Source organism: Tachyglossus aculeatus, chromosome 10 (genome assembly GCF_015852505.1).
Source record: "Tachyglossus aculeatus isolate mTacAcu1 chromosome 10, mTacAcu1.pri, whole genome shotgun sequence".
Taxonomy (NCBI): Eukaryota; Metazoa; Chordata; class Mammalia; order Monotremata; family Tachyglossidae; genus Tachyglossus; species Tachyglossus aculeatus.
Genome location: NC_052075.1, coordinates 52,853,106 through 53,105,932, shown reverse-complemented (window position 1 = coordinate 53,105,932; position 252,827 = coordinate 52,853,106). Strand labels below are relative to the sequence as shown.

The following is a 252,827-nucleotide window of genomic DNA, read 5'->3' as shown; positions in this document are numbered from 1 at the left end:
TGACACAGATACACACACATATTCTTACACTGGCACATGGATACATACTTACACATTCTTGTACTGACACGTGGATACACGTACTAATGTAGACTGTTACATAGTGGCCACACACTCACACAGTTATACCCTGACACATGGATGCACACAGTCAATCAATCAATTAATCGTATTTATTGAGCACTTACTTTGTGCAGAGCACTGTACTAAGTGCTTGGGAGGTACAAGTTGGCAACATATAGAGACAGTCCCTACCCAACAGTGGGCTTCATGCAGACCTTCACAAAATGGATACACACACACACACACACACACACACACGCACACACACACAGAGACTTACAATGAACACATTCTTACACTGACACATGGGTACCCACTCATGCAGACCTGTGCGCCATGGCCACACGCTCACACAAACACACTCCATCCTACAGTGACACGTGGATAACAACAATGTATGACAACTGTATGACCCCTCCCCACAGCACCTGTATATATGTATATATGTTTCTACATATTTATTACTCTATTTATTTATTTTATTTGTACATATTTATTCTATTTATTTTATTTTGTTAATACGTTTCGTTTTGTTCTCCGTCTCCCCCTTCTAGACTGTGAGCCCATTGTTGGGTAGGGACCGTCTCTATATGTTGCCAACTTGTACTTCCCAAGCGCTTAGTACAGTGCTCTGCACACAGTAAGGGCTCAATAAATACGATTGAATGAATGAACAATAACAATGATGGTATTTGTTAAGCGCTTACTACGTGCCAAGCACTGTTCTTAGCGCTGGGGTAGAGACAAGGTGATCAGGTTGTCGCATGTGGGGCTCACAGTCTTAATCCCCATTTTACAGATGAGGTAACGGAGGCCCAGGGATGTGAAGGGACAAGCCCATAGTCACCCAGCTGACAAGTAGCGGAGCGGGATTCGAACCCATGATCTCTGACTCCCAAGCCCATGCTCCTGGGCCACGCTGCTTCTCTTGAGCAGATATTCTTACACACATATCCTGACACTGGCACATAGATAAGCACACTCATGCACACCATCGTGAAATGGACACACACACACACACACACACACACACACACACTCACGCAGTCCTAGCCCGACACGTGGACACACACACACAGACACACTCATGCAGGCCAACGCTGACTCACCACCACACACTCACACAGAGACACCGTCATCCGCATTCACAGGGCCCCACACGAAGAAACCCGCGGATCCTCCCTTCCCCACAGCGCCTGTATATATGTATATATGTTTGTACATATTTATTACTCTATTTATTTATTTTACTTGTACATATCTATTCTATTTATTTTATTTGGTTAATATGTTCGGTTTTGTTCTCTGTCTCCCCCTTCTAGACTGTGAGCCCACTGTTGGGTAGGGACCGTCTCTATATGGTGCCAACTTGTACTTCCCAAGCGCTTAGTCCAGTGCTCTGCACACAGTAAGCGCTCAATAAATACGACTGATTGATTGATGACCCCGGACACAAACGCAGCCCGAGAACCAGTGACGGTGCCACCCTCCCTGATAGGACTCGCCGACCCTGGCGCTGCCCGCTCACACTGAGCCCCTTCCTTCCTCTCCCCCTCGTCCCCCTTTCCATCCCCCCCATCTTACCTCCTTCTCTTCCCCACAGCACCTGTATATATGTATATATGTCTGTACATATTTGTTACTCTATTTATTTATTTTACTTGTACATATCTATTCTATTTATTTTATTTTGTTTGTATGTTTGGTTTTGTTCTCTGTCTCCCCCTTTTAGACTGTGAGCCCACTGATGGGTAGGGACTGTCTCTATATGTTGCCAACTTGTACTTCCCAAGCGCTTAGTACAGTGCTCTGCACACAGTAAGCGCTCAATAAATACGATTGATTGATTGATTGACCCTGGCACTGCCTCCCCCCCTCCCCTAGCTGCTCCCCTCCCTTGCCCCTTCGGCTCAGGATGCTGCTTTTGGTTGCCTAGCAACCAGCCCCTCATCCCCTGCCTCAGCTCAGCCCCGAGTGTCGCTCGGTGGGCGCTTCCCTCTCATAGTGCAGGGCACAGCTGGGAGGCCCCCCTCCCGAATCCCCCTGCCTCATGGATGGAGGGGGAGGGGGCACAGACTAGACGCCCCCCCCCCACACTATCTCCTCGCCACCCTGATGGAGAGGGGCACATCTTGGCAGCCCAGACTAGGCCTCCCCCTATCTTGCCTCACTGATAAAGAGGGGAGGGGGCACGGCTGGGCAATCAATCAATCAATCGTATTTATTGAGCGCTCACCGGGTGCAGAGCACTGTACTAAGCGCTTGGGAAGTACAAGATGGCAACATATATAGATAGATATAGATATAGATGGCAACATAGATGGCAACAACAGCCTGGGCAGCCAGGCTGCGGCCCTTCCATCTCCCTGCCACTTCCTTCCCGCTCCCTACCCCCGCCCCCCCGCCTTACCTCCTTCCCCTCCCCACAGCGCCTGTCTATATGTATATATGTTTGGACGTATTTATTACTCTATTTTATTTGGACATATTTATTCTATTTATTTTATTTTGTTAATACGTTTTGTTTTGTTCTCTGTCTCCCCTTCTAGACTGTGAGCCCGCTGTCGGGTAGGGACCGTCTCTATAGGTTGCCAACTTGGACTTCCCAAGCGCTTAGTCCAGTGCTCTGCACACAGGAAGTGCTCAATAAATACGATTGTATGAATGAATGAATGAATGAATGGGCAGTCAGGCTGCACCCCCCCCCCCCCCTGCATCCTTCCATCCCCCCCGCCTTACCTCCTTCCCCTCCCCAGCACCTGTATATATGTATATATGTTTGGACGTATTTATTACTCTATTTTATTTGGACATATTTATTCTATTTATTTTATCAATCAATCAATCAGTCGTATTTATTGAGCGCTTACTGTGTGCAGAGCACTGTGCTAAGCGCTAGGGAAGTCCAAGTTGGCAACATATAGAGACGGTCCCTACCCAACAGTGGGCTCACAGTCTAAAAGGGGGAGACAGAGAACAAAACCAAACATATTAACAAAATAAAATAAATAGAATAGATACGTACAAGTAGAGTAATAAATACTAACAAATCTATTCTATTTATTTTATTTTGTTAATATGTTTAATAGAATAGATATGTACAAGTAAAAGAAATAAATAGAGTAATAAATATGAACAAATCTATTCTATTTATTTTATTTTGCTAATATGTTTTGTTCTCTGTCTCCCCCTTCTAGACTGTGAGCCCACTGTTGGGTAGGGACCGTCTCTATATGTTGCCAACTTGGACTTCCCAAGCGCTTAGTACAGTGCTCTGCACACAGTAAGCGCTCAATAACTACGATTGATTGATTGATATATACGTACATACATATACGTATTTTGTTAATATGTTTTGTTTTGTTGCCTGTCTCCCCCTTCTAGACTGTGAACCCGCTGTTGGGTAGGGACCGTCTCTAGAGGTTGCCAACTTGTACTTCCCAAGCGCTTAGTCCAGTGCTCTGCACACAGGAAGCGCTCAATAAATACGATTGAATGAATGAGTGGAGGAAATTGGGGCCATAAAGAGGCCCTGGGTACAGAGTCCGGGGGGTTGAAGGCGGGTGGAGCTGCACCCGGGGGTGGGGAAAGAAGGGCCTGTGGCCTCGGGGAGAACCCCACCCGCTGCCCGCCTCCCCCTCAATCAATCAATCAATCAATCAATCGTATTTATTGAGCGTTTATTGTGTGCAGAGCACTGTACTAAGTGATTGGGAAGTACAAGTGGGCAACATCTAGAGACGGTCCCTACCCAACAGTGGGCTCACACTATAGAATGGGGAGACAGAGAACAAAACCAAACATATTAACAAAATAAAATAAATAGAATATCAATCAATCAATCAATCGTATTTATTGAGTGCTTACTGTGTGCAGAACACTATACTAAGCGCTTGGGAAGTACAAGTTGGCAACATATAGAGACGGTCCCTACCCAACAATGGGCTCACAGTCTAGACGGGGGAGACAGACAACAAAACAAGTAGACAGGTGTCAATACTGTCAGCACAGCTATATACCCATCCTTAATAGAGCAGTAAATATGTACAAATAAAATAATAATAATAATGGCATTTATTAAGCGCTTACTATGTGCAAAGCACTGTTCTAAGTTTTGGGGAGGTTACAAGGTGATCAGGTTGTCCCACTTGGGGCTCACTGTCTTCATCCCCATTTTACAGATGAGGGAACTCCCTACCCACCAGCCGGCTCCCAGTCTAGAAGGGGGAGGCAGAGGACCAAACCAAACATATTAACAAAATCAAACAAATAGAATAGACATGTGCAAGTCAAATCAATCCGTAAATAGAGTAATAAATCTGTACAAACAGATAGACATATAGTTTCTCCAGCCCATTTTACAGATGAGGGAACTCCCTACCCACCAGCGGGCTCACAGTCTAGAAGGGAGGGGCAGAGGACCAAACCAAACATATTAACAAAATCAAACAAATAGAAGAGACATGTGCAAGTCAAAATAAATCCATAAATAGAGTAATAAATCTGTACAAACAGATAGACATATAGTTTCTCCGACCCATTTTACAGATGAGGGAACTCCCTACCCACCAGCCGGCTCCCAGTCTAGAAGGGGGAGGCAGAGGACCAAACCAAACATATTAACAAAATCAAATAAATAGAATAGACATGTGCAAGTTGAATCGATCCGTAAATAGAGTAATAAATCTGTACAAACAGATAGACATATCATCATCATCATCATCATCATCAATCGTATTTATTGAGCGCTTACTGTGTGCAGAGCACTGTACTAAGCGCTTGGGAAGTACAAATTGGCAACATACAGAGACAGTCCCTATCCAACAGTGGGCTCACAGTCTAAAAGGGGGAGGCAGAGGACCAAACCAAACATATTAACAAAATCAAATAAATCATCAATCATCATCATCAATCGTATTTATTGAGCGCTTACTATGTGCAGAGCACTGTACTAAGCACTTGGGAAGTACAAATTGGCAACATATAGAGACAGTCCCTACCCAACAGTGGGCTCACAGTCTAAAAGGGGGAGACAGAGAACAAAACCAAACATACTAACAAAATAAAATAAATAGAATAGATATGTGCAAGTAAAATAAATAAATAGAGTAATAAATCTGTACAAACATATATCCATCTATACAGGTGCTGTGGGGAAGGGAAGGAGGTAAGATGGGGGGGATGGAGAGGGGGACGAGGGGGAGAGGAAGGAAGGGGCTCAGTCTGGGAAGGCCTCCTGGAGGAGGTGAGCTCTCAGCAGGGCCTTGAAGGGAGGCCCTTCAATAAATAGAATAGACATGTGCAAGTCTAATCAATCCATAAATAGGGTAATAAATCTGTACAAGCAGATAATACATATAGTTTCTCCGACCCCGTGCTGCCCCCTACTGGGGCCTGGCCTGCTTTGCACCTGGGGCACATAGGCCTGGGGCCCGGGGGACCCACCGACCTACCTACCTACCTACCTACCGAACGACTTACCGGCCGACTTACCTACCGGTGGGGCCAGAGTGGGGCCGGGACTGGCTGGACTCGGCGCCAGGTGTCTGCGTCATCATCATCATCATCATCAATCGTATTTATTGAGCGCTTACTATGTGCAGAGCACTGGACTAAGCGCTTGGGAAGTACAAATTGGCAACATCTAGAGACAGTCCCTCGTGGGCGGGTGAGAGTGTCCTGCGTGGCTCTGTGCTGGCGTGGCTTCGAATGAAGCTTTCTGCCAATGCCTCTGCCCCGTCTAGGCGTTGTGACCTTTGTGTGTGTGCCTGAGTGGTGCGTGTCCGTGGGCGTGTGCCTCCGCCTAGGCTGCTGGGCTCCTGTGGGTGAGTGTCTCCTCCTAGCCTTCTGGGTTCTTGTCGAGGCGGGGGTCCGTGGGGGTGTGTGTCACTGTGTTTCCATCTAGGTGTGTGTCCGTGGGTGTGTGTCTCTCTGTAGGCGTCTGTGTTTCTGTCTAGGTGTGTGCCCGTGGGTGTGTGTCTCTGTGTAGGCCTGTGTGTTTCTGGCTAGGTCTGTGTCCCTGGGTGTGTGTTTCTGTCTAGTTGTGTGTCCGTGGGTGTGTGTCTCTGTGTAGGCCTGTGTGTTTCTCTCTAGGTCTGTGTCCGTGGGTGTGTGTTTCTGGCTGGGTATGTGCCCGTGGGTGTGTGTCTCTGTGTAGGTGTCAGTGTTTCTGTCCAGGTGTGTGCCCGTGGGTGTGTGTCTCTGTGTAGGCGTGTGTGTTTCTGTCTAGGTCTGTGTCCGTGGGTGTGTGTTTCTGTCTGGGTAAGTTCCCGTGGGTGTGTGTCTCTGTGTAGGCGTGGGTTTCTCTCTAGGTGTATGCCCGTGGGTGTGTGTTTCTGTCTAGGTCTGTGTCCGTGGGTGTGTGTTTCTGTCTGGGTAAGTTCCCGTGGGTGTGTGTCTCTGTGTAGGCATGTGTTTCTCTCTAGGTGTATGCCCGTGGGTGTGTGTTTCTGTCTAGGTCTGTGTCCGTGGGTGTGTGTTTCTGTCTGGGTACGTGCCCGTGGGTGTGTGTCTCTGTGTAGGCGTGTGTTTCTCTCTAGGTGTATGCCCGTGGCTGTGTGTTCCTGTCTAGGTGTGTGCCCGTGGGTGTGTGTCTCTGTGTAGGCGTGTGTTTCTCTCTAGGTGTATGCCCGTGGGTGTGTGTTTCTGTCTAGGTGTGTGCCCATGGGTGTGTGTCTCTGTGTAGGCGTGTGTGTTTCTGTCTAGGTCAGTGTCTGTGGGTGTGTGTTTCTGTCTAGGTGTGTGCCCGTGGGTGTGTGTCTCTGTGTAGGCGTATGTGTTTCTGTCTAGGTCTGTGTCTGTGGGTGTGTGTTTCTGTCTAGGTATGTGCCCGTGGGTGTGTGTCTCTGTGTAGGCATGTGTGTTTCTGTCTAGGTCAGTGTCCGTGGGTGTGTGTTTCTGTCTGGGTATGTGCCCGTGGGTGTGTGCCTCTGTGTAGGCATGTGTGTTTCTGTCTAGGTGTGTGCCCATGGGTGCATGTCTCTGTGTAGGCGTGTGTGTTTCTCTCTAGATGTATGCCCGTGGGTGTGTGTTTCTGTCTAGGTGTGTGCCCGTGGGTGTGTGTCTCTGTGTAGGCATGTGTGTTTCTGTCTAGGTCTGTGTCCGTGGGTGGGTGTTTCTGTCTAGGTGTGTGTCCGTGGGTGTGTGTCCCTGTGTAGGCATGTATGTTTCTCTCTAGATGTATGCCTGTGGGTGTGTGTCTCTGTCTAGGTGTGTGCCCGTGGGTGTGTGTCTCCGTGTAGGCGTGTGTGTTTCTGTCTAGGTGTGTGCCTATGGGTGTGTGTCTCTGTGTAGGCGTGTGTGTTTCTGTCTAGGTGTGTGTCCGTGGGTGTGTGTCTCTGTAGGCGTGTGTGTTTCTCTCTAGATGTATGCCCGTGGGTGTGTGTTTCTGTATAGGTGTGTGCCCTTGGGTGTGTGTCTCCGTGTAGGCGTGTGTGTTTCTGTCTAGGTGTGTGCCCGTGGGTGGGTGTCTCTGTGTAGGTGTGTGTGTTTCTGTCTAGGTCTGTATCCGTGGGTGTGTGTTTCTGTCTGGGTGTGTGCCCGTGGGTGTGTGTCTCTGTGTAGTCATATGTGTTTCTGTCTGGGTGTATGCCCGTGGGTGTGTGTTTCTGTCTAGGTGTGTGGACGTGGGTGTGTGTCTCTGTGTAGGCGTGTGTGTTACTGTCTAGGTGTGTGGCCGTGGGTGTGTGTCTCTGTGTAGGTGTGTGTCCGTGGGTGTGTGTCCCTGGGTAGTCATGTATGTTTCCATCTAGGCGTGTGTCCTTGGGGGGGGTGGTGTCTCTGTGCGTGCGTGTGTGCTTCCACCTAGGCATATGTCCGTGGGTGTGTGTATCTGTGTATGCATGTGTGTTTCTGTCTAGGTGGCTATCCGTGGGTAGGCGTGTATGTTTCCGTCTAGGCGTGTGTCCGTGGGTGTGTGTGTGTCTCTGTGCATGCGTGTGTGCTTCCTCCTAGGTGTGTGCCCGTGGGTGTGTGTCTCTGTATAGGCGTGTGTGCTTCCTCCTAGGTGTGTGCCCGTGGGTGTGTGTCTCTGTATAGGCGTGTGTGCTTCCTCCTAGGTTTGTGCCCATGGGTGTGTGTCTCTGTGTAGGCCTGTGTGTTTCTGTCGAGGTGTGTCTGAGTGGGTGTGTGTCTGTGAGGATGATCGACAGGCACACAGCCACCCAGTCGAGCATTTCAAAGTGTTTTTCAGTTCCTCGTTGAGAAGAAATCTGAGGTGCGTGGGCAGGGGTGCCGGGAGGAGAGGGCCCGTGGGGTGGGGTGGGGTGGGGTATGCTGCTCAGGGTCTCTCCTAGGGCACCCTGCGCCATTCATTCATTCAATCGTATTTATTGAGCGCTTCCTATGTGCAGAGCACTGGACTAAGCGCTTGGGAAGTCCAAGTTGGCAACATATAGAGACAGTCCCTACCCAACAGTGGGCTCACAGTCTTCCTGGTCTCTACTGTTTCCTCCTCCCGTGGTGGGGTGGGAGAGGGGACCCCTCCCATGGGGGTCCCCCTTACGTCTGAGGGAAGGCCTGGGGTGGTTTGGGGGGTGGGAGAGTCCCCTCTAATAATATCAATCAATCAATCGTATTTATTGAGCGCTTACTATGTGCAGAGCACTGTACTAAGCGCTTGGGAAGTACAAATTGGCAACACATAGAGACAGTCCCTACCCAACGGTGGGCTCACGGTCTAAAAGGGGGAGACAGAGAACAGAACCAAACATACCAACAAAATAAAATAAATAGGATAGAAATGTACAAGTAAAATAAATAAATAAATAAATAGAGTAATAAATATGTACAACCATATATACATATATACAGGTGCTGTGGGGAAGGGAAGGAGGTAAGATGGGGGGATGGAGAGGGGGACGAGGGGGAGAGGAAGGAAGGGGCTCAGTCTGGGAAGGCCTCCTGGAGGAGGTTAGTATTGTTAATACTAGCAATAATACTAATAATAATGGCATTTATTAAACGCTTACTATGTGCACTGTTCTAAGCGCTGTTCCAGACTGTGAGCCCACTGTTGGGTAGGGACCGTCTCTCTATGTTGCCAACTTGTACTTCCCCAGCGCTTAGTACAGTGCTCCGCACACAGTAAGCACTCAATAAATATGACTGAATGAATGAATGAATGAATGGGGAGGATACAAGGTGATCAGGTTGCACCATGTGGGGCTCACAGCCTTATTCCCCACTTTACAGATGATGATGATGATGATGATGATGATGATGATGATGATGATGGCATTTATTAAGCGCTTACTATGTGCACTATTCTAAGTGCTGTTCTAGACTGTGAGCCCACTGTTGGGTAGGGACCGTCTCTCTATGTTGCCAACTTGTACTTCCCCAGCGCTTAGTACAGTGCTCTGCACACAGTAAGCGCTCAATAAATACAACTGAATGAATGAATGAATGAATGGGGAGGATACAAGGTGATCAGGTTGTCCCATGTGGGGCTTACAGCCTTATTCCCCACTTTACAGGTGATGATGATGATGGCATTTATTAAGCACTTACTATGTGCAAAGCACTGTTCTAAGCACTGGGGAGGTTACAAGGTCATCAGGTTGTCCCATGGGGGGCTCACAGTCTTAATCCCCTTTTTACAGGTGAGGTAACTGAGGCCCAGAGAAGTGAAGTGACTTGCCCAAAGTCACACAGCTAAGTGGCGGAGCCGGGATTTGAACCCATGACCTCTGACTCCAAACCCCGGCCTCTTTCCGCTGAGCCACGCTGCTTCTAGACTGTGATCCCGTTGTTGGGTAGGGACCGTCTCTATATGTTGCCAACTTGTACTTCCCAAGTACAGTGCTCTGCACACAGGAAGTGCTCAATAAATACGATTGAATGAATGAGTGAGAGGGAGCAGGAGGGGAAGAAGCCTGGAGGGGAAGCCACTGTTGGGTAGGGACCGTCTCTATATGTTGCCAACTTGGACTTCCCAAGCGCTTAGTAGAGTGCTCTGCACACAGGAAGCGCTCAATAAATACGATTGATTGATTGCTCTGCACACAGGAAGCGCTCAATAAATACGATTGAATGAATGAGTGAATGAGAGGGAGCAGGAGGGGAAGAAGCCTGGAGGGGAAGGGGAGTAGAATTGGAGGAAAAATAGGACTGGGGGTAGGCGGGCCTGTGTCTGAACTGATGGTCTTGTATCTACTCCAGCGCTTAGAACAGGGCTTGGCACAGAGCAAAGGCTTAACCCAGATAGGAATTATCATTATTATTATCATTATTATTGGGAAGGGGAGGAAGTATGGAAGCGTCATTCATTCATTCAATCGTATTTATTGAGCGCTTACTGTGTGCAGAGCACTGTACTAAGCGCTTGGGAAGTACAAGTTGGCAACATATAGATACGGTCCCTACCCAACAGTGGGCTCACAGTCTAGAAGGGGGAGACAGAGAACAAAACAAAACATATTAACAAAATAAAATAAATAGAATAAATATGTACAAATAAAACAGAGTAATAAATATTCAGGGGCCCGCCCCTATCCTCTCCCTTCCTGGTTGCTGGCCGAGGGTGGTCCCCAGTCCCCATCTCAAGCCCCCCGCCCAGGCCCGGGCCTTCGCCCCTTCCCCCGGGGGGTGGGTCTTCGAAAGGGTTAAGGGCCCGGACCACGTGACATCCAGCCCCAGGTAACCCGGGGGGGGTGGAGAAATTGGGGGAACCCAAATGGCTGCCCCCGACTTCAATCAATCAATCAATCAATCGTATTTATTGAGCGCTTACTGTGTGCAGAGCACTGGACTGAGCACTTGGGAAGTCCAAGTTGGCAACATCTAGAGACGGTCCCTACCCAACAGCGGGCTCACAGTCTAGAAGGGGGAGACAAAGAATCAATCAATCAATGGTATTTATTGAGCGCTTACTGTGTGCAGAGCACTGGACTAAGCGCTTGGGAAGTCCAAGTTGGCAACATCTAGAGACGGTCCCTACCCAACAGTGGGCTCACGGTCTAGAAGGGGGAGACAGAGAATCAATCAATCAATCGTATTTATTGAGCTCTTACTGTGTGCAGAGCACTGGACTTGGGAAGTCCAAGTTGGCAACGGTCCCTACCCAACAGTGGGCTCAGAGTCTAGAAGGGGGAGACAGAGAACAAAACCAAATATATTAACAGAATAAAATAAATAGAATAGGTACGTACAAGTAAAATAAATAAATAGAGTAGGAAATATGTACAAACATATATACATATATACAGGTGCTGTGGGGAAGGGAAGGAGGGAAGGAGTTCGGACCCCTTTAATCGGGTCGGGGGTCAGGCTGGGGCTGCCCCCTCCAATGGGGGGGGGGGGGGCGTGCGGGGAAGTCCCCCCGGTCTTGGGGGTCGCCCCGCCTTGGCTTTGCACATATTTATTATTCTATTTATTTATTTATTTTATTTGTACATATCTATTCTATTTATTTTATTTTGTTAGTACGTTTGGTTTTGTTCTCCGTCTCCCCCTTTTAGACTGTGAGCCCACTGTTGGGTCGGGACTGTCTCTATGTGTTGCCAACTTGTACTTCCCCAGCGCTTAGTCCAGTGCTCTGCACACAGTAAGCGCTCAATAAATACGATTGATTGATTGATTGATTGATTGATTGATTGAACCCCCCGGGCCCGGCCGGCTCGGCCCCCGGAGGCCTCCTTTTCACACCTGGCGCCTCGTGCAGTGCAATGTTAATTAATCATTAAACTCGGGTCTCCGGAGGGGCCGGGCCCGCCACGGGCGGGAGGAACTCGAGGGGGGCCCGGGGGACCCCGAGGGAGTGGGGGGGGGGGGCGCACAGGGGAGGGTCCCCGGGGAGGCCGATCCCGGTGGGGACCAGTCCTGGTGATGGGGACGGGACGGTCCCCAGGGGAGGGAGGGGGCTTTGGGGGGGGGGGTCCTCTCCCCCTCCCCGACTCCCGAGGGTCCCGACCCCCCGACAAGAAGCCCCTTGTTCTCCCGGGACGGGGAAGGAGGCCTTGGGAGGGAGGGAGGGAAGGGGGGCGGCTGGCACCCCCGACTTGGGGTCAGGGGAGGGGGCGGGGGGCCCGGACAAAAGGGAGCTTGTGCCTTTAAGGCGGGGGGGCGGGGGGCCGGGCCGCCGGGGAGCCGGGCAGATCCGGGGTAGAGGGCGGCTGCGCTCGCTGGACAAGGGCCGGGGCCCACCGCTCACCGACACACACCCAGACTGACCGACAGACACACCGACGGACGGACAGACGACAGACACACCGACAGACCGAGCCCGGGGGGGGCCCGGGGGTCGCGCCCATCCACCCTGGCAGGTGAGCGTCCGGGGCCCGGTGGCGGGGGGGGGGCCGGGGTCCCGGGCTGAACCGAGCAGAAACCCCCTTACTCCCCCCGGGGGACCCCCGAGTCCTCAGCCCCTCGCCCTCCCTTCCCCATCTTGGCCTAGGGAGGGGCTTCAGCTGGGCGCTTTTGGGGTGGGGGGCCGCAGAAGGGGGGGAGGGGGTCTGCCCGGCCCCTGCTCTGGATAGGGTGTGTTTGGGGGTCCCCCCGCCCCACTAAGGTGGGTAGGGGGGCTCCCAGCAGAGAGGCCTGGCCTGGCGCTGAGCAGATGGGGGGAAGGGGACCCAGTTTCTTTACACCCCCCCACCCCACCTGTTTGGAACGGCTTTCTCAGGGGAGGGGGGCGACCCCCAGATAATCTGCAGATCCCCGGGGAGCGGGGGGGGGGAGGATTGTGGGGGCAGCGTCCCAACTCCCTTGCCCCCTCCCGATTTCCGGTGGGGGGCTAAAATCCCTTCGGTCTGCTGCTCCTCTAGGCCCCGGAGGGATGGGGGGGTGGGGTGCGTTGGTCAGAGAGAGGGAAAGGGCAGGACAGGGTGACCCGCCATGAGTTGCTGCAGGGAATTGGGCGAGGGGGGGAGTGTAAGCTGCCCGGGGTTTGATTCTGGGGTCATAGGAGGGACTCCCTCCCTCTCCGGGCACGAGGGGGCTTGGGCTTGAAAGGTGGGAGAAATGGAGAAGCCCAGACCCTGACGAGGGACCCGAGTGGATCTGCTGCAGGGGAGAAGGCTCTCCCTCCATGTTCCCCCAACCCCTGCTCTCTAGGCCCCACCACCCCCAGGAGGAACCCAAGGGTGCGGAGGCCTCCGCCAAGACCGCTTGCCGTAGCCCACCTCCTCCACCCACCCTTCTCTTCCCCGTTCCCCAGAGCCGGGGCTGGGTTTAGCCCTGAGAGCCGTGGATGCGGGCCTGTTGGGAGATGTGACTCTCCGCCTGGGTGCCAGGGTCAGTGCCCACACCTGGGCCTGTATGTGGTTCCATGCCCAGGTCTGTGGTTCTGTACTCGGATCTCCCCCCATGTCTTTTCCCCGGTCTGTCCCCCCATTTTGGTCTGTATCGGCCCCTGGGTCTGTGCCAAGGCAGTGTTCTACACCCAGTGCGGACTTGTGCCCACTTGGTGAATGGGTTATGGTTCGGGATTGTCCTGCCTCTGTCTCCCGTTCGTTGGCAGAGGCAGAGCTTGGCGAGAAGGGTGCCTCATCCCCGTGCCCTTGGCCGGGCCTCTCGTGCCCCGACCCCTCCTTTTGGGTTGGGGGTGACAGGGGTTTGAGGGAGTGAGGTCTGGATTAGGGGCAGGGGGTGGGGGTGGGGGACTGGGGTCAGAAGGATGGATGGGGTGGCCGGAGCCGGGGTGAGCCGACCTCGGGGCAGGCTACCCACCGCCGGCCAGGCCTTTCTGACCCTGGCCGCCCCGTCCGTCTCCAGGGGCCGCGTCTGTGCCGAGTCTCCGACGCAACCCAAAGTGGCCGTTCCCGCCTGGCACCCCGGCACCCGCAGGCAGATAAATGCAGTGTCCCCTGGCCCAGGGCGCGGGCAAGAGTGACCCCTCAGGTAAGGCCCGGGCGGGGAGACGAGGTTGGGAGGTGACGCTTCGCAGGGCGGCGCGGAGGGGGAGGAGGAGGTGACACCCCACCCACCCACCCCCCGATCCCAGGATCTCCTGGGTGTCTGGGGCCCTCCAGTCTGGCTGATCCTGCCCTCCCCCCGCCCCCCGCCCCCACCAGCATGTCCTGGTTCCGCGGCCTCCTGGTGCCCAAGGTGGACGAGCGGAAGACGGCTTGGGGCGAGCGCAACGGGCAGAAGAGCAAGCGGCGGGGCACGGGCGGGCTGTGCGGCCCCCGCTACATGAGCTGCCTCCAGGAGCCCGCGCCGGAGGCCCCCCGGCCCGGCGACACCTCGGCCCGGAAGGGGGCTGGGGCGGGCACCGTGGGACCACCGGGCGGGACGGGGCCCTCCGGCGGGCCGGGGCACGAACTGGGCCTCAAGGCGGTGGCCCTGGGCTTCGAGGAGGGCGAAGGGACCGGTGAGGGGGCCGGCGGCGGGGCGGCGGCGGCGGGGCCGGGGGGCGGCGGGGGCGCGGGCGGCTGGCGATGGCTGGCCCGGGTCTTCCAGTCGAAGCAGTTCGAGTCGGCCAAGCTGGAACGGCTCTACCAGCGCTACTTCTTCCAGATGAACCAGAGCTCCCTGACCCTGCTCATGGGCGTCCTGGTGTTGGCCATGGGCGTCCTGCTGGCCTTCCACGCCGCCCCCGCCGCCCCCGACCCGCCCTACGTGGCCGCCCTGGCCGTAGCGGCGGCCCTGTTCCTGGCGCTCATGGCCGTGTGCACGCGGCGCGGCTTCCGGCCCGGTTGCATGGGCCTGGTGAGCTACGCGGTGCTGGCGCTGCTGGGCACCGTCCAGGGGCTGGGGCTGATGGCGCTGGCCCCGCGTGGGGCCTCCGAGGGGCTCTGGGCCACCGTCTTCTTCGTCTACGTGGCCTACACGCTGCTCCCGGTCCGCATGCGGGCCGCCGTCCTCAGCGGCCTGGGCCTCTCCGCCTTGCACCTCCTCCTCGCCTGGGGCCTCAACCGCGAGGACGCCTTCCTCTGGAAGCAGGTGGGCGGCTGCCCCGGGGGCCGCGGGGCTGGGTGCGTCGTGCCCCCCACCCAGGGGCCGGTCGGAGCCCGGGCGGGAGGAAGATACCCGGACCCGCTCCACCCATCCTCCCCGCTGACACCCCTCGCATCCCCCGCGGATGAAAGTCAGCTACCCCCGGCCATATTCCCCGCCCTCCTGCCCACTTTGATGCCCCCTCCCAGGGCAGTGGCGGGGGGCAAGGGCAGCAGCCCGGGGAGGAGCGTTCAGCGTGGTGCGTGGGGGGCACATGCTTCCGACCCCTCCCGGGAATCCCCGGCTTCCCGCTCCCTTCCCGTCCCGTCGTCTGACCCTTGCCCTCCCCTGGCAGCGCCCACTGTGGGCCAGAGGGGCTTGCCGCCTGGAGTTTGGGCCCTGGGGAACGGAACCGGGCAGCGCTGGCCCGAGGCCGACCCTGCCCGCGCCATGCTGCCCGCCCGGGACACAATGTTCCTTTTGAAGTAACTTTATCGGCGGGTTTGTCTGTGGAACGTGTGCCCGCTGGGCTCTTAAAGGGCCAGGCACCCCCATGCCGGCCCCCTCTTCCCCTTCCACCTCCTCGGGTACCTTGGCAGGTGTGCGGTGGGCCCCCTGGACGAGGGCACCTCAGCGCCTGGCTCCTTTACTGCCCACCAGGCCGACTCCGGGAGGGGAGAGGGGGGCGGTGAGAGGGTGTGTCCTTCCCCCTGGCCAGGTGCCTGGCTGCTGGGCTCAGTGCCCGCCCGGGCACAGGGCCGCCACCTCAGCCCTGGAGCCCGGACACATTCTTGGGTGGGGAGGGGAATCCTCCGCCCCGAGCCCCGGACTTACCCTGCCCTCTCACTCCCCTCCCTCCACTTGAGGTACCGTAAACTCCAGAGCGAGCGGGGGTCGGGGGCCGAGGTGGGGCACTGGGCGGGCGGGGGGCAGCTGCGTCTACCCCCTGTTCTCCTCAGAGTCGGGAGGGAGGAAGAGGAGGCCCAGAATCTGACCCCAGCCATCCCGGGCCTTCCTACCCCTGACACACACTCAGCGTGCCCAGTCACACCCTCACCCACAGATACGCACACGTGCCCGGTGATGCCTACACGTGCACGGAATTTAAGAGCCCACCTAGGCCTGCATGCACACGTGCACGTGCACACACAGGGACGCCGGCATCCTCTCCCCGGGGGCACGTGCCCGTGGGCTTCCGCACACGCAGGCTCTCCCAGGCGAGAGCGGGCACCTACCCAGCTGATTTGCGGGTGCACGCGTGACTGCAGGCACCCCTCTGGTGCGCAGAGGCATCCACATGTGTGCACACGCACGCACACATACATGCATGCATACAGGGCCCACCCCCCCAACTCCCCTCCTGGTGACTCACATTTTCCTCCCGGGCTCCAGGGAGAGGGGACGGGAAGTCGCCTGGTTTACCCCCTCCTCCTTTCCTCCCTCCCTCCCTCTCTCCTCCCTGTTATTCTTAGAAACCCAGAGATAGGGCCCCTTGCCCTCCCGCCCTCTTCCCCCCCTTCCCCTGCCGGTGGCTGGAAGGGGGCCCAGGAGTAGCGGCAGTCCCGCCTTTCCATCCCCCCCCCCCCCCCCCCCGACCCCGGGGTAGCCCCCCGGCAGCCTCGGTCCCGTCAGCCGACCGCCCCCCACCCCAAGCCCCGTGGCCCCCTTTCCCTCACCGAGCACCCCGAAGGAACGGGCAGCTTTGCTTGGCTTAGTGGATAGAGCACAGTCCTGGGAGTCGGAGGGACCTGGGTTCTAATCCCGGCTCAACCACTTGCCTGCCGTGTGACCGTGGGCGAGTCGCTAAGCTTCTCTGGGCCTCAGTTACCTCATCGGAAAAATGGGGATGAAGACTGTGAGTCCCATGTTGGAGTCCCATGTGTCCAACCTGATTTGTCTGATCCACCCCAGCGCTTAGCAGAGTGCCTGGCACACAGTGAGCGCTTAACAAATACCACAAATATTATTATTAGCTTGTCTCTACCCCGGTGTGCCTGGCACATAGTAAGAGCTTAACAGATATCACAATTCTTACTATTAGGTTGGGCTCGGAATTCATTCATTCAATCGTATTTATTGAGCGCCTACTGTGTGCAGAGCACTGGACTAAGCGCTTGGGAAGTACAAGTTGGCAACATATAGAGACGGTCCCTACCCAACAGTGGGCTCACAGCCTAGAAGATGTCAGCAGGGGCACTCACAGGACTTTTGGCGGGTGACTGGGACAGAGAGCAGCAGAAGCCAATGCTCCTCACCCGTCCTGACTCTGCCCTCCCTGTCCCATTTCCACCCCCCCCACCCCACCCCACCAATGCTCTGAGAGGGTAGTTTTTCCTCTATTGGGGTTGCGGGGGACACACAGTCGTCCCTTCATCTCTCTGGATTCCTGGCTGATCCTTTAGGGTCCTACCTGGGCATGAGGGGCCAAGGAGGCCGGAGAGAGGGGGCTGGGGAGGAGAAGACCCTCTCTCCCCACCCCCTATCCCCAGGAGGTACCTCTCCACATATCTATTCTATTTATTTTATTTTGTTAGTATGTTTGGTTTTGTTCTCTGTCTCCCCCTTTTAGACTGTGAGCCCACTGTTGGGTAGGGACTGCATATGTTGCCAATTTGTACTTCCCAAGCGCTTAGTACAGTGCTGTGCACATAGTAAGAGCTCAATAAATACGATTGATGATGATGATGATGGTCAGGGGAGAGGGGCAGAGGGTCTGATGCCCCTTCTCTCCCTCCCCCGACCTCAGCTCAGCGCCAACCTCCTCCTCTTCCTCTGCACCAACGTCATCGGCATCTGCACCCATTACCCGGCCGAGGTCTCGCAGCGCCAGGCCTTCCAGGAGACCCGGGGGTACATCCAGGCCCGACTCCACCTCCAGCATGAGAACCGGCAGCAGGTGAGCGCCCACCCCCACCCTGGGACCCCTCCTGACATGGCCGGCCGCGACAAGGGCGGCAGAGGTGGCCACGTTGCTGGGGTGGGTGGGGCCGAGGCAGAGGGATGTGGTCGGATTTGGCGGGAAGCTAGAACCCGGGCCTGGGATTCAGAAGGACCCGGATTCTATTTCCGGCACTACCTCTTGTCTGCTGTGTGACCTTGGGCAAGTTACTTCGCTTCTCTGTGCCTCAGGTCCTTCATCTGTAAAATGGAAATTAATAATAATAAGAAGAAGAATGACGATGGGATTTATTAAGCGCTTGCTACGTGCAAAGCACTGTTCTAAGCGCTGGGGAGGTTACGAGGTGATCAGGTTGCCCCACGGGGGGCTCACAGTCTTAATCCCTATTTTCCAGATGAGGTAACTGAGGCACAGAGAAGTGACTTGCCCAAAGTCACACAGCTGACAATTGGCAGAGGCGGGATTTGAACCCATGACCTCTGACTCCAAAGCCCGGGCTCTTTCCACTGAGCCACGCTGCTTCTCTGCTTCACTGTAAATTAAGACTGTGAGCCCCACGTGGGACAGGGACTGTGTCCAACCTGATTCACTTGTATCCACCCTGGTGCTTAGAACAGTGCCTGGCACGTAGAAAGCGCTTAACACATACTGTTGTTATTATTATTATTGCTATCATCATCTGGTGGGATCTTACCCGAAGGCCGGGCTATGTCCCCCAGGGGATGTGGGATGTAGATGCCTGGGAAAGTGAGAGAGAGGGGGATTAGGAGTGTCGAGAAGACCTGGAGGGTGGGGGCTGGCCTCCGGTTGTGGGTGGAGGATGGGGAGAGGAGTCCCTGACCCCGGTGCCCGGGCAGGAGCGCCTGCTGCTCTCTGTGCTGCCCCAGCATGTGGCTCTGGAGATGAAGGAGGACATCAGCGCCAAGCAGGAGGACATGATGTTTCACAAAATCTACATCCAGAAGCACGACAACGTCAGGTAGGGACGTGGGGCTGGCCGGGCCCCTCCTTAGTCCGTGGGTGGCAGGTGGGGGAGACCTCCCGGGCCCCCCTCACCGGGGCTCCCTCCGCTCCCCCCCCCAGCATCCTGTTTGCGGACATCGAGGGGTTCACCAGCCTGGCCTCCCAGTGCACTGCCCAGGAGCTCGTCATGACCCTCAACGAGCTGTTCGCCCGGTTCGACAAGCTGGCCGCCGTGAGGACGGGCCCCCTGAGGGGGGACGGGACCCCTGGGGGTGGGCGCGAGGGCGGGGCCTGCAGGCGGGTGGACCCTGGGGCCGGGTGGGCCGAGCATCTGGGGTCACAAGGGTCACCGTCCCGCCCCCAGGAGAACCACTGTCTGCGGATCAAGATCCTGGGAGACTGCTACTACTGCGTGTCCGGCCTGCCCGAGCCGCGGGCTGACCATGCCCACTGCTGTGTGGAGATGGGCGTTGACATGATCGAGGCCATCTCGTGAGGGAGACCCTGACCCTCGGCCCTCCCCCCAGTTCCCTCCCGGGGTCCCCAAATACACCCCCAACCCCTAGTTGCCCCATTCGTTTTGGGAGGGGGAGTCCCTCAGCCCCCCGAGATTCCTCACCATGGTCGTTCCTTCAGTTGTGTTTACTGTGTGCAGAGCACTCTATAAAGTGCTTGAGAGAGTACAGTGTAACAGACAGACCCATTCATTAATTCATTCAATCGTATCTATTTATTTATTTATTTATTTTCAGCTCTATTTATTTATTTATTTATTTATTTAATTTATTTGTACATATCTATTCTATTTATTTTATTTTGTTAGTATGTTTGGTCTCTGTCTCCCCCTTTTAGACTGTGAGCCCACTGTTGGGTAGGGACTGTCTCTATATGTTGCCAATTTGTACTTCCCAAGCGCTTAGTACAGTGCTCTGCACATAGTAAGCGCTCAATAAATACGATTGACGATGATGATGATGATTTATTGAGCGCTTACTGTGTGCAGAGCACTGTACTGAGCGCTCGGAAAGTACAGTTCATTCCCTGCCCACAATGAGTTTACAGTCTAGAGGACTTCATCGCAGCTTGCCCCGCCCCCAGCCTTCTAGAGACCTCCCTCCACCTCCCGCATTGCTCCCGGGATCGCCGGGGACCACTGGGGTCCGGGCCCAGAGGGGCCGGCGGAGCTGACAGTGGTGCCCGGTGCCCGCAGGCTGGTGCGGGAAGTGACCGGCGTGAACGTGAACATGCGTGTGGGCATCCACAGCGGCCGCGTGCACTGCGGCGTGCTCGGCCTGCGCAAGTGGCAGTTTGACGTCTGGTCCAACGATGTCACGCTGGCCAACCACATGGAGGCGGGAGGCCGCGCCGGGTAGGGGACCGGGACGGGGGACAGTCCGGGGGGCCGAGGGGGCGTTCCGCATCCCGGTGGGATCTGGGAGAAGGGCCGGAAGCTGAGGGACCACTTGCCCGGCAGCCGGATCCACATCACGCAGGCCACGCTGCAGTACCTGAACGGCGACTACGAGGTGGAGCCGGGCCGGGGCGGCGAACGCAACGCCTACTTGAAGGAGCACAGCATCGAGACCTTCCTCATCCTCGGCGCCAGCCAGAAACGGGTGCGGCCTGAGGGGGGAAAGGGCGGGGGGGACCCGGTGGCGGGGTGGGCCGTTGAGGAGACAAGCAGTGTGGCCTAGTGGGAAGAGCCCAGGCCAGGGGTCAGAGGCTTGGGGTTCAAATCCTGCCTCCTCCACTAGTCTTCTCATCATCATCATCATCAATTGTATTTATTGAGCGCTTACTGTGTGCAGAGCACTGTACTAAGCGCTTGGGAAGTACAAGTTGGCAACACATAGAGACAGTCCCTACCCAACAGTGGGTTCACAGTTTAAAAGGGGGAGACAGAGAACAAAACCAAGCATACTAACACAATAAAATAAATAGATATGTACAAGTAAAATAAATAAATAGAGTAATAAATATGTACAAACATATATACAGATGCTGTGGGGAAGGGAAGGAGGCAAGATGGGGGGATGGAGAGGGGGACGAGGGGGAGAGGAAGGAATCTTCTCCGCAAGCAGCGTGGCCTAGAGGTTAGAGCACAGGTTTTGGAGTCAGAAAGACCTCGTTTCTAATCCCGGCTCTGCCACTTGTCCGCTGCGTGGCCTTGGGCAAGTCTGCTTCACTTCTCTGAGCCTCAGTTTCCTCATCTGTAAAATAGAGGTTAAGACTGTGAGCCCCATGTGGGACAGGGACTGTGGCCAAGCTGGTTTGCTTGTATCTAGAGCTTAGAACAATGCCTGGCCACAGAGTAAGCACTTATCAGATACCACAATTACTATTATTATTATTATTTTACTGGTATTATTGTTGCTGTTATTATTCTTTTGGCCTCAGTTTCCTCATCTGTAGAATGGCGGTTCGATATCTGTTCTCCCTCTCAGGCAGTGAGCCCCTGGTGGGATAGGGATGGTCCCTGACCTGTTAATCCAGTACCCACTCAGTGCTTAGCACAGTGTGTGGCACATAGTAAGCTCTTAACCAATACCACAGTTATGTTTACTGGGAAGCAGCATGGCCTAGTGGATAGAGCAAGGGCCTGGGACTCAGAAGGACCTGGGTTCTAATCCCGGCTCTGCCACTTGTCTGCTGTGGGACCTTGGGTAAGTCACTTCACTTCTCTGTACCTCAGTCACCTCATCTGTAAAATGGGGATTAAGATTGTGAGCCCCATGTGGGACAGGGACTCTGTCCAACTTGATTATCTTGACTTTACCCCAGTGCTCAGAACAGTGCTTGACAATCAATCAATCGTATTTATTGAGCGCTTACTGTGTGCAGAGCACTGTACTAATCGCTTGGGAAGTACAAGTTGGCAACATAAAGTTGACACATAGTAAGTGCTTAACAATACCATCATTATCATCGCATCATCCACTGTTACGGGGGTTGGGTGGGAAGGAAGGAAAGTCCAGTTTGGGTGATGCATCCAGGGCAGCCCCTCTCGTAGACACTGCCGCCCATCCGAGGGCCATCTGAGCCGGGGGCCGGCTGGGCTCTGCTTGGTGCCAACTTGGGCCCTGGGACCTCCTAGAAAGGCAGGGAGGGGTGTGGGCGTCTTGGGGGAGGCACAGTGGCATCCCTAATGACCCCCCATTTCCTCTCCTGGCACAGAAGGAGGAAAAGGCCATGCTAGCCAAGCTGCAGCGGGCACGTGCCAACTCGACGGATGGGCTGGTGCCGCGTTGGGTGCCCGAGCGCTCCTTTCCTCGCACTAAGGACTCCAAAGCCTTCCGCCAGATGGTGAGGGGGGCATCTGGGGTCCAGAGACAATCCCACTCAGGGATCCTGCTCGACGTGGCTGCCCCTGCCGGGCCCTTCCCCGCCCCAAGCCGGCAGGTGGTCTGTCTCCCTTAACCCTTGGGGGGCCTTGCTGCTCAGGTTAACCCCCCCACCATCAAAGAGACAGTCCCACCCCTCTCCCCTGCCTACCCCAGGCTCTGCCTATCAGCCCTCCCCAGCCCCTCCTGCCCCACCGGCCTTATCTCCCTCCCTCCCAGTCATCCCCACTGCCCACTGCTTCCTCCCCTTCCCCCTGCTGGGCCCCGATAGCCGTTTCCAACCCCCCACCCCGCCCCCACTCCAATCCCCAGGGCCGGTTCCACTCAGGACCCCCACCACCCGAAGGTTGGGAGGGAGTGGGCCGCAAAACTCACGGGCGAGGTAGGAGGGGGCGAGATAATATCCCAAACCACCCCACTGGCCCCCTCAGTGTTAGGGACCGGGCTGCCTGCCAACTATTTTGTGCCCGAGCGGGCACTTTAGTCCAGTGCTCAGCCCACAGTGGGAGTTCTGTCACCACTACCGATCGACGAATCGACTCGCCCTGCTCCCCCCGACCTTCCCCTGTCACCCCCGCAACTCTCCCTTTCTCTCTCTCTTTCTCTCTTTCCAGGGCATCGATGACTCCAGCAAAGACAAGTGAGTGTCTTGGCGGGCGCTGGTGGGGGGTTGGTTTGCTGGCAAGGGGTGGGCAAAAACCATTCCCCCACACCCCGACACCCCTGCGTGTCCGGCAGCCGCAGCGCCCAGGAGGCCCTGAACCCCGAGGACGAAGTGGACGAGTTCCTGGGCCGCGCCATCGACGCCCGCAGCATTGACCAGCTGCGCAAGGACCACGTGCGGCGCTTCCTGCTCACCTTCCAGACCGACGATCTCGAGAAGAAGGTGGGCGCGGGCTAGGGGTGGCTGGCCTTGGGGGGAGGCGCTGGGACCCCGGGGATGTGTCCTGGGGGTGAACTGGGGGGGGACTGGGACCTGGGGGGATGTGCTCTGGGGGGCACTGGGACCTGGGGAACGTATCCTGGGGGTGCACAGGAGGGCACCGGCACCCAGGAGAAGTGTCCTGGGTGCACTGGAGGACTCTGGGACCCCGGGGATGTGCCTTGGGGGCCACTGGGGAAGCCAGGATTCTTGGGACTCCCTGAGTTTACCAGCACCCCCGGTTCCCTGCTCCCTCGCTTCCCTCTCGCTCCCCCAGTACTCGCGAAAGGTGGACTCACGCTTTGGGGGCTCCGTGGCCTGTACCCTACTCGTCTTCTGCTTCATCTGCCTCATCCAGCTCCTCGTTGTTCCACAGTAAGGAGCCCCCACCCTGGGAAGCACCCCCTTCTCCCAGGGCTACCAGTCACCCTATTGTCCCTCTCCACTGCCGCCTCCATGTCCTCAGTCCCACCCCCAGGCACTTAGGTACCCTCCCCCATCCCTGTCCCCCAGGCGTTCATGTCTTGTAGCCTTATGCTAGGTTGCTTCCCATACCTGTTATTTTATTGATTGATTGATTGATTGAAATGCGTACCTCTCCTGTTAGACTGAAAGCCCCTCGAGGGCAGGGATTGTGACTTTCAATCAATCAATTGTATTTATTGAGCACTTACTATGGGTGGGTCACTGTACTAAGCACTCGGGAGAGTAGACGTGTTCCCTGCCCATAGCGGAAACCCCCGTACACTCCCGAGGCTGGCTTGGTTCCGTCCTCCACCTTCCCGCCCCAGGGACCCTTCTGAGCTGGACTGCCCGAACGTAGACCCCAGGGCTCCCCGAGGAGAGGGGGACGGTGGGCGGGGGGAGCTGACCTTCACTGGTCAATACCCGCTCTCTCCCAGCTCTGCCCTGATGCTCGGTCTCTTTGGAGGCATCTTCCTCCTGCTGACTGGCATCCTGTTGGTCTGTGCCGCCTACTCCTGCCTCTCTGTGAGTGTGTCCCTCGGGTAGGCCCCACCCCATTCACCCTCAGCGCTGGCCTTCCGCCCTGCCCTTCGGCCAGAATACTGCCCCGAGCCCCGCCCTCCACTCGGCCCTTCTCTCACCCCTTTCACCATTCGGCCCAGCCCCTTTCTCCCCTCTCCCTCCAATCCTGGTCCCTATCTCGGGCCCCCCCCCCCCCCCCCCGCCCCCGGCCCCCACCGACTTCCCCGACTCCTGCTCCCCGCGCTCGGCCGGCCCCCGCCCTCACCCGGCTCTCCTCCCCGCTCTCGCCTCGGCCAGCTGTTCCCGCTCGCCCTGCAGCGCCTTTCCCGCAACATCGTCCGCTCCCGGGCCCGCAGCACAGCCGTTGGCGTATTCTCCATCCTGCTCGTCTTCGTCTCCGCCTTCGCCACCATGGTACCCGGGACCCCCGGGCCCGCCTCCCCTCCCCCCCGCCCCATACCTGTGCCTCCCCCTCTGGTCCCTCGGGCCCTGCCAGTCCCCTTCCCCGCCCACGGGTAGCCCTCCCCACGCTGCCCATCCTGCAACCCCCAGGGCGCCCGGGTCCCACCTGCCTTTGGGTGGCACCCCGTGACGCACCCACCCCCCCACTGGCTTCCCCCAGTTCTCCTGCGACCACACTCCCGTGCGGAGCTGCGCAGCCAAGACGTTGAACCTGACGCCCGCCGCCATCACCGCCTGCCACCTGCGGAGGCTCAACTTCTCCCTCGGCGCTGAGGTCCCGCCCTGCCCGAGCACGGCTCCCGCCTGCAGCTTCCCTGAGGTACCCGTGCCGGCTGGCGGGCGGGCGGGCGAGGAGACGGTCGCCCTCTCCCCCTCGCCCCGGTTCCTTACCAGTCCCTGCCTCCGTTTCCCTCCTCCCTGTGGCAACCCCGCCTCCTCCTCCATCGGTGTCGGCCTGGTCTGCCCATGTCCCACAGTACTTCACAGAGAGCCTCCTGCTGAGCCTGCTGGCCTGCTCACTTTTCCTGCACATCAGCAGCCTGGGCAAGCTGGCCCTCGTGCTGGCCATGGGGCTGCTCTACCTCGCCCTGCTGCTGCTCGGACCCCCGGCCGTGATCTTCGACAACTACGACCTGTTGCTGCTCGCCCATGCTCTGTGAGCACCTCTCCCCACCACCCCCTGCCCCTCGCCCCTGATCCCATCCTCCGCCCCTCCTCCTGGCTCCACCCCCTGGGCCCTGGCCCATCCCTGATCCTGCCCCCAGCCCTAATATTCCTGCCCTTGTCCCTGCCAAACCCTAACTCTTCGGGAACGCCACCCTCCCACCTCCCCCAGCTGGGAAGCCCCACTCCCTGGGAAGCCCCTCCTCTGCCCCTCAGCCTCCCACCCTCCCTAATTCCACCTATTTCTCCCCTCCCTGCGCCCCCCAGGCCGGCCTACAACGAGACTCAGGATGGGTCAGAGTGGTGAGTGGGCAAGGCAGGAGGGTGGGAGGATGCAGGGGCGACTGGGGAGGTGGGGGAAGGTTACAGTTTCCCACGTGGGGCTGAGCCCGTGCCTTCCGCAGTTTGGTGGGTGACAAGCTGGCGCTGAAGTACATGACGCCTGTGATCCTGCTGGTGTTCGCCCTGGCGCTCTACCTGCACGCCCAGCAGGTAGAGTCCACGGCCCGCTTGGACTTCCTCTGGAAACTGCAGGTGAGACGGCCGGGGGTGCTTGGGGACCCACCCGGGGCGCTGCGTGTGTGGGGGTGGGTGGGGGGGGGTGAGGGTCCCTCCCCCTTGAGCCCCCCGGGGTGACGGGCCCGGTGCCCGCAGGCCACGAACGAGAAGGAGGAGATGGAGGAGCTGCAGGCGTACAACCGGCGACTGCTGCACAACATCCTGCCCAAGGACGTGGCTGCTCACTTCCTGGCCCGCGAGCGACGCAACGACGAGCTGTACTACCAGTCCTGCGAGTGCGTGGCCGTCATGTTCGCCTCCATCGCCAACTTCTCCGAGTTCTACGTCGAGCTGGAGGCCAACAACGAGGGCGTCGAGTGCCTGCGCCTGCTCAACGAGATCATCGCCGACTTTGACGAGGTGTGTGTCTGTGTTGGGGTGTGTGTGTTTGTGTGTTTATGTGTGCGCGGGTGCTCACACTCGTGGCCCTCTGCTGACCCGGTAGGATGGGAATGGGGACGCTCTGAAGAAGCAGCGTGGCCTAGCCAGTCAGTTAGTCATATTTATTGAGCACTTACTGTATGCACTGCACTGTACTGAACGCTTGGGAAAGTACAGTATAATAATAATAATAGTATTATTATGTGCCAAGCACTGGGGTAGATACAAGGTAAACAGGTTGTCCCCACGTGGGGCTTACAGTCTTAATCCCCATTTTACAGATGAGGGAACTGAGGCCCAGAGAAGTGAAGTGACTTGCCCAAAGTCACACAGCTGATAAGTGGCAGAGCTGGGATTAGAACCCTCAATCAATCAATCAATCAATCAATCGTATTGAGCGCTTACTGTGTGCAGAGCACTGTACTAAGCGCTTGGGAAGTACAAGTTGGCAACATATAGAGACAGTCCCTACCCAACAGTGGGCTCACAGTCTAGAAGGGGGAAGACAGAGAACAAAACCAAACATATTAACAAAATAAAATAAATAGAATAGATATGTACAAATAAAATAAATAGAGTAATAAATATTTACAAACATATATACATATATACAGGTGCTGTGGGGAAGGGAAGGAGGTAAGACGGGGGATGGAGAGGGGGACGAGGGGGTCGACCTCTGACTCCCAAGTCCGGGCTCCTTCCACTAAACCACGCTGCTTCTCTTAACATATTCCCTGCCCACAGTGAGCTTACAGACTGGAGAGCCACGGAGAAGCTGCGTGGCTCAGTGGAAAGAGCCCGGGCTTTGGAGTCAGAGGCCATGGGTTCAAATCCCGGCTCCGCCACTTGGCAGCTGTGTGACTTTGGGCAAGTCACTTGGCTTCTCTGGGCCTCAGTTCCCTCATCTGTAAAATGGGGATGAAGACTGTGAGCCCCTCGTGGGACAACCTGATTACCTCGTATCTGCCCCAGGGCTTAGAACAGTGCTTTGCACACAGTAAGTGCTTAACAAATACCAACATTATTATTAAGGAGACACGTTAACGTAAACAAATAAAATTACAGATATGTACATAAGTGCTGTGTGAGACCCATATGGGACAGGGACTGTGTCCAACCTAACTTGTATCTACTCTAGCGCTTAGAACAGTGCTTGGCACATAGTAAACACTTCACAAGAACCATTCTTATCTGAAGCAGGAGGGAGTTTCAGGCCAGAGGGAGGATGTCCACACGTACCTCTCTCTCTCTCTGTATACCCCTCTCCTCCCGCCCCGTGCTCCATCTTCCCCCTCCCTGCTCTCCCTCACTTCCCTCTCTGCTCCGCCGTTGCTGACCCTTTTTCATTCAGTCGTATTTATTGAGCTCTTACTGTGTGGACAGCCCTGTCCTAAGCGCTTGGGAAAGTACACTACAACAATAAACAATGACATTCCCTGCCCACGACGAGCTTACAGTCTAAGCAGCATGGCCTAGTGGAAAGAGCAGGAGCTTGGGAGTCAGAGGACAAGCGTATTAATCCTGGCTCCACCACTCGCCTGTTGTGTGACCTTGGGCAAGTCACTTAATCAGTCGTATTTATTGAGCACTTACTGTGTGCAGAGCACTGTACTAAGCGCTTGAGAAGTACAAGTTGGCAACATATACAGTCCCTCCCAAACAGTGGGCTCACAGTCTAAAAGGGGGAGACAGAGAACTTAACTTCTCTTTGCCTCAGTTGCCCCATCTGCAGAATGGGGATTGAGACTGTGAGCCTCACGGGGGACAACCTGATTACCCTTGTATCTACCCCAATGCTTAGACCAGTGCTCGGCATGTAGTAAGCACTTAACAAATATCATTATTATTACTAGAGGAACCTGATTTCTTTTAATGCCTGTCTCCCCCTCTAGACCGCAAGCTCGTTGTGGGCAGGGAGTGTGTCTGTTTGTTGTTGTATCATATTCTTCCAGTCCCAGTCCTCTCCTCTGCACGCAGTAAGTGCTCAGTCGAATCAAAGGAGTGGACCCTCACACCCTTCCCCCCGCCCAGATCATCAGCGAGGAGCCCTTCCGGCAGCTGGAGAAGATCAAGACGATCGGCAGCACGTACCTGGCGGCCTCGGGGCTGAACGCGGCCACGTATGACCGGGCCGGCCGCTCCCACGTCACCGCGCTGGCCGACTACGCCATGCGCCTCATGGAGCAGATGAAACACATCAACGAGCACTCGTTCAACAACTTCCAGATGAAGATCGGTCAGTGGGCCGGGCTCGGCGGGCGGGGGGCCGGGGACGGCACCACGCTGGACGCGAGATAGCAGGTCGGACGTGGTTCCCCCTCCCGCTTCTGGTGGGGAGTCTGAAGTTCAGTGGGATGGGGACAGAGGCCTGGGGGAGCCGCCTCACAGCTGGTCCGAAAGATGAGTGTGTCACCTCGCAGTTGAGTGGACTGATCCACAGGCAAGGTTGGGGCCGTCCCGCCCTTCGGTTGGATCGGTCCATGAGCAGGGCCGGGGCCATCCCGCCATCCATCGTGGCTCAGTGGAAAGAGCCCGGGCTTTGGAGTCAGAGGTCATGGGTTCAAATCCCGGCTCTGCCAAGGGTCAGCTGTGTGTCTTTGGGCAAGTCACTTCACTTCTCTGGGCCTCAGTTACCTCATCTGTAAAATGGGGATTGAAACTGTGAGCCCCCCATGGGACAACCTGATCACCTTGTAACCTCCCCAGCGCTTAGAACAGTGCTTTGCACAGAGTAAGCGCTTAAGAAATACCATCATTATTATTAGTATTATTATTATCATCCATCCCACTGATCCGCGAGTAGGGTGGGGGCCGTCTCGGGGCGGTTCGGATCGCCCGGGGAGCCCTTACTCTGGTCATCCCCCGTCCTCCGCCGCCACCACCATCCAGGATGGGGGCCCCGCCTCATCAGGGCTCCAGGACCGCGGGACTCTGCTCTCCGACCCCCTGTGACCCCCGGACCTTCCCCCATCCCAGGACTGAACATGGGCCCTGTGGTGGCCGGGGTGATCGGAGCCCGCAAGCCTCAGTACGACATCTGGGGGAACACAGTCAACGTGTCCAGCCGCATGGACAGCACCGGCGTCCCTGACCGCATCCAGGTCAGTCGTGGGGGGCACTCCTGGGTGGGGGTGAGTGGGGCTGGGACGGGGGGCAGAGGAACAGGGGCGGGGAGGGTGTACAAGGGTGGCACTGAAGGGGACGGTTGGGGAGGGTCTGCCGACGAGCGAGGCTGAGGGTCCCCTCTCCTGCCCAGGTGACGACGGATCTGTACCAGGTGCTGGCGGCTAAGGGCTACCAGCTGGAGTGCCGCGGGGTGGTCAAGGTGAAGGGCAAGGGCGAGATGACCACGTACTTCCTCAACGGGGGCCCCGCGAGCCCCACGGGATCCGCCAGCTAGCGGGGCCCAGGCCGCCCTGCCTCTGTGAGGGCACCAGGCTGCCGGGGTGTCAGGCTTGGCGGACTTTGAGCGGGACCGGGCCCTCCCCACCGCCGGCCCCCTGATCCTCCGTGGCGGGGGCTCAGGCCGTGCCCGAGGGCTGGCTCGGCCCGCAGGAGGTAGAGAGGGGCAGAAAGAGGACTGCAAGACCAACTTTATTTTTGTACCCGGGTCAGCTGCCCACCGTGCCGTCCCCCTCCCCGCTCCGGCCCCCTCCCCTGCTCCGCTGTGGGACTCTGGAGGGGCGGTGGCGGGGAGGTGCCCCTAAAGTGTCCCCCGCCCCCTCTCTGGTCTCTCCAAGAGCCTTTTGCTCTAGGCCCAAGGTGGTCAGCCGGGCCTTCCGCCTCTCTCTTTGGTCTGTGCCTCCCGTGGGTGGGAAAGAGGGCGTGGTGGGATCTTCCCTGGTGCCCCCCACGACCTCCCAGGACTCTCCCCGACCCACCCGGGAACCCCATTGCACCCACTGGGCCCAGACCAGGGCAGTGGTGAGCGCTGGAGTGCCTCTACCCCTGGGGTGGAGAGCGGCCCGGTGCCCACGCGCAGGGGCGAGGAGGAGCGGCTCGCCCCACGATGCCAAAGAGAGAGAGGCTGGGGATGGACGCCCCTCCGCCACCCCCTCACTCCCAGCCCAGTTTTCCCCTTGGCCCGTCGGACTGGCTGGGGTCGCCTGTCTCCCCGGCCCGACGGGATCCGGCTCGGGAGGGTGGGCTGGTTCCGGAGGGGGCCGGCTCGGTGGAGGGCGAGGAGGGCAGGTGTGTGTGTGTGCGCACGCGCGTGTGTGTGTGTGTGTGTGTGTGTCCATGCCTTTTTGTTACCTTGCACACCCTCTGCCCGCCATTCCCGCTCTCCCAGCACTAGCACGAAGGGGGCCGGGGGGTTGGTGGGGGGGTAAGGTGAGGGCCAATGTTGGGGGGAGGGCCGCCTTGTACTTTGTGCCAAATCCCTAAGTGCCATTGCATGCAGTAACGCGTGCCCTGTCCCCGCCCCATCTCCTGCCTGTGGGGAGAGGAGCTGAGCCTGGGGCAGTCGGGGGGGGGCAGGGCTGTTCTGGGGGGGGGGCTGTCCCCTTCCCCCCCCTCCCCGGGACCTCCGCTGCTGCCACCGCCGGGGTGTGTGCGTAGGTGTGTGTGTGTGTGTGTGCGCGCGCACACGTGTATGTATGTACACGTGTGGTGGGGCAGACAGGCCCACAGTGGCCCCTACTCTGAGCACTCATGAGCCTCTGTTCTCCCAACCCACCCACCCACCCACCCAGAGCCCCAAAGGCTCTCAGATCCCCCCAACCCAGCAGACAAAACCCCCACCATGCTCAGATAGTGCTCTAACAGTGCTCAGAGACTTCTGGGCAGGGCTCCCCCTGGGGAGGGGCCCATGGCCCAACTTGGGGTGGGCAACTGGGGAGAAGGGGCAGAGGAAGCTGGCAGGAAACCCAGGGAGAAAGGGCGGGGGGCGTTGGAGTCCCCCCACCCAAAGCCCGCTCCCTGGATCTGTCCGGCCTGGTCCCCCCTCTTCCCCCAGACTGAGCTGGAGGTGGGGGTTGGTAGGTCACCACTGCGGGGGGGAGGTTTGGAGGGGGGGATAGGGAAGGGGGGTGGGGGGCTGTGTATTTCAGTGAATATTTAATATATTTAAATATCAATAAAGCAACTCTTTGTAACGCCGCTGACCTACCCTTTCTGACCAGCTGTGGGAGGGGCGGAGCGTCTGTCAACTCCCAAGCGCTTACTACAGTGCTCTGCACACAGTAAGCGCTCAGTAAATACTGTTGATTAATAGCCACAGCCTCAGGGGAGAAACTGATAGTCTTCATGAGGGCTCTGCCTCACCCCCATACATATCCAGCCTTTTTCAAATTTTTATTTTATGATATTTAAGTGCTTACTGTGAGCCAGGTACTGTGCTAAGTGCTGGGGCGGATACAAGCTAATCAGGTTGGACACAGTCCTTGTCCCACTCGAGGCCCACAGTCTTCATCCCCATTTTACAGATGAGGGAACCGAAGCGCAGAGAAGTGAAATGATTTACCCGAAGTCACCCAGCAGACAGCACGAAGCAGAGCTGGGATTAGAACCCAAGTTCTTCTGCCTACCAAGTTCATGCTCTTCTCACTAGACCATGCTGTTTCTGTTAAATAAAGCTGTTTATTCCAGGGGCCTCCCCAGGGCCCCCTCCTCAAGGGGCTGCAATCCGCTGCCCCCTCTGGCCCTGCTTCAAAAGAGGTAGGAGGTTCTGTCCGTCAATTGCATGTGATCCACAAACCTATGGGAGGGGTGGGAGTCAGACAAGAAGAGGAACGTGCCCTCCTCTCCCTTTCTCTCTCCTCCTCTGCCCTCCTTCCCCCTCCTCTGCTCTGCTTCCCCCTCCTCTGCCCTCCTTCACACTCCTTTCCCCTCCTTCGCCCTCCTCTCCCCTTTTCTCTCCTTCTCTCCCCTCCTCTGCCCTCCTTCACCCTCCTCTGCCCTCCTTCACCCTCCTCTGCCCTCCTTCACCCTCCTCTCCCCTCCTTCACCCTCCTTTCCCCTCCTTCACCCTCCTTTCCCCTCCTCTGCACTCCTTCACCCTCCTTCACCCTCCTTTCCCCTTTTCTCCCCTTCTCTCCCCTCCTTCACCCTCCTCTGCCCTCCTTCACCCTCCTCTGCCCTCCTTCACCCTCCTCTGCCCTCCTCTAAACTCCTTCACCCTCCTTTCCCCTCCTTCACCCTCCTCTCCCCTTCGCTCTCCTTCTCTGCCCTCCTTCCCCCTCCTCTCCCCTCCTTCCCCCTCCTCTCCCCTTTGCTCTCCTTCTCTGCTCTCCTTCCCCCTCCTCTCCCCTCCTCTGCCCTCTTTCACCCTCCTCTGCCCTCTTTCACCCTCCTCTGCCCTCCTTCACCCTCCTTTGCCCTTCTTCGCCCTCCTCTCCCCTCCTTCCCTCCCCTCTTCCTTCCCCCTCCTTTCCTCTCCCCACCTCTGCCCTCCTGCTCCCTCCTTCCCCCTCCCCCAGCCCAATGCTGCCCACCTGGTAATGGGACTCCCGATGAGTGGGTGGGCAGGGGTATAAGCCCACCCCACCCCTGCCCTCTCCCATCGCCCCCCTGTATCCTGCTTCCACCAAAAGCTGCAGTTCTGGCCTTCAGTCACTGGGATCCGGAAGACCTGATTGGGAACTGGATAATAATAATAATAATAATAATAATAATGATGGCAGCATTTATTAAGCGCTTACTATGTGCCAAGCACTGTTCTAAGCTCTGGGGAGGTTACAAGGTGATCAGGTTCTCCCACGGGGGCTCCCAGTCTTAATCCCCATTTTACAGATGAGGTAACTGAGGCCCAGAGAAATGAAGTGACTTGCCCAAAGTCACCCAGCTGGCAATTGGCGGAGCTGGGATTTGAACCTCTGACTCCAAAGCCTGGGCTCTTGCCACTGAGCCATGCGGCTTCTTTCATACAAACACACACCCCAGCCCAGCGGTGAGGGGTATGGCCCTTCTGAGGTCATCCCGGCCATCCTCCTGCCTCTGCCCCAACCTCCCTCCGTGACTGGGTGCAGGTGGGCCTGAAGCTGGGGGACAGAGTCGATTTCTCCCAGGCTGAGCGATCAACCAGCCCAATGTCTCCTGTCCCATCCGCCAGAAAGTCCCTCCTCGTGTCTACCCTCTTTTCCTCTTGCTGTAGCAAGAAGCCACTTCCCTTTGGGCTGCGTCTGCTAAAGGAAGGGAAGGATGGGATTCTTTTTTTACAAAAAAAAAATATGGTATTTGTTAAGAGTTTACCAAGTGCCAGGTACTGGTCTAATAGCTGGGGTTGATAGAAGGTAATCAGTTCCTGTTGCACATTTTACAGATGAAGTAACTGAGACCCAGAGAAGTGACTTGCCCAAGGTCACACAGCAGACAAGTGGCCCCGAGGTCCTTCCCAACTTGACCCCCAGCTGGCTCCTTGCCCTTCCCATCCGTCTTGACAAGCATCTACCCTACATGCCCCCAAGCCCTGGTGCCCAACTTGGCAGCCCCCTTGCCCACCGCCCGCCCTCTGGCCCCTACAGTTTTTGAGCTGCCTCTTCCGGACAAGCCTCTTGTACACGTCGAGGCTGCCTTGGTGCTGGGAGCGGTCCTCATCTCTGGGGGTGATTGGAGGCAACTTGGGGGTGCCCGCTGACCTGCAGCCCTGGTCCCCTGAAACCACAAGGCAGGTGGGGTAGATACAAGATAATCAGGTTGGATACCGCCCCTGTCCCATATGGCTCTCGCGGTCTTCATCCCCATTTTACAGATGAGGGAACCGAGGTACAGAAAAGTGAAGTGATTCACCCGAGGTTGCGCAGCAGGCAAGAGGCGGAGGTGGGATTAGAACCCAGGTCCTTATGACTGCCGGGCCCGGGCTGTGCAGAGCACTGTACTGAGCACTTGGGAGAGTACAATATAATGATGTAACATACATTCCCTGCCTACGAAGAGCTTACAGTCTAGACGGGGCGGACAGACATTAATAGAAAGAAATAAATGACAGATATGGACATAAGTGCCGTGGGAACCGGGGGGATGAATAAAGGGAGGAAGTCAGGGTGACCCAGAAGGGAGTGGGAGAAGAGTAAAGGAGGGCTCAGTCAGGGGAGGCCTCTGGGAGATGAAGTTCCTAAACGTAGGAAGGGTCTGGAGGGGGGCCCCTGAGGTTCAGACCTGAGGCCCTGCCCTCCCACCGAAACCACCGCCGCCACAAAGGGGAACCAGGACCTGACCCGGTGGTGTTTCCAGATGCCATCCAAGTGGCTTCCTCTCTTTCACCTTTCCCGCTTCCTCCTCAGGTGCCATTTCACCAAGGCCCCGGGGGTGAGGAACCCTCTCTGGCCTCCCCCACCCCCAGCCGCTCACCCATTTGGGCTCCCAGGTCCCTGATAATCCGCTTGGCTCCCAGTGGCTTTTGGTAACCCAGGCGGTGCAGCCCAAAGAAAGACATCCCTCTGCCTCCGGGCCGCGCTCCTGCCCTGACCGAAGGTGGCCGGCCGGGGTTCTCCGCCGGTGCTGTTGATCCAGTTGCTATGGAGACACCCTGGCAACGGCTCCGCAGTCTGACTGGGCATCTGGGGCTCTCGGAGTTCAGTTCCTGCATCTGAAGGAAAGACTGGGCCAGCTTGGAGCTGTTCTGGGAGGCTCAGCCTAGCCCTGGGAGACACCAGAGGTGAATAACAGTCATCATTCATTCATTCAGTCATACATATTGAGCACTTACTGTGTGCAGAGCACTGTACTAATCACTTGGGAGAGTACAATACAACAATAAACAGACGCATTCCCTGCCTACAATGAGCTTACAGTCTAGAGGGGGAGGCAGACATTAATATTAATAAATTATGGATATAAACATAAGTGTTGTAGGGCTGGGGGTGAGTGAATCAAGGCAGCAAGTCAAGGCGATGTAATCAATCAATCAATCAATCGTATTTATTGAGCGCTTACTATGTGCAGAGCACTGTACTAAGCGCTTGGGAAGTACAAATTGGCATCACATAGAGACAGTCCCTACCCGATAGTGGGCTCACAGTCTAAAAGGGGGAGACAGAGAACAGAACCAAACATACCAACAAAATAAAATAAGTAGGATAGAAATGTACAAGTAGAAGGGAGCAGAAGAAGGGGAAAGGAAGGCTTAGTCAGGGAAGGCCTCTTTGAGGAAATGTGCCTTCAATAAGGCTTTGAAGTTGGGGAGAGGAATTGTCCCTGAGGTTTGTGTGTCTTTGTGTCAAGCAATGTACTAAACGCTGGGGTAGATACGGGATAATCAGGTTGAACACAGTCCTTGCCCCATGTGGGGTTCAGAGTCTAAGGGGGAGGGAGAACAGGTATTCAATCTCCATTTTACAGATGAGGAAACCGAGGCACTGAGAAGTGAAGAGAAGGTCTCCCAGCGGGCAAGTGATGGAGTCAAGATTAGAACTCAGGTCTCCTGTCTCCCAGCCCTGTGTTCTAGCCACTAGACCATGCGGCTCCTCTAGGCTCTGGGAAAAAGAAATTGCCTGGGTTGAGGGCGGATAGGAAAACGGAAGAACATTGGCTGCGTGATAAGTAAATCCATCGCACCGTCTAGAGTCCAGAAAAGGGGGTGGAGAATCTAGAAAGAATGAGTCCATTCTGAGATTAGCCAACTAACCGGAAAACAGGGAAGCTGCAGGGCCTCGTGGGAAGAACATAGTACTGATAGACAAAAGACCTGGATTCTAATGCAGACTCTGCCGTATGCCTACTGCGAAACCTTGGGAAAGTCATTTAACTTCTCTGCCTCAGTTTCTTCAACTGTAAAATGGGGATAAAATAGCTGTTCTTCCTCCCCGTGAGTCTGTGAGCCCCAAGTGGGACAGGGACTGTGTTCCACCTGATGATCCTGGTTCTACCCCAGCGCTTTAGGACGGTGTTTGCCCCTTAGAAAGCGCTTTATGAATATCACAGTTATTACCATTAAACAATTCCACCTCACGTTCAGCTGGAGAGGTTGCTTAGAAACAAGCTCCAGAAGCCCCAGAGGGGATACAGAAAATGTGTGTACAAAAGCTAAGGCTTAGGAAGCAGGGAAGTAGTGTGGCCTAGTGAAAAGAGCAGGGGCTTGGGAGTCAGAGGACCTGGGTTCTAGTCCCGGCTCTGCCCTGTGTCTGCCTTGTGACCTTGGGCAAGTCACTGTGCATTTAGCTTTAATTCTATTTGTTCTGTGATTTGACACCTGTCCACATGTTTCGTTTTGTTGTCTGTCTCCCCCTTCTAGACTATAAGCCCGTTGTTGGGTAGGGACCGTCTCTATATGTTGCCAACTTGTACTTTCCAAGCGCTTAGTACAGTGCTCTGCACACAGTAAGCGCTCGATAAGTACGATTGAATGAATGAATGAAAGACTGTGAGCCCCACGTGGGATGGGAATGAGCCCCATTTGGGACAGGGACTGTGTCCAACTTGATTACTCTGTAGCTACATCAGGGCTTAGAACAGTGCTTGGCATATAGTAAGGGCTTAACAAATACCACAGTTATAATAATAATAATAATTATTATTATTATTATTATTATTATTATTATTATTATCCTAGCATCCTCATTCCATTTGAGAAGCAGCATGGCTCAGAGGAAAGAGCCCGGGCTTGGGAGTCAGAGGTCGTGGTTTCTAATCCCGGCTCCTCCACTTGCCAGCTGGGTGACTTTGGGCAAGTCACTTCACTTCTCTGTGCCTCAGTTACCCCATCTGTAAAATGGGGATTACGACTGTGAGCCCCACATGGGACAAACCTGATAACCTTGTATCTACTAGCGCTTAGAACAGTGCTTGGCACTTAGTAAGCGCTTAACAAATACCATAATTATTAATTATTATTATTTGTTCCTGTGAAAGAACACAAACATTGGTCATGGTTCTTGGGTGAACCTAAGGGAAGAGCGCACAGGCATCTAAGGTTTTCCTTTCTTCCCTGTCAATATGGTTTTGTGGAGCACCGATAAAGTGAAGCTTCTGGGTTAGGAACATTCAGTCATGCACCCAAACACACACAGACACACTTGGAAGCAAAAAAAAATTTGTCTAAATTGCAGCAACAATTACACGTGATTGAATCGGTTTCAGCCCCAGATAGGCTGTTTCCAGAATATCAATCAGTCCATCATTGGCATTTATTGAGCACTTACTATGTGCAGAGCACTGTTCTGTGAGTTTGAGAGAGTACAATACAACAGGATTAGCAGACACATTCCCGGCCCATAGCGAGTTTACAGTCTAGGGGGGAGACAGACATTAATATGAATAAATAATTGATAATATGTAATTTAAAGATGTGTTCCTAAGTGCTGAGGGTTTGGAGGCGGGGCGAATATCTAGTGGCCAAAGGTCACAGAGCTAAGTGCAGAGAAGGGAAAGCGAGAAAAATTATGGAGGAGGGAAGTTGAGAAATGGAGCTTCCCACACTGTTTACTGATGGGAGGGTCCCCCACCTCCCTCCCCCTATTATCTATTTTTGTGTCTGTCACAGACACACACACACCCCACTGGATTGTAAGGTCCTTCAGGGCAGGGCTCTCCTTTACCACCTCTATTCAATCAATCAATCAATCAATCAATCATATTAATTGATTAATTGTCAGCTGGGTGACTTTGGGCAAATCACTTCACTTCTCTGGGCCTCAGTTCCCTCACCTGTAAAATGGGAATTAAGACTGTGAGCCCCCCGTGGGACAACCTGATCACCTTGTAACCTCCCCAGCGCTTAGAACAGTGCTTTGCACATAGTAAGCGCTTAATAAATGCTATTATTATTATTATTATTATTATTACCCGGGACCAGGGTCGCTATGGCGATGGGTGGACGTCAGTGTGTTATTTTGTTAGTATGTTTGGTTTTGTTCTCTGTCTCCCCCTTTTAGACTGTGAGCCCAATGTTGGGTAGGGACTGTCTCTATATGTTGTCAATTTGTACTTCCCAAGCGCTTAGTACAGTGGTCTGCACATAGTAAGCACTCAATAAATACGATTGATGATGATGATGATTAATTGATGCTTACTGCGTGCAGAGCTTTGAAGTAAACACTTGGGAGGGTGTTTTAAGCGCCTTAAAAATTAATAATAATAATTATTATTATGCTACCTGTAAAACATTCACTTTGCATCAAGCACTGTACTAAGCACTGGGATAAGCTGCAAGATAATTAGGTTGGACAGAGTCCCTGTCCCACGTGAGGCTCTCACTGTAAATTGGAGGGAAAGCAGTGTGGCCTAGAGGCTGGATCCCAAGCCTGAGAGTCAGAAGGACCTGGGTTCTAATGCTGACTCCACCGCATGTCTGCTGAGTGACCTTGGGCAACTCACTTCGCTTCTCTGTGCCTCAGTTGCCTCATCTGTAAAATGGGGATAAGAGTGGGAGCCCCATGAGGGACAAGGGACTGTGTCCAGCCTGATTAACTCGTATCTACCCTAGTGCTTAGAACAGTGCTCGGCACATAGAAAGGGCTTAACAAGTACCATAATTATTATTTTACACCCATTTTACAGATGAGGGAACTGAGGCCCAGAGAAGAGAGGTGACTTGCCCAAGGTCACACAGCAATCAATCAATCAATCAATCGTATTTATTGAGCGCTTACTGTGTGCAGAGCACTGTACTAAGCGCTTGGGAAGTACAAGTCAGCCACACACAGAGACAGGCCCTACCCAACAGCGGGCTCACAGTCTAGAAGGGGGAGACAGAGAACAAAACCAAACATACTAACAAAATAAAATAAATAGAATAGATATGTACAAGTAAGATAAATAAATAAATGAATAAATAAATAAATAAATAGAGTAATAACAGCAGACAAGTGGAGGGAGGGGGGATTCGAACCTAGGTTCTCTGACTCTTAGGCCTGTGCTCTTTCCACTAAGCCACACTGCTTCAACGTGGGCAGGGGAGGCGATCTGTTAGAGAAGCAGCATGGCTCAGTGGAAAAGAGCCCGGGCTTTGGAGTCAGAGGTCATGGGTTCAAATCCCGGCTCCGCCACATGTCTGCTGTGTGACCTTGGGCAAGTCACTTAACTTCTCTGAGCCTCAGTTACCTCATCTGGAAAATGGGGATGAAGACTGTGAGCCCCACGTGGGACAACTTGATCACCTTGTATCCACCCCCAGCGCTTAGAACAGTGCTCTGCACATAGTAAGCGCTTAACAAATGCCATTAAAAAAAAAAAGCGTCTCATTCAGTGCTCTGCTCACCGTAGGCATTCAATAAATTCCATCGACTGACGGAGTGGTGTAGGGGTTGACGTGATGTGGGATGTTGGGAGTTAATCGGAGAAGGGCAGGGTCACCCGACGGGCCGGGGGCAGAGCTGGGATCAGAGCCCAGGTCTTCTGACTCCCAGCCTCGGGAGTCTCCACGCTGCCAATATCCAATTCCCATTCCTCAGCCTTCACCTTTAACCGAGAAGAAGCAGCATGGCCTAGGGGATAGAGCCTGGGCCTGGAAATCCGGAGGACCCGGGTTCTCATCCCATTTCCACAACTTGTCTGCTCTGTGCCTCAGTTTCCTCATCTGTTAAATCGGGGTTAAGACTGTGAGCCCCATGTGGGACAGGGACCGAATCCAACCTGATTGGTCTATATCTACCATGGCTTAGTGGAAAGAGCGGAGGATTGGGAGTCAGAGGACATGGGTTCTAATCCCGGCTCTGCCACTTGTCTGCTATGTGACCTTGGGCAATCAATCAATCAATCAATCGTATTTATTGAGCTCTTACTGTGTGCAGAGCACTGTACTAAGCGCTTGGGAAGTACAAGTTGGCAACATATAGAGACAGTCCCTACCCAACAGTGGGCTCACAGTCTAGAAGGGGGAGACAGAGAAGAAAACCAAACATATTAATAAAATAAAATAAATAGAATAGATATGTAGAGAAGCAGCATGGCTCACTGGAAAGAGCACGGGCTTTGGAGGTCAGAGGTCATGGGTTCAAATCCTGGCTCTGCCGCACGTCTGCTGTGTGACCTTGGGCAAGTCACTTAACTTCTCTGAGCCTCAGTTACCTCAACTGTAAAATGGGGATTAAGACTGTGAGCCCCACGTGGGACAACCTGATCACCTTGTATTCCCCCCCAGCGCTTAGAACAGTGCTTTGCACATAGTAAGTGCTTAATAAATGCCATCATTATTATTATTATTATATGTACAAGTAAAATAAATAAATAAATAGAATAATAAATATGTACAAACATATATACATATAGGCAAGTCACTTAGTTTCTCTGTGCCTCAGTTACCTCCCAACTTGTACTTCCCAAGCGCTTAGTACAGTGCTCTGCACACAGTAAGCACTCAACAAATACAATTGAATGAATGAAATGAAGGGACAACCTGATGACCTTGTATCTACCCCAGCGCTTTAGAACAGTGCTTGGCATGTAGTAAGCGCTTAACAAATACAATAATAATAATAATGTTACAGCAGGGGCCTGGAAAGAGCTGGCTTCTAATCCTGCTCTGCCTCTCGTCGACTGTGTGACCTTGGTGGTATTTGTTAAGCGCTTACTACGTGCCAAGCCCTGTTCTAAGCACTGGGGTAGATACAAGGTAATCCGGTTGCCCCACGTGGGGCTCACAGTCTTCATTCCCATTTTACAGATGAGATAACTGAGGCCCAGAAAAGTGAAATGACTTGCCCCAAGTCACACAGCTGATAAGTGGCAGAGCCGGGATTAGAACCCACAACCTCTGATTCCCAAGCCCGGGCTCTTTCCACTAAGACAAAACACCATTCATTCATTCAATCGTATTTATTGAGCACTTGTGTGCACAGCATTCATTCATTCATTCAGTCGTATTTATTGAGCGCTCACTGTGTGCAGAGGACTGTACTAAGCGCTTGGAAAGTACAACTAGGCAACAGATAGAGACAATCCCTACCCAAGAATGGGCTCACAGTCTAGAAGGGGGAAGACAGACAACAAATCAAAACAAGGAGACAGGCGTCAGTAGCATAGATTTGACAATCTGTGTTTTTGTGGCAAATTGTTACATCAGCACATTTCATGACTCTTTTCCAGGCTCTTCGTAGCAAGTCTTCCTAACGTTAATCTTCGGCGTATTTCTTGGCTACTATTCATTCATTCTACCGTATTTATTGAGCGCTTACAGTGTGCAGAGCACTGCACTAAGTGCTTGGAAAGTACAATTTGGCAACAGATAGAAACAACCCGAGGGGATAGAGCCTGGGCCTGGAAATCAGAAGGACCTGGGTTCTATCCCACTTCCGCAACTTCATCAATCGTATTTATTGAGCGCTTACTATGTGCAGAGCACTGTACTAAGCGCTTATAATAATAATGGCATTTATTAAGTGCTTACTATGTGCAAAGCACTGTTCTAAGCGCTGGGGAAGTTACAAGGCGATCAGGTTATCCCACGGAGGGGCTCACCGTTTTAATCCCCATTTTACAGATGAGGTAACCAAGGCACAGAGAAGTGAAGTGACTTGCCCAAAGTCACACAGCTGACAAGTGGCAGAGCCGGGATTTGAACCCATGACTTCTGACTCCCAAGCCGAGGCTCTTTCCCCTGAGCCACACAGCTTGTCTGCTGTGTGACTGGCTCTGTGCCTCAGTTTCCTCATCTGTTAAATAGGGGTTAAGACTGTGAGCCCCACGTGGGACAGGGCCCGAATCCAACCTGATTAGTTTATATCTACCATGGCTTAGTGGAAAGAGAAGGGGATTGGGAGTCAGAGGGCATGGGTTCTAATCCTGGCTCTGCCACTTGTCTGCTATGTGACCTTGGGCAAGTCACTTGATTGTAAATCCTTATCTGTAAAATGGGGTTTAAGACTGTGAGCCCCCTGTGAGGCAACCTGATCACCTTGTAGCCTCCCCAACGCTTAGAACAGTGCTTTGCACATAGTAAGCGCTTAATAAATGCCAAGCTCACAGTCTTGAAGGGGGGAAACAGACAACGAAACAAAACAAGTGCCTTTATTATTGATTATCGATCCCAGGAGGGAAAAATTGTCAGCTATTTCAATCTTCTCTCCGTCCACTACAAATAATAATGATAATAATAATAATAATGACATTTGTTAAGCGCTTACTATGTGCAAAGCACCGTTCTAAGCGCTGGGGGGGATACAAGGCGATCAGGTTGTCCCACGTGGGACTCACAGGCAATCCCCATTTGACAGATGAGGGAACTGAGGCTCAGAGAAGTGAAGTGACTTGCCCAAGGTCACACAGCAGACACGTGGTGGAGCTGGGATTTTTACTTTTGTACTTCTACAAATGTGTTAAAGCTTCCAGTTGTCAGGGTCCGGGTTGTCTTTGAGAAGCAGCGTAATTTAGTGGAAAGAGCCTGGGCTCGGGAGTCAGAGGCCATGGATTCGAATCCCGCCTCTGCCACTTGCCGCCTGGGTGACCTTGGGCAAGTCATTTGACCTCTCTCTGCCTCATGAATGAAGACTGTGAGCCCCACATGGGACAACCTGATGACCTTGTATCCATCCCGGCCCTTAGAACAGTGCTTGGCACATAGTAAGTGCTGAACAAATACCAATATTATTATTAACGAATACCGCGATAATTTTAGAGAAGCGGCGTGGCTCCGTGGAAAGAGCCCGGGCTTAGGAGTCAGAGGTCATGGGTTCAAATCCTGGCTCCGCCACTTGTCAGCTGGGTGACTTTGGGCAAGTCACAACTTCTCTGAGCCTCAGTGACCTCATTTGTAAAATGGGGATTAAGAGTGTGAGCCCCACGTGAGACAACCTGATCACTTTGTATCCCCCAAAACGCTTAGAACAGTGCTTCGCACATAGTAAGCTCTTAACAAATGCCATTATTATTATCATTATTTTTATTATTCTCTGAGCCTCAGTGACCTCATCTGTCAAATGGGGATTAAGACTGGGAGCCACACTTTATATATTCCCAGTGTTTAGAACAGTGCTTCGCACATAGTAAGTGCACAAGTGCCATCATTATTATTATTCTCTGAGCCTCAGTGACCTCATCTGTCAAATGGGGATTAAGACTGGGAGCCCCACCTTGAATCCCCCCAGTGTTTAGAACAGTGCTTTGCACATAGTAAGCACTCAAGTGTCATTATTATTATTATTATTATTATTATTATTATTATTATTATTATTATTTAATTATTCTCTGAGCCTCAGTGACCTCATTTGTCAAATGGGGATTAAGACTGGGAGCCCCCCATGGGACAACCTGATCACCTTGTTTCCTCAGCGCTTAGAACAGTGCTTTGCACATAGTTGGCGCTCAACAAATACCCAAATTATTATTATTATTATTCCCTGAGCCTCAGTTCCCTCATCTGTAGAATGGGGATGAAGACTGGGAGCCGCACCTTGTATCCCCCCCAGTGCTTAGAACAGTGCTCCGCACCCACTAAGCGCTCAACAAATACCCAAATTATTATTATTATTCTCTGAGCCTCAGTGACCTCATCTGTCAAATGGGGATGAAGACTGGAAGCCCCACCTTGTATCCCCCCCAGCGCTTAGAACAGTGCTTCGCACCCACTAAGCACTCAACAAATACCCAAATTATTATTATTATTCTCTGAGCCTCAGTGACCTCATCTGTCAAATGGGGCTGAAGACTGGAAGCCCCACCTTGTATCCCCCCAGCGCTTAGAACAGTGAGTCGCACCTAATAAGCGCTCAACAAATACCCAAATTATTATTATTATTCTCTGAGCCTCAGTGACCTCATCTGTCAAATGGGGATGAAGACTGGAAGCCCCACCTTGTATCCCCCCAGCGCTTAGAACAGTGAGTCGCACCTAATAAGCGCTCAACAAATACCCAAATTATTATTATTTTCTGAGCCTCAGTTCCTTCATCTGTTAAATGGGGATGAAGACTGGGAGCCGCACCTTGTAGTCCCCCCAGCGCTTAGAATAGTGCTTCGCACCTAATAAGCGCTCAACAAATACCCAAATTATTATTATTATTATTTTCTGAGCCTCAGTTCCCTCATCTGTCAAATGGGGATGAAGACTGGGAGCCGCACCTTGTATCCCCCTCAGCGCTTAGAACAGTGCTTCGCACCTAGTAAGCGCTCAACAAATACCCAAATTATTATTATTATTCTCTGAGCCTCAGTTCCCTCATCTGTCAAATGGGGATGAAGACTGGGAGTCCCACCTTGTATCCCCCTCAGCGCTTAGAACAGTGCGTCGCACCTAATAAGCGCTCAACAAATACCCAAATTATTATTATTCTCTGAGCCTCAGTTCCCTCATCTGTCAAATGGGGATTAAGACTGTTAGCCGCATATTTTGCTAATATGTTTGGTTTTGTTCTCTGTCTCCCCCTTCTAGACTGGGAGCACACTGTTGGGTAGGGACTGTCTCTATGTGTTGCCAACTTGTACTTCCCAAGCGCTTAGTACAGTGCTCTGCACACAGTAAGCGCTGAATAAATGTGATTGATTGATTGATTCCCCCCACCCCAGTGCTTAGAACAGTGCTTTGCACCTAGTAAACGCTCAACAAATACCCAAATTATTACAGTTTTATTACAATTATACAGTCTTCTAGACTGTGAGCCCACTGTAAGGGCCTTCTCTCTATGTTGCCAACTTGTCCTTCCCAAACGCTTAGTGCTGTGCTCTGCACACAGTAAGCGCTCAATAAATACATGAGAATAAATTGGGCAAGTCACTTAACTTCTCTGGGCCTCAGTTACCACATCTGTAAAATGGGGATTAAAACTGTGAACCCCCCGTGGGACAACCCGATTACCTTGTAACCTCCCCAGCGCTTAGAACAGTGCTTTGCACATAGTAAGCGCTTAACAAATACCATCATTATTAAATACGAATGAATGAATGAATGATTCTTTCCATCCTCTCCATCCCCCATCTTACCTCCTTCCCTTCCCCACAGCACCTGTATATATGTATATATGTTTGTACATATTTATTACTCTATTTATTTATTTATTTTACTTGTACATATTAATTTGTTAGTATGTTTGGTTTTGTTCTCTGTCTCCCCCTTTTAGACTGTGAGCCCACTGTTGGGTAGGGACTGTCTCTATATGTTGTCAACTTGTACTTCCCAAGCGCTTAGTCCAGTGCTCTGCACACAGTAAGCGCTCAATAAATACGATTGATTGATTGATTGTCAAGTGCTCTGCACACAGTAAGCGCTCAATAAATACGATTGATTGATTGATGGATTGATTGCTTCGCACCTAGTAAGCGCTCAACAAATACCCAAATTATTACAGTCTTATTACAATTATACAGTCTTCTAGACTGTGAGCCCACTGTAGGGGCCGTCTCTCTACGTTTCCAACTTGTCCTTCCCAAGCACTTAGTGCAGGGCTCTGCACACAGTAAGTGCTCAATAAATACGATTGATTGATTGATTGATTCCTCTATTTATTTATTTATCTTACTTGTACATATCTATTCTATTTATTTTATTTTGTTAGTATGTTTGGTTTTATTCTCTGTCTCCCCCTTCTAGACTGTGAGCCCGCTGTTGGGTAGGGACCGTCTCTATATGTTGCCAGCTTGGACTTCCCAAGCGCTTAGTCCAGTGCTCTGCACACAGTAAGCGCTCAATAAATACGATTGATTGATTGATTGATTTTATTTTGTTAGGATGTTTGGTTCTGTTCTCTGTCCCCCCCCTTTTAGACTGTGAGCCCACTGTTGGGTAGGGACTGTCTCTATGTGTTGCCAACTTGTACTTCCCAAGCGCTTAGTTCAGTGCTCTGCACACAGTAAGCACTCAATAAATACGATTGATTGATTGATTGATTGATTAACTTCTCTGGGCCTCAGTTACCACATCTGTAAAACGGGGATGAAGACTATGAGCCCCCCGTGGGACAACCTGATCACCTTGTAACCTCCCCAGCGCTTAGAGCAGTGCTTCGCACAGAGTAAGCGCTTACCAAATACCATCATTATTAAATACAAATGAATGAATGAATGATTCTTCAACGTTGAAGTGCGCGACTGCGCAGGCGCGGCGCCCCCCCCCCCCCCCCCCCCGTTCCCACAGCAGGGCTTGCGCATGCGCCGGGTTTTCACCTCAACCGCGCCAACTCGCACAGGCCCTGCCCTCCGCGGGACAGCCTGATTACCTTCTAATAATAATAATGATGGCATTTATTAAGCGCTTACCATGTGCAAAGCACTGTTCTAAGCACTGGGGGGATACAGGGTGATCAGGTTGTCCCACGTGGGGCTCACAGTCTTCATCCCCATTTTACAGATGAGGGAACTGAGGCCCAGAGAAGTGAAGCGACTTGCCCAAAGTCACACAGCTGGCAATTGGTAGACCGCCCCAGCGCTTAGAACAGTGCTTCGCACAGAGTAAGCGCTTAACAAATACCATCATTATTAAATACGAATGAATGAATGAATGATTGAGGCCTGGAATGGCCTCCCTCTGCCCATCCGCCAAGCTCGCTCTCTTCCTCCCTTCAAGGCCCTACTGGGAGCTCACCTCCTCCAGGAGGCCTTCCCAGACTGAGCCCCTTCCTTCCTCTCCCCCTCGTCCCCCTCTCCATCCCCCCCATCTTACCTCCTTCCCTTCCCCACAGCACCTGTATATATGTAGATATGTTTGTACAAATTTATTACTCTATTTATTTATTTTACCTGTACATATCTATTCTATTTATTTTATTTTGTTAGTATGTTTGGTTTTGTTCTCTGTCTCCCGCTTCTAGACTGTGAGCCTGCTGTTGGATAGGGACTGTCTCTGTGTTGCCGACTTGTACTTCCCAAGTGCGTGCTCTGCACACAGTAAGCGCTCAGTAAATACGATTGATTGATTACTCTATTTATCTTACTTGTACATATCTATTCTATTTATTTTGTTAGTATGTTTGGTTCTGTTCTCTGTCTCCCCCTTCTAGACTGTGAGCCCGATGTTGGGTAGGGACTGTCTCTATGTGTTGCCGACTTGCACTTCCCAAGCGTTTAGTACGGTGCTCTGCAGACAGTAAGCACTCAATAAATACGATTGATTGATTGATTGATTACTCTATTTATTTTTTTATTTATCTTGCTTGTACATATCTATTCTATTTATTTTATTTTGTTTGTTAGGTTTTGTTCTCTGTCTCCCCCTTCTAGACTGTGAGCCCGATGTTGGGTAGGGACCATCTCTAGATGTTGCCGACTTGTACTTCCCAAGCGCTTAGTACAGTGCTCTGCATACAGTAAGCGCTCAATAAATACGATTGATTGATTACTCTTTATTTATCTTGTACATATCTATTCTATTTATTTTATTTTGTTAGTACGTTTGGTTTTGTTCTCTGTCTCCCCCTTCTAGACTGTGAGCCCACTGTTGGGTAGGGACTGTCTCTAGATGTTGCCAACTTAGACTTCCCAAGCGCTTAGTACAGTGCTCTGCACACAGTAAGCGCTCAATAAATGTGATTGATTGATTGATTGATTGAGCATATAGAGACGGTCCCTACCCAACTGTGCAAAGCACTGTTCTAAACGCTGGGGAGCCGACTAGATGTTGCTGACTTGTCCTTCCCAAGCGCTTAGTACGGTGCCCTGCACACAGTAAGTGCTCAATAAATACGATTGATTGATTGATTCGCCCAGAGTAAGCGCTTACCAAATACCATCATTATTAAATGAATCTAATGAATGAGCCTAATTAATAATAATAATAATAATAATAATAATCTAATCTAATGAGCCCGCTGTTGGGTAGGGACTGTCTCTATGTGTTGCCGACTTGTACTTCCCAAGCGCTTAGTACAGTGCTCTGCACACAGTAAGCGCTCAATAAATGCGATTGATTGATTGGGAAGGCCTCCTGGAGGAGGTGAGCTCTCAGTAGGGTCTTGAAGGGAGGAAGAGAGGTAGCTTGGCGGATGGGCAGAGGGAGGGCATTCCAGGCCCGGGGAACTCGCACAGGCCCCGCCTCCCGTGGGCAACCTGATTACCTTGTACCCTCCCCAGCGCTCAGAACAGTGCTTTGCACAGAGTAAGCGCTTACCAAATACCATCATTATTAAATACGAATACAGGTGCTGTGGGGAAGGGAAAGAGGTAAGGCGGGAGGGATGAAGAGGGAAAGAGGAAGGAGGGGGCTCAGTCTGGGAAGACCTGGAGGAGGTGTAAACTCGGCGTGAAGATTGTGAGCCCCACATGGCTACCTAATATCTACCCCAGTGCTTGGCACGTAGTAAGCGCTTAACAAAAACCATCATTATTATTATTATTATGTATATATGTTCCTGTATATATGCTTGTACATATTTATTACTCTATTTATTTTACTTGTACATATCTATTCTATTTCTTTTATTTTGTTAGTATGTTTGGTTTTGTTCTCCGTCTCCCCCTTTTAGACTGTGAGCCCACTGTTGGGTAGGGACTGTCTCTCTATGTTGCCAACTTGTACTTCCCAAGCGCTTAGTCCAGTGCTCTGCACACAGTAAGCACTCAATAAATACGATTGATTGATTGATTCGCACAGAGTAAGCGCTTACCAAATACCATCATTATTAAATGAATCTAATGAATGAGCCTAATAATCATCATCATCATCATTATCATCATCATCTAATCTAATGAGCCTGCTGTTGGGTAGGGACTGTCTCTATGTGTTGCCGACTTGTACTTCCCAAGCGCTTAGTCCAGTGCTCTGCACACAGTAAGCGCTCAATAAATACGATTGATTGATTGATCGAATGAATGAATGATTCTTTTTTTTTTTAAATTTAATTTAATGTAATTTAATTTAATTTATTTATTTATTTTATTTTGTTAGTATGTTTGGTTTTGTCTCCCCCTTTTAGACTGTGAGCCCACTGTTGGGTAGGGACTGTCTCTCTATGTTGCCAACTTGTACTTCCCAAGCGCTTAGTCCGGTGCTCTGCACACAGTAAGTGCTCAATAAATACGATTGATTGATTGAATGAATGATTCTTCCTTTTTAATTAATTAATCAATTAATCAATCAATCAATTAATCAATTAATTGATTAATTAATTTTGTTAGTATGTTTGGTTTTGTCTCCCCCTTTTAGACTGTGAGCCCACTGTTGGGTAGGGACTGTCTCTCTATGTTGCCAACTTGTACTTCCCAAGCGCTTAGTCCGGTGCCCTGCACACAGTAAGCGCTCAAAAAATACGATTGATGATGATTCTTCGACGTTGAAGTTTTGTACATATTTATTACTCTATTTATTTATTTATTTTACTTGTACATATCTATTCTATTTATTTTATTTTGTTAGTATGTTTGGTTTTGTTCTCTGTACCCCCTTTTAGACTGTGAGCCCACTGTTGGGTAGGGACCGTCTCTATATGTTGCCAATTTGTACTTCCCAAGCGCTTAGTCCAGTGCTCTGCACACAGTAAGCGCTCAATACGATTGATTGATTGATTGATTGGCACAGAGTAAGCGCTTACCAAATACCATGATTATTAAATGAATCTAATCAATCATCAATCAATCGTATTTATTGAGCGCTTACTGTGTGCAGAGCACTGTACTAAGTGCTTGGGAAGTACAAGTTGGCGACATAGAGACAGTCCCTACCCAACAGTGGGCTCACATTGTAGAAGGGAGAGACAGAGAACAAAACCAAACATACTAACAAAATAAATAGAACAAAATAAAATAAATAGGCCTAACAATCTAATAATAATAATACTCATCATGTAATCTAATGAGCCTGCTGTTGGGTAGAGACTGTCTCTATGTGTTGCCGACTTGTACTTCCCAAGCGCTTAGTACAGTGCTCTGCACACAGTAAGCGGTCAATAAATATGATTGAATGAATGAATGATTCTTCTTTTTTAAATTTAATTAATTAATTAATTAATTAATTTAATTTTGTTAGTATGTTTGGTTTTGTCTCCCCCTTTTACACTGTGAGCCCACTGTTGGGTAGGGCCCGTCTCTAGATGTTGCCAACTTGTACTTCCCAAGCGCTTAGCCCGGTGCTGTGCACACAGTGAGCGCTCAATAAATCCGATTGACTGACTGAATGAGTGATTCTTCCTTTTTAATTTAATTTTATTTATTTATTTAATTTTGTTAGTATGTTTGGTTTTGTCTCCCCCTTCTAGACTGTGAGCCCGCTGTCGGGTAGGGACCGTCCCTCTATGTTGCCAAGTTGTCCTTCCCAAGCGCTTAGTCCAGTGCTCTGCACACAGTAAGCGCTCAATAAATACGATTGATGATGATGATGATAAGCGCTTAGTCCAGTGCTCTGCACATAGTAAGCGCTCAATAAATACGATTGATGATGATGGTAAGCGCTTAGTCCAGTGCTCTGCACATAGTAAGCGCTCAATAAATACGATTGATGATGATGGTAAGCGCTTAGTCCAGTGCTCTGCACACAGTAAGCGCTCAATAAATACGATTGATGATGATGATGGTAAGCGCTTAGTCCAGTGCTCTGCACACAGTAAGCGCTCAATAAATACGATTGATGATGATGATGATAAGCGCTTAGTCCAGTGCTCTGCACATAGTAAGCGCTCAATAAATACGATTGATGATGATGGTAAGCGCTTAGTCCAGTGCTCTGCACATAGTAAGCGCTCAATAAATACGATTGATGATGATGATAAGCGCTTAATCCAGTGCTCTGCACACAGTAAGCGCTCAATAAATACGATTGATGATGATGATGATAAGCGCTTAATCCAGTGCTCTGCACACAGTAAGCGCTCAATAAATACGATTGATGATGATGATGATAAGCGCTTAGTCCAGTGCTCTGCACACAGTAAGCGCTCAATAAATACGATTGATGATGATGGTAAGCGCTTAGTCCAGTGCTCTGCACATAGTAAGCGCTCAATAAATACGATTGATGATGATGATGATAAGCGCTTAGTCCAGTGCTCTGCACATAGTAAGCGCTCAATAAATACGATTGATGATGATGATGATAAGCGCTTAGTCCAGTGCTCTGCACATAGTAAGCGCTCAATAAATACGATTGATGATGATGATAAGCGCTTAGTCCAGTGCTCTGCACACAGTAAGCGCTCAATAAATACGATGGACGACGATGACTCTTCGACGTCGAAGTGCGCGACTGCGCAGGCGCGGCGCCCCCCCCCCATACCACAGCGAGGCTCGCGCACGCGCCGCGTCAACTCGCGCAGGCGCGGCGCCCCGCCCCACCCCGGCTCCCACCGCGGGTCTCGCGCACGCGCCGCGCCGACTGGCTTAGGCCCCGCCCCCCGCATGCGCGCTGGGGCGGGCTCCCTTCTGCGGCGCGCGTGCGCGGCCCCCCCTCCCCTTCCCACGCCGCGTGCCGTTGGAGCCTCCGCTACGGCGGGCGGCGGGGCTCAAACCGGAAGCGTCGCCTCAGGCTCCCTCCCTCCGTCCCTCACCGGCTGAGGTACTCGTCGTCGTCGTCGTCGTCGCCGCCGCCGGCGCCGCCGCCCGGGTGAAGCGCGATGGAGGGGGCCTCGGCCGGGCGGTGGTACTTCAGCCGGGAGCAGCTGGAGAAGAGCCCGTCCCGCCGCGCCGGGCTCGACCCGGACAAGGAGCTGTCCTACCGGCAGCAGGCGGCCAATCTGCTGCAGGACATGGGCCAGCGCCTCAACGTGTATCCCTCACAACGCCGACAACGCCGCCGCGGCTTAGGCCTCGTCCTCGCCCCTCCGCCCCCCCCACCCCCACCCCGGAAGGTGGGTGCCTATCATCATCATCAGTCGTACTTATTGAGCGCTTACTATGTGCAGAGCACTATACTAAGCGCTTATCATCATCAATCGTATTTATTGAGCGCTTACTATGTGCAGAGCACTATACTAAGCGCTTATCATCATCATCAATCGTATTTATTGAGCGCTTACTATGTGCAGAGCACTGGACTAAGCGCTTATCATCATCATCAATCGTATTTATTGAGCGCTTACTATGTGCAGAGCACTATACTAAGCGCTTATCATCATCATCATCAATCGTATTTATTGAGCGCTTACTATGTGCAGAGCACTATACTAAGCGCTTATCATCATCATCAATCGGATTTATAGAGCGCTTACTATGTGCAGAGCACTGGACTAAGCGCTTATCATCATCAATCGTATTTATTGAGCGCTTACTATGTGCAGAGCACTGTACTAAGCGCTTACCATCATCATCAATCGTATTTATTGAGCGCTTACTATGTGCAGAGCACTGGACTAAGCACTTATCATCATCATCATCAGTCGTATTTATTGAGCGCTTACTATGTGCAGAGCACTGGACTAAGTGCTTATCATCATCAATCGTATTTATTGAGCGCTTACTATGTGCAGAGCACTGTACTAAGCGCTTATCATCATCATCAATCGTATTTATTGAGCGCTTACTATGCAGAGCACTGAACTAAGCGCTTATCATCATCAGTCGTATTGAGCACTTACTATGTGCAGAGCACTGGACTAAGCGCTTATCATCATCATCATCAATCGTATTTATTGAGCGCTTACTATGTGCAGAGCACTATACTAAGCGCTATTGAGCGCTTACTATGTGCAGAGCACTGGACTAAGCGCCTATCATCATCATCATCAATCGTATTTATTGAGCGCTTACTATGTGCAGAGCACTGGACTAAGCGCTTATCATCATCATCATCAATCGTATTTATTGAGCGCTTACTATGTGCAGAGCACTGGACTAAGCGCTTATCATCATCATCATCAATCGTATTGAGCGCTTACTATGTGCAGAGCACTGGACTAAGCACTTATTATCATCATCAATCATACTTATTGAGCGCTTACTATGTGCAGAGCACTGGACTAAGCGCTTGTCATCATCATCATCATCAATCGTACTTATTGAGCGCTTACTATGTGCAGAGCACTGTACTAAGAGCTTATCATCATCATCAATCGTATTTATTGAGCGCTTACTATGTGCAGAGCACTGGACTAAGCGCTTATCATCATCATCATCAATCGTATTTATTGAGCGCTTACTATGTGCAGAGCACTATACTAAGCGCTTATCATCATCAATCGTATTTATTGAGCGCCTACTATGTGCAGAGCACTATACTAAGCGCTTATCATCATCATCAATTGTATTTATTGAGCGCTTACTATGTGCAGAGCACTGGACTAAGCGCTTATCATCATCATCAATCGTACTTATTGAGCGCTTACTATGTGCAGAGCACTGGACTAAGCGCTTATCATCATCATCAATCGTACTTATTGAGCACTTACTATGTGCAGAGCACTGGACTAAGCGCTTATCATCATCATCATCATCATCAATCGTATTTATTGAGCGCTTACTATGTGCAGAGCACTGGACTAAGCGCTTGGGAAGTCCAAGTTGGCAACATCTAGAGACAATCTCTACCCAACAGTGGGCTCACAGTCTGAAAGGGGGAGACGGAGAACAAAACCAAACATACTAACAAAATAAAATAAACAGAATAGGTAGGTACAAATAAAATAAATAAGTAAATAAATAGAAGTAATAAATATGTACAAACATATATACATATATACAGGTGCTGTGGGGAAGGGAAGGAGGTAAGATGGGGGGATGGAGAGGGAGACGGGGGGGGAGAGGAAGGAAGGGGCTCAGTGTGGGAAGGCCTCCTGGAGGAAGTGAGCTCTCAGCAGGGCCTTGAAGGGAGGAAGAGAGCTTATAATAATGCTGGTATTTGTTAAGCGCTTACTATGTGCAAAGCACTGTTCTAAGCGCCGGGGAGGTTACAAGGTGATCAGGTTGTCCCACGAGGGGCTCACAGTTTTAATCCCCATTTTACGGATGAGGTAACTGAGGCACAGAGAAGTTAAGGGACTTGCCCAAAGTCACACAGCTGACAGTTGGCGGAGCTGGGATTTGAACCCATAACCTCTGACTCCAAAGCCCGGGCCCTTTCCACTGAGCCACAGCAGCTAGTACTAGTAGCTAGTAGCTACTAGCAGCTAGTAAGCCCACATCTTAATAAATGGCATTTGAGAAGCGCTTACTATCAATCAAATAATAATAATAATGATGGCATTTATTAAGCGCTTACTATGTACTGTTCCCTTCAAGGTCCTACTGAGAGCTCACCTCCTCCAGGAGGCCTTCCCACACTGAGCCCCTTCCTTCCTCTCCCCCTCCTCCCCCTCTCCATCCCCCCATCTTACCTCTTTCCCTTCCCCACAGCACCTGTATATGTTTGTACATATTTATTGCTCTATTTATTTTACTTGTACATATCTATTCTATTTATTTTATTTTGTTAGTATGTTTGGTTTTGTTCTCAGTCTCCCCCTTCTAGACTGCGAGCCCACTGTTGGGTAGGGCTGTCTCTATATGTTGCCAACTTGTACTTCCCAAGCGCTTAGTACAGTGCTCTGCACACAGTAAGCGCTCAAGAAATAAGATTGATTGATTGATATAGACGAGACTTCTAGACTGTGAGCCCACTGTTGGGTAGGCACTGTCTCTATGTGTGGCCAACTTGGACTTCCCAAGCGCTTAGTACAGTGAAATACAAGTTGGCAACATATAGACGAGACTTCTAGACTGTGAGCCCACTGTTGGGTAGGGACTGTCTCTAGATGTTGCCAACTTGGACTTCCCAAGCACTTAGTACGGTGCTCTGCACACGGTAAGCGCTCAATAAATACGATTGATTGATTGATTGAGCATATAGAGACGGTCCCTACCCAACTGTGCAAAGCACTGTTCTAAACGCTGGGGAGCTTACAAGGCGTTCAGGTTGTCCCACGGGGGCTGCCCAGTCTTCACCCCTGTTTATATATGTTTGCACATATTTATTACTTTATTTTACTTGTACATATCTATTCTATTTATTTTATTTTGTTAGTATGTTTGGTTTTGTTGTCTGTCTCCCCCTTCTAGACTGTGAGCCCACTGTTGGGTAGGGACTGTCTCTAGATGTTGCCAACTTAGACTTCCCAAGCGCTTAGTACAGTGCTCTGCACACAGTAAGCGCTCAATAAATACGATTGATTGATTGAGCATATAGAGATGGTCCCTACCCAACTGTGCAAAGCACTGTTCTAAACGCTGGGGAGCGTACAAGGCGATCAGGTTGTCCCACGGGGGGCGCCCAGTCTTCACCCCCGTTTTCCAGATGAGGTCACTGAGGCCCAGCGAAGTGACTTGCCCAAAGTCACCCAGCTGACGGAGCCGGGATTTGAACCCATGACCTCCGACTCCAAAGCCCGTGCTCTTTCCACTGAACCACGCTGCTTCAAAGCTCTGGGGAGGTTACAAGGTGATCAGGTTGTCCCACGGGGGGGCCTCACAGTCTTCATCCCCATTTTGCAGATGAGGTCACTGAGGCCCAGAGAAGTGACTTGCCCAGAGTCATCCAGCTGACAGTTGGCGCAGCCGGGTTTCGAACCCATGACCTCTGACTCCAAAGCCCGGGCTCTTTCCACTGAACTTTAGGGACCGAATCTATATGTTGCCAACTTGTACTTCCCAAGTGCTTAATACAGTGCTCCGCACACAGTAAGCGCTCAATAAATACGATTGAATGAATGAATGAATGAACCACGCTGCTTCTAAGCGTTGGGGAGGTCGCAAGGCAATCAGGTTGTCCCACGGGGGGCCTCACAGTCTTATCCCTGTCCCTCCTGGGGCTCACAGTCTCAATCCCTATTTTACAGATGAGGAAAATGAGGCACAGGGAATTAATTTTCCTAGGGTCACACGGCAGACAAGTGGCAGAGCCGAGATCAGAACCTTCTGGCTCGCAGGCCTGTGCTCTGTGCACTACGCCATGCTGCTTCTAATGATGATAATGATATTTGCTAAGTGCTTACTGTGTGCCAGGCACTGTACTAAGCGCCGGACCTTCTGCGACCGTGACCTAGTAGAACCCAGCAAGTTTCCTGATACGTGTGAAAACAGGTGGGAGAGAAGCGGAGGCCAAGAGCTGCTTGCCACCGGGACAACGGTAGCCACCTCCTGAGGACTGCAGTTACTTGATGCGCCCCAATCTGTGTTTCTTCCTTTCTCTGCGACTGCGGTTAGCCCCGTCACCCCCAGGAAATATTTTGAATGGCTCTGCCAAATCATTCCAGCCCCCCATGGGACAACCTGATAGCCTTGTATCCTCCCCAGCGCTTAGAACAGTTCTTTGCACGTAGTAAGCGCTTAATAAATGCTATCATTATTATTATTATTATTCCACCCCGGTTTGGGGGCCTGCTAGAGAGTTTGGATTACTCTCCCCGTCCCTCCCTTCTGGAGAGTGAGACCTGGGGGTTCTCGCCGGTCACTGCTCCGAAAGCACCTCCCGACCACTAGCCAGGCACCCCGGGATCGCTTCTCCGTGCTTCCGTGGAGCCGAGGGTTTGGGGGAGTCCCAGAGGAAGGCTGTGGATGCGGTCTGGAAGGGAGAGAGGATGGAGCGGGGTACCTGGTCCGGTGGATTTTGAAGGCCTGGTTTCCAAGGGTTCATCATCATCAATCGTATTGAGCGCTTACTATGTGCAGAGCACTGTACTAAGCGCTTGGGAAGTACAAATTGGCAACATATAGAGACAGTCCCTACCCAACAGTGGGCTCACAGTCTAGAAGGGGGAGACAGAGAACAAAACCAAACATACTAACAAAATAAAATAAATAGAATAGAATAGATATGTACAAATAAATTAGATAAATAAATAAATAGAGTAAAAAGGGTTGGATAGCAGACGCCGTAACTGCCCCCAGGAGAATGCGGAGCAAAGACCCGAGTTAAACCAGAAATCTGGATGGGATAGACTGCTTTGGGACCGCCGTTTCATAGGGCTCTTTCCTTTCCGGAGGACTGGGAGGGGGAGAGACAATCCAGGGGTAAGACGTAAGGGTCTAAGGTCCGGTTTTGCGTTGATCTTTTTCCTTGACGGAAGCTTTCAGTTCCCAGCTGACCATCAACACCGCTATCGTGTACATGCACCGCTTTTATATGGTCCAGTCCTTCACCCAGTTCCATCGCAACGTAAGTACGGCCCGTGGCGTGTGGAAGGCGTGGGGAGGGGGCCCTCGTCCGTCGGACGTTGGTGGGGTGGGTCCGCGGGGCGGCAGGGTGACCCGAAACTGTTGGCTTCCCTGGAATTTTTGTCTCAAAACTGTTGGCTTCCCTGGAATTTTTGTCTCCGGGTCCGTCTCCCCCAGTTTTGAGGGTAGGGATCGTGTCCGCTAACAAGAGCGCTCTCCCAAGCGCCCAGCAAAGTGCTCTGCACCGAGTAAGCGCTCGACAGCGACTAATGGCTGATAGAAAAAAAAAAACCATAGGGAGAGGGGCGTTTGACCTGCTCCCTCACCTGTCCAACTGAAATTCAGGTCCTCCACTCCTCAAATGGGCCTTGTCCAGATTTAATTGTCGGTGATGAGCCATCAATCGAGGGTATTTATTGAGCGCTTACTGTGTGCAGAGCACTGTAGTAAGCACTTGGGAGAGGACACTACAACAGAATTAGCAGACACGTTCCCTGCCCACAGCGAGCTTACTAGTAAATAGTAATGGTATTTAAGCTCTTACTATGCGCCAAGCACTGTTCTAAGCGCTTGGGTGGATACAGGGTCATCAGGTTGTCCCACGTGGGGCTCACAGTCTTAATCCCCATTTTACAGATGAGGTAACTGAGGCACAGAGCAGTTAAGTGGCTTGCCTAAGGTCACACAGCAGACAGGTGGCGGAGCCAGGATTGGAACCCACGTCCTCTGACTCCCAAAGTACCTAATAGGAATAGTGTGAGCTCATCGTGGGCAGAGAATCAATCAGTCAGTCAATCAATCAATCATATTTATTGAGCGCTTACTGTGTGCAGAGCACTGGACTAAGCGCTTGGGAAGTACAAGTTGGCAACATATGGAGACAGTCCCTACCCACCAGTGGGCTCACAGTCTAAAAGGGGGAGACAGAGAACAAAACCAAACATACTAACAAGTCTTGGACATGTTGAGAATGTCACTGTTTATTGTTGTGTTGTACTTTCCCAAGGGCTTAGTACAGTGCTCTGCACACAGTAAGCGCTTAATAAATACGATTGAATGAATGAACGTTTTCGGAGTTTACTTGGTGCTGTGCTAGGTGCTCGGGCAATGTAGAAAAATCAAGTGACGTGTTCCTTATTTATTTCGAATGGCGTTTGTTAAACGTTTACTATGTGCCAGGCACTCTACTAGGCGGTGGGGTAGGTACAGGCTAATCAGGATTTGGGGAGAATGGTCCCCATTTTACAGATGAAGTAACTGACGTACAGAGAAGTGAAGCGGCTTGCTCAGGGTCACACAGCAGACAAGTGGCAGAGCTGGGATTAGAACCCAGGCCTGGGCTCTGTCCTCGAGGCCACGCTGTTCCCCTGCTGACAAACAACAAATATTTGCAGCCAGAGCGGTGAAAATAATGGAGCAGACATTACTTCATTCAGTGATGTTTATTGAGCACTTACTGTGTGCAGAGCACTGTATTGAGCTCTTGGGAGAGGACAATAAACCAATAAACACACATTCCCTGCCCTTCTCGAGTTTACAATCTAGAGGAGGGGGACAGACATTAATTGACAGATAAAATAAATAAGTAAAGGACAGATATGGTTAACTTGTGTTGGTCTGTTCCCTCATCCGGAAAGAACAGGGATTAAGAGTGTGAGCCCAATGTGGGACAGGGATTGTACCCAACCTGATTAGCTTCATCATCATCATCAATCGTATTTATTGAGCGCTTACTATGTGCAGAGCACTGTACTAAGCGCTTGGGAAGTACATATTGGCAACATCTAGAGACAGTCCCTACCCAACAGTGGGCTCACAGCCTAAAAGGGGGAGACAGAGAACAAAACCAAACATACTAACAAAATAAAATAAATAGAATAGATATGTACAAGTAAAATAAATAGAGTAATAAATATGTACAAACATATATACATATATACAGGTGCTGTGGGGAAGGGAAGGAGGTAAGATGGGGGGATGGAGAGCCGGGGGGGAGAGGAAGGAAGGGGCTCAGTCAGGGAAGGCCTCCTGGAGGAGGTGAGCTCTCATCAGGGCCTTGAAGGGAGCTTGTATGGAGAAGCAGAAGTGGCATAGTGGAAAGAGTGGCTTGGGAGTCAGAGGTCGTGAGTTCTAATCCTGGCTCCGCCACTTGTCAGCTGTGTGACTTTGGGCAAGTCACTTCACTTTTCTGTGCCTCAGTGTCCTCATCTGTAAAATGGAGATTAAGACAATGAGCCCTACGTGGGACAACCTGATTACCTTATGTCTACCCGAGTGCTTAGAACAGTGCTTGGCACATAGTAAGCGCTTAACAAATCAATCAATCAATCGTATTTATTGAGCACTTACTGTGTGCAGAGCACTGTACTAAGCGCTTGGGAAGTACAAGTTGGAAACATATAGAGACGGTCCCTTCCCAACAGTGGGCTCACAGTCTAGAAGGGGGAGACAGAGAACAAAATGAAACGTATTAACAAAATAAAATAAATAGAATAGATATGTACAAGTAAAATAAATAAATAAATAGAGTAATAAATACGTACAAACATATATACATATATACAGGACATATATACATATAGACAAATACCATCATTATTATTACCCCAGCTCTTAGAACAGCGTTTGCCACATAGTAAGTGCTTAACAAGTTCCATAATAATGAACTAATTGGTTTCCCAGTACTTAGCACGATGTTTGGCTCGGGGGAAGTGCTTCACAAATGCCACAACCGTCATTAACAATAATAATAATTGTGACTTTTGTAAAGCGCTTACTTTGTGCCAGGCACTGTGTCCCACCTAACTGCTCTTGCCCCCGTGCTTAGAACCATGTTTGACACATAGTAAGCGCTTAACAAGTTACTAGACTGTGATGGGCGGGAATGTGTCTGTTTTATAACACAGTACTTTGCACTCAGTAAGCGCTCAATAAATACGATTGAATGAAACAAAAACAAGTTCCTGATTGGGGCAGGTCCCTTTAGCACTCCTTTAGCCCCAGTTAGATGCCAGTTGGGCTTTGCTGTCTTTCACACTTCCTTAAGACTTGTAAAAGGCTTTTCTCACCCCCTTCCAAGGGCTGACCACTCCAGCATGGGGAAGGAGGTGGGAATTTAGCCCGTTTAAATTCACTCAATGTGCGGAACACAGTGGGTAGCTTAAGCGAACAGACACAGTGTGGCCCAGTGGAAAGTGGCTCCGCCACTGGCCTGCCGTGAGACTCTGAGCCGGTCACTTCCCTTTTCTCTCACCTAATAATAAAAATAATAATAATAATAATAATGGCATTTATTAAGCGCTTACTACGTGCAAAGCCCTTTTCTAAGCACTGGGGAGGTTCCAAGGTGATCAGGTTGTCCCTCGTGGGGCTCACGGTCTTAATCCCCATTTTACAGATGAGGTAACTGAGGCCCAGAGAAGTGAAGTGACTTGCCCAAAGTCACACAGCTGACAATTGGCGGAGCTGGGATTTGAACCCGTGACCTCTGACTCCAAAGCCCGGGCTCCTTCCTACTGAGCCATGCTAGACTGTGAGCCCACTGTTGGGTAGGGACCGTCTCTATATGTTGCCAACTTGTACTTCCCAAGCGCTTAGTACAGTGCTGTGCACACAGTAAGTGCTCAATAAATACGATTGAATGAATGAATGAATGAATGCTGCTTCTCTTATTCTCTGTGCCTGTTACCTCAACCATGAAACGGAGATTGAGACCGTGAGCCCCGCGAGGGACAGGAACTCTGTCCAATCCGATTTGCTTGTATCCATTCCAGCGCTTAGTACAGTGCCGGGCACGTAGTAAGTGCTTAACAGATACCATTATTATTATTATCCTCTGGGCCTCAGTTCCCCCGTCTGGAAAATAGGGAATTAAGCCGGTGAGGCCCTGTGTGGGACATGGACTGTGTCCAACCCAATTAGCTTGGATCTACCCCAGTGCCAGGGTGCGCTGGCAGTATGCTACACGCCGAGGTGCCCTTTTCACATTCTTCTTGAAATTCTTTGTCCCCAATGCCTCTGGTGCCATCGGGCGACTTGTGTGTGGCACAGTCGGGGCCACGTTCCTTTTATTGCACAAGTGCGTTGTGAAGGGACCGATCCCGGCTCTGCCATTTATCTGCTGTGGGACCTTGGGAAATTCACTTAGCTTCTCTGTGCCTCAGTTACCGCATCCGTAAAATGGGGATTAAATCCTCCTGTCTCCAATTTAGGCTGTGCGCCCCACGTAGGAACAGGGATCTTCCAAGTTTAGCACAGTGCTTGACACATAAGCAATACTGGATCGTGACACAGTCCGTGTCCCACATGGGGCCTCACCGGGGTAATCCCCATTTTCCAAATGAGGGAGCTGAGGCCTAAAGGATAATAATAGAGAAGCAGCGTGGCTCAGTGGGAAAGAGCCCGGGCTTTGGAGTCCGAGGTCATGGGTTCAAATCCCAGCTCTGCCAATTGTCAACTGTGTGACTTTGGCCAAGTCACTTCACTTCTCTGGGCCTCAGTTCCCTCATCTGTAAAATGGGGATGAAGACTGTGAGCCCCCCGTGGGACAACCTGATCACCTTGTAACCTCCCCAGTGCTTAGAACAGTGCTTTGCACATAGTAATCGCTTAATAAATGCCATTATTATTATTATTATTATGGTATCTGTTAAGCGCTTATTATGTGCCAGGCACTGTACTAAGCGCTGAGATGGATACAAGCAAATCAGATTGGACATAGTTCCTGTCCCTCGTGGGGCTCACAATTTCAATCCCCATTTTACGGATTCATTCATTCATTCAATTGTATTTATTGAGCGCTTACTGTGTGCAGAGCATTGTACTAAGCGCTTGGGAAGTACAAGTTGGCAATATATAGAGACGGTCCCTACCCAACAGTGGGCTCACAGTCTAGAAGGGGGAGACAGACAACAGAACAAAACATATTAACAAAATAAAATAAGTAGAATAAATATGTACAAGTAAAATAAATACATAAATAGAGTAATAAATCCGTACAAACATATGTACATATATACAGGTGCTGTGGGGAGGGGAAGGAGGTAAGGCGGGGGGGGGATGGGGAGGAGGGGGAGAGGAAGGAGGGGGCTCAGTCTGGGAAGGCCTCCTGGAGGAGGTGAGCTCTCAGTAGGGCCTTGAAGGGAGGAAGAGAGCTAGCTTGGTGGATGGGCAGAGGGAGGGCATTCCAGGCCCGGGGGATGACGTGGGCCGGGGGTCTACGGCGGGACAGGCGAGAACGAGGCACGGTGAGGAGATTAGAGGCAGAGGAGCGGAGGGTGCGGGCTGGGCTGGAGAAGGAGAGAAGGGAGGTGAGGTAGGAGGGGGCGAGGGGATGGACAGCCTTGAAGCCCAGGGTGAGGAGTTTTTGCCTTACGTTGTCCTCTCCCAAGCGCTTAGTATGGTGCTCAGCGCGTAGTGAGCCCTCGATAAATACGATTGAGTGAGTGAACGAATGAAAAGTCGTTGACCTCATTCTCTCCGTCCAGACGGTGGCCCCGGCAGCCCTGTTCCTAGCGGCTAAAGTAGAGGAGCAGCCCCACAAGCTGGAGCACGTGATCAAGGTGGCCCACGCCTGTCTTCACTCCCAGGAAACACTGCCCGACACGCGGAGCGAGGTAAGAGGGGTGGGGAGGTGGCCCGGGACAGATGGGGAGAGGCCACCGCCTCGGTCTGGCTCGTTCGGCCGTCCGAGCCGTCCCTCGCCTGCGGCAGGCGGGGTTCGGGCCCGGTCTCCCCCAGGCCTCACTGGCGTCGCTTTTCCTCCTCTTCCCGGTGGAGGAAGAGGCGGAGGAACTGGAAGAGATGGTGTTGGCGGGCCGGGGCCTCAGAGTACTGACTCCTGCGGGCTGGGCTCGAGGCCCGCATCTCCCACCCTTCGTCGGCCCCCCGCAGCGCTGCACCAGGGCAGATAGAAAGATGGCTCGCTCTCCCGCCCCGTCCCCCAACTTCTTTCGGTCTCCCCGAGAGAGAGAGAGAGAGAGTGTTAGAATTGCGCAGGCTTTATTTATCCCGAGTGCCTCCTCGTGAGTAACCTGCCTGTCCTCTCAACCCCAGGCTTACCTGCAACAAGCCCAAGACCTGGTCATTCTAGAGAGCATAATACTGCAAACCCTGGGTAAGTTCTCCAAGCGGACGGGCCGCCATCTGATTCCCAGGAGAGCCTCCCCGCGGCCCAGGCCCGCGGGCTTTGGACGAGGCTTTTTCCGGGGCTGGTGCCCGAGGTTCTAAGCTCTGACCAGCGACGGCGAACCTGCCTGCCGGGGGTCCCCGGCCACCCCCCCGCCGACCTCCTGCTAACCGAGCGTGTTTGTGTTTCAGAGCCCTCTGGCAGTTGACAAGCTTGGGCCCCCTGAGGGCGGTTAAAGGGGCTCGCCCGCTGGTGCCCCTCGGCCCCTGGCCCGGCACTGCCCCATTGCTCTCAGAAGACCACCGTCCCCTGCCTCAGAGCCGCAGTGGGGCTGGGGGGTCCGGGAAACGGGGTCTGGGAGACTCCAGCCAGTCTACGTGGATGGGAGCGATCCCTCCCGGCCTGTAGAAATCTGTCCTAGGGATGGCCGGGCACGCCGGCTGCCCCCAACCCCGGCTGCAAGCGGGCGCCGAGGGCGGATGGCAGGACGGGCCGGCCAGGGGAAGGGGCAGGCTGAAGCGTGGAAGCAAACAGGCCGCCATCTGGGTGACCCCACCGGCCCTCTCAGCCTGTCGATCGGTCCCTCAGTCTGGGGCGTCTCCTGAGGGCCCGGAGGTGGAGCGGGCACCCGGGGTCAGACGCCCCGGCGCCCCCAATCCCATCCACTCTGGCCCGTGACCGGGCCCGGTTGTCCGCCGCTAAAAAGATTTTTGTTTTCAGCGTGGAGGAGCCGCTCTCAGCCCGGGGCCGGGAAGCTGATCCGCCCCGGAGCCGGGGGCCGTCTCCCCCTCCAGGGTGCCGGGGCGCCCCCGCCCCCGTTGCCTCGGAAGGGGAGACTGGCATACCGTGCTCCCAGGCCGGCAGCGCCAGCCATCCGGAAAACTGCCCGTCTGTTAACGTTCCTCTCCTGTTCTTGCAGGCTTCGAGATCACCATCGACCACCCGCACACCCACGTGGTGAAGTGCACACAGCTTGTGCGAGGTAAGGGACCCCTGCCTCCTCGTAGATCCCACCATATATTTATCATAATAATCGTAATTGTGAGATTTGAGCGCTTACTCTGTGCCAGGCACTGTACTAAGCACTGGGGTAGATGCAAGACAGTCGGGAGAGACACTGCCTCACAGTCTCAATTCCCAATTTACGGTTGAGGTAACTGAGATGGGGAGAAATGAAGCGACTTGCCCAAGGTCACACAGCACAGTGGCTTGCGCATGGGGCCGGGAGTCAGAAGGTCATGGGTTCTCATCCTGGCTCCGCCGTTTGTCTGCTCTGTGGCCTTGGGCAAGTCCACTTCTGGGCCTCAGTTACCTCATTTGTAAAATGGGCATTAAGACTGAGTCCCATGTGGTACAGGGATTGTGTCCAAACCAATTCACTTTACCCTTCCCGGCGCTTATTGCAGTGCCTGGCACATAGAAGGTGCTTAACAAATACCACAGTTATTATTACAGTCAAATGGCGGAGCTGGGTTTAAAATCTAGGTCCTTTGACTCCCAGGCGTGGGTTCTTTCCTGAGAGGACAAGATCCCTGCCCTAAAGGAACCCCAGCCTTGTTCCTGAGGGCCAAAATGTCCAAGGGGGCTTGTCCAGGTTAGTGATGTAGGGAGAATTCTTGGTCCAGGGGAAACCGGGAGGGCCTGTACCCCTCCCCGCGCCCAGCCCGGGGGAAGGAGAAGAACCCATCAGATTTTTAAGGCATCGCGGCCGATGCATGCCTGTCTTAGTTGAGTGGGTCATCCTGAGGCCCAGTGTCCCTCCCTCTTGTTCTGCCCCTGCCGGACACCCCCACGGCCACCGTCCATAAGTCGCCCGGGAAATGTATTGAAATTTCCAGCCCTCGTGGCTAAACCAAATTTTCTCCAGTCTTCCATGGGAGGTTGGACCTCCCCCATCCTTTTACCACCCTCTCCACCAAGCAGTGAACAGTAATGGCCTCCCGCTCCATGCGAGATAAACACAAGAGTTGTTGGGTGGTTTCTCTCCACCCCTGTCCCCGCCCCTTCCATTCATTCATTCAATCATATTTATTGAGCGCTTACTGTGTGCAGAGCACTGTACTAAGTGCTTGGGAAGTACAAGTTGGCAACATATAGAAACGGTCCCTACCCAACAGTGGGCTCACAGGCTAGAAGGGGGAGACAGAGAATCAATCAATCAATCGTATTTATTGAGCGCTTACTGTGTTCAGAGCACTGTACTAAGCGCTTGGGAAGTACAAGTTGGCAACACATAGAGACAGTCCCTACCCAACAGTGGGATAACAGTCTAAAAGGGGGAGACAGAGAACAAAACCAAACATACTGACAAAATAAAATAAATAGAATAGATATGTACAAGTAAAATAAATAAATAGAGTAATAAATATGTACAAACGTATATACATATATACAGGTGATGTGGGGAGGCTTTTAGTTTTGGGGGCATGAAAGACCCAGCAGGCGTTCGACTCTGATGGGGTTGAACACCCTCAGAGAAAGAGGTGTTTCTTGAATAATAATAATAATAATGGTGGTATTTGCTAAGCCCCTTACTATGTGCCAGATGCCGTACTAAGCGCTGGGTTAGATCAAGCAAATCGAGTTAGCCACTGTCCCGATCCCACGTGGGACTCATAGTCCCTTTTAGTGAGGCCCATTGAAGTGACTTAACCAACATCACACAGCAGACACGTGGTAGAGTCAGGACTAGAACCCATGACCATCTGACTCTCAAACCTGAGCTCCATCCTCTAGGCCACGCTGCTTCTCCTGACTGGAAATGTTCTATCACAGAGCCAGGACTCCAAACTTTTCAGAACTGCCCACCACTGTGATGGACTTGCTATTCTACCTCCCACTGGCCTATTTATCAGAAAAACTGACCAGCTTTTTTTCTCTCTCTCTCTCTCTCTCTCTCTCTCTCTCTCTCCCCCTCTCTCAGCGAGCAAGGATTTAGCCCAGACATCGTACTTCATGGCAACTAACAGGTTTTTAACTTTATCTCATTCCGTGTTTCGGGGTCAGAGGGTTGCGTGTGAGTTTGTGGCTGGCTTCCCTTTCCGGGGGGCTTCCAGAAGGCCGGGCGTGGGGCACGGGGCTTGAAGCACGGGGGCGGAGCGGACCCCGGGGCCCAGCACGCAGGGCCCAAGCATGGGACAGCTGAAAAGCCGGTGGTCGGAGCCGCGGCCTGGCTGTCCTGGGGCCAAGAATGGGAGGGTGGAGTCAGTCCGGCTCGGCCCGGACACCTCCCTCCCCTCCAACCGACGGCTCGCGATGACCGTGGGGCGGCTGAGGGACCCGGCGGGGGCCTGTCAAGAGTCCGGGCCGCCTCTCAACCCCGGGGACCAAGGGGCGGAGCAGAAGGGGTATCGGTTTCCAAATGGGGGATTGGAGGACTTTTGGAAAGGAATAACCTTTGCCTTCCTCCCGACAGGCCGAGTTTTGTAACCGGTCCCTCGGGGTTTGGGAAACTCTGCGTTGCCTGGCCTGAGAGGCCAGAGATCTCGTGTCGAGTATGGGGCCCTGAGGGGCGTCTGTGGGCAGCGAGGACAGAGTAGGGCAGGAGGCCTTGGGGGTGTGGGGAATAGTGTATTTGGGGGAGAGAGGGCCACACCTTTCTCCCCTCCCTTTTCCTCCTCTTGGGAGCGGACCGAGCCGCCAGGCGAAACACTACCAGCCCCTGGGTCCCTTTGCTGATTAAATATCGCCATAAAACTCGGCTCATTAGGCCTCGGCCCTCACCACAGTTCTGTTCTTCCCAGAGTCAATGGTATCTGTTGAGCACTTGCTGTGCGCAGAGCACTGCACTAAGTGCTTGGGAGATGAGAGTCCAATTATCAGTAATAATAACAATGATGGTAATATGCTGGTGATATTTGTTAAGCACATACTATGCGTCAAGCATGGTTTTAAATGCCGGGGTAGATCATCATCAATCGTATTTATTGAGCGCTTACTATGTGCAGAGCACTGTACTAAGCACTTGGGAAGTACAAATTGGCAACATATAGAGTCCCTACCCAACAGTGGGCTCACAGTCTAAAAGGGGGAGACAGAGAACAAGACCAAACATACTAACAAAATAAAATAAATAGAATAGACATGTACAAATAAAATAGAGTAATAAATATGTACAAACATATATACATATATACGGGTGCTGTGGGGAAGGGAAGGAGGTAAGATGGGGGGGATAGAGAGGGGGACAAGGGGGGAGAGGAAGGAAGGGGCTCAGTCTGGGAAGGCCTCCTGGAGGAGGTGAGCTCTCAGTAGGGCCTTGAAGGGAGCGTGCTTATCATGTTGGACACAGTCCCTGTCCCACATGAGTCTCAGTCCCCATTATATAGATGAGGGAACTGAGGTCCAGAGAAGTAGAGAAGTGAAGTGACTTCCCCAAGGTCACCCAGCAGCCAAGTGGGAGAGCTGGGATTAGAACCCAGGTCTTTGTGACTCTCGGGTCTGTGCTGTAGCCACTAGGCCACGTTGCTTCCCTACTTACAATCTACTGAGGGAGCTAAGCAATAAAAGAAATTACAGAGAGGGAAAGCAAAGTATAAGGGAATGTGTAGAAGGGGTCGGGGGGTGGGGTGAATAGCAAAGCGCTAGGAGGTCTGCACACAGTAAGCGCTCAATAAATACGATTGAATGAATGAATGTTTTGTTTTGTTGCCTGTCTCCCCCTTCTAGACTGTGAGCCCGCTGTTGGGTAGGGACCATCTCTGTATGTTGCCATCTTGTACTTCCCAAGCGCTTAGTACAGTGCTCTGCACACAGTAAGCGCTCAATAAATACGATTGAATGAAAGCAAGGCAGAAGGGAGAATGGGATGGCGAGTCAGGGTAATTTATAATATATAATTTAAAGATATGTGCTTACGTGCTTTGGGGTTGGGGATGGGGCGAATATCTAGTGTCCAAAAGACACAGATCCAAGCACGCAGAAGGGAGAGGGAGCCAGGGAAACGAGGGCATCATTGGGGAAGGCTTCTTGGAGGAGATAAAAATAATAATAATAATAATGGTGGCATTTATTAAGCGCTTACTATGTGCAAAGCACTGTTCTAAGCACTGGGGAGGTTACAAGGTGATCAGGTTGTCCCACGGGGGGCTCACAGTCTTCATCCCCATTTTTCAGATGAGGGAACTGAGGCCCAGAGAAGTGAAGTGACTTGCCTAAAGTCACACAGCTGACAGTTGGCGGAGCCGGGGTTTGAACCCACGACCTCTAACTCCAAAGCCTGGGCTCTTCCCATTGAGCCATGCTGCTTCTCTTCTTGGAGGAGATAATAATAATAATAATGATGGCATTTATTAAGCGCTTACTATGTACAAAGCACTGTTCTAAGCATAGGGGCGGTTACAAGGTGATGAGGTTGTCCCACTGGGGGCTCACAGTCTTCATCCCCATTTTTCAGATGAGGTAACTGAGGCCCAGAGAAGTGAAGTGACTTGCCCAAAGTTATACAGCTGGCAATTGGCGGAGCCGGGATTTGAACCCATGACCTCTGACTCTAAAGCCCGGGCTCTTTCCACTGAGCCACGCTGCTTCTCAGTGTGACCTCAATGAAACGAAGAGCAAGGGACAGCGAATAGCTTGGTATGAGAGGAATGAAGCGTGCAGTCAGGTTGTAGTCGAGAAGCAGCGTGGGTCAGTGGAAAGAGCCCGGGCTTTGGAGTCAAAGGTCATGGGTTCAAATCCCGGCTCTGCCAGTTGTCAGCTGTGTGACTTTGGGCAAGTCACTTCACTTCTTGGGGCCTCAGTTTCCTCAATGGGGATTAAAGACTGTGAGCTCCCCGTGGGACAACCTGATCACCTTGTAACTTCTCCAGCGCTTAGAACAGTGCTTTGCACAGAGTAAGCGCTTAATAAATGCCATCATCATTATTATTATTATTAGTGAGAGCAGAGGGAGGTCAGGTGGGAGGGGAAGAGCTGACTGAGGGCTTGAAAGTCGACGGTGAGGCATTTCTGCTTAATTCTCCCCGATGAAACCCTCTTTTCCCCAGTTCTCGCCCATCTGCGTCTTCTGTGCGCTTAAATCTGTGACCTTTGGGCATTGGATATTCACCCCAACCCCCCAGCTTTTATGTACATATCTTTAAATTACATACAATGTGAGAAGCAGCGTGGTGTAGTGAATAGAGCACGGGCCTGGGAATCAAAAGTCATGGGTTCTAATTCTGGCTTCGCCACTTGTCTGCTGTGTGTCCTTGGGGAAGTCACTTCTCTGGGCCTCAGCTACCTCATCTGTAAAATGGGGATTGAGACCGGGAGCCCCACGTGGGACAAGGCCTGAGTCCAGCCCGATTTGCTTGTATCAGCTTAGCGCTTAGTACAATGCCTGGGCTCAGTGGAAACAGCCCGGGCTTTGGAGTCAGAGGTCATGGGTTCAAATCCTGGCTCCGCCAACTGTCAGCTGCGTGCCTTTGGGCAAGTCACTTAACTTCTCTGGGCCTCAGTTACCTCATCTGTAAAATAGCGACAAAGACTGAGCCCCAAGTGTGGGACAACCTGATCACCTTGTAACCTCCCCAGCGCTTAGAACAGTGCTTTGCACATAGTAAGCGCTTAATAAATGCCATTATTATTAGTAGTAGTAGTAAGCGCTTAACAAATGCTGCAGTTAATATTATTGATAATATGAGTCCTGCATGGGGCTCACAGTCTCAGTCCCCATTTGACAGATGAGGTAACTGAGGCCCAGAGAAGTTGTGACTTGCCAAGGTCACACAGCAGACAAGTGGTGGAGGGGCAGTGTCACCAACTGTATTGTCCTCTCCCAAGCGCTCAGTACAGTGCTCTGCACACCGTCGGCACTCAATAGATACCATTGATTGACCGACTTGGGGAGCAGAACAGATCCGTGGCCTAAAGAGCCGGGTGATATTCTAGACTGTGAGCCCGCTGTTGGGTAGGGACCGTCTCTCTATGTTGCCAGCTTGTACTTCCCAAGCGCTTAGTCCAGTGCTCTGCACACAGTAAGCGCTCAATAAATCCGATTGAATGAATGAAATGGGGCTGTTTAAAGAGCTCCAAAATGTAATTTTTTTCTGTTACCGTCTGCCTCCCACTCTAGACCGTAAGCTCGTTGTGGGCAGGAAATGCGTCTGTTTATCGTTGCATTGTCCTCTCCCAAACGCTGGGCAATCAATCAATCAATCAATTGTATTTATTGAGCGCTTACTATGTGCAGAGCACTGCACTAAGCGCTTGGGAAGTACAAATTGGCAACATATAGAGACAGTCCCTACCCAACAGTGGGCTCACAGTCTGAAAGGGGGAGACAGAGACTAAAACCAAACATACTAACAAAATAATTTGGTTAGTAAGCTTGCATCCAGTAAGCGCTCAATAAAGACGACTGACTGAGTGAGTGGGGTTGGGAGACGCGGTTGGGGCGGCAGGCCTCCCACAGCCTTGCTTTTCGCTCTCCCCCCGGCCCCCCGCGGCCCCCGTAGCCTGCACTTGACCACGTTCAGCCTGCAATACACCCCGCCCGTCGTGGCCTGCGTCTGCATCCACCTGGCCTGCAAGTGGTCCAACTGGGAGATCCCCGTGTCCACGGACGGCAAGCACTGGTGGGAGTACGTGGACGTCACCGTCACCCTGGAGCTCCTGGACGGTGAGCGGCGCCGGGCGCGGCCGATCCCCCGCGGCGGCCTTGGGCTCTCGGGCCTGGGCCGAGAAGCAGTGACGCCCAGCAGTTGGGAGCCGGGAGGACCTGGGTTTTTTTTTTTTTTTATGGCATTTATTAAGCGCTTACTATGTGCAAAGCACTGTTCTAAGCGCTGGGGAGGTTACAAGGTGATCAGATTGTCCCACGGGGGGCTCACGGTCTTCATCCCCATTTTACAGATGAGGGAACTGAGGCCCAGAGAAGTGAAGCGACTGGCCCAAAGTCACACGGCTGACAATTGGCAGAGCCGGGATTGGAACCCGTGACCTCTGACTCCAAAGCCCCTGCTCTTGCCACTGAGCCACGCTGGTTCTTGTTCCTGCCGGGTGACTTCAGTTCTCTGGGCCTCAGATCCCTCCTCTGTAAAGTGGGAATTCAGACTTGAGGGACGGGGGCCGTGTCCAAACCGATTAGCTTGCATCAATCAATCGTATTTATTGAGCGCTTACTGTGTGCAGAGCACTGGACTAAGCGGTTGGGAAGTACAAGTCAGCAACACATAGAGACAGTCCCTACCCAACAGCGGGCTCACAGTCTAAAAGGGGGAGACAGAGAACAAAACCAAACATACTAACAAAATAAAATAAATAGAATAGATATGTACAAGTAAAATAAATAAATAGAGTAATAAATATGTACAAACATATATACATATATACAATCAGTCGTATTTATTGAGCGCTTACTGCGTGCAGAGCACTGTGCTAAGCGCTTGGGAAGTACAAGTTGGCAACATATAGAGACAGTCCCTACCCAACAGTGGGCTCACAGTCTAGAACGGGGAGACAGAGAACAAGACCAAACATATTAACAAATAAAATAAATACAATAGATAAGTACAAGTAAAATAAATTAATAGAGTAATAAATATATACAAACATATCCTCTGCCCCCAGTGCTTCCCTGACCCACCTCTCATCTCCGCACCCCATTTCCCCTTCTGCACTTAATAATAATAATAATAATGGCATTTGTTAAGCGCTTACTGTGTGCAAAGCACTGTTCTAAGCGCTGGGGGGGATACAAGGTGATCAGGTTGTCCCACATGGGGCTCACAGTCTTAATCCCCATTTTACAGATGAGGGAACTGAGGCTCAGAGAAGTTGTGACATAATAATAATAATAATAATAATGGCATTTGTTAAGCGCTTACTATATGCAAAGCACTGTTCTAAGCGCTGGGGGGGATACAAGGTGATCAGGTTGTCCCACATGGGGCTCCCAGTCTTAATCCCCATTTTACAGATGAGGGAACTGAGGCTCAGAGAAGTGAAGTGACTTGCCCAAGATCACACAGCAGACATGCGGGGGAGGCGGAATTAGAACCCATGACCTCTGATTCACAAGCCTGTGCTCTTTCCACCGAGCCACGCTGTTTCTCTTTCAGCCTCTCTGTTCATTCATTCACTCACTCAATTGTATTAATCGCTTACCGTGTGCAGAGCACTATACTGAGTGCCTGGGGAAAGAACAATACAATAGTAGACTGTGATAATCCCTACCTACACTGAGCATCACTTTAAATAGTCACCCCACCGCCACTTTTAGACCTTCCCTTCTACTCTGCTTCCTCTCACTCTGTAATTTCTTTAATTGCTCATGGCCCTCCATAAGCAGAGATCACGTCACCAACTGTTTTGTCCTCTCCCAAGTGCTTAGTACAGTGCTTGGCGCTCAGTAAATGCTTAACAAATGCCAGTGGGAAGCAGCATGGCCTAGGGGACGGAGCTTGGTCCTGGGAGTCAGAAGGACCTGGGTTCTTATCCCGGCTCCGCCACTTTTCTGCCGTGTCGCCTTGGGCCAGTCACTTCTAGACTGTGAGCCCGCTGTTGGGTGGGGACCGTCCCTATATGTTGCCAACTTGTAATAATAATAATGATGATGATGGCATTTGTTAGGTGCTTGCTATGTGCAAAGCGCTGTTCTGAGCGCTGGGGAGATTACAGGGTGATCAGGTTGTCCCACTTGGGGGCTCACGGTCTTAGTCCCCATTTTACAGATGAGGGAACTGAGGCACAGAGAAGTGAAGTGACTTGCCCAAGGTCACACAGCTGACAATTGGCAGAGCCAGGATTTGAACCCATGACCTCTGACTCCCAGACTGAGCCCCCTCCTTCCTCTCCCCCTTCCTCCCCTGCCCATTCTCCCCACCCTGCCTCCTTCCCCTCCCCACAGTACCTGTATATATGTTTGTACATATTTATTACTCTATTTATTTTACTTGTACATGTTTATTCTGTTTATTTTATTTGGTTTATATGTTTTGTTTTGTTGTCTGTCTCCCCCTTCTAGACTGTGAGCTTGCTGTTGGGTAGGGACCATCTCTATATGTTGCTAACTTGTACTTCCCAAGCGCTTAGTACAGTGCTGTGCACACAGTAAGCGCTCAAATACAATTGAATGAATGAATGACCTCAAAGCCCGTGCTCTTTCAGCTGAGCCATGCTGCTTGTACTTCCCAAGCGCTTAGTACAGTGCTCTGCACACAGTAAGCGCTCAATAAGTACAACTGAATGACTCCAAAGCCCATGCTCTTTCAACCGAGCCACGCTGCTTGTACTTCCCAAGCGCTTAGTGCAGTGCTCTGCACACAGTAAGCACTCAATAAATACAATTGAATGAATGAATGACTCCAAAGCCCGTGCTGTTTCAACCGAGCCACGCTGCTTGTACTTCCCAAGCGCTTAGTACAGTGCTCTGCACACAGTAAGCGCTCAATAAATACAATTGAATGAATGAATGACTCCAAAGCCCGTGTTCTTTTAACTGAGCCACGCTGCTTGTACTTCCCAAGCGCTTAGTACAGTACTCTTTACACAGTAAGCGCTCAATAAATACAATTGAATGAATGAATGACTCCAAAGCCCGTGCTCTTTCAACTGAGCCACGCTGTTTGTACTTCCCAAGCGCTTAGTACAGTGCTCTTCACACAGTAAGCGCTCAATAAATACAATTGAATGAATGAATGACTCCAAAGCCCGTGCTCTTTCAACTGAGCCACGCTGCTTGTGCTTCCCAAGCGCTTAGTACAGTTCTCTGCACACAGTAAGCGCTCAATAAATACAATTGAATGAATGAATGACTCCAAAGCCCGTGCTCTTTCAACTGAGCCACGCTGCTTGTACTTCCCAAGCGCTTAGTACAGTGCTCTGCACACAGTAAGCGCTCAATAAATCAATTGAATGAATGAATGACTCCAAAGCCCGTGCTCTTTCAACTGAGCCACGCTGCTTGTGCTTTCCAAGCGCTTAGTACAGTGCTCTGCACACAGTAAGCGCTCAGTAAATACAATTGAATGAACTTCACTTCTGTGTGCCTCAGTTGCCTCACCTGTAAAGTGGGGAGTAAGACGGTGAGTCAGGAACTGTGTCCAGCCTGATCAGCTTGTATCTACCCCAGTGCTTAGAGCAGTGCTCGACACTTGGCGAGCGCTTAACAAATACCATCGTTATTATCACAATTATGATCATTCTTGGTATTTTTAGAGCTGACACACGAGTTCCTGCAGATCTTGGAGAAGACCCCCAATCGCCTCAAGCGTATCCGCAACTGGAGGGTGAGTGCGAGCGGGCCCTTGGGCCTCTGTCGGGTGTCCCGGGCCCGGAGTGTCCGGAAGAGGAGTCGTCGGCATCTTGGGGGTGGCGGGGGCGAGAGGGTGGCGGTCCTCCTAGACTGTCAGCTCGTTATGGGCAGGGAACGTGTCCATTAACTCCGTTGGATCGCACTCTTCCGAGCGCTTAGTACAGTGCTCTGCATACAGTAAGCGCTCCCAGCGGTTGATTGACACAGCGAGGACATGCCAAGGCCTGAGGTGTGGCCGGTTGGCAGCCAGATGGCACGGGGATGGGCCCCACGGTGCCCGGCTGTGAATGAAAGGGGAGGATCTCCTCGCTGTGACCCGGGCCGGGGGCTCGGCAAGTGTTGAGTGGCTTTAGGCAGCGTGGCTCAGTGGAAAGAGCCCGGGCTTTGGAGTCCGAGGTCATGGGTTCGAATCCCGGCTCTGCCACGTGTCTGCTGTGTGACCTTGGGCAAGTCGCTTCTCTGAGCCTCAGTTACCTCATCTGGAAAATGAGGATTAAGACTGTGAGCCCCACGTGGGACAACTTGATTCCCATTGTATCCCCCCAGCGCTTAGAACAGTGCTTTGCACATAGTAAGCGCTTAACAAATGCCACCATTATTATTATTATTATTATTTAGGCACGGGAGCCTCTTGGGATTACTAGCAATTGAACTAATAAACAAAATCAGTATTTTGTGTTTTGTCCTTCAATTTCCCCAAAGGCCACTGGGCCCGTTTGAAACCCGGGTAAAGTGAACCGAGAGGGGAGCAAAAATCAACTCTCTTACAAGTCCGCCCATTTCCCCTCCCCCCCGGCTGCACCCCATCTGCAGGCATGGATTTTGGGCAAGAGTGGCCTTTATCAGTGCCCCACCGGGCAAAGAGTCCGGGATTATTGATTATTGATTTCCTACTCCCCCGCTTGTCAGACCGTATGCTCTCCGTGGGTGCGGAACGTGTCTGCCAGTTCTGTTGTTTTGTACTCTCCCAAGCGCGTAGTACAGTGCTCTACAGCTCATAAGGGCTCAATAAATACCATTGAGGAGGAGGATTGAGGTGCTTGCCTTGAGCAATGTACAGTAAGTACATTGATGATTCATTCATTCATTCAGTCGTATTTATTGAGCGCTTTCTGTGTGCAGAGCGCTGTACTAAGCGCTTGGGAAGTACAAGTTGGCAACACATAGAGATGGTCCCTACCCAACAACGGGCTCACAGTCTAGAAGGGGGAGACAGACAACACAACGAAACATATTAACAAAATAAAATGAATAGTAAATATGTACAAGTGAAATAGAGTAATAAATCTGTACAAACATCTATACAGGTGCTGTGGGGAGGGGATGGAGGTAGGGTGGGGGGGATGGGGGTGGAGGAGGTGAGCTCTCAGTAGGGCTTTGAAGGGAGGAAGAGAGCTAGCTGGGCAGATGTGCGGAGGGAGGGCATTCCAGGCCAGGGGGAAGACGTGGGCCGGGGGTCGACGGCGGGACAGGCGAGAACGAGGCACGGTGAGGAGGCTAGCGGCAGAGGAGCCAAGGGTGCGGGCTGGGCTGGAGAAGGAAAGAAGGGAGGTGAGGTAGGAGGGGGCGAGGTGATGGACAGCCTTGAAGCCGAGGGTGAATATGATGGCAGTGGCATTTATCAAGGGGCTACCAGCCACAAACCGATACGCTAGGGGAGGTGCAGGATCATCAGGTCAGACCCAGTCCGGAAGGGCGGGTATGTTTTACCGAAGAGGAAACCGAGGCCCCGGAGAGGCGAATTTGGCCCGCCCGAGGTCCCAGAGCCGGTGGGGGTTCCTCGGCCGGGAGCGGTGGCGAGCTTTCGGTCTCTCCCTCCGTTCCAGGCCTGCCAGGCGGCCAAGAAATCCAAGGCGGACGAGCCCGGGAAGGACAATGGCCTCTCGGAGCAGACGATCCTGAGCATGATCTCCCGGAGCTCGTCGGACGTGGCGGTGGCGGGCCTGATGAGCATGTCGGCCGCCTCGGCCGCGCCCGCCCCGCCCGCCGGGCCGGAGGACTGCGCCCCGGACCCGCTGCCGGGCGACCGCTGGGCCCCGGGGCACGCGTCCGCCAAGCTGGAGGCCGCCCAGGGGCACCGGCCGGCCGAGGGCCTGGCCCTCCTCGGGCCGGAGCCCGGCCTGGCGCCGGACGGCGTGGCGGCCTTCCTCGCGCAGAAGCCGGGCGGCAAGGGGACCCCGGCGGCCAAGGTGTCCCTGAAGGAGTACCGGGCCAAGCACGCGGAGGAGCTGGCGGCCCAGAAGCGGCAGCTGGAGAACATGGAGGCCAACGTTAAGTCGCAGTACGCCTACGCGGCCCAGAACCTCCTGGTCCAGCAGCAGAGGGAGCGCGAGGCCCAGCAGGACGACCGCCCGCCGCCCGCGGACAGGGCCGTCCTCAAGGCCAGGCCCCCTCCGGCGGCCGCGGGCGACAGAGCTCTCCCCTCGAGACCCGACGAGATCAAGATGCGCATCAAGGTCCACGCGGCCGCGGCGGCGGCGGCCGACAAGCACGGGCCCGCGGACGAGGGCGGCGGCGGCAAGAGCCGGGAGCACAAGGAGAAGCACAAGAGTCACGCGTCCAACCACCATCACCATCACCACCACCACCACCACCATCACCACAACCACCAGGCCCACAAACACTTGCACGGCCAGCCCGGGGCCGGGAGCAAGCGGCCCCCGGACCCCAAGCACGGCGGCCAGCCGGCCGCCCCGGCCCACAAAGGCTACGGCCCGTCCGGCGCCGCCGCCGCCGCCGCCCCCGCCTGCTCCTCCTCCTCCTCCTCCTCCTCCTCGTCGGCCTCCGGCTCCGGTCGCAAGCGGCCCCTCCCCGAGGACCTGGCCGTGGCCTACGAGGTCCCAGCCAAGACCAGCAAGTCGGCCCCTCTGACCTTCCCCTTCCCCCAGCTCCCGTCCGTGCCCCAGCTGGCCGCCCACAGCGTGGACGCCGGCGGCCTTCCCTTCGCCCCGGCCGGCTGCAAGGCCCGGGCCGCCCACGTCAAGGCGGACAAGGGCCCCGCGGGGGCCAACGGGCACAGCGCCCCTCAGCCCATCGATTACCAGGACACCGTGAACATGCTCCACTCGCTGCTCAGCGCCCAGGGAATGCAGCCCAGCCAGCCCCCCGCCTTCGACTTCCTCCACTCGTACGGCGAGTACCTGGCTCCCCGGGCCGGCGGGGTCCCCGCCCGGGCCTCCGACAAGCCCCGGCCGCCCCCCCTCCCCTCGGAACCGCCCCCGCCCCTGCCGCCGCTCCCCAAGTGAGACCACCCCTTCCTCACGCACACCTGCCGTCACCCATCCCACCCACCCACACGCTTTATTTTTTTTTTTTTAAACAAAAAACTACTGAGTTCGGATGGTCGGATCGATTTTCCCCTCCCGCCCTCCTGTGCCGTGGGGCATCTTGCCGGGACAGGAGCTGGGAGGGGTGGGGCGGGGGGCCATGGGGCGCTCTCTCCTGCCCCGGAGGTCACTATTTTATTATCGTTCAGACTGGGATTGGGGAAGCGAGGGCGCTTTCGAAACTGTGAAGGTTTGGGAAGTCCGGCTCGGCCACCCCTCTCCCCGGCCACTACCGCCCGTTGGGCCGGAGAGGTTGAGTTTGGGGTGGCTTTAACTTTCTCTTCAGAGGGGGCGGGAAAAGCAACAACAGAAACCAAATCACCGTGGCGAAATTTCTGGGGTTTTTCTATTATCAGAGAGGACTGTGGGAGTATTTAAACCTGTCATAGAATCTTTTTAAGAGACTTTTACAAAGTAATTTAACAAAAGTAAGTTATCTGTTTAGTTTTTTTTTTTATATATATAACCAGTAAGGGGGTGGGGAGCAGTGGGGAATCCCTGTGGCGGGGTGGGGGCCGTGAAGGGGTAGGCCTTTGGCCCCAGGGCACTGAGCTCAGCCCAGGCCGACTTGAAGGGTGGGTGCCTGCCTGTCTCCTCTGTTGTTGTTCATGTTACGGAAATCATGCTTCAATATTGCCCACTCTGGGTGCCCCCCCTCCCTCCGCCGTCTTGCTTTAGAGAGAACGGGGGCGGCCTGGGCTTGTCCGGCGGCCGGCAGCAATCTCTGGATCGGCCCGAAGGCTCCTTCCCTTGGACTGGCTTCTGGGGGTGGCAGGGGCAGCTCCTGCGCTCTTGGGGCCCCCCCCACCTCGGCCTGGTGAGGCCGGGTGGGAGGCTCTCAAAAGGGGCCAGGCCGGAGAGGCCTGGCGGCCCAGTGCGGTTAGCTGCGGAGGGGCCTGGCAGACGCAGTCGCGTTGTGATTTATAATCGTGTGATAAATTGCATTGTGGAACGGGAGATTTGCTTTTTTTTTTTTAAATGGTCATTTTTAGGTCAGCTCGGGCACTGGGCCGCAGGTGCAGTTGGGAAACCCAGAGAGACTGGCCGCTTCCCTCTCCTTTCTCTCCCGTCGGGCCCAGCGGCCCCGCCTGGCCCTGTCCTGGGCATTTTCCTCATCCATCCTCCTCCTCCCTCACTTCTCTCCTGCCTTATTGAGCCCCAACCTCAGACTCCTCCCCCATTTGCTGCTGAAACAGGCTCGGCTGGTGCTGGGGAGGGAGGCCCACCGGCCAGCCACACCCCTGCTTTCCCACCACATACCGTCAGGTCTCAGCTGTTGAGCCCCTGCTTCTCCGTCATGGCTCCGGTACCTGGACCTGAAGGCCCCCAGCTACCCTGGGTTTTACCAGCCTCTGGCAGGCAGGAGAGTGAATTGGGGAGGTGGAGGCCGGGAGGAGCAGGAGCCCCGATGATCCCCCCTGGTTCTTAGCTTGATCTCTCTCTATTAGCTCAAGGAAGAACCTGTGAACCGCTCAGGGGAGTTTTGAGCCAGATCCTAAAGCTACTCTTAGCCGCTTTCATCTCAAAACCCCTCCTTTGGCAAAATGACTTTTAAAAGCCGCATTAAAAGGGACCATTCCTGTCGTTTGGGCCTCCGGAGTTTAGTCTAGTCCTCCCGGGAGCGGGCAGTCGGGTACGTGGTGTTCCAGCCCCACCGGGCATATGAAGCCTGTTACCTGGACACTGTATGAGCCCCTACACAGGTGCCCGGGACCGTGATGTCTCTCCTAGGGACAGAGGGGCTCTGTGCGGAGACCCCACACTCTCAAGCCTCTGGGGGAGGAAAGGTGGGCTCCCGCCGGTCCCCGAAAGCAAGTCCTTTCCCCCAAATTCCACTCCCTGGTGCCCCTCGGGCGGAAGCTGAAGGATTCCTGGCTCTGAGAGATGGGAGTAGATCCCGGGATTAAGTCTGGGCCAGTCTTCCTAAGGAGTTCACCCATCCAGCCCCTCCTACCCTTTTGGCCGATGGGGTCTTAGGGTCATCCTTCTCAGTAAGAGAAAAGTGAGGTTTCTCATCCTGGCCAGTTTTCTGCAAAGGAAGGGGGCTCCCCGCGATCCCTCCGGCCCCCGAGACCCTGGGGGGAGGAGAGTTCCCCACTAGCTTGTTACTGTAACCTTCAGGAGAGTGACCTGGGAGAAGAGATGATTTCTTTTTTAATTGTGGGGGGGGGAAGGGGGAAAGAGGGGGAGGGATTATTTGCTTTTAAAAAAAAAATAATATGCTTCGTAAGCATTTTAATACGACCTTAGCTGAGGAAAGAATAAGAGAATAATGTTTACTAAAAACGAGCGCTTGCCCCGAATGCAAATACGTACCGAAGGTTGAAGAATCAGGAAAGATGGGCTCAAGTTGGGGGCCCGGCTCACGAGCACAGAGAGAGAGGGTTGCCTGACAACACATTTCAAGTCACGGGCCAGAGCGAGCCACTGTCCTCGGGATCGGGCGGAGAGCTGCCCGGCAGGCAGGGGAGAAGGGCCGCTTGGTCGCAGGCTCCGCGGCGAAGGACTCGCTAAGCCCAACACTAAGTTTCTGGATTGGAAACAGCCTTCCTCCCCGCCATCCCCCCCCGCCCAGCCGCGAGGGCACCCCCAAACTCTGGCCCAAATCCGTATCAGACCAAAGAACAAGAGAAATAAAAAAAGAAAACCACTGTCCCCGATCATTGTCGCTCAGGTACTACCGTGTGGTAAGAATTTGGCATGCGTCCCTCTGCGGAAAACTACGTCGGGCCGTCGGGGTTCTCAGGGCTCCACGTGGACCCCCACGGACCTCTCCTGCCGGTGGGCACGGGGATGGGGGAGTCCGTTTCAGCAAGGGCTCTTTTTACAAAAATGAAAAAAAAAAATCAAAGCAACAAAAAAAACCAACCCAGGAAGATGTATGCCTTTTATATTCTGGCTAGCAGTTATTTGATATCTCGCTGTCGAGTATGTTTCTCTATCTGTATTTATCCATCACACCAATAAATGTTAAAGGTAAAAGAGCTCTCCGGCCTGTGTTTGTGGGCACGTGGGGAATTGGGGCTTTTCCAGCGCTTTGAACAGTGCTTGGCATGCAGTAAGCGCTTAACAAATACCATCGTTATTTATTACGTGCCAAGGAGTAGGATAGATTATATGGGTAATCAATGGATTCCAAGGCCTTCCCAATTCATCTCTAATTCCCTCCAGTTTGTCTGTCCTGGCTCACTTCAGCACTTCCGTCCCCACGAAGCACTTAATAATAATAATGGCATTTGTTAAGCGCTTACTATGTGCAAAGCACTGTTCTAAGCACTGGGGAGGATACAAGGTGATTAAGTTGTCCCACGTGGGGCTCACAGTCAATCCCCATTTTACAGATGAGGTAACTGAGGCTCAGAGAAGTTAAGTGACTTGCCCAAGGTCACACAGCAGACATTTGGCGGAGCCGGGATTCGAACCCCTGACCTCTGACTCCGAAGCCCGTGCTCTTTCCACTGAGCCACGCTGCTTCTCTGTACTTAAGCACTCTCAATTTTCCATATCCCTTACAGACACTTCTTTTATGGTATTTGTTAAGCACCTACTATGTGGCAGACACTGTGCTAAGCGCTGGGGTAGATATAAGGTCAACAGGTTGGACGCACTCTGTCTCTCACATGGGGCTAAGTACTTATGTACTTGAGAAGCAGCGTGGCTCAGTGGAAAGAGCCCCGGCTTTGGAGTCAGAGGTCATGGGTTCAAATCCCGGCTCCGCCAACTATCAGCTGTGTGACTTTGGGCAAGTCACTTCACTTCTCTGGGCCTCAGTTACCTCATCTGTAAAATGGGGATGAAGACTGTGAGCCCCCCCATGGGACAACCTGATCACCTTGTAACCTCCCCAGCGGTTAGAACAGCGCTTTGCACATAGTAAGCGCTTAATAAATGCCATCATTATTATTATTAATAAATACGATTGAATGAATGATTGAAAAAATGAATGAATACTAGGGTCCTCACCCAAGCGCTCAGCACAGTGCTTCGCCCACGTTAAGGGGTGAAGCAGTGTGGCTCAGTGGAAAGAGCGAGGGCTTCGGAGTCAGAGGTCATGGGTTCAAATCCCGACTCCACCACATGTCTGCTGTGTGACCTTGGGCAAGTCACTTGACTTCTCTGGGCCTCAGTTCCCTCATCTGGAAAACGGGGATGAAGACTGTGAGCCCCACGTGGGACAGCCTGATCGCCTTGTATCCCCCCCTCAGCGCTCAGAACAGTGCTTTGCACATAGTAAGCGCTTAACAAATGCCATTTTTTAAAAAAAGGGGGCTCAATCAATGGCAGGGGATCCGCACGTGTGGAGCCTCCCCCTCAGCGGCGGCGTCGGGCGCGTGAGGCGGCCGAGGGGGCGGGGAGGGCGCGTTTGATTGGCAGGGAGCCCGGCCTCTCAGCGCCCGCCGCGCGCCGACGGCCGAGCCGCCTCGGCCAATGGGGCCGCCGAGCGTCCGTGCGTCCGTGCGTCCGGCCAATCAGGGGAGAGGGGCGGGGGGAGGCGAGGGCCGCGTTGGAGGCGCGCGGCCTGCGGAGCGACAGCCGGGAGGGAGTGGAGGGAGAGAGGGAGGGAGGTAAGATGGCGCCGGCGCCGGCGGTGGTGGGGCTGAGGCGGGGCGGGGCGGGGCGGGGCGGGGAGAGGAGGGGAGGGGGTGCCCGGCTCCCGGCTCCCGGCTCCCGGCTCCGCCGTCCGGACCCCCCACCCCCACCCCCCCCGGGGGGCTCGGCCGGGGTCCCGGCGGGAGCGGGGGGCGGCGCGGGACCACGGACAAAATGGCGCCCGCACGGGCGGGCGGACGGACGGGCGGACGGGGGAGGGAAGGAGGGAAGGCGGAGCGGAGCGGAGGACGGCTGAGGAGAGGGGACGGCGGGCACCCACGGACCTCTCCGCCTGGGGCCGGGGGGCAAGAAGCCGCTCCTCCTCTTCCCCCTTAACCTGCTTCTCCTCTTCCCCCTTAACCTCCTTCTCCTCTTCCCCCTTAACCCCCTTTTCCTCCTTTCCCCTCCCCGCCTCTTCTTTTCCCCTTTCCTTCTTCCCCCCTTTCTCTCCTTTTCTCCCCTTTCCTTCTTCCCCTCCTTCTCTCCTTTTCTCCCCTTTCCCTAACCCGCTTTTTCTCCCTTTCCCCCCTTTCCCCTCTCTTTCCCTTCCTTTCCCCCCTTTCCCTCCCTTTTCCCCTTTTCTCCCCCTTTCTCTCCCTTTCCCCCCTTCTCTCCCTTTCCCCCTTCTCTCCCTTTCCCCCCTTGTGGCCCCCTTTCCGTCCCCCTTTACCCCCTTGTGTCCCCCCCCGTGTCCCTCCCTTCCGTTCCTCCCTTCCCGCCTTGTGTCCCTCCTTTTCCCCCCTTGTGTCCCTCCTTTTCCCCCCTTGTGTCCCTCCCTTTCCCCCCTTGTGTCCCTCCCTTCCCCCCCTTGTGTCCTTTCCTTCCCCCCCCGTTTCCCTCCCTTCCCCCCCTTGTGTCCCTCCCTTGCCCCCCGTGTCCCTCCCTTTCCCCATCTCTCCCTTTTCCCCGTCTCTTCCATCCCCCCGTCTCTCCCTTCCCCCCCGTGTCTCTCCCTTCCCCCCGTGTCTCTCCCTTTCCTCACCTTGTTTCTCCCTTTCACCCCTTGTCTCCCTCCCTTCCCCCACTTGTCTCTCCGTTTTCTCCCCATCCCTCTCCCCCCCCCCCCGCTCCCTCTTCCCTACCCCTCTTTCCTTTAACCACCCCCTCTTGCCCTACCCCAACTTTCATCCCCCCTTCCCACTGGCGTACCCCTTTCCTTCTCCCCTGCGTAACCGCCCCCCGGGCCCCAAGATGGGGTTTGTCTCGCCGAGGGCCCGGTGTTGGCTCCCGAGCCCAGCCGTTCCTCCCCCCGGGGCCCCCCCGCAGGTGTTGGTATGAATAGAATCCGGATCCACGTGCTGCCGTCGAGTCGGGGCCGCCTGACCCCCGTGCCCAGGACCCAGGAGCCCCTGTCCTGCTCATTCACCCACCGCCCGTGCTCCCAGCCCCGGCTGGAGGGCCAGGAGTTCTGCATCAAGCACATCCTCGAGGACAGAAATGCCCCCTTCAAGCAGTGCAGCTACGTCTCCACAAAGAACGGGAAGAGGTGCCCGAACGCCGCCCCCAAGCCCGAGAAGAAGGATGGGTATGGCTTCTCCCGTGGGGTTCCCGCCAGGGACGGGGGAAAGCGGTCCCTTGCCAGGGTGAAGCCGAGAGCCGGCAAGTAACTCGAGGTGGCCCGTTGCCACGTCCAAGTCGTGAGGTCATTTGGCAAATGATTTAGCCACCGTATTTGAGGGGAAAGGGTATTAGATCATCAATAGTCACACAAGCCCCCATGGATGAATTTCAGCGTCCCTCCCTGGGTACAGAGCACTGGATCCCCCAGGCCTGGAATGCCCTCCCTCCCAACATCCGCCAAGCTAGCTCTCTTCCTCCCTTCAAGGCCCTACTGAGAGCTCACCTCCTCCAGGAGGCCTTCCCACACTGAGCCCCTTCCTTCCTCTCCCCCTCATCCCCCTCTCCACCCCCCCATCTTACCTCCTTCCCTTCCCCACAGCACCTGTATATATGTTTGTACATATTTATTACTCTATTTTACTTGTACATGTCTATTCTATTTTGTTAGTATGTTTGGTTTTGTTCTGTCTCCCCCTTTTAGACTGTGAGCCCACTGTTGGGTAGGGACTGTCTCTATATGTTGCCAACTTGTACTTCCCAAAGCGCTTAGTACAGTGCTCTGCACACAGTAAGCGCTCAATAAATACGATTGATAATGATGATGATGGATAAGGGCGAGACAGAGGCCAGACACAAACTCCAGTAAGGGCAGATCTTGAGGCAGAGCAAACTTTTCCGAATTCACAGTGTATGCCCCAATGTCAGGGAGGTTGAATGGTCTCCTAGATGTGAACTCTAAGACACTGGTGGCAGTGGTCCTGCTTTGTTGGCATGATGGGAGAAGCAGCGTGGCTCAGTGGAAAGAGCCCGGCCTTTGGAGTCAGAGGTCATGGGTTCAAACCCCGGCTCTGCCACTTGTCAGCTGGGTGACTTTGGGCAAGTCACTTCACTACTCTAGGCTTCAGTTACCTCATCTGTAAAATGGGGATTAAGACTGAGCCCCCTGAGGGACAACCTGATCACCTTGTAACCTCCCCGGTGCTTAGAACTGTGCATTGCACATAGTAACTGCTATTAAATGCCATCATTATTATTATTAAATAGGACAGGCTGAATGAATGACATATATTTGTGCATATTAATCTATTCATTTTACTTGTACATATTTTATTTCTTTTATTATGTTTTGTTGTCCGACTCCTCCTTGTAGACTGTGAGCCCGCTGTTGGGTAGGGACCGTCTCTAGATGTTGCCAACTTGGACTTCCCAAGTGCTTAGTACAGTGCTCTGCACACAGGAAGCGCTCAATAAATACAATTGAAAGAAAAAAGAAAAGATAGGTCTATGGGAGCATAGCAGGGCCTGGGGAATAGAGCATTGGCCAGGGAATCAGAAGGACCTGGGCTATTATCCTGGCTTCACCACCTGTCTGTTGTATGACCTTGGGCAAATCGCTTCACTTTTCTGTGCCTCAGTTACCTCATCTCTAAAATAGAGATAAGGACTTGGCCCCATGTGGGTTATGGATTGTGTCCTTACCTAATCAGCTTGTAACTACCCCAGTGCTTAGTACAGTGCCTGGCACATAGTAAATGCTTAACGGATACCGTGAAAAAACCACAACGGTTTGGGAGTAAGGACAGCTCATCTGTGAAAAGGGAGGATAAAGTTTGTTCCACATTCCTGTTTCCTTCCTCCTTTCCCCTTCCCCTCCACCCCCAGCCCAAAGTGAAAATGCTTTGAGCATTTCAGTGGCTAGAGCACAGGCTTGGGAGTTAGAAGGTCGTGGGTTCTAATCTCATCTCTGCCTCTGTCTGCTGTGTGACCTTGGGCAAATTACTTCACTTCTGGGCCTCAGTTCCCTCATCTGTAAAATGGGGATTGAGACTGAGCCCCATGTGGGACAAGGGACTGTGTCCAACCCGATTTGCTTACATTCACCCCAGTGCTTAGAACAGTGCCTGGCACTGAGTAAGCGCTTAACAGATAGTAGTATTATTATTAAGACACCCAAGGGTATCAGCCCTCCCTGCAGTCTGAGTGCGCTTGAGATTAATTACAATTTAGGGAGTCCCCGTCCCCCCCATTCCCTGGTGTGGTTCAGGCTTTGTAAGCAGCTGGGCAGTCCACTCCACAGTCCAGTCATCAAAGGGGCTAATAACACCGCACTAGGTGAAGACAAGGCAGATGATTTTGTGGCCGAATGTATTTTCTGAACTTGTTCCAGAAACCCAAGCCAAGCATTTCCCCTTCTAGGTGGGGAAACTGAGGTGTAGGGAAGTTTGGAATAACTGAGCAGTAGGGAGATGAAATTGTTCTGCCCAAAGGGGCTGAGGGAAGCGAGGAGCTTTGGGGGTCAGGGCCTAGCCCTTCTGGTTTCCGGACCAGCGCTCTCTCCGCTGTAGTACTCATGTATGTTTCTGAATCTCTTTCTCTCAATCAGATGCATTTGATCGTTTGCCGTGTACAGAGCACTGTCGGTCAGTTGTATTTATTGAGGGCTTATCTAACAGACACATTCCCTGCCCGCCCCGAGTTTATAATCTAGAGGGGGAGACAGGCATCGATATAAATAAACGTAAGAAGTATAAATAAATGAGAAGCAGCATGGTGGAGAGGATAGGGCATGGGTTCTAATGCCGCCACTTGTCTGTGAGCCCATTTTAGACTGTGAGCCCACTGTTGGGTAGGGACTGTCTCTATATGTTGCCAACTTGTACTTCCCAAGCGCTTAGTACAGTGCTCTGCACACAGTAAGCGCTCAATAAATACGATTGATGATGATGATGCTGGGTGACCTTGGACAAGTCACTTCACTTCTCTTGGCCTCAGTTACCTCATCTGTAAAATGGGGATTGAGACTGTGCGCTCCAGGTGGGACAGGGACCGGCTCTAACCCAGTTTGCCTGTGTCTACTCCAGTGCTTAGTACGGTGCCTTGCACATAGTAAGTGCTTAACAAATACCATCACTTTTGTTATTATTATTAATATATGACAGATGTGCACATAAGTGCCATGGAGCCGGAAGCACTGTGCTAAGCGCTGGGGAGAGTATAACAGACACATTCCCTACCCACACCGAGCTGACAAGTCATTCATTGATTGTCATATTTATTGAGCGCTTACTGTGTGCAGAGCACTGTACTAAGCGCTTGGGAAGTACAAGTTGGCAACATACAGAGATGGTCCCTACCCAATAGCGGCCTCACAGTCTAGAAGGGAGAGACAGGCAACAAAACCAAGCATATTAACAAAATAAAAGAAATAGAATAAATGTGTACAAGTAAAATAGAGTAATAAATATGTACAAACATATATTCAGGTGCTGTGGGGAAGGGAAGGAGGTAAGGCAGGGGGATGGAGAGGAGAGAGTCAGGGGGTATGGCCAGTCAGGAAAATGGGCTGCAGTGACCCAGGAGCAAGACTGAGAAGGATGTTAAAAGTCGGGGAACTGATGATGTTCAGGGTGAAACACCGAACACCACCAGGATAGGGCTGAACCAGATATTTTTCCCCCCTCCCCTATCCTACTGAATTATTCACTCACTCAATCGTATTTATTGAGCACGTACTGTGTGCAGAGCACTGTACTAAGCGCTTGGGAAGTCCAAGTTGGCAACATACGGGGACGGTCCCTACCCAACAACAGGCTCACAGTCTAGAAGGGGGAGACAGACAACAAAACATGTGATTATGATACTTGCTTATTTCTCCAGTCAACGAGAGCCAGTCAGCTGATGCTTATTCCACTTCAGGGAACCATGAGCCCCAGAAGAATAATAATAATTATAATAATAGTACTTGTTAAGCACTTATTATGTGCCAAGCACTGTTCTAAGCAGTGGGGTAGATAAAAGCTAATCGGGTTGGACACAGTCCTTGTCCCCCATGGGGCTCACATGTAATCCCCATTTTCCCGGTGAGGTGACCGTGGCCCAGAGAATTGAAGTGATTTGCCCAAGGTCACACAGCAGACGTGATGGAACTGGGATTAGAACCCAGGTCCTTCCAACTCCCAGGCCTGGACTCTACCCACTATAATAACATAATAACAATAATGGCATTTATTAAGCACTTTCTATGTGCAAAGCACTATTCTAAGTGCTGGGGGAGGTTACAGGGTGATCAGGTTGCCCCACCGGGGGCTCACAGTCTTCACCCCCATTTTACAGACGAGGGAACTGAGGCCCAGAGAAGTGACTTGCCCAAAGTCACACAGCTAAGTGGCAGAAGTGGGATTTGAACCCATGACTTCTGACTCCAAAGCCCGTATTCTTTCCACTGAGCCACGCTGCTTCTCAGAGGAGCCTCCGTCCCCACCTTGGGTTTTCCCCTTGGACTCATTTCCCTCACTGTCTCTTGGGGCCGGAAGAGGAAGGAGGTAAAAAAAATTGTTAATGACCCTGAAGTTTTGTGTGTGCCTGTCGGTGTCTCAGCTGGGCGCTCCTTGAGACCAAAACATCAAAATCAGTTGAGTCATGGCAGTCCAGTTTGCATTCGCCCTTGACCAGAGTCTGGAATGAATTAGGCAGGAGGCTTTAAAGGAAATCGGAATGCTTCATCTCTTCTTGTCCCCGAGAAAGCCTAACGAAAGGGGCTTTTTTCCTCAAAAATCTCCAGTGGCTACCAATCAATCTGCGCATCAGGCAGAAACTCCTCACCCTGGGCTTCCAGGCTGTCCATCACCTGGCCCCCTCCTACCTCACCTCCCTTCTCTCCTTCTCCAGCCCAGCCCGCACCCTCCGCTCCTCCGCCGCTAATCTCCTCCCCGTACCTCGTTCTCGCCTGTCCCGCCATCGACCCCCGGCCCACGTCATCCCCCGGGCCTGGAATGCCCCCAATCCCTCTGCCCATCCGCCAAACTAGCTCTCTTCCTCCCTTCAAGGCCCTGCTGAGAGCTCACCTCCTCCAGGAGGCCTTCCCAGACTGAGCTCCTTCCCTCCTCTCCCCTTCATCCCCCTCTCCATCCCCCCCATCCTACCTCCTTCCCTTCCCCACAGCACCTGTATATATGTATATATGTTTGTACATATTTATTACTCTATTTTACTTGTACATATCTATTCTATTTATTTTATTTTGTTAGTATGTTTGGTTTTGTTCTCTGTCTCCCCCTTTTAGACTGTGAGCCCACTGTTGGGTAGGGACTGTCTCTATATGTTGCCAATTTGTACTTCCCAAGCGCTTAGTACAGTGCTCTGCACATAGTAAGCGCTCAATAAATACGATTGGTGATGAAAGGGGAATTTGTGGATGAGCATGGGCATTCCCTGGCTCCCTGGGGAGAGAGGTCTGGCATCAGTAAAGGTGAATTCTCGCGCTTTGGTGTTTGAATATGCTCAGTGCCATGGAGTAAGAGATCTAGCCCAGCACTCGTTAATGTATATGAATGTGTGCCGAGCACAGGCCCCGGAGCCAGAGGACCCGGGTTCCCATCCCAGCTCTGCTATCTGCTTGCAGTGTGACCTAGGGCAAGTCACTTCTGGCGGGGGCTCGGTTTCCTCATCTGTAAAATGGGGGTTCGATGCCTATGTAGAGAAGCAGCATGGGGGATTGGCTAGAGCACGGGCCTCAGAGTCAGAAGTTTCTAATTCCCCTGTGTGTCTGCTGTGTGACCTTGCACAAGTCACTTCACTTTTTGGTGCCTCAGCTACCTCATCTGTAAAATGGGGCTTGAGACCGTGAGCCCCATTTGGGACAGGAACTCTATCCAACCCGATTTGCTTGTATCTACCCCAGCGCTTAGTACAGTGCTTGGCACACAGGAAGGGCCTAACAAATACCGTAGTAGTCATTATTATTTTTTATTGTCCTCCCTCCCCCTTTAGACTATGAGCCCTATGTAAGAAAGAGACCATGTATGTCCTCATGGTTTTGTATCTACCTCAGAATTTGACATGGAGTAAGTGCCTAACAAATGCCACAATGATTGCTCATTGCTGTATTGTGTCCACTCTACTTGTAAATATCCTTTGACTTCCATGTTAAAAATATACAAACTCCTGGGCAGGGATTGTATCACGTCTTTATTCTGCACTGCCCAAGCGCCTCGTCTAGTGCACCCCACCAAGTAGGTGCTCAGTAAATCCTATTGCTACCCAAATTAATTGTATTTATGAACGCTTACTGTATGCAGAACACTCTAAGAGCTTGGGAGAGGACAATAAAACAGAGTTGATAGACGTGTTCCTTGCCCGCAGCAAGCTTCCAGTCAACCAACATTATGGTCACGAGGGTGTTTTTGGAAGCAGTTGGATTTTACAGTCGTTGCTGGCAAAGCAACGATCGGATGCTTGGGTCCCAGACTTCCCGTGAATTCATCCTGGGAATTTTGGAAGGCTAGAAAGTGAACGTATTGTTTTCTCCCTCTGTCCCCAGGGCATCTCTGTGTGCCGAGCACGCCCGCAGAAACGCCCTGGCTCTGCACGCCCAGATGAAGAAATCCCACCCGAGTCCAGTGGGCGAAACCCTCTTATGCCAGCTGAGCTCGTACGCCAAGTCCGAGTTGGGTTCCCAGACGCCAGAGAGCGGCCGCAGCGAGGCCAGCCGGATCCTGGGTGAGGGTCTCCTCGGGGAGCGGGGCGTTGGAGGGGCCCGGACGGTCCGCCGGCGGCTGCCGGGGCTTCCTGGGTCCTTGTCGCGGCCCAACTCGAGGGCTGGCTCCTCTCTCCGATCTTCCCTTGGTTGGGGTCCTGCCCGCGAGCAGGGGGAGCCTGACGGCCCTTTCCTCCTCCGTGCCGCAGACGAAGACAGCTGGAGCGATGGGGAACAGGAACCCGTGACCGTGGACCAGACGTGGAGAGGCGATCCTGACAGTGATGCCGACAGCATAGACAGTGACCAGGAAGACCCTCTAAAGTACGTCCCGCCTCCGTCAGTCACGGGGCGGGGGTGGGTGGGGGGCTCCTGTCGAGGGTCGCTGAGGCCGGCGGCCCACAAGTTTCCGCAGAGAACTTGGGTCCAACATCTACAGCCTCTAGTGAAAACTGTAGAGCAGCATGGCATAGTGGGTGGAGCCACTAGAAAGCCATGGGTTCTAATCCTGGCTCCGTCCCTTGTCCGCTGTGTGACCTGGGGCAAGTCACTTCACCTCTCTGGGCCTTGGTTACCTCATCTAAAATGGGGGTGAGACGCTGAGCCCCACGTGGGACTGTCCCCCAGCCCAATTTGGTTGTATCCACCCCAGCGCTTAGTACAGTTCCTGGCACATAGGAAGGGCTTAACAAATACCATTATTGTTGTTATTACTACTAAAGGGCCAGAGGGTAACTTTTTAAGCAGGTCGGGCTCTGGTGCCCTGCTCTGCTTCTGAGCCGCTTCCTCGCATCCCAAGCCAGTGGGGAACAGCCCCGCCCCAGAATCCGGGTAAATGCCCTCTCCCTCCTCCCTCCAAAGTCTGCACAACAATTAAACCCGGCCCAAACCCGGCCAACAACCTCACAGACGACAACAGTCTTTATTCCTTGGCAGGATCCTAAGTCTTGAAAGCTTTGCCGACTCAGAGAAGCTCTGCAGAGAGCAAATGAGGTAGAAGAGAGTTTTGAGCGGCAGAGCCGGGAGCCCTTTCCATACCCGTCCACTCCCCTGGTCCTGTCTGACTTCCTCCGCTCTTAACGTTTTGTCATCCGCCTCCCTATGGATTTCTCCCAGCCCCACCCTGGGGATTTACAGCAGAGACTAAAGGAAAGAGCCCAGACCTGGGAGTTGTGACCCAGCTTCTAATCCCAGCTCTTTCGCTTGCTGCGATGACATGAGGTGAGTAGAGGAGCAGCGTGGCTCCGTGGAAAGAGCCTGAGGTCATGAGTTCAAATCCTGCCTCTGCCAATTGTCAGCTGTGTGACTTTGGGCAAGTCACTTAATTTCTCTGTGCCTGTCAACTCATCTGAAAAATGGGGATTAAGACTGTGAGCCCCCCATGGGACAACCTGATCACCTTGTGACCCCCCCAGCGCTTAGAACAGTGCTTTGCACATAGTAAGTGCTTAATAAATGCCATTATTAGTATTATTCTCTTCTGGGTCTGTTTTCCTCACCCATAAAATGGGGATGAAAGAACATCTTGCCCTCACTCTTTGACAGGGAGTTCTCATGGTATGGGGATCGTGTCCGACTTGATTATGTTGTGTTTGCCCTGGTACTTAGCACAGTGCATACAACATAGTAAATTCTCAATAAATACCATTATTATTATTCTTCCAGAATTACTATGGGAACCTTAAGACTTGGCCAAATAAAATGCCAGTATTTAGGCTTATCTTATTATTTTGATGCCTCACTCTAATAATAATAACAATACTGATATTTGTTAAGCGCTCACTATGTGCCAACCACTATTCTAAGCACTGGAGAGGTTACAAGGTGATCAGGTTGTCCTGCGTGGGGCTCACACAGTCTTAATCCCCATTTTACAGATGAGGTAACAGACGCAGAGAAGTGACTTGCCTAAGGTCACACAGCTGGTAAGTGGCGGAGCCGGGATTAGAACCCATGACCTCCGCCTCTACCTTCAAGAGGCCACAGGCCCAGCTTGCTCTGCGTCACCGTCCTCCCAAGAACTGACTCGAGTCCGTCTTGCAGACATGCCGGCGTCTACACGGCGGAGGAGGTGGCCCTGATCATGCGTGAGAAGCTGATCCGCCTCCAGTCTCTGTACATCGACCAGTTCAAACGGCTGCAGCACCTGCTGAAGGAGAAGAAGCGCCGCTACCTGCACAGCCGCAAGGCAGAGCACGAAGCCCTAGGCAAGTAGGGGCCCGGCCCCGCCTCGTCCGTCCATCCGTCCGTCCGGGGGAGAGAGAGCGTCTGGCGGCCACCGGCCCCCCCCGGGCCGGCGCCAAGCCGACCGGGCCTCTTCTCTCCGGGCTGTCGTGACTCTCCAGGTAGCAGCCTCCTGACGGGCCCCGAGGGCCTTCTGTCCAAGGAGCGGGAGAACCTGAAGCAGCTCAAGTGCCTGCGGCGGTACCGTCAGCGCTACGGCGTGGAGGCCCTCCTCCACCGGCAGCTGAAGGAGCGCAGGATGCTGGCCACGGACGGGGCGGCCCAGCAGGTACGGCGCCGGGCCCGGCCGGTTCGCGATCGGCTGCCTGGCCCTGGGACTCAATCAATCAATCAATCGTATTTATTGAGCGCTTACTATGTGCAGAGCACTGTACTAAGCGCTTGGGAAGTACAAATTGGCATCACATAGAAACAGTCCCCAACAGTGGGCTCACAGTCTAAAAGGGGGAGACAGAGAACAGAACCAAACATACCAACAAAATAAAATAAGTAGGATAGAAATGTACAAGTAAAATAAATAAATGAATAAATAAATAGAGTAATAAATATGTACAACCATATATACATATATGCAGGTGCTGTGGGGAAGGGAAGGAGGTAAGACGGGGGGATGGAGAGGGGGGGACTCGTTCCCCGTTACCCGCTTCCCGAGCTTCGGCGGGAAACGCCCTGAGGGACCGGCATTAATTTTCACTTAAGGGTGACCCAGTTGAGAATCGCACCCCCGAGGGCGGCTCCACGGGCAATTAAAACAGGATGGCTGGCGTGGCCCCCGGAGAGAACCCCAGTGGCTGAGGGGGCACCGTGTCGGGTGCGGAGGATGATGCCGGTTTTGTTTTTGTGGTATCTGTTAAGCGCTTACTGCGTGCTAAGCGCTGGAATAGACTCGAGATATTCGGGCCGGCCACGGTCCCTACCCCACCCAGGGTGCCCAGGCTAAAGGGAGAGGGGAACGGGTCGTTTTTAGGCCCCACTCTTGGTTAATTTTGCCTCAGTGACTAGTGTCTTTCCTCAATCAATCAGTTGCTCAATGGTATTTATTGAGTGCTTACTGTGGGCAGAGCACTCTTCTAAGCCCTTGGGAAGTAGTCACATTCCCAGCCCACGACGAAGTTCAAAATTGAGCAATCTCTCGGTTTGGAGGATGGGTTGCTGACTCACTTTTGACTCCTCCTCGGCCTCTTCGTTGCAGCCGCTTGGGGTAGTTAGTCTACCTGGGAACCGGGGCCCCCAAGGACGAACGTTCAGCCATCCATTCCCCAGAGGCAGGGCTGGGGCCGGCTAACGACTGTGCCCTCTCAAGGGCTTTGCCCAGAGTCCCACAGTCAGGAAGACCGACTGATCGACAGATTCCGGATTGACCTCATCGGAGGGTTCGGAGGCCCTTCGACTCTTAGCGGTCGTGATCCCTCCCTGGCCGGGGAGCCGAGGTCACTGACCTGTTGGCGATCTTCATCTTGTCTTAGTGGATAGAGCGCTGGGGGTCAGAAAGTCATGGGTTCTAGTCCTGGCTCTGCCACGTCTACCGTGAAACCTTGGGCAAATAACTTTGCTTTTCTGGGCCTCAGTTACCTCACCTGGAAAGTGGGGATTAAGAATGTGAGCCCCATGTGGGGCAGGGACTGTGTCCAACCTAAATTGTATCCACCCCAGGGGTTAGAACAGTGCTTGGCATATAGTAAGCGCGTAACAAGTACCATGATTATTATTATCATCTCAGGCTCACACCACCCGATCCAGCCAGAGGTGCTTGGCCTTCGTGGATGACATTCGCTGCTCCAATCCATCTCTCCCGATGACCAGACACTGCTTGAACCGTATCCTTCCTCATATCGGGTCTCTCCGGTCCAACTCCCCCGGGGCGGCTGCAGTAGCGCTCCACCCCTGCCCCCCACCGGCCCTGAATCAAGGCCGGCGGTTTGATGGAGCCGCCGGTTTCAAACAGGAGCCTAAAGAAACATCTTCCTCTGGTCTGTTGGCTGTCCTAGTCCCCGAGCGGGGGGCGGCCAATTCGTTTGGAAGACACAGCCCGGTTTCAGGAGGCGGCTTTGGATAGTCGAGCGTATTGGCAGAGGGAGGGCGAGAGTCATTCATTTGGTTGTACTTATTGAGCACTTACTGGGTGCAGAGCACTGTACTAAGCCCTACTGAGAGCTCACCTCCTCCAGGAGGCCTTCCCAGACTGAGACCCTTCCTTCCCCTCCCCATCCGCCCCCGCCTTACCTCCTTCCTCTCCCCGCAGCTCCTGTATATATGTTTGTACGTATTTATAATTCTGTTTTATTTGTATATATTCTATTTTATTTTGTTAATATGTTTTGTTCTCTGTCTCCCCCTTCTAGACTGTGAGCCCACTGTTGGGTAGGGACCGTCTCTAGATGTTGCCGACTTGGACTTCCCAAGCGCTTAGTACAGTGCTCTGCACACAGTAAGCGCTCAATAAATATGATTGAATGAATGCTTGGGAATAGAAGAAACATATAAGCGAGAGGCCCCTGATAGGTCACCTGCCTCCCTACGGGCCTTGCTAATGCTGCTTCCACCCACTTCGGGGGAAGGATTGGCAGACACGGAAGGGGCGTATTGTGAGGGTCTCGGTCCGGAGAAGCGGCCGTGGTCCAGCGACGCGGCCCAGACTAGCGGGAGCCTCGTTAGTCGCCCCCATCTTGGCTTCCCCTCCCCAACTGGTTCCCGTTCCGGGCCCGGTGAGGCGTAGGGCTGCCGGCGGGGAGCCTCTCGAACTCCTGTCCTTCCGGCGGGGTTCCTGTAGTTCCCTTGACCGGCTCTCCGCAGATATCTGTCAGGACACCAACCAGGTTCTCTTCAAGTGGTGCCAGGGCTCGGAGGCGGCGCCCTGCAACAAGCCGGTTCCGGTCAGCCTGTCGGAGGACCCCTGCTGCCCCCTGCATTTCCAGCTGCCCCCGCCGATGTACAAGCCTGAGGAGAGCCTGTCCGTGTCGGAGGAGCTGGGGGGCGTCCCCGTGGATCTGTACCTGAGCGCCGCGGAGCTGCAGCCCTCCGAGAGCTTACCCCTGGAGTTCAGCGACGTAAGTCCCAGAAGCCGCCGGGGCCCCCCCCGGCAGCCTCAGGCACGCAGATCTTTGATTCTCCCCTCGGCTGCACTCTTCCTTGAGGATCTCCCTGGGGGCTGAGTCGAGCTCAAGTCGTTTCAGTCTTCTTGTAGGACCGAGAGAAGAGCAGGGCGATGGCTGTCAGCCGCTCCCGGCAGGGGCAACGAGACTCAACGCAAGGCCAAAGGCCTAGGCACTTTTCTGGGACTTGTAGGGAAATAGTTAAAGGCTGTGCGCCCACCAGGGCTTCACACCCAGAGAGGATGGCCCAGTAGATAGAGCACAGGACTGGGAGTCTGAAGGTCAAAAGTTCTAGTCCCGGCTCCGCTACTCGTCTGCTGTGTGACCTCGGGCAAGTCACCTCACTTCTCTGGGCCTCAGTTCCCTCACTTGTGAAATGGAGGTTGAGACGGTGAGCCCCATGTGGGACCAGGGACTGTGTCCAACCTGATGACCTTGTGTCTGCCCCGGCGCTTAGAACAGTGCCTGGCACATAGTAAGCGCTTAACAAATACCGTCATTATGAATATTATTTCTGGGGCAGGACGGTGTGACTTTGTGGGCCGGGGACTTGCGCAGATACCCTGACTGCGGCCTTTGGTATCGGGAGCCGGAAGCTCCCTGGGGCCCGAGTGGAAAAGCGGTGAGGTGGGCAGGGCGCTGGGCTCAGCTTAGCGATCGAGCCAGAACAGGGCAGGGTGAAAAGGGTAATAATGGTATTTGTTAAGCGCTTACTATGTGTCAGGCACTGTACTAAGTGCTGGGGTGGATACAGGCAAATCAAGTTGGACGCTCCCTGTCCCATGTGGGGCTCACGGTCTCGGTCCCCGTTTTACAGGAGAGGTAACTGACGCACAGAGAACTGAAGTAACTTGCCCAAGGTCCCTCAGCAGAGAAGTGGTGGACCCAGGATCAGAACCCATGACCTGCGGACTTCCAGGCCCGTGGTGGGTGGGCTGAAGGCCGGCCATGATGGGGCGGGGGGGGGGGTCCCACAGCTCAAGCCAGTATGGGTTGAGCTCCCGAGGCCAGCTTTCCGTTCGGGGCCGGGCATTGGATTGGCCACGGAGGGGAGGGAGTGACTATTTGGGGAGGGCGGGAGGGTGTCTCACTGGAGGGCTGGGTGGAGACCTGGGACTGTAGGCATGGGAGGGGGGAAGAAGGCCGAAGAGAGTTCATGAAGACAAGAGTCTAGAATTAAGGCAGTTTGAATGTGAAGGAAGGGAGGCCCCCCCCAAGCACCCCTACGTTTCCTCTGTCGTAGCTGAGGGCCCAGCTAGAAAGACCGGGTTGAAACTTCAGAGGGCACTTCAGCAGCAGAAAATGTTTGCTGAGCTAGGTGCATTTTCCAAATTAGATGTGACCTCTATGGGGAGGGGTGGGCAGCAGGCTCCAGGTCATTTAGGGTGCCGAGAGTGACCGTCTGTCCCTGGTGTAGTGGATAGAATACAGGTCTACGAGTCAGGAGGTCCTGGGTTCTAATTCCGGCTCCTCCTCTTGTCCGCTCTGTGACCTTGGGTATGTCACTTCACTTCTCCCTGCCTCGGGTACCTCATCTGTTAAATGGGGATTGAGATTGGGAGCTCCACGTGGGACAGGGACTGTGTCCAACCTGATCTGCTTGTATTCCCCCCGTTGTTGGGTAGGGACCGTCTCTGTATGTTGCCAACTTGTACTTCCCAAGCACTTAGTACAGTGCTCTGCACACAGTAAGCGCTCAATAAATACGATTGAATGAATCCCCCCCCACCCCCCCCACCCAGTTTAGTACAGTGCCTGGCACGTAGTAAGCACTACGTGCTTATTATGTGGGTGGGGTGAGCTGTGATCTTGGGATCGCCAGGACACCTCCCTCCAGAGGACGCTGGGAGGGAGCGACTCCCAGAGTCACTGGCTCCATTCCGGGGATTTGATCACGGCTGTCTCTGGTACCAGAAAGCCTGGAGGTGAATTGGGAACCTTCCCCGTCCAGTGTCCCTTCTTCCACTTTCCCTGGGAAGAGGGGAGCCCTGCCCCGCCGCTTGCTTTGGGCTGAGAAAGTCAAACCAAACCACCTTGAAGATGGGCTGTTGTTCCTTTGTTTCCTGTTTTGAACCGAGTTACCGGGCTCTGCTCCTTTGTCGCTGTTGAGTCAGTTTGAGATTCAAGCTCTGGGGGTCTTTTTTGAAGGGGTTTTGGTCTCCTGGAGGGGCCCCACCCTGCGGCTCTTATCCTGCTCCTTGAATGGCATCTCGGAGCATCTCTGTTGAAACCAAGAGGGTCTTTGGAGATGGGATCCTCTGGAAATTAGTCTTCCTCCCCCAGAGGAGCTTGGAGCAGTGCATGGCACATAGTAAGTGCTAAGCAAATCCCATCATTTTTAACAAATACCCGGGGGATGGGAGGACGGGGCCGCTCAGCCAGGCACTGGGGCTTTTCTTGGCCACTCGCCCTCAGCCTGGGGCCCGACGGGCCTGGCTTAGTCCGCGGAGCCGCTATCCTCCCGGCCCCACCCCGGGACTGACGTCCCGTCTGCTCCTCTGGCTTCTGTTTACCCCTCTGCTCTGCCGGCCAGATGGCCGGTCGGCTGGCTGGTTAGCGAGACCAGCAGCCGCCCAGCAGGCCTGCGTCCAGGCAGCCTATTGTTATCGGTCAGGCGATGAGGTGATGAGCCCGGCCTGGGCTCCGTTGGCAGGCGTGACCTGGGCCGGCCCTTTGGGCACAGGAAAAGCTGAAGCTGCCTCTTCACCCCGGTGTCGGCTCCTTACCGGGCCTCGCCTCACTGTTCTGTTAGCCGCCCGAGGGGCTGTTGGGGTAGGATCTGCGGGGTCACGCGGAACGCCGGCAGTGGTGGGGCCCGGCTCCGAGACGGGGACTTGAGAGATGACTTCTGACCTTGGCAGAAGTGGGTTGCCTAGGGGGATACGGACCAAGATACAGGACTGTCCCGGTGGAGTCGGCTAGCTGCCGACACGGCACCCCTGGTGTGGCAGTGGCGGGGAGTGGGGGGTCTTGACCAAATCATCTGAAGCAAAAGACCCTCCTCCCTTGTTCCCCACGGGGGCATTAACTCCCATACCTGCCCCAGCTTTCCGACGACACTGAGGGCTTCCAACCGGGGCCGAAAAGACCCAAAGTGACGGCATCCGGCGGCTTGGCTCCAGGCCCTGGTTCCCCGTAAAAGGTTGGCCGCCCCCAGACTCCCAACAGCAGCTGCGTGGGGAGTCCCGCTGACGGGCTGCTGCCTGGTGTCTCCTTCCCCCAAGGACCTGGACGTGGTGGGGGACGGGCTGCAGTGCCCTCCATCTCCCCTGCTCTTCGACCCTTCTCTGTCCCTCGAGGAGCGCTCCATCCGCGACGTCAGCGAGGCCCCAGGAGACATCCTGGCTAGCGAGGATCCCCCGCGGCCGGGCGGCGGAGGGTTTGCCTCCGCTCACTGCGGACCTCTGGGAGGACTGGCGGCTCCCCAGGTAATGCGGGCGTCAGGGGAACCGGAGCTGGGGCGGGGCGTGGGGGGTGGCGGTATTCCCTGGACTTTAGGACGGAGGCAGAAAGACTCATTAACGGGACTGGGGTACCAGGAGAGCAGAGGAGGCCGCGTGGCCTAGTGGCTTTTAGACTGTGAGCCCACTGTTGGGTAGGGACTGTCTCTATATGTTGCCAATTTGTGCTTAGCACAGTGCTCTGCACATAGTAAGCGCTCAATAAATATGATTGATTGGTTGATTGATTGAAAACAGCCCGAGCTGTGGAGTCGGAGGACCTGGGTTCCAGTGCCGGCTCTGCCACTTGTCCACTGTGTGACCTTAATAATAATGATGGCGTTTGTTAAGCGCTTACTATGTGCAAAGCACTGTTCTAAGCACTGGGGGGGGATACAAGGTGATCAGGTTGTCCCACGTGGGGCTTACAGTCATCATCCCCGTTTTACAGGTGAGGTAACTGAGGCTCCGAGAAGTTAAGTGACTTGCCCCAGGTCACACAGCAGACATATGGCAGAGCCGGGACTCGAACCCATGACCTCTGACTCCAAAGCCCGGGCTCTTTCCGCCGAGCCACGCTGCTTCTCCTGGGCAAGGGAACTCGCTTCTCTGGCCTCAGTTCCCGCATCTGTAAAATGGGGACTATATCCTCTTTCCTACTTAGACTGGCAGCCCATGTGGAACAGGGGCCGTGTCCCACCTTTCTATTACGTTCCTTCATGAGGGCTTAGTGCGGTGCTTGGCGCAAAGTAAGCACTAACCAAGTACCGTTTTTTTGGTGGCATGAGATAGTGTCCTACTTTGATTCTCCCCGCTCCCAGTCTGGGGTCATCATCAATCGTATTTATTGAGCGCTTACTGTGTGCAGAGCACTGTACTAAGCGCTTGGGAAGTACAAATTGGCAACATATAGAGACAGTACACACAAATGCACCACTCCAACCTCACAACTGAGCTTCGGGAAGGGAAGGGGCGGGACCCGGGCCCTGAATCAAGACCAGTGGCCTGCTGTGGCCATTGGTTTCAAGCAGGAGCCTAAAGAAAGCAACGGCTCCCTGTGGTCTGTGGCTACTTGAGACCCCCCCCAGCAGGGAGTGGCCTGTTCAACTGGGAGAAACGGTGGGTGGTGGTGGGGAAACGGAGGCAGCATCAGCTTGGGGGAATGGGAGCCTTCAGCTGCTGCAAGGGTGACCACAGAGAGCAGCGGGCAAGGGTGACCAGGGCCTGCCTCTCCTCCACAGCAGACCCGAAAGCCGGGAGAAGCCGTGGGTCCCGCGTCGCTTCCCGGAAGCCGAGCGGCTGCTGCCCAAGGAAAGTCGGAGCCCTCTTCTCTACGCTGCTCGTAGCCTTTGGGGGAGCTGACCTGACTCTGGTGGACCCCTGTCCCGTCCCCCTGGGGCAACAGTGGTGCCAACTTCCCAATACAGAATCAGCCTGGGGCCCTGTCCTTGGGCTGCGGGCCTGTCTGCGTTGTTGGTCAGGGCCACTGAGGCACGAGGGGCGGCCGCCTGGAAGAGCTGGAGAAACGTGAGAGGGATGCCCTCGCCGCCCCTCCCCCCGGTCCCTAACAAAGAGGGAACCGTCTGCCTTGCACCACGTGCTGCCCATGCTTGGAAAAGTGGCCGGGCACAGGATCCCAGCTGCCCAAGTCGGGAGGAGGCCTTTCATTCCGGATGCAAAGTAAAACAGGCAATAAACCTTCGCTGAAAGGAGAGGAGTGTGTTTGGGAGTCCTGCCTGCCCCGTCCCCCCCGAACCTTCTCCCCCGAGGTACTCCGAGTTGGTGCAAGGGGTTTGGAGCTGTCACAGGCCCACATCAGGGTGAGGGGTCCCCCAATCCTTAGCGGGCGCTCCAGTCTCTAGCACAGGGCAGGTCACTTCACTTCTCTGTGCCTCAGTTCCCTCATCTGTAAAATGAGGATTGACTGTGAGCCCCCGGTGGGACAACCTGATCACCTTGTATCCTTTCCAGCGCTTAGAACAGTGCTTTGCACATAGTAAGCGCTTAAATGCCATTATTATTATGCAGCGTGGCCCAGTGGAAAGAGCACAGACTTTGGAGTCAGAGGTCATGGGTTCAAATCCCGGCTCTGCCAATTGTCAGCTGTGTGACTTTGGGCAAGTCACTTCACTTCTCTGGGCCTCAGTTCCCTCATCTGTAAAATGATTAAGACTGTGAGCCCCCTGTGGGATGACCTGATCACCTTGTGACCTCCCCAGCGCTTAGAACAGTGCTTTGCACATAGTAAGCGCTTAACAAATGCCATCATTATTATTACTATTGTTATTATTGGCATGGGGGCGGGTGGGGTGTGGGCAATGTAGCTGTTGAGTTGCGGGCGTCGGAGCCACCGCCGTCTTGCTCGTGTCGGCCAGGATCGGAAAGGACTCCCTGGACCAAAGGGGAAGCGTGGAGGTCTCCCAGGCTGCCCTACCAGGGTGACCTCACCAAGCCTGTACCCCGGGGGAGAAAATGGAAGCAGCAAGGAGTGGCTTTTTATCTGGGACTGTTGTTTCCCACCCAGGTTGCTGGGGAGTGGTTGTAGTGTAGCTGGGGAGGAGAAGTCCTATAGTGGGGTGGGTCAGATGGAGGGGGCAGGAGGCCCGGCGGCATATGTTGCCATCTTGTACTTGCCAAGCGCTTAGTACAGTGCTCTGCACACAGTAAGCGCTCAATAAATATGATTGATAGACTGTCTGGGTGGCAGCCGACAGTCTCCTCTTGTGACCTCGATCCTCCTGGGGCTGGCTTGTAAGGCAAGTTGGCTGCCACCCTGGGGCCACCGGGGTCTTCCCTCCCCAAATGCGGCCCAACCTCAACTCCAGGTGATCCGGAGGGAGCCCAGCCTGGAATCTCAGAGCCACCCACCCCCTCGCTGGCCCCTTAACAGCCAGTCCAGCCTCGAACTGAATTACCGTGCCCTTTTCTGCCTCCCCCATAGGTCACCCCCGACCCCAGCCCCTCCCCTGCGGGGGAACATCTGTCTGACGCCTGCTACTGACCTCTGAGGCCCAGCCCTGTGCTTGGACAATGGAGGAGGCAAGGCAGATGGAGTCAACGGGCCTCCTGGAGCCCCGGATCTAATGTCAGGGTGGGCATGAGTGAAAGTAGAGTAGAATTTATTGAACCTTCAAAAAAAAAAGCGCAAGAATGAAACATGTGTAGGAGAGGAGATGGGTAAGGAGCCCAGAGTTGGGACATCAATACCAGAGGTGACAGCTTCTGGACAGGAAAAAGTGACTCAGTGGAAAGAGCCCGGGATTTGGAGTCAGCGGTCTCAGGTTCAAACCCCGGCTCTGCCACTTGTCAGCTGTGTGACTCTAGGCAAGTCACTTCACTTCTCTGGGCCTCAGTAACCTCATCTGTAAAGTGGGATTAAAACTGTGAGCCCCCCCCGTGGGACAACCTGATCACCTTGTCACCTCCCCAGTGCTTAGAACAGTGCTTTGCACATAGTAAGCACTTAATAAATGCCATCATTATTATTATTATTAGAGAGGTGTTCTGGGGGAGGCAGAAGGACCTGATTGAATGCACACTGAGCAGGGAGCACTGTACTAGAGAAGCAGCGTGGCTCAGTGGAAAGAGCCCAGGCTTTGGAGGCGGAGGTCATGGGTTCAAATCCCTGCTCTGCTGATTGTCAGCTGTGTGAGCAAGTCACCTAACTTCTCTGGGCCCCAGTTCCCTCATCTGTAAAATGGGGGTGAAGACTGAGCCCCCATGTGGGACAATCTGATCACCTTGTATCCCCCCAGCGCTATGTACTTAGCACATAGTAAGCGCTTAACAAAGACCATCATTGGGAGGGGGAGTGCCGTGGAGCGGAGACATTCCCTGTCCTTGAGTATCTTGCTGAGGCAGACACCACTAAAATTAGTTCTGGCGAGAGGGACACCCCCCGAGGGTTGTTAATTCACTGGGCCTGGTGGATGATGCAGAGGATGGGTTGGGCGTACGCCAGGGCCAGAAATCATGCGCAGAGGGGTCAGGGAGACTGCTGCCACCCCAAACTGGCCCTCGTAAGGGGATGATGGAAAGCAGCCAACTTTACCCCTGGTTCCTGGCACTCCAGAGTGCCATCTTGGGTGCGAATGCTGCCAGCCACACGTCAAACTCCTCAGCTGGACCCCCGCCTCCCCCAGAGAGAAGTGGGGCAGCTGTGCTCACGGGGAGACGGCTGAGGCAGCTGTGTCCCATGACAAAACTGGGGTAACTGGGCCTACTTGGACAGACTGGGAGGGAGCTGGCACAGCTGGACGCCCCAGGAGAGAACTAGGGAAGTTGCACCTGTTGGGACAGCACTCAATAAATCGTCATCATCTATCGTATTTATTGAGTGCTTACTATGTGCAGAGCACTGTACTAAGCGCTTGGGAAGTACAAATTGGCAACATATAGAGACAGTCCCTACCCCACAGTGGGCTCACAGTCTAAAAGGGGTTAGAGCTAATACCATCCATTAGCTCTAACCCTCCCCCGCACCAGGCCAGGCTAAAGCTCGGTCATGATTTTGATGCTTCTATCTCATATAATAATAACGCTAATGGCATTTATTAAGCGCTTACTAGGTGCAAAGCACTGTTCTAAGCGCTGGGGAGGTTACAAGGTGATCAGGTTGTCCCACGGTCTTTAATCCCCATTTTACAGATGAGGGAACTGAGGCCCAGAGAAGTGAATTGACTTGCCCAAAGTCACACAGCTGACAATTGGCAGAGCTGGGATTTGAACCCACGACCTCTGACTCCAAAGCCTGGGCTCTTTCCGCTAAGCCACGCTGCTTCTCCCATCTTGGCCAGCCCCTCCCAACCTTTTTTTAAAATGATATATTTTAAGCACTTTCTACGTGCCAGGCACTGTACTAAGCGCTGGGGTAGATACTAATCAGGTGGGACACAGTCCATGTCCCACAAGGGGTTCACAGCTATAATCCCCGTTTTCCAGATGAGGTAACTGCGGCACAGAGAAGTGAAGTGACTTGCCCAAGATCGCACAGCAGACAAGAGGCAGAGCTGGGATGAGAACCCAGGTCCTTCTGACAACCAGGCCTGGGTTCTAGCCATTAGGCGTTTAGGATAGTACTTTGCATATAGTAAGCGCTTAATAAACGCCATCATTATCATTATATATTGCTGTGCCTGAGTCATAACCCTTCTCTTCCCCACCTTCCTTATCTGCTTCTCCCGTATGTTAGTATGTTTGGTTTTGTTCTCTGTCTCCCCCTTTTAATAATAATAATAATGATTATTAATAATAATAATAATGATGGCATTTGTTAAGCGCTTACTATGTGCAAAGCACTGTTCTTTTAGACTGTGAGCCCACTGTTGGGTAGGGACTGTCTCTAGATGTTGCCAACTTGTACTTCCCAAGCGCTTAGTACAGTGCTGTGCACACAGTAAGCGCTCAATAAATATGATTGATTGATTGATTGCCCACCCGCCTTCTCCTTGAGGCCTTCCTGGATCAACTCTGTGCCCCCGGTTAACCACCCGGCCCCTCCCCTTTACTGATTGTCTACACATGCAGGCTTGAGCCTCAGTTTCTCAGTTTCTGAGATCTTTAAGCCCAGCTCGGATTCTCCCATTTGAGTGACTTCCCAAGGGGCTAGGGGTTCAATCAATCAATCAATCAATGGTATTTATGGAGCACTCCCTGTGCAGCGAGCACTGTACCTAGCGCTTGGAAGGGTACAGCGTTACAGTGGGTAGGTATGTTCCTGGCCCACAATGTGGAAGCGCTCAATAAATACCACCGACCGGGTTCATTCAATCAATCAATCGTATTTATTGAGTGCTGCAGAGCACTGTACTGAGTGCTTGGGAAGTACAGTTCAGCAATCCGCCGTGAATGCACCGTGCTTCCCTGGGCCCAGCTGGGCTGCCCACCCCGACACCCGCCGTCCCCTTCTGCTTATGTCTGTCCATCCCGGCGGCCCACCCCCGGCCCTCCCCTGCTCTCCACCTCCCCGACCCGAGACTCCAAATAAAACATTTTCCTTGAAAATTCCTTTCCCTCCTCATGTTTCCTTCCTTTTTTTATCCCGAAGCGGGGAGTGGCGAGGGGTGACGTCTCATCTCTGTCCGGCTGCCAGGACGCCAGGGTCATGGTCAGTCTTTTGTAGACTCCTCTCTGCCCCCCCCCAAAAAAACTGCATCTCCCACCCCAATCAATCAATCAATCAATAGTATTTATTGAGCGCTTACTGTGTGCAGAGCACTGTACTAAGCGCTTGGGAAGTACAAGCTGGCAACATATAGAGACAGTCCCTACCCAACAGTGGGCTCACAGTCTAGAAGGGGGGTCCCCAGAGGTTGGGCGTGGGAGGCGGGGGGCGTGGAAAGATGTAACCAAGACCGGACCGGAGGGGCAGTAATGCCGCTTTGGCTTAGCACTTTGGCAGAGAAGCAGCGTGGCTCAGTGGAAAGAGCCCGGGCTTTGGAGTCAGAGGTCATGGGTTCGAATCCCGACTCCGCCACGTCTGCTGTGTGACCTTGGGCAAGTCACTTCTCTGAGCCTCAGTGACCTCATCTGTAAAATGGGGATGAAGACTGTGAGCCCCATGTGGGACAACTTGATCCCCCACGTCCCCCTCTCCATCCCCCCATCTTACCTCCTTCCTTTCCCCACAGCACCTGTATATATGTTTGTACATATTTATTACTCTATTTATTTTACTTGTACATATCTATTCTATTTATTTTATTTTGTTAGGATGTTTGGTTTTGTTCTCCATCTCCCCCTTTTAGACTGTGAGCCCACTGTTGGGTAGGGACTGTCTCTATATGTTGCCAACTTGTACTTCCCAAGCGCTTAGTACAGTGCTCTGCACACAGTAAGCGCTCAATAAATACGATTGATTGATCCCCCCAGCGCTTAGAATAGTGCTCTGCACATAGTAAGCGCTTAATAAATGCCATCATTATTATTATTATTATTATTATTACTATTATCCACCTCCTCCCACCCCTGCCTGGAGCCTCCCTGCTGCCCCTCACCCATCTTTAGTTAACCCCATCAACTCAGCAGAGTTTAGAGGAAAGAGCCCGGGCTTGGGAGTCAGGTGTCCTGGGTTCGAATCCCGGCTCTGCCACTTGCCAGCTGTGTGACCTTGGGTGAGTCACTTCACTTCTCTGGGCCTCAGTGACCTCATCTGTAAAATGGGGACGAAGACTGTGAGCCCCACGTGGGGCAACCTGATTCCCTTGTGTCTACCCCAGCGGTTAGAACAGTGCCCGGCACATAGTAAGCGCTGAACAAATACCAACGTTATTATTATTATTAACTCACCACACCCAGCGGGGATGGGGGCGGAGGGGGGAGAGCCTGTAAGGCCCAAAAACTTGGGGAGACTTGGGAAGGGTCCTGAGAATGGGCCTATCTTGCTGCCAACCCCTTGCCCACGTCCTGCCTCTGGCCTGGAACGCCCTCCCTCTTCAAATCCGATAGACAGTTACTCTCCACCCCCTTCAAAACCTTACTGAGGGCACACCTCCTCCAGGAGGCCTTCCCTAGGTCCCCCCGTTTCCTCTTCTCCCCCTCCCACCCTCCTGCATCATCCTGACTTGTTCCCTCTGGTCCTGCCCTCTCCCAGCCCCACAGTACTCATGTACCTCTCTGTCATTTATTTTTATATTGATGTCTGTCCGCCCCCCTTCTAGACTGTAAGCTCGCTGTGGGCAGGGAATGTGTTTATTATTGTATTATACTGTCCCGAGCGCTTAGTACAGTGCTCTGCACACAGTAAGCGCTCAATAAATACGACTGAACTGAAAAAAATGGAATTAGGCATCCAGTGGAGGCAGGGGTCTAAGCCTGGGGAGAGGGGACAGAGTTTGGGCCTATCTTGCTGCCAACCCCTCGCCCACGTCCTGCCTCTGGCCTGGAATGCCCTCCCTCTTCAAATCCGACGGACAGTTACTCTCCACCCCCTTCAAAGCCTTACTGAAGGCACACCTCCTCCAGGAGGCCTTCCCTAGGTCCCCCCCGTTTCCTCTTCATCATCAATCGTATTTATTGAGCGCTTACTGTGTGCAGAGCACTGTACTAAGCGCTTGGGAAGTACAAGTTGGCAACATATGGAGACGGTCCCTACCCAACAGTGGGCTCACAGTCTAAAAGGGGGAGACGGAGAACAAAACCAAACATACCAACAAAATAAAATAAAGAGAATAGATATGTACAAGTAAAATAAATAAATAAATACATAGAGTAATAAATCTGTACAAACATATATACATATATACAGGTGCTGTGGGGAAGGGAAGGAGGTAAGATGGGGGGGATGGAGAGGGGGACGTGGGGGAGAGGAAGGAAGGGGCTCAGTCTGGGAAGGCCTCCTATTCTTCCCCTCCCACCCTCCTGCATCATCCTGACTCGTTCCCTCTGGTCTTTCCCTCTCCCAGCCCCGCAGTACTTATGTACCTATCTGTCATTTATTTTTATATTAATGTCTGTCCCCCCCCCCCCACTTCTAGACTGTAAGCTCGCTGTGGGCAGGGAATGTGCTTATTATTGTATTATTCTGTCCCGAGCGCTTAGTACAGTGCTCTGCACACAGTAAGCGCTCAATAAATAATAATAATAATAATAATGATGGCATTTGTTAAGTGCTTACTATGTGCAAAGCACTGTTCTAAGCGCTGGGGGGATACAAGATGATCAAGTTGTCCCATGTAGGGCTCACAGTCCTAATCCCCATTTTACAGATGAGGTAACTGAGGCTCAGAGAAGTGAAGTGACTTGCCCAAGGTCACACAGCAGACATGTGGCAGAGGCGGGATTTGAACCCGTGACCTCTGACTCCAAAGCCCGGGCTTTAAATGGAATTAGGCATCCAGTGGAGGCAGGGGTCCAGGCCTGGGGAGAGGGGACAGAGTTTGGGTTAGAGATGGCTGGGGGAGAGGGGGGTAAGGAGAGAGAGGGGACTGAGACATATCAATCAATCAATCGTATTTATTGAGTGCTTACTGTGTACAGAGCACTGTACTAAGCGCTTGGGAAGTCCAAGTTGGCAACAGATAGAGATAGTCCCTACCCAACAGCGGGCTCACAGTCTAAAAGGGGGAGAGAGAGAACAAAACCAAACATACTAACAAAATAAAATAAATACAATAGATATGTCCAAGTAAAATTAATAAATAAATAAATGGAGTAATAAATATGGACAAACATATATACAGATGAGGTAACTGAGGCACAGAGTCACCCAGCTGACAATTGGCAGAGCTGGGATTTGAATGCATGACCTCTGACCCCAAAGCCCGGGCTCTTTCCACCGAGCCACGCTGCTTCTCAATCCATTGAGACGAGTTATCACTCCATCAACGCACCCAGGCTCAAATACCCCAATTATTATTATGACATCAATGCGCCCAGACCGCACAGATCTCCAAGCACAGATAGGGGCTCTTGGGTTCACAAGCACACGGAGGAGACAGACAAGGCGGCCGTCCCCGGACTCGTGGGAACACCGGTGCATGCACATCCCTGCAGATTTTCAGATACGGCCCAGGCGTCAACGCACCCTCGGTCACCCTAAGCACCCTAAAATCAGTGAGATGCAGCGTGGCTCAGTGGATAGAGCATAGACTTCATTCATTCATTCAATCGGATTTATTGAGCGCTTACTGTGTGCAGAGCACTGTACTGAGCGCTTGGAAAGTACAAATCGGCAACAAAGATGAGAGGTAGAGGCACTGGGAAGAGACAGGCATGGGGGGTGAGGGAGATATAGGAGGAAATGGGGATTTCCTCTGTAAAATGGGGATTAAGACTGTGAGCCCCACGTGGGACAACCTGATCACCTTGTAAATTCCCCAGCGCTTAGAACAGTGCTTTGCACATAGTAAGTGCCTAATAAATGCCATTATTATTAAATAAAGCTAGATCATCATCATCATCAATCGTATTTATTGAGCGCTTACTATGTGCAGAGCACTGTACTAAGCGCTTGGGAAGTACAAATTGGCAACATATAGAGACAGTCCCTACCCAACAGTGGGCTCACAGTCTAAAAGTCTAGATGCACATCGTTAACAAATGATGTGCTTGGCGATCCTCCCACCCGCCCACCCTCGGCCTCATAGCATATGTACATATGTATATATGTCTGTACATATTTATTACTCTATTTATTTTATTTGTGCATATTTATTCTATTTATTTTATTTTGTTAATATGCTTTGCTTTGCTGTCCATCTCCCCCTTCTAGACTGTGAGCCCACTGTTGGGTAGGGACCGTCTCTCTATGTTGCCAACCTGGACTTCCGAAGCGCTTAGTCCAGTGCTCTGCACACAGTAAGCGCTCAATAAATACGATTGACGATGGGGCGGGGGGCGGGGCGCGCGGGCCGGGCCGGCCGCCGATTGGCTGAGCGGACGAAAGGGGGCGTGTCCGTGGGCGTGGCCAAGGGGGCGGGACCAAAAGGGGCGTGGCCAGTGGTGGGGAAACGTCAGGGGGCGAGGCCAAGGGAGGTTCAGGGGGCGGGACCAAAGGGGGCGTGGCCAGTGGTGGGGAAGCGTCAGGGGGCGTGGCCAAGGGAGGTCCAGGGGGCGTGGCCAAATGGGCGTGTTTGGGGGCGGGATAGAGGGGCGTGGCCAATGGTGGTGACCAATGGGAGTGTCCGGGGGCGGGATAGGGGGGCGTGGCTAATGGCGTCGACCAATGGGCGTGTCCGGGGGCGGGGTCGACGGGGCGTGGCCATTCCCGGGCAGGCCTGGCCTCTTTAAAGCGCCTGCCATCGTGCGGCGGCGGACCCCCGCCCGTCCCTCCGCCCGTCGGTCGGTCGGTCAGTCGGTCCGTCCGTCGGTCCTGCCGCTCGCCCCCCACGCCCGGCCCGGCCCGGCCGCCATGGCCCCCGACCCCGGTGAGTCCCCGCCCTTCTAACCGGATAGTAAGCGCTTATTATTAACCCGCTCGAGGCTGCAGAGGTAGGGGGGAGGGGGGAAAGGAACGGCCCTTATAGGCCCCCCCCCACCTCCCCCGGGGGTCCTGCCGCGGCCCCCCCCCCCACGCCCTCGCGCATGCTCCGGGGGGACCCGGAAGGGAACGTTGAAGGGGAGGGGGATGTTCCGGCCTCGAATCCCCCCCCCCCCCCCGCCTTGTTTCTGCCCCTCGCCTAGGCCTCAAGAGGCCCGGGAGCCGGGGGAGCCCCCCGACCCTTCCTTCTGCTTTAGCCCCGTTCCCCCTCCCCCCGCTCGTTTCGGGGCGCGGGAGAGGACCCGTCCCCGTCCCCCCAAATAAAAAGATCCTGCTTGGGCGGAGGTGGGGGGATCCGGGAGCCGCTGCTAAGGCCCGCGGGGAGAGCAGAGGGAGGCCGAAATGGGGGGGTGGGGGGCTGCCCCGAGGTGACCCCGGGGGGCCTGGAGGGGCGGGAGGACGATCCGAGCTGGGGACCCGGGCCCGGACTTAGGCCAAAACTCCAGCCCCCGGCCCTGGCCTTGAGGGTGCCGGCAAATCCGTTTAGTACAGTGCTCAGCACACAGTAAGCGCTCAATAAATACGATTGATTGATTGATCCGTTTATCCCCAGAACAACGAACTTGGCGGCCTTGTCCGGCCCTGTTGGTCCCTGTCCGGCCCTGTCGATCCCTGTCCATCCCTCTCGGTCCCTGTCCGGCCCTGTCCATCCCTGTCGGTCCTTGTCCATCCCTCTCGGTCCCTGTCCATCCCTGTCGGTCCCTGTCCATCCCTGTCGGTCCCTGTCCATCCCTGTCGGTCCTCGTCCATCCCTGTCGGTCCTCGTCCATCCCTCTCGGTCCCTGTCCATCCCTGTCGGTCCTTGTCCATCCCTCTCGGTCCCTGTCCATCCCTCTCGGTCCCTGTCCGGCCCTGTCGGTCCTTGTCCATCCCTGTCGGTCCCTGTCCGGCCCTGTCGGTCCTTGTCCATCCCTGTCGGTCCTTGTCCATCCCTGTCGGTCCCTGTCCGGCCCTGTCGGTCCCTGTCCATCCCTGCCGGTCCCTCTCGGTCCCTGTCCGGCCCTTGTCCATCCCTGTCGGTCCCTGTCATCATCATCATCATCATCAATCGTATTTATTGAGCGCTTATTATGTGCAGAGCACTGGACTAAGCGCTTGGGAAGTACAAATTGGCAACATCTAGAGACAGTCCCTACCCAACAGTGGGCTCACGGTCTAAAAGGGGGAGACAGAGAACAAAACCAAACATACTAACAAAATAAAATAAATAGAATAGATAGGTACAGCCCTTGTCCATCCCAGTCGGTCCCTGTCCGGCCCTTGTCCATCCCTCTCGGTCCCTGTCCGGCCCCGTGGGTCCCTGTCGGGCCCTGTCGGTTCCCGTCCATCCCTGCCGGTCCTTCTCGGTCCCTGTCCACCCCCGTGGGTCCCCGCCCGGCCCTCGGGAGCGGCTGCGGCCCTTCTGACGCCCCGCCGGGACCGGGGGGCCCCGGGGGAGAGACGAGGGGAGAGGCCGAGGCGTTAGGCCTCGTGCGGGCCGGCGGGGACCCGAGGCCGGACCGATGGACCGGCGGATTAAGGCGGCGGAGGCCGCCCCCTCCCTCTCCCTCTCCCTCTCCCTCTCCCTCTCCCTCTCCCTCTCCCGCTCCCCCTCCCGCTCCCCCTCCCGCTCCCCGCGGCGGCGGGGCCCGCCCACGCAAGACACCCCGGGGCCCCGGCTGCCGTCGGGACTTGTTTTAGGGTCGGGGGCCCAAGGCCCGTGCATGCCGGCCCGGGTAGGGCACCTTTACCCCTCCCTCTAGCCCCATCGAAGAGCCAGTAATAATAATAATAATGATGACATTTGTTAAGCGCTCACTGTGTGCCAAGGGCCGTTCTGAGCGCCGGAGGGGGGGGCGGGAATCCAAGGTGATCAGGTTGTCCCACGTGGGGCTCACGGTCTTAATCCCCATTTTACAGGTGAGGGAACCGAGGCTCAGAGAAGTGAAGCGACTTGCCCAAGGTCACACAGCGGACATGGGGGGGGGAGCCGGGAGCTCAAAGATGGTGGGGGGGAACAGCTCCCCTCCCACCCACCCCAGCCAAACGGCAGCGACTGCATCCCAGACCCCCACTTTTCACCAGCGTGGAGGGAGGGCTGGGGGCTTACTTGTCCCTCGGCAGAGGTGTATGAAGGCCGGGTGCCCTCCAAACCCCTCGTTTCTGGGGTCGGGGCCGGGGTCACCCGGTCTAGAGGAGCATCCTTTCTGCCCCCCTCTCCTGCTCTCCCTTAATGGGTTTTAGCCTAGCCTCATCCGAGGTAGCACGATTAGCAGCGGGAAGGAATGAAGTGAGACTTCAGGAATAACTTCCATATTGTGGGAATAACGGGCAGAACTTCCCTCCCAGAGTCCCCCCAAGAGCAGGGTGGAGCTGGCTTGCTGATAAACCTCCCTCCCCTCCCCACAAAAGAAAAACCTTCCTGATTTTCTCCAATGCCCTCTGCAACTTTCACTGGGCCTAAAGACCCCCAGAGCTTGAAATACTGGATTAGGGTGCTTGGCACATAGGAAGCGCTTAACAAATACCATTACTGTTATTATTATTATTTGGGGGGGGGGTGTTTTGCATAAATTTGCGTGCAAATGTCACAGCTACATTGAAGCAAATGAACACCCCAGCTATCCTAGCTGCCACACCCATGCAGGGCCTGGATTTCCAGACCAGAGGTTGGTTTCTGGGTGGTCCGTGGGCCCGGTGGCTGTGCTGTTCTACCCCTTACCTATCCCCCTTCTCCCCAAAACCCTTCCCCTTTCACTATATTTCACTTTGTACCCCCCCCAGCACTTAGAACAGTGCTTCGTACATAGTAAGCGCTTAACAAATGCCAACATTATCATTATTATATTTAGGAGAAGCAGCGTGGCTCAATGGAAAGAGCCTGGGCTTTGGAGTCACAGGTCATGGGTTCAAATCCCGGCTCCGCCAATTGTCAGCTGGGTGACTTTGGGCACTTCTCTGGGACTCAGTTCCTTCATCTGTAAAATGGGGATTCAGACTGTGAGCCCCCCGTGGGACAACCCGATCACCTTGTAACCTCCCCAGCGCTTTGAACAGTGCTTTGCACATAGTAAGCACTTAATAAATGCCATCATTATTATATTTAGGTGACGATTTGCATAATCGGCATACGCTCTGTAGTTGTCTGTGCTGTCACGGCTTATGTCTTGTAGGGTTTGACTGGGCTGGGTTTTGATTTCCTTCCCCGCCGCCTGCCTTTCCTTCCCCTCCCCGCAGCCCCTCACTGCCCCAGTCCTGCACCTTGTGCGTAGGGCAGCATTCCCTTCAAGGCCCTGCTGAGAGCTCACCTCCTCCAGGAGGCCTTCCCAGACTGAGCCCCTTCCTTCCTCTCCCCCTCGTCCCCCTCTCCATCCCCCCATCTTACCTCCTTCCCTTCCCCACAGCACCTGTATATATGTATATATGGTTGTACATATTTATTATTCTATTTATTTATTTTACTTGTACATTTCTTTCCTGTTTATTTTATTTTGTTGGTATGTTTGGTTCTGTTCTCTGTCTCCCCCTTTTAGACCGTGAGCCCACTGTTGGGTAGGGACTGTCTCTATGTGTTGCCAATTTGTACTTCCCAAGCGCTTAGTACAGTGCTCTGCACATAGTAAGCGCTCAATAAATACGATTGATTGATTGATTGATTGAAGGCAAACCGAGCAGCTGGAGGGAGCGACAGCCCCCACACCCTCCACAGCTAAAGCCCTGGCCTGGGAGCCAGAATAATAATAATAATAATAATAATAATGGCATTTGTTAAGTGCTTACTATGTGCAGAGCACTGTTCTAAGCGCTGGGGGGATACAAGGTGATCAAGTTGTCCCACGTGGGGCTCACTGTCTTAATCCCCATTTTACAGATGAGGTCACTGAGGCTCAGAGACGTTAAGTGACTTGCCCAAGGTCATTCATTCATTCAGTCGTATTTATTGAGCACTTACTGTGTGCAGAGCACTGGACTAAGCGCTTGGGAAGGACAAGCTGGCAACATATAGAGACGGTCCCTACCCAACAGCGGGCTCACAGTCTATAATAATAATAATAATAATAATAATAATGGCATTTAAGTGCTTACTATGTGCAGAACACTGTTCTAAGCTCTGGGGGAGATACAAAGTGATCAAGCTGTCCCACGTGGGGCTCACAGTCTTAATCCTCATTTTACAGATGAGGGAACTGAGGCTCAGAGACGTTAAGTGACTTGCCCAAGGTCATTCATTCATTCATTCATTCAATCGAATTTATTGAGCGCTTACTGTGTGCAGAGCACTGGACTAAGCGCTTGGGAAGGACAAGTTGGCAACACATAGAGATGGTCCCTACCAAACAGCGGGCTCACAGTCTATAATAATAATAATAATAATAATAATAATAATAATGGCATTTGTTAAGTGCTTACTATGTGCAGAGCACTGTTCTAAGCGCTGGGGGGGATACAAGGTGATCAAGCTGTCCTACGTGGGGCTCACTGTCTTAATCCCCGTTTTACAGATGAGGTCACTGAGGCTCAGAGACGTTAAGTGACTTGCCCAAGGTCATTCATTCATTCAATCGTATTTATTGAGCGCTTACTGTGTGCAGAGCACTGGACTAAGTGCTTGGGAAGGACAAGTTGGCAACATATAGAGACAGTCCCTACCCAACAGCAGGCTCACAGCCTAGAATAATAATAGTAATAATAATAGTAATAATAATAATAATGGCATTTGTTGAGTGCTTACTATGTGCAGAGCACTGTTCTAAGCGCTGGGGGAGATACAAGGTGATCAAGCTGTCCCACGTGGGGCTCACAGTCTTAATCCCCATTTTACAGAGGCTCACAGTCTTAATCTCCATTTTACAGATGAGGTAACTTAGGCTCAGAGACATTGTGGCTTGCCCAAGGTCATTCATTCAATCGTATTTATTGAGCGCTTACTGTGTGCAGAGCACTGGACTAAGCGCTTGGGAGGGACAAATTGGCAACATATAGAGACGGTCCCTACCCAACAGCGGGCTCACAGTCCAGAATAATAATAATAATAATAATGGCATTTGTTAAATGCTTACTATGTACGGAGCGCTGTTCTAAGCACTGGGGGAGATACAAGGTGATCAAGCTGTCCCACATGGGGTTCACAGTCTTAATCCCCATTTTACAGGTGAGGTAACTGAGGCTCAGACGTTAAGTGACTTGCTCAAGGTCATTCATTCATTCATTCATTCAATCGTATTTATTGAGAGCTTACTGTGTGCAGAGCACTGGACTAAGCGCTTGGGAAGGACAAGCTGGCAACATATAGAGATGGTCCCTACCCAACAGCGGGCTCACAGTCTAGAATAATAATAATAATGGCATTTGTTAAATGCTTACTGTGTGCAGAGCACTGTTCTAAGCGCTGGGGGAGATACAAAGTGATCAAGCTGTCCCACGTGGGGCTCACAGTCTTAATCCCCATTTTACAGATGAGGTAACTGAGGCTCAGAGACGTTAAGTGACTTGCCCAAGGTCATTCATTCATTCATTCGTATTTATTGAGCACTTACTGTGTACAGAGCATTGTACTAAGCGCTTGGGAAGTACAAATTGGCAACATATAGGGATGGTCCCTACCCAACAGCGGGCTCACAGTCTAGAAGGGGGAGACAGACAACAAAACAAAACATCACACAGCAGACTTGTGGTGGAGGCGGGATTCGAACCCATGACCTCTGACTCCAAAGCCCGTGCTCTCTCCACTGAGCCATGCTGCTTCTCTGAATGTCACGCGTTCTAATCCCGGCTCCGCCACTTGTCTGCTGTGTGAGCTTGGGCGAGTCACTTCACTTCTCTGGGCCTCGGTTACCTCATCTGTAAAATAATAATTTTGGTATTTGTTAAGCGCTTACTATGTGCAGAGCACTGTTCTAAGCGCTGAAGCACTGTTGTAAGCGCTGGGGATCGAGACTGAGCTTCACACAGGACAGGGACTGTGTCCAACTCAGTTTGTTGGTTTCATTCATTTATTCATTCAGTCGTATTTATTGAGCGCTTACTGTGTGCAGAGCACTGGACTAAGTGCTTGGGAAGTACAAGTTGGCAACATATAGAGACGGTCCCTACCCAACAACGGGCTCGCTTAGTACGGAGCCTAGCACATAGTGCTTAACAAATACTGTCATTTATTAAGGACCTGGGTTCTACTTCTGCTTGTCTGCTGCGTGATCCCGGGTGAGTCGGTTCACTTCTCTGTGCCTGTTACCTCGTTTGTAAAATGGGGGTTAAGACAAGGAAAACGGCCAGTGTCCAACCTGATTAACTTGGCATCTACGCCGGCGAGCAGTACAGTGTCTGGCACACCGTAAGCGCCTAATAAGTACTATTTAAAAAAAAAAAAAAAGACCAGTGGCCCCAGCCCTGGTTACACTCTCACAGGGGAAGCAGCGTGGCTCAGTGGAAAGAGCCCGGGCTTTGGAGTCAGAAGTCCTGGGTTCAAATCCCGGCTCCTCCAGTTGTCAGCTGGGTGACTTTGGGCAAGTCACTTCTCTGGGCCTCAGTTACCTCATCCGTGAAATGGGGATGAAGACTGTGAGCTCCCCGTGGGACAACCTGATCACCTTGTAACCTCCCCAGCGCTGAGAACAGTGCAAGCTTGGCACATAGTAAGTGCTTAATAAGTATTATTATTATTATTATTATTATTATTATTATTATTATTATTATTATTATTATTATTATTATTATTATTATTATTATTATTATTATTATTTGGGCCCCAGTGGGGCTGGAGGTGAACCTGGAGTAAACTCAAAATGGGTTTTAGTCCCACTAGATGGGGAGTACCTGCCGGGTTGCCTTTGTGGGTTGTTGGGAGATGCAGTCCCAAAAGCCCAGGGAACTCACCGCACCCTGGGGAGAGCTGGCAAATTCCCGAATAACGGGCGAGGGGGTCCGAGCCTGACCCAGCCCCGCGAGGGTTTGGCACTCAGCTTCTGCCCTTGACGAACCCCCTTGGTGATGGGCGAGGTGAGACCCATCCCCAAGAGACCTAGTGCTGAGACCCCCCCACGTCTCCCCCACTGGAAAAAAAAACCCAAACAAACCTCACAGTGTCTCCCCAAGCCAGGCAAGGAACAGATTTGAAAAATAGTATAATAATAATTGGGGTGTTTAACTGCTTACCATGTGCCAGGCACTGTGCTAAGCACGGCTTTGGAGTCAGAGGTCAATCAATCAATCAATCGTATTTATTGAGTGCTTACTGTGTGCAGAGCACTGGACTAAGCGCTTGGGAAATACAGGTTGGCAACATATAGAGACAGTCCCTACCCAACAGTGGGGTCACAGTCTAAAAGGGGGAGACAAAACCAAACGTACTAACAAAATAAAATAAATAGAATAGGTATGTACAAGTAAAATAAATAAATAGAGTAATAAATATGTACAAACACATATACATATATACAGGTGGTGTGGGGAAGGTCAGGGGTTCAAATCCCAGCTCCGCCAACTGTCAGCTGTGTGACTTTGGGCAAGTCACTTAACTTCTCTGTGCCCGTTACCTCATCTATAAAATGGGAATTAAAACTGTGAGCCCCCCCCCGTGGGACAACCTGATCACCTTGTGACCTCCCCAGCACTTAGTGCTTTGCACGTAGTAAGTGCTTAACAAATACCATTATTATCATTATTATTATTATTATTATTATTATACAAGTGATCAGGTTTAGCACAGTCCCTGTCCCACACGCAGCTCACCGTCTTAGTCCCCGTTTCACAGAGGAGGGAACTGCCTCCCCTCCCACCCTCCCAGGATCTCCAAGCCCTTACTCTTTCCCATCCCCAGATCGTGAGCTTGTTGCGGGCAGGAAATGTGTCTGTTACATGGTTAGAGTGTACTCACCCGAGCGTTTAGTGCAGTGCTCTGCACCAGCGCTCGGCAAATACCATTGACGGGCTGACCGAGTTTTCCCAGGCCTGAAGCGCATGGCTCAGAGGAAAGAGCCCAGGCTTTGGAGTCAGGGGTCATGGGTTCAAATTCCGGCTCCGCCAGTTGTCAGTTGTTCATTCATTCATTCAATCGTATTTATTGAGCGTTTACTGTGTGCAGAGCACTGTACTAAGCGCTTGGGAAGTACAAGTTGGCAACATATAGAGACAGTCCCTACCCAGCAGTGGGCTCACAGTCTAGAAGGGGGAAACAGAACAAAACATATTAGCAAAATAAGATAAATAGAATAAATATGTACAAATAAAATAGAGTAATAAATACGTACAAACATATATACATATATACAAGGGCTGTGGGGAGGGGAAGGAGGTGAGGAGGGGGTGAGGGAGGAGTGGGCTCAGTCTGGGAAGGCCTCCTGGAGGGGAGGCCTTGGGCAAGTCACTTAACTTATCTGTGCCTCAGGTACCTCATCTGGAAAATGGGGATTAAGTCTGTGAGCCCCACATGGGACAACTTGATTACCTTGTCTCTTCCCCAGCGCTTAGAACAGTGCTTTGCACATAGTAAGCACTTAATAAATGCCATCATCATCATCATCATCATCATTACTGGGAATTGGGGAGGGGGGTAGCTTACGATGGAGCCGGGATGGAGGCTCAGCCGAGCGACACCCCCCCCCACCAGCCTCAGTCAATCAATCAATCGTATTTATTGAGCGCTTACTGTGCAGAGCACTGTACTAAGCGCTTGGAAAGTACAAGTTGGCAACATAGAGACGGTCCCTACCCAACAGTGGGCTCACAGTCTAGAGCATGGAGGCTGGGGGAGGGGGCCGGGGGACAGAGGGAGGAAGGATGGGAGGATGGGACGGGGCATTGGGCCGTGGGAAGGGTTGGGCTGCCTGTTGGCCAACGTCCTGGGAGTTCCTGGGAGCTGTGCCCTCGTCCAAGCCCTGGGAAAAAAAAAGAACAACCCAAAAAACCAGACCCCCTCCCCCCCCCGCCTCAGTTTCCCCATCTGTTACTACGGGGCTATATCTTGCCGACTTGTACTTCCCAAGCGCTTAGTCCAGTGCTCTGCACACAGTAAGCGCTCAATAAATACGATTGAATGAATATGTATATAAGTTTGTACATATTACTCTATTTTACTTGTACATATTTATTCTATTTTTTATTTTGTTATTACATTTTGTTTTGATGTCTGTCTCCCCTTTCTAGACTGTGAGCCCGCTGTTGGGTAGGGACCGTCTCTATATGTTGCCAACTTGGACTTCCCAAGCTCTTAATTGAATGAATATGTATATATGTTTGTACATATTACTCTATTTTACTTGCACATATTTATTCTATTTATTTTATTTTGCTATTACATTTTGTTTTGTTGTCTGTCTCCCCCTTCTAGACTGTGAACCCGCTGTTGGGTAGGGACCGTCTCTACATGTTGCCAACTTGGACTTCCCAAGCTCTTAGTCCAGTGCTCTGCACACAGTAAGCGCTCAATAAATATGATTGAATGAATGAATATGTATATATGTTTGCACATATTACTCTATTTTACTTGTACATATTTATTCTATTTATTTTATTTTGTTATTACATTTTGTTTTGTTGTCTGTCTCCCCCTTCTAGACTGTGAGCCCACTGTTGGGTAGGGACCATCTCTATACGTTGCCAACTTGGACTTCCCAAGCGCTTAGTCCAGTGCTCTGCACACAGTAAGCGCTCAATAAATATGATTGAATGAATTTGTATATATGTTTGTACATATTTATTACTCTATTTTACTTGTACATATTTATTCTATTTATTCTATTTTGTTATTATGTTTTGTTTTGTTGTCTGTCTCCCCCTTCTAGACTGTGAGCCCGCTGTTGGGTAGGGACCGTCTCTCTATGTTGCCAACTTGGACTTAAGAGAAGCAGCATGGCTCAGTGGCAAGAGCCCGGGCTGGGGAGTCGGAGGTCGTAGGTTCTAATCCCCCCTCCGCCGCTTGTCAGCTGTGTGACTTTGGGCGAGTCATTTAACTTCTCTGGGCCTCAGTTACCTCGTCTGGAAAATGGGGATGAAGCCTGTGAGCCCCACGTGGGACAATTCTATACCGTGAGCCCGCTGTTGGGTAGGGACCGTCTCTATATGTTGCCAACTGGAACTTCCCAAGCGCTTAGTACAGTGCTCTGCACACAGTAAGCGCTTGCCCCCTCCTTCCTCTCCCCCTCCCCATCCCCCCCACCTTACCTCCTTCCCCTCCCCACAGCACCTGTATATATGGATATATGGCTGGATGTATTTATTACTCTATTTTATTTGTACATATTTAATATATTTATTTTATTTTGTTAATATGTTTTGTTTTGTTGTCTGTCTCCCCCTTCTAGACTGTGAGCCCACTGTTGGGTAGGAACCGTCTCTCTATGTTGCCAACTTGGACTTTCCAAGCGCTTAGTACAGTGCTCTGCTCACAGTAAGCGCTTGCCCCCTCCTTCCTCTCCCCCTCCTCCCCATCACCCCCCCCCCCCCGCCCCCTGCCTTACCTCCTTCCCCTCCCCACAGCCACTGTATATATGGATATATGTTTGGACGTATTTATTACTCTAATTTGTACATATTTATTCTATTTAGTTTATTTTGATAATTTCGTTGTCTGTCTCCACCTTCTAGACTGTGAGCCCGCTGTTGGTTAGGGACCGTCTCTAGATGTTGCCAACTTGGACTTCCCAAGCGCTTACCTCCTTCCCCTCTCCACAGCACCTGCATATATGGATATATGTTTGGACGTATTTATTACTCTTTTATTTGTACATATTTATTCTATTTATTTTATTTTGTTAAAATGTTTAGTTTCATTGTCTGTCTCCCCCTTCTAGACTGTGAGCCCACTGTTCGGTAGGGACTGTCTCTGTATGTTGCCAACTTGGACTTCCCAAGCGCATATCTCCTTCCCCTCCCCACAGCACCTGTATATATGGATATATGTTTGGACGTGTTTATTACTCTATTTGTACATATTTATTCTATTTATTTTATTGATATGTTTAGTTTTGTTGTCCGTCTCCCCCTTCTAGACTGTGAGTCCACTGTTAATAATAATAATAATAATGAAGGCATTTATTAAGTGCTTACTATGTGCAAAGCACTGTTCTAAGCACTGGTGACCTCCTCACCCTGGGCTTCAAGGCTGTCCATCCATCCCCTCGCCCCCTCCTACCTCACCTCCCTTCTCTCCTTCTCCAGCCCAGCCCGCACCCTCCGCTCCTCTGCCGCTAATCTCCTCACCGTGCCTCATTCTCATCATCATCATTATCAATCGTATTTATTGAGCACTTACTGTGTGCAGAGCACAGTACTAAGCGCTTGGGAAGTACAAGTTGGCAACGTATACAGTCCCTACCCAACAGTGGGCTCATAGTCTAAAAGGGCCTGTCCCGCCGGCCCATGTCATCCCCCTGGGCCTGGAATGCCCTCCCTCTGCCCATCCGCCAAGCTAGCTCTCTTCCTCCCTTCAAGGCCCTACTGAGAGCTCACCTCCTCCAGGAGGCCTTCCCAGACTGAGCCCCCTCCTTCCTCTCCCCCTCGTCCCCCTCGCCATCCCCCATCTTACCTCCTTCCCTTCCCCACAACACCTGTATATATGTATATATGTTTGTACATATTTATTACTCTATTTGTTTGTTTATTTATTTATTTTACCTGTACATAGCTATTCTATTTATTTTATTTTGTTAGTATGTTTGGTTTTGTTCTCTGTCTCCCCCTTCTAGACTGTGAGCCCACTGTTGGGTAGGGACTGTCTCTCTATGTTGCCAACTTGTACTTTCCCAAGCGCTTAGTACAGTGCTCTGCACACAGTAAGCGCTCAATAAATATGATTGATTGATTGCAAGGTGATCAGGTTGGCCCAACGCTGTTGGGTAGGGACCGTCTCTAGATGTTGCCAACTTAGACTTCCCAAGCGCTTAGTCCAGTGCTCTGCACACAGTGAGCGCTCAGTAAATACGGTTGAATGAATGAATACGATTGAATGAATGAATGAATAGCTACGATTGAATGAATGACAGCTGCGAGAAGGCCGAGGGAGCGGCCAGATAAAAGGGCCGGGCCTGTTATTAAGCGGGCTGACTGCTGGCGTTATGGCCGATGGCCGAAACCCGGCGGCGCGGTCCGGTCGGAATCCCGGACCGGATCAGGAGCCGGAGCCGGAGCCTTCCAAGGGCGAGGCTGGGCCTCCGCCGCCTCCGCCGCGGAGTCCGCTCCGGGTTTTGATTGTGACTGCTCTGCGGTCCGCTCGGAGGCCCCGCCCCCCTCCTCCCGCCGCCACTCCAGCCCAGCCGCAGGAATGCCCGGAAAACCCGGGGCGGAGCGCCCGATGGGCCCGGACGGGACGGGGCCCGGTGGACATTCATTCATTCAATCAATCAATCAATCAATCGTATTTATTGAGCGCTTACTGTGTGCAGAGCACGGGACTAAGCGCTTGGGAAGTCCAAGTTGGCAACATAGACAGTCCCTACCCAACAGTGGGCTCACAGTCTAAAAGGAGGAGACAGAGAACAAAACCAAACATACTAACAAAATAAAATAAATAGAATAGATATGTACAAGTAGAATAAATAAATAGAGTAATAAATATGTACAAACATATATACATATATACAGGTGCTGTGGGGAAGGGAAGGAGGTAAGATGGGATGGAGAGGGGGACGAGGGAGAGATCATTCAATCGTATTTATCGAGCGCTTACTGTTGTGTGCAGAGCACTGGACTAAGTGCTTGGGAATCAGTCAATCAGTCGTATTGAGCGCTTACTGTGTGCAGAGCACTGTACTAAGCGCTTGGGAAGTACAAGTTGGCAACATATACAGTCCCTACCCAACAGTGGGCTCACAGTCTAAAAGGGGGAGACAGAGAACAAAACCAAACATACTAACAAAATAAAATAGAATAGATATGTACAAGTAAAATAAATAAATAAATAAACAGAGCAATAAATATGTACAAACATATATACATATATACAGGTGCTGTGGGGAAGGGAAGGAGGTAAGATGGGGGGGATCATTCAATCGTATTTATCAAGCGCTTACTGTGTGCAGAGCACTGGACGAAGCGCTTGGGAATCAATCAATCATATTTATTAAGCGCTTACTGTGTGCAGAGCACTGTGCTAAGCGCTTGGGAAGTACAAGTTGGCAACATATACAGTCCCTACCCAACAGTGGGCTCACAGTCTAAAAGGGGGAGACGGAGAACAAAACCAAACATACTAACAAAATAAAATAGAATAGATATGTACAAGTAAAATAAATAAATAAATAGAGTAATAAATATGTACAAACATATATACATATATACAGGTGCTGTGGGGAAGGGAAGGAGGTAAGACGGGGGATGGAGAGCGGGACGAGGGGGAGATCATTCAATCGTATTTATCAAGCGCTTACTGTGTGCAGAGCACTGGACTAAGCGCTTGGGAATCAGTCAATCAGTCGTATTGAGTGCTTACTGTGTGCAGAGCACTGTACTAAGCGCTTGGGAAGTACAACTTGGCAACATATAGAGACAGTCCCTACCCAACAGTGGGCTCACAGTCTAAAAGGGGGAGACAGAGAACAAAACCAAACATACTAACAAAATAAAATAGAATAGATATGTACAAGTAAAATAAATAAATAAATAAACAGAGTAATAAATATGTACAAACATATATACATATATATATAGGTGCTGTGGGGAAGGGAAGGAGGTAAGATGGGGGATCATTCAATCGTATTTATCGAGCGCTTACTGTGTGCAGAGCACTGGATGAAGCGCTTGGGAATCAATCAATCAATCGTATTTATTAGGTGCTTACTGTGTGCAGAGCACTGTGCTAAGTGCTTGGAAAGTACAAGTTGGCAACATAGAGAGACAGTCCCTACCCAACAGTGGGCTCACAGTCTAAAAGGGGGAGACGGAGAACAAAACCAAACATACTAACAAAATAAAATAGCATAGATATGTACAAGTAAAATAAATAAATAAATAGAGTAATAAATATGTACAAACATATATACATATATACAGGTGCTGTGGGGAAGGGAAGGAGGTAAGACGGGGGATGGAGAGGGGGACGAGGGGGAGATCATTCAATCGTATTTATCGAGCGCTTACTGTGTGCAGAGCACTGGACTAAGCGCTTGGGAATCAATCAATCAATCAGTCGTATTTATTGAGCGCTTACTGTGTGCAGAGCACTGTGCTAAGCGCTTGGGAAGTACAAGTTGGTAACATAGAGAGACAGTCCGTACCCAACAGTGGGTGCATAGTCTAGAAAGGGGGGACAGAGAACCAAACAAAACATACTAACAGAATAAAATAATTTATTTTATTTATCGATAAATAACCGATAATTTTATTTATCGAGCGCTTACTGTGTGCAGAGCACTGGACTAAGCGCTTGGGAAGTCCAAGTTGGCAACATAGAGAGACGGTCCCTACCCAACAGCGGGCCCCCAGTCTAGAGATGAGCCTGGGGCGGTGGTGGAGGGGGGTCCGTCCGCCCTGCTGCCCCTGGGCCTGCGGAGCGGTGAGTCACGGCTGAGTCACGGCCCGCGGGGGCGGGACTGTAATTAGGGCCTGTAATTAGGGCCCGATCTCAGCACGCAGACACCCCATGACTTGCCCCTCAGCAACCCCGGTAGCCAGCGTACCCCGCCCCCGGGGAGTTCTCACCCTCCCCCGGGCCCGAGGCCAAAGGCAGGGGTCATCCCTTCCATTCCTCTGCCCCCGTGCAGGGAGGCCAGGGGTGAGGGGTGAGGGTCTCCCCGCTCTGAGGGAGCTCCAGGGAAGGGGGACTCCCCCAGGTGTCGTCCCCCAGCCTCCGTGCCGCAGCAGAAGGCCGCCATCCCTTCCCTCGATGACCCTCCCCATCCCGGCCCCAGATTCCCGGGCCTGCCGCCGGGCTGCTGGACCTGGGACTGAAGGGGACGGATGGATGGATGGACGGATGGATCTCCCCCTTCTAGACTGTGAGCCCGTTGTCGGGTAGGGACCATCTCTCTATGCTGCCCATTTGTACTTCCCAAGTGCTTAGTAGGGGGACTCCCTCAGGTGTCGTCCCCCAGCCTTGGTGCCGCAGCAGAAGGCCGCCATCCCTTCCCTCGATGACCCTCCCCATCCCGGTCCCGGACCCCCGGGCCTGCCGTTGGGCTGCTGGACCTGGGGCTGAAGGGGACGGATGGATGTACGGACGGACGGATCTCCCTCTTCTAGACTGTGAGCCCGTTGTCGGGTAGGGACCGTCTCTCTATGTTGCCGACTTGTACTTCCCAAGCGCTTAGTAGGGGGACTCCCCCAGGCGTCGTACCCCAGCCTCCGTGCCGCAGCATAAGGCCACCATCCCTTCTCTCGATGACCCTCCCCATCCCGGCCCCGGACCGCTGGGCCTGCTGTCGGGCTGCTGGACCTAGGGCTGAAGGGGACAGATGGATGTATGGACGGACGGATCTCCCCCTTCTAGACTGTGAGCCCGTTGTCGGGTAGGGACCGTCTCTCTATGTTGCCGACTTGTACTTCCCAAGCGCTTAGTACAGTGCTCTGCACACAGTAAGTGCTCAATAAATACGATTGAATGAATGAATGATGGACGGACAGATGGATGGAGGGGAGAGGGTGAGGGCCATCATTGTCCCTCAGGCCACCCGGGGCTCCCACTCCTGCTCAGTTCGGACCCTGGAGCCTGGGCCTGGAGCGGTTAGTTTGCTGGGCCCGGCGGGTGGGTCGGGGGATCCTTGCTTCCTGCGCAGACATCCCCTCATTTCCTGCCCCGTGGGGAGAAGGAGGCTCCTCGCCTTGCCTTGCCTCGCCTCGCCGGGGGTCCCTTCCCTCTCCCATTTCCTGTTGTTTCCAGGGAAGCCGGGGCCGCGGGCCAGGACACCCCTCTGGGTGACCGGGACCCCGACCTGGAGAGGGGAGTTTGTGTGGGGCCGAGCCTGGCCAGCCGGGACTTCTGGGAGCCTCTCTGACAGATGGCAGCGCTGCTACCCTGGGGCAGTACCCACCCACGCCTGCCCGCTGGGTCACCCAGGGCCACTGGCCGGGGGCATCGGTCAGGGACATGGCTGAGCGGTGCAGTGTGCCAGGGCCTGCAGCATCCTTGGGGGCCTCCCAGCTGGCAGGCAGCGCCAACCTCCGTGGACAGGCCTCCTCCCGCAGCGCTGGGGCTTGGGACCCAGCTTACGGGGCCTGGGAGCTCGGGGGTGGCAGGCCAGCTGTTGGGTGGCTCGATGGGCTGGGCAGCCTATCTGGCCGGTGATTTTCCATCCCCACCACTGCCAACTCGCGCCCCAGGCCCTTCGGGGCTCGCTCTGGCCCCTGTGTGCCCTCAGCTAGGGAGCCCGCACTCACGGGGCTGGGGAAGTTGCCCCCAGACTAGAGAGCGCGCAAGGTGCCCGCAAGTGCCTCCAGCCTGGGAAGCCCCCTGGGGTTTGGGGGTGAGGGGGCACCCAGACTGTGCCCACGGCCTCCACTCTAAATAAATGCATTGTTCTGTCTACAGCTCCAGCCGGCCGGCAGCTGTTAAATCACCTGCCCGGGTTCGGTGGAGCCAGGGGGCCTGACCCTGGGGTGGAGTGGAGTGGGGGGCTTGGCACTGCCGTGGAGAAGCCCGGCTTGGCGCTAGAGGCTGCTGGGTCTCTGGGGAAGGGGCCTCCGGGTGCCTCTTCAGGTTGTCCTGGGGCTCGGACTTGGGGAAGAAGGGGTGGGTGTCGGGGGGCGTGCGTCTGGGCATCCAAGGGGAGGGAGGCAGGACACAGGAAGAGGAGGAGTAATAGAGAAGCAGTGTGATCAGATGGACTGTCTCTATATGTTGCCAATTTGTACTTCCCAAGCGCTTAGTACAGCTCTGCACATAGTAAGCGCTCAATAAATACGATTGATGAAGATGATGATGATGATAGAGCCCGTGCCTGAGAGTCTGCCACTGGTCTGCTGTATGACCTTGGGCAAGTCAGTTCGCTTCTCTATGCCTCAGTGACCTCATCTGTAGCATGGGGATTATGACTGTGAGCCCTATGTGGGACAGGGACTGTGTCTAACCAGATTAATCTGTATCTATGCCAAATCTAATACAACTGCCACAAAAAGAAGGAAGAGTATTTATTAAGCGCTTGCTGTGCGGAGCACTGTACCAAGCACTGGGAAGGAGTACACAGGTGTGAATTAGACACGGCTCCTGCCCCTTGGGGGGCTCGCAGTCTAAAAATAAGAAGGGAGAGGGGGGCTGGCGGCAGTCACATAAGGAGAGATGAAGAATGGGCCTTGAGGAACAGTTGGAGTCGGGTGGGAGGTGGGATTTTGCTTTCTCATCTGAGCGAGTTTCCGGCCCCTCCCGCCGTCTCCATCTGTGTCCCCACCGCCCCCCCCTCTGGGGCTCCTCCCCTAGCAGGGGGCAGCGGGGGGGGTGGTAGGGGGGGGCCTGGGCAGCCCTGGAGGCCCCTAGGACTCCTAGGGGTCGGATGGGTGGGTGGGTGTGTGTATGTTGTCCCAGTAGTTGGACCCCCCCCCCCCACCCGCCGGGGCGGCCCCCCCACGGTCCCTACTCACCCCTCCTCCAGCTGCTGACTTGGGACGGCGCCGGCTGCTGGGTCGGGGGGACGGAGGAGGTGGGGGCTGCCGGCCGGGCGCCCAGTCCAGCTGTCCTCCTGCCTGCGCTGGGCCGGAGCAGACCCTCCGCCCCTCCGCCCAGCCCTGGGTCCTGCCGGAGCCGCATGACCGCTCCAGACCCGTCCCCGGGGACCTCCCCCAGCTTCAGGTCAGCCCGGTCCCAGGAGGGGCTCGCCAGGGTGGGGGCGGGGGAGCCCTGGCGGGACCCAGGGAGGCCGGTCAAGTCTGGGAGTTGCGGGGGATCTGACTGGCGGTTCCGTGGGATTTGCCCCAGATTGGCCTGTGGGCCCGGCCCCCTGGCTCACCGAGCCCAGAGACTGTGGTGTGGGGGGACCCAGGTGCTCTGGTTTAGGGTCCCGGGACCAAACATCCTCTGAACTGCTGAATTGGGCCCCTGCCACCGCCGCCTCCTGCTCCTCTCAACACCCCCAACCTTCCTCTCGCCCAAACACACACTGCAGGAGGGGAAGGGGTGGGATGGGAGCCGACCCGCCCCACACATAGGGGGACTCAATCTGGGGAAGGGGCAGAAAGGAGCCAACCTTTCAACCCCCACCCCCCTCTCCGCAGTTCCTAATGTCCATCAGTAGCCCCCGGTGGAGGAGGGGACAGGTCTGGAAGGAGTCTCTTTCCTTTCCATCTGCTGCATGCTCTCTCCCCACCCTTGCAGAAATCTCAGGGTCAAATCCCACCCCTCGTCCTCAGCAGGGGAAGTGGGGGGGGTTGGAGGGGAGGGGAGGGTCCGGGACCCCCGGAAACAAGGCCCGGAAGCGGCCTTTGTGGGGAGGTCCGGCCAGAGGGTCCAGCCGGGGCCAGAGGGTTGGGCCTTGCTGCCCAAGGCAGCTTCTGCTGAGGTCTGCTTGGAGGTGGGAGACGTGGAGGTCGGAGGTTGGGGATGGGGGTGGGGGGTGCGATTTGAAGTCATCCGACAGACAGGTGGAAACGTGCATTTGGGGAGATGGGCCGGAAGGAGGGAGCACCGAGGAGCGAATTGCCCAGTGGGATGATCCTCCCCGGAGCCTAGACCAGGGAAGTTGGGGACCAGACTCCTGGTTCTGTCCTGGCTGTGCTGCTCTACCACAGGGGGGATGGGCCAAGAGGTCTACATCTCTAGACTGTGAACTCACTGCGGGCTGGAAACATGTCTGTTTGTTCTGTTATATTCTCCCAAGCATTTAGTACAGTTCTCTCTCTGCACAAAGTAAGCACTCAGTAAATACAGTTGAATGAACGGGAGAGGGAGGGCAGCAGGGCCGCGGTTCTCCATCCTAATGGGCAGGATCCTGGGCCCGACCTCATTTCGAAAAGGGCGAAGGGCAGGGGGTACTGCCCAGTTCAGTCTCTCTCTTTTCACCACGAAGCCTCCGTGGCAAGTCCTTGTGCCAAGGGATGCTGCGTTTGTGAGTCTGCCAAACCACAATTTCCTTCTCCCTCACCCTCTGGCTTGGGGACAGGGGGAGTGACACATTGACCCCAAGGGGCAGGAGGAGAGGGGAACTGCCTGCCTGAGGCCACTCAGCATCTGTTGTCCCAGCATCGTTGTCCCTGAGGGGGATGGGGCTGGGGGCAGGGGCTACCCCAGACCCCTAAACTAGCCTGGCTTATCTGCTGACCGATCAGTTGTATTTATTGAGTGCTTACCGGGTGCAGAGCTCTTTACTAAGCACCTGACTACTGGGACAACCTGGTGGGAACCATCCATCTGAGGTTGTGCCCTTGGACTGAGCTTGACAACCGACCCCCTCCCCCCCCCAACCTCTGCCTTGGGGTGGGATAGTCTTCCCAAGGAGGGCGGAACTGCCCCTCTCTCAGTCCACTCCAGAAGCCCCCCACCATGCTGAGCTGCCCCATCCTGTTTATCTCTCTGCTGGGGGCTCAGCTCCGGCCAAGGGTGGTGGTAGGGGGTAGAAGACTCACCCTCCCAGTCCAAAGGCCCAGAGAAGAGGCTGACCCGGACCCCTCCTCACCCCCAACCCCCTTCCCCACAGCAGTCGAGGTGAGTTGGGAGAGCTGAACACTGGAGCCATGGCAACGTGGTGACCGGGGCCAGCCCGTCCGGACAGCGGTAAGGGGCTCCCCGGGCTCTGCCCCCGCCCAGCTTCCCCCACCCTCACGACATCCCAGGGGCAACTCGGGGTGTCAGGCGGCTGGACAAAAGGCTGCAGGAGGTGGCGGGAGTGAAGGGGTGGGGGCAGGGGCAGGGCAGCATGGGGGGGTCCCCTGTGGACCAGCCTGACCTCTCGACTTCCCCTGAGGTCCCTGGGGGGGTGGAGAGCGAGCTGAACTGCTCCCCCCATCCCACTGTGGTTCTGGGGAACGAGAGGGGGTCATTGTGGCTCAGCTTTGGGCAAGGGGACACTGGAGGGGAGGCTGGGGGGACGAGGACCCACTCGTGGAGAGATGGCCACCCCCAGCCCAGAGGGTCTGGGGTTCAACTGCGCAATTGACTCCCCTCTTATCTCTGTCTCTGTTTCTCTGTGTCTCCTTCCTCCTGTGGCCGCCCTCCCCTTAGGGCACAATGTCCGAGGCAGCAGCCGAGTCGTCACAGCCGCCTCCGCCGCAGGGGGATGCGCGGCCAGGAGACAGTGACCCCGAGCCGGCGGGGGGCGGACCAGACCTGCTGCAGCGGCTGCGACAGTTGGAGGTATGTGTGGGCCGGACCCTGGAGTTCGGGACCCTTGGACTCCTGGCCCAAAGCCTCGAGCCTCCCAGAGCTTCAAGCTTCCGGACCCTTCAGCTTCCAGACCCCAGGACCCCTCGACCGTTGAGTATCCAGCCCCCTGGACCTCTGGACCCCGAGTCCACATCCCCCTTGAGGGGGGACCTTGTCAGCTAAGCATGCTGGACTGTGGATCCCAACATAGGGAGCGAGGGGCTAAGGTGGTGGAGGGTCTCCTTCCCTGCCCCTTCCCATCTTCTCCTGTATCCAGTGCCCCGAGGGGAGTGAGGTGGCCATCAAGGGGCAGGGGAGCCCGGGAACTGGGCTGCTCCACCCCGCTCCCTCGGGGCCGGGGACCCCAAAGCCCCGACCCGGACCCGGAGCAACCCCCGACCTGCGCTCCCCTGGTCGGGCCAGACCCACCGGTTCTCTTGGGGAATGGGTCCGGGTGGGGGAGAGTCTGTGCCCTGTTCCTGCATCCTTGGCTCTAGGTGCCCACGGGGGAGGGAGCTGGATTGGGGAGACACCCCCCCGCCACCCGCCCCGGTCCTGGGGGCTGAGCCCGCCTCAATGACACGGTTCTCTGTGCAGGCGGAGAACTCTGCCCTGGCCCAGGCCAACGAGAACCAGCGTGAGACTTACGAACGCTGTCTGGACGAGGTAGGGGCAGGGCGCCGGGGATGGGTGGGGGGCTGGGGGCCTTGGGGAGGGGGCTCTGCTCTGAGCCTGCTTTCCTGTCTTCTCCTTGCCAGGTTGCCAACCATGTGGTGCAGGCCCTTCTGAACCAGAAGGTAAAACGACTCAGTCACCCCCTCCCTCCTTCCCTTTCCTTCCCCTCCCCATCATCCCCATCATCAACAGTGGTATTTATTGAGCACTTACGGTGTACAGGGCGCTGTACTAAATGCTTGGGAGAGTACAACAGAGTTGGTAGACAAGGTCTCTGCTCACAGTGAGCTTACATTCTCCACATCCCTCCTCCCCTACAGCTGAGAGGATCCTTAAAGCTGCTTCAAACCTGCCTGGCAGCCCTGAGTCCTGGCACCGGGCATCTGAGTCAGTGGTGCAGGATGCCAGTCTCAGAGCCACTGTTGATGGCATTTTGGCTTGTGGGCCGCTCTGAGTCCCTTCTCCCCCTCCCCACAACGACCACCGGACCACCTCTCCCGTCCCTGGAGGAGGGAGGAGCAAGTGGAGGGAGGGCCAATCCCTTGCCTCTGGCACTTGTCCCCGGCCCCCCCACCCAGCTCCCCTTCCCCTCACACCCCTCCCCTCCCTGCCAGGACCTGCGGGAAGAGTGCGTCAAGCTGAAGAAACGGGTGTTTGATTTGGAGCGGCAGAACCAGGCTCTGAGCGACCTCTTTCACCACAAACTGCAGCTTGGCCCCGGCCCCCCTCCGCAGGTGGGGCCACCCCCTCCCCTATCTGCCCCCTCCCCGCCCCAGGGTGGATGGCATGGCGGGAGGGGGATGCCCAGTCCTGGGGATGCTGGCACGGGGACCACAGGGCCAGGTGCTGTTCCTCAAGGCCTGGGGGTACTGAGTGAGTCGGACCCTCCTTCTACACCCCGGAGGAGGAGCTGACTGATGGGTGTCCTTGCTGCCCCGGGGAGCTGGAGGGTCTCTCCTGGCCGGGCAGGAGGAGCCGGGGGGAGGCCAAGAGCTCTGCCTGACGGTCTCTGGTCCACAGCTCCCGCTCCAGCTGCCGGCGGATCCGGTCTCCACCCCACCCCTGAAGGCCGTGGACGGCCTGGGCCCCTCGTCGCCCCTGACTCTTCCCGCTGGGCAGAAAGAGGTGAGCGGAGGAGGCTGACGGGGTGGCCCTGGGGGCCATGCCCAGAAAAGAGGGATGGGGGCAATCCCCTCCTACTCCGCCGATCGCCTTTCCACCCTCCAGACGCCCCCGGAGCAGCCGGCACCCCCGGCAGGCCCGCTGGACGCGCTGTCGCCCTTCCTGAAGAAGAAGGCCCAGATCCTGGAGGAGCTGCGCAAGCTGGAGGAGGCAGACCCCTTGCTGGCAGACCCTCTGCTGGGCCGCCCCCCACCCAGCCCGTGGGGCGATGCCCAGCGCTGGCCCGGGGACCTCCACCCCAGCCCCCCCGACCGTCCGCCCAAGGGCCCGGCCCTGGGAGGGGGCCAGAGGTGGAGGGCAGGCGAGAGCGCCCGCTCTCCGGAGCCGGGCCCCGCCCCGCTGCCCGCGCCCGAGCCCTGGGCCGCCTGCCTCCTCCTGGCCCAGAGCGGCCTGGGGGACCTGCTGCGGTGGACGGGCAGCGCCGCGGGCCGGGCTCGGCCGGTCCTGTCGCCGGACGGGGACGAAGGGGAGGGGGAGGAGGACGAGGAAGAGGAGGAGGAGGAGGAGGAGGAAGGAGGAAAGCCCCCGCCCCGGCCCAGCCCTCCGCAGCAGCCGGCCAGCAGCAGCTCCTCCTCTTCTTCCTCCTCTTCCTCTTCCACCTCGTCCTCGTCCCCGGCCTCCTCCTCTCCGTCCACGTCGGCGGACGAGGCGGCCGAGCCCGGCGAGGCCCCGACGCCGGCCGGCCTGCTGGGGGCTCTGGCTGAGCGGAAGCTGCGCCTGGGGCAGCTGCTGGAGGACACCGAGTCCTACCTCCACACTTTCCTGGGCGACGGCGGCGGGCCGGCGGCCCGGCCCCTCCCCGCGGACCCCGCCCTCACCTACCTCCTGGCCCGGTCCCCCACACCCGGCCCCGAGGAAAGGGCCCCGGCACCCAGGGTCAAGGCGGACCGGGGCCCCGGCCCCCTCGAGCCCCCGTACCATCCCGCCGGGAACCCCGGCCGGGCAGGCGGGGACGCGGAGCCCCCCGGGACCCCCGGGGGCCCCCGCCCCACCCAGCCCGGCCCTCCTTCATCTCAGGTGAAAAGCAAACTCAAAACGAGCCCCCCGTCCCCGGGCGACGGCCGGCCGCCCCTGCTCCCCTCTCCCTCCAAGGCCCTCAAGTTCCTGAAGCTGCCGACCCCGGGCCTGGAGCACGTGCTCCCGGGCCCCCTGCCCGGCCCGCCTCCGGCCCCCTGCCCGACGCCCGCTCCGGCCCCGCGCCTCAGCCCCCAGCTGCCCCGCAGCTCCAAGATCCCCTGCCGGAACGGCAGCTCCGAGCTCTTCCACTCGCCGCTCCTCGGCCGCAGGGGCCTGGACGTCGACCTTTCCCCCGAGGGGACCGGCCCCGCCCCGCCCCCAGCCCCCAGGCTGGCCCGGACCCCCGCCCTCTCCCCGGACCCCCGCAGCCGGCCCGGCCCGGCCCCCTACGAGAACGTCCCGGCCCTGTCCCCGGGCCCCTTCCCCGGTCCCCCGGCCCGGGCCACGCCCGTCTCCCCGTGCAGCGCACCCCCGACCCACGAGGGGCCCGAGCCGGTCCCGCCGCCCGGCCCCCGCCCGCCGGGCCCCTGCCCTTCCCCCTGCGGCGGCCCCGAGGGCCCGGGCGACGAGCAGGCCGGGCCGGGCTCCCCCCAGCGCGGCGGCCGTGACCCCGCGCCCCACTCCCTACCCAAGAAGCCGGGGAACGGCACCGGGAGACGCGGCCAGGAACCGGCCCACCTGCCCTTCCGCGAGCGGCTGACGGCGCTGGGCAGGCAGAAAGCCGGGCCGGAGCCCGCGCCGGCCTGCGCCCCCGCCCCGGACAAGCCCGGCGGGGACAGGGCCCGGGCCCCCGGGAGGCCGAGCCCCGGGGACGCCCCCTCCACGTCCCCCCGGGCGGCGTCCCTGGGCAACGGCGGCCTCAAGGTCCAGGAGCCCGGACCCCCGCCCGGCGGCTACTCCTCCCTCACCGCGGACGGCCCCCGGCCGGAGCCGGACCCGACCCCGGCCCGGGGCTGCCCGACCAGAGCGGAGCCGGCCAAGACCCGGCCCACGGGGGCGCCCTGCCCCCCGCCCCCCCGGACCCCCAGCAAGCTCCCGCCGCCGGTCCCCGGGCCCGGCCGAGCCAGCAGGAGCCCCCACGGGAGCCCCACCAAGCTGCCTTCCAAGTCCCCCACCAAGGCGGGGCCCGGCCCGGCGCCCCCGCCCAGGCCGGACGAGACGAAGACCAAGGGGCCCCCGGGGGGGGGACGCAGGGGTGCCCCCTGCCCGGACTGGCCACCCCAGCCCCCGGGCCCGGCCTTGCACTCGGCCATCGAGGAGAAGGTGATGAAGGCCATCGAGGAGAACGTGCTGAGGGGCCGGGGCCGCCCGCCGGCGCCCGAGCCCAAGCCCAAGAACTCCAGCAGCCTGGCCAGCTGGTTCGGCCTCAAAAAGAGCAAGCTCCCGGCGCTGAGCCGGCGGGCGGAGCCCGGTAAGGGCAAGGACGAGCGGCGGGAGGCCGGCGCGGGCCCCGGCGCGGGCGCCGGCTCCCCGCTCAGCAAGGAGGTCAAGCTGGCCGCCCGCAACCTGGAGGCCGAGAGCCTCAACATCTCCAAGCTCATGGAGAAGGCGGAGGACCTGCGCCGGGCGCTGGAGGAGGAGAAAGCCTACCTGAGCGGGCACGCGCTGGACAAGCCCCGTCCGGCCCGCTCCCGCGCCCACGCCCACGACGTCCTGCTGGAGCAGACCCAGCACCAGCTGACCGTCATGTACCAGGAGGTGGCCGCCGACGCCTTCATGCAGCAGCTGCTCAACAGGTGAGCGGGGGGGGGGCCGGGCGGCGTGGCCTCGCGGGAACGGCATAGGACTGGGAGGTGGGAGGCCAGGCAGTCAGTTGTATTTATTCAATTCAAGAGAAGCAGCGTGGCTCAGTGGAAAGAGCCCGGGCTTTGGAGTCAGAGGTCATGGGTTCAAATCCCGGCTCCGCCACTTGTCATCTCCATCCCTCTCCACCCTCTCCATCCCCCCATCTTACCTCCTTCCCTTCCCCACAGCACCTGTATGTATGTATATCAGCCTCATCAATCGTATTTATTGAGCGCTTATTGTGTGCAGAGCACTGGACTAAGCGCTTGGGAAGTACAGATTGGCAACATATAGAGACAGTCCCTAGCCAACAGTGGGCTCACAGTCTAAAAGACTGTATATATCTGTATATATGTTTGTACTTATTTATTACTCTATATATTTTACCTGTACATATCTATTCTATTTATTTTATTTTGTTAGTATGTTTGGTTTTGTTCTCTGTCTCCCCCTTTTAGACTGTGAGCCCACTGTTGGGTAGGGACTATCTCTATATGTTGCCAACTTGGACTTCCCAAGCGCTTAGTACAGTGCTCTGCACACAGTAAGCGCTCAATAAATACGATTGATTGATTGGCAGCTGTGTGACTTTGGGCAAGTCACTTCACTTCTCCGGGCCTCAGTTCCCTCATCTGTAAAATGGGGATGAAGCCTGTGAGCCCCCAGTGGGACAACCTGATCACCTTGTAAGCGCTTGGTAAATGCCATTATTATTATTGACCTCTGTACTGAGCACCTGTGAAAGTACAGTAGAAAAATAGAACAGACACATTCCCTGCCCACAACAAGCTTGCAGTCTAGGGGCCTGGGTTCTGATCCCACCTCTGCCGCTTGGCTGCTGTGGGATCCCGGGCAAGTCACTTAACTCTGGGCCTCAGGAGCCTTATCTGTAAAATGGGGATTCAACGCCTGTTCTCCCTCCCGCTTTGAGGGTGAGCCCAACGCGGGGCCGGGGTTGTTTTGGGTCTGATGTCCTTGTATCTGTCCTAGTGAGCGCTGAACAGATGCCTGCATGATGGAGTGTTCAGAGACGTCTAGAACAGTAGCCCATCTTTCCTCTTCTCCCACTCCGTCCTGCATCGCCCTGACTTGCTCCCGTTATTCATCCCCCACCCCGCCCTCACTGCACTCATTTATTTCTTTCTATTAATGTTTTATCTCCCCCTCTAGACAGTCAGCTCCCTGCAGGCAGGGAATGGGTCCTGTTATACTCACCCAAGGACCCAGTTCAGTGCTTGGCACACAGTAAGCGCTCAATAAAGAGGGTTGACTAATAGGAAGCCGGCCCCCACATCCCTGCAGAATGAGGCCACCTCCCCCCCTTTTCCCAGTCAGTCATATTTATTGAGCGCTGACTGTGCGCAGGGCACTGTACTAAGCGTTTGGGAGAGGACAATAAAACAGACGCATTCCCTGCCCACAACGAGCTGACAGCCTAGAAGGGGAGACCAAAGCTAATAGTTGTTGCCAACTTGTACTTCCCAAGCGCTTAGTACAGTGTTCTGCACACTGTAAGCGCTCAATAAATACGATTGATGAAGAAAGAATTAGTGACAGATGTGGACGTGATTGCTGTAGGGCCGGGAAGGGGGGATGAATAAAGAGGGAGCGAGTCAATCATTCGGTAGCATTCGCTGAGCCTGGAGAGGGCCGAGCACTGTGGGAGAGCATTACATAGGTGAAGGTCCTGCCCATCGGTCACTCGTATTCAAAGAGGCTTTACAGTGTGAGGAGCACTGTACTAAGCGCTTGGGGTAATGCAGGATAACAGAGTTGGTAGACACGTTCCCTGCCCGCAAGGAGCTTACAGTCTAATAATAACAATTATTATTATTATTATGGTATTTGTTAAGCGCTTACTCTGCGCCAAGCACTGTACTTAGGGCTGGGGTGGATGCAAGCGAATCAGATTGGAAACAGTCCCTATCCCCACCGTACGGATGAGGTAACAGGCACAGAGAAGTGAAGCGACTTGCCCGAGGTTACCCAGCAGACAAGTGGAGGAGAGGAGATTAGAACCCATGACCTCTGGACTCCCAGGCTTGGGCTGCTAGAAGGGGAGACAGATATTAATATAAAAAAATTACAGATACGGACTTAATGGTAATAATGATGGCATTTATTAAGCACTTACTATGTCCAAAGCACTGTTCTAAGCGCTGGGGAGGTTACAAGGTGATGGGGTTGTCCCATGTGGGGCTCACAGTCTAAATCCCCATTTTACAGATGAGGGAACTGAGGCCCAGAGAAGTGAAGTGACTTGCCCAAAGCCACACAGCTGACAAGTGGCGGAGTCAGGATTTGAACCCATGACCTGTGACTCCAAAGCCTGTGCTCATTCCACCGAGCCACGCTGCTTCTCTAAGCACCCCCATTTAAGCGATGTGGGGGTGAGGGAGCAGTGAACAAAGGGTGCAAATAATAATAATAATGATGGCATTTATTAAGTGCTTACTATGTGCAAAAGCACTGTTCTAAGCGCTGGGGAGGTTACAGGGTGATCGGGTTGTCCCACATGGGGCTCACAGTCTTAATCCCCATTTTCCAGATGAGGTAACTGAGGCCCAGAGAAGTTAAGTGAGTTGCCCAACTCAGCTGACAAGTGGCAGAGCCGGGATTTGAACCCATGACCTCTGACTCCAAAGCCCGGGCTCTTTCCACTGAGCCACGCTGCTTCTTGGATTTGCACTTCTTGGATTTGCAGAGAAGCAGCGTGGCTCAATGGAAAGAGCCCGGGCTTTGGAGTCAGAGGTCGTGGGTTCAAATCCCGGCTCTGCCAATTGTCAGCTGTGTGACTCTGGGCAAGTCACCTAACTTCTGTGCCCCAGTGATCTCATCTGTAAAATGGGGATTAAGACTGTGAACCCGCCGTGGGACAACCTGATCACCTTGTAACCTCCCCAGCACTTAGAACAGTGCTTTGCACATAATAAGCACTTAATAAATGCCACAATTATTATTATTATTACTTGCAAATCCAAGCGCAAGGGCGATGAAGAAGGGAGTGGGAGAAGAAGAAATGAGGGCTTAGTCGGGGAAGGCTTCTTGGAGATGTACTTTCAATTAGGGAGAGTGGTCGGCTGTCGGCCACGACGAGGGAGGGTTTTCCAGGCCAGAGGAAAGACGTGGGCGAGAGGTCGGTGGGTGAGGTAGATGAGGCTGAGTAGGTTGGCGTTTGAGGAGAGGAGGGGACAAGGCGCTTTCAGTGGGACGTGGGCACCGAGGCAGGAGGCGGTGGAGTGGGAGTGGGAGGAGGAGGAAGCTCTAGGGCACAAACGTGCCAGGAGGGAAGGACCAGAGCACCCTTCCAGCAGCCGCGATGCCCGCCTGGGCCACGGCAGGGGGAAGCAAAAGCGTTGCGGGCCATCACAGGCCGGAAAGGGGGTCTGGAGGAGTGGTCGGGGCCGGGCTAGGAGTCGTGAGCCTGGCGGGGTTGGCATCGGGAGGTGGGGAGCGGCCCAAGGCCGGGAATCTGGCCCGGTCCCGGCATCAGCCTTCTCTCTGATCTCCCATCCTCATGTCTCTCCCCACTTCAATCCATACTTCATGCTGCTGCCCGGATTGTCTTTGTCCAGAAACGCTCTGGGCATATTACTCCCCTCCTCAAAAATCTCCAGTGGCTACCAATCAATCTGATCATCAGGCAGAAACTCCTCACCCTGGGCTTCAAGGCTGTCCATCCCCTCGCCCCCTCCTACCTCACCTCCCTTCTCTCCTTCTCCAGCCCAGCCCGCACCCTCCGCTTCTCTGCCACGGCTAATCTCCTCCCCGTACCTCCTTCTCGCCTGTCCCACCGTCAGCCCCCGGCCCACGTCCTCCCCCTGGCCTGGAATGCCCTCCCTCTGCCCATCCGCCAAGCTAGCTCTCTTCCTCCCTTCAAGGCCCTACTGAGAGCTCACCTCCTCCAGGAGGCCTTCCCACACTGAGCCCCTTCCTTCCTCACCCCCTCGTCCCCCTCTCCATCCCCCCCATTTTACCTCCTTCCCTTCCCCACAGCACCTGTATGTATGTATATATGTTTGTACATATTTATTACTCTATTTTACTTGTACATATCTATTCTATTTATTTTATTTTGTTAGTATGTTTGGTTTTGTCTCCCCCTTTTAGACTGTGAGCCCACTGTTGGGTAAGGACTATATATGTTGCCAATTTGTACTTCCCAAGCGCTTAGTACAGTGCTCTGCACACAGTAAGCGCTCAATAAATACGATTGATGATGATGATGATGATGATGATCACTTGCCCCGGCCCCCGCAGGGTGGACGGGAAGGAACCGCCTTCCGAGAACTGGCGGGAGCCCAAAGTGGACATCCCCGACGCCAAGACCCCCTGGTCCCCCCGCGGCCCCCGCAACGGCCTGATCGGCCCCCCGCGAGCCTGCGAGGAGCCACCCGGCGAGGTGAGGGGGTCCGGCCCGGGCGGGCGGGATGGCGAGGGGATGGGTGGGTGGGATCGGAGGGTCCGGGGCAGGAGGCTTTAAGGTGCCTGCCGACGAGTGCTTTGAGATCCTCCCTCTCCCCCGGGGCTCGCCTCCGGCCCCCGAGCAGCCGGGCCTGGAGGTGGGGAGCCGAGAGGACGTCCCGTCCGACGAGAGCCTGGCCGACTCGGTGCCCTGCCAGCATTTCACAGGTGGGTGGACGCGGGGCTCCCGGGGGCCGTGGGGCTCCCGGAGCTGGCACGGAGGGGACGGGAGGGAGCGTCAGGGTGGTTCCCCGGCCCCCGCAGCTGCCTTGGCGTCACCCCCAGCCTGCGACTCCCTGACGCGCACGCTGGACAGCGGCATCGGGACCTTCCCGCCCCCGGACTACTGCGCCGGGAACCCCGGCAAGAACGCGCCCCGCCTGAAGCCGCGGCCGGAGCCGCCCCCGGGCCCCGGCCCGGTCCCGGTCCCGGCCCCCACCGGCGCCCGCCCCGCACCCCTGACCAAGGTCCCGCGCCGCGCCCGCACGCTGGAGCGTGAGGGCGGCCCCGCCGTGGAGGAGCTGCTGGCGGCCGGCCGGGGCCGCAGCGTGCCCGCCTTCCACGCCCTCCTCGCCCAGCCCGAGCCCACCCTCCGGACCCGCGCCCACAAGGCGGGCGCCGACGGTGAGTACAGGGCCCAGTCGGTGCGGTATCGTGTGGGCCTGGTGGGGGCAAGAGGAGGGGAGGAGGGGTGCCCGCCGCCCCCGCTGACGGGGCTGTGCTGTGTGGGCAGAACCGTGTGGGGGTCCGGGGCGTCAGCGGCAGGCCCAGCCCTCCAAGAACTGGACCTTCCCCAATGCGCGCGCGGCCGTGAGTGCCGCGGACCCCTTCCTGTGCCCGCAGCACCCGCTGGAAGCCCTGCACGACGCCCCCCCGGTGAGGATCCCCACCCTGAGGACCCCCCCCAACCCCCGGGGGAGGAGGAACCCCTGCATGGTGTCCCTGTGGGGAGACCCCCGGGATGGGGAGGCCCTGCCATGCGGCCTGGGGAAGGGGGCAGAGCCTGCACTGGCTGACCCCGGCAGGAGGGTGAGGGGGAGACCCCTGCCCGGGACCCGACACCCCTTTGGACTCCCAACCAGGTCTGGGGGCGGCGGGGAAGGGGGAGACACACTGGAAACGGGAGCGGGGCCGCCCGGACCCCGGGCCTGAGCGGACTGTCCCCCTTCCCGTCCCCCTCTCCCAGGCCTCGGCGGCGGAGAGGAGCCGGCTGTCGGAGTCGGGCCGCCTGCTGCCGCCGTCCCCGAGCTCGGGGGGCTCGGGGTTGGGACGGGGCGGGACCCCCGGGGTCTCGGCCGCGGGCTCGGACGGGCCTGGCCGGGAGGAGGAGGGGGTGGCGGGGGCGGCGGGGGCGCGGAGCCAGGCCGGGCTGGACCACTCGGAGTCCCTCAGCGACTCCCTCTACGACAGCCTGTCCTCCTGCGGGAGCCAGGGGTGACCCCCGCCCCCGGGACCCCCGCCGGCCGGGCCAGCTCAGGGACCCAGCCCAGCCCAGACCCCCACACCGCCGCCCCCGCTACCCCCGCCGGGGCTTTGGGGCGAGGACACAAGTTGGTTGTGGTGCTGGACCCCCCCCACCCCCCCACTCCCTCCACCCCCCAGCCCCCTCCCCGTTCCGTCCCGGCTGTGCCCCTGGCCACCCTGCCCCAACCTCCACCTCCACCGTCCCCTTCTCCTCCGGCCCCGCCGCCACCGCCGCCGCCCTCTCGATGGTGCTAGCCGCAGCTCCCTGCGCGACCCCCGACCCCGCCTGTCTGTCTATCTGTCTGTCTGGGTTCGCTTTGCCCTTTTTTTTACATTAAATTCGTCCCTTTGCCCTGCATCCAGTCCTGTGTCAGTCCACTTGGGGACCGGGACCCTGATGGAGGAGTCCCTGCGGGTCTGCCCCCACCAAGCCCTTCAACGGGACCCCTCTGGGGACGGTGAGGTGGGAGGGCAGTAGGGAGGAGCCCCCCAAGGCTCCAAGGGGGAGCGGGGCGGGGTGGGCCAAGGCAGAAAGGGGCAGGGGGCTCAGGTAATAATCGTAATGGCATTTATTAAGCGCTATGTGCAAAGCACTGTTTTAAAGAGCGCTGGGGAAGTTACAAGGTGATCAGTTTGTCCCACTGGGGGCTCACAGTCCTAATCTCCATTTTACAGATGAGGTAACTGAGGCCCAGAGAAGTGAAGTGACTTGCCCAAAGTCACACAGCTGACAAGTGGCGGAGCTGGGATTAGACCCCATGACCTCTGACTCCAAATCCCATGCTCTTTCCACTGAGCCACATTCATTCATTCATTCAATCAATCAGTCGTGGCTGAGAAGCAGCATGGCACCACCACTTATCAGCTGTGTGACTTTGGGCAAATCACTTCACTTCTCTGCCTGTTGCCTCATCTGTAAAATGGGGATGAAGACTGAGCCCCACGTGGGACAACCTGATAACCTTATATCTACCCTAGTGCTTGAACAGTGCTTGGCACATAGTAAGCGCTTAACAAATACCATTACTATTACTATTATTATTATTGAGCGCTTACTGTGTGCAGAGCACTGGACTAAGTGCTTGGGAAGTACAAGTCGGCAACATCTAGAGATGGTCCCTACCCAACAACGGGCTCACAGTCTAGAAGGGAGAGACAGATAGCAAAACCAGTAGACGGGCCTGCGTTGGTCCCAGAGTGGGGGGTTTGCGTGTTGGGGTGAAGCGGCCAGATCTGCATGGAAAGGGGTGGATTGGGGGGGTGTTTCATTCATTCAATCGTATTTACCGAGTGCTCGCTGGGTGCAGAGCACTGTAGTAAGCGCTGGGAAAGTACAATTCAGCAACAAAGAGTGACAGTCCCTGCCCACAAAGGGCTCACATTCCCGGGGTCGGGGGGGGGGGGGGGAAGAGACAGACGTCAAAACAAGAATAGAATGAGGGGCATCTACACATGGCTTAATGGAAAGAGCCCGGGCTTGGGAGTCAGAGGACCTGGGTTCTAATCCTGGCTCCGCCACTTGTCAGCTGGGTGACTTTGGACAAGGCACTTCACTTCTCTGGGCCTCAGTTCCCTCATCTGTAAAATAGGGATTAAGATTGTGAGCCCCACCTGGGACAACCTGATGACCTTGTAATAATAATAATAGTGGCATTTGTTAAGCGCTTATTATGTGCAAAACACTGTTCTAAGCACGGGGCGGGGGGGGATGCAAGGTGATCAGGTTGTCCTACATGGAGCTCACAGTCTCAATCCCTATTTTACAGATGAGATAACTGAGGCCCAGAGAAGTGAAGTGACTTGCCCAAAGTCACACAGCTGACACGAGGCGGAGCCGGGGTTAGCACCCATAATAATAATAATGATGGTATTTATTAAGAGCTTACTATGTGCAAGCACTGTTCTAAGTGCTGGGGGGATACAAGGTAATCAGGTTGTCCCATATGGAGCTCACAGTTTTAATCCCCATTTTGCAGATAACTAAGGCCCTGAGAAGTGAAGTGACTTGCCCAAAGTCACACACCTGGCAAGAGGCGGAGCAGGGATTAGAACCCATAATATTAATGATGGCATTTATTAAGAGCTTACTATGTGCAAAGCACTGTTCTAAGCGCTGGGGGGATACAAGGTAATCAGGTTGTCCCACATGGAGCTCACAGTTTTAATCCCCATTTTACAGGTGAGATAACGGAGGCCCAGAGAAGTGAAGTGACTTGCCCAAAGTCACGCAGCTGGCAAGAGGCGGAGCCGGGATTAGAACCCATAATAATAATAATGATGGCATTTATTAAGAGCTTACTATTTGCAAAGCACTGTTCTAAGCGCTGGAAGGATACAGGGTGATCAGGTTGCCACACGTGGGGCTCGCAATCTTCATCCCCATTTTCCAGATGAGGTCACTGAGGCCCAGAGAAGAGAAGTGACTTGGCCAATGCCACACAGCTGACAAGTGGTGGAGGCGGGATTAGAACCCACGACCTCGGACTCCCAAGCCCGGGCTCTTTCCACTGAGCCACGCTGCTTCTCTGTATCTCCCCCAGCGCTTAGAACAGTGCTCGGCACAAAGTAAGCGCTTAACAAATACCATTATTATTATTATTGTCGGGGTCCGCGCCTGCGCAAAGAGCGGGCGGGCGGGCGGGGGAGCGAGGTGCGCGCGCAGCCCCGGAAGGGCCGCCCGCCTCTCCTCACTGCCCCCTGGAGGAAGGAGGGAGAACGGCCCGACCGCCCCCTCCTCTTAACGATCATATTGATGGTATTTGTTCAGCGCTTATTACATGCAAAGCACTGTTCTAAGAGCTGAACTGTTCTTCTTCCTCACCCCCTTGGAGGAGAGCTCACCTCCTCCAGGAGGCCTTCCCAGACTGAGCCCCTTCCTTCCTCTCCCCCTTGTCCCCCTCTCCATCCCCCCATCTTACCTCCTTCCCTTCCCCACAGCACCTGTATGTATGGTTGTACATATTTACTACTCTATTTATTTATTTTACTTGTACATACCTATTCTATTTATTTTATTTTGTTAGTATGTTTGGTTTTGTTCTCTGTCTCCCCCTTTTAGACTGTGAGCCCACTGTTGGGTAGGGACTGTCTCTGTATGTTGCCAATTTGTACTTCCCAAGCGCTTAGTACAGTGCTCTGCACATAGTAAGCGCTCAATAAATACGATTGATTGATTCTTCCCTCCTCCTCCTCCGGCCAGCCTGAGGCAAGAAGGGAGGGTGGGGGCTGGGGAAGGGGGACCCTCTCCCTCCCGGCTTCTGAGCCCCCACAGTCAATCGTATTTATTGAGCGCTTACTGTGTGCAGAGCACTGTACTAAGCGCTTGGGAAGTACAAGCTGGCAACATAGAGAGACAGTCCCTACCCAACAGTGGGCTCACAGTCTAGAAGGGGGAGACAGAGAGCAAAATCAATCGTATTGAGCGCTTACTGTGTGCAGAGCACTGTACTAAGCGCTTGGGAGGTACAAGTTGGCAACATATAGGGACAGTCCCTACCCAACAGTGGGCTCACAGTCTAAAAGGGGGAGACAGAGAACAAAACCAAACATACTAACAAAATAAAATAGAATAGATATGCACAAATAGAGTAATAAATATGTACAAACATATATACATATATACAGGTGCTGTGGGGAAGGGAAGGAGGTAAGATGGGGAAGATGGAGAGGGGGACGAGGAGGAGAGGAAGGAAGGGGCTCAGTCTGGGAAGGCCTCCTGGAGGAGGTGAGCTCTCAGTAGGGCCTTGAAGGGAGGAAGAGAGCTAGCTTGGCGGATGGGCAGAGGGAGGGCATTCCACGCCCGGGGGAGGACGTGGGCCGGGGGTCGATGGCGGGACAGGTGAGAACGAGGCACAGTGAGGAGATTAACGGCAGAATAGAATAGATAGGTACAAGTAAAATAGAGTAATAAATATGTACAAACATATATACAGGTATATATGTATATATGTCCTGCCTCCCGCTTGGGAATCCCAGGCCCAAACTGACCAGGACCCCAGGGGAGAAAGGGTAAAGGTACCTTTACGGGGCTTGGGCCAGCTCCCTACCCCGCCCTCCTAAGAAGGCAGCCTACTTGCCCCGGTGGCCCATCCGAGCCCCCCCACCCCCCTGCCCACAGCCCCTCAGGACGCAGGTGCCCGGCCGCAGCCTGGCCTGCTGGATAGAGGACGGGCCTGGGATTCAGAAGGTTCTAATTCCGACTCCACCTCTTGTCTGCTGGGTGACCTTGACCAAGTCACTTCACTTCTCTGGGCCTCTCTTACCCCATCTGTAAAATGGAGATTGAGACTGTGAGCCCCATGTGGGATGGGGACTGGGTCCACCCCAATTTGCTTGTATCCACCCACGCGCCCAGTTCGGTGCCCGGCACACGGTAAGCGCTTAACACCGCAATTATTATTATTACTATAGGCTGGACCACCAGCCTCCAAGAAGGGATTCAAGTCCACAGGCTGATTCAGCTGCCGAAAAGGGCCGACGGAGCCGCTCTGTTGGAATGGAGGCGTGGGAGGGTAGGGGAGAGGAAGACAGGCAGGCTGCCCCCACCCCCCCAATTGCACACAGATGGCACTAAGAACGGTTAAGGATTTTTCTTTTTATTTTTTACAAATTAAGACTATGTTGATTCCATATACTTCTGAATCAAAAACACCTTTGTCTTCACAGTATGAGTTATAGAAAGCAGCCTGGGCTGAGAAACCAAGGAACTAGAAGAGAAAGTGATAAATCACGGCGATGGCTATTAAAAACCTGTTAGGCATTTCTTTTTCAAAGGAGATCGGGGTATCTGGTCATTCTTGGCACTGTTGCTACAGAAAAATCTTTCTGTCAAAAGCAAAAAAGCACACGCGAGGGGTGGAGTTTGGCTGGGCTGTCGTGACCTCTGATCCCGGGGTCGGAGGGGGCCGAGAAGAGACCGTGCGTTGGGCAGTGCCAAGGCCCCCGCTCCGGCTGGCTGGTGAGGCCGGCCACCGACCGAGCCGGGGTTCGGGTGCTTAGGATTTGGCCTCGGCCAGAGCCCCTGGCATCCTGCTCTGGTGAGGGGCAGTGGGAGGCTCTGGGGGCTCAAGGGGCTGTGCTCACAAAGCCCCGGGGCCCAGGTGGAAGGGGCTAAAGCCTTTCGGCTCCTCCGGTCCGGGAGTCTGCCCTCAACGACGGCCGTGGTCACGGGTAGGGGGCTGGTCGGGGGAGGAGAGAGGCACAGCCAGGAATCAGGTGGCTCCTCTCCCGGGGCCCTTAGGCCACCGACAAGGCCAGAGCCTGGGCTCGGGCTGGCCCGCAAGGGAAGAGGCCGAGGGAACTGGAAGCCAAACGCCAGCCGGGATTCTGCTAATCAGTTTTCTGATTAAAAAAAAAAAAAAAACCCCAAAAAAACCCCCAGAACGAAGAAAATCCTTGAAAACAGAGAAAACCACGAGTACAAAAGCTTTTCTGATGCTTTTTCATTACGACAGAACAAGCCACCTGTAATGTGTGCAAAGAGGAAATGGAAGGGGCGCGGGTGGGTGGTCGGGGCGGGGCCAGCAGGCCGGCTTCTCACTTCTTCTCCTTCTTCTTGTCCTGCAGGGAGAGGTGGGGTCACAGGCGGCCGCCCAGCAGCCGGCCCTCCCCGCCAGGGCTCTGTTTTTGAGGGCCCCGTCCCCTATTCCCCCGCACCCCGGAACCCCCAGCCCCCCTCCCCAGGGCCTTCCTTACTGACGGTGGGGCGCAGCCAGCCAGGGCTCGGACCCCATCCGTCTCTGCACGCCGTAAGCGCTCAATAAATATGATTGACTGACTGGCTGCCGGCCTGCCTCTGCTCCTGGGGCAGACTCTCTCCCTCTCCGAGGGGCCGGGCAGACCCAGCCCAGCCTCTCCCAGCAGCCTTCCCCCGGCCTCCAAACCCAGGATGTTCGGTGGCAGCATCGCTCAGGGCCCGGAGGGGCCTCAGAACATAACACCAGCCGACATAGTGGGGTTGCGGGGTGGTGGCGAGCCCCGTTTTACAAACGCCCAAGGCCTCTTTCAGGTCCTAGGGCTCACCCAGCCAGTCACCCGGAGACCCTGGGGAAGGGTCCGGCGTTGAGTGCCGCAGCCTCCTGGGAGGAGTCCACAGATCCAGGGGGAAGGGCACTTCCCCCTAAGCCCCCGAGGTCTCTCAGTCTAACCTAGAGCTCTCTTGCCGCGAGGCCCTGCAGATAAGTTTTAGATCGAGTTCACCGTTCCGCAGTTCCCTCCCTGCCGCCCCTCCACCCCGGGGGGCGATGGGTTGGCTTCCCATCATCATCATCAATCGTATTTATTGAGCGCTTACTATGTGCAGAGCACTGGACTAAGCGCTTGGGAAGTCCAAATTGGCAACATATACAGTCCCTACCCAACAGTGGGCTCACAGTCTAAAAGGGGGAGACAGAACAAAACCAAACATACTAACAAAATAAAATAGAATAGATATGTACAAGTAAAATAAATAAACAAATAGAGTAATAAATATGTACAAACATATATACAGGGGATCCATGACTTGCCTTCAAAGCCCTCAAAATCCTCGTCAAACTCACACCTCCTCCAAGAGGCCTTCCCTGACTGAGCCCCCACCGTCTTCGCGTTCCCTCCTGCACGGCTGACGCACGCGGCTCTCTACCCCTTAAGCAACTGATTCTCACCCTACCGTGGGTCCAACACAGCTCTTCTGTGCAGAACCTTATACTCTGCCATTTCCCCTTCCTACAATTTATTCAGATGTCTGTCTCCCCCTGTGATCTGTGGGTAGGGAACGTGTCCACCGACTCGACTGTACTGTCCTCTCCCAAGCGTTTAGTACAGTGCTGTTGCACGTAGTAAGTGCTCAATAAATTCCACTGGTGGATTGATCACGTGGTGGGGGGGTGGGGGAGAGGGAGGGGACACGGACCAGGACGCGACCCTCACCTTCTCGTTCATGGCTAGGATCATCATGAGTTTCCTGAAGAGAGTGATGAAATCCAGGAAGAGGTCGACGCAGTGCCTGGAGGTGAGGGCGGAGGGAGATGAGCCCACTGCCCACATCTCCACCCTGGCTCTGCCCCCGAGACCACCCGGGACCCTGGGTGGCTGTCAGGGGGGACTGCTGGGACCAGTCTGGAAGCTGCTGGGACTCTGGGGTCCGGGGCAAGGTAGAGGAGATGGGGGGGCGCCCCGGATCCCCGACTCACCAGATGTAATCCTTGTCGCCGTTCTCGGCTTTCTCAATGATGAGTTGAGTATCAAACAGGACAAATCCACACATGACCACGAGCCCCACGTACAGGTTAGCCTGACCAGAACAAGAGAAAAGGTCAACGCTGGCCGGACGGAGGCAGAACATGGGACCCATAGCCCGGTCATTCCTGTCCCCTAAGGTCCCCGGGCATCAGGGGGCCTGGGCCCCGCGACTAGACAGGCGCCTGCCCTCCCGACTCCCCCCGCCCGGACCGCCGGGCAGTCCTGCCGCGGGACCTCACCTGGAAGAGCCACACGGAGCCGAGGAACAGGTTGCCCAGCGAGGAGAGGACCATCAGGCTCATGGCTGACATCAAGATTCCTACGGGAGAAAGCGGGAGCCTGCTGGGCTGGGAGGGGCCGGGCCAGCAGCCTACTTGGCCAGCGGACCGCGCTCAGGGGCTGGGGAGGGAGTGGAGGGGGCTTGGAGGGAGGAAGCAGCCTCACCTCCCAGGAAGAGGTAACTGCGTCGCTGGGCGTACAGCGCGCTCAGGGAGAAGCAGCTGAAGACCACTGCGGTGCCCACGAAGGCTGTGGGGATGATGCTGGAAGGCAAGGGCAGAGTGAGGTGGGGGGGGGGCTCGGTTTTTGGGGGGGGGCTGTGGGGGAGAGGCGAGGGAGAGGGGCACCTACCTGGGATTGATGGCGATGCACAGGTCCAGCGCTGGGCCCAGGCCGACTCCTGCCAAGGAACAGACCGATCCCCGGGGCCGCCGTGAGCGCCGAACGGCTCGGCTGGAGAAACCGGGCCGCGGACCCCGGGCGGGAGAACCCGGCCCTCCCTCGCTCGCCCCGGCGTTCAGCGCCGCCGACCCAGAGCAGCCGGGAGGTCCCTCCCACCGGGTCCGCTCCGCCCCGAGCCGGGGGTCTGGGCCCCCACGCACCTGTGAGGAAGGCGAACGCGGCCAGGATGCTCAGTCTCTTGTGCTCCGTCTCCCGGTTGTGGGGCGTTCCCAGAAGCCACAGCATCAGCCCCAGGGAGCCCAGCCCCGACAGCAGGCCGGCCTGCGGGAGCCGGATGGCCCGGTGAGCGCCGGAGAGGCCTTCCGGGCCCCCCGCCGCCCCCCTCGCAACCCAGAACTCGGGCTCCCTGCTCGGGTGGGTGCGGAGGGCCCGGTTGGCTCTCGGGCCCCGGTCTCTGGTGCACGTGTGGCCTCTGCACACATGCAAAGGGGGGCCCCTTTGGCCCTTGGGGGGATGGAGGCGGGCCCAGGGGCACTCCTCAAAACCTTCAACGTGGGGGCCGGGAGGGCATCGAAAGAAAACCCCAGTTCCACACCCCAGTTCCCCAGGCCGGCAGGGTTTCGGTGACGACTTGGTGGGGCAGGGCCCGGGGAGAAGGGGAGGGTCCGAAGCCGCCGGGAGCCGAGCGCTCACCTGGACAAAGCGGGTGACCACATGGACGTAGGCCCCGGCGGCCGCCACAAACATGCACAGGGCGAAGCTGGCATAGACCTTCTTCAGGTGCTGCTGGGTGGACGGGGAGCTGGGGAGAACGGAGGAAAGCCGTCAACGCTCCCGACAGGCTAGGGGTGGCAGAGGCCCTCCCCGCTTCTTTTCCAACAGCCCCGTGGAGGGAAGTCCGAGAACGAGCGAATGTCCACGGTAACCCCCATGTGACCCCACGGTCACAGCTGAAACTCACATGTGGGAAAACTTCAAGAGCGCATCGAAGTTGATCTTCCGATCGAACACGTTCATGGTGCCGGAATGGATGGGTCCCACGGCCTTCCCCTGCACACTACTGAAGGCTGCAGAGACAGAGACAGAGAGAAGGTGAGACGGACAGAAGAGAGGGGCCTCCCCGGGGAGGGGGAGGGGGCTGGACAGGAGGCCGTTAGGTTCCCTTAAGTGCCGTAACACTTCCTTTTTGGGGACGTGAGGGGGGAGGCTCCGTTCCGCTCCCACCCCCCCGCAACCTCCGGCTGGGTCTGGGGACCCCGGAACCACTGGGAACGAGCAAAAATCAATCAATCGTATTTGCTGAGTGCTTACTGTGTGCAGAGCACTGTACTAAGCGCTTAGGAAGTACAAATCGGCAACTTATAGAGACAGTCCCTACCCAACAGCGGGCTCACAGTATAGAAGAACGGGCAAGAAGGGGTGGCCTGGGAAGACGAGCAAACTGGCCCCCGCCAGAAAGTCCCAATACCCCTGCTCTGCCAGCCCCCACCCAACCCACTGCACCTTAGGCCCCTTCTGGGCTGCCCAGAGCCCAAGGCGGGGGGTCTCCCAGCTCCACGCCGCTCCCCTAGACCGCACTGCAGGCCTCGGGAAGTCCAGGCCGCCCCGCGATTGGAGCCGAAGCCCCTTCAGCCAAGCCCAGAGGGCAGCCGGAGCTTGCCGCGTACCAGTCCGGGCTCCGCCCGCCCCAGCTCCATGGTGGGCCCGGGGCCGGGATGCAGACTCTCCGAATGGCTCCAGCCAACCGTCCCCTCTGTGTGTAGCCGGTCCCCGTCCCCCCACCCGCCCCTGGGCTGCCCGGATCCCCCGAGGCACACCTGCTTCCTCCTGGTCCAGGCGGCAGAGGAGGGCCCCGCTGCCTCCGGCTCCGGCCCGCTCCGCTTCCCACCTGCCGCGCTCTGGCCCTGCTGGCGGGACCGCCGGCCCTCCTAGCCCAGATGGTGCAACGATTGCAGGCTCTTACGCGCCAGCCCCGGCCCCGCCTTCCGGGGCCTCAGGGTGCCAGGCCCCGGGGGGGCAAGAGGCCCGGGGTGGCAGGAGCCGGCGGGTGGAAAGCTGCCATTAGAGTCCCTAATGACGTCCCTAGGCGGCTCCGAGCAAGATGCTGCCCCGGCTTGGCACCCCTCCCCACGGCTCCTCCCGACTCCCCCGGCTCCTATTGCTTCCAGTTTCACATGGTGCTTCGGGGAGATAAACAACCCGCTGGATGTGTGGGCAATGGTCGTGCAATCCGCCTCCAACGGCAGCAACTCTTCTGCAGGCAAGGAGGGAGGGAAGGGCAGGGCAGGGCTGGACATCTTACCTCCTTCCCTTCCCCACAGCACCTGTATATATGTATATGTTTGTACATATTTTTTACTCTATTTTATTTGTACATATCTATTCTATTTATTTTATTTTGTTAGTATGTTTGGTTTTGTTCTCTGTCTCCCCCTTTTAGACTGTGAGCCCACTGCTGGGTAGGGACTGTCTCTATCTGTTGCCAATTTGTACTTCCCAAGCGCTTAGTACAGTGCTCTGCACATAGTAAGCGCTCAATAAATACGATTGATGATGATGGTTGTACATATCTATTCTATTTATTTTATTTTGTTAGTATGTTTGGTTTTGCTCTCTGTCTCCCCCTTTTAGACTGTGAGCCCATTGTTGGGTAGGGACTGTCTCTATCTGTTGCCAACTTGGACTTCCCAAGCGCTTAGTACAGTGCTCTGCACACAGTAAGCGCTCAATAAATACGATTGATGATGATGATGGACGGAGGGAAGGGGAGAGAGGGAGAAAGAGAGTTGGGCAGGGCAGGGCGGGGACGGGAGGGAGAGAGGAGTGAGGGGCAGGGCAGGAGCGGGCAGAGGGCAGGGAACTGGCACTACCACTTCAGCTGGCCCACAGCCACTGCAAGAACAACAGCAGCAGCAGCAGCAGCGGCGGCTCCTATTGTGCAGCTTTTTGGGCCTCTAACCGCAGGAGCGACCACAGGCATCCGAAGCAGGCGGTCACATGACCCTCAGGCAGTTGGGAGAGGCCCGGGGATGACCAGGTCCCCGGTGACCCACGGACAACGCCGGGACGGGGGCGGTGGGGTTTACCATCCAGGGACCTCCTCTGTCCCAGGTCAGTTAGTCAATCATATATATTGATTAACACCGGGGCTCCAAATCCATCTCACTGGCCTAGTGAGTACAGCACAGGCCTGGGAAGCATTAGGACCTGGGTTCGAATCCCTGCTCTGTCACTTGCTGTGTCACTTCACTTTTCTGGGCCATGCTTCCCTCATCTGTAAAATGAAGATTAAGTATGCGAGCCCCACTTTGGAAGTGGACTTTTTCCGGCCTGATTAGCCTGTATAATAATAATAATAATGATCAATCAATCAATCGTATTTATTGAGCGCTTACTGTGTGCAGAGCACTGGACTAAGCGCTTGGGAAGTACAAGTTGGCAACATATAGAGACAGTCCCTACCCAACAGTGGGCTCACAGTCTAAAAGATGGTGGTATTTGTTAAGGGCTTACTATGTGCAAAGCACTATTCTAAGCGCTTGGGGGATATAAGGTGATCAGGTTGTCCCACATGGGGCTCACAGTCTTAATCCCCATTTTACAGATGAGGGAGCTGAGGCCCAGAGAAGTGAAGTGACTTACCCAAAGTCACACAGCTGACAAGTGGCGGAGCCGGGATTAGAACCCATGACCTCTGACTCCCAAGCCCGGGCTCTTTCCACTGAGCCACGCTGCTTCTCTACCCCAGTGCCTGGTGCATAGTAAGCGCTTAAATTCTATTTAAAAAAATTCAATCCATGGTATTTATTGGCCACTAAGTGTGGGCAATCAATCAATCAATCGCATTTATTGAGCGCTTACTGTGTGCAGAGCACTGTACTAAGCGCTTGGGAAGTACAAGCTGGCAACATATAGAGACAGTCCCTAACCAACAGTGGGCTCACAGTCTAAAAGTGGGCAGAGCATTGTACTCTGCATTTGGGAAAGTAATAATAATGGTATCTGTTAAGCGCTTACTACGGGTCAGGCACTGTGCTAAACACTGGGATAGATAGACGATAATCCTGGTGGACACAGTCCCTGTTGCTTATGGGGCTCTCACAGCCTAAACAGGAGGGGGAACAGGTGCCGTCCAATACAACAAAATCAGTAGACACGTCCCCTACTTGTAAGACGCTTACAGTCTACGAGAGCCAGGCCTTAAAATAGATCACACAGAGAGGAGAAACGGTACAAGGACAGGTACATACGCACCGCCGTGGGGCTGGGGTGAGTTAAAAAAAATCAATCAATCAATCAATCGTATTTATTGAGCGCTTACTGTGTGCAGAACACTGTACTAAGCGCTTGGGAAGTACAAGTTGGCAACACATAGGGACAGTCCCTACCCAACAGTGGGCTCACAGTCTAGAAGGGGGAGACAGAGAACAAAACCAAACGTATTAACAAAATAAAATAAATAGAATAGATATGTACAAGTAAAATAAATAGAGTAATAAATATGTACAAACATATATACATATATACAGGTGCTGTGGGGAAGGGAAGGAGGTAAGACGGGGGGGATGGAGGGGGGGTGTGCTTAAGGGGTACGCAGCCAAGGGAAAAACTCCCCCTCTGTCCCAGGAGACAGAGACGGCCTGGGGAGGAGGGGAGGGAAAGGGCATCTTTCTGGGTACCTTGTTCGGTGCTGCTTGACTTCAAACACGTCATTAACCTTCGTGATCCATTCCCGTGCCCAGTGCAGGACATGCCTGCACTGTAATAAATACATATTTATTCCTCTATTTATTTATTTATTTTACTTGTACATATCTATCCTATTTATTTTATTTTGTTAGTATGTTTGGTTTTGTTCTCTGTCTCCCCCTTTTCGACTGTGAGCCCACTGTTGGGTAGGGACTGTCTCTAGATGTTGCCAATTTGGACTTCCCAAGCGCTTAGTCCAGTGCTCTGCACATAGTAAGCGCTCAATAAATACGATTGATGATGATGATGCCCCACCCTGCCCGCGGTGGTGTTGCCTACACATTCAGGGTCGGTGAGGAGGCGGGTGACTTTCAGCCCGTCGGCCCGGATACAAAGCCTACGGGAGGCTGAAGTGTCCTTTGCTGCGTGGTGTCACCCCACCCTGGACACGGACTCCCGCCGTCTCGGACCGAAGGGCCCGAGGTTCCAGCTGCCCATCTCAGAAGGGCCTCCGCCGCATCAGGCGGCTGCTTGAGAAGCGGCGTGGCTCAGTGGAAAGAGCCCGGCATTTGGGGTCAGAGGTCATGGGTTCGAATCCCGGCTCCGCCACATGTCTGCTGTGTGACCTTGGGCAAGTCACTTAGCTTCTCTGAGCCTCAGTTCCCTCATCTGTAAAATGGGGATGAAGCCTGTGAGCCTCACGTGGGACAACCTGATCACCTTGTATCCCCCCCAGCGCTTAGAACAGTGCTTTGCACATAGTAAGCGCTTAACAAATGCCATCATCATTACTATCACAGAAACGAATGATGAGAGAAACAGAGTGGCCTAGTGGCTGGCGCCCGGGCTTGGGAGTCGGAAGGACCTGAGTTTTCATCCCAGCTCCGCCACTTGTCTGCGGCGTGGCCATGGGCAAGTCACTTCACTTAGAGCGTGGGCCCGGGAGTCAGAGGGACCTGGGTTCCGATCCCGACTCTGCCACTTGTCTGCTGTGTGACCTTGGGCAAGTCACTTCACTTCTCTGGGCCTCAGTTACCTCATCTGTAAAATGGGAATTAAGACCGTGAGCCCCATGTGGGACAGGGCCTGTGTCCAACCTGATTACCCTGTATCATCAATCGTATTTATTGAGCGCTTACTGTGTGCAGAGCACTGTACTAAGCGCTTAATCTACTCCAGCACTTAGAACTGTGCTTGGCACAGTAGGCACCTGAACAAATACCATAATTATTATTCTCTGTGCCTCAATTACCTCAACTGTAAAATGGGGATGAAGGCTAGACTGTAAGCCCGTTGTGGGCAGGGAATGTCTCTCTTTATTGCTGACTTGTACTTTCCAAGGGCTTAGTACAGGGCTCTGCACACAGTAAGCACTCAATAAATACAATGAATGAATGACTAGACTGTAAACTCCCTGTGGGCAGGGGGTGTGTCTATTATATTGTTACATTGTATTCTCCCAAGCGCTTAGTACAGGGCTCTGCACACAGTAAATGCTCAATACCTACAACTGCCAGATGGCCTGTGAACCTCTTGTGGGACATAATAATAATAATAAATTTGGTATTTGTTAAGCGCTTACTATGTGCAAAGCACTGTTCTAAGCACTGAGTGGGGGGATACAAGGGAATCAGGTTGTCCCACGTGGGGCTCACAGTCTCAATCCCCATTTTACAGATGAGGTAACTGAGGCCCAGAGAAGTGAAGTGACTTGCCCAAAGTCACACAGCTGATAAGTGGCCGAGGTTGGATTAGAACCCATGACCTCTGACTCCCAAGCCCGGGCTCTTTCCACTGAGACACGCTGCTCCTCTATGTCCTGTGTCCAACCCGATTTGCTTGTATCAACCTCAGGGCTCAACACAGTGCCTGGCACAAGGTAAGGGCTTAACAAATACCACTTAAAAGAAAAAAAAAGGCCTGGGCAGTTGGGGCGGGGGCTGAGTTCCAGTCCCCAGCTCCAGCCCCAATCCAGAGAGGCAGCATAGTACAGCAGATAAGTCACGGGTTCTAATCTTGCCTCTGCCACTTGTCTAGGTGACCTCGGCCAAGTCACTTCTCTGCGTCTCAGTTACCTCATCTGTAAAATGGGGGGTGAGACTGGGAGCCCCACTTAGGACGGGGACTGTTTCCAACTCAATTTGCCTGTAACCACCCCAGCGCTTACTACAGTGCCCGGCACACGGTAAGTGCTTGACGAATGCCACAATTATCACTATTAACCCAGGAACCGGCGGGCACTACGGGAGGAACCTCCTCGAGAGGAGGCCAAGAGGAGGGTGGAGCGGGGGTCACGCGGATCCTAGATTTCCCATGGACTTTGGCAAGCTCCGATAGGATCGTCTCCAATCCAACCTGGCGCCTGACGTGTCCAAAATGAATGCTAAGCAGACCCCTGCCCATCTCAACCCAGAAGAGGGGATTTTAGGAGCCGCCCCCTTCTCCCCCCACCGCCTCCCCAAGGCCTCCGAGGGCTGACTTGGCTCCAGCCCCAGAAACCCGAAAATTCCCAGGGAGACCGACCGCGGGGGCGGGGTTGGCCCTCATCCAGACCCCGAGGACTGCCCAGAAACGAGCCAGTTTTCCCAGATCCCGGATTGGAAGAGGGGTGTACGATTGGGAGGGCTGGATCAGGCCCCCGCCCCCCCCACGATTCCCCCTCAACTCGATCCTCCTCCCCGTTGGCTCCCGACGCTCGCCCCACTCCCGTCGCCCCGGAACCACCACTTACAATGCCAATCGTTGCATCAGGCGGATGCTTCCCCAAGCGTGAACTGCCTGAATTTGGGCGGGTATGGAATGAGGTCACTAGCCGCACCCCAACCCCCCGCCCCACTTCTCCTCCCACCCGCCCTTGGAGTTTGGCAGCCCGGGCAGGAGTCTACGACGGCGCTAGGGTGGGTTTAGGGTGGCAAGGGGAGGGTCCCTCAGGATCACCCTGGGTCTGCCCCAGCAGCCTAACTGGGGATTCCTTCCTATTTAGGGGTGAGCCCCAGCCCCACCCTTATCCCCACGCCAGCCTGCAGACTGGGGTGGGCAACCTGAAGGGGCCACCAGGAATTTTAGCCAGCCACGGGCACCCAGGCGGGGGGCTCCCCAAAGAATAAGGGGAAAAGGGCGGTTTTGGGGGTGGGAATGTCCCGACCCGGATTGGAACGGCGGCTTGGAAAGCCTCGTGGGGAATGGAGGCTGGAATGCCAACCGACCCGTCCTGCCCCCTGATGCCAAGCTTCCCTGCTCCAACACGGGCGGCCTTCTCCTCCGCCTCCCCGAACCCACTGATTTCCCCACAGGCCCAGCCGGTCCCTTGGGGGAGTTTATGAAATAGAGTGAAACACTTCGGGCCAGGAGGAAGATGGGGTCTCGGGGCCCGGCCCCGGGGACGGCCGAGCCTCAGAGTTTTCCATGACAGCCTGCCTGGGTCACGTCCACCACACGGAGTGTGAAACAGAAAGCTGCGTTTTAAGGCAGCCATTTCCGAAAATCCCCGCGAGCCTAAGCCGAGTTCCGACGCTCCTCCGCTCTCCGACCTGGGAATTCTGCTCCGCTCTCTGGCCTGGGGATTTGGAAGTTTTCCTAATTGGGGAGGGAAAGGGGGAGGGGGATCACGTCCTCTGCAAACATCCTTTGTTTTGTTGTCCGTCTCCCCCTTCTAGACTGTGAGCCCATTGTTGGGTAGGGACCGTCTCTCTAGGTTGCCGACTTGTGCTTCCCAGGCGCTTAGTACAGTGCTCTGCACACAGTTGCCGACTTGTACTTCCCAAGCGCTTAGTACGGTGCTCTGCACACAGTAAGCAGTCGATAAATACGACTGAATGACTGGAAACAGGAAGGAAAGGTCCAGAACCCAAATACGACTGAATGACTGGAAACAGGAACGGCAACGGCATCATGTCTATCACTCCGACGGAAAGCTTGTGGGGTGGGAAACTGAGTCCACTTTCTTCCCCGAGGGTGGCGGGCCGCCCTGCCCCCTGTGCCCTCGCCGGGGTGGGTGGGTGGGCCCGGATGACGGTGGGTAAATACCAGGGCATCAATAAGTAACCAGAGGAACCTCTTCTCCACTAACCTTTCATCATCCCTGGGCAGCTGGTCTTTGAGGCTGGTCGGTTTCTGCCCCACATTCATTCATTCATTCATTCATTCAATCGTATTTATTGAGCGCTTACTGTGTGTACAGCGCTGGACTAAGCGCCCTCGGATTGCCCCTTGACCCCCGGGCCTCCTGCCAGGCCAGGCCCCCCGACGCCCTTCTAGACTGTGAGCCCGCTGTTGGCTAAGGACCGTCTCTATATGCTGCCGACGTGGACTTCCCAAGCGCTTAGTACAGTGCTCTGCACACCGTATTTACAGCTCCATCTTGGTTCTAAATCATTTCAATGTGAAAAACAGAGATGTCATAATTACTTTTCCTTCTCTAATTCAAGGACATAAAGCAACAAGTTGCATTTGTAAATAGGTTCCCACTTTAGTTCTGAAATCCCTTTGGAGGACACTTCAGTTTTGGAAAAAGACAATCAGATACCCCTCTGGGAAGAAACAGCCACACGGACATTTTAAAATGTCATTTTAGAGCCTATGTGCACATTTATATTACCACTGGTGCTCAGGTTAATAATGCCATCTTTGTCTCCCCCTTTTAGACTGTGAGCCCACTGTTGGGTAGGGACTGTCTCTATATGTTGCAGACTTGTACTTCCCAAGCGCTTAGTCCAGTGCTCTGCACACAGTAAGCGCTCAATCAATACGATTGAATGAGTGAATGAAAGTAAGCGCTCAATCAATATGAATGAATGAATGAATGAGAGCGTGGCTCAGTGCAAAGAGCCCGGACTTTGGAGTCGGAGGTCACGGGTTCAAATCCCGGCTCTGCCAATTGCCTGCTGTGTGACCGTGGGCAAGTCACTTCACTTCTAGACTGTGAGCCCACTGTTGGGTCGGGGCCGTCTCCGTATGTTGCCAACTTGTACTTCCCAAGCGCTTAGTACAGTGCTCTGCACACAGTAAGCGCTCAATAAATACGATTGATTGATTGATTGATGTTGCCAACTTGTACTTCCCAAGCGCTTACTACAGTGCTCTGCACACAGTAAGTGCTCAATAAATACGACTGATTGCTTGATTCTCTGTGCCTCAGTTCCCTCATCTGTAAAACGGGGGTTAAGACTGTGAGCCCCCCGTGGGATAACCTGATCACCCTGTAACCTCCCCAGCGCTTAGAACAGCGCTTTGCACATAGTAAGCGCTTAATAAATGCCATCATTATTATTAATAATAATAGCCCGGGCTTTGGAGTCAGAGGTCACGGGTTCAAATCCCGGCTCCACCAATTGTCAGCTGTGTGACTTTGAGCAAGTCATTTAACTTCTCTGGGCCTCAGTCACCTCATCTGTAAAATGGGGATGAAGACTGGGAGCCCCGCGCGGGGCAACCTGATCACCCTGTAACCTCCCCAGCGCTTAGAACAGCGCTTTGCACATAGTAAGCGCTTAATAAATGCCATCATTATTATTATTAATAGCCCGGGCTTTGGAGTCAGAGGTCACGGGTTCAAATCCCGGCTCCACCAATTGTCAGCTGGGTGACTTTGGGCAAGTCATTTAACTTCTCTGGGCCTCAGTCCCCTCATCTGTAAAATGGGGATGAAGACTGGGAGCCCCGCGCGGGGCAACCTGATCACCCTGTAACCTCTCCAGCGCTTAGAACAGTGCTTGGCACATAGTAAACGCTTAATAAATGCCACTATTATTATTATTAAGGCCCCTCCCCCACCGGAAACCGGAGGCCCCCTCACCTGTACCCGAGCTGCCCCCGATCCGCCTGGGGCCCCCGAAGCGTCAGTGACGTCACAGGCGAGGGTGACGTCACCCTCTGGGCCCCGCGAGCGCGGGCACGAGGCGGGGGCGCGTCGACGCCACAAGGGCCCTGCCGCGCGCGCGCGAGTGCGCATGCGCAACCGGGCCTTTCTTTTTCTTTCTTTCTTTCTTTCTTTTTCTTTCTTTCTTTCTTTCTCTCTCTTTCTTTCTCCCCCACAGCCCACTTCCTTTTGTCCCCCCGGGCCCGACTGGGGAAACCGAGGGAGAAAAGGCCCAAGGCGGAAGGATCCCGTCCGCGTCCGCTCACCAGTCCCCGCCGCCTCACGATCTCCTCAGCGTCGGCCGACCCACTGAGACTCTTCCGCCCCGCCCGGCCCCTTCACCCGACCCCCCCTCCCCCCGCCTTCTCCGATGAAGCCCCGCCCTCGCCCGATCCCCACTCTCATTGGTCCCCGGCCGCGCCCCGGCCTCTCTATTGGCTACCGCTCCGTAAACAAGGGAGACTCGCCCCGACGCCATTGGCCTAGGGCGTCATCAATCATCTCTGCCCGCAGCCAACCAGCCTCGTCGCAAACCGTCGCTGCCCTGTGGTCCCCGCCCCTTCGGTGACGCTCGCCGGAGCGGCTAGCCGCTACTGCGGCCTCTAGCGGTGAAAGCGGAGCGTCGCAGGGCCCGCCGGCGGGCTCGGGGGACAGCATTCATTCATTCATTCATTCATTCATTCATTCATTCATTCATTCATTCATTCATTCATTCATTCGTCCGTTCATCCATTCGTTCATCCGTTCATCCACTCATTCATTCATTCATCCATCCATCCATTCATCCATCCATAATAATAATAATAATAATGGCATTTGTTAAGCACTTACTTTGTGCAAAGCACTGTTCTAAGCGCTGGGGAGGTTACAAGCCGATCAAGTTGTCACATGTGGGGCTCACAGTCTTCATCCCCATCCAACAATTCATCCATTCATTCATTCACCCATCCATCCATCCATTCATTCATCCATTCTTCCATCCACCCATTCATTCACTCACACACTCACTCACTCATTCATTCATTCACTCATTCATTCATTCATTTGCTCATTCATTCACACATTCATTCATTCATTCGCTCACTCATTCATTCATGCCTTCATTCATTCATTCATTCACTCACTCATTCATTCATTCAATCGTATTTGTTGAGCGTTTCCTATGAGCAGAGCACTGGACTAAGAACTCGGGAAGTACAAATCGACAACAGATAGAGACGGTCCCTACCCAACAACGGGCTCAGTCGAGAAGGGGGAGCATCGTATCTGACAGTATGAAAACCATTCCATAGGAGGGGAAACTGAGGCTCAGAGTGACCAGGAAGGGATTTGGCCTAGGATTTCTCAGCAACAGGCCCGGGGGCGCGGGGTGGGGAAGCCAGGTGCCTGCTGTCTGTCCTTCCTCCCAGCTGGCCCCCTTATAATAATAATTATAATGATAATAATAATTGTGGTATTTGTTAAGCACTTACTATGTGCCAAGGATTGTTCTAAGCGCTGGGGTGGATACAAACAAATTGGGTTGGACGCAGCCCCAGTCCCGCATGGGGCTCACATTCTTAATTTGTCCTCTTCTGGTCATCCCCCAGCCTCTGGGCAGAAGCCCAGCTTGCCCCACTGTCCTCGGGGGTCTCCGGTCACTGCAGGTGGGAGAGGAGGGGGCAACAAGGAGGAAAATTGGGTGGGAATGGAGGGGTGGGTGATGAGAGGGAAGGAGGAGGGTGGGGCCTGTTGCGGCAGGCCTCTGGTGGCCACAGAGGCTGATAGGGGTTTCAAAGTGCAATGTAGGGCCACTCTGGGGGTTGGGAGAGGTGTAGGAGGGGATGGATCCGAATGGGGGGCCGTTTTAGGTGACTTCTGCTACAGAGTGTGGAGCTGGAAGAGGCAGGGAATCCAGCAAGTAGGAGACAACGGGCGTCATTCATTCATTCCCAGACTGAGCCCCTTCCTTCCTCTCCCCCTCGTCCCCCTCTCCATCCCCCCCATCTTACCTCCTTCCCTTCCCCACAGCACCTGTATATATGTATATATGTTTGTACATATTTATTACTCTATTTATTTATTTATTTATTTATTTTACTTGTACATATCTATCCTATTTATTTTATTTTGTTAGTATGTTTGGTTTTGTTCTCTGTCTCCCCCTTTTAGACTGTGAGCCCACTGTTGGGTAGGGACTGTATATGTTGCCAATTTGTACTTCCCAAGCGCTTAGTACAGTGCTCTGCACATAGTAAGCACTCAATAAATACGATTGATGATGATGATGATGATTCATTCAGTCGTACTCATCCAGCGCTTGGGATAATACAATATAACAATAAGCAGACACATTCCCTGCCCACAACGGGTTGGGGGGAATGAATAAAGGGAGCAAGTCAGGGAGACGCTGGAGTGGAAGAAAAGGAAAAGCCCTTGGTGGGCAGGGATTTTCTCACTTTGTTGCTGAATTGTACTTTCCAAGTGCTTAGTCCAGTGCTCTGCACTCAGTAAGCACTCAGTAAATGCGATTGAGTGAATGAATGAATGAAAAGAGGACTTAGCAATAATAATGATGGTACTTTTTAAGCGCTTACTATGTGCCAAGCACTGTTCTAAGCACTGGGATAGATACAAGGGTATCAGCTTAGAACAGTGCTAGCGCTTAGAACAGTGCTTAGCGCTTAGAACAGTGCTTCGCACAAAGTAAGCGCTTAATAAATGCCATCATCATTATTATTATTATCAGCTTGTCCCACTTGGGGCTCACTGTCTTAATCCCTATTTTACAGAAGAGGAAACTGAGGCACAGAGAAGTTAAATGACTTGCCCAAAGTCTAGTGGGGGAGACATCAATACAAATAGGCATATTATATATTATATATAATATATATATGTCTCTCCCTCTAGAGTGTAAACTCGATGTGGGCAGGGAATGAGTTTATCAACTCTGTTGTGTTTTATTCTCCCAAGCGCTTAGTACAGGGCTCTCTGCACATAGTAAGCGCTCAGTAATTACCACTGATTGATTAATTGATTGCTCCACACACAATAAGCACCCAATAAATACCATTGATGATGATGATGGTGATCAATTGTACTTTCAGAGGGCCTGCTGTGTGAAGATAGAGCTTGATAGGTCCTTCTCCCCAACTTTCAAACACGCCCATGTCTCTCCAATCCTAAAAATCCCTCCCTTGACCCCACGGCTCCCTCCAGTCATCGCCCCATCTCCCTCCTACCATTCCTCTCCAAACTCCTCGAGCGAGTTGGCCTACACCTGCTGTCTCAAGTTCCTCTCCTCCAATTCTCTCCTTGACCCCCTCCAATCTGGCTCCTATCCCCTTCGCTCCACAGAAACTGCCCTCTCGAAGGACACCAACGATCTTGCCAGATCCAACGACCCCGGCTTCACCCTAATCCTCCTCCGCCTCCCAGCTGCCTTCGGAAGACCTTCTTCTCCTGATAACGCTATCTCGCTTCGGCTTCACTGACAGGGTCCTTTCCTGGTTCTTCTCCTATCTCTCTGGCGGTCCTTCTGAGTCTCTTTCGCGGGCTCCTCCTCCGCCTCCCTCCTCCTAACTGTGGGAGTCCCTCAAGGCTCAGTTCCGGATCGCCTCCTAATTCTCCATGTACACACGCTCCCCTGGAGAACTCATTCACTCCCAAGGCTTCAGCAACCGCCTCTATGCAGACGATTCCTAAATCTACCTCTCCGGCCCTGATCTTTCTCCTTCTCTGCAGCCTCACATTTCCTCCTGCCTTCGGGACGTCGCTACTTGGATGTCCCACCAACAACTCAAATTTAACATGTCCAAAACCAAGCTCCTCGTCTTCCCTCTCATCTTCAGTGGAAAGATCACGGGCTTTGGAGTCTGAGGTCAGGGGTTCAAACCCCGGCTCCACCAATTGTCAGCTGTATGACTTTGGGCAAGTCACTCAACTTCTCTGTGCCTCAGTTCCCTCATCCGTAAAATGGGGATGAAGACTGTGAGCCCCCCGTGGGACAACCTGATCACCTTGTAACCTCCCCAGCGCTTAGAACAGTGCTTTGCACATAGTAAGTGCTTAATAAATGCCATTGTTATTATTATTATTCCCACCCCAATTCTGTCCTTCCCAAGACTTTCCCATAAATTTAGACAACACCACTAGCCTCCCCGTCTTACAGCCGATAACTTTGGTATTGTCTCTCTCATTCAACCCACACATTCAGTGGGATGTGAAATCCTGTCGGTTCTTCCTTCACGATACCTCAAGAATCTGCCTTTTCCTCTCCATCCAAACAGCTACCATGCTGATCCAAGTACTTATCCTCTCCTGTCTTGACTTCCACATCTGCTTCCCCGCTGACCTCCTGACTCCCTGTCTCTCCCCACTCCAGTCCACACCTCAATCTGCTGCCCAGATCGTTTTTCAACAAAGAACATTCAGTCCTAACCTTCCCTCTCCTCAAATACCGCCAGTATTTGCCCGTCCACCTCTGTATCAAACAGAAACTTCTTACTATCACTTTAAAGCACTCATTCGGCTTTCCCCCACCCACTGACCTTGCTGATCTCCTGCTACACCCAGCCTGGATATTTTGCTCCTCTAACCCCAACCTACTCTCTATATATCTCAGACTCATCTCTCTCCCAGCCAACCCCTTTCCCCCCCATCCTCCCGCTGACGGACCACCACTCTCTCCATCACCAAAGCCCTCCTAAATAATAATAATAATGGTCTTTGTTAAGTGCTTACTATGTGCCAAGCACTTTCTAAACTCTAGGATAGATACAGGGTTATCAGGTTGTCCCACATGGGGCTCACAGTCTTAATCCCCATTTTACAGATGAGGTAACTGAGGCCCAGAGAAGTGAAATGCCTTGCCCAAAGTCACACAGCTGACAAGTGGCGGAGCTGGGATTAGAACCCGTGTCCTCTGATTCCCAAGCCCGGGCTCTTTCCGCTGAGCCACGCTGTTCTCTACCCCTTAAAGGCTTTGCTATTCACCGCTCCCTCAGCCCCACAGAACTTTTGCTCAGATGAATCTGCAAATGATTTTAGTGTCTGTCTTCCCGTTTAGTCTGTAAACTCCTTGTGGTCAGGGAAACGTCTAACCTACTCTATCATATTGCACATTCCCAAGTGCTTAGTACAGTGCTCTGCACACAAGAAGCCCTTAATAAATACCCGTGATTAGGGGCCTGAACTAGGGTGGTGGCAGGAAGGATGGAGGAGCGGGGGAAGGTTTAAACACTGTGAAGGAAAAATTGGGGGGATTTAGAGACAGACTGCATGTGTTAGAGAAGAGTCACCGAGGTTGTGTGGTTCTGGGCTAAAGATCAATCATCAATCAATCAATCGTATTTATTGAGCGCTTACTGTGTGCAGAGCACACAGTGATGACAGTGATAAAGATGACAGTGGTGGTGCTTTTGACTACCTGAAGAGAAGTTTAGGGGAGAAAGTGTCAAAGTATTTAATTCTACTTCTATTCAGATTTCTCCTATCCCTAATCCACTGTGTGATGTCCATCTTCCCCTGTAGAGTATAAGCCCCTTTTAAGCAGGGATCATGTCTACCAACTCTGTTGCATTGTACTTTCCCAAAGCGCTTAAATACAGTGCTCTGTGTCGACTAAGTGCTGTTGATTGAGCAACTAATTGAGTGATTTGGATATACAGCACACCCAGTCCTAAAATACTTGTGGCTGTATCCCTGCCCAACCCCCGCGTTAAGGAAACAGTTTGTACCAACAGAATCCAATGCCTTGACTGGTTACCAACACTTGAAAGTCTCACCTCCACAACATCGCCAAGATCCGCTCTTTCCTCTCCGTCCAAACTGCTACCTTGCTGGTTCAATCTCTCATCCTATCCCGACTGGATTACTGCATCCTCTCTGATCTCCCATCCTCCTGTCTCTCCCTGCTTCAGTCTATACTTCATTCATTCATTCATCAATCAATCAATCGTATTTATTGAGCGCTTACTGTGTGCAGAGCACTGTACTAAGCGCTTGGGAAGTACAAGTTGGCAACATATAGAGACAGTCCCTACCCAACAGTGGGCTCACAGTCTAAAAGGGGGAGACAGAACAAAACCAAACATACTAACAAAATAAAATAGAATGGATATGTACAAGTAAAATAAATAGAGTAATAAATATGTACAAACATATATACATATATACAGGTGCTGTGGGGAAAGGAAGGAGGTAAGATGAGGGGGATGGAGAGGGGGGCGAGGGGGAGAGGAAGGAGGGGGCTCAGTGTGGGAAGGCCTCCTGGAGGAGGTGAGCTCTCAGCAGGGCCTTGAAGGGAGGAAGAGAGCTAGCTTGGCGGATGGGCAGAGGGAGGGCATTCCAGGCCCGGGGGATGACGTGGGCCGGGGGTCGATGGCGGGACAGGCGAGAACGAGGCCTAACGGTGAGGAGATTAGCGGCAGAGGAGCGGAGGGTGCAGGCTGGGCTGGAGAAGGAGTGTAGAGTGTATACTTCACTCTGCTGCCCGGATTATCTTTGTACAGAAACGCTCTGGCCATGTCACTCCCCTCCTCAAAAATCTCCAGTGGTTGCCTGTCAACCTACGAATCAAGCAAGAACTCCTCACCCTCGGCATCAAGGCTGTCCATCCATCTCCTCGCCCCCTCCTACCTCACCTCCCTTCTCTCCTTCTCCAGCCCAGCCCGCACCCTCTGCTCCTCTGCCACCGCTAACCTCCTCACTGGGCCTGTCCCGCCGTCGACCCCCGGCCCACGTCCTCCCCCTGGCCCGGAATGCCCTCCCTCCACACATCCGCCAAACTAGCTCTCTTCCTCCCTTCGAAGCCCTACTGAGAGCTCACCTCCTCCAGGAGGCCTTCCCATGCTGAGCCCCTTTTTTCCTCTCCTCCTTCCCATCCCCCCTCTGCCCTACCTCCTTCCCCTCCCCACAGCACTTGTATATATTTGTACAGATTTATTACTCTATTTATTTTACTTGTACATATTTTCTATTCTATTTATTTTGTTAATGATGTACATATAGCTATAATTCTATTTATTCTGACGATTTTGACACCTGTCTACATGTTTTGTTTTGTTGTCTGTCTCCCCCTTCTAGACTGTGAGCCCGCTGTTGGGTAGGGACCATCTCTATATGTTGCCGACTTGTACTTCCCAAGCGCTTAGTACAGTGCTCTGCACACAGTAAGCGCTGAATAAATATGATTGAATGAATTCATTCAATCGTATTTATTGAGCACTTACTGTGTGCAGAGCACTGTATGAATGAATGAATGAATGATATGAATGAATATATTCATATATTATGAATGATGCCATTCATCATTAAAATTCATCATTATATGAATGATGAATTGAATATTATTCAATATGTATGGATGAATGAATGATCGATACCCATCTTCACCAATCAATCAGTGGTATTTATTGAGCGCTTTCTGTGTGAAAAGAACTGCACTAAGCACTTGGGAGAGGACAATTCAACAGACTCGGTAGACACGTCACCTTTGCAACTATGTTTATTTAGCTGTACATTCAGTGATTTATTTTGATTATTTGTTAATATTTTTATGTCGCCCTACCGTCTTCAGTCATTCATTCATTCATTCAATCGTATTGATTGAGCGCTTACTGGCTGAAGAGCACTGGACTAAGCGCTTGGGAAGTACAAGTTGGCAACATATAGAGACGGTCACAGTCTAGAAGGGGGAGACAGACAACAAAACCAAACATATTAACAAAATGAAATAAATAGAATAAATATGTACAAGTAAAATCAATAGAGTAATAAATACGTACAAACATAGATACATAAATATAGGTGCAGTGGGGAGGGGAAGGAGGTAAAGCAGGGGGATGAGGAAGGGGAGAGGATTTTCAATCGTCAGCTCCTTGTGGGCGTGGAACTTTTCAATCGATCGGTCAATACTATTTTGCTTTGTTCAGTACAGTGTACTTTTCCAGAGGGTAAGAGCTCTGACCCCTCTCAGGGTCACACCTGGAGAGTTCCCAGCACCTTACCAGTCTTGGCTGGGGGACGGAGAGCCCGGCAGAGGCCTACCGATCAATCAGTCGTATTTATTGAGCGCTTACTGTGTGCAGAGCGCTGTACTAAGCGCTTGGGAAGCACAAGCTGGCGACATATAGAGACGGTCCCTACCCCTTCCATTCCTAGCTTGGGCAGCGGCTAGCGAGTGGAAGGCCATCTGCTAAGAGTCAAAACTCCCCCGCGCTGAGCAGCCGTGGCACGGGAGAGGATTGAGGGCGGCGACTCAAGTTTACTGCGGGGAAGGAGGCCATGGTAAACCGCTCCCATGTGTTTTCCAAGAAAACTCCCTGGATCCACTACCAGAACGATCACAGATGGAGGTGGGGCGTTCTGGGAGAGATCATCATCATCATCAATCGTATTTATTGAGCGCTTACTATGTGCAGAGCACTGTACTAAGCGCTGGGGAAGTACAAATTGGCAACATATAGAGACAGTCCCTACCCAACAGTGGGCTCACAGTCTAAAAGGGGGAGACAGAGACCAAACATACTAACAAAATAAAATAAATAGAATAGATATGTACAAATAAATTAATTAAATAAATAAATAAATAAATGAGTCAAAAAATATGTACAAACATATATACATATATACAGGTGCTGTGGCGAAGGGAGGGAGGTAAGATGGGGGGATGGAGAGGGGGACGAGGGGGAGAGGAAGGAAGGGGCTCAGTCTGGGAAGGCCTCCTGGAGGAGGTGAGCTCTCAGCAGGGCCTTGAAGGGAGGAAGAGAGCTAGCTTGGCGGATGGGCAGAGGGAGGGCATTCCAGGCCCGGGGGATGACGTGGGCCGGGGGTCGATGGCGGGACAGGCGAGAGCGAGGTACGGTGAGGAGATTAGTGGTGGAGGAGCGGAGGGTGCGGGCTGGGCAGTAGAAGGAGAGAAGGGAGGTGAGGTAGGAGGGGGCGAGGTGATGGACAGCCTTGAAGCCCAGGGTGAGGAGTTTCTGCTTGATGCGCAGATTGATCGGTAGCCATTGGAGGTATAAGCACCTGTATATATGTTTGCATGGATTTATTACTCTATTTTACTTGTACATATCTATTCTATTTTATAGAACTGTCCTATATGTCACTGTATGTCACTATGGGACCGTCTCTATATGTTGCCGACTTGTCCTTCCCAAGCGCTTAGTACAGTGCTCTGCACACAGGAAGCGCTCAATAAATACGATTGATGATGATGCTGATAAACAGCTGACAGTTGGCGGAGCCGGGATTTGAGCCCATGACCTCTGACTCCAAAGCCCGGGCTCTTTCCACTGAGCCACGCTGCTTCTCAAGACAGTGATGAAGACTGTGAGCCCCCCGTGGGACAATCTGATCACCTCGTAACCTCCCCAGTGCTCAGAACAGTGCTTTGCACATAGTAAGAGCTCAATAAATACGATTGATGATGAATAAATACGATTGAATGAGTGAATGAATGAATGAATGAATGAATGAATGAATGAATGAATGAATGAAGTCCCAATCCGGCCCGCCGGGGGGCGCTCCGGCCCCGCGGGGGCGCCCGTGCCCCGGAGGGGGCGGGGTCAGGGCGAGGCTCCCGAGACGGACGGGGCTCCCGGCCAATGGTGGGGCGGGGCGGGAGGGACCGGCCAATGGGCGCGCGAGCGGAGCCGAAGCCCGAGCGGAGCCGAAGCCGGAGCGGGAACCCGAGCGGAGCCGAAGCCCGAGCACGAGTCCGAGCGGAGCCGAAGCCCGAGCGGAGCCCGAGCGGAGCCGAAGCCCGAACGGAGCCCGAGCGGAGCCGAAGCCAGAGCACGAGTCCGAGAGGAGACGAAGCCGGAGCCCGAGCGGAGCCGAAGCCAGAGCACGAGCCCGAGCGGAGCCGAAGCCCGAGCGGAGCCGAAGCCGGAGCCGAAGCCGGAGCCCGAGCGGAGCCGAAGCCCGAGCGGAGCCGAAGCCGGAGCGGGAGCCCGAGCGGAGCCGAAGCCCGAGCACGAGCCCGAGCGGAGCCGAAGCCCGAGCACGAGTCCGAGCGGAGCCGAAGCCCGAACGGAGCCCGAGCGGAGCCGAAGCCAGAGCACGAGTCCGAGAGGAGACGAAGCCGGAGCCCGAGCGGAGCCGAAGCCCGAGCACGAGCCCGAGCGGAGCCGAAGCCCGAGCACGAGTCCGAGCGGAGCCGAAGCCAGAGCACGAGTCTGAGCGGAGACGAAGCCGGAGCCGGAGCCCGAGCGGAGCCGAAGCCCGAGCACGAGTCCGGGAGGAGCCGAAGCCCGAGCGGAGCCGAAGCCCGAGCGGAGCCGAAGCCGGAGCGGGAGCCCGAGCGGAGCCGAAGCTCGAGCACGAGTCCGAGCGGAGCCGAAGCCCGAGCACGAGTCCGAGCGGAGCCGAAGCCCGAGCACGAGTCCGAGCGGAGCCGAAGCCCGAGCGGAGCCGCCGCCTTCCATCGCAGCCCCCGTTGGGACCCCGGCGTCCGAGCCCCGGGACCCTTTCGGGGTCCGTCGGGGGCGTCGGCGGGGGGGCCCGCCCCGGGATGGGCAACCTGGAGAGCGGCGAGGGGCGCCCCGGGGACCCGCCCCCCACCCCGGGGCTGCCGCCGCCGCCGCCGCCGCCGCCGCCGCCGCCCCCCGGAAAGATGCCCATGCCCGAGCCCCGCGAGCTGGAGGAGCGCTTCGCCCTCGTCCTGGTGAGACCCCACCACGGGACCCCCGCTTTTGTTCTCCGTCTCCCCCCTTTTAGACTGTGAGCCCACTGTTGGGTAGGGACCGCCTCTAGGTGTTGCCAATTTGGACTTCCCAAGCGCTTAGTCCAGTGCTCTGCAATCAATACAATTAATGAGGATGATTCCCAGCCGCCGGGCCCGGGCCGGGATGTGCCCGGGGATCCATCCGTTAGCCGCCCGGAGCTACTTACTGAGCGCCCGCTCAATGCGCGGCACTGTCCCCCCCCCCCCGTCTAGACTGTGAGCCCGCTGTTGGGTAGGGACCGTCTCTAGGTGTTGCCAACTTGGACTTCCCCAGCGCTCTGCACACAGTAAGCGCTCGATAAATACGAATGAATGAATGAATCATCATCATCAATCGTATTTATGGAGCGCTTACTATGTGCAGAGAGGCCCTGCTGAGAGCTCACCTCCTCCAGGAGGCCTTCCCAGACTGAGCCCCTTCCTTCCTCTCCCCCTCGTCCTCCTCTCCATCCCCCCATCTTACCTCCCTCCCTTCCCCACATCACCTGTATATATGGATATATGTTTGTACATATTTTTTTTACTGTATTTATTTATTTATTTAATTTATTTGTACATACCTATTCTATTTATTTTATTTTGTTAGTATGTTTGGTTTTGTTCTCTGTCTCCCCCTTTTCGACTGTGAGCCCACTGTTGGGTAGGGACTGTCTCTCTATGTTGCCAATTTGTACTTCCCAAGCGCTTAGTACAGTGCTCTGCACATAGTAAGCGCTCAATAAATACGATTGATGATGATGATGATGATGAAGTACAAGCTGGCAACATATAGAGACGGTCCCTACCCAACAGTGGGCTCGCAGTCTAAAAGGGGGAGACGGAGAACAAAACCAAACATACTAACAAAATAAAATAAATTGAATAGATATGTACAACTAAAATACATAAATAAATAGAGTAATAAATATGTACAAACATATATACAGGTGCTGTGGGGAAGGGAAGGAGGTGAATGTCCCGAACGCCCCGGAGAGTGAGTCCCAGGGTCCCGGCTCATTCTTTCATTCATTCAGTCGTATTTATTGAGCGCTTACTGTTTCATTCATTCACTCAGTAGTATTTATTGAGCGCTTACTGTTTCATTCATTCATTCAGTCGTATTTATTGAGCGCTTACTGTGTGCAGAGCGCTGGGGAAGCCCAAGTTGGCAACATCTAGAGACGGGCCCTACCCAACGGCGGGCTCACAGGCTAGAAGGGGGAGACAGACAACAAGACAGTCAGGCAGAAGGTGTTGTGCCTAGTAATCCATCCGTTAGCCGCCTGGAGGTATTTACTGAGCGCCTGCTGAATGCCCGGCACCGTCCTGAGCGCCCACGGAATGCTCGGCACCGTCCTGAGCGCCCCGGAGAGTGATTCCCAGGGTCCCGTTTCGGTTGTGCCAGGCCAAGGGGGTTGATGTGCTCGGTGATCCATCCGTTAGCCACCCAGAGGTATTTACTGAGCGCCCACCAAATGTCCGGCACTGTACTGAGCGCTCGGGAGAGTGAGTCCCAGGGTCCCAGCTCGGTTGTGCCAGGCCGAGGGGGTTGATGTGCCTAGTGATCCATCCGTTAGCCACCCAGAGGTATATACTGAGCGCCTGCTGAATGCCCGGCACTGTCCTGAGCGCCCCGGAGAGTGATTCGCAGGGGTCCCGCTCGGTTGTGCCAGGCCGAGAGGGTTGATGCACTTGGTGATCCATCCATCAGCTGCCCGGAAGTATTTACTGAGCGTCCACTGAATGCCCGGCCCTAGCTCGGGAGAGTAAGTCCCAGGGTCCTGGCTCGGTTGTGCCAGGCCGAGGGGGTTGATGTGCTTAGTGATCCATCCGTCAGTCACCCAGAGGTATTTACTGAGCACCCGCTGACCCTGGAGAGTGATTCCCAGGGTCCTGGCTCAGTTGTGTCAGGCCGAAGGTGTGCCCAGTGATCCATCCGTCAGTCACCCAGAGGTATTTACTGAGCACCCACTGAATGTTCAGCACTGTACTGAGCGTTCGGGAGAGTGAGTCCCAGGGTCCCAGCTCAGTTGTGCCAGGTCGAGGGGATTAATGTGCGTAGTGATCCATCCGTTAGTCACCCAGAGGTATTTACTGAGCACCCACTGAATGCCCATCCTCCCTCAGTGCCCAGCCTGGCTCTCCTGACCCCCGCAGCCTCCCCACGGCCAGATGTGGCTCTGTGGCTCCGTGCCCAGTGCCAGGGATGGGGGTGGGTGAGGGCTGAAGGACTCCTGGGATGCGAGCCCGGGGAGGGACAAAGTGGAGCCCCTGGGAAGTTGGTTTGTTGGGTGACTCCAGGAGCCGGCTACGGAACAGGTCCCCGGCAGGCCCGCGGGGAGGCCCGCTGCCTCTACAATAGCCAGCATCCAGCGGTCAGTCAGTTGCTCAGGAACATTTGCTGAGCACCCACTGAACGCCCAGCACTGTCCTGAGCACCCAGGAAAGTGATTCCCATGCTCTCGGTTTGGTTGTGCCTGAGCACCTACGGAATGCAGAGCACTCCGGAGAGTGATGCCCAGGGTGTCGGCTCGGTTGTGCTAGGCGGAGGGTATTGATATGCCCAGTGATCTATCCGTCAGTTGCCCAGGGGTATTTACTGAGCACCTACTAAATGCAAAGCCCTGTACTGAGCACCCCGTAGAGTGATTCCCAGGGTCTGGCCGAGGGGGTTGATGTGCCTAATGATCCAATTGTCAGTTGCTCAGGGGTATTTACTGAGTGCCTACCGAATGAAGAGCACTGTACTGAGCTCTTGGTAGAGTGATTCCCAGGGTCTCAGTTCAGAGATGTCAATGCGCATGGCACTGAGTCGCCCGCAGCAGTCAGAAGGACCTGGATTCTAATCCCGGTGTCGCCACTTGTCTGCTGTGTGATCTTGGGCAAGTCACTTCCCTGCTCTGTGCTTCAGATCCCTCATATGTAAAAAGGGGTTTGAGACCGTGCGCCCCACGTGGGACAGGGACCGTGCCCAACCCAGTTTGCCTGTATCCACCCCAGTACTTAGTACAGTGCCTGGCACAGAGTAAGCGCTTCACAAATCCCGCAATTATCGTTATTATTACTGATGCCTGCCAGGAGTGGGAAGGGGCAGCGGGACCCCAGGGTCCTGGAAAGCGGCCATCCGACATCCTGTGGGGCCTCCCGCCGCCCGCAGCGACTCACTGGGCTGCAGGCTGACTCAGTCATTACCAATGGGCTGTGGCCGGAGGGACAGATGGGGGCCTGAGGCTGCTGGGGACAAGGGGTGGCCTGTTTGGGGTGGGGGCGGGTGCTGGGGTGGGAGGAGAACAGGAGGAGGGTCTTCTCTCTGGCATGGAGGACCAACGGAGGAAGGAGGGAGGATGGCTTATGCTCGACTCCAATCCCCCTTGGCAGGACGCGGAGAGCGGGCAGCGGAGCAGCGGGAGGGATCGGGGTGGGAGGCCGGTGGACATGGGGTTCTTGGGGCCAGCTGTTTCCTAGTGAGGCCCAGAGGCGGCCTCCTTCCCCTCTGGACTTGGGCCGGGCCAGGAGTGCAGGCAAGGAAGTGGAGGGGTCCTCCACTTTCAATCAATCCATCAGCCGAATTTATTGAACGCTTACTCTGGGCAGAGCACTGTACTAAGGGCGGGGGAGAGTTCTAGAGAGGTAACCCGGACCCTCGAGGAGCTTATGGTCTAACGGGGGAGATGGCCGCTAAAAGAAAAGTAATAATCATGGTGTTTATTAGGCGATTACTATGTGCCGAACACTGTTCTAAGCCCTGGGGTAGATACAAGGTAATCAGCCCCACGTGAGGCTCACGGTCTTAATCTCCATTTAACAGAGGAGGTAACTGAGGCCTAAAGAAGTTGACTTGTCAGGGTCACACGGCAGACTAGGGGTGGAGCCGGGATCAGAACTCACATCCTGTGACTCCCAAGCCTGTGCTTTTTCCACTGAGCCACGCTGCTTCTCCGCTAAGGGAAGCAGCCGAGGATAAGGACGTGGGCCTAAGTGGTGGGCGTGGGGCAGGGGCGGTGAGGAGCGAAGCGCTCAGCGGGGACTCGAGGACGCAGCCAAGGAGGAAGTGGGTGGGGGAGAGACTAGTCAGGGAAGGCTTCCTGGAGGAGATGAGGTTTTAGCCTAAAATATGGAAGCGTGGGCGCCCACCGTGAGGCCCATTGGGTGTGGAGTGCAGAGACCTGGGGTCTTCCCAGACTGATCCCGGAGCCTTGGAGAAGGAGAAGTGTTGACTCTTCCCTCCCACCCCACAAATTGTAGCCCTTAGGGAAGTGGGGATCACTGGGTTTGACGGGCGGCTCCCTTGCCTCCAGCCTCGGAGAGGAGGAAGGAAGCATCTGTATCCCGTGGAAGACGGGGAGACAAAGTGGCGGCCCCCGGGCTGCCAGACCAGTTGGCGGGGCTGGGACAGGCCTCCTCCCGGCCTCCAGCCCCGAAGCACCTCCAGATGAGGGCTGGGTGGGCACAGAAAGCCCCCCAGATCCCCCGCCTGACTCTCCCATGAGGCGGCCGCCGTCCTGTCACCCCTGGTCCCCCGCTGGAGCCATGAGGCGCCCATTCTTCTTTCCGCCGGGGCTGTCACTTTCTGCATGAGTCACCGGACCCAGGATTTCTCATGGGCCTCGTGGGTCCTGGAAGCCACTGCCCTGCTCCCCGAGCCTTGGGGAAGTCACAGGAGGGGCCGGGGTTCTCAGAACGAGAGTTGGGTGTTTCTCCCCCAGGAAGCCCGCCCGGCCACCGGAGAGTCCCCAGGGGATCCCCAGCTACGGCCCATGGAAAACCCCTCAGGGGATGCCCTCTCCCAGGATTTCCCACCCTCCCGGGTACGGACCTCCAATCTATCAATCGGTCAGTCATTTGTATTCATTGAGAGCCTGTGGCGGAACAGAGTCCAATCAGGAATCAGTTGATCAGTGGTATGTATTGATTACCCACTGCGCTTTACTAAGCACCTGGGAGAATTCAGTACAACAGTCAACAGTACAACACGTGACCCTGCCCAAAATGAGCTTACAGTCTTGAGAGGGAGACAGACATTAATAGAAATATATAATTTATAGATATGTCTGTAAGTGCTTTAGGGAGAAGGGAGGAGTAAATATCAAGTGGTTAAAGGGTAAGGATCTAAGTGCATAGACGACAGAGGAGGGAGAGGGAGCCTGTGAAAAGAGGGCTTAATCGGGGAAGGCTTTTTGGAGGAGATGTGACCTTAATAGTGCTTGGAAGGTGGGGAGAGTGGTGTTTTGGTATTCCTGGCTGGAGAAGGAGTTCGAGGCCTAGGGGAGAATGTGGGAAAGGGGTCGGCGGCGAGATAGATGAGATGGGGGCACAGTGAGTAAGCTGGTGCTAGAGGAGCGGAGTGTGTGGGCTGGGCTGCAGTAGGAGATCAGTGAAGTGAGATAGGAGGGGGAGAGCTTATTGAGGGCTTTAGAGCCGATGGCGAGGAGTTTCTGTTTGATGCAGAGGTGGATGGGCAACCGCTGGAGTTTCTTGAGAAGTGGGAAGGTGTGAACTGAATAGTTTTTTTTGTTTTGTTTTCGTTCTTTGTTTTAGAAAAATGATGTGTGCAGCAGAGTTAAGTATGGACTAGAGTGGGGAGAGACAGGAGGCCAAGGTTGGATAAAGTTTCAAGGAGAAAGGAGGTGTTCTACAGTGTTGAAGGCAGCTGAGAGGTCTAGGAGAATTAGGATGGAGTAGAGGCCGTCAGATTTGGTGAGAAGAAGATGACCTTAGATAGGGCTGTTTCTGTGGAGCGAAGGGGGCGGAAACCAGATCGGAGGTGATCAAGGAGGGAATTGGAGGGGAGGAAGTGAAGACAGTGAGTGTAGACATCTCTCTCAAGGAAAAGCATTGTGGCCTAGTGCAAAGAACCCAGGCTTTGGAGTGAGGAGACCTGGGTTTTAATCCCAGCTCTACCACTGGCCTTCTCTGACCCTGGGCAAGTCACTTTACCTTGACTTCTTCTCTCTGATGAATTTCCTCACCTGTAAAATCAGGATTCAATATTTATTCTCCCTCCTCCTTAGACTGTGAGCCCAGTATGGGACAGGGACTGTGTCCCACCCAATTATATTGTATCTATCCTGGTGCTTATTACAATGCTTGGTGCAGAGTAAGCATTTAACAAATACCACAGTGATGGTTTTTGTACAGATAGTAGTCATGGTCTCTGCCTTCAAGGAGCTTACAATCTGATTGAGGCGGCAAGCCCTAAAATAGTTAACAAATAGGAGGAAGAGGAGAAAAGTGGCTAAGGATGATAATAGCAATTATGGTACTTGCTAAGCACTTACTATGTGGCAAGCACTGTTCTAAGCACTGGAGTAGATGCAAGTTGGACATAAGGGCTGCTGGAGGTTGGGGGTATCCAAGCTGTCAGGTAACATAGAGTGCCCAAGTGGCAATTGGTGAGAGGGGGTTGTCTGGTGTGGGGGGGCGGGGGAGGGACACGATGTAGAAAGTAATCAGGGAAGACTTCCTGGAGGAGGTGTGATTTCAGGAGGACTTGGAAGAGGCGGTCCAGATGCACAGAAAAGCAGCATGGCCTAGTGGTTGGAGCCCGGGCCTGCCAGTCAGAAAGATTTGGCTTCTAATCCCGGCTCTGCCACTTGTTTGCTCTGTGGTCTTGGGCGAGTCACTTCACTTGTCCGTGCCTCAGTGACCTCATCTGTAAAGTGGGGATGAAGACTGTGAGCCTCATGTGGGACTGCTTAGTACAGTGCCTGGCACATAGTAAGCGCTTAAACGCTATAAAGCAAACAAATGAAAAGAAAACCAGAGGCGAGCCCCAGGCGGGACAGGGACTAGGTCCTTCTGTCTACTCTTCTGCTCAGCACTCAGCAATGTTTGCCTCAAAGTAAGTAATAAATAGTAAATAAGTGATAAATGTGGTATTTGCTGAGTGCTTACTCTATTATAAGCGTAAATACATGATAATTTGATTGGACATAATCCCTTTCCCGCATAGGACACACAGTCTAAGAAGGAGGGTCAATGGGTGTATTCTTCCCACTTTACAGTTAAGGGAACTGAGGCCCAGAGAGATGAAGAGACTTGCCCAAGTTTGCACAGATGGCCAGGGCCGAACTGGGATTAGAACCCAGCTCTCCCAACTCCCACCCCTCATGTCCTTTACGCTAGGTCACCACAGTGGTCATCATTAGAGAGGTGTGGGGTTCCGGTCCGGTCTGAGCACAATCCTGTCAGGGCCGGGAGCGGATTGTGGACCCCAGAGGAATCAGGGCAGGTTCTTGTCTGGTTTGAGCACTGTCCCATCAGGATGGGAGCAGGCCGGGGACCGTGGAAGAGTCAGGGCAGCTCGGGAACAGCTGGGTCCCTGCTGGAGCCTCCGCCCGGAACTGCTTCCCCCTTCCCACCGGCCTTTCCCCTCCTAGCGAGGAACCGAATCTCCCTGAGAGGGACATCCCCAGCCCTGGCGTTCCGCCAGCTCCAAGCCTGCCTCCCCCTCAGACCCTGGCTGGGAACAGGGCCCACTCCTTCAAGGGGCAGGCTGGGCAGTCCACTGCCTCCCTCTCGGCTTCAGCGCCCTAATCCAGTGGGAATGGGTGCTTGGGGGTAGGTGGGCATTGAGGGGAAGTCTGGGGGGAGGCAGAAGGGGGAGCGAGAAGGTTGGGGGGCGGCGGGGGGAATTCCTGTTGGCAGCAGGGCTGCTCACCCGAGAAGGTCTGGCCAGGGGACCTGATTCAGAGCCGCCTGGCGGGAATTTCCTTCCAGCTCTGGGGATTGCGGGGGATTAACTGGATCGTGCCATAGTGGTGTGGGGGTTGGCAATAGTGCTCTGGCCAGAGAACCCCCACCCCCTCTCTCAGGGCTGAGGGAGCCCTGAGAGAGGCCCCCTATACACATCCACCTGCGGAGAGACCCCTTAATAATAATAAATAATAATTATGGTACTTGTTAAGTGCTTACTATATGCCACCCACTGTTCTAAGCACTGGGATAGATGCAGGTTCATCAGATTGGATGCAGTCCCTGTCCCACACGGGGCTGACAGTCTTAATCCCCATTTTACAGATGAAGGAACGGAGGCACAGAGAAGTGAAATGACTTGCCCACGGTCACACGGCTGACATGTGGTGGAGCCGGGATTAGAATCTAGATCCTTTTGACGCCCAGGCTTTATCCGCTAAGCCACCATGCTCCTCACGCTGACCTTCCAGCCAGGTTGACCCCAGTGCAGTAGTGGCTGAAGTTTCTGGCCTGTGTGGGTAGGGAGGGCAGAAGCCAAGGGCCGGTGGTTGACGTTGTTTTCGTTCTCTCCTTCCCCATGCCATCTCCTGGTGCCAGTCTTTTCTGAGCAGGTTTCCGGGGCACAGGGCTCTCCTCTTACCCCCAACCGTTCAATCACTCAGTGGTATTTATTGAGCGCTTCCTGTGTGCCAAGGACTGTACTAAGCGCTTGGGAGAGCACGGTATAACAGTCGGTAGCCATATTCCCTGCCCACAGCGAGCTCTTGCCCCCTCTCTGGATGGGAACAGGGAGGAGCAGATATGGCAGCGGGCGGCTGGGGCTCAGAGCTCTGGGAATCGGGGGGACGGGAAGGGGGGAGTCCTGGGCCGAGGCCTCCCCCCAGCCCCTCCGCCTCCCCGAGTCCCGTGCCGGGAAAGCCGCTCCAGCTGGTGGGAGCTGGAACCTGCTTGGCCGGAAGGACCTAATCCTTGCAGTGCAAAGGAAGCAGCCCCGGAGAGGAAATGAGACCACAGGCCCTGTCCGGCCTGGGGGGGCGAAGCGGCGGAAAGCCCAGGACCCCCCAAACGCAGGGCAGAAGGGGCCATGCTCCCCCAGGCCGGGGCAGATGGGAGCACTGTTCTCCAGAGTGAGGGAGGACAGGTGGTTGGGGCGGGGTGGGGGGCGAGTTCTCCCCAAATTCCCGGCCGAGCGGAGCAGGAGCAGGGCCAGGCAAGGGCCAGGGGGTCGCCCCAGTTCGGAAACACACTTTAGAGAATGGAGAGGAAGGAGCTTTTCCTCTGGAGATAAGAGGCAGTGCTTTCTCTTCACAGTCTCCCTGGGATCGGGCCCGCCTCCGGCCGCTTCATGGCTCCACGCCCACTCGGGGCCCCTGGGTGGTGAACCTGTCCGTCAGACTATGAATTGAGATTGGGGTGGTTGGCAGGAAGCAGGGCCTTGCCTGGGCCTCAGTGTCCCTCTTGGCAAAGGGAACTCCGCCCTCTCTGCTCCCCCAGTTTGCTCGAGATCTTTGAAGGGGTTGATGGATAGGTGTGGGAGGTGGCTGGGGAGAGGGGAGATCCCTGCATGGGAGCAAGAGATTGGCCAGATTTGGCTGCAGGACGTGGGGCAAGCAACACCCCACCAGGCCCCCAACCCTGAGAGAATCAACAGGGCAGACAGAACCCACCGCCCCTCCACCGGGCCCTCGCCCATTCCAATCCAAACAGGGAAACGCCACCGCTTCCTGTCCATTGTCAGTGTCCATACTGCACAGTTCTCCCCTCTTCCTCCTTCTTCCCGCCCCTGATGTGGCCGGGCCTAGCCGAGGGTCAGGTTTAGCCGAGGGCCGGCTTGCGGGGTGCTAGTCCCGGGGCCACCCTGACCGCTCCCCCTCTGCTTCTGCTCTGGCTTCATTGGAGGGGAACGAAATTCCCCCTCTCCTGAGGGAATTTCCTTGAAATTCAAGGAACTTTTCTGGAAGGAAGAAGTGGGGGTGAGTCAGTCTCTGGAGTAGTGGTGGGGAGATCCCAGTAATTCCCCCTCACTGTCCTCCTGCCCAGCTTTGTCCCCCCTCTTCTCCCAAGCCTCCTCTGTCCCTGCCCTGAAAGGGGAGAGAAGGTGAGTTATAAAGAAAGGAAAATAATAATAGTTGTGGTATTTGTTAAGCACATACTATGAGCTATGCACTGGGGTAGAGAAGAGATTATCAGGTCGGACCCAGTCCATGTCCCAGCACTTAGTACAGTGCTCTGCACTCAGTAAGCACTCAGTAAATAATAATAATGATAATAATGATGGTATTTGTTCAGCACTTACTATGTGCAAAGCACTGTTCTATGCACTGGGGGGATACAAGGCGATCAGGTTGTCCCACGTGGGGCTCACAGTCTTAATCCTCATTTTACAGATGAGGTAACTGAGGCTCAGAGAAGTTAAGTGACTTGCCCAAGGTCACACAGCAGACATGTGGCGGAGCCAGGATTCAAACCCATAACAATAATTATTATTACTTATTGAGCATCCATTTAGTGTGGTGGGCTGTACTTAAGCACTTGGGCAGTACATGATAAAGTAACAGTTTCCTTGCCCACAGAGAGCTTACAGTGCAACCTGGGAGACAGACATATTAACAGCTCAAGCGGTCAAAATAAAGTATATACACACATGCGCGCAAAGGGCAAGGAGGGTGTCAATAAGTTCCCAAGTGGTAGAATTGGCTGAAGGGATGCTCTGACTCAGGGTGCAGGGAAATCAATCAGGGAAGGCTTGCTAGAGGAGGTGAGATTCGGGGGAGGGCTTTGAAGTTGGGGAGAGTCTGGCTCAAGTGGAGAGTGAGGATGTTCCACATTGGGGAATAGTGCGAGTGAGGGGTAGGAGACGGGGGGATCGAGAGCAAGGGAGAGGAAGGAGGTGGGCTTTGGGGGAGCAAAGACAGTGGTTTGGGGAATAGAGGGCTTGGCTAAACTATTGTCTTGGCAGAGCATGGTCCAGAAGCTCCCCCATCCTGAAGCAGGGCAGTGTGGGAGAGTGGGCAAGGCACTAATGTCGATACAAGAATGTGCCAGGAGGGTTAGGGCATCCTTAGAGGAGCTGGAAAGTTAGGAGACCCAGCCCACATTCCCTCTTTCTGACATCTCAGGGCGTGGGAGTTTGGGGCAGCAGTCGTAGGGCTTGGGGAAAGGAGCCAAAGCTGGGTGACAAGGAAGGGCTTCAGGCTGAGTTTTTCTCCTGCAGCCCACCGAGAAACCTGACAGGAAGTCGTCTCTCATGCTTGCCTCAGAGATGCAGAGGCAGGAAGCCTCTCTTCTCAGTCACCTGGGCACTCCCAGAGGGAATTTAACTTGGAATGCATCTCTTTCTCTCTCTGGGCATTTGCAGGGGGGCTGGCTGCTGCCGGACCTGCTTTAGTGGGGTTCGGGGTGGGGGTGTAAGCTCCTCCCTAACCTGAAAGCTCATCGCTAGACCGTAAACTCCTCTTCTAGTCTATAAGTTCCCCTCTAGACTATAAGCTCCTTTCTAGACTACAAGCTCATCCTCTAGTCTATAAATTCCTCTCTAGACTATAAACTCCTCTCCTGACTATGAGCTCCTCCCTAGAATATAAGCTCATCCCTGGACTGTAAACTCCTCTAGACTGTAAACTCCGCTCTAGACTGCAAGCTCCTCTTCTAGATTGCAAGCTTCTCTCCAGCCTGTAAGCTCCTCTTCTAGATTGTAAACTCCTCTCTAGCCTGTAAACGCCTCCTCTAGATTGTAAGATCCTCCTGATTGTAACTTCTCTTTAGATTATAAACTCCTTTCTAGCCTGTAAGCTCCTCCTCTAGACTGTAAATCCCTCCTCTAGACTGTAAGCTCCTCTCTAGACTGCAAGCTCCTCTTCTAGATTGCAAGCTTCTCTCCAGCCTGTAAGCTCCTCTTCTAGATTGTAAACTCCTCTCTAGACTGTAAACGCCTCCTCTAGATTGTAAGATCCTCCTGATTGTAAATTTCACTCTAGTTATAAACTCCTCTCTAGCCTGCAAGCTCCTCTTCTAGACTGTAAATCCCTCCTCTAGACTGTAAGCTCCTCTCTAGGCTGCAAGTTCCTCTTCTAGATTGCAAGCTTCTCTCCAGCCTGTAAGCTCCTCTTCTAAATTGTAAACTCCTCTCTAGACTGTAAAGGCCTCCTCTAGATTGTAAGATCCTCCTGACTGTAAACTTCTCTCTAGATTATAAACTCCTCTCTAGCCTGTAAACTCTTCCTTTAGTCTGTAAACTCCTTCTCTAGACTCTGAGATTTTCTCTAGACTGTAAACTCACTGTAGGCAGGGAATGTATCTACCAACTCGGTTGTATGGTACTCTCCCAAACACTCAGCCCAGTGCTCTGCACACAGGAAGTGCTCGATAAACACCATTGATTGAATGATAGGAAGAGCTCAATAAATACCTCTGATTGATAGGAAGCGCTCAATACCGCATGGCTATGAGAAGCAGCATGGCTATTAGAAGCAGTGTGGCTCAGTGGAAAGAACCCGGGCTTTGGAGTCAGAGGTCATGGGTTCAAATCCTGTCTCTGCCACTTGTCAGCTGTGTGACTTTGGGCAAGTCACTTCACTTCTCTGGGCGTCAGTTACCTCATCTGTAAAGTGGGGATTAAGACTGTGAGCCCCACGTGGGACAACCTGATCACCTTGTAACCTCCCCGGCGCCTAGAACAGTGCTTTGCACATAGTAAGCGCTTAATAAATGCCGTTATTATTATTATTATTATTATTATTGGTTGAATGCTAGGAAACGCTCAATAAATAGTTTCGATTAATTGATAGGAAGTCCTCAATGAATACCATTGGTGGATTGCTAGGAAGCGCTCAATAAATACCATCGATCGATAGGAAACGCTCAGTGAATACCATCGGTCGAATGCTAGGAAGCGCTCAGTAGATACCGCCGATGGATTGCTAGGAAGTACTCAATAGATACCGCCGATGGATTGCTAAGAAGTGTTCAGTGAGTGCCATCGATGGATTGACAGGAAGCACTCAGTAGATACCTTGGATTGATGGATAGATTGGTGGCGGCAGCAGGCCGCTCCCCATTTCCCCTCTTGCTCCCCCTCCTGCTCCAGCTCCCAGAGAGGGAAAGGGCCCGGGAAAGGCCCTGGCCCAAGCTGGGCTGCTGGCATCCGTGGCCCGGGCCCTGACCCTGTCATATGGTGGTTTGGCTGGTTACGAAAATAAAAAAACGTGACCTGTAACTAAGGCAGGGTGGATTCAGCCGAGAGGCAGCTTGTAATTTGCAGAAGGCCTAGGCTGTATTTAACCCCGAGAAAATACCATTTCCTCCCCCGGTAGAAGGCTGCTGCTGTTACCCTAGTCTCCTGCCTTTGTGTCCCGGCCGGGGTGGGACTCAGGCAAAAGGCTCTTGGGATCTCCCACTGAGGAGAGGAGCAGCATGGCCTAATGGAAAGATCACAAGTCTGGGAGTCGGAGGACCTGGGTTCTAATCCTGGCTCTGCCACTTGTCTGCTGTGTGACTTTGAGCGAGTCACTTCACTTCTCAGGGCCTCAGTTTCCTCATTTGTAAAATGGGGATTAAATCCGACTCCCACCTCTTTAGACTGCGAGCTCCATGTGGAAAGGGTCTGCATCCAATCTGATTATTTTGCATTTACCCCAGCACTTAGTACAGTGCATGGCACATAGTAAGCCTTAAGTAACCTAAAAAAACAAGAGAGAGAGGATTCTGCCATCCCCCAAGGAGCTCGTTGTGGACAGGGAATGTGTCTGTTTATTGTTGTATCGTACTGTCCCAAGCGCTTAGTACAGTGATCTGCACACAGTAAGTGTGCAATAAAATATGATTGAATGAATGACGAAGACCAGCAACCTGGTTTTACGAAGAGAGCAGATGGGAATTGGAGCATGGTGGGGGCTCTGGAATCAATTTTAATGGCCACCTCCCCCCCCACCCTCACTAGACTATAAGCTTCTTGAGGGCAGGGATCGTATCTACCAACTCTATCATTTTGTACTCTCCCAAGCGCTCAGAACAGTGCTCTGCACACAGAAAGTGGCTCAATAAATCTCACTGATGGATTGACTCTGGCAGGTGGGACACAGAGGAAAGGGCGCCAGCCTTGGACGGGGCCTCGGCTGGCCCCCCAGACCTGCTGTCGAGTGCGTCGTGGGCCGGCCCGGGCCTGGAATACCCTACAATCCCCGCTATCCTGGCCCAGTCTTGCCCGCCGTCTGCTCCACCCGCCCCTGCCCCCACTCCCAGCCCCCAGGCGGAGCAGCCCAGCGGGGCTCCATGCTGGCCTTGCCCTCGCCCAGGCTCGCAGGATGGTCTGGTGGCAGTGGTTAGCACAGACTAGTGCCCACCGCACCCATGGGCTCTGGCTCACCCCTAACCGAGGCCAGAGAGGGGGAAGAGGAGGAGGACAGACCAGCCGCGGAGAGTCACTTTGGACACTTGATATCCTCCCCACCCCCCGACCCCCGCAGAATTTCTGTCCAAATCTTTAAATTCCCTATTATAAATTACTTATTTATTCCCATTAATGTCCATCTCCCCCTCTAGACTGTAAACTCGTTATGGGCAGGGAACATGTCTACTAATTCTGTTGGACTATAGTCTCCCAAGGACTTCGAATAGTGTGCTGCACATAGTAAGCGCTCAGTAAATGCCATCGATTGATTGACTGATTGATTCTGAGACCCTTAATGGGCAGGGATCCAGTCTCGGGTCCGGTGCCATTGCGGGGGCCGGGGGGGTCCTGCAGCCCGGATGGTTTGGTTGTATCGGGCCAGAGAAGCCATAATAATAATAATCGTGGTATTTGTTAAGCGCTTACTATGTGCCAGGCACTGTACTAAGCGCTAGGGTGGATACAAACAAATCAGGTTGGAAAAAGTCTCTGTCCCATGCCGGGCTCCCAGTCTCAATCCCCATTTTCCAGATGAGGTAACTGAGGCCCAGAGAAGTGTCTCGCCCAAGATCATACAGCAGACGAGTGGCAGAACCGGGATTAGAACCCAAGTCCTCCAACTCCCAGGCCCGGGCTTTTTCTGCAAGGCTGCACTGCTTCTACCATTGATCGTCGGCTTACCAATTCTATCTCACTCTTCCAACCACTTAGCACAGTGCTCAGCACCCAGTAGGTGCTCAGTTGATTGATTGAGCCGGGGGGCTCGGAGGCCAGCGGGGGAAGGGACCCCAAATCTGGAGTGAGATTCGCCCCCGCCCGCCCTTGGAGAGCCCGGGCCTGGTCTGAAGGAAGAGTTTTTGGTTTGCATTTGTAGGTTGACACGTAACACAAATCAGCAACTTGCACAGGCTGTCATTATCCCCAGCTCTCTCACCCTCCAACTCCTCCAGGGGTAGGGCTTTTGGATGCTGCAGTCATCTGGGGTTTGCTTTGAAGTGCCAACATCCCTAACTTTTCCAAATCAATCAATCAATCGTATTTATTGAGCGCTTACTATGTGCAGAGCACTGTGTTGCCAAAGCACCGGTGTTGGCCTCCCTTCTAGCCAGGGTGGCTATTTTTTATTGCTCCTCTTGGGGGTGGGCTAATTACTGTTGCCATTGCAGATGACTGATAGTAATAATAGTACTAATAATAATAGCAGAGTGGCCTAGTGGATAGAGGGAAGGCTAGGGAGTCAGAAGGCGCTGGGTTCTAATCCCGGCTCCGCCGCTTGTCCGCTGTGCGACCATGGGCAGGTCAGTTCACTTCCCTGGGCCTCAGTTGCCTCATCTGGAAAGTGGGGATGAAGACTGTGAGCCCCTTGATAATAATAATAATAATCAATCAATAAATCGTATTTATTGAGCGCTTACTGTGTGCAGAGCACTGTACTAAGCGCTTGGGAAGTACAAGTTGGCAACATATAGAGATGGTCCCTACCCAACAGTGGGCTCACAGTCTAGAAGGGGGAGACAGAGAACATAAGAAAACATATTAACAAAATAAAATAAATAGATATGTACAAGTAAAATAAGTAGAGTAATAAATATGTACAAATATATATACATATATACAGGTGCTGTGGGGAAGGGAAGGAGGTAAGGCGGGGGGGATGGAGAGGGGGAGGAGGGGGAGAGGTAGAAGGGGGCTCAGTCTGGGAAGGCCTCCTGGAGGAGGTGAGCTCTCAGTAGGGCCTTGAAGGGAATAATGGCATTTATCAAGTGCTTACTATGTGCAAAGCACTGTTCTAAGCGCTGGGGGGGGGATACAAGGTGATCAGATTGTCCCACATGGGGCTCACAGTCTTAATCCCCATTTTACAGATGAGGTAACTGAGGCCCAGAGAAGTGACATGACTTGCCCAAAGTCAAACAGCTGACAAGTGGTGGAGCCGGGATTTGAACCCATGACCTCGGACTCCAAAGCCCAGGCCCTTTCCACTGAGCCACGCTGGACTGTGTCCAACCTGACTATCTTGTATCTACCCCAGCGCTTAGTACAGCCCCTGGCATATAGTAAATGCTCAACAAATACCACAATTAATATTATCGTTATTATTATTATGCAGACCCACTGCACCCGTGTAAAGTTGCCAAGGCATTGCGGGGGCTTGGGGAGGGTCAGGGCAGGGGGACCTTAGGCCGATTTTCCTAGAAAGCAGGTGGATTTCCCTGTGGCATCTAGGGGGGACATGAGAAGTGGGCATCGTGGCCAAAGTGCCCCCCTTCCGGGCCCTTCAGGGTTGCAGATAAGGAGCGGGCAGGGGGAGGGATGGGATGAACTTTGGCATTTACGAATCGATGGCAAGGAGCAGCAGTGCCAATCTGCCCATCCTCATTGAGAAGCAGCGTGGCTCAGTGGAAAGAGCCCGGGCTTGGGAGTCAGAGGTCATGGGTTCCAATCCCAGCTCCGCCACTTGTCAGCTGTGTGACTTTGGGCAAGTCACTTAACTTCTCTGGGCCTCAGTGACCTTATCTGTCAAATGGGGATGAAGACTGTGAGCCCCATGTGGGACAACCTGATCACCTTGTAACCTCTCCAGCGCTTAGAACAGTGCTTGGCACATAGTAAGCACTTGAAAAATGCCATCATTATTTATTATTATTAGTATTGTGCCAAGGGTTTGGAGAGCCCTCTGAGGCCCGCTACCGGGACTCGGGCAGTTCCCAGTGGTCACCCCAGGTAGCCCTCGCCCAGACCGGGGTGAGGTCATGATTGTTTGCTCTGTCTCTGGGATACCTCAGGGCTAGTGGTGTTCTCCTCCTGGGTGCTTCAGAAGAGGATGAGTGTGGGTCAGGGGTGTGTACACACACTCACTCACTCTCTCTCACACACACAAACATACCATCCCTGTTGCTAACTTAATGAGCTATATCAATTGGATTGACCCAACCTATAAAATGTGGTTTATTTATCTGTTAAAAACACGGTGTTAATTAGGGCAGCTCCAGGCAGGAAGGTGATGGGACTGGTGAGGGAGGAGATGTTGGAGATGCCCTGTCCTGGGATTTGGGGTAGACCAGGGGTCATTTCCAAGCCCTTTAAGAGACCAGGGCAGGCTGGGAGGGACAAGAAAGGGGTGGCCTAGTGGAAATAGCCCGGGCCTTGGAGTCAGGGCCTGGGTTCTAATCCTAGCTCTGCCTCTTGCCTGCTGGGTGACTTTGAGGAAGTCACTTTACTCCCCTGGGCCTCAGTTCCCTCAATTGTAAAATGGAGATTTAATATCCATTCTCCTTTCCTTAGACTAGGAGCCCCATGTGGGGCAGGGACTGTGTCCAACCTGATGACCTTGTATCTGTCCCAGCTCTTGGCATGAAATAAGCACTTAACAAATACCTTTATTGTTATTATTATTATTCTTGTTATATTATCGGAGGCAGGGAGGAAGGGGCCGGGCTAGCTGACACCCCCTGATTGCCAACCTGGTTTCTCTTCAGGGGAACAAACATGTATCAAAGGGGAGTTTCTGAGTTCTCATCACTGGAGGTACAGCACAGTGCTTTGCACACCATAAGAGCTCAGTAAATACGATTGAATGTTTGGAGGTGGGTGGGGAACGGAGTCTGCCAGCTGTTGTCGTGTACTCTCCCACACACTTAGTACAGTGCTCTGCACATAGTACGCCCCCAATAAATACCTTTGATTAATTGATTGGAGGCTGGAGAACAGCTTGTAGAGCAGGCTAGGGAACAAGGAGGAGCCAGAGAGGGAGGTATTACCAGGCCTAACTTTGGGCATGCAGTGTTAAGCTGAACAAATAATAATAATGATTGTGTTTGTTCAGAGCTTACTATGTCTCAAGCACTGTTCTAAGCGCTGGGGTAGATACTAGCTAATCAGGTTGGATACGGTCCCTGTCCCACATGGGGCTCAGGATCTTAATCCCCATTTTACAGAAGAGGGAACTGAGGCCCAGGGAAGAGAAGCGACTTTCCCAAGGTCACACAGCAGACAAGTGGCAGAGCCGGAATTAGAACGCAGATCCTTCTGACTCCCAAGCCTGTGGTCTGTCTACTAAGCCGGGCTGCTTCAGAACTCTCTCCCTAGCAAGTTGCCCTTTCAATTCTTTCATGGACCTGGGGACTGCCTCAGTTTGGCCTTCCATAAATAATTCTAATGATGGTATTCATTTTATTATTATTAGTAGTAGTAGTCATAGTAATAATAATAATAATAATAATGTCATTTGTTAAGCGCTTACTATGTACAAAGCACTGTTCTAAGCGCTGGGGTAGATACAAGGTAATCAAGTTGTCCCACATGGGGCTCACAGACTTAATCCCCATTTTCCAGATGACTACTACTTCCAGTAGTAGCATACTACTACTATAATAATAATGATGGCATTTATTAAGCACTTACTATGTGCAAAGCACTGTTCTAAGCGCTGAATAATAATAAATAATAAATAAATACAAATATAATAAATAATGATGATGATGACTGTGGTATTTGCCAAGCACTTACCAATTTCTCAGCACTGTACTAAGCACTGGGAAAGATACATGATAATCAGGTTGGGCACAGTCCCCACCCCTCAGGGAGATCACAGTGTAAGAAGGAGGGAGAACAGGCATTGAATCCCCTTGTGACAGATGAGGAAACTGAGGCCTGGGGAAGCAAAGTAAGTTGCCCGAGGTCACAGCAGGTAAGGGGCAGGACCAGGGTTCGAACCCAGGTCCTCTGACTCTCAGGCCGGGGCTTTTCCTACTAAATCGGGCTGTTTCTCTAGTAAATTCCATTCCTCCTCCTCCCCTCCGTCTGTCGTGTGGGAAGGAGTGGGCTGAGGTTTGGGGGCTGGGAGAGGGAGGAGCCCCTGCAAGGGCGGCAAAAAATTCAGCTGGATGGTTGATGGGAGCAGGTGGGGGAGTAGCAGGAGACGAGATTGGGTGTCGTGGTGGGAAGCGACAGGGGGTCGTGACCCCAGCCCAAGGCTTGGGTTTGTCTGGGAAGGGTACCGGTTGGGGTGGGGCGCGAGATCACTTTCAGAGCGGGATTTGGGAAAATGGAATTTTTGCCCACTGGAAGGGGTGAGAAGGTAGAGATGGGAAAGGTTGAGGAAGTCCAGATGGGACGTGTCCGGGGCCCGGCTGGGCGATCCAGAGGCCAGGCCGGTCGCTGAGACTGGGGGGACGTGATCTCTCCAGAGAATGTCATCTATCCAAAGGACAGAGGAGAGAGAGTGCTCTAATTCCTGCCGGTGGCAATAGCCAGCATCCTCATTCATTCATTCACTTGTATTTATTGAGCACTCACCGTGTGCAGAGCACTGAACTAAACTTTTGGAAGAGTACAGTAGAGCAATAAACAGATACATTCCCTGCCCACAGCAAGCTTGCAGCCCTGAGGGGGAGGCAGACATTAATATAAATAAATACATTACAGATATGGACGTAAGTGATGTGGGCCGGGGTTGGGTGGGGATGAACAAAGGGAGCAAGTCAGGATGATGCAGAAGGGAGTGGGAGAAGAGGAAAGGGGGGGTTAATGAGGGAAGGCCTCTTGGAGGAGATGGGCCTTCAATAAGGTTTTGAAAGCGGGGAGAGTCATCGTCTGTTGGATTTGAGGAGGGAGGGCCTTCCAAGCCAGAGGGAGGAATTGGGCGAGGGGTCAACTGTGAGATAGACGAGAGAAGCAGTGTAAAGAGCACGGGCTTGGGAGTCAGAGGTCATGGGTTCTAATCCTGGCTCCGCCACTTGTCAGCTGTGTGACTTTGGGCAAGTCACAACTTCTCTGGGCCTCAGTTACCTCATCTGTAAAATGGGGATTAAGACTGTGAGCCCCACATGCGACAACCTGATCACCTTATATCACCCCAGTGCTCAGAACAGTGCTTTGCACATAGTAAGCGCTTAACAAATGCCATTATTATTATTATTATTATCGAGGTACAGTGAGAAGGTTGACATTAGAAGAGCGAAGTGTGCAGACTGGATTGTAGTAATAATAATAATTATGGTATTTGTTAAGCGCTTAGTGTGTGCCAGGGACTGTACTAAGCACTGGGATGGATACTAGCAAATCAGTCCTTTGTCATCATCATCATCAATCATCAATCGTATTTATTGAGCGCTTACTGTGTGCAGAGCACTGTACTAAGCGCTTGGGAAGTACAAGTTTGCAACACATAGAGACAGTCCCTACCCAACAGTGGGCTTTGTCCCACATGGGGCTCACAATCTAAATTCCCATTTTACAGATGAGGTAACTGAGGCCCAGAGAAGTGAAGTGACTTGCCCAAGGTCACCCAGCAGGCAAGTGGCGGAGCCGAGATTAGAAACCGTGACCGTCTGACCCCCAGGCCCGGGGTCCGTCCACTAGGCCATGCTGCTTCTCTTAGTAGTGAAGTGAGGTAGGAGGGGGCCAGGTGATTGAATGCTTTAAAGCCAAGTGTGAGGAGTTTGTGAGTTTTTGGTGAGGAGTAACCATCAAGATGGTAGCCTGACCCACCCGGAGAGGATCCCCCAAGCAGGAGCTGGTGTCCCTGGGACATCGGGCGGCAACCGGGGGGGAGACAGGGCTCCTCTTGGCTCAGCCCAGAAGGGCTAACAAGCCTTTTCCATCTACCTCGAGCTCGCCCAGTCTATTTGGCTGGCTCTGGGACCCTCCCAGCAGCTCCAGAGAGGCGGGCCGGGGCGTGGAGAGGAGGGAGCCAGGCCCGGACTACTTTGGCCTGTTTGCTGGTTGCCTCCAGACTAAGGGATTCTCCACATCCCCTCGCTTCTTCCAGGGCACCCTGAAGTAGCAGCTGGTTCGGGCCCAGTCCCTCTTTCATCACCGGCTTGGGTCCACTGAGGCAGACCAGGAAGACCCCATACGTCAGTCCAGGGTGTGGCTTTAGGGGTCTAAACCACCGGGCTCTGTCCTGCTTCACCTGGCTTCCTTCAGCCCCCATCTGCTTTCCGGCTCCAGAAGCCCGAGTCACTTAATCACTAAATGGTATTTATTGAGTGCTTACTGTGTGCAAAGCGCTGTACTAAGCGCTTGGGAGTGGACAGTAGAACAATAAACAGACCTTGCCTGCTGTGTGATCTTGGGCAAGTCAGTTCACTTCTTCTGTGCCTCAGGTATCTCATCTGTCAAGTGTGGATTCAATATCTCCCTCGGAGTCAGGTCTGGGTTCTAATCCGGGCTCCACCACTTGGCTGCTGTGTAACCTTGGGCAAGTCGCTTCACTTCTCTTAGAGAAGCAGCATGGTCTAGTGGAAACAGCCTGGGGCTGGGAGTTGGAGGACCTGAGTTCTAATCCTGGCTCCACCACTTGTCTGCTGTGTGACCCTGGGCAAGTCACTTCATTTCTCTGTTTCTCAGTGACCTCATCTGTAAAATGGGGATTGAGTGTGAGCCCCATGTGGGACAGGGACTCTGTCCAACCGGATTTGTATGTATCGGCAGGCAGACCCAGGCTGGATTTTACATCCCATGCTGCAGGACAATCTCCTCTTCCTTTGTCTCAGAAAGAAGCTAGCCCAGAGGCCCTCAGGCCCTCTCCTAATAATCATTATTGTGGTATTTGTTAAACATGGATTATGTACGAAGCATTGAGGTATACACAAGATAACCCGATCAGATGCAGTCCCTGTCCCACGTGGGGCTTGCGGTCTATATAGGACGGAGAAGCAGCGCACTCAATTGGAAAAACTAGAGGGCCTGGGTTCTCATCCTGGCATGGATGCTTATCTGTTGTGTGACCTTGGGCAAGACACTTCACTTCTCTGGGCCTCGGTTTCCTCATCTGGAAACTGGCGATTCAACGCCCGTTCTCCCTCCTGTTTAGACAGCGAGCCCCAAGTGGGACAGGGACTGTGTCCGACCCAATTGTCTCTTACCATCCCGGTGCTTAATACGGTGTTTAGCACATAGGGAGTGCTTCGTAAATGCTATTATGATTAACAGGTTTTGAATTCCCATTTTATAGAGGAGAAAACTGAGGTATCAAGAAGTCAAACGACTTGCCCAGAGTTGGGCAGCGGGAAAGTCGCAGAGTCCAGATTAGAGAAGCAACGTGGCTCAATGGAAAGAGCCCGGGCTTTGGAGTCAGAGGTCATGCGTTCAAATCCCGACTCCCCCACATGTCTGCTGTGTGACCTTGGGCAAGTCACTTAACTTCTCGGAGCCTCAGTTACCTCATCTGTAAAATGGGGATGAAGACTGTGAGCCCTCGTGGGACAAACTGACCACCTTGTATCCCCCCCAGCACTTAGAACAGTGCTTTGTACATAGTAAGCGCTTAACAAATGCTATTATTATTATTATTATTATTATTATTAGAACCCAGCTTTCAGGCCTCTCCTGCCCCGGGAATGCTGCTCTCCCCTACTCACCTCTTTCCCATCCTTCTCTACCTCATCCCCCTGTTCCCCACACCCCTCCTCCCCTTACCCTTCCTCTCCATCCCCCTCCTGCCCCATCCCTCTCTGCCCTGTCCCCATCCTTCCGACCGCCCCCTCCTATCCCGTCCCCCTCCGCCCTGTCCCTCTCATCCCCCTCCTCTCCATCTCCCTCCTCCCCGTCCCCCTCCTCTCCTTCCCCCTCCTCCGCGTCCCCATCCACGAGCCAGCAGCCAGAAGCTCCTCTGGCAAAGCCCGGCTGTTGCTACTTTTTTCCTTTCCGCCACAGGACACAGCTCTTCTCCCAGAAGCTCCAGCAGTAGCTGACTCAGAGCCCGGTTCCAGGATGGGCCGTCTGGAGGGCCTCCTCCCAACCCCAACCCTGGAGAGGGGGAGGGTGGGAAGTGGGGGGTTTGGGGGAGGTCTGCCACCTGCACAGCAGACCCCCAGAGCCAGGCCGGACCCCCCAACCCTCCCCACCATCTGTGCCTCCAATTCCCTCGCTGCCCCAGAGGCCAGAGAGACGCATGGTCAGCTCCTGGGGCCTATTGAATTCTACCTCTTGGACCTGGGCTCGAAATCCCTCATTTTTTTTCGGTTTTTTATTTGAAGGGGGCCTTTTAAACCTGGAATTCATCATCAGTGGTATTTTTACCTAAACACCATCGATGAAGAATTCTACTGAGCGCTTACTCTGGGCAGAGCAACATACTACGTGCTTGGGAGAGTCCAGGGCAACAGAGTTGGCCGACATGTTTCAAGTTTTCTTTGGGAATTAGGAGGAGCAGCGGCAGTGTGGGCTCTGGGCCGCCTGAGCAGAAAAAGACACCCGCCCCAGCCCCCCGACCCCAACCGCCCCCACCCCGCTGGCCCCGGGCCCCGGCCAGCTGGCTTGCGTTAAAGGCTCCGGCCGAAAATAACCCCGATTGTCTGGGAGCTGCTACTGCAGCGGGGCTGCCTGGCCCGGAGGGTCCAGGGAGGGGCCCCGGGGGAGACGTGGAGGGGGGCGAGAGGCAGCGGGAATTGGAACCGGCCCCCTCCCCACCCCGCCACCCCATCCCACCACAGCCTGGCCCCGTCTGGGCGACGTGACGCACGAGCTCTCCCCTTCCCACCCCTGCTCAATCAACAGGACGTAGTCAGCCGGTCGATCAATCAGTGGAATTTCTTGAGCGCCAACTGTATGGAGAAGCAGTGTGGTCTGGAGGCTAGAGCCCGGGCCTGGGAATCAGAAGGACCTGGGTTCTAATCCCTGCTCCGACACATGTCTGCTATGTGACCTTGGGGGAGTTGCTTCACTTCTCTGGGCCTCAGCGACCTCATCTGTAAAATGGGGAGGAAGACTGGGAGCCCCATGTGGGACAGGAGCTGTGTCCAACATATTAACTTGTATCTACCCCAGTGCTTAGAACAGTGCTTGGCACATAGTAAGTGCTTAAGTACCATCATTATTATTGTTATTATTTTATTATGGAGCAGCTTGTTGTTGGCCGGGAATGTGTCTTTTTTACTGCTATATTGTACTCTCCCAAGCTCTCAGTACAGTACTCTGTACACAGTAAGCGCTCAGTAAATACAATTGACTAAGTGCCAGGGAGAGGACAAGGTAAGGGAGTCGGGACACACAAGTCCCTCCTCTTGAGGAACTTTTTTAAAAAAAAATGGTATTAAGCACTTACTACGTACCACACACTGTACTAAGAGCTGGGGTAGACACAAGCTAATCAGGTGGAACCCAGTCTCTATCCCCCATGGGACTCCCAGTCTTCATTCCCATTTTACAGATGAGGGAACTGAAGCACAGAGAAGTGAAGCAACCCGGCCAAGGTCCCACAGCAAAGAGGCGAAACCAAGAGTAGAAGCCAGGTCGTTCTCTTAAAGACTTACAGTGTGAACATCCACTCTGTGCAGAGCGCTGTTGTAAACACTGGGGAGAGCACAGTAAAGTAGAGCCCATCCCTGCCTTCCAAAAGCTTACAGGAAAACGACTGATGGATTGATTTAAGGAGAAGGGAGCAGGATCCCACAGTTACTTTCAAGGCACAGGATGGGCCCCAGGCTGAGTTGTGTCTAACTCCGCTCCCCTCCCCGCCACCCCCACAAACACATCCCCATGGGCTCGGGGAGTTACGGGTGGTCCCCAGCATGGGCAAGGAATGTGTTTGTTTATTGTTGGACTCTCCCACGCGCTTAGTACAGTGCTTTGCACACAGTCAGCGCTCAATAAATATGATCGGATGAATAAATGAGATGGGGTCCCTCCCGGGGTGCAGGGGCAGCCTGGTCACTTCCCCTCCCTGTCACTCCTACCCCCCTGCCCACCCCCTGGGCCCAGTGTGTGTGTCCGTAAAGTGGGTCGGTGCGCGTGCAGGGCTCGAGTGGCGTTCCACGTCCGGATTGGCGGCATGTGGCGGCCAGAACAATGTCCCGTTTCATCTCGGTGGGGGTTGGGAGCCGAGCAGCGAGGAGGAGGAGGGGGTGACGGCTGGGCTGGGCTGGGCCAGGGTGGGCCGGGGTAGGCCAGGGTGGGCCGGGCCGGGCTGCGTGGGAACTTTTCCTTAGGGTGCTCTCAGCGGCCATGGGGGCGATCAATGTCAACGGCGGGGGCAGCGGGGAGGCGGGGTGGTGGGGCTGGGAAACCACATCTCACCATCTCACACTGGGGCTTTATCTGCCTAACAGAAACAAACTCCCCGAGCTCCCTGCTGGCCCCCCGCCATCTTTTCCGCACACCCCCCACCCAATCCCCTGGGCTCCCCGCAGCCTCGCCCTGAGGAAACCATGGACCCTTCTTGGCCCTGGTGGTCTTAGCCCTAGCTCTCAGGGGTTACCAGCACCACCTGGGCCCCGACCAGAAGCTCCGTGGGGAAGCTTTCTTTCCAATTCCTATTTTCCGTCAGTTGGGTTTTTCCCTGCGCTCGGGCTGAGGCGGTGGCAAGTCCCAGAGGCGGACAGGAAGCTCTAAGCCCCCTTCCCGCCGGGTCGGAGGGGAACTGAGGCAGGGGTGGGGTCGAGGGGGAGGTGGGCCGGGCCAGAGAGGCCTGGCCACAGTGGGGAGAGTCTGTGGTGCCCAGCTGGGACCACGGAGCCATGGAAAGTCTCCCTGCTGTTTCTTCTTCTGGAAAAGCGGCCTGGCCTAGTGAAAAGTGCACAGGTCTGGGAGGTGGAGGGCCTGGGTTCTAATCCCCGCTCCCTCCTTCCCTGATGGGTGGCCGTGGGCAAGTCGCTGAACTCGTCTATTCCTCCATTTCCTCATCTGTAAAATTAGACCGAGAGCCCCAGGTGGGACAGGGAGCGGTGCCAAATCCGATGATCTTGGATCTACCTTGGGCTTAGCGCAGAGTAAGCGCTGAATACCACAGCGAGAGAAGCAGTGTGGTCTAGTGGCTAGAGCACGGGTTTGGGAGTCAGAAGGACCTGGGTTCTAATCCCGCTCTGCCACTTGTCTGCTGTGTGACCTTGGGGAAGTCACTTCACTACTGTGGGCCTCGGTTCCCTCTTCTGTAAAAGTGGGGATTAAGACCGTGAGTCCAATGTGGGACATGGAGTGTGTCCAACCTGCTTGCCTGGTGTCCACCCCAGAATTTAGTACAGTGCCTGGCACACAGTAAGTGCTTAACAGATACTACACACGTTCAAATGAGGATGATTATTATTCTGGCCTTTCTGCCCACCCCCTCCAACCCCCCCTGGACTCTACCCTGCCTCCCATTCCCCCATTTGGCATCAGAGAGCTTGAGGCACCTCCCTTCTGGGAGGCCAAGGACTCACACTGGGGGGCTGGAGAGAGAGGGTGGAGAACGGGTGAGAGGAGAAGGAGGAGGAGGAAGAACAGGAGGAGCAACAGTGGCTAGTGAAGCAGAGGTAGCAGAAGACCAAGTCCAGGCCAGAGTGACCAAGAGCCTCTTGTGATAACATCCTTCTCCTCACCAAAACCGTGTTGTGGGCCTAGGGTGGTGTTCCCCTTAGACCAGGGGTTGTTCACCCAGAAGGCCCCGCTCCGTACCCTAAAGAGCAGCCCTCCCACTAAACCTCTCTGCCTTGCAGTTTGCAAGCTCTTAGGGGAAGATCAGCCCAGTCCCGGCCCGACCCCGAGACCTCTCACCCCAAATGGGAGCAAAATCCCTTCCTTGGGTGCCAGCTCTGGAGAAGCAGCGGAGGATAAGGGAAGTTATATTCTGGTCCCCCAGATCTTTGATTCCCGAAGGACCGTGATGGAAAGACAGAGGCCCGCTCGTGGCCCCCCGCCCAGCTGATTCACCTGGCCACTTCTTCCCCAGGGCCCACCGTCCAGATCCCTGGAGGTTCCCTGGAGTTGGCCCGGCTGGGTGGGCTACCAACCCTTTACCCCCTGCCTAGCCCGGGTGAGCCGGGAAGCGGTCGACTAAAGCCCGGTGATTGAAGGCGGACACAGCTGGCAGCTTGGTGGTTAAGGGGAGGAAGTTGGTGTAGACAGGAAGTGATATCTCTCCCTCTTCATATCCGACAGACAATGATTCTCCCTCGCGTCAAAGCCATACTGAAGGCCCATCTCCTCCAAGACGCCTTCCCTGACCAAGCCCTCCTTGCCTCTTCTCCCACTCCCTTCTGCGTCACCCTGACTTGCTCCCTTTATTCATCCATCACCCCTAGCCCCACAGCACTCGTGTACATATCTGTCGATTATTTAATGTCTGTCTCCTCTGCTAGATGTGTAAACTCGTTGTGGGCAGGGAATATGTCTATTATATAGTTCTATTATACTCTCCCAAGTGCTTAGTACAATGCTCTGCACACAGTCAGTGCTCAATAAATACGATTGACTGACCCCTCCTTTCTCCCTCTCCACCATCCTTTTTCCTGGGTCTCTAACAAAAATAATAATAATGGTACTTGTTAAGTGCTTACTATATGACAAGCACCGTTCTAAGCATTAAAGTAGATGTAAGTTGGACGCAGTCCCTGTCCCACATAGGGCTCACATTCTTATCCCCATTTTTACAGATGAGGTGACTGATGTCCAGAGAAGTGAAGTGACTTGCCCATGGTCACCGCAACAGACATGTGGGGGAGCCGGGATTAGAACCCAGGTCCTTCTGACTCTCAGGCCCTTGCTCTAGCCACCAAGCCACGCTGCTTCTCTGTGCCCTCCTCCCCTCCTCCTCCTCCCCTCCCAATCTCTGACTTTCAGGCAGAGGAAACCTGTTTTTAGAATTCAGACACCGGGGAAGCCTTGAGCTGCCCGGGACCTCCTCGTTGCTCTTGGGAAGCCCTCTGGGAGGCTGGGGAGATGACCTTTTCCTTTTGGTCCTGGTAGTAATAATAATAATGATAATAATTCTGGTATTTGCTAAGCACTTACTGTGTGCCAGGCACTGTGCTAAATTCTGGAGTGGATAGAAGCAAATCGGATTGGACACAGTCCCCTGGTAATAATCTTAATAACAGCTGTGGAATTTCTTAAATACATACTCTCTGCCAAGAGCTGGAATTGATACAAGATACTCAGGTCAGACCCAGTCCCTGTCCCACATGAGACTCGGGGAGAGAGAACAGGTAATGAATCCCCAGTTTACAGATGAGTTATCTGTACAGACTACAGATAATTGCCTTCCAATTTAGATTATAAACTCTCTGGGGACAGGGATCATGTCTACCGGCTCTGTTGTATCATATTCTCCTGTACACTTAGCACAGTGCTTTGCACACAGTAAGCTCCCAAAAAATGCCATTGATGAATGGATTGTAACAATAATAATAATAATAATAATGATGGTATTTGTTAAGTGCTTATTATGTGTGAAGCACTGTTCTAAGCGTTGGGGGGATACAAGGTGATCGGGTTGTCCCACGTGGGACTCCCAGTCTTAATCCCCATTTTGCAGATGAGGGAACTGAGGCCCAGAGAAGTGAAGTGACTTGCCCAAAGTCACACAGCTGACAAGTGGCGGAGCCGGGATTAGAACCCATGATCTCTGACTCCCAACCCCGGGCTCTTTCCACTGAGCCACTGAAAATGGGTACAAATAGACACATGTAAGTGGTAAGTCGAGGAGCAGGGGGAAGGACTGGTATGGCTAGGGCGAGTCTCTGAGCGTGGCGGAGGGGTTCCAGAGGGCCTGCTCTTCCCCCCCCCCCTCCAGTCCTTGTCCTCTTCAGGGAGGGTCTTCCCAGGCAGACCCCTCGCCCGCTGATCCAGCCCCTTTCTCTCCTCAGAGCTCCATGAACCTACCCCCCGACAAGGCTCGCCTCCTGCGGCAGTACGACAACGACAAGAAGTGGGACCTCATCTGTGACCAGGTACCGAGGCTCCGGAACGGCCAGCGGAGGGGATGGGGAAGCCATGGGCCACCTGTGGGGGGGGAGGAGCCGGGGCCCGGAGCGGGCACCGACTTTGGGCTGGGATTGAGGGAGGGAGGGCCTGTGTGGAGAAAGGGCGGCTGTGGTGGGGGATAGGGAGGCCAGGACAGGGAGGGGGGCTCTGTCTGTGGACAGTCCTGACTGGGGACCCAGCTGAGAGTTTCCTGGCCTCCAGGGCTGCAAATTTCCTGTTTGCAGAGGATAGGCATGGCAGGGCCGGAGCCAGGGGCAGGGCTGGGAGCCCAGCTTCTCTTCCCGCTCCCACGGGGACCCACCCTCAGCGGCCCCTCCGGTCAGGACGCAGGCCCCGGGCGAATCAGCCCCCGCCTCCCAAGGGGCCCAGCTCTGGGGGATCTTCGGGGATTCTCCTGGAGATCTGTCCCCTCCGAACCAGCCCTAGAGCCTTTCCCGAGGTAGGAGAGCTGGGTTGGGCACAAACCTCTTACTCCCAGGCCCACCTGGGCTCTCCAAAGGTCATCTCTTTCCTCCCCCTGCCTCTGGGTAGGATGCCGTCCCCCAGCTCAAGTAGACGTCTAAAGGTCTCTGGAAAATTTCATTCATTCATTCGATTGTATTTATTAAGCATTTATTGTGGGCAGAGCACTGTACTAAGCACTTGGAAGAGCGCACTGCAACAATTAGCAGTCATATTCCCTGTCCACTGCGGGTTTACAGTCTTGAGGGGTGGAGACAGGCGTTGATATAAATAATTAAATAGATAGATAAGGACCTAAGTGCTGTGGGGCTGGGAGAGGGGTGAATTAAGGGAGCAAGTTAGGGTGACGCAGAAGGGAGAGGGAGAAGAGAAGAGGAAGACTTAGGGACCTAAGTGCTGTGGGGCTGGGAGAGGGGTGAATTAAGGGAGCAAGTTAGGGTGATGCAGAAGGGAGAGGTAGAAGAGGAGAGGAAGACTTAGGGACCTAAGTGCTGTGGGGCTGGGAGAGGGGTGAATTAAGGGAGTAAGTTAGGGTGAAACAGAAGGGAGAGGGAGAAGAGGAGAGGAAGGCTTAGGGAAGGCCTCACTGCATCTACCCCAGCGCCTGGCACAGTGCTTTGTACAGAGTAAGCGCTTAACAAATACCCCAAGAATTACTATTACTACCGGCCGACCCGTTCCCTGCCACCACCTGTTTCTCCGTCCCTGAATAAGAATTGTGGTAAGAGCAGTGGGGCCTAGTGGAAAGAGCTCCAACCTGGGAGTCAGAGAACCTGCCGATTGCTTGCTCTGTGACCTTGGGCAAGTCACTTTACTTTCCTGTGTTTCAGGTTCCTCGACTGTAAAGTGGGGATTCAGTTCCTGTTCTTCCTCCTACTTAGACTATGAAGCCCATGGGGGACAGGGACTGTATCCAATGTGATAAATTTGCATCTGCAGTTTTTGACTTCACTAAGTGCTGTGGTAAATACAAGATAATCAGGTTGGCCACAATCCCTGTTAAGTGAATTGCCCAAGATCACAAAGCAGGCATGTGGTGAAGTCAGGATTAGAACCCAGGTCCTCCAACTCCCAGACCTGTGCCCTTTGGGAAGCCCATTCCAGAGCCCCTAGATCTGGGGGACCCTAAGCATCCAGAACCCCCAAAAGCAATGAAATCCTTTTTGGGAAGCAGCATGGTCCATCTGAAAGAGCTTGGGCTTGGGTGTCGGAAAACCTGGGTTCTAATCCCGGCTCCACTACTTGTCTGCTGTGTGACCTTCGGCAAGTCACTTAACTTCTCTGGGCCTCAGTTCCCTCATTTATAAAATACAGATAAAGACCTTGAGTCCCATGAGAGACATGGACTATGTCCAGCCCGGTGCTTAGTACAGTGCCTGGCACATAGCACTTAACAAATATCTTTAAAAAAAACAAATCCCTGTAACCTCCCCAGTGCTTGGAACAGTGCTTTGCACATAGTTAGTGCTTAATAAATGCCATTATTATTATTATTATTATTATTATTATCCCTCACCTTCATATATGAACCCCATGCAGGACAGGGACCCGGCTGATCTGACTGTATCGTTTCGCCCCCAGTACTTAGCACAATGCTTGGCTCAGAGGAAGTGCTTCCCAAATACAACTATCTTAACAATAATAATAATAATAAGCCTTTGGTAAGCGCTTAGTATGTACAGAGGTGGTGGACCCATTTTCCCCTTGGCATGGACAAGCAGCAAGAAGTCCTTCCCAGACCTCTCCCTCTCCTTCCTCTCCCCCTCCTCCCCCTCTCCATCCCCCTGCCTTACCTCCTTCCCCTCCCCACAGCACCTGTATATATGTATATATGTTTGTATGTATTTATTACTCTATTTTATTTGTACATATTTATTCTGTTTATTTTATTTTGTTAATATGTTCTGTTTTGTTCTCTGTCTCCCCCTTCTAGACTGTGAGCCTACTGTTGGGTAGGGACTGTCTCTATACGTTGCCAACTTGTACTTCCCAAGCGCTTAATACAGTGCTCTGCACACAGTAAGCGCTCAATAAATACAGTTGAATGAATGAATGAATACAGAAGCAGCATGGCTCAGTGGAAAGAGCATGGGCTTTGGAGTCAGAGGTCATGGGTTCAATTCCCGGCTCCACCAATTGTCAGCTGTGTGACTTTGGGCAAGTCACTTCACTTCTCTGGGCCTCAGTTACCTCATCTGTAAAATGGGGATGAAGACTGTGAGCCCCCCGAGGGACAACCTGATCACCTTGTAACCTCCCCAGCGCTTAGAACAGTGCTTTGCACATAGTAAGCGCTTAATAAGTGCTATCATTGTTATTATTATTATTATGGACATTGGCGGGGGTGGGGTGGGAGAAGCAGCTGGGAGCAGGCCCCCTTCCCAAGCTGCAGAGGCCAGCGGAGTGGAGCCTGCCAATCAATCAATCAATCGTATTTATTGAGTGCTTACTGTGTGCAGAGCACTGTACTAAGTGCTTGGGAAGTACAAGTTAGCAACATATCAATCAATCAATCAATCGTATTTATTGAGCGCTTACTGTGTGCAGAGCACTGTACTAAGCACTTGGGAAGTACAAGCTGACAACATGTAGAGACAGTCCCTACCCATCAGTGGGCTCACAGTCTAAAAAGGGGGAGACAGAACAAAACCAAACATACTAACAAAATAAAATGAACATATAGAGACAGTCCCTACCCAGTAGTGGGCTGCCAGGGATGGAGTGGGAGGCGGGTGAGGTGGAAGGTGGCACGATGGGGAATTTCCAGGTGGGGGTGATAGGTGCCATCCATGTTCCGTCTGCTCCCGCCCCACAGGAGCGGTTCCAGGTGAAGAACCCGCCCCACACCTATATCCAGAAGCTCCAGACGTTCCTGGATCCCAGCGTGACTCGCAAGGTGATATAGGCCATCTTCCCCTTGGGGCCGGTTAGCCCACCGTGGCCCCCTGGTCCCTCATCCCACAATCCCCTGGGAGGGGCCGAGCGGGCGGAAACAGAGTGACGTTCCCGGAGGATCGTGGTGGTGGCAGGGCCCGGGTTTTTTTTTCCTCCTCCCTGCCCAGTCACCCTTCTCCTCACAACTGGACCACCCCCTGACCCCCACTGGGAGCTGTAAGGCCGCAAATTGTCCCCTCCCTCTGTCCTCTCCTCTCCCGTCACGGGTTCAGGAGATCCGAGTTCAGGGCCTCGGTCAGTGACGGGGAATTCCGTGTTTTCAGAAATTCAGGAGGCGAGTCCAGGAGTCGACCAAAGTGCTGAGAGAACTGGAGATCTCTCTGCGGACGAACCACATTGGGTAAGCGGTGCCCACCTCCGCCTCGCTGTACACCTCACTCTGCCTGGCACCTGCAGTTGGCAACTGCTCCAGGGGCTCTCCTTGCCCCTCTCCTCCCCCTCACTGGGAACTGGGTAGTTGCATGGGTGGCATGTGTGTGTGGGCAGGGGGTCCTTGTGGCCATACCCCCTCATTTTTTGGGCCCCCTCCCCCACTCACTCTGCTGGCCAGTGCTTGGGAGGGGCCGGTAGCCAGGGAACACCCGCCGACCCCAATCCCCATGGTTCCTTGGCCTCCTGTCCTTTTGTCCGAGCCCTAATAATAATGGTGATATTTGTTAAGTGTTTACTATGTGCCAGGCATTGTACTAAGGGATACAGGCAAATTGGGGTGGACACATCCCTGTCCCACGTAGAGCTCAGAGTCTTGATCCCAATTTTTCAGATGAGATAACTGAAGCACAGAGGAAGTGAAGTGATTTGCCCAAGGTCACACAGGAGACAAGTAGGGGAGCCGGGATTAGAACCCAGGTCCTTCTGACTCCCAGCCCCGGGCTCTATCCACTAGGCCATGCTGCTTCTCACCCCGAGGGACGGGGCTGGTCAGAGCTCAGACCCCGGGGGGCTATGGGGCCTCCAGAAGGACTGAGATGGTGGAGAGAGAGAGAAAGAGAGAGAGAGAGAGAAAGGGGAAGGCGGGAGGGAGTGAGCTGGCAGGACGGGCCTGAGTCCAACCCTCCTCTATAATCACCGAGACGTCCCCAGGCCCTCGGTGACCAGAACGGAACCCAGATGGAGCACAAGGGGTTAATGAGTGAATGAGAAGAGGAAAAGGAGCCATCCAGGAGGAGGAGGAGATGGTGGAAACTCCTCCTTATTCCCCCATCCCTGCCTCCCTCCCCTTTCCTTCTCCCTCCCCCCCACTGCCCTTCCCAGATGGAGCTGAAAAAGCGGGAAAAGTGGCCCCCCTAGGTCTCGGGCTGCTGGCGAGGAGCGGTGGCCCTCTGCACCTCTGGGAGCCCCTGGCTGGATTGGGCCGGTCTGGTGTTCCCAGCCTTCCTCTGGTCAGTGGCCGAAAGAGAGCCAAGGACAAAGCCCGGTGACGTCAGCGGCCTCTTCCCCTCCCGTCCGGGCTGGGCCTCCGCCCCCTCATTCCGCCCGGGCCCTCCGTGAGGTGGGGAGGAAGGGAGACCGAGGGGCAGGGTCGCCCACCTGGATACCCGAGGCCAAAGTCGGGATTCGGGACAGTCCCCATCCCAGCCCGATACCCCGCCTCTCAGAGCTTCCTCTCCCAGCTCTGGGCCGCCTGGTCCGGGAAGCATGGGGCCAGGTGGCCATCTTGACTGGGGAAGCGTCCTCCCCGGGCCGGGCATTGGATTCGCTTGTGGGCCTGTCCCCGCCTCGGGTCTGAGCAGGCAGATCTTGGGATCTGAGGGACCATCGCTCCCCGTCCCCTCTAAAGCCCCACACCTAATGAGTCCACCCTGAATACTTCAATGGACAAAGGCCAGGAGCATTGCTGCTTGGCTCCTTTGGGTCAACTGGGCGGTGGCCCAGGGCCCATCATCCATTAAGGGTCTCCTCGGCCACCTGGGCTCCCCTGAGCCAACGAGAAGCTCCTCCCTGGCCCTGTCCTTCCCAGCGGCCGTCACCCGCCGCAAGGGAGCTCCGGGGTGGGTAGGGGTCTCCCACACCTGGGACTTCTAGAGTCCCCAACAGATCCCGCCCAGCCCCTAGGGTCATACCCTTTGTCCTCCCCCCTGACTCTAACCCCAACCCATTCAATCACTCAGCGATATTTACCGAGCGCTTTCTGTGCGCAGAGCACTGTACTAAGCGCTCGGGAGGGTCCAGTTGAGTCCCCTCCATCCCTCTGGCTCTGGTTCAGCTGGCGGTCGGTTGGAGAAGACCCCGCTTACCCCCCCAGGTCTCAGGGACCTGCCCGCTGGCCTCTGAGCCTGCTCTGGTTGGGGTCTCCCCTGCTCTCCGCCCCACCGACGGTAGTATCGGCTGGGTGGTCGCCGCCATCCTAGGACGGAGAGGCCGGGTTGCCAGGAGCCCAGGGGAGGGGAAGAGAGGACTGGGGGCTTTAGTGCGAACGTAGCCTTGGAGCCGGGTGACGATAGTGGGGGGACCCCTCCAGCCCACCCACCCCCCCGTCCTGCTCCTCTCTCCTCGGATTGCAGAGGTTTCTCGGCTTCGCCGCGCCGCCCTTTCACCCCTCCTCACCGCGTCAAGGGCCCGAAAATAGCAGCATGGACTCAGACAGGAAATGAGCTGGGGGTGGGGAGCGGGAGAGCAGACAGACAGGAAATGGGAGGTCTGTCAGCCCCCAGAGAGGAAGCAAGCATCAGGCAGCTCCAGTGTCGGCTCCGGCCCCGCCGTCGTCGAAGTGGCAGCCAGGCCCCGTTCCCCGGGGCCCCGCTTTCTGCCCAGCCCGCCCCCTCCGAGCCCCCTCCGAGCCCCCTCCGAGCCACCCTCAGACCGATAGCTGAAGGGATTGGGGAGAGCCAAACCCTCCCCCAGCCCCCTCGGCCTTGGGTGAGGCCCAGCCTCTGGGGCTGTGGTCCGATCCCAAACTCTCAGGCCCGGAGGAAATGACGAGGCGGGAAAGAGTTCTAATCCCGGCTCTGCGTGCTTGCGTGCGTGCCCGTGTCTGCTGTGTGACCTTGGGCAAGCCATTTAACTTCTCTGTGTCTCAGTTACCTCATCTGTAAAATGGGGATTAAGACTTGGAGCCCCATGTGGGACAGGGACCGTGTCCAACCTGATTACCTTGAATCTACCCCAGGGTTTAGAACAATGCTTGGCACATAGTAAGCGCTTAACAAATACCCCAATTTTTATTATTATTATTAAGGGAACCCTGCCATAGCCAGGATTGTGGGGGGCATGCAGGGACCCCCCACCAGACTCCAGTTCATTCACTGAGGTGGCCAGAGCTCGTCTGGAGTTAATACCCTCTGACCCCACCCGGCTTCACTCCCTCATAAATCCCTCTTTACTCCTTCCCAGCCCTCCTGCCTCCTTGGGCCCCTGCTGGCTCCAGAATAAAGGTGGAGTTTGTTCGTTAATAATAATAATTTATTATTAATAATAATAATAACTGATGTTTAAGTGCTTACTAGCTGCTAAGTGCTGGGGTAATGACAACATAAAGCAGATCAGAGCACAGCCCCCTGTACTATATGGGGAAAGGGGGAGCAGGCATTTAGCCCCTACTTTATGGATGAGGATATTGAGGCACAGGGAATTAATCAATCAGTGGTATTTAAGTGACTTGCCCAAGGTCACTCAGCCCATAAGTGGCAGAGCTGGGGTGACTTGAACTCAGGTTCCCCGACTCCCAGGCTGGTGGTCTTTCCGTCAGGCCACCTTGGGTATCCAGTACAAAGCGTATGCTCCAAAGGGCCAGGGCCAGGGGTCCATGGGGAAAACCTTGGAGAATTCACTTTAAATTTGGGGGGATCCACGAGGAAGCTGTCGTTACACTCTCCAACCCCCTCCCCGCCTCTGCCTTCCCCAGTTCACCAGTGTCTGGAAATAGCAGTTGATCAATCGGTGGTATTTATAGAGTGCTTACTGTGTGCAGAGCACTGAACTATGGAGAGGAAGGGGCGGGGCCTGGAAACATTGTGGATGACATAAACACCCTGACTATCTTGCGCTTAGTACAGTGCTTGGTACATAGGAAGCATTGGACAGTTATTATTATCAGCATCATCATCAGTATTGTTGGTGATGGAATACGCACCTGACTGGGAGTCAGTAGTGACCCGTCTGATTTCTCTTCCTCTTTTATCTGTTGGTGTATACTGTGTATTCATTCATCTCCCCATTTAGACTGTCAGCCTGTTGAGGGGCGGGAGAATGGTTTTTAGGAGAAGCAGCATGGCCTATCAATCAATCAGTAGTATTTCTTTGAGTGCTTACTGTGTGCAGAGCACTGTACTAAGCATTTGGGAGAGTACAACACAACAATAAAACAGGCAAATTCCCTGACCACAACGACTTAGGGTCTAGAAGTAGAGACACTCGAAAGAGCCCAGGCCTGGGAGACAGAGGACCTGCGTTCTCATCCCAACTCTGCCGCTTGCCTGCTGCGTGAACTTGGGCAAACCACTTCACTTTTCCGGACCTCTGCTTCCTCATCTGCAAAATGGGGATGAAATATCCGCTCTCCCTCCCTCTTTGACTGTAAGTCCTGTGTGGGACAGGGACTGTATCCGAACTATTGATCTTGTATCTGCGCCAGCACTTAGTACAGTGCTTGGCACATAGTAAAGGTGTCACAGATTCCGCCATGGTTATTATCATTATTATTTTACGTTCCCAAACGCCCAATACAGTTCTGCCTGCCTGGACTGCTCACTCAGCGATGTCGAGGGGGGTTGGGAAGCAGAATGAGTCGGGGAGAGCCCTGCCCCCATGGGGTGTGGTCCTGGGGCCCTTCCCTGAGTGCTTGGGACCATAATAATAATAATAGTGGTATGTATTATTATTATTAATAATAATAATCATCATCATCATGGTGGTATTTGTTAAGCGCTTCCTATGCGCAAAGCACTGTTCTAAGCACTGGGGGGATACAAGGTGATCAGGTTGTCCCACGGGGGGCTCACAGTCTTCATCCCATTTTACAGATGAGGGAACTGAGGCACAGAGAAGCTAAGTGGCTTGCCCAAGGTCACACAGCTGACAAGTGGCGGAGCCGGGATTTGAACGCATGACCTCTGACTCCCAAGCCCCTACTCTTTCCACTGAGCTACACTGCTTCCCCAATAACTGTGGCATTTGTTAAGCGCTTACTGTGTGCTAGGCACTGTACTAAGCACTGGGGCAGGTACCAACAGATCGTGTTGGACACAGTCCCTGTCCCATGTGGGGCTCACGGTCTCAATCCCATTTTACAGATGAGATAACTGAGGCACAGTGAAGTGACTTGCCTAAGGTCACAGCAGACAAGGAGCAAAGCTGGGATTAGAACCCAAGACCTTCTGACCCCCAGGCCCATAGTCTATCCACTCTGCTAAGCTGCTTCTACTTATGTATTTGGTAAGCACTTACTATAGGCCAGGCACTGTACTAAGCGCTGGGGCGTATTACAACCAAATTTGGTTAGGCTCAGTCCCCGTCCCATGTGGGGCTCACATCCTCAATCCCCACTTTCCAGATGAGGTAACTGAGGTCCAGAGAAGTGAAGTGACTTGCCCAAGGTCACACAGCAGGCAAGTGGCAGAGCTGGGATTGGAACCCATGACCTTCTGACTCTGAGGCTCATTCTCTCTCCACTATGCTGCTTCTCTGGAAGCGGGCTTCTGTGGGGACCGGGGGTGTGGCCAGGAGGTGACCCCCCAGCCTCTGCTCTGGGGTCTCGGGGGGTCCCCCTTAGTCTGCACCGACAGCCTTGCCCCAAGGGCCCGCCCGCCACGAGCAGATCCGTGTCTTCTCTCCCGCAGGTGGGTCCGAGAATTCCTCAACGATGAGAACAAAGGCCTGGACGTGCTGGTCGATTACCTGTCCTTTGCTCAGTGTTCCGTCATGTGAGTGGACCCTGGAGGGCAGGACCCCAGGGTAGACGTGTCGGGGGGTGAGGGGTCGGAAAGGACCTGGTCTGGGGGCTGGGAAGGGGAAATCCATCATTCATTCATTCATTCATTCATTCATTCATTCAATCGTATTTATGGAGTGCTTACTGTGTGCGGAGCACTGCAACAATAAACAGCCAGCTTACAGTCTAGATTCCTAAAGGTCTGAAGTCGTCCCACTCCTCTGTCCCCCCAATCCCCCCGGACCGTGGACTGTCAGCCGTGGACCCTCCGACCGACCTCCTGGGCCCCAGCCGTGGGACCCGGCAGCCTCCCCGGGCACGGACAGGAGAGGCCTGCCGAGAGGGCAAATCCCCCAGCTCTAGTCCACCCTCCAGAAATCCAAATCCGCCTGGAAATAATAAAGGCATTTATTAAGCGCTTACTATGTGCAAAGCACTGTTCTAAGCGCTGGGGAGATACAAGGTGATCAGGTTGTCCCACAAGGGGCTAACAGTCTTAATCCCCATTTTACAGATGAGGTAACTGAGGCCCAGAGAGACCGAGGTTATATTTCCTCAGAGTCCCGCCGGGGTGGGGAGAGGGTCAATCAGTTGGTCGGTCGATCGTACTTACTGATCACTTACCGGGTGCAGAGCACTGTACTAAGCGCTTGGGAGAGTACAACGCTACAATAAACAGACACACTCCTGGCCCACAACGAGCTTGCAGTCTAGAGGGGGAGAAAGGCATTAATAGAAAGAAATAATAGAAAGAAATAAGTTGCAGATATGGACGGAAGTGCTGTGGGGCTGGGAGGGTCTCGCCTCAACTACTCGGGGGTCCCTGCCGCCTCCACCCAAGCCCAGCTGGCCCTGGGTGGGCCGACTTGATGGACAGCAGGTGTGAGCCAGGCGCCCGCCTGCTCTGGGGAGGTGTCCCCTCGCCCCCGGGGAAGGGGGGACAGATGATCTCTCAGGACCTTCCGGGAGGATTCATACCCCTCTCTAGGCCTCAGGTACCTCATCTGGAAAATGGGGATTTAAACTGTGAGCCCCACGTGGGCCAGGGACCGCGTCCAACCCAATTTGCTTGTATCTACCCCAGCGCTTAGTACGGTGCCTGGTGCATAGTAAGCGCTTAACAAATACCACAGTTGTTATTATTGGGCAACCACAGTGATGGGGCAGAGCCAGCTCGGGGCACGAAAACTTGGCAACGAGTGGGAGCCGTGGCCAGAATCCCTAGGCGGAAGGGGCCGACAGGCGAGCAGAGACCCCTTCCCTTATAAAGCTGCTGGGAGGCCAGACGTTTCCAGGCTCCAGCCTACCCTAGCGTGGGTGCCCAGGCCGCCCTTGGCCCCCGCCAGTTACCTGTGGTCCTGGGGAAGATTTGAACCCTGAACCCTGTCCAACCCCTGGAGTGGGGTGGGGGAAGGAGGAGGTCCGGGGTGCCGCTGAGAATCTAAGGCTTGGAAAACCCGCCTTCCGGCCCACATGGAAAACGGCCTGTCTGCCTCCCGCCGGGACCGGGCCTGACGCCTCCGCTTCGCTCAGCCCACGCCGCTTCCTGCTCTCGCAGCCGCCGTGCCCGGCCGGGGTCGGGGGGTGGGGGTGCGACGACGGGGACTCAACGCTGAGCCTCTCCTCCCCGATCCCCCCCACCCCGCATGTGTGCGTGCGCTTCTGCGGCCTGGGCCCCGCCGGCCCCCAGGTTTGACGCGGAGGGCTTGGAGAGCAGCGACGACGGCCCCTTCGAGAGACTGCGGGCCTGGAGCCGGTCTATCGAGGACCTGCAGCATCCCAGCCCCCTCGCCGCACCTTTCGCCAACAGCCTCGCCCGCTCCGCTCGCCAATCCGCGCTCCGGTACGTCCGCCGCCCGCTCCGCTCCTCCGCTCCTGCACCGCCGCCGCCTTCTCTTCGGCCCGCCCTGGGGGCTCCCAAACTCCGTCCTCATGCCCGGGCTCTTCCCCTCCCCCCACCCCCCTTCTCCCTCTCTGCTTCCAGGGCTCAGCTCTCTTGCCCTCTGCCCGCCCGTCTCTCCTCTCTCTGTCCCCTGGCTCTGCCTAGCCCGTCTGTCCCGGGTAAGTACTGGCCTCCTGCTCTCTGTGCCCCACCCTGGGGCCTTGATTCCCCATCCCTCCCCTTAAACTCCCACCCCTCTCTCGCCCTCTGGCTTGTTCGGCCCCTCTCCACCAGCCTCCCCTTGGGCTCGGCCCCCATCTCTCCCTGGCTCCGGCCCTCACCGGGCACCCCTGTGTCCAGCTCTGGGCCATAAACTGCCATGCCCCCCCTCCCACACCACCAACCATTTCCCCCTCTTTGCCTCCTCCTTTCACTCCTTGCTCCTGTCTTCCCACCCTCAACTTTCTCTCCAGCCGCCCGGGCAATTGGAAGTGCAGCGCTGTCCACAGGCAGGGGGATGGATGGACTGGGCCCTGAGGTCCCCTTCTTCTGCTCGGACGCTTTGCTCTGGCACTCGGGGCCCTGCTGGGCCTTGACCGGCTGGGGCGCCGGGCCCCTCGTTTGCCATTCATTCCCAGTCTCCCATCCCTCCACCCCCACGCCCACCTCCAGCCTGAGATTGGGGGGCTTCCGCCCGGGCCCTCGGATTCAGCCGAGGGGGTCCCGAGAGATCCTGTGTCCCCAATCCAGCTCAGCCTCAAAGCCTCATCTAGGTTCCTCTAGGCTCCAGTCCCCCCGCACCCAGCCTCCAAGACCACCCTTGGCTCTGGGATGGCTGGGGGCTGTCGTGGGGGTCCAGCAGGCTGGGACTTAGTCGGTCCGGGGGGCCCAGGACCACCACAGCTGGTAAACGGGGATGGACCTGGCTCTCGGACGGTTCGGTCCATAGTGCCTGGCCTGGCCCAGCCCTGTTGCTCCCTCCCTCCTCCGGTCCCTCCCACCCTCCCCCTCTCTTACTCCCCCATCTCCTCTCCTCCCCCCGTCGGATCCCCCCTCCCCCGTGAGATGCCGAGGAGCCCGTGGTCCAGCCTCCTGGGCAGGGCCCCATGGGGTCTGGGTTGATGGCGGGACCTCGTCTCCCGCAGATACAGCACGTTGCCCGGGAGGAGGGCGCTGAAGAATTCCCGCCTGGTGAGCCAAAAAGATGATGTTCACGTCTGCATCCTCTGCCTCCGGGCCATTATGAACTACCAGGTAGGCCGTCTGTGGCCCTGCCCTCTCGGGGCCCGCCCTAGAACCCCCACCCTCTCTGGCCTCGCCCTCTCTAGCCCTGTCCTAGCTTCTCTACCCTCTCTGGCCCCATCGTAGCTGCCCCATCCTCTCTGGCCCTGCCCTCTCTACCCCTGTCCGGCCCCAGCCCCAGGGCGGCCTTAGCCCCGGCCCTCAGGAAACCTGTGTGCTCTGACCCCCTGCAGTATGGCTTCAACCTGGTCATGTCCCACCCCCACGCTGTCAACGAGATCGCGCTCAGTCTCAACAACAAGAACCCCAGGTGAGGTGGCCCTGGCCGCACAGCTCGGAGCCTGGAGCTCCTCCTGGGCCGTCCGTGCGTTCCTTCTCCTGCCACTCCCAGCCCTGGGACCCTGGAGCCCTGTGTCAGGAGCTTCTCCCATGCCTTCCCTACATCCTTCCTCCTGCCTCCCCTGATCCCTATCCCCACTCCTGCCTCTACCACCACCCTGCTGCCCCTGGAGTCCCACCAAAGAGCCTGGCCCAGTTACCCAAACTGGATTTGGGCCCAGCTTCACCCAGGAGAAGGGGCAGGGACAAATGGACAGGCTCTCACCTCATCCCGCCCCTCCTCTTCCAGCCCTGGGTCTACTCGGAAGCTGGGCGAGGGAGGATGAGGGTGCTGGGGAGACAGGACGGGGTGGGAGAACAGTGAAATGGCCAAGTGTGGGGAGAGGTCGGGGGAGAAGCAGGGGGCAGGACTGGGTTTCCAGTGACTCTGTTCCCCGCCCCAGGACCAAAGCCCTGGTACTGGAACTGCTGGCCGCCGTGTGCTTGGTGCGGGGAGGCCACGAGATCATTCTCTCCGCCTTCGATAATTTCAAAGAGGTCAGTTCCCCGGCCCCGGTCTCCCCAGCCCCGTCCCCCGGGCCCGACCTCGGGTGAGGGAGCAAGGTGGAAGATTCGGTCCGGGAGGGCCCGGGAGGCCGGGTCCGCCCTGGCAACTCACGATGATTGCCTCCTGAAGCAGCCAATCATCAAATGGCTTCACCCCAGAGAAAGAGGCTTCTTCAGTACTGCCCCCACCCCACCTGTGCCCACTGCCAGGGTGGGGAGCCGGGAGGTGTTTTGGGGTGGTCAGGTTTACCTACCCACAAGGCTGGGTGGGAGAATGGGGCCAGAGAGGGAGGAGGGATCAGCCTGAATTGCCCAGGCCCCGCCAGTGTCCCTGATTCCATGGTGCCCAGGACTCCTGGACCACTGAGGCCCAGGTGCCACCCCACTCCGTTCCCACCATCCGTTGCTCCAGTCAGACAGTCGATCAGTCAATCAGTCGGTGGTATTTCTTGAGCAGTTCCTGTGTGCAAAGCACTGTACTAAGCCCTCGGGAGAGTACAATATAACAGAGCTGGTAGATGCTCTCTCTGCCCACAGCGAGTTTACAGTCTAGAGGGGGAGGCAGGTATTAATATAAATAGAGAAATCATGGATAGGTACATAAGTGGGGCTGAGGGAAAGGTGACTAAAGGGTGCAAATCTAAGCGCAAGGGCGACACAGAAGGGAGTGGGAGAAGAGGAAATGAGGGCTTAGTCGGGGAAGTCCTCTTGTTCCATCCAGGAAGCAGCTTTTTCCCTTCTGAGCCAGGCTCAGATGGCTCTGTCCTGCCCTCCAGGGGAGGCGAGGCACCTAGCTTACCCTGAAGCCTCAGCCCTTTCTTCAGGTTGGGCCCCTCTCCTAATTTGCTCCTGCTTTTCGGACCTCCCCCAGGAAACTAAAATGGGGGCAGCAGGAGGGACCCCCACTGCCCGTCCCCGGGCTCAAGGGCTCTGGCTGGCCCCCAGACTCCTGGGAGAGACCGCGTTTCCTCCCCGGAATTCAGCGGAGGAAACCAGGGCCCACGCCTTTCCTGGGCCCCTCAGCCCAGCAGCACTGAGTCCAGACGGCACCCCGGGCCCGTCCTTTGCCACCTCTGGAAGTGGAGCTGGGCCCTTCAGACGCCCCTCCTCCCTCCCCTTCGCTTCTCCGTGCCTCAGTGTCCTCATGACTACAGTGGGGATTAAGACTCTGAGCCCCATGTGCCAGGCTCCTCGGGGCACTGGTGTGAGCTGGGCTGCCTGCGGGGTGGCCCGGGCTGCCATGGGGCCGGGATGCTGAGGGCCCTTCCGGGGCGTTGCTTGGGCAGGTGTGTAAGGAAGTGCACCGCTTTGAGAAGTTGATGGACTACTTCCGCAACGAGGACAGCAGCATCGACTTCATGGTGAGGAGCTGAGTCGGGGGCCCAGGGCGACGGGGGGGTGGGAGGCCACGAGATGGTTTGGCAGGGATTGGGATTTGGCGTGAGAAGCAGCCGGGGGCGCCTGGAAGAGCAGAGGTACTGGAGGAGGTCAGTCTGGAGGGCCGAGGCAGGGAGGGGACTCCGTCGGGACCGGCCAGTGATCGCCGCGATGACGTTCTCCTCTCTTGTTCCCCCCTCCTCGCTCCCCTCGACCCCCAGGTGGCCTGCATGCAGTTCATCAACATCGTGGTGCACTCCGTGGAAGATATGAACTTCCGGGTCCACCTGCAGTACGAGTTCACTAAGTTGGGCCTGGAGGAGTTCCTGCAGGTGAGGGGCGGGATGGGGGGCTCCCCTACCTCGGCGCCCCCTAAGCCCCGTGGGCCGGTTGGTGGTGCCACCCCCTGCCAGTCCTCCTGGAGGAAGCCCCGAAGTGGGCATGCAGAGGGGAGCGGCCTCGGGGGTCTCCCCGTGGGGCTCCCAGCCCCCTCACCCTCCCACCCCGCCCGCTCCCCCAGAAGTCCCGGCACACGGAGAGCGAGAAGCTGCAGGTGCAGATCCAGGCCTACCTGGACAACGTGTTCGACGTGGGCGGCCTGCTGGAGGATGCGGAGACCAAGAGCGTGGCGCTGGAGAAGGTGGAGGAGCTGGAGGAGCACGTCTCCCACGTAGGTGTCGCCCCCTCCGCCCCCAGCCCTCTCTGAGGCCATACTGGGCCTTGACCAATTTAGACGGAGATCTTCTTTGCGACCCCGAAGTTCTCTAGTTCAGGGGTGGCCCAGAGCTAGGCCAGAATCCGAGCTATTCGGCAAAGGAGGAGCAGTGTAATTGAGTGGCCAGAATCTGAGCTATTTAGGACAGGAGAAGCAGTGTGTCCAAGTGGTTAGAGCACGAGAATGGGAATCAGGAGACCGGGGTTCTAGACCTGGCCTCACCACTTACCCGCCCTGAGACCTTGGGCCTGTCACATGAGAAGCTGTGTGGCCTAGTGGCTAGAGCCCGGGCCTGGGAATCAGAGGACCTGGGTTCTAATCCCTGCTCCGCCACTTGTCTGCTCTGCGACCTCGGGAAGTCACTTCATTTCTCTTTGCCTGTTTCCTCATCACTACAATGGGGATTAAGCTGTGTGACTTTGGGCAAGTCCCTTAACTTTTCTGTGCCTCAGTTCCCTAATCTGTAAAACGGGGATTAAGACTGTGAACCCCATGTGGGGCGACCTGATTACCTTGTATCTCCCCCAGTGCTTAGAACAGTGCTTTGCACATAGTAAGCGCTGAACAAATACCAAAATTATTGAGAAGCAGCTGTTTGACTTTGAGCAAGTCTCTGGGCCTCAGTTCCCTCATCTGTAAAATGGGGATGAAGACTGTGAGCCCCACGTGGGACAACCTGATTACCTTGTATCTACCCCAGCGCTTAGAACAGTGCTTGGCACATAGTAAGCGCTTAACAAATCCCATCATCATCATCATTAAGACTGTGAGCCCCATTTGGGACAGCGACTGTGTCCAACCTGCTTATCTTGTACCTACCCAGGTGCTTGGCACATAGGAAGCCCTTAACAGATACAATTAAAAAAAAATGGTTGGTGGAAGTGGGCTAGAGCCCGGGGCCCTGAGTGTCAGTCCAGGCTGGGAGCCATGGGGGTAGTCCCAGACCTGTGCTTGCCCCCTCAGCTGTCGGAGAAGCTTCTGGACCTGGAGAACGAGAACATGATGAGGGTGGCGGAGCTGGAGAAGCAGCTTCTGCAGAGAGAGAAGGAGCTGGAGAGCATCAAGGTGTGCGGGGCGGGAGGAGGATACCACTTCTTTTTGCCTCAGGCGCTTTCCTCTCAGAGTCCTTGACACTCTGGGCACTGGCACATTGGCCCAAAGGCCACCCACGGGTGGGAGCGGAGAGGCCTTCCCATTTCCCAGCGAGAGGCGGGGGTCGCCAGCTCGGAGTTGGAGCTAGACCCCGGGACCACCCCCGATTCTTTTCTCACCAATCACATTGTTAGCCGGGCCCTGGTCCCGAGGGCCACCGGCCTTCCGTGTCGCCCGCTTCCTCTCGCGCCCGGCCTCCCCAGGGGATGGAGAGATGGACCCGTTGGCCAGGCAGGAAGTAGCCACCGCCCCCCTCAGTGCCCTCCCTTCGCCAACCATGCCCTTCGCCAACAGGAGACATTTGAGAGTGCCAACCACCAGGTGCACACCCTGCGGAGGCTCATCAAAGAGAAAGAGGAGGCCTTCCAGCGCCGGTGCCACCTGGACACCCACGCCCAGGGACTGGAGGCAGCAGCCAGTAGCCCCCTGGCCAGGGCGAGCCTTGCTGAAGTCAGCGAGGGGCCCGTGCCCGCCGACCCGGACCTCCTTTCCCCAGCCCTACCACCCGAGGAGACCCTGCCCCCTCCGCCAGCCCCACCTCTCCCCCCTCCACCCCCGCCACTGCCAGGTAACTGCCAACTCCCACCGCCCCAGCCCGGGGAGAGGCCGGCCCTTTGGGGGGTCTAGGGGGGGGCGCCTGCCTGGTGGGCTGGGTCTGCAAGCTAATCAATCAATCAATCAATTGTATTTATTGAGCGCTTACTGTGTGCAGAGCACTGTACTAAGCGCTTGGGAAGTACAAGTTGGATCCCCGTAGGCGGGAGCCGGGAAGGGGCCCTGCGTCACCCAGAAAGCAGGGAGGCCCAGATCGGGAGGTAGAGGGAGCGACAAGTTAAAGGACAGCACCCCGAACTCGGGGCCAAGCAACGGGAGTGATGCTGTCTGGAGAAGACCCAGGGCAGGTGCCCCTGTATTGTGGGTGGGGATAGTGACCACCTTCAAGTCTCTAAGGGATGTAAGGGAGCTGTTCTAGGCAAGTAGGGCGGCCTAGTGGGAGTCAGGGGACCTGGGTTCTAATCCTGGCTCTTCCACCTGCCTGCCGGATGACCTTAGGCAAGTCACTTCAGTTCTCTGGGTCTCAGTTTCATCATCGGTAAAATGGGGATGAAATACCTGTTTTCCCTCCCCCTGAGACTGTGAGCCCATGTGGGACGGAGACTCTTTCCCGTGTAATTATTTTATAGCTACCTCAGCGCTTGGCACAGAGTAGGTGCTTAACAAATTCCACAGCTGTTGTGATTCTGATCATTATCTCTACCACATGGGCCTTCCGCTGCAGGCAGAAGGCTATAGGTTGCAATCAGGGAAGCTGCTCTTTGGGGAAACAGCCTGGAGGTACTGGATAGAGGTACTGGATAGAGGTACTGGAAGGTGCCTCCCTTCGGCAGTCTGGGCCGGACCCCGCTTGGAGGCAGAGGGAAGGACTTGTTGACCTCCCCCTGTGACCTTTCATCTTCTCTCCCAGGCAAATGTCCCCCAGCCCCACCTCTGCCTGGAGCCTCGCCCTCCGTGGTCCTGACGGTGGGACTGTCTGGTAGGAGAGGGGCTGGATGGGGAGGAAGGGCTGGGGGTGGGCGGCGGGCCGGGCTGGGGCTCTTACGAGTCCGGGCCCAACTGGTGAATGGCTCCCCGACCACCAGCCATCCGCATCAAGAAACCCATTAAGACCAAGTTCCGTCTGCCCGTGTTCAACTGGACGGCCCTGAAACCCAACCAGATCAGCGGCACCGTGTTCAGCGAGTTGGACGACGAGAAGATCTTGGAGGTGAGGGATGGAGGGAAGGATGGATGGGGGCGAGCGAGGAGGCCAGCTGGACCTCGAGTGCGGGGCTGAGGGAAGGCAGCTGGAGAGGTGGAAGGAGGCAGCCGGGAATGAGGGGAGGGGTCTGAGCGGGGCACGGATGCTGCGCTCCCCGCCCCCCAGGACCTGGACCTGGACAAGTTCGAGGAGCTGTTCAAGACCAAAGCGCAGGGCCCCGCGCTCGACCTCATCTGCTCCAAGAGCAAAACCTCCCAGAAGGCGGCCAGCAAGGTGACCCTGCTGGAGGCCAACCGGGCCAAGAACCTGGCCATCACCCTGCGCAAGGTCGGCCGTTCGGCCGAGGACATCTGCCGAGCCATCCACACGTAGGCCGCGCCCCCCGACGCCCTCCCCTCCTCTCCCCCCAGTCGGGCCTGGGCCCCCGGGACCACTCTGGGTATTCATTCATTCATTTGTATCTATTGAGCGCTTACTGCGTGCAGAGCACCGTACCAAGCGCTTGGGCAGCTAAGGAGGCACCAACCTAACCAGATGGGGTGGCCTAGAGCTGCCCCGGACCGACGCCTCTTCCCCCTCTTCTTCCTCCCCCGCCTCCCGCCCCCGCCACGGCTCTTGGGGCCTCAGGTTCGACCTGCAGACGCTTCCGGTGGACTTCGTGGAGTGCCTGATGCGCTTCCTGCCCACGGAGGCGGAGGTGAAGTCCCTGCGGCAGTACGAGCGGGAGCGGCAGCCGCTGGACGAGCTGGCCGCCGAGGACCGCTTCATGCTGCTCTTCAGCAAGGTGGACCGCCTCACGCAGCGCATGGCCGGCATGGCCTTCCTCGGCAACTTCCAGGACAACCTGCACATGCTAACCCCTGTAAGACGCCCCGGACCCCAAACCCCCACACCCCCATCCTCACCCCCGGCCCACGTCCTCCCCCTGGCCTGGAATGCCCTCCCTCCATGCATCTCTTCCTCCCTTCAAAGCCCAAACTGAGAGCTCACCTCCTCCAGGAGGCCTTCCCAGACTGAGCCCCCTTTTTCTTCTCCTCCCCGCCCTACCTCCTTCCCCTCCCCACAGCACCTGTATATATGTTTGTACAGATTTATTACTCTATTTTACTTGTACGTATTTACTATTCTATTTATTTTGTTAATGAATGAGCATCTAAGCTTTATTTCTATTTATTCTGATGACTCGACACCTGTCCACATGTTTTGTTTTGTCGTCCGTCTCCCCCTTCTAGAGTCCATTGTTGGGTAGGGACCGTCTCTATATGTTGCCGACTTGTACTTCCCAAGCGCTTAGTACAGTGTTCTGCACACTGTAAGCGCTCAATAAATACGATTGAATGAATGAATGAATCCTCCCCGCCTCCTAATCATAACGGCATTAAAATAGCAATAATAATCCTAATAGCCATCACAGGCTTGATGGTAATTGAGAAGCAGCATGGCTTAGTGGAAAGAGCCCCGGCTTGGGAATCAGAGGTCTTGGGTTCTAATCCCAGCTCTGCCACTTGTCAGCTGTGTGACTCTGGGCAAGTTACTTCACTTCTCTGGGCCTCACTTACCTCATCTGTAAAATGGGGATTAAGACTGTGAGCCCCTCGTGGGACAACCTGATCACCTTGTATCCCCCCAGTGCTTAGAACAGTGCTTTGCACGTAGTAAGTGCTTAACAAATACCATCATTATTTATTTATTTATTTATTTATTCTATGGGCCTTGGTTACCTCATCTATAAAATGGGGATTAAGACTGTGAGCCCCACTTGGGACAATCTGACCACCTTGTATCCTCCCCAGCTCTTAGAACAGTGCTTGGCACATAGCGAGTGCTTAACAAATACCATCATTATTATTATTATCCACCCCAGTGCCTGGCATATAGACAGCACTTAACAAATACCACAGTGATTATTATTATTTAAGCAGTTACTTTATGCCAAGCACTCTGCTAAGCGCTGGGATAGATGCAATTAGATCGGACACAGCCCCCGCCCCACACATGGCTCACAGTGTAAGGGGGAGGGAGAATAGGTATTTCACCCCCGTTTTACAGACGAGGAAACCGAGGCCCAGCGAAGTGAGTCGGCCAAGTTTGCACAGCGGGCAAGAGGTGGTCAGGATTAGAACCCAGGCCCGCATTCTTTCCATCAGGTCCTGCTGCTTGTCAGCGGCCTGCCTCCCCCTTCCGGCCCTCCTCCTCATCGAAGTCCCAGCCTCCCCCCCATCTCCCCCACCCCTGCTACTTCCCCCAGCCGTGGGGGTGACCTGCTTCCTCCTCTCTCCTTCCAAGCAACTCAACGCCATCATCGCAGCCTCCGCCTCAGTCAAATCCTCCCAGAAGCTGAAGCAGATGCTGGAGGTGAGGGAAGGCGGGGTCCTGGGGTCCTTGGCTGGCTCCCCAGGGGAGGGATTGTGGGGTCCTCCGCTCCCCCGGGGGAGCCGGGAAGCCCTGGATAAAGGGTTCGGTGGAAGACCGGGACCCTGACGCCCTTCCTTCCCACCTGGGCAGATCATCCTGGCGCTGGGGAACTACATGAACAGCAGCAAGAGGGGGGCCGCCTATGGTTTCAAGCTGCAGAGCCTGGACCTGGTGAGGAGTGGGGTGGGGTTGGCTGGTGGGGGGGTCCCCTCCCCCTTCAGCTCCTTCACCCCGCCCTCCCTCCATCCCAGCTTGGCTCAGTGGAAAGAGCCTGGGCTTTGGAGGTAAGGTCATGGGTTCGAATCCTGACTCCTCCACCTGTCTGCTGTGTGACCCTGGGCAAGTCACTTAACTTCTCTGAGCCTCAGTTACCTCATCTGGAAAATGGGGATTAAGACTGAGACCCATGTGGGACAACTTGATCACCTTGTATCCGCCACCCCCCAGCGCTTAGAACAGTGCTCTGCACATAGTAAGCGCTTAACAAATGCCATTATTATTATTATTATTATTATTATTATTCCCCTCCTCCGGCCCGCAGCTGCTGGACACCAAGTCCACGGACCGGAAGCTGACACTGCTGCACTTCATCGCGCTGACCGTGAAGGAGAAGTACCCCGAGCTGGCTGGTTTCTGGCACGAGCTGCACTTCGTGGAGAAGGCCGCGGCAGGTGGGTGTGGGCGGAGGTCTTGGGGGTCGGCCCCGTCCCCGATCCCGGCCCCCGCCCCCTTCACGCCAACCCTGACCTTGCCCCGGACATGCCTGACCACCACCCCCCTCGCCGCCCACATTGACCTCCAACCCCTTCTCCCGGCCACGCAGTGGCATTCAAAGATTTGGAAAGCGATCCAGCTGTCCCTCCTCCTCCTGCTCCTCACCCCCACACTTTCCCCACTGGGGAAACTGAGTCCCAAGACCGGAAGGGGAGCTGGGACCCCCTCTCCCCCAGCCTCTCAGCTACCGTGGGCCCAAGTCGACCTATGGCTCCGTGTCTTTGGCAGCGTGGCCTGTGGCTAGAGCACGTCAAAAGGACCTGGTTCTAATCCCGGCTCTGTCACTTATAATGATGGCATTTATTAAACGCTTACTATGTGCAAAGCACTGTTCTAAGCGCTGGGGAGGTTACAAGGATATCAGGTCATCCCACGGGGGGCTCACGGTCTTAATCCCCATTTTACAGATGAGGGAACCCAGAGAAGTGAAGTGACTTGCCCAAAGTCACACAGCTGACAATTGGCGGAGTTGGGATTTGAACCCATGACTCCAAAGCCCATGCTCTTTCCACTGAGCCACACTGCTTCTTCTCTCTTGTCTACTGTGTGACCCGGGGCAAGTCACTTCACTTCTCTGAGCCTGTTACCTCATTTGTAAAATGGGGATTAAGACCATGAGCCCCACATAGCACAGGGACTCTGTCCAACTCGATTGGCTTGTAACTACCCCAGCGCTTAGAGCAGTGCTTGACATATAGTAAGTGCTTAACGAATACTGTTATTATTATTATTATTATTATCATCATTCCTGGGGGACCAGGCTTAGGAGGGTGCAGCCTTGTGGGGGAGCTGGCTGGCAGGTGGGGGGTCCCCGAGCGGGGCACTGAGGCGGAGGCTTTGGGGTCCCCAGTGTCGTTGGAGAACGTGTTGCTGGACGTGAAGGAGCTGGGCCGGGGCATGGAGCTGCTGCGGCGGGAGAGCAGCCTGCACGAGAACAGCGTCCTCCGCACCTTCCTCAGCGCCAACGAGGCCCGGCTCGACAAGCTGCAGCGCGACGCGCGCACCGCCGAGGTCAGGGGCCCCCGGGGACCTAGACACGGCCCAGAACGGGAAGGGCTGGAGGGAGGGAGGCCCATCTGATCCTAATGGAAAAAACCCGGGCCTCGGAGTCGGACCACCTGGGTTCTAATCCGCCACTCACCTGCCCCACTTCCTGGGCCAAGTCACTTCACTGTTCTGAGCCTCAGTTTCTCCCATCTGTAAAATACCTGCGGTCCCTCCCCCTAAGGCTGTATTCTGTATCATTATGGGCAGGGAATGTGTCTAATTCTGGTGTCCTCTCCCGTGCGCTTAGTAGAGTGCTCTGCACAGAGTAAGTGCTCCATAAATACCATTGATGGATTGATTGTATCTACTCCAGTGCTTAGCACACAGTAGGTGTTTAACAAATACCCTAATGATTACTATTATTATCGGCCCCTTACCCTGGCCAACTTAACCCGGGTCACTCCCCTTGGGTCCCTGAGCCTTTGTTTCGGGGCCTGTGACCCCTGTGACCCCGGCCCCCCGCCCCTCCCATCCTCTCCTCAGGAGGCATACAACACCGTGGTGCGCTACTTCGGCGAGAGCCCCAAGACGACCCCACCTTCCGTGTTCTTCCCGGTATTTGTCCGGTTCATCCGCTCCTACAAGGTGAGCAGGGCTGGGGAGGAGAATTCCCAGGCCGGGGGTCAGAGGGGGCCCCCGCACCCAAGGATCGCAAAGGGCCAGGCCTCAACTTTGAGGCCTTCTCACTGCACCTTCATCTCGTCTATTCATTCAATCGTATTTATTGAGCGCTTACTGTGTGCAGAGCACTGTACTAAGCGCTTGGGAAGTACAAGTTGGCAACATATAGAGATGGTCCCTACCCAACAACGGGGGGAATACAAGCAGATCTGGTCTATCTCACTGTCAACCTCTCACCCGCATCTGGCCTCCGGCCTGGAATGCCCTCCGTCCTCATATCTGATAGACAATGACTCTTCCCCCCATTCAAAGCCTTACTGAAGACCATCTCCTCCAAGAGGTCTTCCTTAAGCCCCCTTTCCTTTTCTTCACCTCCCTTCTGCATCGTCCTGACTTGCTCCCTTCATTTCATTCCCCCTCCCACCCCCACAGCGCTTCCGTACATGTCTATAATTTATTTATATTCATGTCTGTCCCCTGCCCCCGACTGTAAGCTTGTTGTGGGCAGGAAATGTGTCTGTTTTATTGTTACCTTGTCTTCTCCCACGCGCTTAGTACAGTGCTCTGCACCTGGGAAGCAGCATGGCCTAGGGGAAAGAGCACGGGCTTGGGAGCCAGAGGACGCGGGTTCTAATTCCGGCTCCGCCACTTGTCTGCTGTGTGACCTTGGGCAAGTCACTTCATTTCTCTGGGCCTCAGTCCAGCGCTTAGAACAGTTAAATGCCATTATTATTATTATTATTCCCTCATTTGTAAAATGGAGCTAAGACTGAGCCCCACATAGGACAACCTGATTACCTTGTGTCTACCTCAGTGCTTAGAACAGTGCTTTGCACGTAGTAGGCGCTTAACAAATACCACAATTATAAACTCACTATGTGCCAGGCACTGTACTAAAGGCTGGGGTGCTTACAAGGAAATTGGGTTGGCTATAGTAAGCACCCCTGACTGTCTGGGAGTAGCCCCCCCCTTCCCAGCTCCTCACGGTCACCTGACCCTCTGGCTGGGAGCAGCGGGCAGGGCAGGGGCCAGGCCCTTCCTGCCATTGTTTGGGGCAGGAAATGCCCCTTGGCGGGCGGGCCGGTGGCCTGGTGGGCGGGCGGCCACCTGGGCTTGGAGGCAGCCTGACCCCGCTCTCACATGGGTCCCCACCCCCCCGCAGGATGCAGAGCAGGAGAACGAGGCCCGCAGGAAGCAGGAGGAAGTGATGCGCGAGAAGCTCCTGGCTCAGGAGGCTAAAAAACTGGATGCCAAGGTGCGGTGTCGGGCAGGGGTGGGCAAGAGGGGCGGGGGGGGGGGGGGGCAAGAACCAGGACCAAACCCGGGAGCCAACTCTGTGTTGCCTTTGCACTTGGATCTGTTGCCCATACACGCTTGGCATTCACCCCACCCTCAGCTCCACAGCTCTTACGTCCATTGAGAGAAGCAGCGGGGCTCAGTGGAAGGAGCCCGGGCTTGGGCGTCAGAGGTCATTCATTCATTAAATCGTATTTATTGAGCGCTTACTGTGTGCAGAGCACTGTACTAAGTGCTTGGGAAGTACAAGTTGGCATTCATTCAATCGTGCTCTAATCCTGACTCCGCCACATGTCAGCTGGGTGACTTTGGGCAAGGCACTTCTCTTCTCCAGGCCTCAGTTCCCTCATCTGTGAAATGGGGATTAAGACTGTGAGCCCCCCGTGGGACAACCTGATCACCTTGTATCCCCCCAGTGCTTAGAACAGTGCTTGGCAGATAGTAAGCGCTTAACAAATACCATCGTCATTATTATTATTATAGCTGTAATTTCTTTTAAAATATCTGCCTACCCCTTTTGACGGGAAGCTCCCTGTGGGCAGGGAACGTGTCAACCCACTCTGTTGTATTATCCTCTCCCAAGTGCTTAGTCCATGTTGCCAACTTGTACTTCCCAAGCGCTTAGTACAGTGCTCTGCACACAGTAAGTGCTCAATAAATACAATTGATTGATTGATTACAGTGCTCGGCCCACAGGAGGCCCTCAATAAAGGGCGTAGATTGATTGAGGGGCCGGGGTGGGGGGAGAAGCTGGAGGAGGAAGGGCTGGGGAGGGGCCGGCTGACCCCCCTCCACCGGCACCTGCCCACCTCCAGACCCCATCTCAGCGCAACAAGTGGCAGCAGCAGGAGCTGATTGCCGAGTTGCGGCGGCGCCAGGCTAAGGACCATCGGCCCGTCTACGAGGGCAAGGATGGCACCATCGAAGACATCATCACCGGTGAGCGTCCCCCCACCCCCAGCACCCCCCCACACATACACAGCCCCCCCGTCCCGCCAAGGCCGCCGTCCACCTGCCCCCGGCCGGCCCGCAGAGCCCGAGCCGTCCGGTCCCTTCGGGTCCGGCGGCCTGACCCCGCCCGCGTGTCTCTCTCCCGCTGGCTGCAGTGCTGAAGAGCGTCCCCTTCACGGCCCGAACCGCCAAGCGGGGGTCTCGCTTCTTCAGCGACGCCACCCATCACGATGAGTCCAACTGTTAGGCCCCCGGGGCCAAGAGCCCCATCAGGTACCGGAGCCTCAGGCCTCTGCATGTGCCTGCCCCACTACCCACCCCGTGCCCCCCGTCGGCCTCCCGGGGCGGCTCTTCCTGCATGAACTGGCCGTATCGGACTCCCCTCCCCTTGCCTGCTCCCGTCTGCCTGCCCTGGTGGGCTCCCGGGTTCCACATCCCGCATGCCTCCCCTTCCCCACTCCTCTCTTTCCTGGTCTGCCCGGGCTTGGGGGGCCGGGGGAAAGGTCTCACTCATCATTCCTGCAGCAGCCCATCAGGTTCCACTGGGTACGGGGCTGGACCACGGACCAGTCCGTGACCCTTAGCCCAGCCTGCTGCTGCTGCAGCAGCGAGAACAGGCGGATCTTGCGAGCGAACCTCGGTCTCACGCAGAGCGCAAGCTGCCTGTGGCCTCCTCCTGAGCCGGGCTGGGTCCTTCCGCACCCCCGGCCTCCTGCCAGTTACCGGGCCGTGAGCATGGTGGGCACCGGTGGCAGCGGTTCACACGTCTCTCTCCGCCCCTGCAGGCCTCCACTCCGGACCCCCCAGCGGCCTGCGCCGTGCCCGGAGCCACGCCCCGCCCTGTGGCCCGCCACGGGCCCCGGCCCCCCACTGAGGCAGGAGCCCACCGGAGCCAGGAAGCTCTGGGCCCAGCTCTTCGGACAACAAGGATGGACTCGGTGCCGGGGGTGGGAGTTGGGGGGCTCTCCTCTGGCCACGACCCAGAGCCGGAAGATGGAGCTGCCACGCCACCCACCCTGGAGGGTGTGAGGTCTGCCTCCGCCCATCTGGCCGCCGAGGGGCCCACAGTGCACTTTGTCCTTGCCCCCCGCACCCCAAGGGGGGACAGGATGCAGTGGGGGGAGGAGGGTCTTCCCCTCCAGCCCTGTAATGGCTGCCTCAAAGGGGCCAGGCCACCCCTGCCCCAGTGCCCCCACCCCTCATCGCCCTTCTGGCCCGGTCCACCCTCCTGCCCGGCCCCACCCAGCTGTGCCTGGGTGATAAGCAGAGGCGGGAGGGGGCGGGTGGCCGCGGGGCTCCCGTGCCACGGTGCAAGCTCAGGACCCTGGCCCGGGCCTGACCTTGGGCCCCGGCCGCTATGCCAAAGAAAGTCCCTCCCCTCCCTCTTTTTGTACATGTACACGGCCACTCCGTCCCACCCCATGTATAGACCCCCAACAAGGTTTGGAGTGTCGCCCGCCCACCCGGCTCTGCGTCCGTCCTTCCTTGGGGGTGGGCAGGGGTGCGCCGCAGTGGGTGGCCTGGGGTCCATCGGGAACAAAGAAGGAGGAGGTGGTGAGGAGGAGGAGGGAGGTGGCCTGTCACCATGTTCTGCTGGAGCCACAGGGCAGCACAGTCAGCGGTGCCAGGCCGTGGCCCACTTGAGCGGGAGATGACAGGATCCCAGCCATGTTATAAATATTATTATTGTCAATAATAAAAAACCACAGAACTTGATGGCCCCGGAAAGCGGGGCGGAGGCCACTCCTAAGGGCCCACAGCCCCTCCCCGCAGGTGGCTCAGTGACGGCCCCCGCCCCCCCGTCGTTCCCCACGGGTACCTCTTCACGCGGCCCTGGCTGGCAGGCCGGGGAAGGGGCAGGGGCCGGGCCCAGGCCCGACTCCAGCCGTCTCCGGCCTCGGCCTGGGCCCACGTCGGCCGGGGGCTGAAGCGGGTCTCCCCTCCGCCCCCCCACCCCTCCCAGTGGGCACCCGGGTCGGGCTGCTGGGCCGGACAGGGGCAAGAGAGGAGGAGGCCCGGAGTTGGCACCGGATTAGCCCCACCTGGGCCTGGGGTCAAGGGGGAGGGAGGGAGAGAGGAGGAGCGGGGCAGGGGAGAGGCCCGGCCTGCAGGGCTCACGGTCACGCCAAGGGCCGGGTCGGGGGCCGGGCCGGGCTCACGGCTGGTCATCCAGCTGCTGCAGGAGAGTCCGGCGCCGCCGCTCCAGCTCCCCCTCGCTCAGCTCGCTCTCCGACGTGTCCCAGCCTGTCTGCAAGGGCAGGGAGGGGGCACTGGCTGGGTGGGAGGGCGTGGGCGACCGGCGGGCAGGGAACAGACAGACCGACTGGCCCGGGGTGGAGAGGGCAGCTGGCGGACCCTGGGGCACGGGAAGAGGGGAGACCAGCAGACCCAGGGCAAGGCCCGAGGGTGCAGTCACAGGGGTTCCCCAGGCCTAGAGTTCTCTGTCCCCCGTCCCCCCTCACCTTCTCCTTCTTGACCCCCCGGCGGGCTGGAGACCGAGGCTGGGGCTCCCCCCGCCGGGCCTCCCGCTCTCGCTCCTCCTGCTCCGGCTCTCGCTCCGCCTCACTCTCCGGGCTGTTCTGCAAGGACCACGGGTGGGGAGCCCCCCTCAGCCGGGGGCCGCTCCAGCCCTACCCTCTCTTCCCTTCCTCCCCCCACATCCCCCCGTCCAGCCCCCCTCCAGCCTCCGTTGGCCACTCACCGACTTGTGCCTCTTTTTCTTGCTTTTCTTTTTCTGTTTCTTGGATTTTCGGGAACTGTGATCTGAGAGAGGGGCCGGAGGGCGGCGAGGAGGGTCAGGGTTTGTCAGTCAATCAATCCCTATTTATTGAGCACTTACTGTGTGCAGAGCGCTGTACTAAACGCTTGGGCGAGTACAAAATAACAGGCACGTTCCCCGCCCACAACAAATTTACAGTCTGGAGGTGGGCAGGACCTCCTGGGTGTCAACCTCGCTAATCCCCTGCCTCCAGCCGGGCGAGCGGCTAACTCGGCCAGAGTGGTTTCTGGGAGAGGGCACCCCACTCTGCCCTCCACCCACCTGCTTTACTCATTCGTTCCTGAGTGGTAGTAGTAGTAATGTTTATTAAGCGCTCACTGTGGGCAGAAGACTGTACTAAGCGCTGGGAAGGAGTACACAGATAGGAATGAGACGCATTCCCTGTTCCTCTGCCAGACTAAGGCCCGCCGGATGCCCACCCCCAGCATCCCCCTCCCGGTGACTTCAACCTGGGCCGGCCCCGCTGACCACCTCTCACCTGCTCCCGGGGGGATGCGGCTGAAGGGGAGACCCCGGGGCCCCGGGCCGGCCCCGCCGCTCTCAGCCGACTCGGGGGAGGACGAGGGCTCGGAGCCCGACTCGGAGGGGTTCCGCTTCCGCCGTTTGGGGGGCGGCGGGGGAAGGTCGTCCTCCTCGGACTCAGAGCCCTGCGGGGGGTGGAGGGGAAGGGTGAGCCGGGGAAGGACGAGCCCTTCAGCACCGGGGTCGGCCCCCTCCTTCCCCACCAGCCGGGGCTGGGAGACCGGCGGGAAAGAGAGAGGGTCCGGTTGGAGAGGCCGTCCCTCGGTTTCCCTCCTCCCGGCCCGGGTCCCCGGGGGGACTCACAGAAGGGGAGTGTGGAGGACGCTTGTGGTGGTGTTTCTTGGCCTTTCGGCTGTGCTTGCGACCCTTGGGGATTGGCAGACACTCGCTCTGTGGGGAGAGAGACGGTAGCATCCCGCATGGAACCCCCCATCCCTGCTACCTCCAGCCTCCACCCCCGCCCTCGCCCATGGGCTGGTTGGATGCCCCTTGTCTAGCATTTAGTACAGTACCTGGCCCTTAGTAAGCACTTAACAAATGCCATAATTATTCATTACCATCATTACGGGCCCTCGCCGAGCCCAGGACCAGAGGGCGAGGCGGCAGGGAGGGGATGGGGGGGAACCCGGCCGGGGGGTCAGGGACCCCAGAGGGGGCCCGGCCTCACCTCCAGCACCTGCAGGAACTCCCGGAAGAGGCGGATCCGCTCGGACTCCAACGTGATCTGCTCGAAGGCGAAGTCGCACACGAAGCGCTCGCGGACCTGCCGGGGGGGACCGGGGTGGGGGGCGGTGACTCGGGGGGCTGGCGAGAAGGGGATGGGGGGGAGGCTCCCAGACAGGGATCAGGGGAACTGGGGTTGGGGTGGCGACACCCGCCCCGCCACCATCTCCGAGTAGGGTGTGAAGGCCGGGAGGCGGGCGAGGTTGCAGGGGGCAGGGAGGGGAGAGGCGAGGAGGGCCGTCGCCCGGCCTTACCTGATCCCAGCTGGTGCCGGGCTCCAGCGGAGGGGCCGCCTGCCTCAACATGCCCCTGAAGGCCGCCTCCCGTCGCCGTAGCCGCCGCGCCGCCTCCTTCTCCCGCTCCCGCTCCCGCGTTTCTGCCTTCTCCAGCAGCTGGGGGTTGGGGAGTGGGGGACCAACCCCCCAGGAAATCACTCTGAGCCCCAAGTCCCGGGGACACCACCCTGGACAACCCATCAATTTTTTTTTTTTTTGAGCACCTACTGCACACAAAGCACTGTACTAACCACTGGGAGGGCAGTATAAAAATAACGATAGTATTTGTTAAGCAATAATAATAATGATGGTATTTGTTAAGTGCTTACTATGTGCAAAGCACTGCCCTAAGTGCTGGGGAGCTTACAAGGTGATCAGGTTGTCCCACAGGGGGCTCACAGTTTTAATCCCCATTTTCCAGATGAGGTAACGGAGGCACAGAGAAGTTAAGTGACTTGTCCAAAGTCACACAGCTGGCAATTGGCAGAGCCTGGATTTGAACCCACAACCTCTGACTCCAAAGCCTGGGCTCCTTCCATTGAGCCATGCTGTTAAGTGTGTACTATGTGCCAAGCACTGTCCTAAGCACTGGGGTAGATACAAGTTTATCAGGTTGGACACAGGGGGCTCACAGTTTTAATCCCCATTTTCCAGATGAGGTAACTGGGGCACAGAGAAGTTAAGTGACTTGTCCAAAGTCACACAGCTGGCAATTGGCGGGGCCTGGATTTGACCCCACGACCTCTGACTCCAAAGCCCGGGCTCCTTCCACTGAGCCACGCTGTTAAGTGCGTACTATGTGCCAAGCACCGTCCTAAGCACTGGGGTAGATACGAGTTTATCAGGTTGGATACAATCCCTGTCCCACACGGGGCTTGCAGTCTTAATCCCCATTTTAAATATGAGGTCCCTGAGGATCAGAGGTCAAGTGACTCGACCTAGGTCACACAGCAGACAAGTGGTGGAGCAGGGATTCGAACCCACATTTTGATTCCCAGACCCAATCTCTTGCCACTAGGCCACACTGCTTTCCCAACAGAGCTGGTAGACACGTTCCCTGCCCACAGTGCAGCGAGCCCTCGAGGGCATCACCCTGGGCATCACCCCGGGCCTCGAATGCCTGGGGCCTCTCTCTCAGTCACTCAATCGTACTTATTGAGCACTCACGGTGTGCAGAACACTTTCCTAAGCGCTTGGGACAGTTCAGTATAATAGAACAGACACATTCCCTGCCCGTAACAAGCTAACGACCGATGGCTCCGCTCCCCGACCCCAGCCTGGAGTCGCCTCGCTCCCCGGGCCTCCCCCAGTCCCCGGGCCCCCCGTCCTCCATCGACCCCCACTGCCCGGCCGCTCCTGGCCCCGTCACCTCCTCTTGCCCGCCCCCCGTCTCATCCGCACCCCTCTCCTGCCCCGTCCCCTTCCCCGCCCACCCCCAGCCCCGCCCTGGCTCACACTGTTGAAGGTCAGTTTGATGTTTCCGGCGTCCAGCGTGGCCGCCCGCTTGTCGAAGCTGATGACGTGGGCAAAGTCCTCGAATGTGGTGCTGACCTCCACGCCGAAGCCCCGGTCCTGCGGGCGTAGCCAGCTCCGTCGGCCTGGGGTCCTCACCCCCGCCGCCCCTGGCCCGCCCCCACCCCTGGTCAGCCCCCAGCCGCCTCACCCGCAGGACGTCCTTGATGATCTTCTTCTCATCGTGGAATCGGGCCTTCAGGTCCTCCACGTAAAACTTGAAGAGGTCCAGCGGGGTGGAGCCTGCGGGGAGGGAGCAGGGCCTGGCGGGCGGCCCGGCCTGGCCCGGTGCTGAGCCCGAGGGGCCGTGGGCTGGGCCGGCTGGGGAGGAGCTGGGCCGGGGGGTACAGGGGCGGCGCAGAGGACCGGGCCCGGGGGCAGGGAGCCGGGCTGGGGGGCGGGAGGGGCCCGGCCTCCTTACCCGGCTGTCCCAGCATGTTGGCAAAGCGGACATCGGTGCTGACCGCTGGGTACAGCTCCATCCAGGTGGACATGGAGTGCAGCTGCCCCGTCTCATGCAGCTCGTCCAGGAAGGTCTGAGCGAGGAGAGGCCCGTTACCCAGGGCCGGGGGCGGGGGCCAGGGGCAGGATTGGGGCGGGGCTGACGGAGCAGGGGAGACAGAGGCAGAGAGGCAGAGAAAAAGAGAGCAGATGGAGAAACAGAGATGGAGAAAGCAGGAGGGGAGAGATGGAGAGATAAGGTGGGAAGAAATGGAGAAGGAAGATTGGCGGGAGACACAAGTGGAAACTGAGAAAGGGAGTGGCAGACAGAGAGGCGGAGAGATGGAGGGAACAGGAAAGATGGAGATGAGGAGATGGAGAAAAGTGGAAGGATGGAGGGAGGAGGAAGGATGGAGAAAGGCAGAGGGCGGGAAGAAGGCAGAGATGGAAGGATGGAGGGAGGTAGAGAAATGGAGGCAGGCAGAGAGATGGAGGGAGAAGGATAGATGGAAGCAGGTGGAGATGAAGGCAGGCAGAAAGATGGAGAAGAAGGATGGAGGGAGACAGACGGAGACAGGCAGAAGGTTGGAGGGAGGAGGAAGGATGAAGGCAGGCAGAGAGATGGAGGCAGAAGGAGAGATGGTGGGATGTGGAGAGATGAGAGACGGGGTGCCAGGATGGAGGGAGGAGGAAGGATGGAGGGAGGAGGAAGGATAGAAGGAGAGATGAAGGGAAGAGGAAGGATGAAGGGAGGAGAGATGGAGGGAGGAGGAAGGATGGAGGAAGGATGGAGGCAGGTGGAGAGATGGAGGGAGGTGAAGGAAGGCTGGAGAGATGCAGGGAGCAGAGATGGAGGGAGGAGGAAGGGTGGAAGGAGACGGAAGGATGGAGGGAGGTGGAGAGATGGTGAGAGGCAGAGACCTGCTCCCAGTCCAGGCCTCCCCTTCCCTACCGAGCTCCCGCTACTCCCAGCCGACTATCTCCCTGGAGCACAGACAGACCCCCCTTCCCGGCTGAGGCCCGGCCCCATCTGGCCAAGCTGGGGAGGGGGTCAATGGGGAGGGGGTTCCTGGGGCCGAGGGCCCAGGGGTGGTACCTGGAAGTCTTCGCGGTTCTTGCGCTGCTGCCGCCGCTCTCTCAAACGCACACGCTCCCGCTCCTCTTCCTCCTCCTTCTCCAGCAGGCGGATGTGCTCCTCGAAGCAGATCAGCGCATCCTCCTTGTCCATGTCTGCTGGGGCGGGTGGAGGGGGACCCCCTGAGGACCCCGGCCCGCCCCACCCGCCGGTCCGCCGGTCCTCGGGGCATCCGGGGAGAGAGAAGGGTGGTGAGGGCCTCACTCTGCAGGTCGCGGTCCTGGGTGAAGCGGGGGTCTTCCAGGAGGTGCTGCTGTGCCTCAGCCCACGTGGTGTCGAAACTGACGCTGCTCATTCCGTCCAGGATGCGCTTCAGGGCCTGGATGTTTCGACGTCTGAGCTGCTTGGCCTGCTCCTGGCGGGGTGAGGGAGACGGCCCGGCGTCGGGCTTGGGGCGTGGGGGACCCCGGGGTCGGGGGGGAGCCCGGCTAGGGGAGGGGTTGGTACCTTCTCCTTCTTGGCGAGGAAGAAGAGCACATCATCGTAGATCTCCTTGCGGTCTCGCTCGGGCACAACGGCCCAGACCTCCAGATCCCCGAACGTTTGCTCCGCCCGCCTAGGGGTAGACGGGGACACTCAGCCGCCTTGGCATAGAGCCTTCCGGCCGGAGGCCCATCCCTGACCCTGGTTACCCCATGCCTTGGCCCTCGGGTCTCACCCCCCGCATCCCCCGGGGCCCCACTTCCGACAGTGGGCACACACCGGTAGCGGGTGCCCGAGGTCATGCGGCTGTGCCGCTCCAAGAAGCGCTGCAGGGTTTCCTTGGCCTCCTTGGCCCTCAGCCGGGCCTCCTCCTTCTCCTCCTTCTCGCGTTGTGCCTTGTAGGCGTTGAACGTCTGCTTCTTCTCGCTCAGCTTTGGCAGGGCGCTGCAGGGTTCGGGGAGGGGGCGGTCACGGACCTGGCTCCCCTAAATCCCGCCCGTTCCCCGGGAGCCCGGAGCCGGATGACGGAGATGGGGGGAAGGACCGGGCCCTACCTGTAGCGGGGATCAGTCACCACCATCTTCATGGCCTGCTCCCATGAGGCAGTGGAGCCCACGCCCTGAGGAACAGCTAGGGTCAGGACCCCTCCCCTGACCGCCCCTCGCCCCCGACTGCCACGATGCCACCCGGCGGCCCTACGTCCGTGCCCCCGGGTACCTTATCTCGCAGCAGCTCCTTGAAGGCTTGCTTGGCCTTTTCCTTACAGTTCCAGCTGGCTCCGGGCCGCTCCGGCTCCGGATGAGGTTCCTCGTCATCCCGCGGCCCGCTGTCGCTGTTGGTGGGGGGAGGCAGGGAGCAGATTCGGCTCTGCTCCCACCGGGCGGCCCTCGGGGAGTTGCCCCGTGGAGAGTCCGCCGGGCCCCAGAGGATGACCGAGCCCCCGGGGCCCTGCCATACGACCTGGCTGCCAGCCACCGAGGGGTTTCCCAGGGCTGCTGGACTCCTGGCTGCTCCCCCCAATCCTCACCTGCTGCTGGCCTCCTCTGGCGGCTGGGCCCCATCATCCGGTGGCTCTGCCTGGTCTGGGGGCTCACAGGCGTCCGGCTGGGCGGGCTCGGGGTGCACGGGAGGCTCGGGGGACACGGTGGGGCTGGGGGCGGTGTTGGGGGACGGCTCGGGCTGGGCTGGAGGCTGTGGCTGTTTCCTGTAAGGAGTCCGAGGTGTGGAGTGGGGCGGGCCGGGAGGAGAGCAGGAGAAAAAGGGAAACGGAAATGGGCAAGGAGTGGGGGGTGTCGGGAGCCGGCCCCGGGCAGCAAGAGGGGGATGGATCGGGGCATCGGGGGGCAAGGAGAGGCCCAGGGTGACGGGGAGCATAGGGAGGCGGGGGTATACGGCGCAGAGGGGCCACGGTGGCCGCCCTGCAAAGGGGGACGCTGGAGGGCAAGAGGATTCTGCCCCCCTGACGGAGGAGGTGGTGGCCTCGGTTTCCCTCAGAACTCCCTCTCTCCAGCCCTTGGAGACTAGGAGGGGAGAAGGGGAGGGGATGGAGGATAAAGGGGGAGGGAGACCCTCCTTTACTCACCCCACTGCCTCCTCTTGTTGGATCAGAGCTGCACCAAGGAAAAACCGATCCGCAGGATTGAGAGGGGCTGAGGGTGTGTGTCACCCCCACCCCCTCCAGCCCGGGCCAGCCCCGGCCCCCGGCAACCTCCCACAGTCCCCGCCGGCCCCCAGGTCCCCTCACCCTCCAGCTGGTCCAGGTCCGGGGGCCGGGCCCAGCGGGATTCCCGGCTCTGAGTGTTGTAGTAATACGGGCGCCCTGTGTCCGAGTGGAACTCTCTCCACGGGCCCTGGGCCAGCAGCTGGAGGGAGACAAGTGGACAGAGAACCCAGTGTGGGAACCCAGCGGGGGGCAGGGCGCCGAGGGGGGCAGGGGGAGAGGGACGAGTGAATGGGGGGCTAGGGACAGGTGATGGGGGGGGAAGGGAGTGAGGTTGGGGGGCAGGGAGAGGGAGCAGTGAGGGGATGCGTGGAGGCAGGGTTAGAGAGGTGACAGAATTTGGGGAGACGAGGATTGAGGAGACTGTGTGTTGGGGTGGGACAGGGGAAGGGTCAGGGGGAGGGGACAGGGGTTGGTCCCCACCTCGGCCTTGGTCTGACGGGCCCCAGGGACATCCCATGGACCACGCTCACTGTCCACGCCATAGTAATACACACGGCCGTCGGGAGGCAGCCGCTCGCTCCATGGGGGCTTCTGGGGGGGCAGAAGTGTGGGTCGGGGGTCAAAGGTCATGACCCCTCCCCATCTCCAGCTTCCTGGGGATCGTGGGATGGGGCTGAGGGGCAAGGGTCAGGACAGGAAAGGACGGGCTTGGGGGCGGAGTGGGTGGGGAGACACACGCACATTTTTCCCACCACCACCACCACCGCCACCACCCACCCCCTCCTTCCCCAAACTCCCCAGAGACTCACCGGGGGGGCCCCCAAGGCCCCGGCCCCGGCCCCGACAGCTGAAAGAGAAGCGGAGGGAGACGGACTGAGCCCGGTCCGGCCCGGCCCCGGCTCCTCTACTGCCCACACCTGCCTCCCGCCAGCCCCAGCCCGGCCCCTGTGCTCCCTGGGCCCCCGGCCCGGCCCGGCCCCCCGGCTCTCCCCGGACCCTGGCACCCCAACAGGCACCGTCCCTGCCCTGCCCTGCCCCGGGGACTCACAGCCGGCCGTGTCCACGCCCGGAGCCGTCTGCCAAAGGAAAGGATGGGGAGCAGGTGGCGGTCAGGGACCAGTGGGGTGCCTCCCCACTCCCACCCGCCCCCGAACTGCGGGGGTGCCACGCGGAGACGCCAGGACCCCGGTGCCTGGCTTCCCGGGCCAGGCTGCTTCCCTTCTCGGCCCTCCCCACTGCCCCCAGGCAGCCCAGAGGCGAGGAGGAAGAGGAGGAGGAGGAGGAGAAGGAAGAGGAGGAAGAAGAGGAGGAGGAGAAGGAGGGAGGAAGGAGCTGTTTGTCTGCTGGGAGACCCGTGGGTGTCTGCGGGGAGAACGGCCGACAGGGCCTGCAGCGCCGGGGGCTGGGGGGAGACCGGACAGGGGTTAAGGCGGGGGTGAGTGTCAGGGAGAACGGGGGTAGCCCCCGGTCATAGCCACCCCCGCCCTGGGCCCCACCCTGGGGGTGCTTACCACTGCAGGGACCGGGACAGGAGCAGGTCCTGTGGGCCCTGGGGGCACCAGCATTCCCGGGATCATGGGAGGCCCCAGCCCCGGCATCTGGGGGGCACAGATGGAAGGGGGAGGGGTGGCACTTGGGCCATGCCCACTGGTGAGGATGGTAGGAGGTGGAGAGGGGATGTGGGGTTCAACCGGGAGCCCAGAGTCCAATATCCTCTGCTCCTGGGCCCTCACTGAGTCCGCAGCCCAATTTCCATCAGGCCCACTGCCGGGGTTCTTTCCGGTCCCCTAGCACGGGCCGAGCCGAGCCGGGCCACCGGCCACGAGGCAGCGCCTGGGGGTCAGGCCGCAGGACGGGAACCCGGATGGGACGGGGTGGGGCAGGATGGTGGCACAGTACCTGAGCCAGAGGGGGTGGTCCTCCCAGAGGCGGGATCATGGGCGGCATCATGCCCGGGGGCACGGCAGGCGGCCTCTGGGGCAGCGGGGGCAGCGCCATCGGAGGGAAGGGCGGGGGGATCCCGGGAGGCGGCGGCATCTGCAGAGGGAGAGAGAGGGAGAGGCTAAGGCAGAGAGCCGGAAGTCCGGCTGGGGGTCCCAGAGGTGGCTGGCGGAGGGGAGACTATCCTCGAGGTGGGAGCATCTTTTGGCTCTGGCTGCCCGCATCCCCCTCCCTGTGTCTTCATCCCCGTCCCCGGCCTCTGGGGCCCCCCAAGTGCTAGGGTGGATGCTCCTTGAGGGCAGGGATCATGCGCCGTCCGCTCCCGAGCGCTTAGTCGAGTGCTCTGCACGATAGGGGTGCTTGGCAGATGCAGCTGACCAGCTTGGGGTTTGGGGGGAGTTGGGATGGAGGACTTTGAGCTGGAGGCTGGATCCGAGCTGGGGGGACCCCAGGGCAGCTGGAGGGGTGGGGGGGGGCTTGGGGAGGACCGGGGGCAGCTTACGAAGGGCGGAGGCATCATGGGGCGGCCGGGGGCTGGGAAGGGAGGTGGTGCTCGCAGGGGGCCGCTCCCAGGGTCGGGCGCAGACTGTGGAAGTAGAAAGAAAAGCGTCATGGGGGCACGGGCTGGGGGCACCTTCCTGACCCACTGTCGCCTCCTCACCCTGCCTTGGGACCCTCCCGGCTGGTCCATCTCAAGAATATCAGGGGCGGGGCGAGGGGAAGCCGCCCACCCCTTAAGAGGCCCAGGGCTCCCATCAGTGACTACCCCCAGGATGTCGGGGTAGGAGGAGCCCTCCTCCCCATTCCCAAGCCCAGCTTGCCCACCCTCAGCAACCCTAGACCTTGGCTCTGCACTTGGTTTTGCAGCTGGCAAGAGCGGGTGGGGTCGGTGGGGGGAGAGCGTGCCCCGGAAAGAGACAAGCTGGCTGGGGATAATAATAACGACGGCACTGAGTAAGCGCTTACTATGTGCAAAGCACTGTTCTAAGCTCTGGATGGGGGCTGCAGGCCGCTTAGGGCTCCCGCTTCCAGGATGGGCCCATTTCACAGATGTGCCCGATTGAGGTCCAGAATGGGAGGCTCAGACTGGAGTCGGCCGGCCTCCTGCCCTCCACATTTCCCCAACCCAGACAGACGGGGGGAGGGGTCTCTTTGGGGCCGGAAGGACAGGCCTAGCCCCCCAAAACACACACACACACACACACAGCCCCCCTAACCAGGGTCAGCCCAAGTGACCAGGCCTCCCGACTTTCTCCCCCTTCTAATAATGATAATAATAATAATAATGACATTTATTAAGCGCTTACTATGTGCAAAGCACTGTTCTAAGCGCTGGGGAGGATACAAGGTGATCAGGTTGTCCCACAGGGGGACTCACAGGTCTTCATCCCCATTTTACAGATGAGGGAACTGAGGCACAGAGAAGTGAAGTGACTTGCCCAAAGTCACACAGCAGACAAGCGGCAGCGCCGGGATTTGAACCCATGACCTCTGACTCCCAAGCCCGGGCTTTTTCCACTGAGCCACGCTGCTTCTAGACTGTGAGCCCACTGTTGGGTAGGGACCGTCTCTATATGTTGCCACCTTGGGCTTCCCAAGCGCTTAGTACAGTGCTCTGCACACAGTAAGCGCTCAATAAATACGATTGAATGAATGAATGAATGAATGAATGAACTGGGGGGGCGTGGCGACCCCTGGTGGCTGTGCCTGGCGGCGCAGCTGTTGAGCTGTCCAGCCTGACCCCCTTTGACCTTCCCGCGTTTTTTTATGTTCTTTGTTATTATTATTATTATTAATAATAACGATGGTATTCGTTATCCGCTCACTATGTTCCAGGCACTGCACTAAGCACGGGGGTAGACCCAAGCAAATCGTACTAAGCATATACGGCGTTCCAGGCACTGTAACAAATGTCATCGTTATTTTAGAGAAGCAGCGTGGCTCAATGGAAAGAGCCCGGGCTTTGGAGTCGGAGGTCATGGGTTCAAATCCCGACCCCACCAATTGTCAGCTGTGTGACTTTGGGCAAGTCACTTCACTTCTCTGGGCCTCAGTTCCCTCAGCTGGAGAATGGGGATTAAGACTGGGAGCCCCACGTGGGACAACCTGATCACCGTGTATCCCCCCAGCGCCTAGAACAGTTCTTTGCAGATAGCGCTTAACAAGTACCATCATTATTATTATTATTATTATTACTAAGCGCAGGGGGCGCGGCAAGCTGATCAGGTTGCCCCACGTGGGGCTCACCATCTTAACCCCCATTTTACAGATGAGGGAACGAGGCTGTAAGCTCGTTGTGGGCAAGGACCATGTCTGTCTATGGTTGTACTGTCCTCTCCCAAGCGCTTCGTACGGTGCTCTGCACACAGTAGGCGCTCAGTAAATACAACTGAATGAATGACTGAGACACAGAGAAGTGAAGTGACTTGCCCTAGGTCCCACAGCAGACAAGTGGCAGAGCTGGGCTTTGAACCCAGGTCCACTAGGCCAAGGCTCCCTTGTCTCAGCTTCCAGTCCTCCCCTCCCCACCAACCCTCCGCTCTTCTGGCGGACCCCAATTTTGCTGCCGGATCGGCTCCTCACTTCCTTTCATCATCAATCGTATTTATTGAGCGCTTACTATGTGCAGAGCACTGTACTAAGCGGTTTCCAAACCAACGCAAATTCCCGGCCGCCCCCAATCCTGGCCGGCACGGCCCGAGACCACCTACCTCTTCTTGGAGGCCTCCTCGGCCGGACCCCTCCGCCCTGGGGTCTCTCTCTCTCTCCCGGGCCCACCCACCTGCCTAAATGCCGGAGTACATGTAGGACACACTCGCCTGGCTACCCACTGGACACACCGCAAACCTGGCTCCCTACCAGCGTGGCTCAGTGGAAAGAGCCCGGGCTTTGGAGTCAGAGGTCACGGGTTCAAATCCCGGCTCTCCCAATTGTCAGCTGTGTGACTTTAGGCATGTCTCTATGCCTCAGTTACCTCATTTGTGAAACGGGGATTAGGACTGTGAGCCCCCCATGGGACAACCTGATCACCTTGTAAACTCCCCAGCGCTTAGAACAGCGCTTTGCACATAGTAAGTGCTTAATAAATGCCATCATTAGTATTGTTATTATTATCCCGGCTCCGCCAACTGTCAGCTGGGTGACTTTGGGCAAGTCACTTAACTTCTCTGTGCCTAAATTACCTCATCTGTAAAATGGGGATTAAAGTTGTGAGCCCCCCGTGGGACAACCTGATCACCTTGTAACCTCCTCAGCGCTTACAACAGCGCTTTGCACATAGTAAGTGCTTAATAAATGCCATCATTATTATTGTTATTATTATCCCGGCTCCGCCAACTGTCAGCTGGGTGACTTTGGGCAAGTCACTTAACTTCTCTGTGCCTCAGTTACCTCATCTGTAAAATGGGGATTAAAGTTGTGAGCCCCCCGTGGGACAACCTGATCACCTTGGAACCTCCCCAGCGCTTAGAACAGTGCTTTGCACATAGTGAGCGCTTAACAAATACCATTATTATTATTATTACCCAGGGCCCACACACACCCAGGAAACGCTGGCTGGCCCCCACCCCTCCCACCCAGTCCGTCTCACCTGCATTCTTGGGTGAGGACAGGGAGGCGGCCAAGCTAGCCTCAGTGGGGGACGCTGGGGGAGGGGTGGGGGACCCCTCCTGACAGTCTAGGACCCCCAAACCCTGCCGCGCCCCTCCCCGCCTCGCAGGATCGGCCAGGGGCCGGACCCACTGGAAACCGATCGAATGGCCACCCTCCACCGCAGCCTCTAGATTGGAGGCTGGTAGTGGGCAGGAATCGTGCCCACCAGCTCTGTTGTACTGATCTCTCCCAAGCGCCTAGTAGTAATAAGTACAGTAATAGTAATTCTGGTATTTATTAAGCGCCTACCACAAGCCAAAGACTGTGCTAAGCACTGGGGTAGATACAAGGTAATCCGGTTGTCCCACTTGGGACTCGCAGCCTTAATCTCCATTTTACAGATGAGGGACCTGAGGCGCAGAGAAGTGAAGTGACCTACCCGAGGTCACACGGCAGACAAGCGGCAGAACCAGGATTAGAACCCACGTCCCACTAGGCCATGCTGATAATAATTGCGGTATTTGTTAAGCACTGACAATGTGCCAGGCACTGTAATAAGCGCTGGGGTGGATACAAGCTAATTGGGGTGGACCCAGTCCCGGTCCCACATGGAGCTCAGTCTTCATCCCCATTTTACAGATGGGGGAACTGAGGCACAGAGAAGGTAAAGGACGTGCCCAAGGTCACACAGCACACAGGTGGTGAAGAAGGGATTAGAACCCAGGTCCTTCTATCACCTAGGCCCGTGCTCTAGCCACTCGGCCATGCTGCTTCTGTAAAGTGCTCTGCACACCATCAGTGCTCAATAGGAATAGAGAAGCAGTGTGGCTCAGTGGAAAGAGCTCAGGCTTGGGAGTGAGAGGTCATGGGTTCTAATCCCGGCTCCGCCACTTATCGGCTGTGTGACTTCGGGCAGGTCACTTGACTTTTCTGTGCCTCAGTGACCTCATCTGTAAAATGGGGATGAAGACTGTGAGCCCCACGTAGGACAACCAGATCGCCTTGTAAATAGCCCGGTACTTAGAAGAGTGTTTGACACATAGTAAGCTCTCAACAAATACCATCCTCATCATCAGTAAGTGCCATTGATGATGAAAGCTCCAATCTCTCCGAGAGCTCAAGGCAGGGAAAAACCAAAGGAAAACCGGATTCAATTCTCTGGAGCCGGGGCGGGGCTGGGCCTTGGCCATCGGACGCGGAGGGGACAGCGGAAAAGGAGCCGGGGGTCCGGCGGGCCCTGAGGCTGAATCTGCAACAGCAACGTGGGACAGCCATTCCTCCCCTCTCTGGTCCTCTGGTCTGGTCTTTTAGACTGTGAGCCCACTGTTGGGTAGGGACTGTCTCTCTATGTTGCCAATTTGTACTTCCCAAGTGCTTAGTACAGTGCTGTGCACATAGTAAGCGCTCAATAAATACGATTGATGATGATGATGATGGTCCAGGCAGACCCTCTCAGGGTAGCCAGGCTCCGATTTCCTCCCCGCCCAGCAGGCACACCGGACCGGCCATGGCTGGACGGCAGTCCCAGAAAAGGGTGGAGCAGGTAATAAGCAGTCGAGTAAGGAGAAGCAGTGTGGCTCACTGGATAGAGCCCAGGCCTGGGAGACAGAAGGACCTGGGTTCTAATGCCGGCTCCGCCACTTGTCTGCTGGGTGACCTTGGGTAAGTCACTTCACTTCTCTGGACCTCAGTTACCTCGGCTGGAAAATGGAGATTATGACTGAAGCCCCAAGGACTGTGTCTAACCTGATTTGCTCGTCTACACCCTGCGTTTAATAATTAATAACTGTGATATTTGTTAAGCGCTTACTATATGCCAAGCACCGCACTAAGCATCGGGGTAGACACAAGGATAACTAGGTCCCCGACGGGGGGGTCCCAGAATAAGTAGGAAGGAGGACAGCTATGGATTCCCGGTATTAATGATGATAGCACTTATTAAGCGCTTACTATGTGCAAAGCACTGTTCTAAGTGCTGGAGAGCTAACAAGGTGATCAGGTTGTCCCACGTGGGGCTCACAGTCTTAATCCCCACTTTACAGATGAGGGAACTGAGGCATAGAGAAGTGAAGTGACTTGCCCAAAGTCACCCAGCTGACAATTGGTGGAGCCGGGATTTGAACCCACGACCTCTGACTCCAAAGCCGAGACAGAAGGACCTGGGTTCTAATGCCGGCTCCGCCACTTGTCTGCTGGGTGACCTTGGGTAAGTCACTTCACTTCTCTGGACCTCAAGTTACCTCGGCTGGAAAATGGAGACTATGACTGAAGCCCCAAGGGGGACAAGGACTGTGTCTAACCTGATTTGCTCGTCTACACCCTGCATTTAATAATTAATAACTCTGATATTTGTTAAGCGCTTACTATATGCCAAGCACCGCACTAAGCATCGGGGTAGACACAAGGATAACTAGGTCCCCGACGGGGGTCCCAGAATAAGTAGGAAGGAGGACAGCTATGGATTCCCGGTATTAATGATGATAGCATTTATTAAGCGCTTACTATATGCCAAGCACTGCACTAAGCATCGGGGTAGACACAAGGATAACTAGGTCCCCGACAGGGGGTCCCAGAATAAGTAGGAAGGAGGACAGCTATGGATTCCCGGTATTAATGATGATAGCATTTATTAAGCGCTTACTATGTGCAAAGCACTGTTCTAAGCGCTGGAGAGCTAACTAGGTGATCAGGTTGTCCCCTGTGGGGCTCACAGTCTTAATCCCCACTTTACAGATGAGGGAACTGAGGCATAGAGAAGAGAAGTGACTTGCCCAAAGTCACCCAGCTGCCAATTGGCGGAGACGGGATTTGAACCCATGACCTCTGACTCCAAAGCCGAGACAGAAGGACCTGGGTTCTAATGCCGGCTCCGCCACTTGTCTGCTGGGTGACCTTGGGTACGTCACTTCACTTCTCTGGACCTCAGTTACCTCGGCTGGAAAATGGAGATTATGACTGAAGCCCCAAGGGGGACAAGGACTGTGTCTAACCTGATTTGCTCATCTACACCCTGCGTTTAATAATTAATAACTCTGATATTTGTTAAGCGCTTACCATATGCCAAGCACCACACTAAGCATCGGGGTAGACACAAGGATAACTAGGTCCCCGACAGGGGGTCCCAGAACAAGTAGGAAGGAGGACAGCTATGGATTCCCGGTATTAATGATGATAGCATTTATTAAGCGCTTACTATGTGCAAAGTACTGTTCTAAGCGCTGGAGAGCTACCAAGGTGATCAGGTTGTCCCATGTGGGGCTCACAGTCTTAATCCCCACTTTACAAATGAGGGAACTGAGGCACAGAGAAGTGAAGTGACTAAATAATAATAATAATAATAATGGTATTTATTAAGCGCTTACTATATGCAAAGCACTGTTCTAAGCGCTGGAGAGCTAACAAGGTGATCAGGTTGTCCCCCGTGGGGCTCACAGTCTTAATCCCCACTTTACAGATGAGGGAACTGAGGCATAGAGAAGTGAAGTGACTTGCCCAAAGTCACCCAGCTGACAATTGGCGGAGCCGGGATTTGAACCCATGCCCTCTGACTCCAATGCCGAGACAGAAGGACCTGGGTTCTACTGCCGGCTCCGCCACTTGTCTGCTGGGTGACCTTGGGTAAGTCACTTCACTTCTCTGGACCTCAGTTACCTCAGCTGGAAAATGGAGATTATGACTGAAGCCCCCAGGGGGACGAGGACTGTGTCTAACCTGATTTGCTCGTCTACACCCTGCGTTTAATAATTAATAACTGTGATATTTGTTAAGCGCTTACTATATGCCAAGCACTGCACTAAGCATCGGGGTAGACACAAGGATAACTAGGTCCCCGACGGGGGTCCCAGAATAAGTAGGAAGGAGGACAGCTATGGATTCCCGGTATTAATGATGATAGCATTTATTAAGCGCTTACTATGTGCAAAGCACTGTTCTAAGTGCTGGAGAGCTAACAAGGTGATCAGGTTGTCCCACGTGGGGCTCACAGTCTTAACCCCCACTTTACAGATGAGGGAACTGAGGCATAGAGAAGTGAAGTGACTTGCCCAAAGTCACCCAGCTGCCAATTGGTGGAGCCGGGATTTGAACCCATGCCCTCTGACTCCAAAGCCGAGACAGAAGGACCTGGGTTCTAATGCCGGCTCCGCCACTTGTCTGCTGGGTGACCTTGGGTACGTCACTTCACTTCTCTGGACCTCAGTTACCTCGGCTGGAAAATGGAGATTATGACTGAAGCCCCAAGGGGGACAAGGACTGTGTCTAACCTGATTTGCTTGTCTACACCCTGCCTTTAATAATTAATAACTGTGATATTTGTTAAACGCTTACTATATGCCAAGCACTGCCTAAGCATCGGGGTAGACACAAGGATAACTAGGTCCCCGACGGGGGTCCCAGAATAAGTAGGAAGGAGGACAGCTATGGATTCCCGGTATTAATGATGATAGCATTTATTAAGCGCTTACTATATGCCAAGCACTGCACTAAGCATCGGGGTAGACACAAGGATAACTAGGTCCCCGACGGGGGTCCCAGAACAAGTAGGAAGGAGGACAGCTATGGATTCCCGGTATTAATGATGATAGCATTTATTAAGCGCTTACTATGTGCAAAGCACTGTTCTAAGCGCTGGAGAGCTAACAAGGTGATCGGGTTGTCCCACGTGGGGCTCACAGTCTTAATCCCCACTTTACAGATGAGGGAACTGAGGCAAAGAGAAGTGAAGTGACTTGCCCAAAGTCACCCAGCTGACAATTGGCGGAGCCGGGATTTGAACCCATGACCTCTGACCCCAAAGCCCGGGCTCTTCCCACTGAGCCACGCTGCTTCGCTAAGCAGCTAAGGGTATTGCAGATGAGGGCCCAGAGAAGCAAAGTGACTGGCCCGGGGTCACACAGCAGACAAGTGGCGGAGCCGGGATGAGAACCCAGGTCTTCCGACTCCCGGGCCCCGGCTCTATCTGCTAGGCAGCACTACCCCAGATCGCAAGCTTGTTGCGGGTCGGGCCCGGGGCTGCCATCAGGGAGGATCCCCAAGCACCCTGCGTGGCGCCGTCACTGCTGAGGGAGAGGATGATGAGAGAGACACCCCCAGGGGCCAGCGAAGCCGAGTAGGGGCGTCTAGCCACTACACCAGACCCCCACTCTCCCCACCTCCAAAACCTTAAGGTAGATTTCGTCTCCTCCGGGAGGTCTTCCCCTCTTTTCTCCAGCTCCTTCTCCCTTCTACACGCTTAGATCTGACACCTTTGGGCACTTGAGAGTCATAGTCAATATAAATTATTTACTTTATTATCCGCCTCCCCCTCTAGACCGTAAGCAGCTTTGGGCAGGGAACGTGTCTAACAACTGTAGGTTGCCAACTTGTACTTCCCAAGCGCTTAGCACAGTGCTCTGCACACAGTAAGCGCTCAATAAATACGACTGAATGAATGAACAACCCTACTGCATTGCATTCTCCCAAGTATTTAATATAGCGGTCTGCATATAAGCAGGGACTGTCTCTATCATCATCATCATCATCAATCGTATTTATTGAGCGCTTACTATGTGCAGAGCGCTGTACTAAGCGCTTGGGAAGTACAAATTGGCAACACATAGAGACAGTCCCTACCCAACAGTGGGCTCACAGTCTAAAACTCTATATGTTGCCCACTTGTACTTCCCAAGTGCTCTGCACACAGTAAGCGCTCAATAAATACGATTGAATGAATGATTAAGTGCTTAGTAAGTACCACTGATTGATTAATCCTGCCTGTAATTTATTTTGGCGTCTGTCTTCCCCCACTAAAGCATTAAGAGGGCAGGGACTGTGCCTAGATCCTTGCTCTTCCTCCTGTTTTGTTCGTCTGTCCGCCCCGGGACAGTGTAAGCTCCCAGAGGGCAGGGTTGGGGTGTCTTGCTTCTGGGGAACTCTCCCAAGTGCTTAGTACAGCGCTTCACCACTGACAATGATGAGATCCCGCCATCCAGCCCACCCAATCCCGGGGATTCCCATGGCTCCCGGGCCTGACCTCACCATCCTCACCCCGTAAGGGAAAGGGTCCATCGTTCCTGCCCCCCAACCGCCGTTCCCCAACCACAAAGTGCCAGGATCCACGGATCCCCATTATCCAGGGGGTGACGGCGTGTGGATTAACCGGGCCGGAATCCCGAGGTGAAGCTCCCAACCCCTCAAGTCTTGCGACCGGATCTCCGATCCACACCGCAGATGGAAATCTGAAGCAGCCAGACCACCAGATCTGTGGTAGCCAGTCCACTCACTCCTCATCATCAATCGTATTTATTGAGCGCTTACCGTGGGGTTGGGATTTGGGGGACTCTACTGCCCCACAAAATTGGGTGGAGGCAAAAATCTGGGTATCCAAGGCTCTCTGCTCTCCACCCACCCTGAATAAGGGGGTGGGGAATCTCTGCACAGCGTGTGTGTGTTTGGGGAAGCGGCGTGGCTCGGTGGAAAAAGCCCGGGCTTGGGAGTCCGAGGTCATGGGTTCTAATCCTGCCTCCCCCACGTCTGCCGTGTGATCTTGAGCAAGTCACTTAACTTCCCTGCGCCTCAGTTCCCTCGTCAGTAAAATGGGGATGTAGACTGTGGGACAACTTGATCACCTCGAACAGTGCTTTGCACGTAGTAAGCGCTTAACAAATGCCATTATCATTATTGGGGGGGATCTCTGCACTGCGTGTTTGTACATGTGTGTGTGCTGGGGGGGAAGGGGGCGTCAGGTCAGTTTGTACCTTGCCCACCTAACCCCCTCCCCATGGCCTTCTAGACTGTGAGCCCACTGTTGGGTAGGGACCGCCTCTATACGCTGCCAGCTTGTACTTCCCAAGAGCTTAGTCCAGTGCTCTGCATCATCATCAACCATATTTATTGAGCGCTTACTGTGTGCAGAGCACTGGACTAAGCCCTTGGGAAGTCCAAGTTGGCAACATAGAGAGACAGTCCCTACCCAACAGTGGGCTCACAGTCTAAAAGTGGGCTCAACGCTCAATAAACACGACTGAATGGCCTAGCGAACAGGTCACAGGTTCCAATCCCCGCTCGGCCCCTGGTCGGCCGTGTGATCACGGGCGAGCCACTCCAATCAATCAATCAATCAATCGTATTTATTGAGCTCTTACTGTGTGCAGAGCACTGGACTAAGCGCTTGGGAAGTCCAAGTTGGCAACATAAGGAGACAGTCCCTACCCAACAGTGGGCTCACAGTCTAAAAGTGGGCTCAACGCTCAATAAACACGACTGAATGGCCTAGCAAACAGGTCACGGGTTCCAATCCCCGCTCGGCCCCTGGTCGGCCGTGTGATCATGGGCGAGCCACTCCAATCAATCAATCAATCAATCGTATTTATTGAGCGCTTACTGTGTGCAGAGCACTGGACTAAGCGCTTGGGAAGTCCAAGTTGGCAACATAGAGAGAAAGTCCCTACCCAACAGTGGGCTCATAGTCTAAAAGTGGGCTCAACGCTCAATAAACACGACTGAATGCCCTAGCGAACAGGTCACGGGTTCCAATCCCCGCTCGGCCCCTGGTCGGCCGTGTGATCATGGGCGAGCCACTCCAATCAATCAATCCTATTTACTGAGCGCTTACTGTGTGCAGAGCACTGAACTAAGCGCGTGGGAAGTCCAAGTTGGCAACATAAGGAGACAGTCCCTACCCAACAGTGGGCTCACAGTCTAAAAGTGGGCTCAACGCTCAATAAACACGACTGAATGGCCTAGCGAACAGGTCACGGGTTCCAATCCCCGCTCGGCCGTGTGATCATGGGCGAGCCACTCCAATCAATCAATCCTATTTCTGGAGCGCTTACTGTGTGCAGAGCACCGGACTAGGCGCTTGGGAAGTCCAAGTTGGCAACATAGAGAGACATCCCTACCCAAGAGTGGGCTCACAGTCCACTTCTCCAGGCCTGGGGCTGTGTCCGGCCAGACTGGCTTGGCTGCCCTGGGCGCCTAGTAAGAGCTCAGCAAAAATCATCATCATCATTGTTAGTGTCCTGTCTGCCCTCCACCCTTTCCTAGGCCCCACGACGACGGCCCCCCCAAACTACCTCCCCATCTCCCTGAGGGGTGGGAATCACGTCACCTGAGGCCCCCCAGAGTCTCTCCATCCCAGAGGAGCCCTGGTCCCCCGCTCTGTGTCCCTCCCCATCCATCTCCCTGGCCTCCATCTCCTCTCCCCCAAGCCCCTGGAGGTGTCTGTCGTCTCCCCCGCTGTCTGTCTGTCTGTCTGCCTGTGTGTCAGTCAGTCAGTCAGCCTGTCAGTCAGCCAGCCTGTCAGTCAGTCAGTCCGCCCGGGTCCCCGGCCTGGGCGCGCGCGCGCGGCGACGTTACCATGCCAGAGGCTCGGAGCAGCTGGGGCCGGGCCGCCCCGCCCCACCCGCCAGTAACGGCCGCTCCCATTGGCTGAGCCCCCGGGCGGGGGGCGGGGCCTCGGGCCCCCACGCCGCCGCGCCGCCCCTCGCCGCCCGGGGGCGCCACACGCCGCGCAGCGCCGCCCCTCGCCGCCCGGGGGCGCCACACGCCCACACTCACTCGCTCAACCAATCCATCGTGTTTATTACGTATTGATCGTATTTTAGAGAAGCAGCGTAGCTCAACGGAAAGAGCTCAGGAGCCCGGGCTTTGGAGTCAGAGGTCATGGGTTCAAATCCCGGGCTCCGCCACTCGTCGGCTGGGTGACTTTGGGCAAGGCACTTCAATCAATCAATCAATCAATCAATCAATCGTATTTATTGAGCGCTTACTATGTGCAGAGCACTGGACTGAGCGCTTGGGAAGTGCAAATTGGCAACACATAGAGACAGTCCCTACCCAACAGTGGGCTCACAGTCTAAAAGGGGGGGACAGAGAACAGAACCAAACATACCGACAAAATAAAATAAATAGGATAGAAATGTACAAGTAAAATAAATAAATAAATAAGTTAATAGAGTAATAAATATGTACAACTTCACTTCTCTGGGCCTCAGTTCCCTCATCTGTAAAATGGGGATGAAGACTGTGAGCCCCCCGTGGGCCAACCCGATTACCGTGTAACCTCCCCAGCGCTTAGAACACTGCTTTGCACATAGTAAGCGCTTAATAAATGCTATTAAAAAAAAAAGAGCACGGACTTGGGAGTCCAGCGCTTAGAACAGTGCTTTGCACATAGTCAGCGCTTAATAAATGCCGCCATCACCATCATCATCATCAGAGGTCATGAGTTCAAATCCCGGCTCCGCCAAGTGTCAGCTGGGTGACTTTGGGCAAGTCACTTCACTTCTCTGGGCCTCAGTTCCCTCATCTGTAAAATGGGGATGAAGACTGTGAGCCCCCCGTGGGCCAACCTGATCACCGTGTAACCTCCCCAGCGCTTAGAACAGTGCTTTGCACATAGTAAGCGCTTAATAAATGCTATTAAAAAAAAGAGCACGGACTTGGGAGTCCAGCGCTTAGAACAGTGCTTTGCACATAGTCAGCGCTTAATAAATGCCATCATCACCATCATCATCGAGGTCATGGGTTCAAATCCCGGCTCCGCCACTTGTCAGCCGGGTGACTTTGGGCAAGTCACTTCACTTCTCTGGGCCTCAGTTCCCTCATCTGTAAAATGGGGATGAAGACTGTGAGCCCCCCGTGGGCCAACCTGATCACCGTGTAACCTCCCCAGCGCTTAGAACAGTGCTTTGCACATAGTCAGCGCTTAATAAATGCCGCCATCATCATCATCATCATCATCATCAGAGGTCATGGGTTCAAATCCCAGCTCCGCCACTTGTCGGCTGGGTGACTTTGGGCAAGGCACTTCACTTCTCTGGGCCTCAGTTCCCTCATCTGTAAAATGGGGATGAAGACTGTGAGCCCCCCGTGGGCCAACCCGATCACCGTGTAACCTCCCCAGCGCTTAGAACAGTGCTTTGCACATAGTAAGCGCTTAATAAATGCTATTAAAAAAAAAGAGCACGGACTCAATGGAAACAGCACGGACTTTGGAGTCCAGCGCTTAAAACAGTGCGTTGCACATAGTCAGCGCTTAATAAATGCCATCATCATCATCATCATCATCATCAGAGGTCATGGGTTCAAATCCCGGCTCCACCACTTGTCGCCTGGGTGACTCTGGGCAAGTCACTTCACTTCTCTGGGCCTCAGTTCCCTCATCTGTAAAATGGGGATGAAGACTGTGAGCCCCCCGTGGGCCAACCCGATCACCGTGTAACCTCCCCAGCGCTTAGAACAGTGCTTTGCACATAGTAAGCGCTTAATAAATGCTATTAAAAAAAAGAGCACGGACTTGGGAGTCCAGCGCTTAGAACAGTGCTTTGCACATAGTCAGCGCTTAATAAATGCCATCATCACCATCATCATCGAGGTCATGGGTTCAAATCCCAGCTCCGCCACTTGTCGGCCGGGTGACTTTGGGCAAGGCACTTCACTTCTCTGGGCCTCAGTTCCCTCATCTGTAAAATAGGGATGAAGACTGTGAGCCCCCCGTGGGCCAACCCGATCACCGTGTAACCTCCCCAGCGCTTAGAACAGTGCTTTGCACATAGTAAGCGCTTAATAAATGCTATTAAAAAAAAAGAGCACGGACTTGGGAGTCCAGCGCTTAGAACAGTGCTTTGCACATAGTAAGCACTTAATAAATGCTATTAAAAAAAAAGAGCACGGACTTGGGAGTCCAGCGCTTAGAACAGTGCCTTGCACATAGTCAGCGCTTAATAAATGCCATCATCATCATCATCAGAGGTCATGGGTTCAAATCCCGGCTCCGCCAAGTGTCAGCTGGGTGACTTTGGGCAAGTCGCTTCCCTTCTCCGGGCCTCCGTTACCTCATCTGGAAAATGGGGATTAAAACCGTGAGCCCCCTGTTGGACAACCTGATCACCTTGTAACCTCCCCAGTGCTTAGAACAGTGCTTTGCACATAGTAAGCGCTTAATAAATACCATCATTATTGAGCGCTTACTGTGTGCAGAGCACTGGACTGAGCGCTTGGGAAGTCCAAGGTGGCAACGCAGAGAGACGGTCCCTACCCAACAGCGGGCTCACAGTCTAGAAGGGGGAGACGGAGAACAAAACAAAATATATATAGTGAAGTGACTTGCCCAGAGTCACACAGCTGACATTTGGCGGAGTCGGGATTTGAACCCATGGCCTCTGACTCCAAATCAATCAATCAATCAATCAATCGTATTTATTGAGCGCTTACTATGTGCAGAGCACTGTACTAAGCGCTTGGGAAGTACAAATTGGCAACACATAGAGACAGTCCCTACCCAACAGTGGGCTCACAGTCTAAAAGGGGGAGACAGAGAACAGAACCAAACATACCAACAAAATAAAATAAATAGGATAGAAATGTACAAGTAAAATAAATAAATAAATAAATAAATAAATAAATAAATAAATAAATAGAGTAATAAATATGTACAACCATATATACATATATACAGGTGCTGTGGGGAAGGTAAGGAGGTAAGATGGGGGGATGGAGAGGGGGGCGAGGGGGAGAGGAAGGAAGGGGCTCAGTCTGGGAAGGACTCCAAAGCCCGGGCTCTTTCCACTGAGCCAAGATGGAAGCAGCCACACTCAATCAATCAATCAATCGTATTTATTGAGCGCTTACTGTGGGCAGAGCACTGTACTAAGCGCTTGGGAAGTACAATTTGGCAACATAGAGAGACGGTCCCTACCCAAAAGTGGGCTCACAGTCTAAAAGGGGGAGACGCACAACAAAACCAAACATACCAGCCCCTCGCCGCCTGGGGGCGCCACACGCCGCACCACACCGCCCCTCGCCGCAAGGGGGCGCCACACGCCGCCGCCCGCAGGACCGAGCGCTCACCCCGGGCGGACACACACAATCAATCAATTAATCAATCAATCAATCGTATTTATTGAGCGCTTACTGTGTACAAAGCACTGGACTAAGCGCTTGGGAAGTACAAGTCGGCAACATATAGAGACAGTCCCTACCCAACAGTGGGCTCACAGTCTAAAAGGGGGAGACGGAGAACAAAACCAAACATACTAACAAAATAAAATAAATAGAATAGATATGTACAAGTAAAATAAATACATAAATAGAGTAATAAATATGTAGAAACATATATACATATATACAGGTGCTGTGGGGAAGGGAAGGAGGTAAGATGAGGGGGATGGAGAGGGGGACGAGGGGGAGAGGAAGGAAGGCCTCCTGGAGGCCTGGCTAAGGGCCAGGGTCGCCCCGGGGACAACTTGGGGAGCTCGTGGTTCGCGTGCAGCTGGAGGCCCGAGTGCAAGCGCTTAGTACAGTGCTCTGCACACAGTAGGCGCTCAATAAATACGATTGAATGAATGAATGAACTGGGGGAGCTTGTGGCCACGTGCAACTGAGGGGTACTGGTGGCCCTAGTGCAATTGGGGGAGCTCGTGGTCTGCGTGCAACTGGGTGGGGGGCTGGTGGACCGAGTGCAACTGGGGGACTGGTGGTGCGCGTACAACTGGGTGAGCTCGTGATCCGCGTGCAACTGGGGGAGATTGTGGCTCGTGTGCAACTGGGGGAACACTCGTGGTCTGCGTGCAATTGGAGGGAGTGGTGGTCCGCGTGCAACTGGGGGAGCTCGTGGCCCGAGTGCAACTGGGGGTGCTGGGGGCCCGAGTGCAACTGGAGGTGCTGGGGGCCCGAGTGCAACTGGGGGAGTTCGTGGCCCGAGTGCAACTGGGGGAGGTTGTGGCTCGCGTGCAACTGGGGGGGCTGGTGGCCGGCGTGCAACTGGGGGACTGGTGGTCCGCGTGCAACTGGGGGACCTGGTGGCCCTCGTGCAGTTGGGGGAGCTCATGGTCCGTGTGCAGTTGGGGGAGCTGGTGGCCTTAGTGCATTTGGGGGAGCTGGTAGCCCGCGTGCAAGTGGGGGAGCTCGTGGTCCGCGTGCAACTGGAGGGGCTGGTGGCCCTCGTGCAACTGGGGGAGCTGGTGGCCCACGTGCAACTGGGGGAGCTCATGGTCCTCGTGCAACTGGGGGAGCTCGTGGTCCTCGTGCAACTGGGGGAGCTCGTGGTCTGCGTGCAACTAGGGGACCTTGTGGCCCGAGTGCAACGGGGGGGGGGGCTGGTGGACGGTATGCAACTGGGGGAGCTTGTGGGCCCCGTGCAACTGGGGGAACTCGTGATCCGCGTGCAACTGGGGGAGCTTGTGGCTCACATGCAACTGGGGGGGGCTGGTGGCCCGCGTGCAACTGGGGGGGTGCTGGTGCGTGCAACTGGGAGAACTCATGGTCCGCGTGCAATTGGAGTGACTGGTGGCCCTCGTGCAATTGGGGGAACTCCTGGTCCACGTGCAACTAGGGGAGCTTGTGGCCCGAGTGCAACTGGGGTGGATGGTGGCCGGTGTGCAACTGGGGGAGCTCGTGGCCCGAGTGCAACGGGGGCTGGTGGCCGGCGTGCAACTGGGAGACTGGTGGCCTGCATGCAACTGGGGACTGGTGGTCCGCATGCATTTGGGGAAGCTGTTGGCCCGCGTGCAACTTGGGGAGTTCATTGTGTGCGTGCAACTGGAGGGGCTGGTGGCCCTCGTGCAATTGGGGGAACTCGTGGTCTGTGTGCAACTGCGGGAGCTCATGGTCTCCATGCAGTTGGGGTAGCTGGTGTCCCTCGTGCAACTGGGGGAGCTCGTGGTCCTCATGCAGTTGGGGGAGCTGGTGGCTCACGTGCAACTGGGAGAGCTTGTGGC

At 54.8% G+C, this 252,827-nt stretch overlaps 8 protein-coding genes and 2 non-coding genes across 11 annotated transcripts; 7 read left to right on the top strand and 3 right to left on the bottom strand.

Annotated features, from left to right (window-relative positions):
* The first annotated feature begins 12,172 nt into the window (after positions 1-12,172).
* ADCY6 (adenylate cyclase 6) lies at positions 12,173-30,419 on the top strand. Its single transcript, XM_038752636.1, has 23 exons — positions 12,173-12,326; positions 13,777-13,902; positions 14,076-14,946; positions 17,687-17,836; positions 18,697-18,818; positions 18,923-19,034; positions 19,167-19,294; positions 20,013-20,171; positions 20,277-20,418; positions 21,977-22,105; positions 22,758-22,783; positions 22,882-23,029; positions 23,343-23,440; positions 23,968-24,055; positions 24,350-24,466; positions 24,675-24,833; positions 24,991-25,169; positions 25,445-25,480; positions 25,582-25,711; positions 25,832-26,095; positions 28,148-28,352; positions 29,093-29,217; positions 29,373-30,419. Exons 3-23 carry the CDS (start codon positions 14,077-14,079, stop codon positions 29,514-29,516), a joined length of 3,531 nt encoding a protein of 1,176 aa, XP_038608564.1. The 5' UTR covers positions 12,173-12,326; positions 13,777-13,902; position 14,076; the 3' UTR covers positions 29,517-30,419.
* A 1,257-nt stretch (positions 30,420-31,676) lies between these two features.
* TEX49 (testis expressed 49) lies at positions 31,677-34,534 on the bottom strand. The gene is made up of 4 exons (XM_038753312.1): positions 34,406-34,534; positions 33,578-33,709; positions 32,551-32,698; positions 31,677-31,814 (listed from the first exon to the last, which is right to left on the bottom strand). The coding sequence occupies exons 1-4, from the start codon at positions 34,488-34,490 to the stop codon at positions 31,766-31,768; spliced, it is 414 nt and encodes a 137-aa protein (XP_038609240.1). The 5' UTR covers positions 34,491-34,534; the 3' UTR covers positions 31,677-31,765.
* Positions 34,535-51,370: 16,836 nt separating this feature from the next.
* CCNT1 (cyclin T1) lies at positions 51,371-77,576 on the top strand. The gene is made up of 9 exons (XM_038752634.1): positions 51,371-51,608; positions 56,885-56,966; positions 62,452-62,580; positions 63,020-63,080; positions 64,012-64,074; positions 66,016-66,061; positions 70,532-70,695; positions 74,235-74,305; positions 76,158-77,576. Exons 1-9 carry the CDS (start codon positions 51,457-51,459, stop codon positions 77,574-77,576), a joined length of 2,187 nt encoding a protein of 728 aa, XP_038608562.1. The 5' UTR covers positions 51,371-51,456.
* Positions 77,577-83,430: 5,854 nt separating this feature from the next.
* On the top strand, positions 83,431-100,772 carry KANSL2 (KAT8 regulatory NSL complex subunit 2). Of its 2 annotated transcripts, none has more exons than XM_038753061.1 (9): positions 83,431-83,772; positions 90,127-90,305; positions 90,492-90,606; positions 92,326-92,489; positions 92,628-92,794; positions 94,247-94,343; positions 95,320-95,573; positions 98,843-99,046; positions 100,303-100,772. In XM_038753061.1, exons 1-9 carry the CDS (start codon positions 83,522-83,524, stop codon positions 100,402-100,404), a joined length of 1,533 nt encoding a protein of 510 aa, XP_038608989.1. In that variant the 5' UTR covers positions 83,431-83,521; the 3' UTR covers positions 100,405-100,772. The 2 variants fall into 2 exon arrangements, with proteins under 2 accessions (XP_038608989.1, XP_038608988.1); XM_038753060.1 differs by having other exon boundaries at positions 100,300-100,772.
* On the top strand, positions 94,421-94,556 carry LOC119933910. The gene has a single exon (XR_005452776.1). It is a non-coding gene; the product is annotated as a small nucleolar RNA SNORA2/SNORA34 family (small nucleolar RNA).
* LOC119933911 lies at positions 100,039-100,180 on the top strand. The gene has a single exon (XR_005452777.1). It is a non-coding gene; the product is annotated as a small nucleolar RNA SNORA2/SNORA34 family (small nucleolar RNA).
* Positions 100,773-109,840: 9,068 nt separating the features above from the next.
* Positions 109,841-140,791, top strand: NCKAP5L (NCK associated protein 5 like). The gene is made up of 13 exons (XM_038752035.1): positions 109,841-109,923; positions 129,566-129,642; positions 130,090-130,221; positions 130,828-130,896; positions 130,989-131,027; positions 131,520-131,639; positions 131,926-132,030; positions 132,133-134,840; positions 139,150-139,291; positions 139,440-139,521; positions 139,639-139,977; positions 140,087-140,229; positions 140,540-140,791. Exons 3-13 carry the CDS (start codon positions 130,096-130,098, stop codon positions 140,789-140,791), a joined length of 4,125 nt encoding a protein of 1,374 aa, XP_038607963.1. The 5' UTR covers positions 109,841-109,923; positions 129,566-129,642; positions 130,090-130,095.
* A 4,600-nt stretch (positions 140,792-145,391) lies between these two features.
* Positions 145,392-159,612, bottom strand: TMBIM6 (transmembrane BAX inhibitor motif containing 6). The gene is made up of 10 exons (XM_038752755.1): positions 159,532-159,612; positions 149,681-149,786; positions 149,413-149,521; positions 148,920-149,040; positions 148,669-148,717; positions 148,483-148,580; positions 148,278-148,357; positions 147,990-148,090; positions 147,727-147,802; positions 145,392-146,376 (listed from the first exon to the last, which is right to left on the bottom strand). The coding sequence occupies exons 2-10, from the start codon at positions 149,734-149,736 to the stop codon at positions 146,353-146,355; spliced, it is 714 nt and encodes a 237-aa protein (XP_038608683.1). The 5' UTR covers positions 149,737-149,786; positions 159,532-159,612; the 3' UTR covers positions 145,392-146,352.
* Positions 159,613-169,695: 10,083 nt separating this feature from the next.
* Positions 169,696-225,585, top strand: FMNL3 (formin like 3). The gene is made up of 27 exons (XM_038752690.1): positions 169,696-169,916; positions 198,606-198,689; positions 202,001-202,081; positions 202,404-202,480; positions 207,918-208,001; positions 209,700-209,852; positions 211,037-211,145; positions 211,367-211,443; positions 211,916-212,009; positions 213,305-213,379; positions 213,617-213,727; positions 213,916-214,065; positions 215,074-215,175; positions 215,557-215,830; positions 216,728-216,796; positions 216,903-217,027; positions 217,187-217,389; positions 217,649-217,883; positions 219,308-219,376; positions 219,527-219,607; positions 219,978-220,107; positions 221,061-221,221; positions 221,741-221,842; positions 223,041-223,133; positions 223,990-224,113; positions 224,281-224,398; positions 224,911-225,585. The coding sequence occupies exons 1-26, from the start codon at positions 169,764-169,766 to the stop codon at positions 224,370-224,372; spliced, it is 3,108 nt and encodes a 1,035-aa protein (XP_038608618.1). The 5' UTR covers positions 169,696-169,763; the 3' UTR covers positions 224,373-224,398; positions 224,911-225,585.
* Positions 225,586-225,835: 250 nt separating this feature from the next.
* Positions 225,836-236,120, bottom strand: PRPF40B (pre-mRNA processing factor 40 homolog B). Its single transcript, XM_038752769.1, has 25 exons — positions 236,042-236,120; positions 235,498-235,635; positions 235,110-235,196; positions 234,647-234,674; positions 234,408-234,445; positions 234,079-234,189; positions 233,680-233,797; positions 233,518-233,545; positions 232,963-233,139; positions 232,653-232,767; positions 232,490-232,554; positions 232,215-232,379; positions 231,960-232,068; positions 231,717-231,867; positions 231,474-231,607; positions 230,358-230,472; positions 230,088-230,179; positions 229,880-229,996; positions 228,404-228,541; positions 228,094-228,189; positions 227,730-227,816; positions 227,383-227,551; positions 226,827-226,888; positions 226,588-226,704; positions 225,836-226,373 (listed from the first exon to the last, which is right to left on the bottom strand). The coding sequence occupies exons 1-25, from the start codon at positions 236,057-236,059 to the stop codon at positions 226,281-226,283; spliced, it is 2,568 nt and encodes an 855-aa protein (XP_038608697.1). The 5' UTR covers positions 236,060-236,120; the 3' UTR covers positions 225,836-226,280.
* Between the last annotated feature and the right edge of the window lie 16,707 nt (positions 236,121-252,827).

What these genes read in the sequence shown, in the direction of transcription:
- NCKAP5L (XM_038752035.1), top strand. Translation starts at nt 130,096, where the DNA reads ATGTCCGAGGCAGCAGCCGAGTCGTCACAGCCGCCTCCGCCGCAGGGG. An exon ending in GCCCTGCCAGCATTTCACAG is followed by an intron (nt 139,522 to 139,638) that starts GTGGGTGGACGC and finishes CGTCACCCCCAG; the next exon opens with CCTGCGACTCCCTGACGCGC. An exon ending in CCACAAGGCGGGCGCCGACG is followed by an intron (nt 139,978 to 140,086) that starts GTGAGTACAGGG and finishes CTGTGTGGGCAG; the next exon opens with AACCGTGTGGGGGTCCGGGG.
- PRPF40B (XM_038752769.1), bottom strand. An exon ending in CCCGTCAGACCAAGGCCGAG is followed by an intron (nt 233,798 to 234,078) that starts GTGGGGACCAAC and finishes GTCTCCCTCCAG; the next exon opens with CTGCTGGCCCAGGGCCCGTG. An exon ending in CAACATGCTGGGACAGCCGG is followed by an intron (nt 230,180 to 230,357) that starts GTAAGGAGGCCG and finishes CCCTCCCCGCAG; the next exon opens with GCTCCACCCCGCTGGACCTC.
- KANSL2 (XM_038753060.1), top strand. Translation starts at nt 83,522, where the DNA reads ATGAATAGAATCCGGATCCACGTGCTGCCGTCGAGTCGGGGCCGCCTG. An exon ending in GGCAGAGCACGAAGCCCTAG is followed by an intron (nt 92,490 to 92,627) that starts GCAAGTAGGGGC and finishes GTGACTCTCCAG; the next exon opens with GTAGCAGCCTCCTGACGGGC. An exon ending in GACCAGACACTGCTTGAACC is followed by an intron (nt 94,344 to 95,319) that starts GTATCCTTCCTC and finishes GGCTCTCCGCAG; the next exon opens with ATATCTGTCAGGACACCAAC.
- FMNL3 (XM_038752690.1), top strand. Translation starts at nt 169,764, where the DNA reads ATGGGCAACCTGGAGAGCGGCGAGGGGCGCCCCGGGGACCCGCCCCCC. An exon ending in AGCGCTTCGCCCTCGTCCTG is followed by an intron (nt 169,917 to 198,605) that starts GTGAGACCCCAC and finishes TTCTCTCCTCAG; the next exon opens with AGCTCCATGAACCTACCCCC. An exon ending in GCGACGCGCGCACCGCCGAG is followed by an intron (nt 221,222 to 221,740) that starts GTCAGGGGCCCC and finishes TCCTCTCCTCAG; the next exon opens with GAGGCATACAACACCGTGGT.
- TEX49 (XM_038753312.1), bottom strand. Translation starts at nt 34,490, where the DNA reads ATGTCTTTCTTTGGGCTGCACCGCCTGGGTTACCAAAAGCCACTGGGA. An exon ending in GAAGAGGCAGCTCAAAAACT is followed by an intron (nt 32,699 to 33,577) that starts GTAGGGGCCAGA and finishes ATTATTATCCAG; the next exon opens with TTCCCAATCAGGTCTTCCGG. An exon ending in ATCGGGAGTCCCATTACCAG is followed by an intron (nt 31,815 to 32,550) that starts GTGGGCAGCATT and finishes CCCCTCCCATAG; the next exon opens with GTTTGTGGATCACATGCAAT.
- ADCY6 (XM_038752636.1), top strand. Translation starts at nt 14,077, where the DNA reads ATGTCCTGGTTCCGCGGCCTCCTGGTGCCCAAGGTGGACGAGCGGAAG. An exon ending in TTGCTGCTCGCCCATGCTCT is followed by an intron (nt 25,170 to 25,444) that starts GTGAGCACCTCT and finishes TGCGCCCCCCAG; the next exon opens with GCCGGCCTACAACGAGACTC. An exon ending in CAACTTCCAGATGAAGATCG is followed by an intron (nt 28,353 to 29,092) that starts GTCAGTGGGCCG and finishes CCCCCATCCCAG; the next exon opens with GACTGAACATGGGCCCTGTG.
- TMBIM6 (XM_038752755.1), bottom strand. Translation starts at nt 149,736, where the DNA reads ATGAACGTGTTCGATCGGAAGATCAACTTCGATGCGCTCTTGAAGTTT. An exon ending in GGCGACAAGGATTACATCTG is followed by an intron (nt 147,803 to 147,989) that starts GTGAGTCGGGGA and finishes CCTCACCTCCAG; the next exon opens with GCACTGCGTCGACCTCTTCC. An exon ending in TCCTAGCCATGAACGAGAAG is followed by an intron (nt 146,377 to 147,726) that starts GTGAGGGTCGCG and finishes CTCTCCCTGCAG; the next exon opens with GACAAGAAGAAGGAGAAGAA.
- CCNT1 (XM_038752634.1), top strand. Translation starts at nt 51,457, where the DNA reads ATGGAGGGGGCCTCGGCCGGGCGGTGGTACTTCAGCCGGGAGCAGCTG. An exon ending in GTGCACACAGCTTGTGCGAG is followed by an intron (nt 64,075 to 66,015) that starts GTAAGGGACCCC and finishes CCCCTCTCTCAG; the next exon opens with CGAGCAAGGATTTAGCCCAG. An exon ending in CACCCTGGAGCTCCTGGACG is followed by an intron (nt 70,696 to 74,234) that starts GTGAGCGGCGCC and finishes TGGTATTTTTAG; the next exon opens with AGCTGACACACGAGTTCCTG.